Source organism: Poecilia reticulata, chromosome 14 (assembly GCF_904066995.2).
Source record: "Poecilia reticulata chromosome 14, P_reticulata-male-v2, whole genome shotgun sequence".
Classification (NCBI taxonomy): domain Eukaryota; kingdom Metazoa; phylum Chordata; class Actinopteri; order Cyprinodontiformes; family Poeciliidae; genus Poecilia; species Poecilia reticulata.
The window spans coordinates 13713162-14001519 of NC_088843.1; the positions used below are offsets into that span (position 1 = coordinate 13713162).

Consider the following 288358-nt stretch of genomic DNA (forward strand, 5'->3'; position numbering starts at 1 on the left):
GCATAGCTTTGTTCAAAAGAGAGCATCAAAAGAGAGTTCAGCTTTTTGACAGGATTATTAAACGTGGGTTTGGACAGCAAGTTGAAAAGATGCAATGTCACTGTGAGGTCGCAACGAAAACAAGTTGTGTTGAAGATGTGAATGCCCATGAAAGAATATGGAGATAGCATTACAATGCTGTGGGTAGTGTGTGCGCGTGTGTGTGGAATGTTTGTTTTCCACCATAAACGATGTCTAGCATGCAAGCCAAAAATTTCAATCTCGTTTGTGCAGAACGCCTTGTAGTTTGTGCCAAATTGTAAATTGTAGGTCTTATGATGATTTTCTGTCATAATTGGCTTTCTTCTTCCAATTTTTCCATTAAAGCCACATTTGTGTAACCCGCCACAAATAGTTGTACTGTCTGCAGACTCTCCTGCCCAAGCTGGATCTTTGCAATATCTCTAAATTTACCATAAACACCTTGGCTACATCTCAAACGAATGCTCTCCTGGCCTAGTTTGTGCCATTAGGTGGACGATCATGTCTCGGTAATTTTGCGTTGAACTTTAAGCACTGATTAAATTACTTTTGAAGGTAATTGGATTTAAGTCCAGTGAAACTTAGATTTAGAGGTCACAAATGAAATGTATGAAATAAAACATGTTGGAAATTTTCATGACCAAAATGTAAAACAGCTTAAGGGTTGTGAATACTTTTGCGAGGCACAACAACAGATTTGTTTAATTTTTGAAGCGCAAAGATCGTCAACATCAAACCCAATCCTTAAATCTTCTGTAGTAATCTGCTCATGCTCAGTGGATTTTATTAATAGCAGGGTTTCTCCCAGAAAACTTGCTAAGCCCGGTGGTCGGGGTGCCGAGGTTATCCACCGGCGTTCCACCGTTTTTTTTTTTTTGTATTACAAATGTATTAAAAGATGTTAAGTAGACAATAAAAGTAAAAATATCACAGGGTAATTATATGTTATGGGAAAACATTGTCAGTGAACTGCTATATAAACCCACAACTAGTCTTAAAAACAACTAATCAAAAAATACAATTAAAATAAATATGTCCACTTCTGTTAAATCCAAATTAAGTCAGAGGCTCCATCAGGCCCCCCAGAGCTTCAGGGGCCCCATAAATGCTAATATTTTAACATAGACCACAGATATATAAATGTTGCATTTGTTTATTGAGATTATCATTGCTGCTAAATTTGACATAATGGTTTCAGCATATATAAATTAAAAAACTTTAAATGATTTAACATATATATGTAAGATTTTAAGGAGCTGGCAAGTTTACTTTGTAGAAGTTCAAAGAACAATATTCATAGTCGGTGTGCTATGGTGGCGCAGGGGTTCAGCACAACCCACATATGGAGGCCTTTGTCCTCGACGCAGCCGTTGCAGGTTCAATTCCCAGCCTTGGCGACCTTTGTTGCATGTCTTTCCCCTTCTCTCATTACCCACTTTCCTGTCAATTAATTATCAAATAAAAGGCCACTGGAGCCAAAAAAATCTTCAAAATAAACAATATTCACAGTCAGATTGTTTTGTTACCACAGCTACAATCTGATGCTGTGAGTTTAATCTTTGAGTTTCAGCTCTGTTTGTTCACAAATACAAATTAGTAAGCTGCAGTTATAATTTATTGCTTTTTAGGTTTGCCAATTAAACTACTCCCCCTGTCCTAGATTTCACTAAATCTAACACAGAAGCTGTTAGAGATGCTGATGTTTTTAGCAACAAAAGGGCCCCCTAAATCATTCTGCTCCAGGCCTCATACACCCTTGGACCGGCCCTGCATGTTGTAGTAATCCGCTGCACTGCGCAACAAATGGGAGATTTAATTCAATGCTGCTAATATGGCTTTAGTAGCTCTTTCATTTCGTGTCTGTTGAGTCTTTAACAAGGGGACACAGAAACTATTTTGGTTGGTCGAGTTTCTGGACGAGATTTTCAGATGTCCGGTGGCCGCGCGCATTAACTCTCTGTCTGGCTAAGTGGGCAAAACAGTTGATAACGATTTGGTGCTTAGTGTAACCGGAAAAATAATACTAGTAATAATAATAAAATAATATAAAATCAGCGTGACTGCGAGGAGAGCGCGAAAGCTCCTCACCGGGTTAAACCTGCACGATGAGTGATTAGCGCTGGGTTGTTAAGCACTAACGCACCGGCTAACCGGGAACACTGACCTAAACTTTACAGGGAAGACAGGGTCAAACGCTGGGCAGCGTGTTGAGATGCAAACGCCGCATAATGTTTTGTTCACAAATATACATCATTCTCAGCGCTCGCTCAAAGCTATTACTAAGGTTCAGGTAGAGCTGCGCAACCAGATCTAACGCGGTGGGTTTAAACTCTTACCTCAATCAATAACTCCTCATAACTAATCATAATTCCTTACAGGGGGTTGATGTAAATATCCATAGCGGTCAGCCTGTGTCCAGTTCAAGTGAAAGGAGGAGCGTGGGATCCGCGCTGAGGTTAACTTTAGACATTCAGCTGCTGCAGCGCGCGAGGCAACGCGCAGAGGCCCAGCTGTGTGATTGGTCCGGCTTTAAATGCATAAACTATAAACATATTTTCTTTTAGGAATAAATCTGCTCTGATAGTGAAACGCTTGGAGCAACAGAAACACTTGCAATCTGGCTTAAAAAAAAGGCAATTTTTTTATTTATTTTATTTTCCTTAAAAAAAAAAACAAAACAAGAAAGGCTTAGCCTGGCGGTGGCGCTAGTAAAGCATGGCGGGCCGCCAGGCCTATAATACACTGGGGGAAACCCTGAATAGCATATGCTAAACTTTCCTAGCACCACTCTGACTCTCCCATCGCGCATGCCATGCTGGTGCAGATACAACAAGCAGAACTCATGTGACCTGCTATCCCTCCACATAAAGGGCCATCTTTATTGAAGAGCAAAATATGGAGCACAATACACAGTTGACAGCGGGACACACCGTGACACTCTGGCTCCCCACAGCAACAACCCTGCTGCTTAATCTAATCAGTTCAAATTAACCTTAATACGATCTGCGCTCCGGGCTTTTGATTTCCCTGTATCTCGCCGACACACCTTGTACAAACCTCACCCCGTTCCCGGCTGAGTGACACTCGCCGAGTCCTAACGTGAACTGACAGAGTTGGAGGAAAAGTTTTTGAGGAGGGAAAACTGGTAAAACATGAAGCCCAAATGCATGAAGGAAGTTAAAAATATAGCTAGTCGTCATCAACCCATATAAAGGAGATTTACGGTCAGACAGGCTGGTGGGCAACAAGGACAGGGTTGAGATGATGTTAGCCTAAAAATGCTGAAAGGTAGATTGTGTGTTCCTAAAACACATTCATCCTTGTATACTAAGTGCATTGTTACATTACATTACTCTCAAGTCCTACCCAAGCTGGTCACCATGTTGACCCAGAACAACAACTCCAGGGCATACATTCATCTAATTATCCCTACCAAAGAACTGCCATGATAATCTGAGAAAGCTGGTCATCTTATGCAGCAGTGAGGTCACAGAAACACTGCATGCTTTGACATTTATAATGGAATATTCATCTTAGCACAGCACACAGCACTGTGTTTAACATTAAAACTTTGCCAGCAGGCTGCCTCGTGTTTATCAACACGCATGGTGACTGTATCACAAGACGCTGTGTACCAGTTTAAAAAGGCCTGTCAGCCGGACTACTTAATGCTTCACAGACTAAATATCGTTGTGTGCTGATTTATATATAGCACCTGACATATCTGAAGCAATTTTTGTTTGGTAGGCACATTTATTGTGGGCATTAACAATTATTTTAGTAATTATTTCAGCGATTATTCTGATGAGTAACCAAATAAAAAAATGGCACTTTCTACAGATTTTTCGTTTAACCAGTCAAGTTTTCATTACACAACATTAGAAATACACAAATAAATAGAAAAAAAATCATGTCTTGTGGAGAGCTGAGTTTAATTTCGCTAGCCGTCCCCCTACCCGATTACGGTCTGACCTGAAGTTTAAGCTAAAAGATCTCAAAAAGGAACACATCATGTTTCAATAGAAATAAAGTCACTGACATCTATTAGTTTGGAAAGGGTTACAAAACCAATGCTGAGGTTTTTGGGTTGCAGTGAATTACAGAGAACCACTATCTTCAAACAAAGAAAACATGAAACCTTGGTTCAAGTTTCCAGGAACAGCCAAGCTACTTCAACGACGACTCATTTCTGAGGTCACATAATAACATCTACAGCAAACTATCAAGTCTACACCTTATTGGCTGAAAATAATAATAACAATGAAGGGTTGTTGGAGGAGCCTATTAAACTTTTGGACCTAAATCCAAATAAGATGCTGTGGTCTGACTTTATATGCGCTAGCCATGCATGAAATACCCCAATATATGTGAATTACTACAATTTAGCAAAAGATGAGTGGGGCCAAAATTCCTCCACAGTTATTAGGTAAAGAAGGCAACTGTTGGTTGAGGTTGGTCTGGATATCTGTGTTATCTTAACAAAAATAATCATTTGAAAAGTGGACTTCTGGAGATTTAAATTAGATCTAAAACATGACAAAAAAAACATACAAGACATTAATAAGGGAGCAAATACTTTTCACAGCAAAACGGAAACATTACAGACTTTTTCATGCTTATTTCAATGAATAAGCTTGGAGTGCTGCTAGTTCTACTAATGGTAGTTGTGAAAGCACTAATGATCAGGTTGCTTAGAGTTTCTATTGGTTTGTTTGTATCTCCTGGTGCTGTGGCATGTCTATCATATGATATTTGTGGGCAGAATTCGGTTTTGGAAGTCATACAGTGCATCTCCTCTCCTGTTTCACTGTTTGCCAACATCTAGGCTGCTCTGGATGGATTTTGAAGATCTGTCAGTTTGTTTTTTATTGCTTTTTTTTAATATATATAAATCTAAGCAAGTGTAGATGTACAGTTACACTGCCATCAAGTGGTGAAAAGCTAGAGCTTGTTTTTGTTGAGGAGCCTATTCATATGTCATAATTATGTTTCAGTAGATCCAAATTCAGTGTCACCAGGATTCTATGAATATGCTTTCTCTGAGTAGAAAAGCATGGCAAAGGGCTTTTTAATATGTAAGCAATACATATTCAGAAGAGATTAAAGAGGGTGCAAAAATAATTTCCATCCCATCAGTGGAATCAAAATGATGGAATTGCATATTGACAAATGTAACAACTCAATAAAACCGAGTTCTGTAATTGCATTTTAGAAGTCATAAATATAGTGGAAAACAAGGCACAACGTCGCAATAAAGCTGAAGCTGCACCATCATGCTGGTTTATTCTGGATGGATTAATTCTAATATTGTATATTGATGACCTCTGCTGCCATCTTCTGGTTTCAATACCCCATTACATGACATGACGCATTGAACAGATCTGGTACAATATTGACTTTTCTTTGTTAAGGGGACAACCAGGAAATGATCATGATTTGCAAGAGTGTCTGTATTTGAAAACCAGTAAATGGAAACAGGAAGCATTCAGTTAAAGCCGTTTTTATTTTACAGTAATGGCTAAAGGGAAAAGCTTAAATCCAACACTTTCTCACCTCTTCATTTTAAGAGTATAGATATATGAAAAATAAACTTCTGGTTTCACATCCTGCTCCGGAAAGCAAAGAACCCTTAAGCAAATTTAATATTTTAGTCTGTTCCAAATTCTCTCAGGTTTTTAGTCAAGTGCTGTGTGAAAGGTCACAGCAGTGTACTTGGCACACATGTTGGATTTGGCTCTTTATTGGCTGTGTTTTCTCTTCTTTTTTTTCCATTTCCCTTTTTTTGTCCTTTTCCTTTGTTACTGTATTTGTTTACTAGTTTATTTGGTCTTTCTACCTACTCTCTGACCTTGCAAAGCAGGCTCAGTGAAACTGCAACTGGCAAAGATTTTATTTTATTTTTTTTAAGATTACATTTTTGGAGACAGCATTTCTCGTCTTCAGTGCAAGAACGATACGACACTGCTACATTGCTATATTATTCCTTTTTGGCGCAATCATGCTTGTGTGCCTTACAGCACATTGCCAAAGTATTCATGTTCCCGTTTCTCTGCATATTTTTTGCACCAGCAAAATTCTATGTATTTCACTGGATCAACACAAAGTAGCACAGAGCTGAAATGCAAAGGGCTTCATAGGTCTTCACAATCTGAGACGCTGTTGTGCATTTTTGTTCGCTCTTTGATTCAGATCTGTGTAAAAACCATATTTTTCTGTAAGTACAGCTGCAACGTTTTTACTTTGTACATCTAGGGAATCAACCCATTTCTGATTTAAAATTTCTTAAACTCAGTCAGAGTAGAGGGAGATCATAATATTTTAACATCAGTTCTCAATTGCATCTTGGTTTGGGACTTTACGTGGCCATTTTATCTCACAAATATGTTTTGGATCTAAATCATTTTTCAGGTTTTGGCTACGTGTTTAGAGCCATTGATCTGTCGGTAGGCGATACTTCCACCCAGTTTCGAGTCTTTTTCAGGCATTTACATGTCTTCTTCCATTAGTGTTAAATATTTATGTCTAACCATCTTCCTATCAGTTTTGACCAGTTTGTCTGCCAATGATAACGTAAAGTATCCTCACAATAGGATGCAAACACCACCAATGTATTTACACACATATTTTTCCTTCACACATAGCATTTAAGGTGAAAAGGTTAACTTGTCATCTAACCTGACTAGCGTATGTCGTCTTCTTGTTTGTTGTCCCTCCCACGTGGCTTTTTCGAGAGCTTCCCATGAACACCTTTCAAACGATGGCTACTTTTTCTTCTTCCAAAAGCCACAACACTGTTTGCTATTTGCTCACTATATGTTCCCTAACAAATCTCTTAATCTTTTTTGAGGTACCGAACCCATCAGATTCATATGCGCATTCACTGAACCCTTCTTTCGGGATAAATAATTTTTTTATTTTTTATTTCCAAATTCAAGACATTTGACCCAACTAGACTGTAGTTGGGTCACTTTTAGAAGATCACTAAGTCTTCTTAAAAGGTAGAGTCTCTGAGAACAGTTCTTCAAAATATAGTCAGTGTTTTCAGCAAAGTTGAGCTGACTGTCCAGGAACGACCCAAGGTATTTAAAATTTGCCACAGTTTCAACAGTTTGGCCATCGAGAGAAACTGGAACCACTTTAAGGTCTTGATTAGATAATTTAATTAGCTCTATATTCTTAAGATAATGAAAAATTAACAATAAATAATAAAAACTCTGCTGTATTGATTTAGTAATGTAATTATATTAGTTGTGTTACCATCCCCACGCCACTAGAGGTAGTAGCAAGCCCAAAAAGATGCGACTACAGAGCAGATTTGAAGTTCACCGAAAACTACAGAATTTGGTAAAAACGGTGAGCTTTGCTCAAGTAATTAAAGACACAATTCAAATCCATGCTGAGAGAGGAGCTCCTTCAATCAGTGCTCCTCCGCAGCTCTGATTGCCTAAGCAATGTAACGTGATCCTCTGCAGCAAGTGATGGCAAAGCGGGGCGTCATCACGACTTTACACAAGTGTGTCTTTACCTCCGCGGCAGAGGCTCCGCCGAACCCCTGAGACCGACTCACCGAACCCCTGGGGTTCGATCGAACCCAGGTTAAGAACCACTGTTCTATGGCTTTAAATATCACTATTGGATTATTTTTATTAATTCAATCGCCTTTGATGACAATTGACCGTCCTTAATTTTATTTAGGGGTATCAGAGTAAAAAAGGGCCGACTATAAAAGTACACCACTTTGTTTTTCTCTATTTGTTAATTCTGATGAGCAATGTTGGGTTGGTCTAAAATATGTGGAAGTTTGTGATACCAAATGACAAAATGAATAAATGTTTTAAGAGTATGAATATTTTTTCAAAGGCAGACGAACATACACAAAAAAGCCTGATCAACAGCACTCATGTTTTCCTTATGCAAAAGGACCTGTGCATAAAGATAGTGTGCAAGAGGCTGAAATGTCATTCTTCCTAGACTCAGTCACAGCACTGACCTTTTACCTCGGATATTTCATGCCGCATCACTACTGCGCGTGCGGTAAAGGTTGTTGACAGGCAGGAAGGAATCCAGCGAAACAAGCAGGCTTCCCTGGAGGGCAGCACTGCATATTACCAGGATCTTAGCTGCTGTTTTTATTTTTTTGAACATTGCTTGACATCTAATTGCCTTAAATCTCAAGGGGACACATGAGGTAATTGGCTGAAATGTAAGGATGAGGAGATGTGTGGAAGAAAGGAATTGGAACTGACAACTGAAATGCCACTCCTTTTTTAAAAAAAACAAAAAAAAACGTGAGCCCAGTAATAAATAGAGGTAGACGATATGTCATAAAGATTTCATGAAAGCACAACAGGTGGTCCGGTTTTCACTTGGCTTGGCCTTGGATGATTTGGGTCTTTGGGTCCTGTCTGCTTTGTAAAAAAAAAAAAAACAGGAAAATGTTGTTTGGCAGTCCGCTAGTGTCGCTACCAAATATTGCCAGTTGGCGCTCAACCTAATAAAATATCCACCATTGTTGCATATTTTAGTGTTAATAACTGATACGCTGCAGCTGAAGAGAACATTGCCCTTGAGTTGCTAATTTGACAGCACATCTCCGTGTTTCATCCAGGATCTACTACAAAGCCATTCCCTTTGTCTGGTATTTACTTCACACTCAAATAACAATAACACACTTTAAAGTAACCAAACAATCATCTACAAGAATCGCCTATTAAAACTGAAGATATGCACAGCTGGTCCCTCAACTCAACCCACTCAGTAAGAGTCATTAACTATATTGGATCACAACAAGCCCATTAAGAAATATGCCAGCACAATAACAGCAGTGAGAGTATTTGTTAAATGGAAGTTTTTTAAGCTTTTTTATTTGTGGGTGTGTGTGTGTGCGTGTGTGTGCGAAAACATAGCCTTGTTTTGTAGTTGTCTATTTTTATGTGATTTTTTTAAAAGCTGGTTTCTGTATAGAATTCAAAGCAAGATTAAGGTTTTCTGCTTCACAGAAGAATTAGAAGACTTGAGTATATCTAAGAAAACAGCACATACTTTGTTCTTTGATAGGCGTTACAGAAAAAAAAAATCTGTTTGAAGCAAAGAAATATGAGTTGATAGAGCCATGACTTGCTTAGTAAAACTTTATTCCTATGTTTTGGTGCATGTTGTACCTAATTTTACCAATATTAGTATTAGAGGACTTTCTACTCGCAAAACCAGTTGAACCGTCACAGTCACATGACTAAACTTTTCTTGTTTTTGGTCAGTTAGGTTCTCCAAAATTATTTCTATTTGCTAAATGATGGAACAATGAGGAAATCCTTTAGATAATTTTGTAATACAGTAGAAGTTTAGATTAGCATCACTTTTTTGGGGAAAGCCCAGATGACTAGCTAAAGACTTTGTAGGCTTCTGATTAATTAACAAATTAGTTAATTTAAGGCCCACCTATTGATGTCTTAGAAACTCTAGTAACCTTTAGCTATCTCGCTGTAAAACAAAACTTGAATTCAGTATGGTTGTTAAACAAAAAAAAAAACAAAAAAAAACCATATTTCGTCATGTCTCTGGATAAAATAACCGCAAAAAATGCATGGAACGGTCATCTAGAGGACAGATGTGGACTGCGATGGAAGATTTTATTTTTAAGATACCAAACACACAACTGCCAAGAAACCAAACAGTTATATTGACGGTGGATCCACAAGAACCAGCTAGCTCTAATGTGACTGCATGAAGCATCTTTAATTACAACATGAAGAGCAGGTGAACCGAGGTGACGGCATTGGAATGCAGCCTTTACAAGCGGCAAACGCGCACGGAAATCAATAAAACGCAAAACGTTGAGCAGGAATACAAACAGATCCGAAGCATATGATCATTATCCTTGTCAAAGCTCGTTTTAGCCTCTGCACCTATGTTGCCGCCCATCCTGGCTCACAGATCATTAGAGTTTTGTCCCGGCTCAAATATACAAGGCTGAATTGGCTGCGGTAGGAACACCCCTTCTGTCAGAGCTGCAGTCCTCAGGTCAAACGTCTCTTTGAGTGGATGAAGAGCTTGAAAATGGGTCTGCTAGACACTTACACTTAGAAAGAAGAAAAAAAGTGCTGGACCTGTTTTGTTCGCAGTATATGTTTCATATACTGTGGAGCAGTATATGAAACGAATGCGCAACAAATTCTAAATTCATTATAATCACAGTTGTTACTTTAAATAACTCGCTAAAAAAAAAAAAAAGAAAAAGACAAAGGTTTAGTTGGTCGCAAAGAAACATTTGTGTACAAGCCACAATGATATATATATATGAGAGAAAAATAGTTTGAACATTTTAGAAAATCCTGTTTGGTCCTGGCCTTTTTTTGGTCCAATTATTGGCTTTAATTTTTTGGAAACAACTAGTTTGTATCTATTCTAATTGAGGATATCACAAAAAGGTATCTACTGTATTTTTTATGTTTATTGTTTGTAACCTTTCCAAAAGAATCTGACTTCCAAAATTCAGCTAAATGATTAGCTTGTCCTCATCTAGCAAGAAAAGTGTTACCATTATTCACGTCAGAAATCTTAGAATATAAACAAAAATACACAAAAAAAATACGTCTGTGGTAATGGAACATGCACACTGACCCTCTATCTTGGACAGCTTTGTAAACAGCTTTCCCCCCCGCCCCCCCCCGTCCCAAGCAATTTGACAAACTGTGACGTTTTCATGTCTTTGTGTTTTCTTGTATCACAACTGCCAATAAATCCCAAACTCTGTTTACCAGCCTGCTGTAAATACCCAGCGTTGGAGGGAAAGAGATGCGTTTTTGCCTCCTCAGCATTTACCAAAGGACAGGACTATCCTTAGGTCTTATATTTTAATGTCAGACTGTGAGTTAGTGCCGTATAGGACTTGGCCAAATCGGGCCCCTTCTGCAAAAACATATATCAGTTTTCCTCTTCTATCGAAAGGTGTTTCTCAGCCTTTTAAAGCCTGCAACCCTCACTCACCTAGCCCAGCTGACCCGACCGAAACATTATTGGTTCTGAAGAAAAATAATTACTCATGGATTCTAAGAAGCCAAGACCGGACTGGGAGACATCCAAGATCAACAGATTTATTTCAGATAGATTCTCCTGCTGACTACCAGGACCCAGGTAGCCCATTGAATTAATTTTATTGAGTCTCTTTAAATTATTAACCCTTCAGTAAAAACACCAGGATGTTGTTATTTTCATCAAAATTGTCCACTGCAAGAAGGCATTTTATTCCAAGCTGCTTTACTAGTCAGTGGTCGTAACGTTATAGCTACTTGGTTTACATCTAGGAACCCGAGCTTCTACAGAATAAAACATAATATCGGCTCCCCTGGTAGAATCAGAAAAATGTTTCTTGGTGAGTTTCTATTTCACTAGCACTCCAAGGCATATACACGTCTCCCCATCCATCTGCTGCTTCCTCAAAGAAAAAAAAAAAAAAGAGGAGGGTGCAGGACTCCTGATTCTTCTGAAATAATTACCAGCGTTGTTGTTTTGCTGACGCTGAGCTGCGTACACCGAGCTCACAACAACCACCAATGGTGTGTAATCCTTAAAGTGTTTTGACAACCCATATCCACCTTCCAGTCACAAGAGAACTTTTCTGGGTTTCAGGTCTGTGTGTAATGCCTCATGTCTGAAGTTTGCAGTGAAAAGAGGAAAAATCTGTCTTGGTCCTCCAGGTGAACACCGAACTCCGATATACGGTTCTAAAGGCAGGCAGCCAGCCTTTGGAACTGCTGAGGTAGTTCATGATCCAGAACGCTGCCAACTTGTTTATCATCAGTCATCTTCTTCGTCGACAACACATGAGGGTATTGCAGGTGAACTCACAGAAAACAAGTTTACCCTCTAGTAGAGTGGTGAGTGGGGTTTACTAGGAGGCACTAATACGTTAGTCACATTGACTTTGATGGAAAATAGAAGAAGAAAAGCTCAGATTTATGAATGTAGAAAGTGTTACCGTATTACTTAAGGATGATATATTTCACATCACAACTGTTGCTGTGCAATAGTGGCGTATTAATTCAAGGAAGACTGTCAAATACCTTTTAGCATTTCTAAATGCTGTGTGGGTATTTTGAGTCTTTTAATAGACTAGCTCATAAAATGATAAAGCATACTGGAAGACATTTTTGCTGTGATAGAAATGTCCAAATTAGTCCCCTTGTTAAGCCAACTCTTTTAGCTTAACAAAAAAAAAACAACTAATATTTCCTTACCAGACTGAAAAGGCTACATTTTTGATACTCGCTAGTGAAGGGTTTAGAACTGCCTGATGTAAATTAGTGTTTGAAACATTCCTCATTTTGGCGTATTATTAACATCACAGCATTACACAGTTGCTAAAGCTTTGTGTTTGTCACTGCCATGGTGGGACTTTTTTGTTCCACCACACCTCAAAGGTGCTCTATTAGATTAAGATCTGGTGCTTGTAGAGGCCACTGGAGTGCAGTAAACTCACTGTTAACTTGGTGACCCTCCCAAAAGAACTACAAACCAAGGGGAAAAGGCAGCTCTAAAACAGATGTAAACCAAATGAATCCAAATGCACAAAAAACAGAACACAAGGATAAACTAAGAAACTAAATACACAAAAGGAATAAACTAATACGGCAACACTATTCTCACAATAACAGAAAAAATAACTCAACCTGCTAAGAATTGTTACAAAGAAGCCTGGTGTGTGCCAATTTTTTTTTTTACTCTACTATTAAACCACTATGTAAAAAAAAAAAAAAAAAAACAGGCACTCTGACGACATTTTCCAGGCGACAACATAACAAACAGCAAAAATGTTCTTTCCATTTTGATACTGGAGACCAACTGTTTTAGCTTGAAACAGGCGATATGTATATCCACCAGCATATGACATTGCCAAAGGACCCTTAATTATGGTGGCTATTCATCATCAACGTTAAGGCAATGCCATCAGCAACACCATCTACCACTGACTAAATGATGACCACAGACACATGGTGAAAGTCAATAAATAAATAATGTTATCCTTTGAAATCCAATGAAAACAATGCAACATAGGAGCGTTATAAACACTTTTACACTAAAATAATGACTAGCTGCGCTGCAGTGCTAACACTACCTTTGATTTTTGCAGCCTTTGTAAGTTTGTTTTCCATGTTCTCTACCCACAACAAGGAGTGTCTAGTTCCAATTTAATACAAAAGAATGGACTATTATAAGGCAGGATTTCGAGCACATGAAAACAATCAGCTCATTAACAGGTTTTCTCATTTTTGCACAGAACAGAAATGTCCTTTATTGCTCCAACACCAACTGAGATAAGAATAACGGTGCTGCTATTGCTCATGTACTATTATAGACAAGAGAGAGTAGTGCAGCCTTTAGGAAGGTCAACTAAATATGTCGTCTTTTTTACACACAAATAGGTGTTGGGATTGTTGAAAACTTTGACAAAGTGTTGTTTAGAGAAAACCAACACTGCACTCCAAGCCTTAGGATGACACGCACAGCTTGAAATGTTCAGGAGAGTCTAAAGAGTGCACCGTTTATGTTCAAGTACCTTCCTGGTACACAGTTGATTTAGCAGAGGATGCAGTAGCGCCCTGCTGGGGTCTCATTGCAAGCCCCATAAGCCACAGCAAAGCCAGACTTGCCCAGAATCTTTCACTTTCCCTGGATCTAGCGTCAAGGTTTTTTTTCTCTCTCTCCTTTTCTCGCTTTTTGCAAAATTGTCTTGCACAGATCTTTGAGTGTTAAACAGCATCTTTAAGGACATTTGATAGAAAGGAAATATAGTCATATGATGTTGTAAATAATGTTATTTACCAATGGAGGAAAAATAGAATACATCACTTTGTATTTCCAGGAAGTTTTAGTACAAAAGTTGAGATAAATCGCAGCAATTTTATAATTTTCCATTTTGCCTTAAAAGGAGCAGTGTTATGTATTTTCTGGGCATATTATGCCATTTTGTAGCACAATCAAGAAACTATCTTACCTTCAGTTATAAAAATAATGTATCCATAAAACACAACTTAAAAGAAATTTGATTTCATTATTTGATCCTAGTTCTATTATTGTGTTTCTTAGTTTTTTATTGTGATTAGGTCAGTATTGTTTCTATTTTACTTAGAAACAGTCTAACCCTGGGCACCGGTAGGGTGGTTTGCCCTGGGTGCCAAACAGGCTAGAACCGCTACTCTATGTCCAGTTTTCTCATCAGTACCATGCCATCCTTTTTCCTTGGATTTATGTTTTTTTGTTCTGATCTGGCTCCTTTGGTTTCCTGTGATTCTTGCAAACTTTTTGATAATTTCTTTCATGAAATCTTCAATACTGCTTGACGTCTCAGCCTGCTGCATTTGGGTCCACCAACAAACACCTATCATGACATAACCTACTAGAAACCCAGTAGATACAGCTTAGAAACACTTCACTGAGCTAAGAATATGGAATTCAAAGTAAGGAAATGACTAGGTGTCACAAAAACTGTAAATCTCTGACTCCACAGTGATGTAGCTGTCAAAACATTATTCTTAGAACCTTTTCTATCAAACCACTCAAACTCTTTTAATCAGTCTAGAGTTTTCTCAACTTGTTGTTGGCCCCCAACGTGTGTTATTGTGTTATCCATGTGTTATTTGAAAGAGAAGATACAATACTCTGACAGTGTCTGTAGTTGTCTCCAACTATTTTAAACATCAAGAGAAACATATTGATTGTACCGACTGTGTAAAAGAGAAATGTTTTGCTCACAAATAATACCTGCATTTACTTAAGTAGTCTTGCTGTTTATTCTCTCCCAAAGCCAACAGTCAAAGCGGTGGTTTCTGTAACACCTAAAATAATCAAGGGACCAAAAGTATTGCCGTTAGAGAAACAGGTTTATGTTTGTCAAGAGCGCAGAAATCTTTTCTCTCTACCTCCGTTTACCTTGATGAATAAATACTCCTTGTGGCAAAAGGACCCACTATGTCCTTTTTCTCTGTTGTGTGAATTCCCATGAAAGGTCAGGCGTACAGGTTGTTGTTTCGGACAGGTTTTATTGGCTAATATTTCATAACGTTTCTCTGCCACACACTCTGAAGGTTCGCCAGCAGATACTGTGAAAGATCCAACGTACACATGCTCAAAAAAAAAAAAAAGAAAAAGCATGTCCCTGTCTACTCTTTACATTTTTGCAGAAAGCTTCATATTGAGCTTCAAGTACCAGCTGCCAGTGCTTGGAATGTTTCTCTAGCGATTCATCTCTTTCTGCTCCCTGACAACTGACAAACAGCCAACAGACTGACTTGACTTTTTTTTCCTTTCTTTGACTTAATTTTAAAGTGCTGGCAAGCAAAGTATTATGCAAACTTGGGAAACTGTTTTTTTTTTCTTCCCAGTATAAGAAAAAAAAAAACAGTAAAAATCCCTTCCCAATCACAATGTGAGGAAATATATTGTTTGACATTCTAATGTAGAGGTCAATGCAGTTAGTATTGACATACAGGTTCTCATCTGCGGTCAGAAGTCTAGCCTCTCTGTTGCTATTCAAACAGTCTTGTGGTACTGCTCCATGCATTAGTCATGTGTTAATCAGTGTGGTGTGTCCAGCCTTCTCTCAGTCCAAACATCACTGCAAAGAAACGGCACAATTTGCAATCAAATGAAGACTCTGGTCAGGTGCTGTGCATGGATAAGTGTCTTGAAAAACTCATTAACCAAACAAAGCCTGGGTGTTAGTTACCACTGCTGTAGGGATTTTACGTTAAACGATATTCACATGTGTAACTTATTTCAAATAGTTTATGAGCCTTTCAGTCACTTCAGTGAATTTTAAACATGTTCTTAAGAGGAAATGAGAAGAATTTTGCAGAACATTATGTTCTTCCACGTCTTAACGTATTTGTGCTGCTTTTGATGCATCCTAATTGTGTGTGTGTGTGTATTGGGATAAAACCCAAAGTACCATGCGTCTTTCCTTGAGGCCAGACCTCCATTTACGTCCTGTTCCTCCTGAATTTCCTTGCCACCTTTTTCACATCTTGAGTCATTTTTGTGTCTGTTTGTATGTTTCTGATCTATGCATTTTCCAGTTTTTCCGTCTGATTTAGAACAGCTACGTTTGCCATGACATCACTGTCACGGCCTTTTCTTTGTTAGTTTTGCCCAACAATTTAGCATTCCAAGGTTATTGATTCATCAGCGCATGAGTTCAAGCAATGCTGCTGTCAGGTCGTTGGCACTAAAATGGAGTCGCACTGGCATAAGTGCATACAAGCACAAGAAAAATAAATTCCTCAAAAGTGAAACTGCAACTGTAAACCATAATCAACAAAACTACAAGAAACAAATGTTTGAAATATTTCACTCTTTGTGTAATTAATTTATATACAAGTTTTGCTTCCTAAAGTTAGTGACAAAAGTATTAAACCTTTTCGTGATATTCATGTTTTCTGAGATGTACTGACCAACGATGTCGCAAGCACCAACTCAACCCTCAGTTTCCCACTGTTTGGAAAAACAACCCCATTAACACAGAGCTTGAAACTCATGGAAAAATCAGACAAAACACTATAAAAAGTCATAATGGCCAAAGGTTACAGCGAATAAGAAACCAAGCCTTCTTTTAATCCTACATAGAAAAATGCAAGTACAAATCTCTTCAGACCAGAGATGACAGCGAGTAGCAACACTGGGAGCCGTCGGATCATGGTCACCTGTGCTGTCTGCTTTTTTACTGCAGCCATGCTGTCATGAGTTTACTTTCATAAATGGGTTGAGTTATAGTGTTAACTTTATGAGCAAGCTCTCTCTATAACTGTACCGCTCGTTATGTAACATCTGTACATGATGTGCAGAGTTCGTAGTCGCCTTCTGTCTTCCCCCACCTCAGCAGAACGAAGAAGCAGGCGCCTGATTACAGTGAGTGGAGCTGGTCGGAGGCATATAGCAATTGGTTAAAGTACGATATAAAATACCCACTCAGCTCATCTTTAATTTGGGTGCTTTTTATAGTTTTTAATTATAAATCCTGGTAGTTATAGCTATATTTCATCATAAACTTCACTTTATAATGAAGTGCATTAGCAGTAAAAACTAGGATCTAAATAAGCCTGCAGACCAACTTCTCAAGCTTTTCTGCTGCATTGAGCGCTGACGTTAAATCCATCTAAGCTAGCAAGGCACATCCACGACTCCAAAGGGTTGCAAGATACCATTAAAGATCATTTTCTTGAAAACATGCATTTTCTGGCACCTCAGACTATAATGTGCTTGCGTGTTAATTAATATGGAGTTGTAGGTGGGTGCAGCAGTCCCATGAGTTGATTTATTAGATAAAGACCAGGGCTGAAAAAAAATGAAGTAAACCACGAATAACAGCAATAAAAGAAAATGGAAACACGACTTCTGATGGATACAACAAGCAAGACAAAGAGAAGGAGCCAGCAAAGGGCTGACTGAAACTACTGTCAGCTGGAGTGGTGAATCCAAGACCAAGTGTTTCTTTAGTTGTGATGGATGAAACTGAAGTGAATGGAAGAAATGTGAGAAAATACGTGATAATCAGGGAATAAAAGACAGAAAAACTGGAAAATGCATAGATCAGAAACAGACACCAGGCACACTAAATCCACAAATACATTTTAAACACAAAAGAGACGTCTCAAGGATCATGGCAATACATTAACGGAGGAAAAATATTTACATTGTTCAATGACTGCAAAAATTATGATCCATAAGTCACAAACCTAATTCGCACAAAACATAATGGGTCACAGGGCAAAGGCAAATGGGATCAATGACTTTATGCCAAAAATTGCTGCTATTTTAAATATGGCAAATGTTTTGGCTATTCTGCATGTGGGAGATGGAACAAATAATTTTTATTCCCTTTAGTTTTAATGGAGAAACTTGTTTTCACATACAAACTGCCACGGGCCAGAGTGCCTGTTAGAATGAGAAAAATTCATCTTCAGAGGTTCTACTATATATACACCGAAAACGACCCTTCTCAAAATCTGAAGCTCTCTGTAATAATGTGTGCTAATAATCACACCTAAAACCTAGAGGGTATAAACAAATAATTTACTGCTCTTGTCATTAAATTTGTCAACTTCCTTAGGCATTGGTTTAGCACACTGCCTGTAATTGCCTGTTTTCCTGAAACTGGGGGAAAAAAATATATACATATATTTTGGTGTCGACAAAATAGTGGGAACAATTACAAGACTTATGGTGGTTATTTTATGACATGCTGACAACTGTAGTGGAAGCAAAAGTGAAGATTTGTAAAAACGAAATATATATATATATATATAAATAAATGCTACTCAAGGACAATTACATAGTCAGCCTGAAGGACAAAAGAAAATTACTACCACTTTTGTAACGTTGGCGTTGAAAGCAATCAATTTCTCGTGCATCCAATGCAAAAACTGATTACTCATAATAACAGAGGCTTTTACACTGACATGCCACTTCTTCTTCTTGTTTAAGGCATCTTTCACATTCTTGATGAACACTGTGCAAACAGAGCATCAAAAAATTAAAGAGCGGCATTAACACTGACTAACACAGCATGGCGAAAAATTGGAGAAAGAATTGCCTCCCAGCACTTTCACAGCCCTGGGAGATTTAAATAATAAAAAGCAGTGGGCCTCTGAACAAACAGGATAATTATGGCCTACAGTCTTCCTGTCGCTCGTCTGGCACGACCAAGCGGAAAGAAACGTGTTATTACCACTCAAAGGTTTTGCAAGGAGAATTAGGAGAAATAAATGTTTCATGTAGAAGGATGGCTTCATGGTGAATGCCTCGGACCAAAATCAACAGCCTCGGTTTATTGCTTTCATTCATTTTACAGGAAAAGACGAGAGCGCTCCGTATGGAACATGCCAGCTTAAAGGTTTCCCAATGTTTATTGCGTTTTGTCATAGAATAATCCATAAACTTCAGCCGGTTTTACTCTGCAGTGTTTTAACTGTTGCCTGCTGTCTTTTTATACCTCAATTCAGTCAATCAAATTAAACATTAGCACATCAGAAGGGCTCCTTTACAGGCGTAAGATAAATCAGATACTTTTTACTGATCTGGCGAACTCAATAAGCTCTTAAAAATATCAGTCTTTTTTTTTCAGATCATCACATTTAACAGGTACTCAAGTTTCTACGTCTGCCCCCCCCCAACATGTGTGCAGCCGCCAGGAGTACAGCTCAGTGGAACAGATGGTCTTGTATTGGAAAGAGCTCGTCTCCATTAGGTGCCATGCCTCTCTCTAACGCAGTCATTCAAAGCGGCAATGACTTCTCCAAACATAATGATGACAACGGGACACTAAATGAATCTATGTGGAAAGCTGCAATAAAACATTTCCTTATTCTCTCTTTACAATGCGAGTTGAAGAGCTCATCATTTCAAAAGAGGGGAAGGAATACTCGTGGCTGTCCAATATATGTAGTATTTTACCATGAAGCTGCATAATTTAGCTAAATAAACATCACTTTACAAGCTTTCCTTAAATATTTTGTTGCAAAGCGAGGCAGAGCCTTCTCGTCAAACTAATCCACTGACTAGTGTCGAACAGAAGAGATGACAAAGAGCAGCGACACAGAATGGATGAAATACAACACAATGATTTAACAACAACATAACAGAGCCATTGTGAATCGTCCAGTAAGTCAATGAATAAGTGAATTGTTATTTTCAGTACCTACTTGCATACAATCCTGCAGCTGTAACTACATCTCCACCTTCAATATGCTATATTCATGAAATCCTATTACCCTCAAATTGTCGGAATTAAATCATTTGCAATAAAAATCAAATAAAATAGAAAACAAAAAATTGTATCGGGTGTGCTGTTAGTTCAAAAGCAGCGTGTCTCACAACATAAACTGGCTTCTTCTGTGTAGGTCTGTAAAAAAAAAAAAAGCGCAGTCATTTCTTAAACACCGTGTTCCAGAAAGCAAAAGCAAAGACAAGGGGCTTTACGTCTGACACATCTGGGGAATTGTTCTCGTGCCTTTTCTGGCATTTTGAAAACGACAATGAGTCATGTAAATTCACCGTTTGAATTTGTTTGCTTCACGCAGCGATTCATTATGTGAACTGACGCGGCATACAGCTTCTGTAAATTACTTTACAAATTTATAATCTCAATGCAGTGCATGAGAATTACCAGCTAGTTAAGAGAGGGGCCAGGTCAGAGGGGTGTTCTTGACTTTATACCACCATCATGTTGCCGGCTTTGACTCATTTAGATCCTAAGTCTATGTGTCGGTTCTAATATTCATTACACAAAACATGAAGGGTAAAAAATATTTTTGCTTAGGGCCACCTTGGACAGTAAACATGTGATCCATACAATTACAAAAAAAAAAAAACACTATGGGAGTCCAACAACACTGCTTTTTTGTGCCAGGTTGCATGTCAGAGTGCTTTGTTAGTCTTTGGCCTATTCTCTCAGGTCACTTTAGTGTAAATGTAGAGGGGACAGTTGCTCTTTTTAAAACATACTCAAATTGAGTTTGTTTAGTTTTGTTTTATGATGTTATATCTCTTCTTATTGCATGGAGGGAATGTGGCTCAGTGGTGGAGTACTCATTTCGTAATCCAGATCTTGAGGGTTTGCATCTAGCTTCCTCGTCCCACATGTTGATGTGCCCCTGGGCAAAGCACTTAACCCCTGGCGGCTTACCAGTCTTCGTATTTATGTATAATTGTGTGTGTGTTCTTGAGTGCTATTGGATGAATGTGGTTCTAGTGTAAAGTATGCTGACTGGATGACTAGAAAACCACTATGGAAACCGTTTTCTTAGGACCCATCCACACCAATATGGTTTTTCAGTAAAATTTAGATTTTCTGCTGTATTTGCAAATCTAGTCAAAGTGGAGATTTTTTTTTTACTAATTTTGTTCAACTCGATATCTGGAAATTGTTAAAAACAACAATATTTAGGCCCATTTTGTGCCTGCTTATTATTGCTTTCTTAGATGCAACTGCTGAACTGTTGCCATGTTTTTCCCACATAGTTATCCTGAGTAAAACTGTGTATGACTAAACAGAAACGGTAAAAAAAAAAAATCAAAGAAAAAAAAATCTGTTGAAACCGTTTCGTAACAGCTGGAAAAAAATCTTTTGAATCTTTGGCTTTGCAGTGCTTCTGCTAGGCTAGGAACTTCTTTTTGAAATATGATGTTTACTGTCAGGCAGTCACCTCCTGTTGGGACTGGCTGACAGTAAAGACAGAAAAATATATTTTAGAAAAACAATGTAGAGTAGCCAGGTCCCCCAGATTCTTGATATGTAGCAGTAATTGATGGTTTTAATTCACTGATCGCCATTCTCAATTTCTGCTACCCCCCTTGTTTATTCAGTCCATTATCAGAACCAGCAAACTTTTTTTAAGCTTGAATATATTTTCTTTTGCTGCCTCTTCTTTAGTTGTTATCCAAGTGACACATTTCAGTCAGTTAGCATTAAAGATTCAGCCTTACTTCCTGCCTGTGCTTCTGCATTTTGGTCTTTTATTATTCACATGCAATTGTTGTTAACTGCTAATAGTAAAAAAAAGACATTTATTTGCTACTTTGCCACATTATATTTGGAAAGTTTATTACTGCTTAGTCAGCAATGTCTTTTGCCTCAATCGCAAGCCAGATCTTTTTTTTTTTGGGGGGGGGGGGGTTGTATAGTTTCACAACTATACAATTGTATAGTTGTGAAACCTATACAGTTTCAGTTGCTGTATAGGTAGGACTGTAGAAGGGCTCTTCTTGTACCCAAGAAGAGCCCTTCTTGGGTCAAGAAGGACCCAGCAGGCCAGGTACCTACAATGTGAGAAAACGTGCTCATGTTCATTAATGGCAGCAGAAGTGTAACTCTTGTATTATTAATCAGATCCTTTGTTTTTGACCAGGTTTTAAATGGTCAAAAACAATTTAAACCCTACCAGATGTTTCTGGTAGATTTGTATGGGAAAAAAAAAGATATAAAGCTTCAGACAGTTCAGCAGTGAGATAACATACACGGAAAAACCTTACAAAAATCTTATATTGCAGCAGAAAGACTTTCAGTATTCAGTTATGGCACATGAACTGACCAGTACATTATTGCGAGAGAACGCAAAACCTATTGCAAGAGAATGCAAAAGTATTGCGTGTGAACGGAATGCAAAAGTACTGCATACTTATTACGGGGGAGTGCAAAAGAAAAATATACCTCCCATTCCTTATCCTGGCAAGTCTGATAATTGAAAGGGAAAAAAAAGCTAGTACATTACTGCCATCAACAGGTATGATGTGGAACAAATTATCACAGCAATGAGGGTTTCCCACCTACGTACACGCTCCAAAACTAATAATTCTGGGAACCTTTTTGCAAGGTTCTGAAGTTGTTTTTTTTTCTTGTTTTGGTTTTTTCTTTGCAAAGCACTGGCCAAGCTAATGCTCCTAATCCCCGTAAACCAAAATACCCTGCACGTCGTTCTGTGAGATAGATGGTCATATTTGATAATCTCAATTTTTGTAATGAAGTTTTATGATCATGTACTACGGGCTTTTAGTCTCTTACATTTAGCGACAAGGCTACGCACAGACAAATTACATCTCGACGCCGTCTTTTAATTTTAATGAGGCAAGCCGCATGGTCTAATTTAAATGTCATATTCCTGCATGCTAAATTTACACCTTCTTTTCATATTTAGTTTGGGTAGTGCAGAAAGGCCTTTCAATCAAAAAAGCCACCTTCCACTAGACTTGGCGCTTTAATTATGAATATGCTTTCAGGGCAAGGCCATCCAGATGTCTTTCGGCAAGTGGAAAGCCTTCTTTTCTCTCGTCTTGTGTTTGAATTCAGGATGTGAGATTTCTAAATGAAACTCGGGGGGCTTTTTCCTCAATCCAATTACCATGTTAAGCAATTAGAGAGGCCCATGGTAATTTTTAGTTGAGGATATTTGAACTTAGGTTTTGAAGCATATTACACAGCAGAATACTTGCAACAAGAGCTTTTGCCAAACATAAAGGAATAAAATTTTTACTGGGCCGCAAAAGCAATAAAGGAGACGATATTTATGCAAACATGTGCTGCGCCATGGGTGTCCACTTTCAGGCGAGGAGAGAAAATATTGCAGACGGTAAAACAAGGTCTTATCAAAACCCTATACCGTCTCGCTATTCATCACCCCCATTTTCTATGCTCACTGTGCATAAGCTGATTAGTTTTATTCTATAACATAATGCTGTGAGCACAAAGTGGCTATTCCACTTGCACAATGCAAATATGATAACATCAAATTGCGTATGCCATCTGTAATATCATGCAGCGGGTGTAAAAAAATAAATAAAAAAGGGGGAAAACTAATAAACTTTTGCACAATATACGGTAAGGCTCAAACATTAGATGGGCCTTGTATACACTTATAATTAAAAAAAAAAAAAAAAAGAGTAGTATTGGGAATCTAGTGGAATAAAAATATAAAAATACAATATAATGACTGTGGCAGCTGGTGATGCATGCAGAGGGTACATGCTAAGTTCCACTGCAGTTCAAAAGCAAATCTAACGGTTATTTGTAATATTCCTTTTCTCTCTGCTGGCGGGCGGTTTTCCTTTTCTCTTTTCAATAAACAGAACCTGATTTCATGAAAACACAGATGGTCACATGTGAATGCGGGCTCTTTAGTTCAACGATGCAGATAACACCTAATAAATGACCCAGCTGTTATTACATCCATAACCAGACCCAGAAACCTTGTTAAAATGCTGGTACAACATTGTTGGTGGGTGGTGATCCAAAAGTCTTTCACCACCAAAGAAATCTAAAAAAAAACATTGTAAAAAAAAAAAAATAAAATACATAATTTGTTTTTGTGTATTTATGCATTTTGTATGCAAGGGATAAATAGGCCAGAACCTAGTCATGGGCTGTTGTGAAATTCGTATGGAATAGATACAGGATAAAATATTCTGCTTTTATATTACCACTGTATTTGCACAAAATTAGCTGGCGTGGCCACAAGGAGACATGAAAACGACATTTTGAAAAGTGTCCACTTCTTAACCCTGATTCAAAAATGATGCTGAATGATCCCAGGATGCCAAATCAGTGTGGAAAAACTTTAGTGGGTACACCTGAAATGTCTCAGCGTGTTCAGGGCCTTATAGTCAGGCAATCTGCTTTGAAAGTCTTGCAGTCACCTGCGTAACAGATGCATCTGTTAGCTTTGCCAGCTGTAGCTGTAAACTTAAAAAGAATGATGGTTGCTGCTTGTCTAGTTTTACAATTACGGCACTGTTTTTTTTTTATGACAAATACTTCTTGGGAGCCAGGTTTTTATTTCTCGTATGCATGGGAAAAGTAATCAACCTTTTGCAAACAAGCTGACCAACAGTCAACAGTTGGGGTTAAAATAATTGAATCTATGCCCCAAACAGCTGCAGAAATCTTTAGTTAGGATAAATTACAAAAGAATAAATGAATGATTTATTCTAAATTGATTGCAGATTCTTAAAAAAAACACACAAAAAAACAACTTTGGTTTTACAGAATTTTTGAAAACTACAGAAAAAAAAAGATGCCAGAAAGACTAATAGCAATTCTTTATGAAAATCTCCTCTCATCTCTTTCTTGTGAACCACTCTTTACCAACACATCATCTGCTGTATTTTGTCAGAGATTAAAAGCTCTCTGCATTCTTTTCATACACAACAAAGAGCACCTGAGCCCTGCTGGCTATAAATCCCAGCACATGAGCTCACTCTTGTGCTCTTTTATTGCCTCCTGCCACCGTTTGATGTTGCTGATTAGCACATCCCATCCCTAAATTATGTTTGCTTTAGTTTTTATGTAACCTTTGCGACGTTCCCTACGTCGGTCTGTGACAAATCTGGGGATTTTAATACAACACACAGCTGTAAAATGAAATAAAACAACATGTTAGCTTTACTTACAACATTTACAGAACAATAACTGCGAGGTAATTTGATTGTTCGGGTCCTTAAAAATAAAGATTAATTTACTGTATGTGTGCTGTCGGTGCCTGCTTTATTATAGTCACGCTCTCTGGGAGAAGATTAGATACTTAATATCTAGAGCTCAGGCTGCTCTGCACATGGATGAAATGTCCTTCCAAGAGTTCTTTACAGACTAATCCTTAACAGAAATATTATAATTAAATATTTGGCTCACACAGTCTGCTTTCCCTAGGCGTTTTTCACTTTCTGCAGGTAGAATATGCTCATTAAAATAAAGAAAAAAAAAACAAACGCAAGCTTTAAGTAGCTATATGTTGAAATATAAAGAAAATATAAAACCAAGGCGTGAACCTCACTGAACACTATGCGTATGAAATCAATGGCAGCTTTTTAAATGATTCTGAAAAAAAAAAGACCCCTTATGTCGAATCAGTGAATGTACCGGCATATTGCCTCGCCCTAAATAGAGAAGGCGTATGTCCACGTGAACGAATTTCGGAAGGTAAAAATATTTAAATTAGGCCTGAGTGCTGAAATGACGGATGTGAGTTGAGTACTTTGGATGGAAAATGCAGATGGCCCACGTCTGGCCCCCCACCGTAGACCCTCTTTTTTCCGTCCACCCCCGGACCATGTTGCCTTCACACTACATTTCCTGCCACTGTCCCTTAAAACAGGCTGTACTGCTCAGAGAAAGAAGCTTTTAATTGCATTTTCATGTAGGTGTTTTCTGAGGGTGTCGTTCCCCAGGCAGAGGGAAGAGTGCTCTGAGACGAGCTTTACATGCTCAGCGGTGCAGTCAAGCCCCACCAGGGGAAGTGCGTCAGAGTCGAGAGGTGCTGGAAGTGCAGACAACCCTGTAGGGACACTTGAAAAAGCCATAACAGCCAGAGTATAAATAAATGCATGGGGAGAGCATTTTTACTCATGGATGGAAAGCCTTTAACCTTTTGGTTTAGATGAGGGGAGGAATCATTCTTCGACATTTAACTTGCATATTTCCCCTTTCTTTGTACTGCGTATTTTTGTTTTAGCTTTTTTGCAGAAACAAAAAGCTTCCAACACAGGCAGCTGGCTTTCTGCTGCCTGTGTTAGCTACCCTCAATCTAACAGCACATCAGTAATTTGAATTTGGATTATCCACAGGCAGACACAAACTCCAAGCAGCAGATTCTTTTGTTCCCGACTTTTTTTTTTCTTCTTCGGCATTAGTGAGTGCTCTTCGCTGTCCCTTCTTGTAAAGCCAAAAATGATTGTTTTAGTCCCAATCTGTGATGCCACACTGATGTATAATTCATTGGGAAAAGGACAAAAAAGGAAACGGTGACATAACCAGAACAGTTGTTTAAGGGGAGGCTCACTCATTTGTTCAAAAGGAAAGTACTGAACAGAAGTTACCGGCTGGTCATTAGGGGTGTAACGAGATCTTGAGGCATGAAATGTGGCAATTTTAGGACACCGCAATATTTCCTTATGAAGATGTCAGCATGTGATTTTATCTGCTAAAGTTAAGTCTGAGCTGTAATTGTAAGCCCCAAATCTTATGGTCAGTACTTATAAATTTTATACCCCAGTGAGTCTTTGTTTCAGACTTTCGTTTTTAAGTAAGGAAGGCATTAGAATTTATGTCATCTGTGGAATAATTCTCTCTCTAAAAAAAAAAAAAAGAGAAATGGGAACTGCTTGAAGCCCAGCCCTACAGACTCTGGGTAGTCCGCACAGCAGCTGTCTCCCTCTCTGACCAGTCTAGTTAGAAAAGGCTCAGACGTGGATCATTAGGTTAAAACCTAAAACAAACTGGCTGCTCGAACTGCCTCTGGTCCTAATGCAGCCAAGGTGGTCTGTTTTCCACCAGGTCTGAGAGATGCACATTTTACATCAACATTGGAAACATTTAGCCACCATCTTCCAGTGATAGTTGGTGGCTGGTTATGCTTAGCTTGGCTAATTCCAATACTAAATACCCAGATGTATATATAATGGTCTTGCTATTTCCAACTGTTCACTCCCCGAGTAAGTTATCATTTTTTTGAGGATAAAACTTAAAATATGTCTATTTTTATGATCAATAATTGTCAGTAGGGGGTTATGAAACCTAAAAAAACAGTATGAAAAGCTAATCTACTACCAGATCTACCAGATATACTATTACTACTGTTGTTACAAAATTCATGCTCAGTATTGACAATAATAGTAATCTTTGTAAATCAGAAGGTAGAGCAGAACACCCCAGTTCTCTGTATCTAGGAAGAAATATTTTAAAAATATTTTTTTATATTTTAAAATATTTGTGATTTTTTTCTTTTTTTAAAAAAAAATAAATCACCGAATGGCTTAGCACCGCAATACATTAAAGATCTGCTGTTGTATCAACCTTCCAGAGCACTTTGGTCTTCTGGTTCTAGTCTGCTCTGCATCCCCAGAACCAAAGAAAGAGATGCAGCATTCAGCTTCTATGCACCACAAATCTGTGATGCATAAAATGTGGTACACAAATAAATGTGATTGATTGTTTAATATGTATACAGCAGGAAATGCGGGAAGGGACAAAATATGTTTTGAGCAACAAATAAACTTGCCTCTGTAACTTCTTGTTTTTTATGTCACATTTCCAAACCCTTTTTCTTTCATTGGGTTTGTAAACATCAAAAGTGACCCAAATGAGACTGGTCAACATATTCAATATTAGCGTCTTTTTTTTTAAACAGTCATAATAATGCTAACCAAATTAACATTCAGAAATGCAAGAGAGATTTTTTTTTTTGAAAGGCAGTTGAAATCTGTGCTGCTAGCAATTTTTTTTTATTATTTGCTACAAAATTTAAAGTGGCGTACTTAGTTTATGAAAACATGGCCATTGCTCTCAGCATGAATTTAAATGAGACTAAACATACAGTAATTTATGAGACCTTGGGAATTGCTTTTGCAAAAGATACATGTCCCTGAACATTTTGTGGGTTTTTAGAATTTTATTCTTGCATAACCTTAGCAGTGTTTATTTAAATGGAATGACATTAGCTGAAGTTTGTGTATTTTGGGGTGACTTAATTTTCAGTAATGTTTTTGTTAACTCTCTTACAGCATATGCCTATTGAACTCAATACAGGACTCCGTGTTCCCTCTGGACATTCTGAGGTCAACGACTCCTATTTAAAATGCACTTTTTGGGAACACCGCCTTTCTAATTTGATTTGTGCTGCTGTTTTTGTCTGTGTGTGTGTTTCCAGTAGTAGAAGTTATTTTTCCCTTTTTTAGTTCCATATAGGGGACAGGAACAATAGGTTTGCCTGCCAGTTTTTAAAAGCACAGAATTCATCAATATTTGTTATATGTAATGAGGACTTTAATTAAATTTTTATGCCAATCCTTGACAGAGCATTTTCTTTGTTTTAGGAACCCAGGTGGCGAACATAGTAAATGGAGCAAATTGGCCACGTTTTGAATCTGAAATTTCACTTATCAGTGTGGTGAGTTAGATTGTATTGCTTAGTTGCAGTGTTACCAAAAGATGATACATTTCTTACTTATGGGTTTAATTTCATGTATATATTGGAAACCATGTGATCTGACAAAAGCCAACCCCAGAGGTGCTCATGTGGCCTTTTGGGAAAAATAACTGCCCAGACTTGATGTAAGGTTTTAATAGGAATTTAACAGCTACAGTAAACACTGGGTAGTTTAATATGGTAATCATTAATAAAGTCATCCCTATTTTTTTCCCCTACTGTTTATTGTGATAAACCTGCTTACCTTCTACCACATTAAACTGCCAATATTAGCGATGGTAATTTAGCTACTCGAGCCCAGCATTGAGAGCTTTTAATCGATATGACAGAGATATTCAGCTCTGATGTTTTGACAACTGCGTCAGTCATTTTTTGTTAGCATTTGAATAACAAATTTAGCCATCAAAAATAAACACCAAGGCGACAGGCTGAGGTCGATCGATAGAATAATAATAAACGTCTGTGGAATCCATGTACAGCTACTGAATATCAGCCGAGCATGTGAGCTTATCTAAGATTCCCTGGATAAATAAAGGCTAGAACATTGGTTTCACATCCATTGAAACAGAAGAACAGCTTCGGGCTGTACATCAATGTGACATCACAGATCATAGACGTGGATCTCTGCGGGCTCATTTATGAAGCGTGTACTTCTCAAAGATACACCCTAAAAACTGTGCAAAGCGGCTTCCAATCTTAGGCAGAGATTAAGAGTACATGAATGCACCCATACACGTCCTTGGAGAGAAAATGTCTTCAATACAGAAGAAGAAAAAAAAAAAAAAGAGGCAAGCATTGCAATATTTGCACAATTTAAACTTGTGCTTGCTGAAGTATATCATGATCCATTCTGTGTAACTAGACTGAATAGCATTTAATTGGTGTTCAGCTACTAGGTTTTTAATGAGTCTGATCAGATGGTTCTTTTGAACTGCGGCAGACAATTGGAAAGTGAAAACGTGACGCAGTTCTGCGAATCATCAAGCGTATAATGCAGAGTGTAACAATGTAGGCATTATATGTGCGATATGCCAAGAACTACATAAAAGACTTTCTATTACTGACCCGGAAATCTGTTTCATTCTGTTCTTGTTTTCTGCTTTTATTCGACGGTTTTGTACCTTTCACAGACAGGGAGTGGGAGCGTGACATTGTGCTGCGAGCTCTCTGTGGAAAGAATTTCAAAAAGCACGGGAAATTTTAACTAATTCTAAGCCATGCACAGATACTGTATTAGTATTATGTTATGTACTCCTTCAAACAAATAACCAGAGTTGAAAATGGGATTTTTATGGCTAAGTGTTAATGATGTAAATGTCCTGCAAAATCAAGCTTTATTAAAAAAATTTTCTATGTGGACAGACACTAACATATTAGAGATCTTAGAAGTGGAAGCATTCTGTATGGGAATGATGTTATTCTAATTTTTCTTAATGCTTATAGTTGATTTAAAAAAAAAAAAAGATATACAATAATACGCATTAAAAGTTCTTCCGTCATGTCCTTCCATCCTTCCCCTTTGTTTTTTCTGTCTTCCATTCATAGTCCTCTTTTGGTGCCTGTGTTGGGTTTTCCAATTCTGTGCATAATAATGACAGTAAATGAATGTATTTTACATGTTAAAATGGGCATAAAGGACTCAGAATATTGGAAATTTGAGTCTAGAACAGAATTTTTAATGTGGAAACCCTTTGTGACTGCTTTATAGGTATCTAGTTAAAGGTGCAGCTAGATGAGTTGTTCTAACAGAACATGGGTTTGCAAATGCTCTACATGCTAAATGTCATTAATATCTGACCACACCCACGTCACATGCTGCATATGACAGACAGGTTTGATCTGGGATAATACAAAGTGATGTGCAGATTTTATTTTATTTTTTTCATTGAGGGCACACTGAAATATTTTTACATCAAAGTGAAGTTGTGCTTATGCACAAAAAAAAACAACAGAGGATGAATTATGCTTGTGTGCTTTTGGTATAGAGGATTAAGACATGGAATGGTGTTTTATAAAAAGAGGACTAAATTAGAATAGAAGTAGAGCAAGAGTATGGTGAGTAAGATAGAGCATGTAGGAGAGTGTGGGTATGTGTGAAAGTGTTTTGTCACAAAAGCATAAGTACAGGCAGTTACATAGCAGATAGCATTAAGTCTAAATTCCCCCACTTTTGTCCTCTCCATCTGTTTTCTATATCTGCTGCGTTCTTTTAGGATGTTCACATTTTAGATAAGCTGTTTTTTGTAAAACATTTATCTTATGCTATTAGAATAATTCAATGTACGGCGTGTGTTTGTAATAGCGTAACTTAATCTTGTGTCTGTGTTCTACACTATATGCTTTTGTTAGAGGAGAATATACAGTGTAAATGTCAGCTGCCATGAATTGATTTCTCAATTTCTTTTATGTCACCTTAATAAAACAAACCAAACGTTGAATCTTTTATTGAGTTAGTGTGCTAAAAAGGTTTTACCTGGGCATTTATTGTGTTGTTTTGATTTTTGATTTATCACTGTCATTTTCTTTATCATAATTGTCGATTGCGGGGGGAAAAAAAACTGACAGTATGATCAGAAATTTTATGTTTGCTTCCCCCCACCCCATTATTATTTCCATGAGTGTATCAATACATTTTTAAATATGATTAAATGCAGTTACTGTGTGCATTTCAGTGATATAAGTCATCCTTTTTAAAGTAAGTAACCTAGGGATGTTCTTCAAGAACGATATTTGGAGTTGTGTTGCTTTATTTCTACCATGCAGTCACAGTCATACAGTTGCCTAAAGAAAAATCAGTAACTTTTTTTTTCATCGTCTTTATCTTTATTACCATCACTACCACAAAAATACAACACAAATTGATTAAATATGTGAAAAATATTTCAAAAACATTTGTCAGAAAAACAAAAAATAATGTAACTAATCATGGCAGTAGCCATGTTTTGGAGTGAGTTATAAAGCCTAGCATAATCTCACCTGCTCAGCCAATCACATCATATGTCTCCATCCCAGCCTATCGGCACCAGTCTTTTCCTTAGCTCCTCCAATTTTCAGGCATCGCTCCCTTAATACAGTCCGGCATCCTCTCTACACCTGCTCCTCGGCTGAGCTTCAACACACCACCACCCGTTCTCCACTTTCAGCTCCCGGCTTCTTCAGGATCCCTTCAGTTCTTGGCCATCCTCTCCGCCATCAGTGTCCGGGCCCCAGGGGGGAAAACGTCTCTAATCCTCATCCACAGAGGCTCATCCTCTCTGTCGCCACGTTTTCTGCCAGGGTCAGAGAATATTACATGTCAAATAAACTTTCTAATAGCTTCTGAGTCTCCCAGGTTAAATTATGATTTGGGAATACCTTTATTTGTCCACAGGATAACTTTTAGCTGGGCACGCCCCAAATCTGTAAATGAAAGGAATGCCTAAACTAACACGGGACGAAAAATGGGATTTTCGACAGCTATTGACACCTTGTTCTGCCGTGCACATGGAGATTGAGGGCTTTTGGCAAGAGGCTTTTGTCAGAGTGGAAAATGGTAGAGCACTGCCAAAAATGGTCAAAAACGCTGTGTCCATGTTCCCCCCATCTCCCCCCTCCCCTTGTGCCTTGCAGAGGTTTTCGTATTTAAATGAAGTTGCTAAGAGCCATGCAAATGCAAATCAACTGTTGAGCACTGCCTTTTGACTCTTATTCATTTTGTAGCTAACCCTTTTTACCGCCTGTTCATCATAAAGAAGTATGTTTGGAGAAAGAATATTGAAACAATCTATCTTATCCATTAAAATATATATTACATGCGTGTTAGGGGCACTGAAACGCTGCAGGTGAAGCATGTGTTGTGGAATAAACGTCCCATCGTCTGGCAGACTCCTCGAGCAGCCAACACGGCTTCCCCACATCCAGTGCAGCTTCCTAAAGTCTCATCGCACACGACCCAAATGTCAGATGAAGAACCAAACAGAACAAAATGCAAACCATCATCCTCACCAAAGCAACGTCTGGGCTCCATGGCTCCTCCAGTTGTCTGGTTCTGATAGTCTAAATTTACAGACAGATGTAAGTGGAGCTGATCTCCGGTTTTTACTGCTGTTGCTTCTTGGAGGGCAACAAGCTGCAGACACCCCGACGGTGGCTGCCCTCTGGGTGGCAGCAGACAGGAACAACTGGCACGAAGACAGAGAGAGAGAGAGAGGCGCTTCAGACAGACGCAACAGAAATATACAAGATATATATACAAGTTTGTTTAAACTCTACATGAAAATAACTCTGAACAAAGCGGCCATGTTTTCCATGTCTGCTTCCTGCTTGGTCTGCTCTAATACCGGGCCTGGTTCTGGTTCTGATGGAAGGCTGTTTCTGTTCAAATGGAGTTGTTCTTCACGTGCAAGTTTTCTCTTCAGTTTGCCATAATCCATATATATTAGATGAAACAAAGATTAAAATTAATAGCAATAAAATAAAAGAATAAATTGCAGAAATAAAAATCCGTTTCTTGTGTTATCTTTAATGTCATTGTGTACATTTTTTTTCAGTGTACTGTACATTCTTTTCTTATTAGAGATCACTTTCAAACGGCAATAATCAAAAATGCAGAGACATAGTATTGTTTTCAAAAATTAAACGCAATAAGTACAAACCAAAAATGCAGCCACAATTTAGACCACTGCTTTTAAAGGCATACTTAAATCTTCCTACTGCAAGGCCTCACAGTGGATGCACTTGTTCATTTTAAAATAAATTATTCTTAGTATTTTTTTCATCAGTTAAGAAAATGTTCTGCAGTTTGAAAATGATTTCCTAGGGGCTACAGATTTAAAAAAAAAAAAAAAAAAAAAACTGTTTCAACCTCAACAGCATGATCTTTTTGGAAAGACGAGCTGTGTGGTTATTTAGCTTCTCTCTAATGCTGTGCTTCTTTTTCTTCAGATACAGATTTGCTTTACCAATGATATCTGTATTGACAGCCCTAATATTATTCTTGGCCAATTTATTTCATTGTTTTGATCTTGCAGTTGCTGAATTACCCATGTACGGTTCAGAAAATGTCGAAGTAGTGCGGTGTAGTGAATAACAATGCTGTTCTCAGTGTGCAGTCTGAGCTGTTCGCTGCTCTTGTCGACTAGCTCGCATGCCTGCTTCAGTCTTTGATGCTTGCATAAGAAAAAAAAAAAGAAGAAAAAAAACATAAATTTGTTGTTTGTGTGCCATGAAAGGTATTTCTTCTGTTTTCACAGGATGATCCAGACTCCCCATTTTCCTTTCAGTTGTTGGTGAGAACAACTGCTCTTCTGTGTCGAGCAAATGGTAATAAGTTTGTGTCTTAATACTGGATATTGTAAACAAGTTGCAGAGCCAGAGTAACAACACACTTATGCTGTGTTGCCTCAGTTGTACCAATTTAAACCAAAGGGATTTTTGTATTTGTACAAATAGCAAACGCTGAGGGAGACAGCACAAATATCCTTCGCAAAGCCCTTAGCCAAGGGGCAAATTTCGTGTTAAACAGTTTTAAAACGCTTATGGCACAGTGCATGTGATAATACCTCATATTATATCCCCGATTACCGTTTCTCACCAGATCTTCTTACTTTTTTTCCCTCCCTCCTTTCTGACTGCCTCGCCTGCGGGCTCTATCATTCCTTCAGATTCTATCTGATCATGCTCTAACAACAGCCAGGAGCAAAAGCAAGTAAGTCAGTTTTTGTTATGATTTCCAAAATTAAAGCTGGACATGAATATTTCCTAACAATGGATGCATATATGTATGCATGTACGACATACGACAGTACATGCATACATATATTTGTCTCAACTTTTATACATAAAAATATTAGCTAAGTGCTCAAGCCTCAACCATCCAATCTAACAGATTAAACTGAGTTTTTTTTTTTGTTTTAGACCTTGAATTTGTTGTTTATGGCCAGGGAATATAGCGAGGACGAGCAGCTTTTAGTTTCTTCCCTCCTCTCAGACCATCTAGAAACTGAAGGAAAACAGCACAGGGGTTGTTTTTCAGCTAAGGTTCATAAACAGAGTCAGGATTTTATCAAGGAAAAAGATTGTGGTGTTTTCACTCCCTTATGACCAAAATCACATACCGGAGAGGAAGTCTGAGAATGCCTTTGCTTTGTCTAAGACAACTTTTTAGTATCTGGCAGTTTTTTTTTCCCCCCAGTAATGTGTATTTTTTTTGTCTGTCTGTCCTATTACAGTTGGAATGGCAAGACAAAAAACATATATTAAATCTTGTCTGGTATATTAAGGTAAAAGTGAGCACAACAACGTAGCCTAAACAATTAACTTCTGAGCTGCTGTAGCTCTTCCAACAGTAAACGGTTGGATCTTGTGTGAGTTATGTAAATCATGGGCAATCATATGTTCTTGTGCTTTTCTCGTTTGAAAATGATCCATTTGGGCTCACAATTAGCTAATGCAGCCTACCTCTGCATAGCGTTTCACTACCGTACTCAGGATGTACACACTTTTTCATAAGCCCACGATGATATGAGATCGTTCAGTTACAGGTAATGGGACCACTACTAATTCTGTGCCGCACGATCAGCACAGAACCTCTCTTCAAGGAAAATGCTTACTAACCCTTTAAGCCTCTGGAATGGTCTTCAAATGTCATGACCTGAACCTGAATGAAAAAAAAAATAAAAAAAATCATGTATGCATAAGAGCAGGGCTAGTGGCAGGAATCCGACAAATTCAAATGAATTTGGGTGATCCTGGTAAGAAGAAACACAAATTACGACAAGGTTGTTATTGGAGTCAAAAACATGCGGTCAAGGTGTAAGCTGCTGAAAGACGTTTCACCTAATTAATGAGGTTACATTTATTCATTTGAGCCCGATTATTTAGCCTCGACATGGATTAGAATTATCCGCAATATTTTGCATTCACACTTGTGCACCTGTTACTGTGTTGTTCACCACAACCTGGAGAAATGAAAGATTAAAAGAAATAAGTCCAAAGTTAATGGCAGCCATGCCAAAGACGAGTTTACGTAAACATTTTGACATCGGACAGCAGCCGGATCAGGCGACATATACCTTATATATACTGCTCAAAAAAATAAAGGGAACACTTCAGTGTTCACTTAAATGTTAAAGTGTTCACTTTATTTTTTTGAGCAGTGCATATATCATCTTACATAAAAACTCACTAGGTTTTATCTAGAGTTTTTGACTCACTAGTGAGTCAAAAAACCTTTAACTTTTTAAAGCTGCAGTACGTAATTTGTATAACATTTCTTTTGTGAATGTTTTAGTTTTGTCATTGTTAATAAAATGGAAAACTGCCTTAAAAGTCAGCTTTGCCATAATGTTGCAAAAAATCTGAATTATCTGTGGCTGCCTTCTAATCTAATTCATGCCAGAGTGATTGATGAATGTTAATTGTTTAATTGTACCATACAGCACACCTGAGCTAAACCATTTGCCCTTGTTGTGCCGCTGTGCTTTTTTTTTCGCCACTTAATTTGCCACCTGTCTGTTGGAGAAACACTGCCACTTAGCACATAAAGTTTATTATCTCTCCCGAGCAGAGTCTTGTACTTGTAAATGTGACATTTCGATTCTGTGATATTCATAGAATGCAAAATGACAAATGGTAAAGCGTCCTCAATAGGCACAGCCAAGCGCATGTAACAGAAATATTCATGTTTTGACAACATCTATAATTGTTGCTTCGTGACATGAACTTTGCTGATCAGATGGCAGAAATCCCCAAAAAGCAAATGCGGTTACTGCTGTTGGGAAGTCTCTGTAGCGCTGTGTCAGCTTGCAGTACATCAGTTGCTCAAGAATATTGAATGAAAAACAAAAACCTGTCATTGTCTCTGTTCTCCACTGTCACCACCTATTACAATTATTCTATGGCTTCAGTAAATAAAACCTTAGTCAGTATCAGCTTTCTACAATATTAATAGCAATGACTTAAAATATCACGCATACCATTTTGACACAGAGATTAAAAACAAATACGAGTATCTTGAGCTGATTACTTGCATTTAAACACACAGGTTATAGATTTCCCTACTTCAACTCAGATAATGTGACATTATCATAGCTATATGACTGTTACTTTTACTTTGACACTTGATTTCAAGCAAAAATAGACAAAACATCAAATAACTTTGAAGTTTCCAAGTGCTTATTGTGAAATATTACACTTTATTGCTCTGCTGTGTAGAGAAAAACAGCATTACCTTGCAAAAGTTATGAGTACTTATTTGTTTTACTAAGATATATTTTAAGCCATCTGACCAGCAATAAGCACCGACAGGTTTGAGAGGGGCCACATTATGCCCTACTCTACAACCAGAGAAAGCTCTGCTCATTCTTTCTCTCGAGTGTCATTAACAGAGTTTTGACAAAGCAGCTAAACCTGCTAGCATTCTTAATCGGAGGGGTCATTTCTTCATCCCGTTCCCACATTCTGTGGAGGATAAAAGGACTATGATTATTTCTTCCCATTCAAGGTGCAAACACTGATGCTATTGAAATCAGGTAAACACTTCAATACTGGTAACGACCCTCTGCCAGCTTGAAAATGGATGAGAGGGAAAAAAGAAAAGGAGCGGAAATTACATATAAGCTGCCCTATGATAACACAGGTAGACGGAAAGAAAAGCAGTGGTTTACTGGGTTAAGTTACTTACAAGTAGAGGCTAAATGCCTGGAAGAACACAACAATAACGTTAGAAAGGCCTGGTCGGTGAACTGGCAGTACATAGAGCCTAATGGGGGGAAATGAAAGCAGGTAAGTATGAAAGCAGGAGAGATCAGGGTTGCGGATGACTAGTCTTTTTTTTCTGCTTTGGGAGGTTTTTAACCGGGTGAAATGACCTGAACGTAAGTGGCAGCCATGATAAGCGCTGGCTGAGTTCTCTAAATGCTAAGGAAAGGTCTTACAGGGCTTCCTTTCTGTTTTTCTTCTAGTAAGACTCGGCAAGATAACCTTTAGCACACTGAAAGGACAAAGACAATAGAGTAATAATCGAATAATTCCAAAAAGATAAATTGTATAACTGCAGTGTTATTTGTGAATAACTTGCAAGAACAATCAAGTAGCTAGACAGACCGTTACAGCAGACAGGGCATTGTTTTACAAGGCGTGAAGGAATAGCTTCTTCTCCTTTTTCTTATTAAAGTGGAGCTGAAAGCACATTTTTTGCAAAGACACCTTGCTGCTAATCAGTATTTTCTCTAGACAGTGTGCAGAGTTACCTATTATGTCGATCATCTTGTACAAAATTTCCCCTTCCAGGGCTCCAAAGCAGTTTCTCAGCTCAGGGCACAAAGCCAGCCATCCTTCCTAGTCTGCCTAGCTTCTTTGAGTCACTGGCTCTGATCTTGCTGCTCTAAACGACGCACGCACGTATAGCTAACTGTGCTCTCTCTGCACAGACTTCACTGCGATATTCTGCTACAAACATTGAAGGAGCTAGGCTCCCTCCAGAAGCAGAGGATGTTCTGTTTTTTGTAGAGAGTCTGTTACATTCCAAGTACAACCCGTTTCATCACACGAACAATCACATGTAGTCCCTCGCCATCTATACCTCTTTTCACAGGACGGAAACGGTGGCGGGGCTAGGTCCTTTTTTTGTCTTGTTCGCACTAAAGATGAGATCATTCTTCCATCATTGTGCCACAAAGCACTCAACCTTTCACAGATCCCTGTCCACCACCGACACACCTCTCTGATGCAGAGCCTTTTAAGTATTTCTGCAAAAGACAAGTGTCGTAGTTATGCGGCAAGTCGAGGGCTTAAAGAGCAGGTACAGTAATGAGGTGTGTAGCAGCTATGATCCAGCTAACATTGCCTGAATTGTTGCAATTCAACTGCAACATTTTATCCTCGGGCTCAAATTAGCATAAAACTAGCAATAGTTCCTGTATGCAAGATTTGATAAACTACTCTGCTGATTTGGGCAGGTTTCAGAGCAAATTAAAAACAATTCTACAACCAAGAAATGACATGCACCAGTATTTGCTTTGGCTTATTTATTTTTACTAATCCCTCAGAGGTTTTACCTGTTTATTTTTCTTCAATCTTATTTTTTAAAACATTGCCATCTTTACGAAAGCAAGCATTCCGCTCTCCACTTTGACAGAAAGCAATTCGAGCAACGTCTTCCAGTTAAGGAAGTAAGTCACCGTTTTCTTTCACCAATCAACAATTACAAAACACAAAATGAATACTTTGACCTCCCACCTGTGTATTCATATTTCCAACATGGGGACTATTTTAAAATTTACTGTGATTATGAAGTAATGACTATTAGTTTGTTCTGAGTGTTTTTTCATGTTGAGTGTTTTAAGTGCATCTTTCATTTATTTTCAGATCAAACAAACTGACATCGGTATTATCATTAAAATGGATCTGCTCCTTTGTTTTGCTTCTTAGTCACGCTTATGTGTCGAATTTGAGTAATTTTGGTAGAACAGCCACTACTGGAAAGGTTTAACACTATTTAGTGTTTACCTCATTTGTGGATAATGGATTTGTGGATAATAAACTGTGGTTCAGTCTATTTAAGAAAAAAACTGGACATAAATTTGATCATTTTTCTAGACTGGTAAGACGTTGAAATGTTTGTCAACAGATCAGTGCTGTACTCTGTTGATGTTACGTCAAGCACAAAGGGCTGAGTGCTGCACATGCTTTTTAGGCAGTTAGATGTTTTTTGTTTTAATTTAAAATTGGAAATAAATAATTTGTTCATTCGCATCCTCTGTTAATGTATTTCTAATGTTGGATTTAAAAAGCTGAAGTGGTTACATGAAACACTTTAAAATGTCAATTTTTTTTAATCTGATTGATTATTCATCAAAATAATTGATACAGTAATCAATTCAAATAACCGTTACCCCTTCTTTCATGTTGTCTTGCATTTATCTGCATCAGGGCACGATGTGTAGCTTTTTAAGATATTTTAATCAACTTCATTTGGTCAGGCACATTCTAGCCAGGTTATTTGTTGATTCTACCACTCAGGCAGTAAACCAAGTGGCTGTGGGTAATGAAACTGCATATAAAAATGTGATTAATTCAAAATAAATTCATGATCTAACAAATTGGTTGCTTTTCAGGCACTGAATGTACCCGAGATTAGATTCTTGCTTGACTTCAAGCTATAATTTGATTACAATTTTTCAGATTGGAATAATATCAATATTCAGATATATGTCTGTGTCTCATCCTTTTATTATAAACAGTTGTTTTTCAACAATACATTCAGTATGATAACAAATGGATTCTTTAAACAGATGGAAAAATAGGATGTCTTTTTACTCTAACTACTTTTTACTCTACTAGTTTCAGTACCAGTATCTCAGTGGCACACTAGATGTTAGTTTACAAAACTTAGTGAAATAGAGCAGGATGATCATACTTGTTTTTTTTTTTTTTTTTGGGGGGGGTGGGGGGGGGGTTCCCCATAGGTATTAAGGAAAATTTATTCCAAATCCGCAATATGTTTCATATATAGCAGTGTATCCCAGGGAAACCACAGCTGCTCCGCTCCTTTCTTTATTAGACTGACCTATAGTTTTCACATTAACTAGTGGTTCGCTTAGTTGATACTCTGAAATAAACACTATTGCATATTTCAATTTTTTATATATATATATATATATATATATATATATACACATACATACATACACACATATATACGAGTGTGTGCATGCGTGTGTGTGTGTGTTGAGCATCAATAATGCAGATTGAAAATAGAGACTGGAACCCCACATGAAACACAAGATGCATGTTTTTTTTTTGTTTCTACTTTTGAATTCTGTGGTTTACGACAGTATGCAGCTGACAGCAAGTGCTGCTCCAGCATGCAAATTTCTCTGTCTGCCTAAGCCAACACCAGCATGGCATTCACTGTCTCCCAACAACTGTGTTCCAAGCACATTTTATGTTATTTTAATGTCTCATGTTCTCCGTCTCCACAGTGTACTTTTTCATTAGCTCAACACTGACACTATTCACGTAGCTACAACCTTGCCGGTACTTGACAACAAATGAGCCATCGTAAGCTCTTCTTCGCTTTTCTTTAGTCCTCAGTCCACTCTTTGCAAACCTCCTATTTATTAAATGGATTTTGCTGCACATTATTTTTTTTTTTTAAAAGTTATATCTTGGAAAGTCATGGTGTCACCCTATTCAGCAAATTAACTTAAAAAAAAAAAAACTGCAACTTCTTCCTGAGCCTCGAAATGGTCTCACAGTCTAGGTCAGTAGGCTACACAATCATGGGGAAGACTGCTGACTGGACAGGTGTTCACCAGACAATTGTCAGCACCCTTCGCAAGGATAGGGAGCCACAAATAGCTACAAATCATTCCTGCAGTGGCTGGTTGCTCACAGCGCTGCAGTACCGGAGCATATTCATTGAAAGTTGAGTGGAAGGAAAAAACGTGGCAGGAAAAGCTGCAGCTGGAGTTGCAGGCTTTAGAGGAAGACACTGAATTACAGATTTTCATAATCTGTAAGCTATAATTGCAAAAAAGGCAAGACCTAATGAAATATTTGAAATATTTCATGCTGTGTGTAATTAATCTCTTCTGAAATGCGGGACAAAAACAATATGCAACTTCTTTCATGACATTCCAGTTTTTTCAGATAATAGTTGATTTTATTTGTAATGCCCTTTATTTTAAATTGAGATCTGAAAGGACACATTCACATGTTGAAGTAGCTGTGTCTACAGGATTGTATCCGCAAAGCAAGGTTCCCATTTTGTACCATCACCAGCCAGTACAACACCAGCAGGCAGAGCAGGAATCGAACCGGCGACCCACCAATTGCAGGGTAAACTCCAGCCACAGTCACCCCAATGTACTTGATGCGATTTCATGTAAACATCCAGTGCTGTTCAGTATTGTTCACTTTACTTATTGCTGAAAGGAAGAACAATGGATTACATTTGTGCCTTTTGTCTTAATTTTGTATCTTTTTGCAAAGATTTCAATTTTCTTTCATAGCTAGATGAATATTTCAAGGAGGAAAGGGCTCCAACGGAGTGCATTTTTGAGTTGGTGGATGTTGCTTCTCTGTATGATTGGTTTGCTGGACTCCATGCTTGGAGTACTTGTGCTGCAGAGTGGCAGAGAGAGAATGGCCTCCGTCCAGCTGAGATAATGGAATTGGTGTGTTCTCCCTGAGCTGTGCTCCTGGCTGGAGTTAATTCTGTTAATAGCACAGGCTTCTACAGTCAAACCCTTTCGCTGGCTTGGGCAGTACTCAGCCAACACAAGAGGTGGCTGCTGTAAGGTGGCTGATGAATGTATAATGGATTAACTGGAAAGTGGTGCATACAACTTTGATTGTTCTCCAAGCTGCTAATGTCTAATCATGAAGGACTTGGCTTTCCATTTTTAAGTCGAAAAGCTTTTCATGCAGGACCAAAAGCATTAGGAATTTCCTGAAATGAGTGCCGCTCTTCCAACTCAATGCGTCTACTGTAACAGTCAGAAACGTTCAAGCTGTGCCGTGTGACACTCAGTGTCTCTCTGGGATTTACAGACCACCTTTGCAAACAATTAGCCATGCTCATTTGCAAATCTTGTAACGTAAAGAAGATAAGATTAGCTTCAAATTAAAGACAATTTCTTCCACAGATACAAGAAAATGTAATTAAACCTTTTCTAGGTGTAGTCAATATTTATTTGCCCTAAGTGGTGATGTCACTGGGCATGTAGAAATGACCTAAGTCTACGGAAGAAAAGAAATAAACAAGTATCAGGATGGTAAGGGTTTTGTATCGAATGTAAAACAGCTGATACTTTGGGATTGACAGACACACCATTTCAATGATTACCAGAGAATCGACGTGAAAATCGGGAAAGAAAAAAACCCTTTCTAGTTTCCTGGTAATGGTGGGGGTCAGAGACGAATTGCCTGACCTGCTGAGTAAACAATAGGCCTCAAATGCCTTCATCCTGCTGTGGTGTGATTTATATAATGACCAAGTCAGAACGGAGGGGTTAAAGTTGGCTGACTACTGTTGTGCCTCTGAGGAAAGTAGAAAGCAGTCTCAGAGCTGAAGGCATTCAGGTTTGTGAAAGTCAGATGACATCCATTTAACACACATTTGGTAAATCTGTAGATATTTTTCATTGCTAAAATACATCTTGATGAGGTCATTACCAAATCTGCATCAATGCAGGGCCAGGAACAAGCTGTCAACCCACGTAATTTTTTTTCTTCCCCCTTTTCATTTTCATGCAAATATAAAGCTGCATGGTAAGCTACACCCAACTGTCATAGAAAAAAAAATTAAAGAAGATGTTGCTATGGTAATTTGTTATCAAAACACTGAGGAAGACAGTTATGTCAAATAAAGTTTTTGTTTTACTAGTTTTTTAGTCTTAATGAAGCATAAGCCACATTTTCATAGTGAGTGGAAGCTGCAATACATTGCTTAAGAACAATTCATTTGTATGTTTTGTACAACAGCAGAAAATTCTGTTTCAACTAAAGACTCAGCGAAGACCAATACTTGTGAAGTTAACAAAAAGAAAAAGTCTACACAGTGATGCAAATTTAAACACAAATTATTTTCTACAAAACATATGTTTTATTCTTTCATACTTTCGACCTCTAGCCATGCTGGATTTGTTTATGTTGGCGGCCCTTTAAAATCTAAGTAAAGGAAAGAATCTACCTTCTCTGGGAAATACGCATAGAAACCAATGCTTTCATAATACTAGCTGTAGAAATTATAATAATGACTAATATAGGATTCTAAAAACCTATATTAATACAGATTAATACATCTGTGTAATACAGATGTAATACATCTGTATTACACAGATGTATTACATCTGTGTAATACATCACACAGATGTATTAAAATCCTTCAGATTTTAATACATCTGTTTTCATAAAAATAAGTAACAATTCGCTATTTACAGTACAGACAAATATTTATAGTAATATTCTTTTTCTTTCTAATATTAAAGACAAATTGCCCAAAATCAATCAAAGCTTTAAAAAAATAGATTGCAAATTGACAACACAATCAGTGCAGTTTTAATTATTTTTCTCATAGTTTCTTATGTAAAACTACATTAAATGTTTGCTGTTGATGCCAGAAATGCATATAAATAATAAATTACACCTGGATAGGCCCGAGTCCAGCTCTTATTAGAGCTGCCAAGCCTGTTCTCAGTGGAGAAAGAGAATATGAACAATTCTCACTTGTTGGGACTTTGGTCAGAATATGAAGTCGGCATAATGTGTACACACTTGAGAGTAAATCTCGCATAATCTTCACCTCAAGTTAATTACTGCAGACAAACATTATAGATCACCAGAGACTCTTATCACCGACTGCTTCAACACTGGGAAGATTTGGCCCACATCTGATATGATATAAAACTCTAAATAATATTTGCAACAAAACAATGTTTGCCTTATTGTCAAATTCGTTCCTTCTTCTACAAGCAGATCTGAAGATGGATGTACATTCTCTCTAATTACAGCAATTATTACGCAGCGATGGTGTAACAAGCTCTCAAACAATTACCCCTTCTCTCCTTTCCTGTCTGTCTCTCCCGCCCACGCAGTCAGTCGAAGTATTTCATCGCGCAAATGTATGTCTGCCATTAGGCCGGCTCATGAGGGAGAAAATACAAGCATATCATTCATTACAGTGCATGCCAGCGTGGAAACTAAACGCAACCAGAACCGGGGAGCCAACTTAGTTCCTGCTGAGCACAAGATGCTGGAATGTTGACACTCTCCATTAGGTAAAATTTACAGGGCTGCTGACTAAAGTTGTATTTATCACAAAAAAAAAGAGGAAGGAAAATACAGCCTGGAGTGCAGGGAGGCAACCACCTCGAAAATACTGTAGGATTCCACTGCCTGTTTTGCCGCTGCAGAGACGGTGTTCAATAAATAAGGAAATCTACATAGTGATTTTCACGAGGCATGTTTACTAAAATACTTTACTATTTACAGCAGTGGCAGTGGCCTAGGGTTACGGGCCGTGTGTCTCTGCTCATACAGCTGGCAGCTTCAATGTACCAACAGCGCAGCCTTGTCTTCTTGGCCTCAGAGTCGATCTGCAGCAGTTTGTTTCATGCCCTGCTCAGGGGCATTTCAGTCTAGTAGGGTGACAGCTGCGAGGTCAGTCCTCCACCAGATTTTTTGACCATATTTCCTGCTAGCAAAGCAGTTTCTTTTTTTTTCATGATTCTTGCCTTCTCTCAGCAGCAAATCTTAAACGCAACCACATCTGCATCACACTTGGCCAAACAGACAGCTTCTACAAGCAGATTTCCCTATGACTCACATTTTGCATGGATGTTTTTACATAACTATTCTCAATATGCAGCATAGCACATATTACACTTCAGTATGAAAGGAAATGTTTTAAAAAACAATGTTCAAAAAGTGATTCCTCTTGAGAAATACTTGGATTGTCATCAAAGCGCTCTCCTCTGGTTAGTCCCCATCTCCAGTCTGGTATTTTTTGTGTGCACTGCCAGCGACTGTGGTGGGCCTGTGGGGGTGGGGGAGTGAAAAGTAAGTACAATGGACAAAGGCACGTGTGGCACCTTACATTCATTTCTTCTCTACCCCACAGCTGTTATTGTATGAAAGTGCTGTCGACAGCTTTTGCTCCATGCGGAGAATTCTCCAACAGTGGGAAACATACCTGCCTTTTTTCCCCCCCACATGGAATCAGTGATGCCTGAACATTTAAAGGAGGGACAAAAACAAATGAAAGGCTTCCTTAGATCCTCTAAAATCTCACTTTTGTCACTTAACAATAGAATACGGTAGGACTTTAAAAACACTTTCATAACCTACAGTGATATCTCGTGAGATGCATTGTTTTTTATCTTTCTTCAGGGATGAAGAAACAGAGTAAAAGTAGAACAAAATGAGAATATTCATAATATTTTATATAACATGGGACTACAACTACATTTAAGTGAAATCAAATGGCAATATCTTGTATTACATTTTGCATTAGTCTGCCAATTTCAGAAACAGATATCAAAGGACTCGGTTCTAATGTCTTGCAAAAGTCCTCCCAACCCTTCACCCCTTTAAGCCTTTTCACGTTTTGTTGCATAAAAACCACAAACATCACTGGAATTTATTGAGATTTCTATTTGATAGATCCAAGTAAGTGAATAATACTATGATGGGAAGGTTGTAACTGGCTTCCCAAAGTTTTCATAAATAGCAATCAAAAACGTTTAGACTGTATTTCTACCAAATATGCACATCTGCAAATAAACATTTCTGTCAGTTCTTAGCAAAATAGCTGAAAGTTGGTCAGACAGAACAGGCAGCATGGATGAACAGCAATTTCTAAGACTTGCCTAAGTATTAAAACGTTTTACAGAGTGTCACAATGTAAACACAAACTTCAACATATATTAGTGTGAGCCAATTATTCTTATTTGGATTTATGTCATGACAGCCTACAACTGACTGACCTAGCATTTCAGTCTTGCTGAAGAAGAGCATCCTCACAGCATACAGGTGCCACCACTCTGCGTCACATAATGGATGGTGTGTACAGGGGGATGTGCCGTGTTTGTTTTCTGCCAAACATTTCTGTATGTATGTAGGTCAGAAAGATTAATTTAGTTTTAATGTGACCAGCACACCTTCTGCCAAACGTTTGCTTCCCTGCATGCCTTATGGCAAGCTGCTAACAGCTTTCCTCCAACAATGGTTTCCCACTTGGAACTATTGTATAAAGGCCAGATTTGTGGCTTGCACATCCAAAAATTGTCCAGTTGAAACATTCTCCAACCATGGAAAATGTGCATCATATTCATTCCACCTAACATTTTGTGTTGGTTCCTCATAATAATCAAATAAAAAACATTGAACTTTGACACTAAAAATTTTTGTTCAAGGCATAGTAGCCACCCAACCCCAGTTATTTCTTACACAGCAATCTTGGATGGGCTGAGGATAATGTGGTAATTTTATTATCTGAACATGTATGCAATACTTTAAGTATCAAATACTTAAGGTATCACCGGGTAAATGCTAATGCTTAGATTAAGTACATCACCAATGGCTATAATACCCATTTAAACCAAACGAGAATTATTTTAACATGCTCCATTTAACAGTATGAATTTTATGAAATAATATTTAATTCTTTAAATCATTTGTTTTTAGTTAATGCTTTACCTAAAATATCTTGTCCCTTTTCCTCAGATCTTATGTATTTTTAACTATCAAAATAAAATATATTAATTTGCTTTTAGCTATTTTTATTGTTTTAACAGATTATTTAACCTCTTACACAAAAAAGTAACTACAAAACTGAAAAAGGTGCAATGCTCCTTTAATGCTGCGTCTCTATATACAGTACTAAGCTTCACACATAGGCAGCCATTACTTTCTCAGTGAGTGTCATCACAATAGGCTGTCTCTGTTGTTTTTTGCAGTAACCCATAAAGAAATGTAAATTTTTCAAATAAATAAACGTCGTTTATGTGAGAACTGTTCCAAAAAGTGAAAAATACAATCATTTCAAAGTGAATTCAGTACTCCTCCAGCTGTTTCTCAGCCAGCTCAACACACAAAGTCCACTAGAATTAGCATAATCTAGCCTCCGGAAATATATCACGTTTTCTACACAATACTCACAAACTACATAACGTGACTCACTAGTTGACTCTTGATTCAAAAACCTCTTCAACTCTTAAGGGATAGCAATATAGATGCAGTAAAACACATTCTTACTTACGTGTAATATAGAAAAGATGAGACGCGCACGTTGAGCTTCCATTAGCACCTAACAAGAAGGCTTATTCTTCTTGTGAGCCCAACTTTCTCTAGACCACCAATGTGACAGACGCCCCCTAGCGGCTGTATGTGAACTCGCAGTGATGTTGAAACTTCTTCTTTTTTGTTTTATGGCGGTTGGCAAACAACTTTAAGTTGCATTACCGCCACCTTCCAGGTTGGAGTATGGATCAGAAGCTCAGCTTCTCATAATACCTGTTCTTCTAAGAAAATTAAAAATACTATCAAAAACTACATCCCCTGATGATCTCTGAAACAACTCTCTAATATCTAACTTATTTTTATTTCTACTTAACTCTGATGCGGAAACTTCGTGCTGTCATTTACTTTTAACTTGTTTTTCACCTTTCACTCTTCTGCTTAGCCTGCTTAGGATGTACTTTCACAATACCATTACGTTATCAACCATGAAGGTTCCACACTGTATTTTTATTTCTTAGAAACAAGGGAAACATAGTTAAATAGTAGCCAAATACAGGCAAGGAAGGAGTGTATCTTAAAGAACTCTTTAAAGTTCTTCTTTTCTAATTCAAATATCTATAATGTAAAACATAGCAAAGGAAAAAAAAACTGAATGTAAACAGAAGTTGAAAAATGTGTAGTGACTATTCCTAGAATATAATATTGTAGTCTTCTCGGATATATTATTTTAGAAATTCCTTTGATATATTCATTGTGTTATATTGAAATTATAATTAAGTGGTGTTGGAAGACCACATAAACGGTGGGCGACACCCAGATAGAAGCTGAATGAAATAATGTGGCAAGAAAGGTCAGGGTGTTTGTTGAGGTTGAATAACTCCATCAGTGTTTGCTACTTGTTATGTTTCGTATATTCTCCAAGTTTGTGATGGAGACGAATTAAGCTTTTGTTTCCTTTTAACTGATTTTTGGCAGCCATCTGTCTGGGCAACAACATCAGAGCCACCGGCTCAAAGAAACAAACTCAAAGAACAAACTGATAAAGAAGGCGGGTTTCGGGGCATAATGGACAACCTCAAAACAACATATGGCAACTTTTAAATAATGTACAAAGTAATGATATAATTTTCCTTTGGGTATTAAGGAAGTAATATGAAACTCAAATTAAATCAACTTTGCTGTAGCCCTGAGACTGGAAAAAAAAGCCTAATGGTGTGGTGCTCTTGAGATAATGGAAAATGCTACAACTTCAACTTGCCAAGGTTGGATTTTAAAAACACATCCTACTTTTCAATGACATGGGCCACTTTATTTTGTCTGAAGGTTTCTGTTTGGCTTTCAAACAGTCATGTGAGAGCATACTCGCAAACATATAATCTACAAGCAACTTATTTCATTGGAACATATTTTAAACAGAATTCCTGGAAAAAAAAAAGAGAAAAAACCTCATACTTGGTCAAAGGTAAAGATGTGATTGAGTTGCCTCATGGGAATCTTTACATTTTCAAGACAGACAAGTTGCACTCTAAATGTTGCTGTTATTTGACAGCTGGAATGGTACGGGTTTTTTTTAATCCCTTTGATAGAACCTCTCTGCAGGTTGTGTTTTCTTTCTCTCTTCTCTTAAGTTGTTTTGCAGAAATGCTGTCTAGAGGCCTTGAGGCCTTCACCTGCAGCCTAATCACAGCATTAGTTTTACCCCATGAGTAAATGTGCTTGTTGATGGGCTGTCAAATGTGAAAGTCATTGCTTGGCCTGTAAAAAGTCATCCAATCATATAATTCTCTTGCTTCACTGCCCACTGGGAAATGGCTTGTAAAATATTTAAATATGAAGCTGTTCTGGTCATTTAGGTTGCTTGATTACATGATTTTGTGTTACAGTGGTTTGCAAGTAAAGCAACTATTTGCTTGTTCACCGGATGCTACCAAGATTTAGCCAACTTATGTGTGTTTACCATGTTTCCCGTTTCTAAGTGTTATGGGAGCCCTTACTCTCCATACACACTAAATAGATGCATGTGCATTGGGTATGGGCTGATTGGTGGCCTCAGTTTAAAAAATGTTTTCAAAATCACATATTTTCTCCTGATGCAGTTATCATGATTTAAGGCCCCCACATACTCAGGCGTACTTCACTCCACAGAGGTCTGCGGACTAAACGTGGACTCAAAACAAACGTCCACAGGACATGTCCACACAAGGATACATTTTTACAAACTGCGATGTATGTTACACCGAGCTGATAAGGTTGAGAGTTGGTGCAACCAGTCACAAGGACGCACGTGAGCCAGAATGTCACTTTGTGCCACACTAACTGGTCACCCTGGTGAAGAACAAACAGGGCCACAGGTCCAACTAGCCCACCAAACTTGCCCCGTCCTTTCGGATTGTGGGAAGTGAAGAAATTTGCATACAATTGGTAAGACTATGGTAGGGACTATGAAATCTCAACCATCCACAGATAGTATATGCAGAGTCTGCACGGTGCACAGAATGGAACCCTGTGAGTTCCATTATTAAGATGTCATAAAAAGTGTGAGTGAGCCGCATTTCCTCCTTTAAGATTCACTTAAAGAGGGTATCTTAAAGATACAGTCTTTAAGACTGGATCTTTACAGTCTTAAAGACTGTAAAGATACAGTTTTACATCTGTAAAACCTTTCCAGTCTTAAGATACAGTGTGGAAACTTCATGGTTGATAATGTAATGGTATTGTGAAAGTACATCCTAAGCAGGCTAAGCAGAAGAGTGTCGACTGGCTAATTGATCCCATAACCAAGCTAAATAACAAGCTAATATCAGTCTGTTAAACTTACAGTGTTATTCTAGAAGCAGGGAAAAAGCATAAAGCAACATTTCTACAGACAATAAGCACGTTCAGATTTTTGTGTTATGCAGACACAGATATTGACGTAGGTATCACCAAGTGTCGAGTTTTACATCTGAAATAGTATAAAGTAATCATAAGTACACCTTCATCTTTTAAAGGTTTGGAGGATGATTGGAAGAAATGGACACAGATGAACTGATAAACCACATTTGCCACTTCATCAACTCCATTGCTGAGGATGATGAATGGAGCTAAAAATATAATTTAATTTGATCCAGTGTTTAATATTCTTTTCATTTGCTGACAGCACATCACTTGTCTATTTGCCTATAAGTGACAAGTTCGAGTTGTTTGCCCAAAATATGGTCAGGGAAGAAATGAGTGGGATGCTATAGAGAGATGCATTATTACAAATCATAAAACATAACTATTTGAAGCTTTATTTCTTATAAAGTCATACTGAAGTTTCTTCCAGCAGTTTTAATAATCTTTTTCAAAAAGTAGTGTTTTTTTGTTTTTTTTCTGGTTAAAAATTGAAGCCAAATCTGATTATGGTTTAAGGATTTTAGTCAGTGAGACTTTTGTTCACAAAGTAAAAGCAACAAATATAACAGGTTTTTGATGGAAGCTTTCAAATTAATTTCCACATTCATCTTGATCTCCCATCTGTTAGCAACTAATAGAAAATCATCCACTGATCACAGGGACCATCCTGCTTCGCTAATATGTGCAGTGAAGGCACAGCAGTAATTCCTCCTCATCCCGTTCGCCTTTAAATCAAGATAAGCAAACAAAAATGCCTGAATATTTTTGGTTGTATCCAAAAGACACGAAGAATGTGTCAAATCTATGACAACTGTTTCAACACGTTCAATCTTTTTGAAACATACCCAGTGTAAAACTGATTCGTGATTTAGTTTGACTTTTTATGAATTTTTGAATAAGACTGTCCTATATATATAATAAGACTATTTAAGTAGCCTCTTAAATAAAGTCAGTTTTTTACTCTTATAAGACTTAAACCGAGATGTCTGTAATAAATTCTGAACATGACGGGAAAATACTTAATCCTCATTGTTTAATATGGTGGAGAATAACTGAGGTTGTGGACCAATTTCTCTCTCAAAGTTCTGGCATTGTTATTAGGGTACATGATTAATTCTAGGACATTTAGAATAAAAGTTACTGCCATGTTGAACATAAACATGCCCAAAGTAGGTTGTTCCCCTCAATCGAATAAATGTAGTCAGATATGAAGCTGGATATTTGCTTTACATTTTTCCAAGTGAAATGAGTACCTCTGAAATAAACAGTTATTTGCACTTTATTTCTTTTTGCACATCTTTCCCAGAGTTCCATTAAAAAAAATGCCTAGCCCCTTTTTGCCGTTCTCTCTTTGCACATTTATATACGTACGTATGAATAAGCCATTTTAACAGTATGGTGGAGACTGCCGCGCTTCCATGTCATGCTCTTTTGATGCCAAGATGTACGCTGCTTTCTAAGGCCTTGAGATTCACCTCCAGCCTAATCACACTATTAGTGTTTCCCCTCCTGTGTAAATGTGCCTGTTGATGGGCTGTCGAATGTGAAAGCTGTGACCAAGCCTGGAAGAAGTCATCCACTCGCCTCATTTGGTCGCTTCATTGCACTCTTGGAAATTTTTTATGAGGTCTAAGTGACTAAAACACGCTGTGAGCATTTTTTATCAGATCTTTACAATTTAATAGGTTGAGATGTTTAAAAGTCTGAAGTTGAGGGGGGAAAAAAAAGAAAAAAAACTCGCTCACTGAACACTTTAAAAAGACACGCAGCAGACTGGGGTGGATTTAAGATTATAGCTAAAGTTTCATCATGTTTAACTGATGTTATTGATGAGGATATTTCTAACCTGACTTCATGATGAAATTGTAGTTACATGTGAACCATATAGACATTTTTGGAACACAGTATTATGATGTTAAAATTTTCTTTTGAAGTCATTTTCTATCTGGAGGAGATGAATATTCTTGAATGCTTATGCTGATTCTTAAAAGACCCCAGATTGCTTCCTGTCTATACCGATTTCTTTTACCTTTAAAATAAAATAACACATAAAAAAAATGCAACATCTCAACAACACGTGTGTTTATTGTGGAGATGAAAAGTGCATTATGAAATTACCAACCAGTCTCGTCACCACCGGTGGACAAACAATTAATAAAACTTAAATCCATCTCCCCTGTCTGCTTGCATGTAAATGTGAACAGATAGCAAATGCTGAGAAGAGAGTCTTATTCTTACTTTTTATGGTTAATAGTTTAGAGATTAATGACAAATTAAGTAATATTTGAGATGAACCTTGGCAACTTTAAAGAGACGACATTCACTCATGATGCCCAGTAAAGCAGGAACTGTAGTGTGTTTTTTGGTCAAGTGCCTGCAAGGCGCATGAGCTTTCCGATCGGGCCTCTGAAGAAAATGCTTCAGCTCATTTCATATTTTCTCTCAACTACCCTACGAATGATCATCGTCAGTATAAATTTGGCCAGAATAAGTGCACAAATGCTGTCTTCAACTGAAATGATTTGATTTTTTTTTTTTCAGATGATACTTACCTTTTAAATCAGTTCTTTATATGAAAAGAACAGCTGTCCCATAGTGGCTAAAAGTGATTCTCAGTAAGCTGTTTGAACTGATTCTCAATAGGCTGTTTTCCACACATGTGGTGTCAGAACAAAATGTTTTATTGGAGATTTAAGTACATTTACTTAAAGTACAAACGCCGAATACATAAAAAGGCTGAACAAACTTCTAAGCAGGATTTACGATGATTTGATGTTTTGTATTATACATGACTTTTAAAACACAAAAACAGTTGTGTTATACTTCACTAGGGGTACCAGGATAAAGGGGGCAAAGCACAAATAAATATTGAAACCAGGTATCATTTTCTTGTTTGTCACACACAGTATCTTGGAGATGTAATCACAGTCACGCTTTTAATTGAGCAAGATTGGACCCTTTCAACTCAAATGCAAAAATCTGTCAAAAGTTGCACTTCATATAGAGTCAAATGTTACTCGGGAATCACAATAATGAAATTGAGCTTTAGATATCACCTAGTCAATTAATACATTTCTGTTCTTTAAACCTGATCGGCACATGGCCTCCTTTTGAGCAATATGGCTGAAAATAACATGCCCAAAATGAATTGAATGTATCTCAAGAACTACAGAGTTTATTTTAATTGTTTTGGTATCAAAACAAAGGCAAGACCCTAGGGAACATGTTACAACTCTAAAAACCATCCTGCCTGTTACTGAGGAAAGTGTATTAATATGATAAACAGCAGAAATTAAGAAAAAAATCAATTTCCGCCTAAAAAAAACCACTTCAATCTATGAATGCTCCTTTCAAAACATGCAGTGAAAGCCAAAAAAAGTAGCAACAACAGTACACAATCTGACCTTTTACTGTGCCAAGTTTCATGAAAAAAAAGTTAATCATATGAGTTTTAGAGAGGTACTACTAGATAAAAATCTAGGCGGACCTTCCAAATGAGCCATTTTGGCACAATTTGTGCCATTTGAACTTTCTTAGTTTTTATTTCTGTAGGGTCTGTTTTAATCATTTATTCTTTTCATATAATAAATTATTATTTATCATAAATAAGTAATTACATCTAATAATTGTTTTGGGGGTTCTTTTGAAAAATCCACATTGCATTCATTCATAAAAAGAGAAAAAAATAGACAATTTGTAATAGACTGAAAATGGACCAGATTAACTCACAATAACACTTCAAATAGAATTATACAACAATGAAAATGCAAATAGCAATGAAAACTAAGTTGTCAAAATGATATGATCAAAGTAAAAACTAATATATCTCATAATTACATTACAATAGCTGCGCTCTGCGCTCTGTGCGTAAAACCTCCCAATTCCCCATTCATTTTTTCAAAACTACGCGGGGCAGTTTCTCGGGAACCCATTGGTCAATTTTGACGATTGACATGTCGTTCGAACCGTCAGAGCCAATAGAATCTGAGGGCGTTGACATTAATACGGAAACTAAAGTCTTTCACCAATTACAGCTAAAAAAAGGCATGTGACGTAAATTGACCAATTTTCACCCGGCGTAACGTCAATCCCCATAAAACACGGAAATGCCTCTGCGCCTAACCAAAAACCATTTGAGATGTACTCAGGGAAAAGGGATTATCGGACCAGGTGGAAATATTTACTCTAATATGGATTATGACCACGAAACGGCAAAGGTAGGACTGGATTTTTGATTTTACCTTCGTGAAATGAGCTATTTCTGTTTGTCTTCTTTAGCTGCTGGTTCATTGAGTTTTGCACGTAGCGTGGTGACTCTGGTATTGTTAAAAACCGCAGAGCTTCGGCTTTACTCTGATTAATAGTTTTTGTACATCGGGCCTCCTTGCTCTTTTACTATTGCGTTTTTTACCGGGTGTGCCTCGTTAGCCTCGTTAGCGTCTAATTTCGTTTCTTTTTATTAATCTGCTTAGTGTTCAATCTGGGTGTTGTTGAGGAAGAAAATATCGATCTTATCATTTAGAAGAGCTTTTTCCCTTTATGTGGATATGCAATATGCCTATATTGATAAATGTATAGCATGTGTTTTTAATTGATCTTGTTGCGGCAAGCGCCGAGGACCCAAATTTGGGTCCTCTAGCGACAGAGACGAAACCCAGTTTGTAAGATTTACTGTAAAGCGCTGCAGCATTATAATGAACTTTATTACTCAGTCTTCTTTAAAAATCGTAAACATTTTTCCGAAACTTTTCTTTTATGTGTTTGATATCACACCCTTTGGACCTCTATCCTCCAAGTCTTGTCTCCCTGCAGATACATTTACAGCTTTTGAAATATTTTGAGAAGTTTATAAAAGCACCGTGGGATAGCAAGAATTTAGAGCATCTCCCATCAGCCAAACACGGCACCATGGGACGTCAATTCGCTTCTCTTTTCAGAGGCTTCCCTTTACCGCTGCACTACTTTTTCAAACAAATGAAAGAATTAGGCTAGTGGGCAAACATCCACTGAACAGCAGAAACATTTCACCACTGACCTGTGAAGTGAGTAAATATGCTCATCTTGTTCCTAAAAAACCTTGTTGTGCTTATGAAATCTGCAAGCTGGCATTCACATGCAGTGTATATATAAGAGGAAATAAAGTATCATTTCAGTAACCTGAATAAGTTCAAATCTGTTGTGAACTAATTAAATTAAGATAAGTCGAGGGTTTAAGTCATTGAGACATGCTCACTTTGAAATCCTGCTAATATTTTCCCACAGAGCAGTCATTTTGATCTGATGATAGCCACACCACCTCATCAGAGTCGAGGCACAACAGGATAGCTGTTGTTAAGAATAAGAGCAACACACTTTTCAGCAGAGAGTGTGAAGTTCTCAGTTTTGACCTATATCTTTGCAACGAAGGATTTGGATGGGCACAAACATCACTGTGGTGCACAGAGGGTGTAATATGTAACATGATTAATGTAAATGAGCAGCCCAGGCTCGGCAACATGTAAACAGAAAAATGAATGAAAAATCCCTTATGTAAACACCATAATTGGAAGATGGTCTTATTTAGAAAAGGTCAATACTGGTAATAATGCTGCGGTTGTGTAAACAAAGCCAAAGGCTAATATTTCTTTTACACTCATTGCTATGGAATACCATGCTTAATGCATTTTTAAAAAAAACATGTGAGTAATTTGTTACAAATACATCTCGTTATTAATGATTTCTGTTCTGCTTGTGTGTTTGACTTTGCACTGGTGAGAGAACGAACTTGATGTGTTTTGATATGTTTTAGTTCTCGCTCAGTACAACACCATGATGAGATTGGTTTCTCAAAACAGAAAAAAACTCATCAGAAAATTAAAATAATTATCTTATTTTTATATTGTGTAGTTCTTATTCATGTACTCTATGTATTCAGTATTTGATTAGCTCCGCTTAGGTATTGGAGCAGTGGGCCGCATCTTTTTTGCTGGACAACTGAATTTATTTTTTGTGAGCCATATTAGTCAAAATTAAGAATATTAAAAGACAAAAATCAAATCAAACATATGCGTCTGTGTGATGCTGATAAACACAGAAACAGAAGAAACGATCACTTTTTGAATTTAGTAACTCAAATAAATCTTTTTATCTTTATTTTTTAAATGTACTTATTGGGCTCCTTCAGGTGTTCTAAAAGTGTGAAAACCATTTGACATGCCTCCATTACTCATTCTGCACTGCTGCTGTAGATCACAGGAAAGCCTCAGCCTTTTCATGCTGCTGACTAAAAACAAGAAGAGGCGATTTTACCAGCCAGATTTGGAGTGGAGAACTTAAAATAGCAAGTCCTCTCATGTTCACTCAACTATCAACTTAGTTACAGTGTAAAGTCTTCTTGGGATTGACAGCTGACTGCATTAATCTGCTAATTATCAATCTGTTTCAAGTGATTAATGAGTGGAGTGAACTTTTGGATTTGGCAACATTTGCATGTTTGTGCCATGGCATCAAAGATTGTGTATTCTAGCCCTTGACCCAGGGCCTGTTGCTGATCAGCAGACGAAAATGTTCAGCTGACTGGGGGTCTGAGAGAGTTTTAAGTAAAACGCAAAATGCTTGGTTAAGAAAAGAATGACAGAATGCTAAAAAAATACTTACATGAATATTTTTAAATTCCTAAAAATGTCTATAGTATGCCTTGGTATATAACTGGAGAATTTCAAAACCATTACAAGACCCGAAATTCACTCCATAATCCAGGTAGTGTACGATGGCATTTCAAGTTGGTGTATGAAAGACGGATAAACAAGTTCACGCCTGCACATGTAAAAAATAAAGCTACAAAATTTTAAAGTAGGTTTTCTTTGCATTTTCTGAAAGAGTTAGAGGAAATGTTAGGGTTAAGTTTTGGTGTTAGGGCATACAAACAAAGACTCTCTGAGCTGGAAAATGACTGAAAGTGGTGAGGGATAAGATCAATGCCTGTGGAAAATTCTCTAAACAGGGGGTCCAATTGACTTCCAATTTGCCTGCCACCGTTTTAAGAATTTGTTATATTCCGTCTTTCTACGGGGGACGAAGGAAACGTTACTATTAATAATTTCACAGAGTCTTTCTTCAAAAATCCCAAGCCATCCATTTAGTAACAGGGAACCAAAACAAACATGCATATCGTCTACTGGATGAGAACAGGACACGCAGGAACTAATACAGTCCTTGGAGACTTTTCACCAATCTCACTCCAGCCTCATTTCTGTCACAGCAGAAACAGTCAACTTGTCTTTCACCCCGTCTCGCCTCACTTGTGCCTTATTGCTTCCATATCTACAGCACAGCTGATGCCTCTCCTCCATGCCAAGAATGACCAGCTTGGATGCTTGGAGCAAACTTTCTCTTTCTCTCACTGTGGGCTGTATGCTCAAACAGCGATGCCAGCTATTTGCAAGTATGCTCCTTGCATGTAACATAGATGACTCAAAATGGAGTTGGCTGTTGCTTGCAGCTCTGGGCTGTTAGAGTTAATGACGGCTTCATTTTTGGAGCAATCAAGCATATTTTCATGCATCGGAGAGATTCTGCAATAACTACTGGAGCTCCTAATCTTTTATGGGTGCGACATTGGCTCACACCCATACGGCACTCTACGGGGCAGAGCTTGATCTCTCGCTAAGCTTTTTGTCTTCTCTTGTCTTCCTGAAATGTGCAGCAATTTTACGTGAGGATCTGCGACATAAGCAATCCTGTTCTGACACGGATGTGGCTTTCGCATTGCCACGTATCTGAAGATGTGTAAAGATGTGAACGACAGTCTTTTCCTCTCATGGTAGCACAATTTTGCTTACAGGTTTCCACTGTCAACAGGACAGCTGTTGATGATGCAAAACTGAAACAGCACGACAAAGATCCTGGTCACCAAAACTCCCACCTTGGTGGGATGCAATAGCAACACTCACACACTGCAAAGAAGGTATTGAACCTCTCCTCTTCCCTCGTTCTTTCTCTTGACTTCCCAGGAGCTAGCTCACCAGGTGGGATAGTACCGTGTCCTCCCCTATTTGGGTTCGCCTGAGCCCCTGACAACCATGGCGGGATAGCCCCTGCCCCTACTTGGTGCTTGTTTCCAGCGGTTGGAAGACCCTAGGTCAACGGAGATGCTGGGTTCCAGGCTTGGCCTGCGTGGTGAGTGAAGACTGTGCGGCTGGGTTGAGGAGGGCGGGTGCTTGTTGACGTTAGTCTCATGTCTTGTGTCTTTTGCCTGGGGGCTGCTTCTTATGCGCTTCACTGATGGCCTACCTCTGTGTGGGGCGTATGGCTGCCCTCGGGTGATGCCTTGTGTCTGTCTGCCTGGGGCTACTTTGTCCCTCCAGAGCCAGGTCCACCTGTTCTTTGCTGCTCTCGGATACTGCATGTTGCAGATCTTCTACCATTCTCACTAGAGAACCTTCACAAACTAGCTCACATACACCCACTTGAGACAAACACACTTTTTTCCACACATACATTCACCCACACACACACACACACGCAGACACACCAGTAATCCAAATGGTTGAAGGTCATATGAAGACAGGTTATTATTCCATCAATGTAGCCCGCCTACTTTGACGCTTGATGCAGTCTTGATTTAGTAGTCGATCACGCAATTAGGATACCGTCTTCAGATCTTTTTTGCAGAGCAAATCTGCCCTGGCATGTGCGCAACCCGCTTCTCTGTATGACATGCCTCAAATGCCTTGAGAGGACACAAAGAAAAAAGAAAAGAGATACGCTTTTCTCCCACTTGTATTTTTTGAACCTCATTGCTTTCATATCTTCAACACAGCTGATGCTGCCACCATGTGCCAACCAGGACCAGCATGGTACTTACTTTCTCTTTCCCCTTTGTCTATGTCACTGTGTTTCAAAGTACATTTGGAGCATCTGTTTAGAAGAACGCTGCTTGTATGTAACAGAGAATGTAGCCCTCTGCATCCTCTGTAGTCTTGAAATACAGGGGGAAGAAAAGTAAAAAAGTAAAGTATTTTAAACGTAGTGTACTAAAAACTTTGACATTTTGTTATTGGAATATATTTGCATTTAAAAAAATGAATTTATTTGCACTGCTATTAAAGATGCAAAGTGTAAATTGAACTTATTTTGCATGATTAAAAGCTCAAATTGAATAAAATAAAAACTCCAGTTTTTATTTGAACAAATTTATTCAAAAAACAATAAAACAATGTTCAGAAATAAATGCTTTTGACAAAATCAGTCATGGCACAAATGCTGGTACCCCTGCAGGCAATAGTCTGTCCAACTCCATCTTGGCCATAGACCAGCACTTGGTCTCCTATTTCATTTCACAAAGTTGTAGCATGCAGAGAAAAATCTCTATTCCTCTTTTTATAACCTCTAGTCTAGATCATCCAGACTCCTGGATCCTGTCTGAAGCTATTTTCTCTTTGGGTTTTTGTATAAATTAGGTCTGGGAACTGAGCTATCCATGGGAAACAGTGGATTTGATTTCTGTGTTGATTTGTCCAATTTATTTTGAATTTTTGGTCCAATAATCACCTCCTTTCAGGTTTCTGGTAGAGTCAGCCAGATTTTGTATTAAATCTCGCTGTATTTCAAAGAGCTCACACAGTCAGACACCAACAACAAACCCTTCTTGTCTTTGGAAGAAAAACAAACCAAACACTACTACAGATCTTCCACCATCATTAACTGTGGACTCGAAGTGCTTTTTCACATATTCAATCTTTGTTTCACACGCCTGTAGTGTTGGTGAAGAACCTAATCTTTAGTGACACCTAACCAAAAAATATAGCTCCAGTTCCAGTCGCAGGAGAGGTTTGCAGATTCCTCATCTCTAATAGTGTGATGGCAAGAAAAATGAGGTATTTTTTTCTGGCATCACTTCCAAACAACCTGTTGGCATGTTGGTATGATCTGAAGGTTGTTGGAGAAACAATGATTTCATGCACATTAGGATGAACGATGATTTAATGGAGTTTCTTTAGGACACTCAGCCTAATACATGAACTTATGTGATTCCAATAAATATTAACTACCAGAAGAGTTTGCTGCTGGTTTGATCAGGGCTCATAATCTGATTATTTATTTGCTGTCTAAACGAGAGATGAGAATAATAATAAATGGAATTAAGGTGTTACTCTTTTTTAAAATCACATTGAATCAATTAAACATAAGCAATATTTGAGCATTTTTGTTAATATTTTTGTACACAGTTCAAAGTTCTGACAAGGTAAATTATTTGCAGTAGCGAACAACACAAATATATGCTTACAGAGGTGAAATGGTGGAGCAAATGAATGAATGGATTTCTCCTTTTGCTGCAACAGCAAAATTACATGTCTTCATCTAAAATAAATCAGGTTGGTGAGAAATCACAGCCATAGTACAGTGAGAAAAAACAAAACAGGAAGAGCACCATTAGAGACGAGAAGAATTGGTGACCGCTTTGAATTACATAAAACAATAATCTATGATTAATATATATGCATAAAGACACTGTTTATATTTTGTCTACAAAATGTATGAAATCCTAGGAAAACCTAAAAATATATGACTATGTTTTGAGGATTTTGCCAAGTCGTGAAACCAAGGAGAGTCAAAATTTAATTAGATTTTTATCATTTCATTATTGCATCCTTTCCATGAGGGTGATTAAAGAGAGGGAAAGGGGACGGGGCTGTAACAGGGCAGATTAGATCTAAACCTTTGCAGCAGTGAAAAATATTCGATTGAGAAGAGCGGGCACAATTTCTTGAGTTCAAAACCACTGTTGTTATGAGAGCGGTGGAAACTTAAAAGCTGACCCTTGAAACTTTTTGGAAACTATTCTGGCACAACAAAAGTGGAAAATATTGAGAAAATAATATTACGACCAACAATCAAACATGATGTTGGTGGTTTGATGGTTTGACATTTACAAGTCTCCTCTGATTGTTTCAAAAACAAAATGACATTTCTGTAGTGACCTAGTCAAAGGCTGGACTTACATCCAATTGAGAAGAGTGCAAAGAAAATGGGGTGAAATGCCTCCACAGAGATGTAAAACACACACAGGCAGTAGGTTTAGGGGAGAATTATTTTCTCACACAGAATTGGCAGTTTTTTTTCCCCCCTTGATAAATCAAATAATCATTTTGAAACTTCATCTCTATTTACTCCAGTACCTGGAGATTGCTCTAGTGTTGGATGCATAGGTGAAGGTGATGCAAGCTGCATATCTTCATCCTCCACAGCCATAGCTATATGCTGGCGTGATGATGGCGGAAATATTTGTTACCGTTTATCATTGTTTTAATAATATCTGTATTTTCTGAGTATGTGCAGTGCCAAGTGTACGGAGGATCTCAGATGGAAATGTAACAAAAGCCAAAAGCAGCATATTTTTTGATGAGATTGCTTCGAATATAAAGATTGACATGTTTTCAAATTGTTACACATATTTTGAAGACATCAAAAAAAAACCAACAAAACAACAGCATATTTTGGCTGTCATGTTGGAAAGCTTTCCAACTTGTCTGAAATCTGTTGATTTTTTTTTTTTTTGACAAATCAACAACATTTTGGTTTTAGTCTCATCTCGGGTTGGAAACTCTCATTATCCATTTCATAATTTAGTTCCCTCAGATTTTTTTTCTCAGTTAACATGTCTTTAACAGCAGCGTCTAATGTAAAATATAATTGTAACTATATCGTAGCGTATAGTTATTTAATATCTTCAGAAACCTGATAGAATTTGGAGATGAGGAAGAAAAAGGCTTCAGTGAGACATCATCAAATTTAAGCAGCAGAAATGTGGGACATTCATTACTGCAGAGCACTGCTGGAATATGACTTTGATGTGCAGATGTGTGTGCAGCTAGAAAGGGAAAGAAGAAGTGACACTGGAATGATAAGTACTCTGACAACAGAGCTGAAATCCTGTTGAGAGAGCCATCGCTTTTCATACTCTCCAATTACACGACTTTCCTTCGTGGCCATCATGAATCATAGAACAGATCATGATCCTTTAATGGAGACATTGAATTACTGACACGTTGGGCTCGGTTGTTTCCTGATCCTGTTATTCTGTGCGCGGTGGCGTGAAGAATGATCTGAAAGGATTTTCACTTTCCACAAATGTGTTCGGTGAGGCAAAGTGAAGCACATGGAATGACGCTTTGATTGGGGACATAATTGCATGAAGAACAATGTTGATGCAAGAGCGTTGCTGCTTACAGTGTTAAAGGCACCAGCAGTTAAGTATTATAGGTAATTTTTTTTATTATTATTCCGATATCTATATACACATGCAGGCATGTGTCTGTGTGTATATATATATGTATAGTATGGCTCAGGGCATGAAAAATAATTTTGTGAAAATGTACTGTGTGCTTAATCATCTACAAGCCAAAAAAAAAAAAAAAACTGTGTCTGTTTATGTTAGACAGCAGCATTTTCTGTGCTTGTCACTGTGTCCTTATGCAAACAAGATGGCTCTGGCTTTGAAATCGGTGCCTTCTTTGGTGTTTTGTTGGTTTGCTCTGTGAGTCCCCCCGGGTCTACCGTTTTCTTTCCCTTCTCCAAAGACACAGTTAGCATAAAATGCAAGAAACACGTGCACATGTGAATAGAAGTGCTTATGTCAAAATCTAAATTGATTTCCACCTCCACTATAGTGGGTTAAAATAAGAAGATCAAAACTTGATGGCTGCTATTTTTAGTGTGGCTGCCTCTTTTTGACCTCACCCTCCCCCACTCCAAAAAAAGTACGTCAATATGAATATATATGATTTTTTTTCCGAAGCATTTTTAATGTTTTGTTAAGAATAGTGAGGAGATTTAGGAAGTCTAATTTGATTTTCACATTCCTCATGCAAGAAAAATAACTAATTTCTCGACTTTTTGCTTAAGTTTTTATAGTATTCTGGACAATTGAACTCGTAATATTCACCTTGAACGGCTTCATCTTTAATAGTAGAAATCTAGTTTTTGAAGTAGGATGACGTTCCATCAGAAAGCTATAGGCTAACTTAGATCAGCTCTTTTTCAAATTAATATTGGTGTGTCAATTTTTTTAAGGCATAGTTTGTGAATTTTAATCAGAACATGTAATATATGTAAATGTGAATCAAATAATAGCTCCTACATTTTGTACTCACAGTTTGGGTCCATTAGGAAATAGAAACTATAAGGAATGGTTTTAACATATACATATTTTCCACAGTTAAAACAGTTAAGAGCCTATTCCAAACTTTTGAAGCATCTGTAAAAAGTGCTTTCTTCTTACCCCATGTTATTTTTTTATTTACATTTTAGAGTTTTTGTCCTTTGGAGGTACTTTTGACTTGCACGCTTGTATCCTGGTGTACTTATTGCTTTTTTATTTTTTTATTTTATCTGTTTCTGAAATCAGTTGTAGACAGATTGACATTTCTTTAGCGGCGCTGTTTGGTTTAATCCTTCAATCAATAACAGATTAAGTTAAGCATGTTTGTTAGTTTTTAGAAGTCATGTTCTGAAAGAAAAGTGGAACATTTGTTGCCATTTCTGCCTTAGTGGAAGGAGATGCACCCTGTGGTATATGGTCACATTAGTGCAGGGGGGAAAAATGCTGCCTTGTCTTAAGACTCACTTATGTCATGTAAAATTCATATGGCGCTTATCTGTAAGGAGATGAGAGAGCCTTTAGAGAATCAACTCTTTACTTTTTCCTTGATATTTGAAAAAAATAAAAATTAATCTGACAGTAAGGTGTGTATCCAGCTGTGATATATACATTTAATAGTCAGATAAACTGAAAGCAAAACAGTTGGAGCTAATGCAAGATAAAGATTAAACATGAATGCTTTTTTTTTATATTAAGGGTGAGATTATAGTTTAAGATACAAGCAGAAGAGCAGCCTCTTTATTCTTTTTTTCACAACCTATAAACTCAAATAAAACAAATTGCTCTCTTTCTCTAACAGTAACTGGAGGGATCTGGATATTCGAACACATATTTCAAGCTGTGAAACTGTCCTACGCTCCTAAGACGCAAACCAAAACAAGCTACATTTTAAGGCTAAGCTTTTGTCATGTTTGTTGGCAAAAAGTGAAGATAAGAAGCCAACACTGTGCTAAAATCAACCAGAAATGTAGTGCTTTGAAACCTCTTGTAAACCAGATTGCACATTTCATGAAACAAATGCCATGAAATTATACAACCAAATGTTTTGATTGCTCATGACTGCCTACTTAAAACTATTGTTTTCAGATAAACCTTTTATGTTTATTAATTTCAGACTATAGTGTACTCATTTTATTAGATTCGTGCAGAATATGTCTAGTGTCGTCCGTGGATATAGTTGGAAAATTTACCAAATGTGTATATCTTCTTTTTTTTTTTTTTTTACTTTTACAGAAATGTAAACAAAAAAAAAAAGCGTAGGTTAAATTTGTTTCCTTCTATTTCACAAGACGCATTGGAAACGCTTATCAAATTTTTATCGTGCCATTGCACACTGACATATTGAAAAACACGTTACATGGGTCTAAACATGAGGATTCAACAAGGAACTTGTGTAACACTCACTCTTGTCACTGTATTGAATTATATAAATGGTATGAAAAATCAACCAGTCATAGAGCACATTTAAAAAGATTTATTTTAAATATAAAGCACGTGGGAGTCAGAAGACCTCTGGAGGAGCATGACTGGAAACTCTGCTAGGCGACAGGCTAGTAGCTGTTTGAGAGTTAGTTAGTAAATTTGACAAAAGTGAGTAACCTTCCATGGATTCGTATGAGGGCTTTGATTCCAACTCAAAGCTCCTCCTGGAACTTGTCATTTTCCTGCTCTAGGAATCCAAAAGGGAGTCTCCATCTCCATCTCCAGACAGACCCTCTTCAATTTGAACACTGTGAGTCACTCAAGAGTCTCCAGAGGGACACCGAGGACCGGCAGGCTAGGGTGATGACACAGCAATAGGTAATCTGGAAACAAGACTCCTGGGCTTCACACGCATAAGCGGAATCTGTCAACAATTCGGAATCGAGAAGGTAAAACAGGAGACTGCCAAGGATCATATACAAGGAGGCAAAGATCTTATTACTTGAGGAGGGGAGGGCAAAACGTGGGCGTCGGGGCTCAGAAGCACAGTTGATGTCTTGAGATCAGAAGCTGTGTAGAAATCAGATGAGGGTGAGGCAGGGCGGGAAAATCCAGGGCACAGAGACAATGCCTCCAACAAGGAGACAATGAGAAGAAGAAAACAATGCAGGACAACTATTGGTAGAACCCTTCATTAATCTGGCAGACACTAGATAGATGGAGAGTGGTTAAAGCTGCAGTTAGTAACTTTTAAAAACAGTATGTTTTTTTTTTGCATATTTATTAAAACTGTCACAGCGGATAAACAGTTTTACTGGAACAGCACATTGGCACATTGATATGAGCAAAGATCAGGCAGCCATTGAATCACAACAGTCACACCTTTGAAGTATGTGTTTTGCTCTTGATGTGCTCCCATGCTGAACAGTACAAGGGATTTATTATGTGTACTTCACACTGTACCGCTGGATCATGAAAGGTTAGTTACATTTCATGATGCCATCTTGTTTTTGTTTTTTTTAATATTACCTGACCATCTGGGATTGAAAATGTAATGCTCTATTAGTACCCTTAAGTGGTCATATAATAATTGGAGAAAAATAAATCAGTCAGTAAATCAAACAAGTTATCTTCATTTTGAAGCATCCAGTATCCCGAGATGACTGCAGCATAAGAATAGATAAAGTGATCACTGGGTTAATGCTGCAATGTTTGAGTTAGAGATGTATCTAACTCGAATCTAAGTTTTGTAAGAGACATTTAAAGTTTGACACGTGTATTTTTGTAAACTGACTTGGTGCAATTTTTTTTTCTCGAATGATACACAAAGCTGTCATAATCCAAGGAGAATATGTTGTCAACACTGACAGGAAAGATAATCACGTTTCTCTCATGTGTTGACAGCAGAAACCGGAGGAAAATATTGTCACCACTGAAATAAATAAAAAAACAAAAAACAGACAAATCAACTTTGGCAAATGCTAAACAATGAAAACAGAGGCTTTTTGCTCAGTTGTGTGCTGTTATGAAGCGAGTTCTTTATGAAATAAGAAGACGCTGTAAGAACAGATTTAACAAGTATGATTTTGAAAAGTTGTAAAAAAAAAAAAAAAAACTTTCAACACATCAGGAAAAAGTTAATTTTTGCACTTGTCTGCTTAAACTCTCACACTTCTTTTTCAGGCAAAGATCATGCAAGCACCTCTAAAGGTGTAAGGCATGTGGTCAGCAAGATTGCCAGATCTGGGTTTTGAGTGTCAAAAATCTGCATGAACATATTTTAAAAGAACTAAAAAAAATAATAAAAAAACACCAGTATTCTTCCTTGGGTGAACAGATGAAACAGAGCGAAGCCATTACCACTTAGAAATAAAAACTTGTACGGATCATGTGATGTAAATGACACAAAGCTTAGCAAAAATATTCCTTGTTAACTTAAATCAAATTTTAATTAATCTCCTGAGATTTTATTTGAAAAAGAAACACAAAGTATAACAAAATGGTGCATTGGGGGGATTACAACAGATGTGTGGCAGAATGTGATTTGGATTGGATAAAACAAAAACTGAACTTTTTAAACTTGTGGGTCACCCTAAATGTTCAATGACGACACATGGATTCTGCTCAGAACAAAACATTTCACTTCTGATCGCAATAGATTGCAGAAGTCATAAACAAAACCATTTACGATGCTTGTGCATTATCTAGGCTCACAAACCTTCCTGTGACTGTACGACCTGAACTCCACTCTAATGGGGCCTGCAGTGAATTTGCCAACTTCATTGTCGAAAAAAATGAGAAGATTAATCTGCACATCCATACTAAATCCAGTGTCATAGCTGTCCCCTACCATAACAAATGCAGAACAAATAACTCAATTTCTACTACTCATCTAGAAAAACTTAAGAGAAATGAAAAATCAATTAAGCTAAGGTTCCTGCTGTTTTGATACTCAGAGCTTCCCTTGAGAAAAGTTCTGCCCGTCTTTGTGTCTGATCTGATTCAAATAGTAAACTCTCATTCGCTGTTGTCCAGCAGGTTTTAAAATCTGCAATTATCAAACTGCTGATGAAAAATAACTGTATGGCGTTTTTTTATGGCTTGGTATTTCTGTGTTTTTATGATGTAAAACACTTTTAACTGTCTTGTTGCTGAAATATGCTATACAAATAAACTTAATTGAGTGATTCACTCTGTATTGAAGGTATAACTTCCATTAAGACAACTCTAACCATAATAAAAAAAACCCAAACATACAAAAACATCCATGTGTGAAATGGCCCAGTCAAAGTACATTCTGAAAGCAAACTGAGGTCCATTGCAAAACTTGAAAATCGTTTATAGATGCTTAGTCTAAAATGACTAAATTTGAGGTGATTTGCAAAAAAACATCGAGTTCCTAGATGTGCAGAACTAACAGTTACATTCTAAAAAAAAACAAACAAAAAAACGACTTGCAAGTGTGACACAAACGCTTTTCACACTTTTATTTCAAAAATAAAAATAAATCTGTGCAAACCATGTGGTGTTTTCCTTTCACTTTCAAATGATCTGCTAGTTTGCATTTGTGGCACGAAACACAAATAAAATACAATAAAGTTTGAAATTGAAATGTGAACAATTTTGAAGGATATGAATAATTTTACAAGATACTTCATGTTACTGTGCTTCCGGGGGAAAAAAAAAAAAAAAAAGACAGAAATGTTCCATTTCAAAAAGCTTTCAAACCAAGAGAGCTCACTTTACATAAACCCAGAATTTAGTTTGGAATGGAGAACAAAAGCAAAGCGCTCTGTTGACTGACGAGCCTTATTTGTCCTCAGACTGAAGCCAACGTTAATGATTATTGGAGCCTATGGCGCCACACAGAGAACCAGCCAGCTTTTCCCTTAGTTTTCAGTATTACGGGCTATTATCAAAAATAAAAAGAAGCTGTTGGACATACGTTTTGAAAAGTGAAAACCTGACGAGGCTCTCAATTATGACATGTGACACATGTAAAAACCTGTTATTTTTCCAACATGGATTACATTGTTAAAAAGAAGCAGACAAACTGTTATCCAACATTCACAGTGTGGTCTGGCTGATGGCTGCACATACATAACTTGAGGCGAAGACATAAAACAGTTTGTTATTTAAAGCATGAAAAATTAAACTTTAAATATTTTTTACTTCAATTAGTGTTTATATATTTTGAAGGAAAAAATATGGAATGATGGTTTGTTTTTAATCACAAAACCTTGTGTATTTACTGAGGAAAAAACAAAAATGTGTGGTGATGTGGAGCGCAGAGGGGACGTGTGCATGCGCTGTTTGACAGAACCATGTAATATTTCGCAATTTACATGTCAGCTGTCAGAGGATTCAGTAGACATAAAGGACTGAACCACTTAAAAAAAAAAGAAGAAGAAGAAAAAAAAACAGGCTGGCATTTTAGTCAGATGCCTAATATGTCAGCCTGTTTGATTTCAGCCAGAACAAATCTGAATGTGTAACAGCTGTCTCCTCAGTTATATCTTTTTAAGTATGTGAATAAAGTATACAATTTATTTATATACTTACATGCATACTTTATATTTATCTAGTGCTTGTGCTTTGTGTACAGTAACCAGTAAATTCTATGTGTTTATTAAGAATAAGTTGTCAACACGCCCAGCGCAGAAACTTGGTTTTGCATTTTTGCGTAATCTTGACATGACTGATATATTTAACCTTTGGCAACATGATGAAGCATGTGCATGCGCTCGTTTTGTGCACGCAGGTAGTTTTCTGGCCTTGGAACGGTGCTGTGCGTTTGTGCATCTCGTACTCGCAGCTGCAGGAAGAACGTCGCTGTAAATGGAGGAAAAACAACTTAGGTAACGTTCACATGGTGGGCCAACAATTCATCAAAAATCATTGCCATGATGAATAAACATCAGCAGTCATCGGTGATTAGAAATCATCACAGATTATGCATGCTTTAAAAATGTGAAGTTCTGTGACCTAATTAACAGAAAGAGTCTCCTTACCTCTAGTAGATACCGTAGGTGTCATATTGATTTAAGCTTATGAATTATTCCTCTGTTTGGGTGACAGATGAACAACTAGATTTTTTGAAACCAACTCTTGAACAAGTTGGATCTGGCTTGTGATCAGGCTTCTGCCTTGGTTTGGAGTGTGTTTGCATTCATGTGCAAGTATAAAGTAAAGAAGAATGACTAATTCTGGACCACTTAAAATAGCTTACAGAGTTATAAAATAGCAGAATAAGTTTATTGAATGTTAAAGGAGTATGCTGACATGGGCATTCAAACTGATAAATTCTATACTGGCTTCATTTTTTTAAAACGCCGCATGGTTTCTCAGGAGGAACATTAATCAATATTTTTGTGAATGTTATAAAAGTACAAATATCATGATTTTCTTTTACTCAGATTTTGTTTTTGTGTGTTTTTTTCCATCCAGTGGGATAATGCATTTTGTCAAAATGAAACAAGCACTGTAAAATCATGAAGCTGAAAATAACATGGATTATATTTTTCAGGTTGTGCTGAAAATAATGATACCAAACAAGGAAATGGAAATAGTTTTTATGGTGAAAATATAAGGGTAAATTCAAAATTAGACCAAAACGCCCATGTAGACCCCAGTCTCCTAAGGGTTAAAGCCTTTATTAAAGATCTTCTGCAGGAGTCTTGGTCAGATAGAGAATTGTCGTAAGTAAACACATTTGTTATCTAATAAGAACTTAAGTCATTACCAGGACCCTCTGACATTAAGATTATTATACTGCATAATTTAACCTTTTTAGTTTTCTTATTTCATCTTGTGGAAAAGAAGCTGTGAAGTCTGATCGGGCCACTGCATTGTTTAAAACAGTGGCGCGTGAAAAACGATGAGACTCCTTTTAGTCTGTCCTTTAAGCCAATAAAATGGTTCACTTTCTCTACAGCTACAATGTACTTCTAATGTTTTCCCTCTATTTAAGTGAAAGAAAGAAAGAAAGAAAGAAAGAAAGAAAGAAAGAAAGAAAAAAATTTCTGATTCAAATCTTATTAAACTCACGCTAAGGTTTACATTTCAGAAAATCTTACGGTATGAAAGATTATGACGCAACCTCAAACACCTGTTTAATTTTGCAAGCGAAAATGAAAGAATGCCTCATCGATGTTTGCTTCATTAACAACAGGCAAAGACAGTGAGGCAAACGGAAACGTTCTGTCCAGCCCCCACAGAAGCAAACAGTCCCTGGTTTGTTTGCCTCAGTTCCAGGGCTGCTCTGAATATCATCCATCTGCATTTCACATTTCCAACAATTCTTGTACGAGCCATAGCGGCTGTAACATAATACCTCATTGCCTCTGCTCCTGCAGTCAGACGGGAGGACAGACCGGTGCACTCTACCTTTGTTGCCTTAGGATGACATGCAGTCATGCAAGTAACTCTTACATCAGGTCTCTCTCTCTCTCTCTCTCTCTCTCTCTCTTCTACTATAGCTGGATCTTATAGGTGCATTCAACTGTTATCACTGGTTTTATTTATACGGCTGCATCTTGAAGTGCAGTTTGTTGTTGTCTATACAGGCCACTGACTCTCGCTGAGGAACACTGTTGATTGGGATTTCACACATTAAGGTGAAAGACAACAGAGCAAAAAATAGCGGCACGAAAATAGTAGCGAAGTCACTCAAAGAGACGTATTAAAGCAAAGTGTTTCAAGAATTTGTTTTAGAACCTCCACAAATTCAACACTTTGAAACACCTGTCAGCGATTCCCAACTTCTGCCTGGGGGAATCAAACTCTCAGACTCGAGCAGAGTCTCTGACATTAAAGGCTCTGTGTTCAAAAATTGTACACCGGCAGACGAGCGAAAGCATAGAATGGGTTTAAAAAAAAAAAAAAAAAACATCTTGTTTATGAGTGTACACGTAAACCTAAGGCATTTTTCATCAGTTGCAAAAGTAAGTTGTCAGACGGAATAAATTACCAACCCCCCCAAACCACCGCCACCTTTTTTTTTTTTTTTTTTTGACAAATGTCATGCATTCAACCAGATTATTAAAGCCGACATTTAACCGACTCTAAACTACGAACCGGTCCCCGCACATAAAATTTACTCTTAAGGAGATTATTTTCAGGTGGTATGAATGAGTTATTAACTGTGTTTCAAGGGATGCCTTTCTATATGATTGAGGTTCTCCAGCGCTGTGCATTTTGAGGGGAGGAGGGCATCACGGGGCTTCCTTTGACAACCTCATCCATCAGCGCAGCATGCCCGAGCTCCCATCAAATGGCTGCACCGCTCCATAAAGTGGAGGAGGAGAGGTGTCACTCCCTAAACAGGATATATGGTCTCTCACTGAGACACAAATTAGACGGTAAATACATTACAGTGGAAGTAGCCTCTTCCGCAGCAACATGTTTGTACTGCTGCTGTGCCAAAAACAACACTGCAGGACTATTAGACGTGGATGCTCGGTGGAGTTAGAGTACCGGCGGCATTTCGCTCTCGTCGGGTGAGAGCATTAACAAAGTGACAGCTTGATCCATAAAGGGGGAGTTTAATTTAAATCAGTGATTCACTTTCTAAGATTTAATATGCGAATTTACAACAGATGCTGTACGCTGTGAAAAGACTTCACAAAGCAGAGCTATCTTCTCCATTTTTTTTTTCTTGTGTCCGTTTTGCTTTGTTGTTACACTTACACTCCCAAAGCGGATTACGTGAAAAATACACAAAGGCGCAAACCTTGCACATCGAATCCTGCAGATGGATGGAATTTGCACCAATTTTTGCATTAGTTCACAGTTGTCCTCTCCTCAGCACATGCAGGAGCTGTTAACAGATAGAAAAAAAAAATAAGAATAGCTTGACTTCATTTTAACTCTGGGTCCTGAACTGTGAGAGTAATTTCCACTCTTCTCAAAAGTGCAAGAACCAAATCTGTGTGGAGCAACCTCAGCCAAACGGGCTTTTAAAACAATGCGATGCTGCAGAATGTAAGGGCAGTGGAGACAAAAGTCTGGACTGAAGCTAAAAAAAGTAAAAAAAAAAAAAAAAAAAAAAAAACACGCTACAAAATAATCCTTATTAGGTTTCACAAATACAAGACTTCACAATTCCTAAACTGTGTAACAGTTCAGGTATAACCATTAATTAGTTTGAACTAACTGCAATTCACTTCCTAAAACACTGAAAAGGACTCACCGGTGCATATCAGTTTGTGGCTAACAATTAGCCAGCCTGTGTATTCTTCAAGTGTTTACACATCAAATATGTTATCTGTATACCAAGTACCCGCAATGGCGCCATATGAATAATTAAAAATGGTGCATATGTAACTGATGGTCAGTCAGTTGGACATGCAGCATTTAATAATTGACTCATCATTCAACCAGACAAACACTCAAGAGTTTTCAACTCATTTCAACACTCTGGAGTGTTGAAATGTTGCTGTGGACTGTCAGACTTAATTGATTCACTTTCACATCACAGCAACTTAACTAGACATTTATACTATGTGCGTAATTAATAGGCCTTCCAATAAACATTTCTCACATTTAGAAAAAAGAAAATAAGTGACCAATATCAACCACCCTTCTTTTCAGTAGCAGTAACTCCTTCCATTCATGGAGTCTTCCAGTTTCTTAAGCTGTTGACGGTGACCATTTTTGTGCTGCAGAGAGATCGACTGTTTTTCTTCACTTTAAATCTACCGTTTGAGAACCAATGCAGTTTTTTCATCTTTAACGTCTTTAGTTTATTTGTATAGCACATTTCTGCAATAAGGCAGTTCAAAAACAAAATGGCCTTAGTGAACAAACAAAACAAATACATTACTTTAGAGTGGCGGAAAAAGGAGAAGTAATGAACAGTTGTATTCCACACCAGAAATAACCTACTCTCAAGTTGTTAATAAAAGGCAACTCCAAACAATTGGAGCTTTAGCCTTGAAAGTGTAGGATTGTCAGCATCAGTATGTCTTTATTGTTATTACACTGAAGCACAACAAAACTTCAGGTGCTGCATGAAGCTAACAGGAACCCGTCATTGTCCTGTTCTGGCGTATTACACAGCTGCGACCAACTTGGAGTACCTAGAAGTACAGGAAATTCAGAGCTCAGACAAGGCCACTGTAAGGTAACACTCACTTGGCTAGCAATTGCACACACAGAGGTGTTTTGAACCAATAGAACTTTGCGATACAATCTAAAAATATCAATCACCCCATCCATTCATCATCTAGACCCGATTATCCTTGTGGGGCCGGATGGTGGCTCGTGCCTATCTTGAGAGGTCATTGGCTGAGAGGCAGGGTGCCAGTGTTATACCAACCCAAACTGTGTGCACCTTTTGCCCCGGTTGTTTTGGTGTTTCCACTGTCTTGTTGCATGGAAATTTCAGTTCATTTTGTTCATTTATTTCCATGTGGGAAAAGAAAGAAAAAGAAAAAAAAAGGCTCTTTCAGCAAAAACATGAAAATTGAGTGGAAAAACAAGTCAAGTTAAAACCTGAAACAACATTAGTGTTCAAAACAGAGAGCAGATTGGGGTCACAAGCAAGCAACGGCAGGCATGAAGCGCCATTTAATTTCCTTATAAAGATTAAGGATTTTTAATAAATGAAATTTGTTTGTTGATAAGATACCGAAAAGCTGCTAATAGAACGGGTCTGGACCGCTGAACGCAAGTCGCATATGATGCCATTCTGCCGGGGTTCTCACACCCAAGAGTTCAAAGTGTGTTGCGGTGCGGTATAGCCTAGCCAGCCCTCAGCAGTCAATGTTTCTGCTACCGATGCTGCTGACACTCTGATTCACACGCTTTTGCTTTTTGCAGCTGCTGGTGAGCGACTGTGAAAAGCACTGGAGTGAATTTGACCTCCTGCCCCAACATTGCACCCACGGACCAGCTAATCTACAAAGACAAGCAAACCTCATTGGTTTCCCATTAGTGAACACAGCGAGCTGTGTTTTTTTTTTTTTTTTTTTGGATGCCGCCACTGAGGACTGAGCTCATGTGTCTGCAGAGGCGGCGAGTGAGTTTTTTATTTTTATTTATTTACTTTTTTTCTTTCTGTTTGGGAGTGCCACACAGCCTCTAAGCTTTTGCCGTGCATCGATGAGAGACCATTAAGTATGGATTAGGCTACAATATATATGACCAGCGTTAGAAAGAAAAACATCGACTCTAAAAAGGGAGCTGTATAATTGGAGAGGAGAATGGAAAAAAAAGAAAGAAAGAAGAGCTCTGAGGAGGCCTGTTTGCTGTAGGAGGTGCAGCCTAGATTGTGAGAAGTGTGTACAGAATCTACCCGTTTCGAGGCCAGTGTTGCAAAGAAGCATCTTGGTCTTTTATCTGTGAATATATTGCAGTGTTCCACATATCAGAATGTACAGGACAAAACACCAGGGAGTCATGAATATGGATGCGACGGCAAAAAGGAAGTCAAACAAAACTTGCATGCGCCGGGTGAGCCAGAAATGCTACAGGAGAGGAACAAATTTGGGATGATATTTACAAAAAAACTCCATGCACACAAATAGAAAGCTTTTACAAATCCGTCTACGGTTGATGCAGAGTTTTCCAAAGTAGTGACACATCGAAACTGAATTAATTACAGGGAAACATCCCCACTGCGGGCCAAGTTTGAATTCCCTGAGGCAAAAGAATTTGCCCCTTTCATCTTAGACACAATGCCACAATTCCGCCTTTAGGCTGCCTGGATGCGGAAGCATCTATTTGTGTAAACAAATGTTCTCCGTGATGAGCTTCAACAATCACGTAGCGGCAAGACAAGACCAGGTACCTGCTTCTTTATTTTTTTCAAAGCTGTCTGTTCTCCGACTACGACGTATTATTTCTGTGGCAGCTTTTACATTTTCATTGCTTTTGTTTCCAAACGTGTGATCACAGCCGACTCTGCGGAATCAAACCAGAAGGGCAGCAGATGCAAAATGAATGATATAAAAAAGAAAAAGGAAAAAAAAAAAAAAAAAACTTGTGGAAGCACATAAGAAATAGCTGGCGGTTTTATTGAAGTGAGGAAGATGAAGAAAAAAAAAATGTTGGAAAACAGCTTTGTGTGTGGCTGAATTTGCAAAAACAGCGATCCAAACTGTCCGTTTCAAACCGAGGACTGACAATGTCTGTCAAAAAGCCTGAACTGAGAGAAAGGTCAAAAACATGATTTCTGTCTACTTGTTTGACAAAAGGTTAGTGATCGTGTCAGACACAGTTGCAGGCTGTCAGTCTGTAATCAAATAACTGCCCCGTTTGATAATGTCACAAACAAGGTTCGCAAAGCACTGATAGTGAAAATGTGCACTTTCTTCATAAAATCCTTTTTACTTAACGTCAAGCTGACGGTAGATACTGGGCGTGCTGTGGCAGTCAGATAGTAAGCAGTTTTTTTTTTTTTTTATGTGCCTTGCCATTTGGAGGCGAGTCTGACAGGAATATTCAGAGTATCCCAAGTAACAGGGTCTGTCAACACGAAAACAGACAAGGAGGGATGAGCAGAGTCGCAAGAATAAAAATAATAATAAGAAAAAAAAAGACCAAGTTGAGTACATGTCAAGCAGCAGGTGAGCACACAGCATGCCTCAACCATGAACTAGGTGGGGCAAGAAGTTTTGTTTGACTTGATGTGTCATGTTAGGGGTTGAAAAAATACTCACTAGTACAATGTAAAGGCTTTGACTGAAACAAATCTAAAAAACAAAAACCAGAGAGAAATATTTAGGCTCACATCCATGTATTGTGGGTCTAAAACACAGTGATTTTTCCCCCCCTTAGGTTCACAAATTTGTATCCATTTGTTGTCAATGGCACATAGTTGAAGTTTGTTTTATGTTGAAAGTGTGGTTAGGTGAATATTTTTAATTTTCTGTATGATTTTATATTTTTTTTTTACTGATTTTGTTCTTACTGCATGTTTTTAGTGTTTTAACATTGTTCTGATTCATTGTGGACTAGGGGTGGTAATATTTCCTATCTTTTAAAGGCGACATCAGCATGATAAAAGTTGAGTCGACATCAACTAGTCGCAGTGATGTCAAAGTGAAAATCCTTCACTGGAACTTGCAGGCTTGGTTAGCTGTATTCATGGAAAGTATTGACAAAAACTGCTTTAGACTAAGTCTATTATGCAAAGAATTAAAAAAACAGAACATTATCACAGACTTCTTCATCAGCAGCGGAGCAAAGCAATCATCTTTTCTCACTTTGGGCCGAAAAGTTACACAAAGTTGAGTCTGACTTTTTTTTACTTTTCTGAACACTGGATAGCTGCACATAAAGGAGTTTTATTATTACATTGACCAAATTTGGTTATGTTGGGACATCATAAACTAAACTTATTAAGAACTATTTATTCCTATTGTGCTCCCGCTGGAAATAAAATTATTTATTCCAGCCTTCGTTTCCCTGGGTTCTGACAAAACTCCCCGTTGTTGTCGTAGAACTTATTAGTGTAGCACTGAGACTTAGCAGCTGATGCTCACACCAACACAGTTTTTATGAAATTGTATCCTTGTATTTTTCTATTTTTCATACATGGACTTTATGATGAAAATGAAAACATTCAGGTTATGCAACTGTAATTTCATTGTCCAGACTTGATATTGTCAGATAATAATGATTCACATAAATAATGTCCTTGGTGTAAAATTGATAGAAGTATGTTTTAAATTTGAAAGTTTCCATTTTCTGCTAAACCACAGAACAGTTTTCACTGAGTTTCTTTTACCAAATGTATTTTTCAAAGGTGAACTCATCATACCAACATTATGCATATCATGCCATGTTGGGCAGGGTACATAGAACAACGCTCATCTTTATACACAAGCAATTGAAATCACTGCGTTTGTGTAAATGTAAGAAAGTTTAACCTTCTTTTTGCCAATATTCCAGAACAATTGAAGCAGCTTTCAACACCAAACCCTCTCCTATATCTTCTGAAGATGGAGTATCACTAGATAGAAAAAGTACATTTTCAACTGTCTAATAGACAATGTGGTAAAATCTTTTCTTTTTTTTTTTAGGCAAACCTTGATCTTTTCAGAGCACATAAAGAGCACTTGAAAAGTCAAGTGGAAACCTAAGGTGAGAAACACCTAAACGGAAAAGAGGATGTGAAAAATATAAAACGTTGTGTGGTGGCACTGAAAAAGGATATGATGACACTGGCATGTATATTTCCAATGATTCATTTTTACATACATTTGTGGTGTATGTAATGTTTGCATGACATTTTTTTTCTATTCCAATTTTCTTAAATATTTTTCACTTTAAGATATCCTAATAGCGTTCTTTAAATAGTAGTGTTCTTTCAGACAATTCTTTAAATCTGTCATCAATTTTTAATCTAAGCATTAGAGTGACATCAGAGGTCAAATGAAAAATTGAAAACTTTGAAGCACCTGAGACACGATAGCAAAAGACCACACTTGGCGCTGCTCCTTCCAGCTACCAATTCCATACTGAAGCAATAATGCACTACAGATTTACCAAAATTGGACCATAAAATATTGGGGAAAACACAGGCAAGTCTAATGAGTCTTGATTTCAAGAAGAGATTCACACACTAGCTCAAACAACATGAAATACAGGATCAATTCTGCTGTGCAATGACGTGGGAGCGCGCTGACTCCTTTGTACTAACTGAGCATTGTTTAAACACAACAGCCTATCAGAGTCTTGTTGCTGACCTCGTCCATCCCTCTGTGGTCACAGTGTACCCTTGTGGCTGCTTGCAGTACAATAATGGAGCACGTCACGTAGCTCATATCATCCCGAACTCGGTTCTCGAACACGATGCTGTACTCCTTTGTCCTCCAACAGATGAGCTTTGGGATGTGGTTGAACAGAAGAGTCACATCATGGATGTGCGGCTGACAAGTCTGCAGCAAGTGTGTGATGCTATCATGTTGAAATGAAGCGAAAGGGGCAGAATGGAGGAGTAGTGTCTCCAACACCCTATTGAAATCTCTGCCACAAAGATTTAAGGCAAAAGTGGTTCAAAACCAGGACTAGCAATATTTCTCTACTTAAGTGGCCAATGATATATAAATAACAGGGGCACTCAACACATTTAGTCATGTGTACTTTTGATTAACGTGTTAGATGCCAATCAGCAAGCAAATCTCCACATGTAGTGCATAATTTTGGCACTCCTAATGAATTTGAGCTGCTTGCTTCAGGCAGAGCTACAATTCTCCCAACTAATCCCACAAAACATGTGAGACAGCTTGCTACAATAGTAGAAGACACAGATGGATGAAAAGCTACCTCCTCTTCCTCCTCCGTTATTCCAATGCATCCCTCCTGGCTACGCTAACAACACGCCAACACACACATACAAAAACTCAAACGCGCATAAAAAAAAAGAAGAAAAAAAAAAAGAACAAGAAAGGGGTCATTTTAACTTAAGCCCTCTGACAGATGCAAAGACCTTAAGGTAGAGCATCTCATTATGAAGCTGCAAACACCAGAGAGCTTCCTTTAAACTGCGAGGTTCAAACAAGAGACGGGCACTTTTAACACAAAACCCACTCACGAGCATTTAGTAACCTCACCAGTTTAAAGATGAGTGAATACAAATTTACACTTCTACACAAACAAAGGATTTATTCCGCTACGTCAGAAAAAAAATACTGTGGGTATAATTTTAAATTCAAACATCTTTGGTTGACTGACTTTTTTTTTTTTTTTTCCTGCAAGTGAAAGTCCAACTTTGTCTGAAACGTTCCCACTCTGTGGAACTTTTCCTGCTGGTATAAGGACCTGCGCCGAATGGAAAGGAGACATTTACAATTCAGACTTCGGTCCGCCTTTATTCCCCGTCGATGCATTTCCCCTTGCTGCTCTTTTTTTTTTCTTCCTTTTTAATATTTCCATTCAGAATTTTATCATGATCACAATTATTTGGCTTGAATATGTGTTCTTTAAATGTCACTTCCCCCCCCCCACCCTGTGTACGTGCAGTCGTCCTATTCAGTGTCGCTTTTTCCAAAAAGAAGAAGAAGAAAAAAAAGTGCCTTTCACTCCTGATATGAATCTCATTTTGGCAGCAAGGTAGCACAGCTTTGCATGATTGGCTGTATTGCTGTCCTCTCACACTCCCACAGACATGCATTTGATTTGTCACCGGCATCCAAAGTCTTACCCAAACACTGCAAAGAATCTCTGAGTAAATGTTCCCTGTTGGCACATTTGAGCTGCACAGAAACAAGCTATTCCTTCAGAAGGATCCCCGTAGAACGCTTCTTGCGAGGGGGAGATTAGAATGCACTGCAAAATAAAGAAAATAAATGATGTGAAGATGGCTTGGCGTGTAAAAGCATGTGGAGCATGGTACATAATTACCATATGATAAGAGGGCTTTGGGAAGGTTTCATTCAGTCCTTTCTTGTGAGGAGAGATTGAGGCAAAAAAAAACTTAAGTAATTGGCTTCAGAAGTTGCAGCTTTCTTGCCTCCCGTTTCCAGGCTGAGAGGCAGAAACCTGCCATGCTTGTCAAATCTTCTTGTCTGTTAGTGTGATGGCCAGAGAAAGAGAGCAATGGCTTCCGTCTGTAAGAGCACAGGGGGAAATACAGGTTTTCTTCAAGAGTGGAAAAGTGTTTAAAAAAAAATAATAAAAAAAACATGATATTTGCCGCTCTGAAAAAGATTTTTTAAGATTCAGGACGGTGTTAAATATGTCACGCCTTTGAAAAAAAAAAAAAAAAAAAAATTCAGTCAAAGGTTGTCGTGGGCATAACTTCCCACAGCATCATCAGTGATGTTAAAATGAACGAAGGTGACAACTTTTAGCTCTGTGTCAAACAAAAAAAAAAAATCAGATTCCAACAATTGCAAATCTTTTTTAACTGCTGGTTGCAAATGAAATCTGAAAATCTGAGTCCAAATTCTTCGAAGGGTTACCTGTTGTGCCCTTTCTTATTTTGTATGACCCCCCCCCTTAAAATGTACATGTCTTATGACTCATTACACCAGATGGAGCTTGAGAGTTTCTAGAAATGCTGTGAGTGTGTCTGAAATGGCTGGGATACGATTGTGGAGGCTGACTATTCAATCCAATAAAAGACCCCAAAGTATCCACATGTTTGCCTCCGATAACCCCCACCGCCCCTGCTCCAAAAAAAAAAAAAAGAAAAAAAAAAGTGTAAGTATGTTGATCTTCACTTGAATTTTTTGAGCTATGTCCACTGGATGGTGTTCAACAACATTTGGAACAACTTCAGTTTAAGGAATAAAGGAGCCCAATGTACACAGCTTTCTGTGCCTGTACTGACAGTTTTGGCTTTACTGTGGAAGAGGCAACATTGTTTTTCAAAAGCTGCTGGTGAGGGAAGTTTTCAAAGCGAAAAAGCAAAGCACAGCAAGGTGCTGAGCATGCTGGCTGACACATTGATTTAAGTCTAGTGCATCATTATCTGCACATATCACAGCAAATGCAGTCAGACTGAAATAATGCACTCACATTTTCCAATAATCGCTGATTGAGAGTTTGAAGTTTTTTTTTTTTGTAGGTCTTGTTGCCATATATTACCTATAGCCACAGTTTTGATCCTGTGTTCAAAAGAGTTAAACTGAATGTGCTGCAAACATTAAAAACACATATTGTACTCTCATCTCATATGCAAAGGGTTGTGTTCACAAAGAAGGCTAAGAAAACTTCCAAGACCATACTTATTTATGGCTTGTGGTTAGAAAAAGACAGTATTTTTTTTTGCTTTGACTGACAAATAGAGGCTTGGGTATGCAGCAACAAAATCAGCAATTTTCCATATGTCGTCTTCTTACTTAGGGGAAAAAAAACAATAACAACACGTCTTTATTGCAGGACGCGTTGCCTCTTTGACAAACTTTTAGGCTCATTTGGAAGACAAGTGAATCCAAGCAAAACACTGAAATCTTTGTAAACAAAACAGATCTTGTGGTGAAAATTTTCCCGCGTGCCGCTCGTCTTTCCTCTATGTTCTAAGAGTCCCTTAAACACAGTGTTTGAGCCATTTATTATCGGGGATTGCCAAAGCACACATACGACTTCGAAATTCCTCCCCTCGTTTTTCAGAAATGCTTTCAGTCAACTGGATCTTGATTTTTTTTTTTTTTTCTCCCCAAAACTGATTAGCTGCCACCACTGCCAGTGTTTGGAGACGGCCATCTCCAACTGTTCAACTTTCAGCTCTCCCAGCTTGTATTTGGCTCTTTGTTGGGAGTATCTCCACGAGCAGCTCAACAGGAAAATGTATACGCTTTTCAAATCTTCCATCACACAAACTCGTCTTTGATGCAGGCTCAACAAAGTCAACCGGGAACCTAATATCACACGTACTGGCTGCTGGCAAATTAATCTCGAGTCCAGGATAAATCTTTCGGGGAGGAATGTAAAAGTTCCACTTTTTCACTTGACAGTCAGGCAGACTGCAGAACTTTCCTGGAATATTTGCTGCTCAGTAGGAGATAAACAGCAAGGTGAGAGGATGTGAGCAGGTGCCACAGCCTAACATTACATCTTGACTGCACTATAAAACACAACCCCGCCTCTCGCCCTCCCGTCCCCAGCGTCCTCTTACACCCGCACAGCATGACGGAGAAACATGGGGATTTGCTCCAGAGTAAATAAGCAGGGAACTCTTTTGGCCCTTGTCTTTACATTACCAGAAGCAAGCAAATATGCTGCTGTCAAATGAAACTCATTGGCTTCTTTGCTTGCATTAAAGTCAGGAGGTTGCGAGTCCTTATCCAAGCTGGAGCCTTTCTATGTGGGTTTGTCATGGTATCTGGGCTTCCTCCCACGCTCCAAACACCTGCCTGTCGGGTTCGTGAGCATTCAACAATTTTTTTTGAAGCTTTTACAGCACAATTTCAGCCTTAACTAATAAAGGCTCTAACCCGGTAGAGCCATGGTGTTTTTTTTTTTTTTATAATCCTCACAACTTCTTTATGCTTTTCACAATTTTTTTTTTCCTGTGAAAGAAATGTCAAGTTTCTGTTTTTCCTCTCTCTTTATTTATGTGATTGCATAAATGCCAGATTCTTTAAACTCCCTTCACGTGTAAGCATCCATTGTGAAAACCTGAAGCAGACAGTCTGAGTGAACAAAGAGTCATCATAAAAATTTTATTGTAGTACATGATGTTCCAGCGACATTTTAAGTTTTGACAGAGTAACTGTATCACACGTCATAAATTGTCATTTAGACATTTTTTTACTCAATGTACAATAATCCAGCCCAGATTTGACAAGTCTGACTTTTATATGCCTTGAAATGGAATCGATTCAAGTTGGTTCAAAAGTTAAAATGCAAGAAGTAACGTTTTACGAGACATTTAAGGGCTACTTCAGCATTGTGTTGCTTCATAATTTCTGAAATATGCATGTAATGATTTCCTATTGGATAAATGACTAACTCTCAACTGTCCATAATTTTATTGTAGAAAGTCTTTATATATTTCTACTGTCAGGAAAAATGGGATCTGAAAAAGTGCAGAGTTTTGTGGAAATATATAAACCAAAAATGCAGCATAATTGGAGAGGCACAAATCAGTGCTGATCAAAAATATCGGATTTGTTTATTTTTTATTTCTTAATTGTAATAATACCACACAAATGTGTGCATGCTTATTTCTTGCATGCTTGTTCTTCAATCTCTTTTTTTTTTGCATGTCAAGTGTTGTGTTTAAGAGCTTGTGCTGTTGATTGTGCCGTTTCACTGTGTCTTTAAATTGCCCCTTTTAAATCATGTTTATAGATTCTTACATGAAAACTGATGATTGTGCAGTGTAATTTGAATTGCACTAATCATTCAGCCAAAAATTAGAATGAGCTATTTCTCCACAGATTGGCACTGATCAGTGATTGACAAGTCAAATTCTGAAAAATCAAAAATATTTTCTATCTATTAAACACATAAAGCCTTAGAACAGCCAACATTTTCAGGTCACGTAACTGCAACTGATGCACTTTTCTGAGCTTAACAAAAAGCATGTAAAGTTTACAGACCTCCTACGGTTTATAAATAGGGGATAATCTTACCCTTCATTCATTTTCTGTTAGTCAGGGAATGTGAATTATTCCTAATCAGAATTTTCATATAAGACCCTAAATGAAACTAGAAATCAATACCAGCCAGTAAAAACCTCACTGGCGTCAGATATTACCCCGATATTTTTATTTTAAATACATTGACATGCATATATCAATATTTGTTTATTTTTCATTATTCTCCATTTTGCTTAGCTGAACTAAATAAGCTAACTCAGCAGGAAATTGTCGCAACTACACGATTCCATGTCATGTAACGCTGTCAGAAAAATGCCTTCAATTTACTATGTAGCAGTGAAAGGGAAAAAAAACCAAGAACTTTGGAGAACAATGTAGAGCTTCAGCTTTCTTTGTTGAACAGATTTGCGTCCCATATGGCTGGGGCAACAAAAGGAAGACCTCCTCAGAGGCAACCAGAACATTCAGCTGCGTTACAGAAAACAGACGAGATGTTGAGATCTGAAACATCTAAAGGAATCGGCTATGAAAAAAAAAAAAAAAGAAAAGGAAGAAAAAGTTGGAGCTGGGAAATAAACAATCTAGAAAACTGCTTTCAGATGGGAACAGAGGTGAGAGGTGTGTTGAGGAAACGGCTAGAATTTCTGAAGGAGAAAAAAAAAAAGAAGCAGGAGAGAGAGAGGGTACAGTTCAAGTTTGGATTTTCTCACTTAAAACAGATGTGAATACTGTAGGATTTATTTAGCCAAGATATGATGCAAAAAAGAGTGAGACCTTTATTTAATGAGTAGTAGACACGGTGTGACAGGAAGAATGAGAAACCTTTAATTAGACGAGATAGACAGAGAGAGGGTGTGAAGTCTAATTAGGAAGGGGGAAAAAAAATCTGTTCTAAAGTGAGATCACTCGACAGAACGAGAGAGACTTCATTATAGCCGAAAGAAAACGGGAAAGCAAAGATGGACGGCATTTCTTTTTTTTTTTTTTTATCACCGTGGGTGACATTTTAGATAACAAGTGATTAGATCCTTTGTCTGTTTCATTAGCGGGTGAATTTCCTGTCAATTTCATTTTCATGATACAGAGGGCCCTAATTTTTACCCAGACAAAACTGACTGAGCTCTCTGACCTTAGAAAAGCAACAGTTTCAGTGAGCTCGAGCAAATATTTCCCTCCCATTTAGCATTTGGTAATTTTATCCACGTCAACAGCAGAAGCAAAACTCAAGAGGGAGCACACAAAAGCAAAACGTCAAGACAAATTATGCAATTTGGCATCAAATATTGTGCTGTCCTCAAAACGTCTGAGCAAGGTGAATGGCATATTTTTCTTACTGTAGGGAGGAAAAGTGTTACCCTTGACGCCTCAGAGTCTGAAAGAAAATATATACATAAATAGATAAACATCAACTGATTAAGAGTCCCGTTTTTTTCTATAAATGATCGAGGCTCTATGTACAAACCATGTTCATAGTTCCTTGAGTTATATTTTTCTAAATGGAGAAATAATTTATGCTTTTCAAATTACAATCAAAACCATGTCAGGCATTTTGCATTTTGCAAACAGTTTTTTATCCTTTAAAAGGAATTGGCATGTGAGAAATATTAAACACAAGCATGATTGGGAGACAAACAAACAAAAACAGTACAAACATAAACATGGGCAGATCGGGATTTTCCTGTTTGGTACTAACTCTCAACTCTTTTTTTTTTGTCAGCTGTTTTGATTTTTGTTAGAAAACTTCCAAAGAAAAATCATTTAAAAGCAGAGGGGAAAAAAATCATGTCAAAGTGCAACATATAGGTTAATACTGACCAGGTGATTACATTTTTTTTTTCTTTGCTAATTTGGAGTTTTGTTATTGTAACGATGGTAACACACAAAAAAGGAAATTTGGGCTGTAGGTTTCTTTTGAGTGTTTATAGACTACAAGTGGGGTTAGTTCAGTTTTCATGCATTTAATTAACTGTGGAAAAAAACAGATTTCCCTTTAATCAACCTGCATATTACTAACCAGAGCTTGACTATTTGTCGAAAAAAAATTCTAAGGGACTTTATAAACAGTGAACACTGCTGTATGCCATTTAACTCACTTCTAAATTAAAAACTAAAAAAAAAAGCATGAATTTAATTTCCCCTGAATATTTATGCACACTAAAAGCCAGCTGTAGTTTGTTGTAGGGTTAGCTGTGTAATCCTGTGCAAGTGAAAATTGAGGCTATTAGATTTTCTACATTTATAACATGAGTAAGTATAAAATTTATGCACCGGTTACAACTTATTTCAGACATTAATACTTAAGGTTTTCTGCTATTTGGCACAACTTTCAAGCACAAAGAAATTCCTTGTTATTCGGGCTCCGAGAATGTCTGAATTATTGAGCCGAGGCGAGTCCGAATGCAAACACGACTGAAAGAGGCAGGCAGGCAGATGAAGCTGGATAATGAAAAATATTTTTAATAAAATGAAGGGCAGTGCATAAGCAGGCAATCCAAGGTAAAACTGAGCAATGCAAGACCTTAATGTCACCTCACAATGGAACAAGGACAAAAGCTCGAGCAAAGAACATACGAAATCTTCACAGCATATTTACTAAGGTGGCTGTGAAAAATCAAGCTGGAGAAACTAAATAAGAAATCAAGTAAGAATCGAGGAAAAGAAGCAAACTGAAAACTACAACTGAGGAAGACTTAAAAGGGTGTAAGTGTCACACAAGAAATTACAAATATGATAAAAAGTTGAAGAAGATGTCAACAGTTTTTGAGATTTTTTGTGGTGTTCAACTTACTTAGCATTTAGCTACTGGGTGTTCCCCATTATGAAAGAGGTGAGATAATTCATTTAAAAGGCTCAACACCAAATAGGAATACAGTGCGTCGTTCTTCATTGGAAAGGAGATGGTTAAAAAGTAACCATCGGCATAAACTTCATATCTAAAATGAGAACAAGAAATAAATAGGTTAAAGCAACTAGAACTGCTACAAAAAAGGCACATAAATTCATTTTACCGCCATGCACAAAGAGGTGGATAGTAAAGAAAGTAAGAAACATATAAAAATGTTACTATTAAAGCAGCTAAGCAAATCCGTAATACAAAAGTTGTAAATATGCCACTTTTGTCACATCTTTACGGCAAAAGCCTATGAGGATATTTTAAGTTTAAAGCAATTTGGCCATTAAAGAAACAATAAATCTAAGACAAAACAAAATCGGAAAGACACAATTGAAGACGCAATAACCAAGAAAAAAAACAAAAAAAAACTTGAGTGCATTAAAAATTGACAACGCTCGAACCGCCACATGTTTTTAAAGTTATGCTACATATTTTAAAGCTGCATTCTGCAACGATCTGACGACTCCCAGAGTTCGGCTACCACAACAAAACCTAGCAGCTTGAAATGTATTCTTGACAGAATTCCTGAAAGGGCTTTGGGATATTGCTCACATAGATCTCCAGATCAACACAATTTCCAATCAATATGTAAGCCGCTACTTACTCCTCTCTCACTGTGTGCATGCGCAGAGTTGACTCATCCTGCTATGATCCCGCTGAGCACCCTGGGCTCCATTCAATATTCCGAATGAAGACGTTCCACTCAAGCCGAATTTACACCCCTATTGTGCCAGCTCCAAATGTAGAATTAATAAATGAAAAAATAAAATATATATCTATATATTTTTAAAAATGATGAAAACATTGTAAATGTTAAATGTTTTCATTTCACTGTTTGGGGATCTGGCATTTTTGAGGAAATATGCTAGGATTTCAAAGCAAAAGCTTTGGAAGTTAATACCAAAACATGTTTTTTCTTTTTTTTTTTTTCCCCCTTAATATTAGGTTAGGTTTACAGTAAATTTGTAAAATCAGGCAGAAAATTGCTACAGCACCACCAAACCGCAGCAAACTCCTCGAAACCAGTCATAAAGCACTGACTGCGACACCAGAAATGACTTTCTGATCATAGAACCAGAAGTAAACAGCTGACTACACAACTGGAAACAAACAAGCAGCAGCAATGGGACCAGAAATAAATGACCGAGCCACGGAGCTGGAACTAAACTGGCGATCACAGGAGGGTGGATAGATGACCAATTATCAAGCAGTGAATAGGCAAGGCTCCAAGGGTTTGACATTCATGAGCTATGTGTGGACGCGTGCATCCCCCTCCCCCACCCTTCCAGAACAAGCCGGTGCCCTTTCGGCTGCCTCCTGAAAAACTTGTTCGCCGTGAATTTCCTGTCCACACTTATTGTTCTCGACGAGACGGGTCAGCTCAGGTCCTCCTACATTTTGTCACTTCAAGGAAGAAGGTCAGCTGCTGACGGTGATTAGAATCAGCTAGAGATCTCGGTGCAGTGAAGATGTAGGTGGAGCAATTGCATATTTGATTTCTTTTTGCTTTTAGAGAATATACTCAACGTGTTGAACAGTGCTCACTTTGTTAGGGTACAATATCGATGTAGACTGAATGAACGTCTCAAATCCGTACAATCTGATTGATAAACGTTGAATAAAATGTTCAGGATCTGCAATGTAAAAAGCCCCCAAAACCCCTCAGGGTAGGTCATCCAGCCTGACATAACCAACATTTATACCCGCACTTTTGACTCAGCCGCTCTCGAAGCCGTCATTGAATTAGGGAGCAAAATCAGCAGTGCAGTATGTTAGTTATGAAATTGGTGAGCGCTCGCAAATTAATTCAGCAATGAAACCCCCGGTGAAATAATGGCTTATTGCGACCAAATAACGTTAAGGCTCAAACTGAGAAAATATGCCGTCGGGATAATGAGCCAATCAATTATTTGGATCTGCTCAAGATGACAGTTGGCGCTCACTGCAAAGCAAAGTCACCACACTGCAGTGGAAATGTCACTGGGTGTTTCGGTACCTAAACCAAAAATACCCCCGAGAGGGAAGCGGACGTGCTTAACAAAGAGGAACCAACATCTCTCTCCTGAAAGAAAAGTGAACCACAGCCAATTACTCCATCACCTAAAGGCCTCTGGAAAAGGTTGATGGATTGTATGAGGCAGCTGATTAGTTTTAAGTGTCAGATGATTGGGCCGCGAACTCGGCACTTAAAGGACTATTACAAGCACTAATGGAAGGAAAGCTAATATTCCACAGAAAAACTCCCTAACAAGCTTTCTCTCACTTTTTTTTTTGGTTATAGATAATGAAACACTTCAAATGTTCAACCCGTTTTCTCTGTCAAATACCTGGAAGCCTTCTCTGCACTGCATTTGGTGCACGGAGCGTAACTGTGAACAGAGAGGCTCAGAGGTTAGCACATCTCTAGCTTTCTTGTTATCACAGTAACCCATATTTTATCATCTTAAAAGAAACACTGTTTTTAAAAAAATTTCATATGCAGAGTTTCTTTTTCATTATTTCTGAGTCAAAAATAATACGGGAAAATTAATGAGAACCATCGAAAGTAGCAAACGTGGCTGTTTTTGATTAATTCCCAAGATTTAATCATATACAAGCTGATTTAGCAGCTTGTACAATTCCTCACACCGAACATATTCTTCACTTTTCACAAAATAAGAATCCCAGTCTGCCGTCCCTCTAGAATTTGATACGAAAAAAATCTGATATTTATATTTCCTTTTTAAAAGTCTAGTAAGTTCTCCAGAGACACAAACGAAGGCCACGTTGACATCGCATACTGCAATGCAGACATCATTTGTAAGAGATGACATGCCCAGACGTTTTTGTCTCTGATTTATTAAAAAAGAAAGAGCTTGGAATCAAAAGACAAAATCATCTTTCTACGCTCAACATATATCACTGTACAATGTAATAAAAAAATATATATAGAACTAGTAATAAAACACATTTTATTACTGAGATGTAGATAATATTGCATTCAGTTTTTCCTTTCCACTGCACAGCCTGTAATTTCAAACCACCTTTTTTTTACAAGAAAATCTATGTTTAAACAGTTATCCTAAAGAAAATGGCACAACCATAAAAGGATGACGATCCGGAGTCTTGGACTTCTGGGTGAAACTGTCTATGGTACACACAGACTAAAAACCTATGTCTTATCATAGGCTTAAAACAAATTGTTTTCCTGATAATAAAGATAGATATTTCTAAAGGAATAAATTTCATAAATATATGGCCACTTAATGGAAACATAAAAACTGGAGTGAACACTCTCCCTTTTTTGAAAGATTCGGCTATGAAGAAGAAATGGGTAAGATTAGTAAAACTGAAGATTGCTGAATCATCTTAATAGCCATGTTTAGTTAAAAACCCTCATGAGTAAAAGCACCGATTGTTTAAAATTGAGAAGTTCTGCTGCTTCCAATCGCTGGTCATTGCAGATTATAACTAAAGCAGAGATCACAACATCTACCGGGATGATGCCAGAATTTTTTATTTTTTTTTAATTACAGCTTTTGTCAGAAGTGGATATTCATCACTGTGGCACATTCCAGGAAGACTCATTCACCATAGAGTGCTTTTAAATTCTTGGCTAGAGTGCTAGACTTTTGGCTCTCCAGGATGCTTCTCTCAGAAAACATTCCTCCGAGGATTTTTTTTTTCCTCACTTGACAATTCACTATGTAAATCTTCGTATTGTGAGCTTACATTCAAGTGACAGACTTTTTATACGTTGTTTTATACATTTAATACCAAGTGTTTTGTTCCACAAACAGGGTCAATTACTTTTGGTTGCAATCTAGACTGCATTTTACTGTAGTTTCTGTCTCTCATGCTTTGTTACATATTTTTTTGGATGTGGAAATAAGTATAATATTTGAAAGTTTAAACCTGGAGCCCAATCGAAAAGGAAAAGTCTGAAAAATGATGATACGTGTAGGGGCAAGGCCATCGGGTGGCCAATCACTGTCCACCCCAGCAGTTCCACTCCAGAACAGTTGGGGGGAGCATTAAAATACGCTTACACATCATACATTTATAAAGACTGATGTATACTCCCATCTTTAGTGAATTAATTGGAAAATATGCATGTGTGGTCCAAACTGGCTCTGGTGCCAACCTAAGAAAATTGTTTGACTCCACCACTGGATAAATGTCCTCTAACTTTTCAAGACTGACAATCATTGAATACAACGGCATCATTTTCAATAATAAAATGTTAATTACATTTAATATTTAAGTGTGAAAATGTAAAATTCAATAGCCCAATGGTTTCTCCCACAGCTGCCTGTAAGGCTCTTTGGCTTTAACCTCCTTTTCAACATTTTGTTAGCTGTGAGGCGTCTTCTGTCTTATCATGCGACTAATTCAGGACTATTAGCTGCTGCTTCTACACATAAAGGTCTTTTGAAAAAGGGCATCAAGGTGCAATCTTGAGGTTAGCTCTTAAGCGTATATATTTTTCTTGTGGAATGTCTCTCTTCCATTCATGCGTTTGTAAGAGCTCTCTATTCTGTCTCCTTTTGTGTCTTATATTCATTTATGTTTACCTTTTATTACAATATCTATATGGTTTGAACTAGATGACTTTGGTTTCAAGACTTTTTTTTTTTATTTATTCTGTAATTGCATTTGACAAACAACCGTGCCACCCCAAGTAACTGTTTATTGACTTGTCTTTCAACAGAAGTCTGCTGCTCCTAAATGCTTGCTGTGCCGCTGTTTCTGTTAAGGAAGCATATAAGGTGCTGGTCTTCACCCACCAGCACCAAAGTGCCACGGTGTTTAAATGCAGTGATCGATTTCAAATTTTCTGCGAGATGCAGAAGTTGCTGGCAGTTACAACAGTTTGTTCTGTAACAAGTGAATCCGAGCTGCTCGCCCTTCAGCTTTTCTTCCTTTAGTGCTACGTAGTAATGCGTCTTGTTTTTGTTTTTTTTCTCTCTCATGTTCCTCATGCCCTCCTGGCCGAGGAATCTAACTGGATTAATCAAAAACAATGTCAAAACCAAGTGTTCAATATTACAATATCCCCTGGTGTTGTACAACGTCACCTCAGAATAGTTGGATAAGAAATGTGTTTGAGATTATCTTAGTAGTTCTCATTTAACTTAAATGTGTAAGGCCCTTTCATTTGACTTAATTTTTGCTTTACCAACTATAAAATCAACCATGGCACAACGGTGACATTGAATAATCTCACTACATTGTACTGTTGGGAGGGTGAAGATTCACCCAGGACCACATGGAGACACTTATGGAGCATTAATATTTTCTTTCCAGTCAGTCAGTTGACCGATTGATATAGGAACAAAAAAAGGAAAAAAAAAAACCCTTTCATGATGGAGTAAGAAGCATTTAAACACTCTAGACCAATGGTCCCCAAACTTTTTCCTGTGAGGGCCACATAACTTTTCCCTTCTCTGGTGGGGGGCCGGAGTCAGTTTGTAACAGAAAAGGTGTGACGATTGCAGGAATGCCTAAATGTAAAAATGTATTGTTTTCCAGAAAGCACAATCAAATAACCCTCTTTGGGTTCTTCACAGAAAAAAATCCAGGAAGGATTATAGTCCGTATTTTCCTAACCATCAGCCGAACTGGACTATAAACCACAACCCCAAAGTTTTTATTTTTTTTAACCAGTAAACATACACATCTAAGCCTCAGATATCTCTGCCGCTCCAGGTTTTAAGCAGGGGTTTGGGGACCCCTGCTTAAACCCCCAACGAACATACCGTATTCATAACCATGGTGCCTTTCTTTGAAGACATAGCCTAACTTTTTTTTAAATAAAATCTTCATTTGCTCAGGTTTAGACCCATATAACATTATGCATTATGCGATGCAGCAGCAGCAGAGGGAGGCGGACACCCAACATTTTAGTCATAACAGGTCAATTGAATATCACATTTATTACGTTGAAAAAGAAAAGTTGCCAAGTTTAGATTTAACTGAACTGATTACGGTAGTTTCAGAACGGTAACTGTAACAGTAGAAGTGCTGATCCTTCGTGTTGCTACTAGCATGTGCTAAATGAAAACGGGCGCCGCCTTCTTCTTCTTCTTTAGATTTCAACAGCAGCTTGCATCCATTATTGTTGCACTACTGCCATCTACTGGATCCTAATATCTATACCTAAAATTATCATGATCCCAGTAATATTTAAAAACTGTTAATTAGCATTTCCCCTCAATAATCTCAACAGCATTCTCAAATTTCAATTCCCTATTAAAACCTAATTCCGTTTTAATGGGCGCGTTCTTTTATTTCCAATTTTGACTTCCAATGATTCACTTTGTAATGGTCTCGCTATGGTGTCTTGTACCAAAACTAACCATCAGCCAAACTCCTTCACACGAGTCAGGATTAATTAGTTCTTCCTTTATTTCTATGTAGAATGGAGTGAAATTGTCAAAACACAAACAACTCAGGATGAGCTCAGAGCAGCTTACAGATACATTAGAAGTACAACTGATACAACAGCTACCTCATAATGCTATGAGCTGCAAGGCTACATAACGACCTAAGAAATCTTAGCAGCCTGCTAGTTTACCAGACGAGGAGAAGCAGCATTCAGTTTCTATGCACCACAGATTTGGAACAAACTTCCAGAAAACTGTAAAACAGCTGAAACACTGGGTGCTTTTAAATCTCAACTTAAAACCCACCTGTTTAGAGTTGCTTATGGCTAAATTAGGGTTAGAGTGCGGGTTTTGATGTCTTCCATGTTTTTATGTCATTAATGTTTTTAATTTCTTTTTATTTCTTTTCGACATTTTAATGATGTAATGTTTTTTTTTAATCTCTCTCTCTTTCTCACTGTTTATTTCTGTTTTTATTTTAATTATGTAAAGCACTTTGAAATGCCTTGCTGCTGAAATGTGCTATACAAATAAAATTTGATTGATTGATTGATTGATAGTTAGCAATGACGTAGCACATAATCAAATCGCCCACAGGCATTTTCCAAAACTAATTCAATAAACAAGTTACTTTTATTATCATATGTTAACATAAAAGCTCGTTTTTAAGTATAAATTGCTACTTACAGGCATTGCTTCGAAGAACTCGACCTGGAATGCGGCGTTCATAACAAACGTGTGTTCATCTGCTCTACCGCTAGCAAACAACCATACTGATTAAATAACATAAAAGTCAAGCAGTTCCCTAAATGTCCAACAGCCGGCAGCAATGCGCCATGCAAAACAAAACACCCACAGTTTACAGGACACACTTCCTGCTAAAGAGCCCCCTGGTGATTGGAGAAAAATCCACATATAAACCAGAAAATACAATATATGAAAAAAAATCTGAACGCTCTCTGGTATTGTTCATGGGGCCGGACCAAATGAGGCGGGCCGGAAACGGCCGCGGGCCGTAGCTTGGGGACCCCTGCTCTATACCCTCAACGAACATGCCGTATTCATAACCATGGTGCCTTTCTTTGAAGACATAGCCTAACTTTTTTTAAAATAAAATCTTCATTTGCTCAGGTTTAGACCCATATAACATTATTTTCATAATGCCAGCATAAATGGCAAGATAAGAAACAGCAGCAGCTTTTAATCGATGATCAAAGACACCAGCCAATACGGCAAGCAGTTCCGACAGAGCTACTGTAAAGTTTGGAATAGAGCGTGAATGAAAACCACTCTTGACTGCAGCATAGCTAGTTTGGATTTCAGAGTGTGGGTGGTTTGCATTAGGCTAAGTGAATATTGGGAACCACAGCCAGCCAGCATAGACCGTGTTTGTTCAAAAAAACAAAAAATACCATTTGGGTCTTTGTCTCTGCTTTCTTTCTAATTTCAATGTTCAAATAGCCAATGCTAAAGTGGTTAGTTGGTTTTCCTTCTTTAGAGCACATTCAGATTCAAATTAATATTCAATGAAGTGCTCGTTCTTTTCTTTTTATTTTAATGCTAGAGCCATTATGTTGCCCGCAAAGCCTGTAGGCACAAGTGGCTCTCCACAAACAAGGGGGCTTGTTGTGAGCCGAGGCCAGCAGCACTGAAGCACCATCACCTGTTCAGCCCGATTGCCGGCTCCTCGCCTCTGTACCCTGCCAAGCTACACCGCAACCAGCTGGTGGCAAACTTCAATTACAACACCTGAACTGCATTAACTTGTCAGCCCCCGACCCTTTGAGCCAGCAGGTGTGTGAGAGAAAAAATGTGGGAGCTCTCCGAGAAATGTTGGAGCTTCAACAGGCTTGTGTCAAGGAAAAAAATAAATAAATAAATAAAAGGGAGTTGTCTTATTAGTTTTGAAGTGGTGCAAATTTCCCATCGTAGTAGGTACAAATTTGATTTCAGCAGTGAGAAGTAGAGTTCTTTTTGGACTATGTTACACAAAAACAGTTGAGACTTCCAGCATGGAGTGATTTATTTGTGAAGCACACTGTTCATACTGATGATGTTTTAATGTGCCAATAAAGCCACAGACCATTAGAATCTGCAGCCTTTGGTGCAATAATAGCTCTAATTTGGATACAATACAAACCCTATGGATGCAATCGATGTGACTAAATTTCATGCTGATAAATGGAAAGCTATTAGATAATATTGCCTAAGGATGTATACGTTTTAAAATTTCATTGCCTTGGTTTTATGTTCATATATTATTATCACGGGGGTGGGGGGTAAAATGTTTGTTTATTGTCGTTAGTGCTGATAGAATTAATTTGTGAGGTAAAATGACGATCTTATTCTACATTAAACACCTCCAGGAAAAAAAAAATAATAATTTAAAAATGTGCGTAGTAAGGATACAGTTAGATGTGCAGACTCAGAAATTAGACACGTAAGGTTTAAGACCAGCTACTTCTTTGATAACTATTTTAACGTGGTGGATTGGTCTGCTGACGTTGTGCTTTCAACCCACCAAACTTGGAACCGAATCAAAGTTCTCAAAAAAGTAGACTGGCTGCCATCATGAGCAGAAAACCTTTATAATGTCATAGAACCAAGTCGAACCTCACAGAGTCGGTGCAAGTAGAAAGGGGCCATTACGTGCAAAATTGTAGTTGAAAAACTAGAACTGCTTTCTGAACACACCATACCCACAAGCATCGTGCTGAGAGGAGAGGATGTTTTTTTTTTTTCTCCTATTGAAGTAAATGTGATTAAATTGATGGAGCAAATGGAACACTGGAAGAATATTATATTTTTTATTAAAAAAAACAACTTAATAGGAATAAAATCTATTGAAGTTGTGGTTGAAAAACGTCAAAATATATTTTATATATATTTTTTTAAAGTTTAAAGAGTATGAATATTCTTGCAAGACGTTTTACTTAAAAGATTTAACTTACCTTCAGGAGGTCCAAGCAGATATTCTACAGACTGAATCTTTGACCTATTTACATGGGAGATTTTCCTAACAGGACTGGGAGGAAAAAAAAAAAAAATTCTGTTTCCTTAAACTTATCAGAAAAGATTCACATAACTCCGACTGGCAACAGCAAATAAACATTTCCGTTTGAGAAGATGACAGTCAGTTGCATCATCACGGATTTAGCGATTGGAACAAAAATGCCAGCTCCAAAAATAACAGCAACACATAGTAACGTTTAAACACTTTCATGTACAACCTGCTCTTGTCTGCGCATTCATTTACTTCATCAAAATAAACATTTCCGTTCGTGTGGTTTTTAATAACTTATTCCAGCAAACCCAATCTGAGTTTCTGTGCTACAGCAGCATGCGTCTTCCTTTTGAATTAATTTTGAGATGCTCTTCATCACCAGCTCTGTTAAGACAAATTAGCTTAAGTGAGGGTTTTAACTCAGGCATTTTGTTTTCCCGATATTGTCACAGAGGGACGGGTAATTATGACGAGTCTTGGGACCATTCAAAGGGTTTACATTAGCCGAGTCAAAGTGGATGGAAGTAAATCTGTTTTCTGTGTGGTATAGATTAAGTTTATCTAAAGCTGCAGCTGCTTACGCTCGCGCACACATGAACAATTACCAAAAGATGTTTTTTTTTTTTTTTTTAAAGCAAATGTCTTGAAGATAATGTGCTCTAGTTTACAGGACTGATTAAAAAAAACAAAAACTGCAAATTATTTTAAGGATGTTAAAATAGCTATTGGAAACAGTTAGTGTCATTAACATTAGGAGTGTTATAGCGACAAACCATAGCTTGGAATCTCAGAGGACAAAAAAAAAAGTCTAAAAAAAAATAAGATGATATCTCAAAAACAAACAAACAAAAAAAAAAAACAACTTGTGCAACGGTTAGTCTTTACGCTGTCCCCCCTCTTTTTTTTGTTTACAGCTCCCTTGTTTACAGCTTCCTCTCTTTCTCCCTCTTGCTGATCAGACCTGCCCTCTCTGTCGGCCTTGTGGTTACGCTGCCAGCTCTCTCATTTGAGCTGCCTGACCTTGTTTGCAGTTCCGAGGCAAGCTTCTCGAATACTCCAGGTTGTTTTTTGTTTTTTTTTTCCCTTCCCCCCCAAATGTGTATCCTGACTGGCCTATAAGTGTTCAACGTTTTGTCTTTTTAGAGAAATCTTACTCTCCACAGAAGAGTCCCCCATTACTGCCTCTTGAATACTTGCTTTTCACTCCACAGCAACACTTGTCTCTGTGTCTGCCTGGCTGTGTGAGCGGCAGAAAAGAGCAGAACACCACAGGTGAGTGTGTCGCCACCTGAAGCGAGTCGGCGTAAATGGTGCAGCAAAGCATCATAAAATGGCATGACTCACATCTCACTGCAAAGTCGCGCAGGGTATTCTGAAGGGAAAAGGAATGCATACCTATGTTTTTATTCACAAGCCAACTGAAATTAAAGCTTGATTGGCTGATGACTGAATATTGATCGTTTATCTGACTCATCATATCTTTACATTTTGCCACCTTGGAGATTAAGTTCCTTTCAAAAGTGTGTTTTCCAGCAGGGCTTTTTCATAGTTCTTTAAACATTTTTTTTTATACAATTGCTCCCAAAAAATGGGAGTTTTCTTCAGTCAGTACACTTGCACTTACCCTCAGACCAAGGGTCTGAAACTCTTGGCATTGAGAGCCACTGTAAAGCAACTTCTGGAGGCATCCCTGAAGGGTTCATCATCAGGCCTTTGAAGAGTTTGCTCATATGCCAAGGAGGTAATTCAGCCTTTTGGTTCAGGTGTTTTGGAGCAGGGATACATCAAAAGTTGCAAGACAGTTGCACTTGAAGACTGGCATTGCAGACCTCTGTCTTAGACTCATTCAAGTATATATATATATATATATATATATATATATATATATATATATATATATATATATATATATATATATAAAAAGAAAATCAAATTAAAATCAAAGGATGAATCGGCACCGACATTATCGTTAAATGGAAAAGAAAAGATTTTTACAAAGAACCAGCTGTAATTTATATCCTGTCATGACATTATTTTCAGACTTACGTCTGATTTGTTTCTGTTCTGCAATTAATACGTACAATGTAAAACTTTTATTTTTTTTCCTGTCTCTGTCAGGAGCCTCAGGCTGAACCCAATTTAAAGTATTTTATAAAGTTACTTTCTACTGATGGAAGGTTAGAAAAAAAAAACAGTCTCAGAGTGATCAAGAGTTCGAACAACACAGTGCATCCCCACATGTTTCGGAGAACTGCAGGTCAACTGACCAAGTCGTCTACTGCATTTGTCTTTGCCGACAAGAAAGACAGATTTGGCTGTTTGGAAATATTTCTAAGTGGAGAAAATTCTGATATCCCTGTTGTGGAGACTAAATAAGAGTCTCTCTTAAAGTTGTGTAAAACTACAGTTGTAAACTACAGGAGACTTCTGTGATTTGTTACTTTAAAAACAGTAGAAAAAGGTAAAATAAATACAAATAATTTTGTGTACATTAACAACCTCAAAATTGCTACTAAATACTGTATAGTCGATGCTGGTGAGATTCCCAGCATAGGCAAGTTGCAGTAAGAAGTCATTTTACTTCAAAGGGATTTTCTAATGGATTAAAAAAGCAAGACAATAGCATTTAGGTGCCAGGAAAAACATGGATTTTAAGATAATATAAAAATAATAACAACCAAATAATAATAATAATTAAAATTTAGAGAACTGTCATTAATAAATGGAGAAAAAGTAGTTCAAAATATATCCGGTTGACAAATCATAAAAAGCTTTCAAGCACACAAACACAAAGTAAAATTGATTCTGTACTTCACAAGAAGCCAGCGGATTGATCCTAACACTGGTGTAATTTTCTCTCTTTTTCTGGTTAGAAATATGGCTACTGAGTTCTGCCAGAATTTAACTCCGAATTAAAGTGAATTACAATAGTCTATCCTTGAGGTTATTGAAGTGGTAATAAAAGTTTTCCTTCAAATTATACTAGTGAGTTTTGAGATATTTCTGAGTCGTAAAAACAGCTCTTTGTCCACAGATTGATAAATGAATCAAACTTTAAATGGTTGTCAAAAACAGCTAAATTTCATTTATTCTTCCCTGCCTTGGGAAGAGTAAATGAAAGTGACACTTAGTGGCTTTGGAGAACCAAAAGTGATCATCTCTGCTGAAGAATGTCACAAGCAGTCCAGCCTTTTACCTCCTTATTGCAGTTCTGTCAAAGGGCTTGAGCTATCTGAATTTGTTTTGGGTTCTTAAGTTCTTAAGCTCTTATTTGTTGGATCTGTGGTTAGATTCAACAAATATGCATCCATTCCACCTCGTTCTTGCGCTGCCGTTTGCTAATCCCCTTGCTTTCAGGCTGAGTTCTGGACGGTTGCTGTCTGGCCTGTTTTGTTCATTGTTTTGCTCCAGTTCATGCTGCACTGTCACCTCATGTATCGAACAGGGGATCCGTTAGTACACGAAGAATGATGATGAAGCTTCTTGATCTTGACAGGGTGAAACCAGAATGGATTTTGTTTTTGCTCCGCTGTTATTGTTATTTAGAAAAGATAGCAGTTGGGTGTACCTCCTTTCCCTCCCTCTGCGTGGAGCTTTACATGTTTTATCTCTCCGCGTGCCTGTCTTCATCTGTGGGTACTCCAGCTTTTCATGTTGAAAAACATGACTGTTGGGTTCACTGGTCTCTCTAACTTGTCTTTACGCGTGCATAGTTGTTTGTCTTGTGCGTTTCTGTGTTATCCTGTGATGGACTCGTGATCTGCCCAGGGAGAACCCTGCCTTTCGCTCAATGACCACTGGAAATAGGGAAACCACATCCCCATCCTACACACACCCTGCAACGATAAAGTTGGAAATTGGTTTACAATTATTTAAAAAGACTTTTAAATCATTGGTTGCATCATTGCATGCTTACAAGGGACAAAACAAGCAGATGTAATTCAAACTAGAACCCAGACTCAAAAAGGTGGAGCGTGTTACAAGCTGATCGCTCTGACCCTCTCGTCGTCCGATTGCTGAACTCCAATCACGTTTGGCACAAAAGCACAGACAGTTTTACACTGGTCAAGAAACCTGCGAACACTACTTACATCAGGGTGTGAGTGTAATTAGAAAACTGCTTGATCAGCATTCAGACCTACATCAAATGACTCAACAGTTCTCAGAAGTATTTACTGGCACGGCTTCTTATTGGCTTCAGGACCAGATGCCGGTGTTTTAGCTGCAGCTGGCGGACGACTGGAAGACTGTCCTTACCTCACCTTTTTTTTTTTTTACACTAACATATGCTTACTGATCATAACATTAAATGCAGAGGTTAGGAAAATTAGAGCCACGGCTGGCGAACTAGAAGACTTTCATTCTGACAACAAGCTTGCCTGGTTACAGAGGGTCCTGGTGTTTTAGAAACGTTACTATAACACAACCTGTACGATGAATAATGCCATCTTTTAATTCTGCCCGAATGTGCAGTCCCCCATGGATGTAGCAGTAGCAGTGTATTCTTAGTCATCAGAGCTCTGAGAGTTTAACAATCTGTTACTGGCCATTTTTAAATGAGCTATTAGCACACGTGTAATACATTGCTTTTGGTACAAAAAAGAATTAAGAAAACATTTTTACCATTTTTCCCATCCATTTTTGCAACTGTGAAATATAACTACAGTGCTTTGCAAAAAAAAAAAAAAAAAAAAAGTATACTCTAAGCAACAAACTAAGAAAACTAACATAACAGAGCCCCCTCGAACACACCATCACCGACGTGAAACACGGTGGTGACGGCATCATCCTGTGTTGGTGCTTATGTGAGGATAGATGGACTTAATTACTGAGCCATGCTGAGGTCACTAACACTTGAGATTGGGGCAAAAGGCTACAGCCTCCAGCTGCACAACACTACTGATATAAAATAAATGCAATGGAATAGTTTAGATCAAAACATATTTACATGATGTAAAGGCCGGGTCAAAGGCCACATTCAAATGTAATTGAGGTTATGTGGCCAGACATGAAAATGACTGTTTTTCAGAAGCTCTCCACAGAGTCTGACTGAACCTGAGTTACTTAGGCAGAACAATGGGAAACACCTTCACTGCCTTCACTTGCAAAAAGTGATGGAGACATGATTTGGTAGATACGCAATTGTGATTGCAGTAAAACGTGTTTCCACAATGTAATCATTGCAGTGATAAAGAAAGAAATGCGTTTGCATATTTTGGTATTTAAAACGTCAGTTTTTTTCATTCTTGTACTTTGTGTAGGTCTATCGAATACAATCCCAATGAAATTGGTTTATGTTTATAGCATGAGAAAATATGAAAGGTTTAAGGGGTGGAAATGCTTATGGAAGGTAATGCATGGATAATGAAGTGTTTTCAACACAACGCAAGCTCTGCGTGCTCAACCAAGAGGAGTGAGTGCTGCAGCCGGTGCAATCTGCTGCGTTTACGATCGAGACTTTTTCATTTACTTTAAATAATTAATTGAGTATGTTGTACTTTTTGATAACTAGGATCAGTTGGAATGTAAGTATGATTGAATTGAACTTCTGTTTCTGTAAAGTGTCTTCTGACGACATTCGTTGTGAATTGGCGCTTTATAATGTTTCTTATCTAAGCATTCTTTCCCTGTCGTTCAGTCTAGCTTACCCCAATATTCTTTGCAATACTATATGTCTTTTCAACAATGTATTTCTATAACAGTCTACAGTACATTTTAATGGATCTAGGGAGAGAAGACCTAGACCCAAAAAAAAAAAATAAATAAATCAGGCAGAATGAATGAATGAGCGTAACGACGGAAACATCTCGAACAGGGAGAGAAAAGGGAAAGAACATAAAAATAAATACGCAATCTAAAGATTACTACGTTTAAACACTATGGGCTTTTTTGTTTACAAAATGCTGGGTAAAGTATGGACCAATCCTTGCGAGGGCTGATTCAGCACACAGAGCTTGGGTTATAAGTTTGACTGAGTTTGGTTTTGGCCGTTAAAACATTAAGACTCAGGATAAGTGAACTAAAATGAATCGCACACATCTCCACATATCTGGATTAACATGATCTTTAATGTAAATCTGCATGAAATATGATGACAATAAAAAAAAGACAACACAGTGATAAAGTCCTAAAAGACTTTCATTCACAAACAATTGAATTCATATGAGGGCTGGATGGTGGTGCATTTGATAGAACTGTTGCATTGCAGTAAAAGGCAACAGATCTAATGAGATCTAATCCTTACCTCGGGTCTTTCTGCACAAAGTTTGGCTGCTCTCTCTGGGTATTCTGGCTGTCCAACAATGCATGCTTGTCCTGACAAACTGTCCAGGTTGTACCTTCCCTCTCACTCAATAAATATTAGTATCTAATTTCCATCCATCCATCCATTTTCTTTACACCCTTGTCCCTCAGTGGGGTCGGGAGGGTTGCTGGTGCCTCTCTCCAGCTAATGTTCCGGGCGAGAGGCAGGGGTCACCCTGGACAGGTCGCCAGTCTGTCGCAGAATATCTAATTTTAAAATCCCAAAATCAAGTGAATTATTAAATATGTGCAGCAAAGGCAACAAAACCCTCCCAATCTTTTACATCATGACTGCAAAGACACCTGAAATATAAATAGATACCCTTCTTTATTGTCTTTATGATCACACTATCTTGGTGTAGGTGCAAGTAAGTCAGCAGGAAGAAAGGGTATAAATTCTCCTAAACTTAGGCTGATTTATTTACATTTCCTTAAAATAACTCTGCTACATTTGTTTTCATCTTCTGACCACCAGTGCTTTCTATAAAGTATGAAAACTGAACACATGCTTTAGCTTTCACTTTGTAATTATTAGACTAATGTTGTCCTAATCGAACAAACTCATTCCCTCCTATGAACTGAAGTCAATAACACAAACTACTAACATTAATAATACCACACTGATTTTTTGATATGTTCCCATTTTTCTTTTTCTTTTTTCAAGTTTTGTTTTGTCCAGTGGAGGACGTTGGTTGAAATCTGTGTAGAACATTGCATAATTTAAAATGGTGGTCTGTGAAAAATGAGGAGGCCTTCTTTCATTGACTTAAACCAGCAGTTCGTTTTGTGTATTATTATAACTCAATAAGGTTATGTATTATTGCAATAGAGCAATAAGTGGTTGTTGTTAAGACGGTAAAGGCTGACACAATGGCCGCTGTCAGTGTGTTTCCCTCTCTATTTTTAGCAACGTATGTGTAAGGGCCAGCTGGTGGGCAAGATTAAATAATTTATGATATTTTACATGAGCCTAATGGGCCCGCTTCAGCGGAGCACCCCACGTTCAGAGCAAACGTCACATAATGATGACCGTTTCGTTTTTACTGCAGGAATTTAAACGGCAGAAATAGCCAGCTCACGTGTCTGGCTGAAGTAAAACAAATCATGGGGAGAAATATAAAATGAAGAGTCTCAGAAGGCCGAAGACTGAAAGCCCACTTTATGCCGGTGATGTTTCATTTATTAATCATATATACAACCTTGAGCTGAGGATTTGAAATTATGCTTTTCTCTGTGAAGCAGAAAAGCTTAAGTATAGATAGTTGAAGCCAAATCTATACATACACTGCATAAAATAACATTACTTATTTTGTTGGTTGGCATTAATTCAGAGGAAGCGTTTATTGTTATTATTTTTTTAGTTCAGTTAGGATTACTGTAAATTTCAAACTATTGAGCACAGCTAACTTTGAAAAAGGATAGTGTAAAAAATGCATAAATAAGAAACAATGTAGATGGATAGCCCAAAAGGATATTCAGCAAAAGGGCAAGCACTAAAGGTATGAAAACTTATGAATTTAGTGGAAGAAATTATGGAAGAACTGAAGAAATCACATTTTTTTTATGTTTCTGTCATTTATAAAATAGAAACAATGTTGGTAATCCTAAATATCCTAAAACAGAAAAGACTTAATCATATTTAATTACGAATAGACACGTTCTTTCTTTTTTATACAGTGTAGCTTTAGCTGCATCGCTGGCCTCGTCATTCAGGAGTCCTTCTTTTGTGCTAAGAGAAAAATCATTTCTGCTACTTTGCTTTGCTTATTTTATTTTATCACAAAGAACACGTCACACAAATAACCAAGCAAAATCCAATCCTTGCTTCAATCCTGTTTTTGTTTTTAACTAATAGCAGACATAGGTTTTGGAGACATTTACTGTTACAGTAACCATAGTGCTGTCTTTTAGAAGCATGCAGGTCCCAGGTGCACAGTTTATTATATTAAACTGCACATGTAGCCAGAAGAAACATTGCTGTGTGAAAGTATTTAATTGGAGACTGCATTTCGAGACATCCAGCCCTGCCGCCAGTTTTATTCTAATTGCCAGCAGCAACGCACTTAATGAAGCAAGCGGTGAAGAGTGTGGGTAAAAGAGCAAGAGTGACCAAGTTTCCAAGGCAACAGCAGTGGCAACAGAGTGTGGGGTTTCATCTTGAGGAAGAGGATACAGGAGAGCTGTGTTTCCCTGCAGCTTTGCGCAGAATAGCTGTAAAATAATAGATACAATTGTGAAGCTATTACACAGTTGAAAAATGTATGCAAACCTGTGGAGTAAGCCCTCTACAATTCACCAGAGGAACAATTTTCCTTAAAAGCAGAGGCTTGTGTAGGCTATTTCTGATGTACACAAGCACCATGTCTTGAAAGCAACTCTGCTGGGATGGAGCTTTGATGTCTGTCTGTCTTAAGGTTGAAACAAAGCAGCAAGATTTTTTTTTTTTGTCCTGGTTTTCTTACTGATATGTATCTCCCTAGAGCATTGCAGCTTAAGGGACTGTGGGTGTTGTAACACCCCCACTTTTCCTGAAACATTTACCCCTCCCACCTTCTCCCCTAAGCGTCATCCAGACTTTTCGACAGGTTCAGACAAAACTGGAATACTGAAAGCTTCCCCAGAAAAAGCATATATTGAACGATCTAAGCCTAATCTTGGGTTCATGCTCTGTGTCTCCTTCTCCACTGTTAGCTACATCTGACTTTTATTTGCTGCTTCCGTTTTACATGAGTGGTTGTTACAGCATGACACAAGGTCTCAGTGACTTTATTCTATGGCAAAGGTGAGCAATATTTATTTATTTTTGTTTGTTTTCCCCCCAGTGGGCCATTGTTACCGGGTCACTGGCTGAGCACAATTTTATAAGAATGTATTTGATAATAAACTATAAATCCAATTATGATCTTCTAGGGGCACTAGGCATTGCAACTGACAATCCATGCCAACAACATAAATTTTGAATTTTTTTTCAACATAAATACTGTATTTTTCCACAAACGCAATCAAAGATGCGTGCTTTATTATGCTTCATTCATGTTTGGCTTGACTATTTAAATTCAAGTTAGGATTCCTGAGATCAATAATTGTTTCCTGCAAACTTACCACACCACTTTTACATTACTGAATAACTACTTATGTCCATGTTTTACTAAAAACATGGACATGGAATTAGTGGACAAAATAAACACCGGCTGTAAGACTGACGTATAAGGCGCTGGATGAGTTTACAAACCCTAAAATGACTGGGAGTGTTCTACAGTAATTGGTTAAATGTTCAAACTCTTAGATCCGAGAATTATTGGGGAAAAAACAACGAATAAAAAAATTGAGTGAAAAGCAGAGAGGCACTGATCTGAGATGTGTGGCTAATTTCCAACGAAAGTTTACCCTGCCATTTGTATCCAACTTTGATTGTTCTCCAACAACCACACCATACTAGTGTTCAAAATATATCTTACTGGCTTTCTTGTCCTAAGTAGTCATGAATGATAGCACCGTCTGTCATTTCAACTCCTCCACTCGTTTTCTCCAGATTTTTTTTTCTTTCTGACTATTAAATACTGTCCAGTATGTGCTTAAATGGTGAGAAAAGTTGACCAGTAGCGAGCAAAAGAAGAACTGTAAGTCCTAAAACGCTATCTACAGCATCACAAAAACATGCATTAAAAGGGGCAAATGAACTGCAACTATCAAAAAAAAAAAAAAAAAAGTTCAGCTCTTAAAAAGCTTCAATTATCCCACAGCAGAACAGATCCTCCACCATACTTCACAGATGGATTTCAGTGCGTTTCAACATTTTATATCATTTGGTTCATACCAGACCTGCACCTTTTTACAGTTGTGATCTGAGGGCACAAAATACTTTTTCCTGGCTTGCCTTCCAAATAACTAGGAGGCAAAGTACAGAGCGCGTAATGGCTGTTATGGGGATTTTGTGACCTGAAGATTTTTGCAGTTTTCTCACAGTAAGCTTTGGATTTGTTTTGGAAACCTTCTCACTATTCCCTCTCTGTACTGGTGTCTGCCAAAATATTTTTTTTAATTTTTTTTATCGAGCGTTATTTGTCACACTTGCAGTGGTTTTAATCCTTTTTTTTAAAAAATTCATGATCTGGGGAATCTTTGGTTGAGTAGATGTGCTCTTTTATTTTATTATTCTTGTTTTATCGAGGTAGTGTTAAAATTTTTTTTTTATTTGTTGGTTTGAATTGATTACCCTAAAAAAAAAAGGAAAAAAAAGCACAGACTAAGCAGAGTTGTAATGATGTGTTGCAAAACAATAGGGACACGTCTGTTAGAGTTTGTATTGTATCTGCAATAAAAGAGTCACAAAAAAGGCTAAACGTATTTTTACTAACCCAAATCGCCCTTTTCGTCACCTTCTGGTCGCATACATTGCGATTTAATGTAACACAAAACGGTATAAATGTTCATTTATCCCCATTAGTGTGTGACTCCATAATAATTTGAGATAAGCCCAAATAAATCCTGTTGCTATATGATGCCATGTCGATGTTGGTGTGCTATTATTGTGCATTCATCTGCAATTGTTCTTGCTGACTGCAAAGAAAACAGCCCCTTGGGGACACTAAAGTTTATCTAATCTTAAAAAAAATAATGATAAAAAAAAAAATCTTATTTGCAGATATCGACACATCTCACAAATTAACACAGACTTTCCTCTCACTTCATAGTGCATAGTGCAGTTTTTTTATTTTTACTTTTTTACGCTTTCCCGTGGGACGATAAAAGGTTGGGTTTAAGGCCTTTCACACGTTTACATGTTTATTTGTGCGCTGATGTGTCTAGAAGTCCTCAGGTCAGGTTCAGTTTTGTTCATTTATGGGGAAGTTGTTCTCCCTCCTTTGGCCCACTCTATGCATCCATGTGTGTCATATGTTCCAAGTAGGACACACAATGCCCTGCAGGAAATGCAAGATACAATTGGTAGAGTGTAGCCGATGTGTTGCATTAGCCCAACGGTTAGTTACAAATGAAATAAAGCAAAACTTTGCTTAAGGGAATGATGCAAAATCCCAACTGATTAAGGGGAAGCCTTCCCTAATAGGCAAGCATTATGACCTTGTGTGATCCATTATTTCGCCTGTGCAAATAATTGTTAAGTACTGCAGGGGAAAATGCTTATCGTACAAGCAAGTGAGAATAAAAAGCCTATTTTTAATTAAAAGAGAAAAACACACAAACAAATGTGTGCAATGGGAAAAACAAAACCTTATCGATATCTACTTATCTACTACAATTTCAGTTATTCAGTCACTTTGATTGAACTCTGAATAACAAAAAAATGAAATTCCCATTCATTGTTCCTACTAAGATTGTACGGAATTAGTAAGACTCACTGACAAGGCACAGATCGATTTTTATTTTATTTTTTTTTACCTGTTTTAACATCAAACAAGATGAAAACCGTGTTCAGCCGACGCCAGCCGACTACATTGTTAAGTGAAAATGATCTTTAGAATTGAATTATAACTCAGTCTGTTCATAATATATATATACAGTTATTGATTCAATTTAATGTCTTCAATTTATCATCTTCCTGGCTTCATCTTTATAGGGTTGTCAATTACGACATGATCCCAGAACTCTCCCGCCCCGTTTCTAGGTGACTCCCATGAATAACAAAACGTTTCCATGAGTCAAAAAGCAGATAATAACCATAATACTGAGACAGCACATCCTTCAAGGTAGATTGTCTTCAGCAGAACATATAGGCATTAATAATTGATGGACAGAAAGCCAACATGCAGGACATTGCTGAGAGGCTCGGTGACTACACTGGATAAAAAAAAAACCTACAGATGAATAGTTTCTTATAATGCAATAATGTGCAAGGAGCTTCTACTGTGGACAGATAGAGCTGAAACCAGGTATTCACATATATTAAAAAAAACGTATTTGTCTCACTGTCTGACAGTAAATAAAACTAAACTTTTCCTATTTTAGGCCAGTTAGGTTAACCAAAACCTTTGAAGACCAGAGTTATGAAACAAATAATCTCTTAAGAATCTCTGTTTTTTCTTTTACTTTTCGAGTTTGGGGGTTGACCAAATGATAATGACACTGTTATCAGTTGCCTTTGTCCTGTGGTTGATACGGATACTTCTCACTGACATGTTGTTCGATTTTATTTTATTTTTTTTTTTCTTGATGTCAAGCAAGAAATCTGTGTTGAAGGTCTTGCTTTAAAATATTCTCTGTTCAGTAGAAAGTTTATCCAATCAAAGTATGTCTTTCTTTCATTAATCTGGCATTTAGAAAATAAAACCGCAGTGACCTAAAACCAGAGATGTTTAGTCTCATACAAAGAAAAAAGACAAACGCAAAAACAAACAAACAACTGAGATACTACCACGGTATCCTAAAGTTTTCGTAAAAAATATATATATTTTGGCATTCGATATTTTCTCCACTGACCATTACCCTTCTTTATTTTTAACAGTGAAATTTAGGGAAGAGGCTGAATCCCCAAGTCAATTCCCCGCTGCAATTAAGCTCCTGCACGGAGGCTGCAAAGAGCTGCGGTCTCTGTCAAAGCTGTCCCTGTCCAGCTGTAAGGTTACGTAGTATTGATGATATTGGCTTTCCCTCACTCCCTGGCCTACAAGCGCAGCTAAAATTAGCACCAAGCTAGACCATGGCATCAGAGCAGATAAACTCAAAGAGGTATTCATGCAAATATCTTTTGGGAAGGAGCTGAAAGGAAGGCAGCCTTCCAAGGAAGAATTGAACCTATCCAACATCTTGGGTGTATTCTACCTCCTTCCCAAAGTTGGATGATAATTAGATAATCTCTGCTTAGATCTTAGCTTGTGTAACAGTTGTTTGGGCTTTTCTGATTTAATAGAGATTTTTTATGAGTAATACCACAGAGCCACAGCCTGAGGCAACAGACTTGGCTTGCCAACTTGAAGAGACACTTTGCCAGGGTGTTAATGTTTTACATTATTTTTAGGCTGTAATCGATGGTGAGATGTTTCAGTTGTTGTCAAGCGACTCTAGTTATTCACAGCAACACTCTGTCTTCTGGTCCTTCCATATTTTCTAAAACAACAAGGGGAATCCCACCCCGGCAAAGTTCGATCAAGGATTGCTTAACTTGACTTGTGGTTTTAGGGTGAGAAACCTTTGGTTGCCGCTGGATATTTAAGCAACAAGCCCATCAGACTGGAGGGTAACACTGTCGTGAAGTGGCAGGAACCATCCTTCACACACCAAAGCACAAGGAGTTAACTTTTATGTCCTGCATGGTTTTACCTGGATGTGTTTAATAGAAACTCTCTCAAAAGGAGAAACTTAAATACTAAATCCTAAAATCTCAACATTTGACTGTAAGTCTATAATATGAGGAAGGTTTCAGCCGACCCTTCCCCCACATAACCACTGAGCATTGTTGTCTGTGATGCACATCCCTCTTTCCCAGCCTGCGCTAAGGGTCTCTAATAAGGCTGACAGGAGCAAGAGACCATGCACAATACCCTTAGCCAAGAACACTGCGTCCTCAGGAGGCCTGGATACCTAAGCTTTGCTATATGTTTAAATGACCGTTTTGCCTTTGTTAGAGTCTTGCAGCATGTGTGCAGCATGCACTGTGAACATTACGACAATGAATTTTTAGGAAAAAAAATCGTCCTTCTTTACTTATATTGAACCTTGACTATGCAACCCTGTGTGGTTTTTGTGAGCATTTATGCTGAATGTGCAAATGCTCAACCTGAATTTATTTTTCATTTTTAAAGTACCAGAACGAAGTCTGACCAGTATCTTGGGAAAACGCTTTGAATCACTAACTAACGTTGTTTCATCCTATTCAGACCTTGTTATGATGGATTTCAAGATACTCATATTATTATTATTATTATTATTATTATTATTATTATTATTATTATTATTATTATTATTATTATTATTATTATTATTATTATTATTATTTTATATTACTACAAAAAGGGCCGCACAGTGGCGCAGTTGGTAGAGCTGTTGCCTTGCAGCAAGAAGGTTCTGGGTTCAATTCCCGGCCCGGTGTCTTTCTGCATGGAGTTCGCATGTTCTCCTTGTGCATGCGTGGGTTTTCTCCTGGTACTCCGGTTTCCTCCCACAGTCCAAAAACATGACTGTCAGGTTAATTGGTCTGTCTAAATTGCCCCTAGGTGTGAGTGTGTGTGCATGGTTGTGTGTCCTGTGTGTCTCTGTGTTGCCCTGCGACAGACTGACAACCTGTCCAGGGTGAACCACGCCTCTCACCCGGAACGTTAGCTGGAGATGGGCACCAGCAACCCTCCTGACCCCACTGAGGGACAAGGGTGTCAAGAAAATGGATGGATTACTAAAAAAATGAAATATAGATTTAAAACCTATATTTCATGTGTGGGACAGAAACAGCACAAAAGTCAGTTACATAACAACATTTTACAAACTAGATTTTATATCACACTGAATTCCAGCTAGCTCTCAGAAGGCTATTTATTTATTTTTTTTATTTTGGAACAGAATGTTTTCATCATTTTGCTGCTTTTATTTTTAAATAACCTGCTATACGTTTGAAGCATAGCTGCAGTATGTTGAGAGCAGCGGCGCGTTTTGAGTATGTTTAGACAAAACAAACAAACAAACAAAAAATCCTCCAAGAATGCTGAACATCTACATTCAGAAACAAAGTGAAGAATCCAAAGCGAATGAGTGGGAACCTCTCACTGTCCTTGTGTGCTTTTGGTGCGTTTTGCTTGCTTGCTTGCTGCTGGATTGGAACCTCAGTAATGTCAAAGCTAATGGTTTGCTGTACATTTGCAGTTTAATTATTTCCAAGAGAAAACTGTGATCCCTCACATCTGAAATTCAATTAAATTTGATGAGCCATTTTGTGTGGCCATATTGTTTGCCAATGTTCACCGAGATAATGCGAGAGAAGGAAGAGGACAATCACCGGCTACAGTGACATCTTTATTTAACAAAGCGACGCACAGACTGAGCCGCAGTGTGTTCACCAGCAACTATAAATGAGTGTAGATTATACAGAGGAAGAGGGCCTTTATATCCAGGGGAAGGTATTATGGGCAGTGTGGCCGGCTCAGCTGATAAGCAGCCACGGGTATCTGCTTGATCGTTTAAGCCAATATTATGTGACTATTATGGAATTTATGATTCTGTCTTCCCCTGCTTCGAGTTCTTTGTTGGTTCGCATTTAGCTACTTTCAGTAACTTTGGAAAGACGGCAAATAAATAGACTTTCTAGAACTCTTTTTTTTTTTCTGGCGGAGGACATGAATAAAACATGTAGGGGGTTTTGTATTAGGAGTATGCTGGCATCACTCACCAACATTTGTGGATCACACAACTTAATGCAACATCACACTGTCGAAGGGAGAAGGGAAAAAAAAAGAAGATACCCACAAGTCTGTAATAATTGGTATTTATGCTTCTGCATGCTGCTCAGAAACAGCTGTTGGCCTGGAGCAGAATGTGATAGAGATTCTGCACCTCTAAAGATATTTTCACACATGCAGAGGTGAACCACTAACAACTCACTGATGCTTCTCCTAACAGCACAATAGTGATGCATTTCAACGTGGCGACGCTAGCTAATACATGTACGACGTCTGCTTTCTGTCACTCCTGTGAGCTTAAAAAATACATGTCATGTCAGGGACTGTTCTGTCAAATGAGCTCTTGATGTACAGAAAATACTGGCCTGTTCGGTTATATGCAGTATATGTTTTAGGTACATGCCCCTTTACCACAAGTTAAATGTAAATAGAAAAGCGTTCAGAGGTTAAAATATTAACAAAAGTGTAAAAGAAAAAAAAATCCTTTACTTAAAGTTCATACATTCAGAATGTGGACTATTCACAAATGTCCTTTCATTCCTTTCTTGGAAGCTTGGTACAGCTTTGTACAGGGTCGGCTTTGGCTTTTCCTAGAAACTGAAAATTCTTTAGATGCTGATCAACAGATGGAGTCCAAAACTAATACCAGTAATTTGAGATGAAAATGTCTCATTTGGTTGAAACTTGTAAAAAAAAAACAAAGCTTAAATAATTAGATACATTTTGAATTCCTTTCTTAAATTCTTGGCATCCAAATGGGCCTATTACTTATTGCTAAGAGCTTAATAAGGATCTTGCAGGATCTTACAGTACAAAAATGTCACAATATTTTTAATAAGGTGAAATCCAACTTGTGAAGCTCTATTTGTAGACAGCATGAAATCAGTTTAAGCCATTATTACCAACTTCAGATATGAGGCTGGATACTTCAGGCAACTTACTCTCTGAGTTTGTTTGATATGTTGATTCTTCAATAGCACAAAGAAGAACATTTTCAAACCAGTACTTCCCTGTGAAATCACTGCTGCATGTTCACTGTAAAGGGCTTCTACATTGTTTTTTTTTCTTTTCCTTTTTTATAAACTCTGAGTTGTATTTGTATCTGCTGTTGAATCCAAAAATATTTAGGTTAATTAAATTTTAACTTGATTTACCTAGATTGAAAATAGTTTTTTTTTTAAACGGTGTTGGAATTTGGCCACATGTTGGAAGGAGGACTCAGACTTTAGCTAGAGGGGCTTGGTTTTATTTTTCTTTCCCCACCAAGTGGAAGCTCATTGTGTAGACAATGACTATAGTGCAAAAAAATAAAATAAAATACACACCCAAAGTCCTCAAACGAATAAAACTGAATTCACACTACGATTTTCTAAGGCTACATCAGACTTCTGGCTATTGAGCTCTAGCAGTCTGTGCTTCCTGAGGCCCAAACTGCACCGTCCTCATGAGGGAGCTTCTACTGCAGGCTTTACACTAGAAGCTTTTCCTGCAAAAAAATAATTAAAAAAAACATCATTATTTTGGTACAATGAATAAGGAAGATAATTGAATAGAAATATATATATGTGCGTGGTTTTACAGTGTCTATATTAGCGGACGCAATCAACTATGTATTTTTGTATTTAAACTGGAGCTGATTGTCTTCTAAAATGCTTTGAGATGACATTTTTGTATGCACATAATCTGAATTGAAACACAAAAAAAAACTATAAAAAATAAAACAAGAACAGCACACAACTGCAACTCAGTTCCCATTGTGCTAGAGAGTAGGTCAAGAGATTTGGTTCATTCATGAGTGTCCCAATTGTAGTACTTTTTATAGGAGGATGTTTTGATTGAGAAAGTCACTGCAAATGTTTATCTGAACCAAGATTTTTAGCTGCTCAAGTGTTCAGTTTGTTTTGCAATATTTTTCATCTTATGTAGTACCAAATGTTTTTCTTTTTTTTTTTATATTCTGAGTGAGATGCCTGAAAGTAAACTTGCAGGTTTGGCACCTTCTACAGAGGGACGCTGATGTACATGCCAAATGTGGTTTCAGATTTTATTGCTTGAATAAGGAAGATATCCTTGAGATAGATGTCATCTGGATGGCAAAATATGTTGCTCCAAAGCCCGCATAAATCATTCAGTATTAATGTTGCCTTCACAGATGAGACATGCCATGTGCACTAATGAGAACCCATTAAAGATTCTGGCTTTTGAACCTTGTGCCTATAACAACTCTGATGGCTTATCCACCTTTCATCTCCACACTTTCACTTATTAATTTGTTAAACTTTTCTAGGTGTTTTATTTCAGCTGGACTGTTTTAAAGAACAATAAAAAGAGTAATAGCAAAATTAGTTCGGGAGACGTTCAAATAAAAAAACTGAACTAAATATTTAAAGCCTACAGACATAACAATTTTAATTGATTTTGGAAAAGAGTTCCCTGTTGTGTGAAAGGTAAGTTTTAGCCTGCAGCAGACAGAATCGGAGTAATCTCTGTTTGGAAAACAAGGAAGAAATTTTGCTTGAGGAATCAGCGAGAGGGTTTTTTTCCGAAGCAGGCCATATTTAGGATTTAATTTCCGCCACCCTAATCAGTTTAAACCACAAACACTACTGAGATTTTGTGAAGTTACATCTTTGCATCAGATACAGTGGTTGGTCAGACCAGGTAACCCTATGATAAAAAGAAATAAAATAAAAAATCCTTTTCCCAGCAGACTACAACCCATCTTCTGAAAGTCTTCTGACAAAATACCAACATGTTGCAAAACTGATGCAAGGGAAAACTACATAGCAATGCATTCTCTTTGACTACCGTGAAACTTTAGGGGTTCAAGTTGCTTTCCGTGGTAGGAATTTGCTGTTCAGTGTGTCCCCTTCTGGAAAACTGTTGACTTGACTCCATGAAATTTTGTTTCTGCATTCCCAGTACTCTTGAGTTTCTACCTGTCTTGGGGACCTTTGGTGCCTTCTTGTGAAACTGCAGATTTTAAGTTCAAATTCAAATGCTAATCTACCTGAGGAAACAGGAGATACAGAATGTGAGACTAATCAGTGACATCGATCACTAGACTATTATTATGATTGGATCAGTGGTTCATATTCTGATATATTTTATGAGTTAACTGACCCACACAGAGATCAGAACCCAAAATAAATGGAAACTTTGTGTTATTCAATATTTTCAGACAACAATGTAATCTTGAATTGTGTTACATATAATATTTAAACATTGTTTTGACTATGTATTGTCATAATTCTTTTAAAAATAACACACTGCTGTGGTTTCTAAGCCCTTATTTTTAGTGCAAAAGAATCGACTTGTTTGAAACCCACCCAAAGCAAATATGGCAATGGTTTCACTAAATTACATTTTCCTAAGCCACTACGACGTTGTTAAGATAGGAGTTGATTTAAGATGACGGATGTAAATTTGATACCCTCATTCACAGGTAATGAGTACTCTACTCGTCGACTATGCGTAACATTTTAACACAATCTCAAAAGTCCAAATTACCTAATCAACAGTACTCTTAAAATCTCGTCTCGTTCATTCGAATCTACTTCTGTGTATTGAGTTGTCTCACGATCTGAAAGTGTCGGTGCACCTCCACCATCCTGACGTCTCATAAATGGCAGAAAACAGACAAAAAGAAAAACCTTGAATGAACTGGATGAACGTTCATTCTTTATTGCACAAAGTCATGTACAAGCAAAAGTGATTATGAGTATCAAGTTTTAGGGTATGATGTCTTACTTCACTCGCTTGTGCTACCCTAAAGGCTTAAACTTTAAATTATAGCTGAACTGAAGAAGAAGGCGTTCTCATATTCATTCATATCTCAGAATTAATATCACAAGACAACATCACCCTTGTGAGAAGGACTTGTGTGAATATCCAGCCATAGAAAAAAAGCAAAACAAAAAAACCGTTGTGTATTAAACTAAAAGCATAATGAGATTGCTTTCGTCTTGCCCAGTGTTTAACTTGTTGAAGTGGTGAATAAAAGTCCAGAGGCTCGCCTACTTTTAGCCCTCAAACAACTTGTATTCTGGGCCTTCCTGAATCAGAAATGAGCCGCTGTTCCTCGCATGACAAGAATACAAGTTCTTCTTAATTAGCTCTTGAGCGAGACACATTTCAACTCAAGATAGCTGCAAGGCTGCAAAACCTCTTAAAAATGTAACAACCACAGAGTCAAAAGTGATGAATAATAATAGAAATCAAAGAAAGCACTGACAACATTAGTTTTTTTTTGTTTTTTTTCCCTGAAGTGATTTTATTACAAAGTTCATGAGGACTTACAGTATTACAAGAGAATTTGCCAACATGCGGAAAGAGAACAAAGCAGAACACAGGAGTTTAACAAACTGGTAAGAGAAGACAATCCACTGTTCACGATAAACAGAAAAAACTGATTAAGTCCTCAGGAGGTGAGAGCCGGTGAATGACTACAGTGCAGGCATAGAACGGCCACATTCACACTGACTCAGCAAAGGTCAATCCAACCAAGGCAAGATGTGCACATCTCAATAAAACATGTTACAATTTTTATATGCCATCGGCTTTTCTCAACTTTTAGAAAGCGTCACTTGTATGTACATAAAACTGTACAAAAACATGGCATCACAAGCATTTTATCCTATATAAATATACCAACATTTAGGATAACAACTAGATTCTCTCTTGCAAAGACATATTTTCAAGGCAATTGTCTTTGTACTAGATGAACTGTGGAAAAAAGATGAAATGTTCAGTCGATTTCAGTTCCGTCTGGGGGTGGGGGGAAGAGAGTGGGACGTCGAATAGAACTAAAACGAGTAAACAGTTTCTACCAATCATCTTTGGGATTCATGCTAAAAATCGTCGCCCGCAGAACAGCAGACTTGGGGTTGTGAGGATCTATGTACACTAACGCCACCGACAGATTTCATTTTTTCACACAGCCAGTTTGCAGAGAGTCTTTGATCAGTAGGAAAAAAAAAATAAAAATAAAAAAAACGAAAGGGGAAACAAACCGCCTTTGCCAATTTCGTTACTGTAATTTGTCCATCTGTGCACAGAAATGATCACCATACAATACACATTACAGAGAGGTAAAATATACTCAAGTGAATCCAACATTAAATCAATGTTAAAGTACAAATTAAACATTATCCAACACACTTCTGAGTGTATTTAGGTGCATCAAACTTTTACCAAGAGGATCATCTTTGTTTCAGAGAGAAGTAAACACAGTTCGCTTAGCTTGAGTTCAGGAGAAAGGGCAATCCTGGTGATATGTATTCTTTATTTATTTTTTCCATTTGTGAGCAACAGGAGGTCAGGCTGGCTCATCAAGCCAGAAGAGAGGTGGACAAGGTGGGCTTGTTGTTTTTATTATTTTGATTTATTTATATATTTTTAATCTCCTGTTAAGCCATTTCTGTTCAAACAAGATATTTACAAATACTGTCAAAATGTTTTTATATAGCCTCAGGACTCATTGTTTGCCATTAACTCAGGCTAAACCTTTCCTGTTATAGATCAGCGAGGACTACCAAAAATATTTTTTAATTGCCAGAAAATAATGAGAGATAGTTTTTAGAGAATTGTTGCAAGTCAGAAGTTTGCATAAACATTTCCTTAGTATTTACTAGAATTTCCTTTGGTGAAACATTATGTGTCTGCTTCCTCAAGCTTCTCACAAGAGGCTACTATAATTTGCCTCCATCCTTCTCACTGAATTTATGTAACTGCATCAGGTTTACAGGCCTCTTCGCTCAAACACACACCTTTTCAACTCTGCCCATAATTTCTCTATAGGACTGAGATAAGGGCTTTGTGATGGTCACTGACTTTGTCAGCCTTAAGCCACTTTTGGCCCTCGTCTGCTACTGCCTACTCAGTGAGGGTTGACTGGGCTCTATACGATCATAAGGGTTTTCCACTATTAAGGGTTATGTTGTACCAGCACCTTTGTTTTAAAACCTAATTAGCTGGAGTTCCAAGCGTGCGGAGTTGGGCTGAAAACATGATGTCAGAAGACTGTTGGTCGCTGATTGGCTAGTGGGCGGGATCACCGAGTCACAAGAGCGACTCCATTACAATAATCTGTAAAAACTCACAACAGCATCTGGGTGTATTTGGAGTTTTTGGACCGTGGGACTGCCCAACTCTATGGCAGCCTCTCTTATTGGAGTTGTTACCAAAACTTCTTGGTTGATGTTGCTTCAATATTTCCCCATGACCTTCTGTCTTCATTATGCGGACAAGTGCTGTTCACAGTTAAACTGGTGTTCTATGGCTTGTAAGTTCCCCCTTTCTTTACTGAATATAGGGCCAAACCAAATGTTACGACCAAACATTTTTCATTTTTATCATACCACAGAACATGTCTACCAAAATTCAAGTCCCTGCTTGTAATTTCCAGTTAGCGTAATTTAAAGTTATTATGTTTTTGCTTTGAGGTTGAAACATTTTTTTAAAAATCAAAACAAGTTCTTCTCTGGGACCCAGAAATTGTAACCTTCCTTAAAAGTAAGATAATTGGACATTATTTAGATGCTTGTACTTGTGAATAATTGGTTGAACAATGTGGCACCTTCAACCATCTAAAATCAAGATAAACCAGACTTGTGGAGATTCCCAATCCTAGTTCTGATATCTTGGGGTTTTTTTTTCTTTCCCATATATTCCCATCAGAAAGCAGTGTGTTTTAGGTGTGGCTCTACAACACATCCACAGGCGTGTCTACATGTAAACATGTAATCTGTATGCAAACTTCAATATTTGAAGAAAGTAATAGAAAAAAAAAAGTGCCTGTCTCATTGTTCTTAGATTTTACTTTCCCCAACTGACCTAAAACAGGAAAGGATAATTTAATCTCAAACAGAAAAAAATAAATAAATAGTTGTCTTTTTTATAAACCCTATCTGAGGTGTTGGCAATCAAAGAGACCACCAGGGATTATTTTCCAGATTTACTTTTAGTGATAGGCTAGAAAAGGGATATGATTTGATCCTGTCGGCGAACCTGAATCGAGTGAAAGTATTCGAATAGACAAAGTTGCGACTGAGGCTTTGTGACATTCGTTTTATCACTCGTTGCTATCTTTCTCACTTGTCATTAATTCCAGGTCAGCGGTCTTACCCGCTGCTTTCCGTTGGTGAATCCACAGCTCCGAGATGGCTGGGGGAAGGGAGGTTAATCACAGTGTATCATGGCTTGTTGTCAGAATTTTTATTTCGGTTGCTAAATGGCTTTGAAAGTGGCGTAATGTGCTTTCTCCCCCTCAAGGCAGGATATTTGTTGAGCTTATTTAATCACGGCCATGTCCAGTAATCTTCCATATGTTTTCTGTTTTTTAAACAGCCTGAATGCGGCTTGCAGCGGGCAGCGCGATGAGGTAAAGTGCTGTTAAAAATACCCCCGCTTTAAATGATTGTAGCTCCGTGGGTGGATTTGCATTGTCTGGTGGGTGCCTTGTCCTGGGGGTGCACTCACACATGCCCCAGCTCAAGACTCATTACTCACCCTAATTAGGAAATGTCCGTTCTCGGCTCCTCCACCCTCACTCAGAGGCACAATCTCACTATGGAAATACTCTGCAAAGGTGAAAGGTATCTACAAATCTAATCAAATCGATGTTTAAATCAAAGACGCCGACGAGCGCTACGATGTTGTAGTGCAGGTTAGTGGAGTCATCATTAGCATCCAATTATCGCCTAATACATAGTGCCCTTCATACATATCCTTCAAATTTACTTGGAAAATCTGTATAAAGGTAAAAAAATAATAAAAAATCCCCCAGGAATACCCTATTTTTAATCTCTGTTCATGAGTCTGAGAATGAAAATGCCTAATAAATGAATAAAAAATATTGTCCTCAATATAGAGACACTTACAGTATATCTAAATAAGAGCAATGCCATAACCATGCTTCAATCCTACACTTTAATTTTCTGTTTAAGTTCCACCCTGTGTTGTACAATGCCTTGCAAGAGTCTGCATACTCTAATAATTTTCACATTACAATCATAAACTTAAATGTTTCATTGGAGTTCAGTGTGATAGACCAACATTTTTGTTGCACATAATTGCTATGTATAAAAATAAAGACGCATGGTTTTCAATTTTGCTAGAAATAAAAGAGTCAGAACTTTGTAAAAGCTAGCTTCTACTGCAATAGCAGTGCATTTTGGGAATGTCTTTGACAAGTTGTGCCCATTTTCTATATGAATTAGTTTGCCTCTTTTGTTAAATAATTACCCTGTGTATAATTTCAGCCATCTTCTCATCAACTCCTAGCAACGTCTATGAAGAAAAGCAGCCTCTACAACATAATACTGCTACAGCCATGTTTCATTATGTCATTGTGTGTCTTTGCCAGAGATGCAAAAGCTGCTCAAATTTGAGTGACGCATCTTAAATGCAGGCATAATCTCTGCTTCAGGCAAAGTAGTTGGACTGCATCATACTGCCACCACCTTGTTTCCCTGTGAGAATGATGTATTTAGAGTAATGTGTAATAACAGTTTTGTATCACACACACACAACATTATTGGTCTATTCCATGAAAACTCAATGAAATGCACTGAATTTTATAGTTGTAAAGTGAAAAAAAAAATCTGAAAAGAATAAAAGGTTTATGAATAGTTCTGAATTCTCAAGAATCAAAGGCAGACTTGGAATTTAATCTTTAGTTTAAATATAAATTTTATATTCTTTCATGTCAGGCCCGTATTTATTCTTACTGCAATGAACTATGAAATTTAATTCCGCATTCAAGGTCGGTTTACCCATGGTGATCTGATAGCTTTAACAAATTCATTGCTATGATATTCGGTTCCAAAACTAACCGTAACCCATGTAGCTCTCAGCACTCAAGCGCTTAAAAAAAAAAAAAAACAACTAAAAGGTAGATCCTCATTCATTAGATCTACATCGATTCTTGTGAACTGCGAGGGTAAGCGAATGCAAACGAATTGCGTCTTGCACGTGAAGCCCATCTGATTGTCTCAACAGACAGAAACTTTCTGCAACTGGTATAATCTCAAGTAGGGAGCAAAAAGCCAATCAGGATGGATCTGGCGAGCTCTGCGTTTGGTCATCGTGACCCTCCGGGTTCTGTGGCCAAGTCAACCGTTTTCATGATGAACGACAGGTCACAGTGCTGCAAGTCAGTGGGACATAATGTCGCTTTAAATGCTGCCACACAGTTCTCTCCAGCAGTGGCGGAGCTCTACAGGGAGCGGAGGTAAAGGCCATTCTACTATGATTAGGGGTCAAAGGTGTCTGTGTGTGTGTGTGTGCGTGCATGTGTGTGTGGGTGTGCACACGCGGGGGCGCGTGGGATACTGCGGAGCAAATAAATGCCTTTCCACAGTATCGAGTCCCTCTCTGGGAGACGGTTTCAGTCAAGTTTACACAGCAGCAGTAAAGAAAAGCTTAAATATGCTAAAATTCAGAGGCATTCTTTGAAGATTATGCCAGACGAAAATATATGTAGGACACACCATTCAAATGTATTTACAGCTCTGTACATTAAGAACGACCATTCGATCTAACTCCTGGTCTCAAGTGTTCTGCCTTCTGATATGGCCAGATTAGCTGTCTATTAAATAATACCTAGAAATGGCACAAGAGCACTGATCACAACTTTCAAGAACTCACTTCACAGACTGGGCCTTGCCTAACTACAACAAGAATTAGTCACTGCTAAAGTCGCTATTTCCACTTGTGATTCTTGTCTAACTTTCTGGATCGTATCCGTCGAGAGCGTCGATAAATAAACGAGGGAGTGCATCAATTATCTTTGTGGAATCGTTCCAAGATTTGCTGATGAGCTGATAATTTGAGTCAGAAATGACGAGTGTTCATGCCAGTGATTAAATGAGTTACGACCGATAGTTACTTACAACCCAACTGTAGGCTTTAGAATGTGGACAGTCTTTTTTTTCTCTCTCTCTCTCTCTCTCTCTCTTCTTCTGAAGTGGGTGTAGCTTTTCTTTTGTTTGTGTACCGATCTGTTTCTCACAGGTAAATCTCTCGTTTGGGGGTGTGAGCAGAAGGGGACGTGGGCGGGAACTCGGAGGCCACGCTCAGGGGCATCTCCTCTACGGGACAGTCCTGACCGGCGTCCTGGCCGCTGCTGGAATAGGCACTGCGGGAGGGCGGAAGGCGCGACCGGTGCTCCTCTCCACCCAGCCTGGCGCTGCCGTTGGCCAGGCGACCCAGACTCCCTCTCTCCTGGTAAGGCACGAATGTGGAGAGCTTAGGGGGGTTCCTGGTCTTCCGCACGGGGGAGGGATGCCCCGGCATCCAGCAGGCATCCGAGTGACCCAATTCGCTGCATTCGGTCGTGCAGTTTCCGGTCATCGCCACGTCGGGGAGGGAGCGGATGTCTGTGGGCAGGTGAAAAGAAAACAACACTTTCAGAGAGAGCCTCACTCTGGAATAATACTCGACGTGGAATTAAAGTAGCAAAAAATGGCATTTGTGAACAAAAATGGTGTCATCTTATGCACCCCATAAAACCCCTGCCCCCCCACCCCCATCCTTGAGGTCTTTGCAGCTGTTGCTAAGCAGTCGGCAGCAGTTGCTATGTAGCTGTCGCTATGCACTGTGTAATGAGCGCTACTGTGTGTGTAGTCCACAAGCTGGTGTGGTAGATGCAAGAGGCGACATGCTGTGTCTTTGTCATTTAGAAGTATCCCCCAGCAGTCTGTCTGGTATATTTGTAATATATCATCATATCGTTAATATGTTCAACAGCAACTTATTTCTATTATACGTGATCTCCGTCCTGTGAATAGAGCACTCAAAATGTTCCAGCATGGCGGAGGAAGAAAAAGGAAGGCAGAAGAAATACACACATTACAACAACACACACTGGAAACATGCAGTGTTCAGTTACGGAGGGAATATCTGGATCCTTTAGGGGAAGGGAGAAGAAAAAAAAACATTGCTGAATGAGTTATTGATTGACAGCGCTGAAATGAGTTCCCTGCCCTTGATTATCATCCATTTTTTATTCAGCTACTCCTAATTAAATAAATGGGTCCACAACCCAGTGACCTCGTTTTTTTTTTTTTTTGTTTTTTTCTATTACACACACAAGTCGAGAAAGCTCCAAAATAAGTTTGCATGCGCTATCACTTCGGAGCAGTCTCACACTTTCTGAAGGCAAACACAGCTCCGGGGAGGCGCTCTGTTTGTCGGCCAGAAATGTGCAGCTGGCCGTCGGCGGCCTTGCCAATCGTGCACCTGTTGACAAGCTGAACATACAGCATGGATTAAATGAAAATATCACTCTGTTTATTTTTTTTATTTTTATTTTTTTATCCCTTTACGCTCACGCTGGGACAAGTCGGATCAATGTCAGAGAGAGAGAGAGAGGGGGAGCGAGAGGAGCAGATAGCAAAAGATCTGTGTCTCTGTGATGCTACTGACGAGAAAAAGTTGTGATTGCTGTGATAAACGCATTACGCTAATGCCACAAGGCTGTCCACACCATGCGAGGACGTGTCCATTATGGATGCTCCGTTCTTGTTCTGTGGTTGCAGCACAGCGTGCGAATGAGAGAAAGTGTTTACACATAGGCCACACATACACACACCCACAGCAAACTGAGGGATGCGGCTGAATGGGACTGATGCAACCACAAAGGATGACGTACTGGAGGTAGCAACAAGAGTTCAAAGTTAACAGACAGAGTGCCAGCTTGACGGTAAGCCTGGGAGACGTTCCGCCAGTATTGTACTCATGACCAGTGGCAAGATAATTAGCCCACAAAATGTCAGACCACTGAAGGCAGGAGAATTGCATCTGGTTCACTGCTGCTTCAGTCAATCAAACGACACAAGTGAGGACAGGGTCCCCACCAATTTTCCATGTCCAAATCCATACTTATTCAGTCTGAAATGTTCAGACTTCTCTGTTATTTAAAGCACATTTCAAAAGTAAAACATTCGCCTTTGAATTTATGGCAGACGATTTTGCAAAGTGCTGACTTTAAGCATGAAATGTAGAAAAGCCCACAGACAGACAGAAAAAAAGAAATGCAACAAGGGGAGGGAAAGAATAAAGGACATGTAGTTTGAAGGAAGAACACAAGTAATGAAGGGAATAAGGACGCAAGGCACAGGAAAGAATAGGAAAAAAATGAGGGACTTAAGCAGGAACAAAGGCGAAACACAAAGAAAGAAGAATAGAACAAAATATAGAAGGACAAAAGGAAGAACAAATATTAGCAAGAAAGAAAGGGGGGGGGACAAAAAACAGGTGGCAAGGAAGAATAAAGAAACAGAGGACATAAAGAGAGAAAGAGAAAGGTCAAAAGGAAAGGGAGGAGAAAAGGACACAGAAAATAAATCCTGAAGAACAGACACAAGGTAGGAAGAATGGACCTAGAAAATTTGAAGAGCAACATGTGAGGATGGAAGCAAACAAGGGAACACGGAGGAAAGGATGCAAGGAAGCAGGGCTGATTCTTGGCGTGGGCCATACAGGTTGTTGTCACTGCTGTGAAATCAAAAATGAAGACAATAAAATAAAATGAAATAAAATAAAATAAAATTAGTGGGTATGTACAGCTTTGACTAGCAGCCTTTTCTCATGATCTGTATTGAAATTGAAAATTCAGAAGATATGAGCAGCAACCCAGCCTTCCTGTTTCTGCTGTTGTGCTTCGTGCTGATTGACCTCCCAGAGCTGTCAGTCACACGTGCAAAACACTTAAACCTACCTACCAAAGTACAACTGATCCAACATAGAAGTGTTTAAACCAGTTAGGTCAAGTTTAAATAAATGTGCAGAGTTTTCAGGAGCGATTGCTAATCAAAACTCATTAAAAACTCATAACTATCTTTTTTTTACTCTGTATAAGATCCACTATTATTTATATTATCATTCACATCATTTCTTTCCCTTTTTTGCCTCTGTTCACACATAGATGCTCTTGTCCTGTTTTATGATGCCAATGAAACCCTGAACCTCTAGCACTTTCTAAACTTCCATAGAGCGAGAACACTAAGTGAACTGTAACTTTAAAATTAATTCAAATTTTCTTTTTAGTCCAATTTTGAGACATATTTGACCTTCAACAACCCCATTTTAGAAAACCAACAGTATCTATAATTAAAAACCGTCTTAGTGCTCAGTCTGCAAGGAATGAAGGAAAACGAGGAACAAATGACACAAGGAGGAAAGGAGTCAAGGACTCACACAAGGAGAAAAGGAGACAGGACACCAGGAAGAAAAGAAGGAGGGAACAAAAGAACTGATAAAAGGGCATGAGTGAGACAGGAAGGAAGAAAGAAAGTAAAGAACAAAAGAAAGAAAGGAAGCACAAAGTGATGCAGGAGAGAGCAGCACTACAGAGGATGACTGAAGGAAAGGCAAAAACAATGGGGTAGGAAAAAATATCTGGAAATAAATATATTTTCTGATAATCAATTTTTGTTTCTTCAAACTTATCCAGACGTGAAAAAGACTAAAATCAAATTCCAGATTTTTCTTGGCTGAATATAAAGCCTCTGAGACAGTGTGTGTGTGTGTGTGTGTGCGTGTGTGTGCGTGTGTATGCGTGTGTATGCGTGTGTGCCAAGACTTTCAACTGCTTCACAACTAACTAACACATAATGGAGGGTATTTCTTTTTTATTTCTTTGTCCATATTGGTAACTATTTATTTCTTACTGGTAATCCATATACAATTGTCCCATTGTTTATTGCAGTAATAATAACTGGGCGAAGAAGAATGCATAGCTTGAGCCGTTGTTGCAGCTAATCTCATTGTTCCTGTAATCCAAAGCAGCAGGATGTTTAGGCTATTTAATACATTTACCGCACAAATGGGGAATGTTCTGCCTTATTCATGCCTAATTAATTACCAGGATGCTTAAGTCAAGGCTTGTTTATGTTTATGAGGCCATTGTAATTGAGCTAGTACTGTTTTCAAATGAATTACCTATAATACTATGTTTGATACAGAAGGGGGGAAAAAAACAAACCTGCTTTATTGAAATATTCATAGCGCCTGAACTTTTCCACAACAAAACAAGTCCCACTGGAACTGCAAATACATTTCAACACATCATTTTGGGATATTATGTGAAGTGTCATTGTAAAATGATTCTTTTAATTTTCCTCTGTCTCTCTTTTTTTTATTTTATTTTTTTATGAAAATCTGAAAAGTGTGGCATGCATTGCTACTACATCCATCCCTGTGATTACTTTGCATAAGCAAGACCCTTGAAGAACGTCTCTATGACTTTTAAATAGCAAAACACCTCTAACTCATTTTGCATGGAGAGCAGCTCTTTCCATTTCTACATAATCAGTTGGATTTAGCACTGTACATTGACTAGGCCATTCTATCACGTGGATACGTTCTACGTTTGAGCCATCTTTTCATTAAGTCTGACCTGTTGCTGAAGAAAAGCGCTGCATGACGCTTCAAGTATGGTGTTTCACTTTCCTTATGGTGTTTTCAGGGTGACTTGCGGTGTCAGTTTTCCTTTAAACACAGCATCGTGTGTAGAGACCAAAATATTCCGGTATTATTTGACCAGAGCGCCTTCTTCCAATTTCTTTCGAACACAAATGCATGCCACGCTTTTCAGAGCTTTATTTGCACAGAAGATTAAAAAAGAAAAAAAAAATCATCTATGTCCTCCCACTTTTTGTTTGAATTTCACATCAAATCATAATGAAATGCCCTGGAGTTTTACATTCTTTAACATTCTGAAACGTAACAAAATAGTAATAAAAAAAAAATCTAAGGATTTAAATACTTTTTGAATACTGCATAACATGACGAGCAACTGGGGGAAAAAAAATAAGTCACACGTGTGCGCGCCCATGTGCATGTGTGCCACCTCCTTGATGAGCGGAGTCTCATTTTCACCAGCTCTGCTATCTGCAGGCGTGGTCAGGATGCATCACAGCAGCGAGAATGGACTGGAGCTGCAGGAGAGGTTCACAGGAAGAGAGGTTTGAGGAGCGCGCTTTTAAGTACAAGTGCAGTCGCGTAGGCATCTACCCCAAAACGGATTTCACACTTGATTAAAACTTCTCCACGGCTTCTAGGAGGTTTGCGTCTCACCATGAGGCAACATGTTCAAATCGGAGCAGCTGCAGATCTACAAAGCGGCGTACGATGATGGGAGGGGTTGTGGGAGAGTGGGGGGGGGGTGAGAAAGAGAAATGGAGCATCTTTTTTCATGGGGGGCCGGGGGGGGAGGTTTTTTAGAAACGCACCACATGCGACACTTGGGCATATTTTTGTCTTGATGAATTAGAAATTACCAATAAAGACGCGCATGTGATCAGAACTGGCACAAGTGCAAGCATCCACATTCACAGTCAGCTTCTGAATGATGTAGATCACTCGTGTTTGCCTGTTTCATGAGCGCTTTCCCCTTTTAACTCCCGAGTCCAGAGAAAGAAAAGATGAAAGAATCTAAGGCTAACACTGATTGCTGTATCTTGACTGACTGTCAGCCCCGTGATTCACTTCAGGTCGAATGTGTTTTTAGAAAAGATAACATGAAGTTGTTTAAAGGAGTGCCAAGCGAAAAGAAAACGCGTTATGAAAAATGACACATTGCACCGGTGACTGGAGTGCGCGCCGCTCACGCTGAGGCCCTGCTCGTCATTATCGAGGGGCAGAAAATCTGTGGTGACAGATAAATACACAACTAGTACGCCAAAAGTCATGTCATTTTCCTCCCGTATTGCCAAAGCATGCATTTCACGGCAACAGTTTTCAAGGCCATTTGCCGCGTTGGTTAGTCTCTCCGACTATCCCCGTTTGAATTGGTTTTATTCAGAGCGGGACTCTGAGAGAAAGCGTCTGTTCTTAACACGCAATTTAACAGAGCGGTCTATCGTCAGCTCTGCTCCGTGCGATCATTAACGTCCTTTACTGAACGCCGCTTTCATTTACGCACGTCAGTTTTCCCAACAAATTGTCGCTGATTATGTTGCACTGATGCCATGGTATGACAGGGTGTTTTATCTCCAAAGCACAAGCTGTGGTTTCTTCTTTTTTCTCCTTTTTTCTCCCCCCTCTTTTTTAACGTTGAGCTGACCTTTCTGTCACACTCGGATCCATTTCCGCAAAAAAACAAAAAAACAATCAATGTTGATAATTACACTTTTGTGTCTGTCTTTGTGTCGTGGCCATTAGCCGTTAGTGGCTGCGGTGCGGTTCACTTACACCGCGGCGAATTGTTGTCCACTCTGCAAAATAAAAACATGCGCCCACACAAAGGTGTCTGAATATTTGGAGGGCGTGATGAAGCAAATGAGTCAACCTCAGGTAAGAGGACCGAGCCAGAAGGGACTGTGGGAAAATTGGTATTTTTCTCACCCACTCAGGCCCACACGCTTCTTGTATACATACCTATAATAACTCAGCCTACACTCCATAACAAGCCTTTCAGATTTTGGAGTTTGAAATGTCATAGACAGAAGGGCAGACAATGGAAAACAGATTATCTAATCGCGGCACTAAAACAGTGCAGACCACATGAACTCCTCTTTGTTCACCCGCCTCATTGTATTTGATTGAGATTTTATGTGACAGACCAACAAAAGATAAGTCCATAATTGCAGAGTGGAAGGGAAATGATATCTGCTTTTCAACCGTTTTAAATAGAAAAATAAAATAAAATGAAAAATGTGGCAGGTGTTTGTATCCCCTTTATTCTGATAGCTGGAAACAAACAGCGTAAACAATACAAATGCTCCACGAAGGTCTCAGAGGGGGTTTAGAGACCATCAGCGAACAAACAGCATCATGAAGACTAAGGTACACAGCAGAGAGAGCAGAGAGGAAGTTGTGGAGAGAAGCTTAAAGCAGGGTTAGGTTATAAAACAATATTCCGAGCTCTGAGCATCTCACAGAGCCCTTTTTCATTACATCTATAAAACGTGGGGAGAAAATGGGACTACTGCAAACCTGCCAAGAGACGACTGTGCATCTGATCTGAAAGGCCAAGCAATGAGAGAAGCAGCCAGTTGTAACTCTGGAGGATCTACAGTAGACCACAGCTTAGGCGGGGGAACACACTGATAGGACAACTATTAGTCAATTACTTGGTAAATCTGTAAAGAAAATAAGGTAAGGCATAAGAAGTCCAGTTTGAAAGTCGCCTTGTTATGTGAGAATGGCTAACGCCCAAAACACGTCTAGCACAAATCTCAGCGCTGCATAATACCCTAAACAAACTGACAGTGGCAGCATCATGCCATGGGGATCAAGCTGGATAGAGTAGACAGGGAGACGATGGAGCTAACAACAGGACGACAGGCCTCGTGTCTGGAGAGGAGGACAACGACCTAGCCAGAGCTAAGCGGTTTAGATCAAAGCCTCTTCGAGCGCCAAAAAAGTTTCAGTCAATCTCTGTTGCAAAACTGAAATGAGAATCTGAAACAGCCACTCGGACTACTATTGCAAATTTGCCTCAGACGGCTCCCGACCTAAAGCTTATTGATGCATTTCACACATAGAGCACCAATGACCAAAAAAGCCGCAGTAGGTAACTTTTGTAAAAAATATGTTGTTAAAATATTATCGCAGTAATACGCTGTGGCGGTGGCCATGTTTGTTAGCCTGCACCTTCACGGTGGGCTCTGCTGTGGAGGAGGATATTTAGCACTGCGGAGAGCAAGGGGAAGGGTTTGAGCCGCACATACATGAGCATGTTTGACGATGCTAAGACGCTCCTCCTAAGCATCGGGGGACGCTAAGGATGCAGAATTGATACAGATGGAGAAACGCACCACATTTATTTCTCCAGATGGCTGTAAGACCGCAGGGTCCTAGAGGAGCAGGTGATTTTTTTCCCCCCAGATTATCCATTTCATATTATACTGTCAGAACACTGACAGTTTGAGGAAATATAAAAAAAAAAACATTTTTATAAAAGTTACCTACTACCATCAATTTCTATATATTATACCCAATTGTGCCTAATTTACATAATTATTTGCCTTCTAACCAAATAGTAAAAATTTATTCTATAAATAGCTATTCATCAGCACTCTCCTGCCAATCTGACTGAACTTGAGTGATTTTGCAGCAAAGAACAGACAAATACTTTAGCCTCTAAATGGGCGATGCTGGCAAAAAAAAAAAATGACAAGTGCACACGGGTGCCAATACATTGCAAGGTGCTGATATTACATTGGCTGGCATAGGCTGACTGGAGTTGCTTTAAAGAACAGTGACTCATTGACATTTCTTCCTCTCTGCACAGCAGATCTCTTTTTTTCTCTTTGCCTGGAGACAAACTGCACCTCTTTTTACCTTACGCAGGGGTCACTCCTGTCTGCCTTGTTTCGGTGGCATCATTAACTAGGAAAACAGCAAAAAAAAAAAAATCTACCTCCTCCCACCTTTAGCTGTGTCGCAGTCGACTCACACTGGACATTTTAAAGGTGCCTCGACTGCAACTAACACAACATGTACGTACTGCACGGCGTAGTCACAGAGAGGGGGCTACACATGGAAGCTTAACCCACCGGCCTGACAGATACATGCAAGGGGTGGGTTTGCATGCTGCTTGCATCAGGGTGCCAGTGGGAGGTGTTGAGTGTCTGAGGCAGGCTTCCTCATCGTCTGATCCCCTGCCCACGGGCATAGAGGGAAGCTGCCTCTTCCTGAGATTTCACACTGCTCCCTCTCTGTTTGATTGCAAATGCTGCCTCTCCCCATCGGCTGCTTTCCAGCGCGAGCGCCACACCGCTATGATCGATGGCGGACAAATATGAGAGAGCCGCGGCTCGCGGAGGGAAACAACTGCTGGGGAAAAAAAAAAAAAAACAACACAGCAGCTCGCATTTTGGGGGGAAGAGTGCCACGGATATAAATGCCGCATTTGTGGTGCCGGCAAAGAGTTTATGTGGTAAATGAGTGGAGGAGCTCCAGAGGAACAATGGAGGAAGAAATATCCCCTATCTTTGCAGACAGTAGTTCCTGTGGTGGCTATCAGTATGATAACTGGGTGTGACTGCGTTCTGTGGTTGTCATCCTCGGCGAGGAAAAACAACAAGAAACCAGGGTTTTGTATTTATTTAGCTGTGACATGTCAAGTCCTGTTATTCAAGAACTCTCAGTAAGCACAGTAAGCAGAAGCTACCAAATGCAGCTTTTCTTATCTACTTTTTTTTTGGTTTGTTTCATTTTTTTTACTCCCCCTGCGGAGGGGTACATTCTTAAAAGAAAGAAACTTGCTACAAGTGCACAAACATAAGTGTTGACATGCACATTTAGCTTGTTCGTTGTAACAGGAATCCAGAAAAAAACAAAACAAAAAAAAAAAAACAATGGGGGTGTTTGTAACCTTAGATACACACTTTAAGCATCCCACCAGCAAAATTACAATGTGCAGCAAACTTTTTTGTTTTACCATAGCTCTGCAGAAAATGATGTGTGAGATAAAGTGGTGTGTGCCATTAGAAAACCGTCTAGGTAGGCTCTGCGGATAATTACAGGATATTTATTCTAAAGCGGCTGTCTTGTTAAGCTTTCCTTTGTATGTTAATAAAAATAAAGATTGAACGCGTCGGTTTTTCAAAGCCGAAACAGCGATTTCTTGTCTGTCTGAGGAGCGCAAGGTTAAATGTTTTAGCAGACACAGGTTAATCAATTCTCAGTCAAGCTGTCTGCGAAAGGTGACGGCAGGATAACAATTGGTCAGAAGCAAAAAAGTGTCAGAGTATCTCCTCCTCAGACTCACTGAGATCTGAATTCTCGGCTTCCCGAGGAGGCGAGCCTCCCTGCTGACAAATCCTGATGAGTGGACATGTCGGGCCAGGGGCGCATCAGGAAAAGGAGAAGGAGAAGACGGGGAAAAAAGAAAGAAAGAAAAAAAAAAAAACGACGCTGTAGCTACTTCAGTGGGTGCTGGTGGACCTCTTGTCAGATCTCTCACCATCCACCATTTTGTGTTAGACTTCCTCTATTTGAAGACTGCCTTCTGTATCAGTGCATTTGACAAAAGCCCCAGCACCTGCTGACAGATCACGCTATGCACCGGCTCCTCCAATTGAGGAGCTGATATGCGGTGTGATGTGTCAACCAACACCAAGGCTTTTGTCAAACTGCGACACGCGCATGCAGCATCTTCAGATAAAAGCGATTCAGAACACTGGCGGAAAGGGACAGGGGGAGTAAAGTGTGCTAAATGATGATATAGTTCCTTTTTTTTTTTTTTGCAAGGAATAGAATTGTTTCTCTGCTGACGTGCAAAGGTGTTTGTTGAATGCATGAGTGGAGAGCAGCTCTGTCAGCCTCTGACCATGTTTGGCTTGGTGGTCAATTACTGACTGGAAATTGGGTTCTGGAGCTTCACAACAAGATATTGATTCTTAGTACCTGTCAATGTGAAAATGAATAGAAGTAGCTATTAAAAACATTAAAGAGTCAGTGTTATGATTATCCCCGAGAAGTCCAGTGAACTATTTCCAAACACAGTACCATTTTCATTTCAGAGGTCAATAGCACTGAAATAATGTATTACTTTGTATTACAACTAAATATGAATTGAAAAATTAGATTATTCGGCCGTTTTTCAGTGCTAACCGCCCTGGCAGGAATGAAACAATCTGTTTCCCTCTCAGGAAGTTGGAAAGTTGCAGAAGTAACGCTGTTCAGTGTGAACGCTGTTACGGGTGACATATTACCAGTACCAACAAGGGGTTCAAAAGTGAAGCTAGATGAAGCACAGAGACGTAAGGAGATATTCAAACAGCACCTGTTATTTTCTACAATATGCCGAGACATGTTTGCACTGAACAGAGTACAGCAATGTTGCTCTGTTTTTTTTCTTTACGGCTTTCGGCCTCTTGCTGTTAGGGAGGACGGTGTTTGGAAATGTCTGAAAGAATTCAAAACCTACAACAGGACCAACATTCTCTATCCGATACAGGGACAGCTGTTTTAGTGTTGCTACTTGTGCTAAACCATGCTAATTGCTAATAAGATTTCAACATTGTAATCATTTTGTCTTTGCTTTATAAAATGTTTGCAAACATTATTTTACAGAAACCTCTCTATTACACACACGGCGGTACCAGCGAGGAACATTAGAAAGATTGTATTTGTGGCGCTCTTTTTTTAAATTTCTATATTAAAGTTGCGGAAGAGAAATCGGGATTGGTTAAACTTAGTATTGGAAATCTGCAAGATTATAATTACAGATCATCTGTAATTGTAGGACAGTTTGTCTCTATCTTACATAAACAACCTGACGTTGGGGAGAAGAAGCAGCTTCTCTCTTTCACAGAAGTACCAAGGAGATTTTAAACAGTTTTTAAATCTGATATTTTATGGATGGCTGAAAAGTCAAACTGTGAGCAGTTGATACATAATGACTACTTGAAATTAACATTAGTCGTTTTCCATTTCAGTGAGGCGTTTTCAAAGGAACATAAGGAGCAGAAAAACAAGCCCTGTAAGTGAAAACTCTGTTTTCTAAGGACGCGCGTTGGCCGTTCAATCAGGTTGTTATGGGGAAAACAAAACAAAGTTGCTTGCTTTTATATTTCAGCTGTTTCTTAAGGACTGGGGAAAGTTGACAACTTATTATTGGAAAATCTCAGACTTATCTTAATAATGTAAAGGAAAATGAATCACTAAAATAAGATGCAATAGACAGTTTCACGTTAGTTTCATCCTGTTTTTTTTTTATGACAAAAAATAGAAGTCGGTTTTTACAGCTACCGTTGCAATGTGACATTACCTCTACTCTTATTATGAATATTTAATTATTTTCCCAGTCAAAAGGCTAAAAAAGTCCCGAACGCTGTTAATTATAATACTGTTCATCAGGGAACACCAGAATCAGAGAGTAACCAATGAAATCTTGGAAACTGACCAAAAACATCTAAACGTTGCATGGCAGATTCTGTATTAAGATATTGACACGTCTTCCTGTGTCTCATACGAATGCTTCCTTAATGCTGCAATCAAACAATTACAAATGTTCAAAACAGGCTAAAAAATGGAGGAAAAAAAAACATTAAATTTAAAAATCCAGATTAGGACTAATGGGGCAAAAATCACTGCAACTTAAGCTTGATGAGTTTTATTATTCCCTACTATCTGCTCATGCAATCTCATATTTACACTATCCCAAATAATTTAATTTCAACCCATCCTGCTATCCTCTATCCCCCGTCTGTGTTTCTCCCCCCTCCAACCGAAACAGGAAACCATGCATTTCCCAAAGTTTTCTGTGTAATTTAATTGCAGACGCTCAAGGAAATGCAGACTGCTTTCTCGCGGTGAAGGGTTGTAACTTAATGCTATGTGCGATGATCTTTTATTCTCTACTCTATATTACCGTACAAGTTCAACGCTGATCTCCTGAAAATAAAGGCAAAGCTGGATAGCAGATGTGTAAGTTAGCTACAGTCTAGTCGCTTTAGTTGAGCTGGAAGATTAAAGCAAACAAGGAGCTGATGAAACCGAGTTACAAAATTGCAAAAAAAAAAAAAAAAAATCCCCAAAAAAACAATCCTTTTGTGAATGTTATGACTGATTTGATAGAAAATCCTGTCATGATAATTAAACAGAACGTTTTATCATCCGACTCACTCTGATTATTGTGTGACATTTACTTGGGAGAGATACTTGTCTATTTTCGTCTAACACCCAAATGTTCCCTCTTCCTCTCGAGTCAATGTCTCTCTCTGTGTCCTTGCCTTTGAAGCTTTCTGCGTGTTTTCGGCCTTTTCTGTAGCCCTTTCACAGCGCCGGCTCTCAATAGCCTCGTGGAAGTGGGTGAAAGACGTCGCATTTTCCGAAACAAAACCAAAAGAAAAACCTGAGCGTTCAATTTTCAATCTGTTCGTCTTTGTTGTATTTAAACTGTTTACTTAATTGATGAGTCCAAACCCGCCCTCCCCCCCCCAGCTCCCCCTGCGCAACCCACCCCCTGAGGCATAAACAGATTTGAGCTTTTAATAACAAATCTACTAAAAATATTGAAGCGATATTAATAGCTTCTATCAAATAAAATTACTTTAGCAATATTTTTTCTTGGAAGAAAAAAAAAAAAGAATCAAAGGCTTCCTTTCATATGATTTACATCTCTGCCTTTCAAAAACAGTTTTTTTTTTCATATCTGGGATTTTCTCCATAGAGTACCATCCAATGCACGACTTTCACGCTCAATATCTTTCACTGACTGATCTTCCTGACATGTTAAACGGTTGTCTTCCATGATCCGTTTGTTGTTCTTCCTGCTATTTCGATTGGGATGTTATCTCATAGCTAATTCTGCCTTTGATCCCCACACCCTGCTATGCGAAACACGGTTAACATGGAAGCACTAACATTAGCTTCTCATTAGCCAGAAACTTGACTGGGTTTTTAAGACCATGAATGTGATCAAGTCGCTCCAAAACCAACATATTTAGTTAAAGAATTTTGACCCATTTTTCTTTGCATATTTTTTCATGTTCGTTCAGCTGCGTTGGAGGATTTCTGAGTATGAGTGTGTTGAAGGTCATGCCACCATTTCTCAATTGTATTTTAACTAGGACACTCCAAAAACTTTTTCTCATTTTTTTTGTATGGTTTCATCAGTTAGGGCAAGTCACACAGGACCTGCAAAGAAACACGAGACCACACTAACACCCCCATGTTTGATTGTCGGCATTCCACTCTTTTTCTTTTTCTAGTTTGACGCAATATGTAACAGGAGGCACACACTTTTTGTTCTCACTCGTTCACGAGCGAGGCAAAAGTTGTCTCATTTGTGTCTCCAAAACGTCTTGGAGATCATTACCAAGTTTTCTGGAAAATACGAAGTGGGGTTTGTGTGTGTTGTCTTTGGTCAGCAGTATTTTAGATATTGTCTTTTGTGACCTCCTTGAGTCATCAGTGAGCTGATGGAGCAATTTTGGGACACCGACCACCCCTAAGTAGGTTCACCACTGTTATACGTTTTCCTCATTTGTACATAATGGCTCTTCCTGTGGTTCACCTTCCAAAGCCTTGGAAATAGCTTTTTGGCCCTTTCCAGACTGTAAAATGGCATTGTTTCTCATTTGTTCGTCAATGTATAAAGATTGGTCCAAGATTTGACATTTTAGCCTACCTGTTCTTCAGACAGGTCATGTTAAAGTGAATATTTAAAAGGTAAATGTAAGGCAGTGATCAGGTCTTGGTGTGGCTAGCAAAATCGAGTCACAAAATTGTTTCAGATTCAAGTTTTAAACTGGATCAATGTTGTTTTGAATAGCTGAATAGCATAAAAAATGTCATTTGAAAACTACTTTTTTATGTATAGAAATATTTTTAATGAATTCACATTTTAGTGAAAAAAGAAAGAAAGAAAGAGCTCTGTACAACCTTGCCTTTGGCTGTAGTTGTTTCTTGATATCTTTCATCATTTAGTCATATATCATATTGTTCAGCCAGACACATAATGGTCGTGCTGAGATTTACATCGGAGCGCGCCGTGTGTACTTGATGTTTTGCAGGGCGAAATGTGAGGATCAGCTCAAGTTCTACTAACTGTGACTGTGGTCAAATACTTACAGATTTAGATAATACCATCACAGGAGGTAGATAATTTCCATGTCCAATATGGACAAATATCAACGTAATCTCACAAAATCCGATCTTTAGAGCTATGTAAGCTGCCTGTGCTGCAGCTAAAAAAAACAACCCCAGAGAGGCGAAGGCTTTATTTGGCCATTTACTGCACATGGAGACTTGCTGCATGACTGACAATTCTCATGGAAAGTCAACACACTATAGGCAGTCAGATGGAAAGCCTCCGCTCCCACAATGCTCTGAACAATACAGCCACGAGTTAGGAGCAGGACAATTCAAATTTATGCTGTGATGGAATATGAAAATTGCCTTTTGTGTAGCAGGAAAAGAACGACAGCAATCTCCACACACGGCTCCACTTCGCCATGGCCCGATGCCAGGCAATAGCTTTTCTGTCAGGGCTTTGATTAGTGAGGAAATAGCACATGGGGCTAAATAATATCACTGAATGTTAATCTTTAAAAAAAAGGGAAACTGTACATTTTGGTCTTTAAATATAGATTTGAGGAAAACTACAAAACACAGAAGGCAGTGGGGGTGGTCATCAAGGCAGCTTTTAAGGCCAGCGTGATTCCTCCCTCCTGTGGTCTTCCTTAGTGATGTGTTGTATTCAGCTGCCAGCACTTGATGTAGCATGGTCAAGATCTATGTTCTTTGATGGTGTTGATAAGATCAGACATGTGGTGCAATCACTAAAATAAAAATATATTCTCTCTTATTTCAAGGAACAGTAGGGAAGAGGAGGGGGTACTCTAGCTAAGCAAAGTCAACACTTGCACTTTAAAATCCTCTTCCTTATTATAAGAAGATTAATACTGCAATGAAACTGTTTTGCTACAATAGTCGACACTAAGCTACGTCATCAGATAATTACAATTAAGCACGTTTGAGAACTAAACAGTTCAAGCCCAAGACGATTGCTTGCAGCTGAATCGGTTTCGATTCCTGTTTGGTCAACATCCAGTAGATTAAATGTTACAGTTTGACCACATTGCCCTTGTTCATTACTCCTTCATTCAATTCAATTGAACCTGCTGAATGGAAGATCCACCTTTTTGCTCAGTAGTGCAAAAAAGAACACGAGATGAATCCTTGGGAATGCATGTCAATTAAAATCAGCTGGTTACAGAAGTTAAGGCGCCATCTTTTTTCTTTGTTTTCTGTTCATCTGTCTGTCCAGCCATTATCCACCCATTCCCTTACAGTATATGGTTTACCTCTCGGAAAATCTGCAGTATGATAATGTGAACTTTTTTACTTAAGCATTAAAAATGGGTAAAAAAAAAAAAAACATGTCATGAGGAATCTGGAAATTTGAGTTCAAAACTATTTTTCAAATTCAAAACCAGAAGTATGGAAGTATGTTGTCACCAAAGGTTTTGCAATTGCCACAAACATAAAGACATTACATTTAGTCATTTACCCGTTCACCACACATTCACAGACTGAGAATGAAGTCAGTGTTCCTATCATTTTGCTATCTTTCACCCTGCTGTACAAAATATGTCCATGTTTCTTTTTCATATTATTTCCATTTTTAAAAAAAATCTGTCCGCTTTAATTGTGATTTTCACTAATGAGGAGAGTGCCCTTAAGTGGTTCTATTCCCTCTGTATTTTTCTGATTGCTTTCAATCTTATCTTTTCATAGCATAGAAGAAGAGCACCTGCTGAGCCTGTGGGGTTGAACACCGCCCTCTATCAGTGAGGTAAGTGATCGATTTGATTTGGCCATCACAAAGCCCTGATCATAGTCATACCAAAGGAGCAGTATTTTACAAAATTCAGTTATTTTAGCTTAAAATCGTGTTATGAATTACATCCCCTCATCAAAACATATCTGGAGTGTTGCTTTGATTATTTCATGCATGTTTGAGAAATCCTTTAATCTCCCATGGCAACTATTCAGCTGTGCAAATGCCTGGTTGGACCCAGTGCCGCCTTTGAGGCTCAGCTCCTTCTCAGAGCCAAACTGTTTGACCCAAGTCAAACAGTTTGTAAACTTCTGATTTTGAAGACTTTGATATATAAATCTCCGGCATTCTCTCTCATTTTTTTGTGGCATTTCACAAATAGAAATCATTTTAATTCCAACTGCCCAAAGACTAGAGAATTTTGGTCTGATTTAACTTCAGAAAGTGAGAAAAAATAAGATTTCTTTGTATCCTCCGTTTGTAAACTTCTAATTTAATTTTGTGGTCGGTGAATAGTAGCACTAAGTAGATTATAGGCTATTTTGTTACTTACAAAAACTCTTCAAGTCTCAATTTCATCATGAATTTTGACTCTAGTACTTTATTTCAATCGTTCAGTGCATCACAGTAAATTTTGAAATAGTGTGCTCAGTTATTTTATTATGATGTTCATTTAAATCTTTTCCACAGAATGTTAAGGACACAATAAAAGTCCAAGAATAAAACTGAGCAATTCAGACTCATAATGTGGCCTAAGTACAACAATCTTGCTAAAAAAAATCTTTTAAAACATGAAACATGGATGACATTGATGCTTACCGCTTGGTCCTGTCACAAACATAATGCCCAAGAACACCGAAACAAAACAATGAAGAAGGCAAACGCACATTTTTTTTGTTTCTTTCTTTTTTTTTATATGTTCCCTCTCGCCATCTGTTACAACAGTGCCTGAGGTATTTGTATGATGAGTATCTATCTTCAGGCGAGATAATTTTGCAGTAGACAGCACATCAAGATATGTGACACATGTTGGGGCATGGAACATGGTGCAGCCATCTGAGAAGGAATGACCCAAAGGAAAACATAAGACAAAGAACAGAAACGGTAAAGAAAAAAAAAGAAAAACTTCTGATGATTAAGAAACCTTTGCATGATGACGGGCATTTAGAGTGTAGATTCTTCACATGCCTCCTAATTAGGTTGGAGATTCTGAAGATGAATGTTGAACCATTTTACACCATCATGTAATATTCTGTCAGAGTTATTCAACTTTTGGCTTGGGAACAAGGGTTCTTTGGAAGTAACTCACATAGAATAAGATTTAAGGTTATAAAAGTCAAAAATTCCAGCATGGCAAAGTAATAACTAAAAGTGTGGCACTGAATAAGAACTCTCTGTCAAGGAAAAGTAAAATGCGCTTTGGATTCTTTGCAACGGGAAAGTAAAATGTAATTGTCAATGCCTCGGCGCATTAACAGTTACATTTGTGTTTAAAAAGAAAAGCTAGACTAATTAAAGTATATATTTCGTATTTAGCTGAAAGCTTAGATTATTGACTGCTTGATACACCATGTCAACACAAAGTAGGAAATGATTCTTGCACAGGGGTGAAAGTAGAAAAAAATGCGCTGCCTCTTTTGTTTTCCAGAATATCTTTTCATTTTTTACTGGATCTAGTCCTCATCAAGCTTGTGAAGCTCTTAAACTGCGGGGAATTCTGACACATCCGCGAGAAAGGCTTAGAGCCACAGCGGCTCCACTCCTGCGAGACTCACTGGAAGTAAGGAAATGCATGTCAGACCCATACCGTTCAATTCCAGTCCCTCAAGTGCCATCCATCATTGAAGGGCAGAGCACTAGTTAGAGGGAGGTTCAGCGACTCAGACTATGATGGAAAGATGACCCTCCGGGCTTTCCTCTGATGCTGGCTTGAGCAGCCCCACCAACTAAGGTTGAAGTGGAACTGGCCCCAAGCCAGCATCCCCTCCCTGACGCACAGCAGTCTATACCTGGTCTACGAATCACATCTGGGGTGAGACTGGGTAAGACCCAGTGAGAGCAACAGAGCTCTACCTCCACTTTCTATTTCTGCCTCCATAATTATCCTTCAAGTTTCGACTTAAGATCCCCTGGAACTGGCCGTACAAAGTCAGCTAAAAGGAGCCCCTCCTATGGAAATGAGAGGCGCCGGGATAATAAAGATTTTTTACTTCATGTGTCTTAAGAAACTTGTCCTTTCAAGCCTAAATTTATACACACATTACCACCTCCGAACCTGCTGCTTCAGCATCCTGCTGCCAAGACTCATTGGCATGGCAGAAGTAGACAGCATACTATCCAATTTTTTAAAGCACACAGAGCCATCCACTTTTGTTAGAGTAATACATGAGCACATTTAAAGCTTAGGGATACTGGCTTAGGCACACTGGCTCACTCATTCATTTTACAGGCTTAGTGCTAAAACCGAGCATGTTCGGTGTCCGCATGGTGCTAAAAGCACTATTTATGGAAACTAATGTGAGCTTATATGCATGCACTTTTCTTTTTAGATGTAATTCTGAACACTTATCTGGGTTTTCATCCATGTCATCTTCACTTAAATGAGGAAGTAGATGAGTAGAAATTACCAAAATGAGAAATGCACTACTAGGAAATGTTTATGGCCAAGAACATACAGCAAATGCTTTGGAATAGTCTTTCCGTGCCATAAACCTTTTCACAGTTTATCAGTTTAGGGATTCGATATGCCATACTGACCCAAAATAGTGTAAAATAGTGAAAAGAATTTCAATATTTTTTCTTAAATAAATAGAAAATCGTGATTTTTTTTTCCCCCAAAGAGCTCCAGTTTAGTCAGGTTAGATAGATACTCCGTCTAAACATGGTTCAATAAAGTACAGTGCAAATGCAAAAGCCGCAATGCAACAACAAAAGCCATCACACAAACTAAAATGTAAAAACGCCACAAAGCAAAAGCAACCAGTTGTGTATGATGAACCTTCTAGCACAACTTTTGTTTTAGCATAGCTTCCTTTTTGTCATTTTGTTGTTGTGTTGTAACATTTCATTGCTAACTCTTCTGGGCCACAGTAATAAATAGCAGCTTTGTTGAGCACAAAACTGAAGTTAACATGTTTTTTCACCTTAGCAGTGAATCTCTGCAGCGGGATATACAATGGCATTTGGTCTGTTTTTTAAGAAAGAGCAATGAATATTTTTTCCTTTTACAACACACCTTTTTGCTGTTTCATTGGTCTATCACATGAAATCCAAATAAAACAGCATAAAGTCTCCGTTCGTGATGTGATGAAATGTGAAACAAAGATTCACTGGTATAATTACTTTTTCAAGGCATCACAAATGAATGCTCTAAGTGTTAATAGCGGTAGAAACACTGACAGACATTATGACTGCATGAATGACCATAATATATCTTCAGGACAAAAGGATCCTATTATGAGTTATGTTTCTCCAGTCTTCAAGTCAGCTGGACCAAGTGATGCAACTGTGGAGAAATCACTTTAATGTGTCAAAGAATCTGGTATGAAATGAAATGCAAGGGGGGTTTATTGAGATAATGGGACTCCTGCTTGTGTTCCATTTCAATTTCAACATGTGGCCACAATCCTTGCCACACAATAATTTAGTTCAATCAGAAAGACAATAAGCCAATTCTTTACAGTGCTGTAGTTAATGGCCTGAGATGCGATTACATGCCACAAAACCCCCCTTTCAAAGGTTCTGGCCTGTCTGCTGTCATTTCACAAATATTGTAACGTGTGTGGTCTAAGTTGAAACGGGGCGCCTTCGCTCTCATTGTCGGCAATCAGACAAGCGAAAGCACATTTTCGATTTCAAATTGGGCGAAGGGAAACGTAGACACATTCAAAACTATGACATGTTGACACATCATCAGCGCCACTGGATTCAGCTCCATTGTCCCATAAAGTAATTTGTTAAAAGGGCTATAGTTTACCAGAGTCTATGTAGTGTTGGAGCTTAATGCGGGGTAGAGAATTTATTTGCGCTCCAGTTAGGTTCTTCCCAATGACCTACTTGCTTTAAAATAAAACCACAGTCGAGTCATGGCAAACAGAAGCAGCTAAGTTAAGGAAAGGCACAACGACGAAATGACCATGGAATGATAAGCATGTCGCCCATACCGGCTTTCCAAAAGCGAACACTCTATTGGAGCCTTTTCTACAGGAGTATCCAAAAACCTACTAGTCCCATGCCCCGTCTCTTTTCTTGTTGCAATAGGCCACAGTGCTGGTTCAGGCTGGAATAAAAGAGGCCAGACACTCTGGCAAAGCACAGTGACCTCTGTTTAAGGAAACCCACACCTTTGCATCAGCATTTCAAACTGGCACCCGGGCATCGACCCAAGTTGGCATTCATAGGAAAAACAAGGTCCATTAGCGCTATATTCTGCCCTCCAGTCAAAACAATGTCTTGATTTAAGCCTTTATTTTTGCTCGCGCTTTGTTCACAAGAACAAGATGTTCATGTGTTAAATCAGCAATGGCCAAAACAACCTTACCCTGTTCTGGCACTGATATAGCCAGCAATGAAAGCGCAAGGAAACCCCCTGATGGGAGTTCAAACTGAACAAATATATAACGCTAAAAACATCATCTGTGAGATCTAAAGGAGGAAAATCAGACAGTATTACCAAAGAACCTCATTATCATGCAAATGCCATTTATTCCATTTTATCTTACCCTTCTCAATAGCCCATATGGCAGCGAGTCCGCACAGAGGAAGACACAGGGAGACCTCATGCTGGGCAAGCAGCCACATCAAAATTCCTCCATCTGTGGTCAATTGAGTTTGTGTGTGTGAATATGTGTGTGCGCCTGTGCAGTTGTGCGCACATGCTAGTACCTGCCTCCAGTCCAGCAACACGAGTGCTAGCCCTCATATCACACTGAAGATGACTAACCATTGGGTTCCCCAGAGGAGTGATTATTGCTGAGCCTGGGCTGAACACAAAGGGATTGATCGTCAAATGTGTGATGTGTGCCCCCAAGTAGAGAGACGGGGCACATCGCTGGACCCAGATAAGTCGAGAGGTTAAATCAGGCTACTGAAGATGTCTGTTATCGGATTCCAAGTGTGTTCTGGAGTGCAAGAAGAAAAAAAAAGACTTGTTTAATAAAATAAAATGATATAAAATGGGGAAGAAATGTCTTTGGTGTATCCCTTATAATACATAATTAATGAAAGTGAATAAAAGACCATGTGACAAATAAATAAATAAAAGATGACTGAAGCCTTATCATCTTGCAGAACCGATATCTGCTGATGCTAATCCAGTTGTGAGTAGAACATGTCAATGTGTGGATGTGTCATAAGTTTCTCCAGCTAAACAGAAACAAAATTGGTAGCACTTTTGCCCTGCAGCAAGGTGGAAATGTTCTGGGTTCAAATCCCAGTCTGGGGTCTTTCTGCATTGAGTTTGCATGTTCTCCCTGTACATGCATGGGTTCCTTCTGGGTACTCCAACAATCCAAAACCATGATTGTTAAGTTAATTTGTCTCTCTAAATTGTCCTTGGTGTGTGTGTGTGTGGGGGGGGGGTGGGGCGTGGGTGTGTGCGTGCGTGTGTGTGTCTGTATGGTTGTTTGACCTATGTGTCTCTGTGAAGACTTTCGACCTTCTGAGGGTGAACCGAGCGTTTTGCACATTGACTGCTGAATATAGACAACAGCCCCTCTGTCACTCCACAAGGATAAGTGGGTTCAGATGATATTTATTTAAAATTATTATGGAAAAACATGAATCCTTAGATTTGTCACTTATGGTCTGTCAGGTAAAATCCCAAAATGGAACTTTTAAGTTTGCTTTTGTAATGTGACGATTCAAAAAGGTTCAAGGGGTGTGGCTACCTTTTACTTTATTTTTTAGTGAGCATTTTAAAGAAAAGCCACTAAATAGTCATTTCTCTCTGAAATACAACACAACAAACTGACACCATTGCAAATTAAAATCTGACCAGAACTGCCTGAAACACAAACAGACTCACTAAGAAACCAGTCACCGTTTGTCTGATGTGATTACGGTGCATGATAAATCATGAATCTTGACACCAACCAAATATATAAGATAAGCAGTTTTCATGTTGTGTGAAGCAATCAATTTAAAGGGAATTACAGAGCTCACTGATTATGATCAGAGCCTATTAAAGTTAAATGGCACTGTAATCAAATTGATTTACACATTTGGGTTGTGATGCGACCTCCTTCATAACCCCCCCAACACACACCCACTGCTAACAAACACTTCCACCACACAAACACACTCATGGTAGGCAGGCATAGGGTGTATATACACAATCCTTGATGCTCCATGCACTAAAAGAGGAATGAGAAATAAACACAGGCCAACTGAAACGGAGAGCACTATAACTATGTGAAGATAAGAATTAGGAAATGTGAGAGGTGCTTGGGCACATAGAAAAAAAAAATCCAGAAATTAATTTCTGCAGATAAGGAAGCATCTATATTGAAAATTTTATTACTTTGATTGGAATTGTTTTGCTTATTTTAATAGCCAAAGTCCATCATGGGCTGTGTTGATGTCAGATTCAATCAAGCTGAGACTGTGACTGACCACGCACACACGCACACACACGTGCACACACCCCCACACGCACACACACGCACACACAAACACACAAAAACACAAACATTGTCTAAGCTAGTAGTGATGAGTCCAGCTCAAATAAATCAGTTCTGTAGTGAATCGAAGGAGCTCAGTTCTCATTTTGTATTACATATACAATATAACAATGTATGTTTTTCATTTGTTTTTGCGTTAAATGAGAATTGAAAGTTTGATTAAAATAATTTGCAAGGGTAAGAATGCAGGTTTCGGTAACAGGACAAATACATAAACGTAGGTGAAGTGCAGGGCTTTTCGTAAAGACGTTAAATGCAAAAAGCTTTATGAACATCCAGAACATCCATATTTACCCAGTCAGGTAACAAATAACAATAAATTAAAAACCTTTTGGGAGCCCAAGAAGACGGCTCTTCTTTGGGGGCCAAGCTTGAAAAAAGCAGAACTTTCATCACTACAAGATTATATTTCATCAATTTGCAAAACTCTTCAAATGAGTGCAAATTCAGGACGTCTTGCACCAGATAAAAACATAACTACCTATAGCTTGACTTCTAGTATCATACCAAGGTTTTAATAACGTTTTCAAAAGCACCTAGATGTTACGGTTTTCATGATTTAAAGTTCTTTTAATGAGATGCTAGAGAATGTATCGGAGTGATTGGAGTTTTGTCCTTTTTGCAGAGAGCAGAGCAACAGCGTAGAGCGCTAACCTCACTTGTTTCTGCAGGGTGTTGTTTGTTTCCACACATTTTTTTTTCCTTCTACATCAACGAGTTAGTGGGTTGAAATGTCTTGGCAAAGAAACTAAATGAGTGACACTGATCTCTGCAAGTTTTCTGTAGTCTTTTTCAGGACTAAAATGTTTCAATTGGAATCATTTCAGTTTTATACCTTAAAAAGTGCCAAACGTCTAAAGATGAGGAAACAAATCTCATGTCAGTGAATTTAAGTTCAATGCATTATTAGTGGTCAGGCTGTCAGAAAAGTATTAGTCAACTAATCATACTTTATGTTTTGTGGCAGGTATCACTTTTCACTTCAAGGATTCATGAATTATTATTTATTTCTTCTAAGCCTTTTCAGGAAACCTACGAAAGAAACCGGTTTGTAAAACTAGCTTAATGTGTTCTCATGATTCCGGTAAGTGAGAGTGGTTTTGTATATCTGTGAGTCTTTTCTCATAACAGAGGATCCCTGCTGGCCTGCTGCAAACTGCACATCTGCCTGCAATTCCTCCAACAAAAACCACCTCTCGAACAAAAACCCTCATCGAGACATCTCCATTCACACTCCACCACTGTAGGATCATCATTCCTCCCTCACCTACATCCTTCTACCCTTCCAGCCATCCAGCCATTCTTATTTCAGTACCTCCTGTTATTATTCTTCATCATTTTTATTTCTCGCCCAATCTAAGTGCTCTTCTTCCGGAACCACCGTCTGAGAAAAAAAAAAAAAAAATCCCTCCTAGTAGTACTCATATTTCTGGTAAATACTGTAAATAAATCACTTTGCATTCTGCCGTCCGTTGTGCAGTTCTACGTGTTGGTCAGGAAAATACCTCAAAACCTGACATGTTTATTATTTAGGGAATTTAAATCAAACTGTTCTTACCCACGACCAGCTCTATCAGGCGAGTGTATATTTAAGGAAGTTTGGGTTGGGAGAAAATCATATCCCAATAAAACATGTTCTCACTAACACTTATGATGCTTATTACAGAGCCTAACACACAAAATGTTTCATATAAGATCAATTAAATGCTCATGCATATGCTAAAAGGCTAAAGGCACAAAGTACAGACAAGTTGACAGTTATGTTTAACTAAGCTACTCAGGAAGGAAGTAAAGTTAACTTATTTTAATTAATGTGAATCCTGAATGTAAATTAAAATATGCTTAAAAGTTAAGATGTTACTTCTAGAAATCCTCTTAAAATAATGCCATTTTGAAGTTACAGTTAGCAATCTGCAGTTGGCTTGTTTCTTACCAAGCTCTCTGCTTGGTTTATCCTCTAGCTAATTGTGTTTTACTTATGCAAATAAGTAAAACAAAAATAAGTCCCATCAATTGGCTGTAATTCACATTTTTATTAAATCAGCATATAATCTAGCCTGCATATAATCACATAAATGCAACAAAGTCAGAGCAAAAGCTACTGAAATGTCACACAAGTAGCTCAACAAGGAAACTAATTGTCATGTTACACAATACGGATGCTCTGTCTGCGGTGATGAAGACTCAGCTTATCTCAGCTGCCCAGTGTGATCTTTACACCATTGATCCCGATGCACATGAACTGTACATACATTATAAGTGACCTAATGGTGACACCAACTTCACTCCTATCAAGTCTATGAATCAAAAAGAAATTTAAAGAAATAAATGTCATGTATTATAACAGAAACAATTAATGTGCAGTTTTAGAAGTTGTAGTATAAGCAAATAGATCATGTGATTTTTTTTGATAAAATCTTTGTGATAATACCATGTCTCTAAAAAAAAAAATCAGGGTATTATTTTTTTCATTAACATACTGTGAGGACCTCATACCAGCCCATGTACGCTCATAGCTAATAATATATTCAGCTAATACACCACATATGGAAATTATTTTCACTGTACGAGATCTGTGCCATTGATAAAGACATTGCTAAAACCCCAAGGACCAATAAGTTAATTCTAACTGCAGGCGAGCTGCGCCTGACTGCAAGCATCGCTTTGTTAACCGGCAAAACTAAAATGGGTTCTGAGAACGTCATGTTCCACTGCGAAGCACCAGCAGTTTCTCAAAATGTAGATTCCCAATTGTCAAAATTTCCCTGGTATGACTAAACACACATCCATGTCAATATTTCCAGGGCCCGGTGATGCAAAAGCTGACAGTCTGGGGTTTATATATTGCGTTTTATCCAACTTAAATGGAGTGACACATCGTGCTCTCCTCCCCATTTTTTGCTTGTCAGTCATCTTTACTGCAATGAATAAAGCTTTGCGCCGGTACAACCTGTCACTCTGCCACTCAAGCGCTTAAAAAAGACTTCATGTCACAATTCAGGTGGAGCTGGGGAGGAATTCCTGCGTCTCATTTGATTTCTCCTTTCCCGTCTAATCTCTCATTTTATGTGGGCTCTGTGTTATCTCCCAGAGGTGGGAATCACATTTTAATTAGGTCTATCCTTGGTTAGCAGTTTATCTCTGCATCTTTCCGCCGTATGTGCTCATGTTGTGGGCTTTGCCTCTTTGTTGAGGGCGCTCAGTCCCCCACTCCCTGTCAGAACATTACATATTCTCCACCTCCCCCCCAACCATCTTGTGCCACCTTTTCATTCTTTAACTGCTCCATCTCCTCTCACAATCTTGTTCTCCTGCTGCTGACAACAAAGAGCACCCAGTCTCACAAAAAAAAAAAAAAACCTCTGTGTTTTGCAGATGGGAATAGCACAATAAACAGGCACAACAACAGAAACAATGGAGGGGGGAAAAATGCACGTCTTTCACATGCTGAGGATATGGAGAAAATGGAAATGATCAGCTCCTGGCTCTTGGGTGACCAGCAAGCCTGTATATGGAATGACTAAATCTATTTAATGGGTTCTGAAGCAATCTCTGACCTCCACTGGGCCAGAGGGAAAGGCAATATTGGCAAGACTTATCCTCTCCTGCACAGCCACCACCAACTCCATTCTAGAAGTACGGTGTCTCTAATGGACACAAGCATTTCCAAAAGAGATAAATAAACTAAATAACCAGACTCTACCCAGCTGTCAAATAAACAGTCCATGCATCACAACGCAAGTTGCTGGACTAATAATAGAACCCTGCCGTCTGCTGTTCTGCCGTGACGGTGACACGTTTTATTCTTTGATCCCTCAACAGGCTCCTACATCGCTTTGCCTTGAAGAAGTCAAAGATTTTGTTGCATGCATAGATAACAGAGAAGCCCTGAAAATATCAGGTAGAAGGTGGAAATTATACACCCGTACAATTAGCTTTATGTCAAATTACCTTAGACAACCCCCCCCCCACCTTTTAATAAGGTTGTTCAGATAATCTGACGTGGATTATTATCTCTGAAGAGATCAGTAGCAGTTAATATTGTACCTGTTATGCAGTAGATAACTCTCTTAGTGTCTTTGCTGTGATAAAAAAGTTACAATGGAGGGTCAAAAACAGCTGAAATAAGAGAAAGCTTATTTATGTTACCTTACAACAGTTTTACTATAAAAGTGTTATAGCGAGATGAACTGTCAGCACCCTCTTGACCCACTCTGAAAGCCTAGTCATATTTTTACGTTTTGTTTTTATTCACTTGATCTAATACTCAAACACTAAATGTTGCACTTATCCATTAAATACATTTATTGTAGTTTTTTTTTTTTTTTTGATAAAGAAACAAACCAATTGAAATAATATACAATATATAGCCTACCCAGGGAACTGAGTACGTTTTTATTGTATATATATATATATATATATATATATATATAGTTATATATAGTTCTAGTTGCAACTGCCTCAAAGCCAACAACAAACAAATGCGTGCAGGATTGCAAGCAGTGTTTGTCTAAGGAAAGAAATGGTAATGATGCAGATATTTTAAACCGCCTGCCCACCTAACTAACCTTCAAAGTCATGTTGACTTACAAATTCAATTAGACGTGAAATTTCATTTGAACATTTCTTTCTTGTTTTTGACTCTTTTCATTTTATGTTAAAAGCTTCACCAATAATGTGTAAAACTGACTGAAAATTGTATGTTGAATTTCCTTTGTTTATCTCCTGTAAAGTACTTTGCGTTACATTTAGCATTGTGAAAAAAGTGTTCTATAAAAAAAAATAACATAAAAATTGACTGAATTCTCGATTTTCAGTGTACATTTGTAACTTTCCAAGAATATCATAGCATCAGTCTTATTGCTGCTATTCGTTTAATTGTAGCTCTTAAGGGACTCTGGGAAAAGGCTTACCCTCAAAACTGATAACCTATGCACAAAAAGAAAAAGCCCTGCATGATGATGAGATAAAACCACATTAATGCAACAAAGCAGTGATATAAAAACATAATGAGAGAGGTGAGCTGCTCTTCCCCAGCAGTGAAATACCGGTATGTCGAAAACTGGAAATATACCATGTGATTCGCTAGCATTGGTAATAAATAAGTACTGGATTATGTTTGGCAGCTTCAGGTAGTACATGGTTAGTGGTTGGTTGTGACATTTTTTTCTTTTTCTAATGGACATCCGCTGAGATCATCAGCTTCTATAGGGATTATTGTGCACAGAAATAATGGCACCTGCAGACCTAAGCTGCTGTGTAGCTTGTGTCCACCCACAGCCAAACATTGTGTTGTCTGCCGGGATGTCATGGGTCAGATTTATTTAGAGGGCAAATGCTCCATTAGTTGAGCTTTTTTAATTAGCACACTTGCGAGAGAGGGTCATTAAGGATGTCTGACAGAGGACCTGCTGATGAGGGGGGATGGAGGCACTGCTTAGACAACACTCACACACACACGCACACACACACCCACTCACACAAACACTCAAAAAGGCACAGATCTGCTTAAAAAACAAGTTTTCACACAGTCAACAACAAACACACTCGATGCACAGGTGAGAATATCTGCACTACGAAATGACTCCAGAGCACAAAAACATCCCTCAGACACACCTGTCCTTAAAAATAATAACATGATAAACAATTCGTACGTCTTCAACTTTTTTCAGTTTCTCGTGCTCGCAAGCTTTGATGTGTCTTACAGTCAACTACGACATTTACTTGGCTTGAACATAATGTGGGGATCCGGAGAGGAACACTGCGCGTGTTTAATTCTTACGACACATCCCATCTCGTTGGGAGTAGGTGATAAACCCTCTTCACACTCCGGGGTTACATGTTGAGATCCACAGGGCTCGGTGCTTGACCCAATTCCCTTTCCTATATGGCAAGAGTTCTGATGAAAATTACTACTTCAAGAGAGCGATCATGTTTGCCCTCTTTTATTTCTTCATTGGCTCCCTCCTAAATCCAGAATAGATCCCTTAACTATAATCAAGCTCCAAATGTCAGGGATCCGATTGTTTCGTTTGTTCCTAACAGAGCACCTTGCTGTCAGACTGCAGGTTTACTGGTGGTTCCTGGAGTTGCTAAGGGTAGAATGGGAAACAGATCTTTTAGTTATCATGCTCCCGGTGTTAGTCTGTGAGGCGTGCATCGTGTCCCTCTCAATAGCAATTGGCTTTTCTTATGTTCTTTCTTTCATCCTACAGACTTGAAAACAGCTTCAGATCTGATGTGGTTAGTTTTGTTTCTCTTCCAGATGAAGCCACAAAAGGAGCTCCTATTGTCACTAACTGTTTTAAGATTATTTTTTATTTTTTTTGTAATATATAAAATACATCATTGCTTTTAGCATGAATGATTGCTTCAAGTCGGTGACTTAATTCAATCTGCCGGGTTTCCCTAGAAAATCGTTTAAAGTTGAATGCATTGTTTGACAGATACGATCAATTTGTAACTGTCTTGGAATTTGTTTGAATGATTGGATTGAATTTACTTCTTTTTTTCTTTCTTTTTTTTTTTTTTTGAATGACAACTGCAAACCTTCCAAGTGGCCATTCTCCTGCATGGGCAGAAAGAGGAATTGATAAAAGAAGCAGCAAAGACCCCAAAGATAATTTGGGAGGAGTTGCAGAGAGCCACAGCTCATGTGGAAGAACCCGTTAATGGGACGATCTTGTTCACAATCTACTCCAAGAAACTGGCTTTTATGGAAAAGCAGAAAGAATAAAGACATCATTGAAAGGAAGCCAGATGACCGCCAAGCCTGCTTCTTGCCCCCGGGTAGAAGACTGAGTGATTTCCAACTTTGCCCTCTTCTCTAGTTGGTTCCTTGTGTAGCCCAATCTCTTGATGTTTGTGTCCAAATCCTACTGCCAGCTATTTTGAGGGAATCCTATCTTCCTCCTTCCTGTGGGGCTCCAAGTCACAGCTTGTCTAGTGATTTTATAAGTGGGCTGGAAAGGAGTATTGCAATTCCACAGCCAACGTCTCCCTCCCAATCTCCCCACACAGGCAGCTGGTTTGTCTATTTCCAAAGGTCACTGTTGTTGATTTTATCTGGCCAACCATGTTTAGCATGATTCAGAAGCATCTGTTGATAGAGACTGCCATTTCTTCATGGCCCTGATTGTTATCCTCTGGGTTTCAGCTTTGAAAAGGTGTTTCGACCCAACAATGTTGTTCAAATCGACAAGTTTCCTGAATTCCACATTTTGTTGTTTTTTTTGTTTGTTTTTTTGTAGTTGATTAAATATTGCTAATGTGAGTTTTTACTCACATTAGCAGTAAAAACTAATGCGTTTGAGTCACAATGCCTGGTTAGATGAGATCAGAAATAAACTTTTTGCTCTGACTGTGCAAAACTTTAACTTCACAGCATTCAGTGAAACACGAAGAAGGCAGATTTATGGTTTTGGTATGTTTTTATCCAACAGAAAGTAGAAGAAGCCCAGCAGAAATTGGAGAAGTGGTAAGAGAATCAAAACATGATGGAACCTGCAAAAGACTTAAGACTGGGATTTAAGTTTACCAGCACAACAATGAAACTAAACTCATTAAAATGATCAAAGTTTAAACTTAAGTTCTGAGCAAAGCACTTCTAATTTCAACATTTTTATAAACAGAAGATGTTTGATAGTTGTGACTTTAACTCAGTACTATTCTAAAAAATATTTTTTTATTACTTTGACACTTTGACTAAGACGCTTCAGCATTACAAATGACTTGGAATCACGATAATAGTTTTCTTTCACTTCACAGTTATGCTCCACTTTGCATGAACCAATGAAATTAAACCCCACTGGAGCACACTGGAGCATAAGACTGTGCAAAAATTAGAAAATAACACAAGACAAGGCACACCACGAAGCTCAGCACTGTACCGTTTTCTGGGTGCTCTGTTTCTCCAATGCTGCCATCTGGGGTGGTCCTCTCGTAGTGGTCCTCGGGCAGGGTCAGGGGTCCGATGCGAGGACCAGATGAGGACTTGCTACTGGGGGTCTCCGACTCCTCTAAGCCGCTGTCGTAGTAGCTGTGCTGCGAGGCGTCCTGCAGGTCCTGCACGGGGTTGGCGGTGGAAAAGGTCACGCGACGATGGGGATGCTGCAAAACACAAAGCAACAGATGTTTCTTTTTTTTTTTCCTAACATAAGCAAACATGGCTTCCGACTACATTTTCCAGTTCTGTTGTCTCTGCAGTGAATCGCTCCCCAGCGGCAAATGTTATACCTGAAATCGCTCCATTTAGCATCACCGAACACCGCTCTCTGTAAAGTTCCCTCACCAAAAAGTTAGGAAATAGTATCAAATATTAAAACGCTATTAAATATTAAAAGGTCTTTTGCACTATTATTATTCTAAATTTTACATAAGGTATAAATATGTGAAGAGAATTGGGATATTTATTTCTGTAATAAGAATGTGCAAATTGGTAGCAGCAGAGATGAATAAACTATCACAAAAACTCCACACCAACTCAGAAGACTTGAATGTGTAAATAGGGGGCAAAGACTGAAACATATTAAATATCATTAGTGTTAATATCAAGAAGGTTGAAAGTCGGTTATTATCTGAAAAATAAAGCATAAATTAAGTCAACCCACTTGAAAACAGCACCCATGTTTTAAAGAAATCATTTTGCCATATTAATTTTGAAACCCTGCCTATGTTTTGTGTACATAAAACCATTGTGCAAATGGCTGGAGTGTTGTGAATAAAGCGTGTACATATGAGATGTTTACCTGCAGAGGCAATACCTACCTATTCATATGTATGAACCTGAACGCAAACATTAAAAGACAAACATCGCCGGGGTGTGCGGGGGATAGCAGAACCCGAGAAGCGTCAAACATATTTTCATAGCTGTTATTATGATCATTAGTCAGTTAGAGGATTCATTTTCTAAATCTGTCACCACCAAATGAATTCTGATGACAGTGATTGGTGCGCTAATCAGTAGCCCCAGTGAGCTTCTTCCTCGCAACACATTTTAATATCCCCCTCCATAGAACCCCCCCAATTTCTTCTTCCGCACCGTTTGATGTTTAAACCAGCAAAAGAAAAAAAAAAGCCCAAATAATATTTTCACAATTTAACACAATTCCCAAGAGGCTCTAAATAAGTGTAACAAAAAAAAAAAAAAAAAGAACCTCAGAAGAGCACTGAGAAAACAGTTTGGGACTGGCTTCATTATGCAAACGTTAGAACGAGTTATCTTTTTTTTGTTGTTTTATGCCGATAAGGTTTAATTAAAGATTAAAACAGTGAAATGAACAAACAATATAAAAAGATGAATTCCAGAATGCGATTGCTTGAAGAGGAACGGAGCGCAGCGGCGCGCGGTGAATCATTGGAGATCGCACCCTTTATCAAATTGAACGGCTTGTAAATACAGTTAGGAGACCATTAAATTTCCTCATCCAAAGATCGGTTTACTAATGGCTACTTACCACCGATCCACAACAGAAAGATGACTCCTTGCAGGGCGCGCGTGGTCTTGCTTGCAGGCCACTCCCCCTCCTCACACCCACACACGAGCACCTCTCGTAAAAGTCAGGAAAGCACTGATACAGCAGAACAGGCCTGCTTCGGCTCTACCGGTCAGCCCCGATCAATACGAACGGCCTGCACTATTTTTTTTTTTTTTTTTTTTTTACCATTTTACCACTTTTCGAGCAAACGGTAAAGAAAAGAAATGCTTTTAAAGCTCAGGTAAGAGCCATCAAAACCCTAATGCCATCAGTAGGCTTGCAATGTTTCCAGGAGCCTGTGCGTCTTCCCGTCATCTTTCTTTTTACACACACACAAACAATGCATCTGTAGTGAAATAAAGATTATTAAAGTACTGGAGCAGTGAGCGATTTTATCTGCCTTCACCCCTCCTTTTCTGACGGAGGTACTAGAACAGAGTCCAGTCAATGAAACTGCACATGCTACTGGGTTGAAAACGTTGGGTTTTTCATTTAACGGCAACATTACAGTGCCTTGCAAAAGTGTTGAACTTCTTCTGCTTGCAATCGCAAACCTCAATATGTTTTCATAGGATTTTACGCAAACTACCAACACACGAGTTGTGCACGATTGCGAAGTGGAAGGAAAAAAAAAATAGATGCTTGTTGTTAAATAAGTATTATGTACACAGCATATGAAGGGACTGGGGGCTTTTATGATTTTTCTTTGCCAAAATTCAGATATAATGGAGTGAGAGCTCTCTTCGAGTCTTGGCTCAGATTTGCAGTTTGATTTGCTTGAACAGCATCACTAAGGTTTGATCTAAACTATTCCAATTCTTATTGTGCTGTTGAAAGGCGAATCGACACCCCGGGTTCCAGTCTTCAGCAGCCTGGGCCGTCAAGTTTTGATAGTTTCACAGTTGTACGCAATAATGAATATTTTTGAACGATGTATTTAACCCTTCGCTGTCAGATGTTCAAAGGTTGGATTATAGTTTTAGAACAGAACTTTGGCTGAAATATCTCTACAACCTGAATTCTTGATCTTGCTGTTTGTTTACTAATGTCCTGTAACAAACCTCTGAGGCTTTCACACAACAGTTGGATTTATGCACTTCCAATTGCAAACGTGAACTCTATGTACAGTTTAGGCGTCCGTTGAAGGCAATTGGTTCCACTGGAGTTTGTGTAGACGAGTCAAAGTGCAGGGGCTCGAATGCATATGTATGCCACGTTTTCTTATTTTTCGTCATACAATTATTCCTCTACCGTGTGATTATGCACCGTGCTTTGTGCTGATGTCTGAATCAAAAATCAGGTTTTGTGCACATTGAAGGTTGCAATTGTAACATGGTGGAAAGGAAGGGGTTGGATAGTTTTTGCAAGGCGCAGAACGCAACAGGAAAAATGTGAAACAGAGCCGTTTCACACAGGAAAATTGTGCTACTTTTTTTCTTTTTCAGCGGCATATTTGCATGTAGGGTTCTCAAACAAAGAGAAAATAGGGCATCGGGAGATTGTAGCTTGTTTTCTTTGGTTTAAATTATGCTCTGTCATTGGTACATCTAGTCTTGTACAAATATGTGCTTAGTAACTCTGCTTCATTCTCAAGAACACACTTTAATACCCAAGAAGTACATGCATTTCATGGACTATTTTAAATAATTCCAAACTAGCCAGGAACATGCAGCAGTAAACAGTAGGCAGCAGCACATCAGATGAATATGAATCTGTCTTCCGAAGCCGACTAATGTGGCTCCACCTGACAGATTACATATGCCAATGGTGTCCATTCTTAAAATGATTGGGCGCTCCCATAAATATGTGAATTTTAGGTGCTATTTAGCTGCTCAAATATGGATTCAAGCTTAAACTTCTCCTCCAGGCATCACTCCAAAGAGTCAGCATGGTATGATAACTAACTAAAGCTGCAGAGATGTTAAATAGATTCTCATTTAAGTCGGAAAAAAAAAGAGAGAAAAAAAAATAAAAATCTTTTGCCAGGCCTTGGGGGGCTGCAGGGATGCAGCAAGACGGAAGGATGGAAAGAGGAGGCTGAGCGGGATTGTGGGAGTTGGTCAGGCAGACACGGACATCGCTTTGGCTGGAGGGGACAGGCAGACGGATTAGATTCTGGGAGACTGCAGGCGGGGAGAGCGGGGTTGTTTGGGCATTGTTGTAGGAGCAAGAAGCTGTGGCGCTGAGAACGGGAGAAGGGACATTAACTGTGACATCTGACTTCATAACCCCATTTAGATTGAGCTAAAATGACCTCGTTTGTAATAAAGCAATCCCAAAGCAGATGGAAAGATACAGCTGGATTGTGTCTTTGCATGGAGGAACAAGACACATTTTAATGCTGTAATAAAAAGCAAAAATCCACTGCCTACCTCGAGCCCAGATTTTTTTTTTTGTTGTTTTTTTTCTTTTCGTAAGACTGCCAAAAAATATTATCCATACTGCAGTGCCACAGGGTAATTTCAAGCCTATTGATATTCAGTTAGAAACAGAAGCTGCCAATTAGATAACAATGTTTTTATGCCTTTATTACATTACCATATGCAGAACGCTGTGGTCAAGTAAAAAAAAAAAAAAAAATGAAAGTGACTAAGAAAGCTATTTAGTTTGGAAATGTACAAATTAACATAATTTTCTCTTCTTTTATTTACGATTTTTGGTAAAGAATGGTGCCCTTAGGCTCAGTGGTGGAGCGGGTATGCAAAGGCTTAAATCATGGTTAGATTCCGTTCGCTGCATGTCGTCTGTCTCTGCCCTTCTTCCTGTTTAGCTGCAAATGAACAAAGGCCACCAGTGTCACTAAAACCTTTGAAGAAACTGCAGACCCCATAAATACTCTTCATAGTGTCTGGAAAACATGTTTTATCACCAAATTTTTTTTTTTTACATTGCTTCAAGACCTCGTGAAGCAAACAGACAGTTTTGTAAACTCAAACAGAAAAAAAGCTTGCAAGCTCTCGTTTAAGAACGGCTGCTCACTCATTTGCAGAGCAGGATGTCTTGTTTATTTTGCAGACTCTTGTCTGTACAGCAGAATGGCTAATTTTGAATTCTTGGAGGCCTCTTTTAATATCTGACCAGACTCAAAGGCTGCTGCACTCTTCCTTCTGAAGGCCTGGTGTTCAATCATACCTCAACAGTCAGAAAGAAGCATGCCAAACTAAATCCCTCAGGTTGACATAACAAAAATCTGTAACACTTTATTTGAAGGGTTGTGCATAATACTGTCATAAACATGAAGGCGACTTGGTGAATGTCTGTGACTGTTGTCATGAAGTGTCATTCTGGAGATAATGACACTTTTAGTGCAAGTTGATGTTTTTAATGAACTTTTAAAAGAAGTTTTAGTACAACTTTGCATTAAAAGTGTTACTATTTATATCGAATAATTCCAAGTTGATGATTTTAACAAATTTTTATTGCAACTCTTAGTACAACTTTGCATTATAGGTGTCATTATTTACCAAATGACCCTTCATGACAACAGTCATAAACATTCATGAAGACTCCTTCGTGTTCAAGTTTATGACAGAGCCATGTTAGTCTTATGCACACCCCTTCAAATAAAGTGTTACCAAAAAATCTCACAAAGATCTAATTATGTGCACCTAATGAAATATGTCATGTGCGATTTTAATAATTTTATGTAGGAATAAACACGAGGGCGTGACATTACTTATTAACATTCTAACATTTTAAAATGTCACGTTTTCAGTTTTTGTGCTGTTAACATTTATATTGCATATTCGTATGACCAAATGTTTTATTGTGTGGTTTTGATATCATAATCTACAAATGACCTGTTCCAGGCTCCTCCCTCAATCCTCTCTGTTGTGCTTTAGTAGTTAACCTAAAACAGTGGCTGTCACACATGAACCATGTTTATGACTTCAGCAACTGAAGAATTGGCAGAGACAGAGGAGAATCCGCCTGACTCTGGCAAGACGGCAGGAGAAAGGATTGAAATTCTCTGAGAACTTTTATACAACTGGCAAGCTCCACAGAAACATTTGCTTGTTATCACCAGAAACTTTCCTGCAAAGTGTGACATGAAGTTTTGGATTTTGTTTGCTCATTTCTGGCTTTAGAGAGAGAGAGAGAAAAAGAGAGAGACAGAGAGAGAGAGAGAGAGAGAAAGCGCACGAGAGAGAGAAATAAACCTCAAGCAGTTCAGCTTTTATCTCTGGTCTTTGTTGGAATCCCCAACATTTTCTTTTTTTTCTACTTCACCTTTGTTTAATTTTCCAACCCAGTTTCCACACCTGCCGTCGCTCACTAAAACTGCCGCCGTAATTGTCCTGATATCCTTCACGATCATGCTTTCCAACCACTTCTAAGTGTGTGTTCCCACAGACGATATTGTTCTGTCTAAAACATATTTCGACGTATCAGATAAAGGCAAATCTGATACAAAGTCGAGAGCAGGCAACAAAACGGTGCCATAATCTGGCCTGAAATTGGAACTGATAAGGAGTGAAATAAAATTAAGCGCATGATTGCAAGTTATGATATATGTCATGTAGAAGTTGGCTAGGAATATTTGCATCATATAATTTCAAATTAAAAGTGCATTAAAGGCTGGGTTGAAATTATTATTATATATATATATTTTTTTTTCATCAGAAAACTTGAAAATTACATAAGACTTCCTCAGAATATTGGATACTTTACACTGGACCTCAAGCAGCTTGGTTTATGTGCCCTTCCACTCTTCATCCAGACTCTGGTAACCCGATTTTCGAATGAAATTTTAACAAATGACCTTAATCTGAAAATACGATTGAACCACTCACTAACAGTTCATTTCCTCTTCCACACAAGTTAGATTTCTTTGACGTCTCTGGTTCTGGAATTGGTTTAAAGCAAGGACGGCCATAGTTGTACTCCCTGTCCGCCATACATCTGCTCACGGTGACCCTTGAAACACTCTCTCCTTCCACTGAACTTTCCATGAATATGCTGGGAAATTGCACATTGTAAACAATTGCTGATGTCTACTTAGCAATAGGCAACGTTGTCTGTGTGCTTATATTAAATAACATTTTTGGAACAGAGATGGCACTTTCTCAGGGGAGTTAATTAGCTACAAGCTAATGATAATCAAAATTGAAAAAACTACATTCTTGAAATATATCACCCTGTAAGTAATGAATCTGTGTAATTTATGGGCTTCACTTTTTGAATCAAATTACAGAAATAAATTAACTTTTTAATGATAGTCTGATTTATTCCAAGGCACCAGTAGTTCATTTACTTAGAAACATTTGAGGCTGATATCTGGCTCCAAAAGCTTTAAGCCAACCCAGCAAGGAATGCGAGGGCCAAACCCTCGGCGTAAGCAGCCAGGATAACATCTTGGTGACCAGCATCTCTTTTACAACTGCTGATTTGCAGTACGGATTCCTGCTGGGATAGCAGGTCTCCACTACTGCCGCGCTATCATGTTGCATCGAGTTTCGCCCCCCTTCATTCAGACTGCCATGGAGGAATCTGAGACCTCTCTGCCATCAGGTGCCCTGTCACCCGGCCAAGTCTTGCTGATTACAAATGTACTGCACGGCTCTAGAATAGAAAACTGCTTGATTTTGTGTACTTCTGGACAAAAAACACATGCCATGTGGGTTGCAGGGTGATATTATTAATTACTATTACTATTGCTGTTGTTATTATTTTGCTAGCATCTAACTTGAGATTCCAAGCTTAATGAATTACATTAACCAATGAATTTTAATCTAAATTGTCTGACTGTAAACTTGATACAACTCTGATTGCATTTCCATTTATGCTATTCCTACTGCGCCCCCAAAACATATTTGTATCATATTTAATTAAAACATTCAAATAATCCTTTTAATCAATCTAGTAATCCATATTTTGCATAAAAAGATATGCTAAACTGGTGTATAATAATTTTTAAAAAAAGGATGCATCCAATACATAAATCTAAATGAATTTCAGTTTACTGCTCTATATTCCAACACTGTATCGGGGAAAAAAAACAAAAAACAATAGTGCGTTTCCAGGAGATGAATTGGCAGCGGTGTAACGTTGAGTAAAAGTTGTTGTTCTATTCTGTGTCCAGTGAGAAATGTTGTAGTCTTCACAGGTGAAGTGTTGACAAATGTTTTCAGTTAAATTTTTTATTACGCTGAGGTGTTGCTCAAGTTCCTCCACCGTTGCCAATGAAGTGAACTGAATATAAGAATTTACACTTGTGGAAGCACAAGCAAACATGTCTGCATTTTAGATAACTGATTAATAAATAAAAAAGACCTCCCACAATTATTACTGAATTGGCTTCATCTACAAAATAATTAGGAATAAACAATATTTTTTCCTATTATAGGAGGACCATGAAATAAGGAGCGACAGGGGGTTGATTCGATGATTTACCTGTGAATGTCTTGCTAATCATGGACATTTCATTATGCATTTTTAAAAATGTTTTATTATAGTGGTCTCACACTTAAACAAAAATAATTTAATAAAACAGAAATTATATAAAAGGTGTGAGTTTACTGTCAATTTCCCCTACTTCAAAAAATGTTTAAATTATTTATTTTGACCCAAATAAATATGCACTCCTATGCTAATATTTAACTGAACTCTGGCTTAACAGAGAGTAGGTCATCCCAGAATCTTAATGTTAGCTTGTTTTGCTAAATCAAAAAAATAAAAAAAAAACATTTCTCATGTGTTTCGGATTGTGTTTTGCCAAAGCATCAATTTGTCCTTCTTCAACCCTTTAGTAGCTGATTTCAGATGACATTAACACATTTGGGGGATAATCTTCATTATTCCATCAAACTTTTACCATGCAAAAACCGAAACTCACTCTCAGCATGATGCTACTCCAGATATGCTTGGCATTTAGTCCATAGTTCTTCGACCTGAAAGCCTTACCTTGACTCCAAAATAATATAGCATGATGTTTGTCTTCTTTACATAAAACTTTTCTCTAGATTCACAAAGACTTGCGATGAATGTGGAACTTGTTATGAAAGTTTGCCCATCCATTAGTTGGGTCGCGGAGTAGCAGCCTAAACTGAGAGGCCCAGACTTCCCTCTTCCCAGCCACTTTGACCATTTCTCTAATTTCAAGCATGGGCAATATATATATATATATATATATATATATATATATATATATATATATATATATATATATATATATATATATATATATATAATTTTTTTTATCTTAAATTGTTTATTTTGTAGAGCTGTTGCCTTGCAGCAAGAAGAAGGTTCTGGGTTCGATTCCCGGCCCTGGTCTTTCTGCATGGAGTTTGCATGTTCTCCCTGTGCATGCGTGGGTTTTCTCCGGGTACTCCGGTTTCCTCCCACAGTCCAAAAACATGACTGTCAGGTTAATTGGCCTCTCCAAATTGTCCCTAGGTGTGAGTGTGTGTGTGGATGGTTGTTTGTCCTGTGTGTCTCTGTGTTGCCCTGCGACAGACTGGCGACCTGTCCAGGGTGACCCCGCCTCTCGCCCGGCACGCTAGCTGGAGATAGGCACCAGCAACCCTCCCGACCCCACGGAGGGACAAGGGTGTAAAGAAAATGGATGGATGGATGGATGTTTATTTTGTGTGGTATCTTTAACTGCAAACTAAAAGCCAAAATTAATGACATCCTTGACAATGATAAGTCTATGCAAACTTCTGATTGGCACTGGATGTTTTATACAAAAAAAAAAAAACATGCAGATGGATATGAAGTGAATTATCACCGAGTGTAGTCCACAAAATCTGTCACACGGCCTCCCTGCCGAAGCATCAACTTTTCAAGCTGCGGCTAACTCATGTGGCCCTGTTTATCAATACTGAGTTAGGTATATCGTATGTGCACCGGTGCTGAAAGGCAGACTCCTTCCCATTGAATCACAGTTGTGTGTGCCTCGCTCTGATATTATGAAATGGGTTTTCTGCCCATGTTAAAGGAAACGGCTGATGTCTCAGTGCCCCTGTGATATGAAAAATTCAATTTAAAAGGATGAGAGAAAGAATGGTGCACGGCCTATTGTCATTCCCTCACACTGAAAGATATGAGAATGATGTTCCATTGTGTGGAGGAAATGATGCCAATCGTGCTGCAGAGAAATTCCTTCATAATTCAATTCAATTTCTTCTAAATCCCAATGCCAAGCTCCTGTGCCAAAGAGAGGCGGAATGACAGAGACAAAAAAAAAAAAAGAAGGGGAGGGAGGGCTGAAGACTGAGACGGAGGGGAGAGGCACTACAATTTGGGACTAAGACAATAAAGATGTGGGAGACATAAGCGCGGAGGGGATAGTCTGAAGGAAAGGTAAGAGAAAGAGGCAAAACAAAGAAGGAAAATGTTTGCGACGATTATTTTAATTGGGTTTAGCCAGGAAGAAGTAGAGAAAAACACTGCTTAAATTTAAAAAGGCAAATATGAATTTTGTTTTTCTTTTTCTTATTTTTTATTTTTTTTTCAGTATTTGTAGTTTTAAATCAGAGCGGGAGTCAGCATGTCCTTTTTAGTTCCAGTCTTTGCGGGTACATCCTGGCGCTGACATTTTGGCGTGTATGCGGGAATCAATGAGCTGCTGCCTCTGAAGGCAGAAGAAAAAAAATGAGCTGCACCAACAAATATGACAATGAAGAAGTGCACCTCTCAGTGTACGCAGCAAGCATAAAACCATAAAGACTAAAGCAGTTGCAAAGGAAATTCACATGGAACTGTTTTTTATTTCCCATATCACCATTATGTCCTCCATTCTCATCTCATCTACTGCTCTTTCTCTTTTTTTAACACACACGCGCACACACACACACGCATGCACACGGTTGTTTTTGTAGGTGCAATAGCTCCGAGGCAAGCAGCGTGGAATTGGAGTCTTCAAAGAGTCTTGGATTATCAAAGAGACACAGCTACCAGAAAACTAGGGGACACACTGGATAGGGGGGAGGAGGGGGAGGAACATAAGCGTGAGGTGGGGTGGAGGGATGGAGGGGGGAGGGGGGGTTGCAGAGGAGTCAGCAAGGGTTGGGGTGGAGGATGAAGTGATCAGACAAGAGAAGGAGATTGGAGGAGTGGGGTGGATTGATGGGGGGTGGATAAAGACCAGAAGTCCCTTTGTTCGTATACAGTAAATGGAGAGAGAAAGGAGACGGGGAGGGGCTGGAGGGGGGAAGGGCTGGAGTGAATGCATTAAAAAACAATCACACAGACCTTAATGGTCTTGATAGGCAAGACTGGATTTGCATTCTTCAGCGCCTGTGCCTGTTCAGGAGCATTCTCTCTCTCTCTCTCTCTTCCTCTTTTTTTTCCTTTTCTTTTAACCCGGAGAGTTTCATTACAATGGGAGCGCTGGCCTTGAAATACCATAATGTTGTCACAGTGAAACCAAGTATTACTGCAGCAGGACCTACCGAGTGTGAACATACCTGCCACATCTAATGACAAATCTGACTGTTCACGCAATTCCGCGAGACAGGATGTGGGGGTGTTGGGGTGAATGCATCAGCCTTCTCCAACAAAAAAGCTCTCCGTCAGCCTCTCTGTCCCAAGATGAGTTATGGATGTCTCTCTCTTTTTTTTTTTTTTTTTTTCCTTCTCCCTATTACAAGAACACTTCTCACCACAGAATGCACTTCCAAGTTGGTGTGTAAAAATGATTCCAGTAGCTGCGCTGCTGTCAGCTTTGGGGCATTCGCCGGCAATGATCCCATCCCGCTGCCACTGGCTTTCTCACGTCAGAGCCGGCCTGAGGTGTATGCAAACTGTATGACTGCTTGGAGGGCGAAGGCCCCCGAAGGCCTAGTTGGGGGCCTCAGAGCAGTGGGAATCTACACAGGACAGGTTTACAATGACATCAAAAGAAAACTTTTATGTTTTCAAAGTCTTTCTTTTTTTTTTCACTGCAGTCGTACTTTACTAATACTTTAATCATTTCTTCCACTGCTTTTTTTTTTTTTCCTTCTACTCTTGTCAGAGCTGGGGTAATATTTCATCCTCGCCTGAACTGTTTGTAAGTAGATCAACAAGTAATAGCTCTGTATTCCCTGTGTTTGCTTGCCGGCTAAGTCCGGTATGAGAGACTGACTATATAATTACCCTGAGCAAATATACCACAGTTTCCCAATAGTTGGACAAAACGTTCAATCAGAATTCAAACATTACGTAATTTTTAAACAAACAAAATAAAAAACAAACATATATATTACCACTGCTGCTAAACCAATCTAACACTGGTTATTAAAGTTAAAATAATATATGTAGGGGTGTGATAGTGCATCCAATTCATTGAGTTCACATAAAAGACAGAACTTCCTACTAGCAAAACTCTGAAAACAAAGACTGAGCAAAACTCTGAAAACAAAGACTGCAAATGACAATTCTTACTTTCGAAAATCACTCATTCTAATCTAAAAAGACTATAACCAGTATATGTTTATTCAGTCTGGGTTTGAGCGCTGCGTATATTGAAGTCTGACTAGTTCAAAGGTCATCCTGACGTAAGAACACTGAAAAAGTCCACTGAACCACTTGGCACCAGAATACATTAAAGATCTTTTTGTGGCGAAATCGAGACTACGCATGTTTTCTGGTTCAAGTTCACTTTGCATCCCCATAATCAGAACCAAATAATGAGGAGAAACATTAAGTTTTTATGCTCCTCTACTCTGGAACAAACTTCGAGAAAATTAACTGCTGAACTGTGGGCTGTATGTTGTTTTTATGATTTTTTATTTTTATTTTAGTGTAAACTGCTATTTTGCTTAAATGTGCTATACAAATTATTGTGATTGATTGAATGATAGATTGATCCACTGAAATTCTTTTCAATATACAATAATTTTCCATAATTTTGGGCTTTAAATATTTTTAAGCACAAGTAAAAGTTGAAATTAGCTTGCCCTCTGTACTTTAAAAACATTACTATCTTAAGACTGAAGAGTAGAAAACTTTAGTTTCCACTTTATGTTTATCCAACTGGACATGCTTCTTTGTTGTAAGCATGGGAAAAGTGTAACGACTCCTTTTCAGCCAGCTGACCAGCAGTCTCCAGTAAAGCCTGGCCTAGTGGCAGCACAACTGTACAATGTTCCACAAATTCAGGTAACTTGTAGTTTCTCTGTCACCTTTTTATAAACCCTAGGAACAATGTGAAAGAAAGTTTTGGGTTTTATCTAAAATGATTCACAAACAGACTCCTGATATTTTTGGTTGTGACAAAACATTAACCTGTATTCCGCCTCTCAGACTCTCCCAGGTGTATAATAATCGGCTTAGCTGGAAATTTGCCCCCCCCACCGACCCCATATGAATTTCTGCTTAGGGTCTCATACAATCTCGGGTCGGCCCTGCCGCACATAAACCTCCCACCTTCACTGACCTGGTTTGAGCCAGATCTGATTCCTTTAGTGTCTAATGAAGGCGTAAAATTCTTCCATCACACGATGCTGAAATCAAATTATAGTGCTTAAAGTAATCTCCTCTGCACAACTCATACTGGCAGAAACTTGTGTGAAGAATTATGCCCTCCCTCCCATCCTGCTCCTGTTTGGTAATTTTGGGGCACGCCAACACTGCACTGGTGGTGCAGTCATTTGTTCTGACAAAAGGAGGAGGGGTGCAGCAGAGCCATATCTATGGAGAACAAATTGGTAAATGTCACACGAGCCACATGTGGAGACGTTCCGCGCTCTTTTAAAAGAGCCAATGTTTTTTTTTTTTCGTTTTTTTTTTTGGGGATCTTTTCCTTCTCGTCTCTTCCGGAGTGGTATGCAGCTTGTGTGCGCATGAAAAGCTCAGCGCAGTTACCACGCCCAAAGAGCCCATACAAGGGAGTTAATCTCTCCCACAGGAGGCTGCTCTTCAATTGGCTGAATCACCTCGTGGGCAGTCCACGTTTTTCATCTGTTATCCTGATACTTAGACCACATTGTGACACATTTGCATAATGTTTATGTAGTTACCCCTTCTGGCATGCTGCACGCAAAAGAAACAACCTCTCTCTTCCAAGCTGCACTTTGTGACCATCACTTGACCATCTGAGCAGGCCTTAAAGAGACTTCAATTAGTTTGGAGTGTGTTAAAAATGTTCTGCAGGAACAATGGACAATTGTATATATATAAGTATGTTTATATATTTAGGAAGATTGTAAAACAAAGAAGCATACATCAACAAATAACTATACAGATGCAGTGAAATGTGAAGATATATAAAAAACCGCCGTCTTCAAAAAAAAAAAAAAAACACAACAAAAAAAAACCCTATATGTCTATAGATATTTATTCAGTGGGGGAAACTGCCATGTTGAGAAATAATTACTCTCAACAAAATCCCCATTTGGCCAATTATTAGGTCTGCTGCCAATACTCTATGTATAACTCAAGTTTTTCTATAGGATTTAGAGATTAGGAGTGGGATGGGAAGTCTGTGTTCAACTGTGTCTATGTTGAACACAGGCATGCTTCAAATGATGTTGAAAGACCAAGTCATGATTCCTTTAGGTTTATGGATAGATTCCATGATTTTCTTTTTCTCTTCAATTAACATGTCCCTATGTCATGATGCAAAGCCCTCTAACAAAGTTCAGGAACGATGTCACTCTTGCACAGCCTGCTGGCATGTAAACGGTTGTTATCTAAACTTAACCCTTTGGTGCAGCTCTTATAGAGCATAGAAGATTGTGCTGAACCTCCCTAAACATCCTCCACAGACACATTTTGGCAGAATGAATATGAGTTCTTGTCCAGCCTAGTGGCCAATCGCTAAAAGAATTGACTCTATGTATCATGTTTTATACCCAAGGCAAACTAATTATTAATTAGAAAGTTTTATGGCTGAGATTAGTGTACCTTAAATAATAATAATAAAAAATGCATTATTTTACATCTTAGGGCAGAAAAAAACAAAGATTTTTGAGCAAAAGTAATGAAACAGGAGGAAGAAAATAGCTGCCTTAAAGCCACTTAGTAACTGCTGGTTACAAACAATTTTAAAATAAAACTGTGTTATATTTCTGCTATTTTAAATACGTTGTAAATAATGGAGTATGTTTCTCTAGTAATTAAACAATCCTCCATTTGTTCTGTCAGATGTAATTAGCAGAGGTCTCAGAGGTTATTTGTATTTGATGTTTTTGTGGCTGTAAGGTGCGTGCACTTGATATTCACATAAAGACACAACTATCTTTCAAAGTAAATAAATGGGAATTTATTTACTATGCTTTGAAAATGTTACCATTTTCAAAGGATAACAATGAAAGTAAGAATGTATGCGCATTTCAGTGGCAAAAATAGAGTATAATGTCAACAACAAGTAAATAATTAAAAACTCAGCTAGTTCCTAACAAAAAAATATGATTAATATGATGCTTTTTTTCTTTTTCATTGTTTCATCATTTTAATTAGCAGTCCGTGACTTCCTGTTTTGCTGAGGTGTAGCAAAGGTCAATAGCTCTTTAAGTGGGACGCCTTATTTAAACAAGCAAGTTTAAGTAAAGTGTCTGTTGATCTTAATACATCAGGAAAAAAAACTACAAGAAAACATAAAGTGGCCTAAACCTGTCCAGATTTTTAAGGCTGGAAAAATTCCATTTATACTTTGTCGCCACGCATAGTGAGAAGGATTTTGAGGAAGGCAACATTTATTCAATTTTGCATTTAGTTTGGGCTTTTTATGCATCTTTAAAGTGGCACTAATAAATGCGGAGTGCATTGTAAATGACATTTCTGAAACAAGATGACAAGATGGAGAAGCAGAAATGTCATATTCATTGTAGTCAGGGGAGATTTGGAGGCGAGGGATCAAGCAGGAGAAAGGATCAGTGGTGAAACTTAATTGGGAAGGCCGCAGGATTAAAATTCTGATTGGTTTAAGGCTTAGGGGGTGATGCCTTCCTACCGACACTTCTATTGTCTTAAACCGTGTGGAATACATATGCTAATGTTAATTAGCGAAAAAGGGCGCCAGGCAATTTTTAGGAGTTGAGGAGGTTGCAAGAAAAGCATTATTAGAGATTTTGCAAATTAATCCATGTCCAAAACACAGGCAGAACAAAGCAAGTTGATAGGTTTGTCTGGAGGACACGCTGAACAAAGTATGAGAGGAGCATAAAGGGTGAATAAGCTTGAAGGCACTATTAGACATCTGATATCCCAAAATACAGCTCTGGTAAAATATTACTGCACAGAAGCGACAAAAGTGTTGAAATCGGTGTTCCCTAAACAGTCATTTCCTTCATCTTTGTCATTTATTATTTACAATATAAAGCACCACATAAGTTAGGGATGTTAGTTGATTTTTGCAATGCGTAGCCTTTTGATGAGCAGACTTTGCACAATGATTTAGAGGAACATTTGTACCTTAACAAAATCTCTGGAGACCATAAGAACAGGTGCGTTTAGAAGAGAACTGATGGGAATTAGTGCGGCTATATAGTACAGTGGATACAGACCCGCTGGGTACACAGCTAATGAGAAGCATGGAAGCCTATGAGAATGAGACAAATATTTAGAAACCTCTATTAAAGAAGGGAATCTAAACTTTGTTCTTATTAGAGTAATCTAAGGTTCCACATAGAAAGCGATAATTGCTTTGCTTCATTTGCAAACACATTATGCACTATACAGATATCCCCCTTATATAAAAGCCCCGGCAAAATTGAAACACTACAAAGATAGTGGTAATTATTTGTGTAAAAAAAATACAGCGAGAGTCATTGTTTCCCACCCTTACAAGTATGGAATCACAGCACCGCTCACGCAGAAAAACTGACGTTGATTCTAATGAATAAAGAAATTTGGTTTCAGCTGTAAGCCTGACAACATCTCACCTCAGCAGGATATTTTTGGAGACATATATTTGCACCGTGTGACTCTGCACCTCCGAAACAGGAAAATCACTTGGCTGTTCTGTGAAGTTTCGACGGAAACGCTCAGTCTTCCACTGTCGAAGTGTTCTGCCGGCTTCTTATGTGCCTGATTTCAACGCTGAATGTAGCCTACAATTTATCCTAATTAGACTTACATCAGCGCACCTCAGGTTAAAGAATGTACATTTCAAACTAAAGGTTTGACAAGATCAGCAGGAGTTCTTGAAACATTAAGACGACACAATATTTCTCCTCTTTCTTGCAAAGTGCTATCCACTTGCTGTCAACATGTGACTGGAGAAAAAAAGTGCAAACTGTAATTATGAGCATTTGGTATAAAGGCAAGTACTTTTAGCTTCACATCTTCTGACTTTTTTTTAGCACGGCTAAAGCAGTGCTAGTCTTATGACTGTTTACAGTTTGTTCTTAGTCATTAACTTTCTAATCTTACAACTGAATGTAATTCAGAGGAATTAAAAGCAAGAGATAGTGAGATATTTACAGTTCATTCATATGCATCAGTTGTTAAAAATACTCACTTTGGAAAGTAATAGCTTTGCAAATGAAAAAATAAAAGAAGCCAAAATCATAATTTTTGCAAAAAATATCTGGGTTAGCATGTGCTGGGCCTTAAGTAATCATTTAAACCACACTGCATAGTGTAGTCAAAATTAGACTGGAAAGTTCTACAACAATTTTAATAATTGAAAGGTTAAGCTGCTACTTCAATTTTGTGTGAAAACAAAAAAAAGTGTTATCTTTTTGTTATATTGCCATTTCTTTTCCTCTTGCTGTTTTGAAACCAACAAGAGAACTATATATCCATAGCCCCCCAATGCTGTGGTTATATTTCTAACCTGAAGAAACATCCCTAAAGCAATGTGGGGGTCTAATTTCAAGCACTGTGCTGCTAAACAAAATGTAATTAAAGCAGAATACAAAGGAACTGTTGTAAAAGGGAGAAAAAAAAGGAAAGGGAGCTGTACCAGTGGACCCCATTTTCCAGCGTTCTGATTGTGTGGAGAGCAAGTTACTACAATACTACAAACGGTTCATTTGGGTTCCTTTGAAGGCTCGCCACTGACTCAAATATCTCTGACTCAGAGGCTATTGAACAAATCACAGCCTCGTCTGACATGGATTATGACTGAAACCCACACTCCACGATGCATTTTCTGTTTGTCTAACCTTGCAAGCAGTTGCTTCAAGTTCTGAGCAACCAATCAATATTTACTGTTTTTAAGCCCAGAGCTGAAGCTGCACCGTCACCGCACCTTAATAGCCGTCTGTGGACCAGCATACACTCCGTCAGTGTATTCTTGTCAGGAAGCTAAATTACGCCAGAGTTTATGTCCACAACCGACTTGATACTTATTTAAGTACACTCTTACTGTAAACTGAAGATTGTCTGCGACGCTGTGTGCATATATCACACTTCTCAATTTCTTATAATAGGCTGCACTGTAAAGTTCACATCTTCCAAAATGTCTCTCTGGAAGACATATCGGGAGTTGATAATGCCAGAGGGAAGAGATAAACAGAGGAGGAGATGGGATAAAATAAAGAGTCAGACATGAGATAAATTAATCCTCAATATCCACTCCCTGCTGGGTACCTTATTGCCTCTCAAACTTTCCATCTTCAGAGTTAATATCTCTACTGCTGCTGTATCTGACTGCAAAGCATGCGGGGACTTTCAATTGTCTGAACCGGAAGAAAGGTGGATTAGGAAGCAGGATGAGGAGGGGGAAGGCTTTCAGCCTCACTTAAAACGCCTAATGTGCGTGCACTTGTTTATTTAAGCATGCACATGCATGTGCAGCACTATTAATAGCATCTCCGATGGTCTTGCTTGTCTCGACTTGTTACCTCGCACCCAAGACGTCCCAATTGGCAATGCATTCCCGAGAGCCCGGACGATTTGGGGGGCAGCGCGTCTCCGTCTCCTCCTCACACTTAGCCGGGTCTCGTTCTAAAGCGCCTGAATGAGGAGCCTGAATGAGGAGCCTTCATGCGCCACCATCGCATCAAAGAACTGAAAAAAAATCATGCCTAATTAGATTCATAGTGACCTTTTTCATCCCAGGCAACCGGCGCTCAGTCAGTGCCGAAGCAAAAATGTGTTCTCGACATTGATCTTTCTGCAGACCTGGGGATTGAGAGGACCGAGGCTCGGGGAAACAAGGCAGAAAAACAACATATCAAGCCCATCAGATGAAGAGATTACTCTGTTTGCCAGAGCTTCTCCCTGTGTCGAGGCCTTTCGCAGTTGGCATGTTTTTTTTGTTTTTTTTTCTGAATATATCTCTGTAATCCACCTACTGCATCATAATCATACAGCAGGCAAACTCTCACTGAAGTATCAAGGCCCAATTTTTTATTTATTTATTTATTTTTTGTGGCTGTTGTTGCCCATTTGCCAGACCTACACATGTAATCCCGCTGCATTTCTCACTGCCACGTGGCACTTTTCTATCTCTTCTCCCTTTGCATCCTGCTATTGTGCTCCTCTGTTCTTGCCACAACACTGTGACACTGACCATCAATCTTCCTGGGGATATCATACAAAGGATAATTTACAGCTTTAGGAGGGAGAAACAAAATATATGAGCAGTTTTTACAGTTTTAACGAGCGTCATCTCCGTAAACGAAGCACAGACATCAAAAACTCATCACATTTGTAAGTACCGTGTGTATATATAAATAAAAAAAAATCAATAAAAAGACTTTTCTTTGTTAAATGAAACACACTGTTTTTTGTAAAAGTGCTCAACTTTTGTATTTTGTTACATTACAACCACTAACTCCAACATATTTTGCAGATATTTTATGTCAGACAGCAGCAAGCGGTTCAGTATTGTGGACAAAAAGGATGCGTGGGTTTCAAAATTGTGTGGAGTGCATTTCATCCCTCCTCCCATTTCCCCTGATGCAAGTCTTTAGGGGTGTGAACTTTATCTAAAGACTGGAATTTATGCTCATTCATCTTTGTAAAGTAGCTCACGTTCAGTCAGACAGTACTGGTACCATATATGGACAACAGTTTCCAAGTCTTGCTAAAGATTCTCAATCCAATTTTTTTGTATCTGATCTGTCAAGGAAATAAAGCCTCTCTATTCCTGTCCATTCTATCTCAGCTCTGGTTGTGTGTTTAGGGTTGCTGCCCTGTGAAGAGACGAATTCCCCCCCTGGTTTTGTTCAGGCTTCCTTAGCTTCTAACAGGTTTCCTTTCAGGATTGTCTTGTCTTTCATTTCAGCCATCTTTCCATCAACTCGTACTAGCTTCCCCATCTCCACTGAAGCAAAGCGTCCTCACAGCATGACGGTTGCATCATGCTGTGGTTAGTTACAAGGTGATGTGCAGTGTTAGATTCAGAAAATTAAGATTTTCTCGCTTATGACCAAAGCACCACCATCGCATTCTTATTTTGTCTCCTAAATTGCTCTTGGCGAAAGGCGAAGATTACCTCTTATGGCTTTCTCTTTATAGTAACTTTCTTCTTGTCAGCAGTCAAGACGATTGGCAATTAGAAAGATTTGTGGAATTGCATTGATGATAGTTGTCCTATGGGCAGATACTCCCACCTGAGCTGTTAATCTGTGCGGTTCCTCCAGAGTTTTTTTTATTTTTTTCTTTTCTGATTCTTTGACCAAAGTTCTGCCAGTCAGTTTAGCTGGACGTTTATATCTTGGTAGGTTTTCAGTTGCTTTATGATGTTTTTAAACTTTTGGAAACTTGGAATAATGTTGTCTTACCCAACTCTCCTTTATACGTTTCCACAGCTTTATTCCAGACTTGGGTGGGTTTCTGCTTCTTCACAATGCAGATTGTGCATCAGTAGGTGTATTTGTGCTGAGGTGGGCTAAACACAAGACACTCACTTTTCCAGTTTTCACTGCACACTAAGTCTACCACGGAAGACTCCATGTGGTTTTACCATGTCAAAGAATGAAAATGTTCCAAAAAAAAAAGTCCATACTTAAGCAAGACACTGTAAGCAGATATGTGACACTGTAGCTGTGCAGGGCTGGTAACTCTGTGGGGCAATATTCCACGACACTTGATACAGATGCCTTGTGATATTGATGACAGGTTTGATTAATCCGCTGATGAAATTTGGGTGGAGAGCTCTGCAGTGGGGTTTCGACAGGGCCACAAGCAAAGTATCTAGTATGAATACTCCATTGCCAAATCCTTTCAGAGCTCATTTGAGTCATATCTGACATATTTGTGGCTCATCATGTCATATTGTACCCATCAGAGAACAAGCACCATGAACCATTTAAGTACTGTGGGCCATGCTGTCATCTCCTGTTAGTAACATATGTCTGATCGACGCATAAGAAGAGGCACTCGAGTTGATTCTTTCATAGTGCGGGTGAAGATACGAGAGGCCGGCACTGGCAGGAGCAGCGTCTGCAAGAATGCCTATTTAGTCAAATAAATTATTGACCATACTGCTCTGTATATTGAATGACATCCAAAGGGTATGTCGGAGCAAAGGGAAACACTACAAATAGGAGTCTTATCAGGATACTGTGTTACGATATCCCTTTTTTCTTTCTTTCTTCTTTTTTAAGTACAACTTAACAGTTGCACCCAAGAAATCTATAATGATCCTTTGTGTGCTCCTTAACAGAGTTGCCTGGCAACAGAACTGGAGCTCTGCAGTGAATTAAAGTGTCAAATGAAATACATTTGTAATCCAAGGGAAACATGGATTAAGTTTTAGACGGTAGGTCTGCCTCATGGACAAGATTTCAATAGCTAAGGTGGGCAAAGTGAATTGAGGGGGGAAAAAACAACAAAAAAACAAAACAAATCAAAAACAAAGCAAACAATATTCTGGTGCCGTAATAACTTTGGTAACACTGACTCACACCTGAATGTGAACGGTTGAATGAGCACAAAATAAGTACAGCTAATGAACAGCGTAGGTTTAACATTTGTGTCGTGTGCATTGAGCCAGACGCTGAACAAGGAACTGATAAATCACAATGTCTCAGATAGCAGCGCCATAACTTTTTTTTTTTTTTTCCTTCCTATAGAGCTGATTAAATCATACACAAGTTGCAGCTTGAACGGTATATTTCCCCGTTTTTGTCAACAAGAAACAGCATGATAGATGTTTGAATAAGTGGTTCATAGAAAACAATGCTGCTAATATGCTTTATGCATGAGAGTGAGGAGAAAAAAAAATAAAAAAAAGGCTTTCAAGCCCCTTTTCCCTTCCCCTCTGTCTCAAATGCCACACATACACAAATAAGCAGAGTGCTTATTTTCTGCCAAACAATGTTAAACATTTACACAAAGGGACCCAAATGAGCTGCTGATTGAAGATAGAATCAGTGCCCGAGCAGCCCATCGCAGAGCGCTCTCGATCCCACATATGCATGATTAATACATCAAACAACATCAATCCTCCTTCCTCTCCTGCTTGTCAATGGGCGCACACCCGCTTGTACACGCCCACGTTCGCATTATGGCGGGCAAGCTCTCGCGAATGCAAAGACAAGCGTTCACCCCCAACCCTCACACAAACACACACAGAGAGAGAGAGAGGGAGAGAGAGAGAGAGAGGGGGGCATATTGTACCCAAATCCTTCCAAGACTGTGCATGAAACACGCAGACACTGCCCCCTCCATCATGGTTAATACATCAAACAGCATTAGCTTCCTGGATTCCTGAAGCTTAGACAGATATGGTTCTGACAGCGCATGATTCCTCACTGGCTGTCTACCCTCTTCCCCCCCACCACCACACGCCCCTTTCAGCTTCCCTACTTTCTTTATTCCCTATGAAGTCTGTTTGGGTGGTTAAAGAACATGCTGCCAAAATAGATTCACTTACGTATTACCTTTTGCTTTTTTCGTAAGCTAGCATAATGTCATGTTAGAAAGACATCTCCACAATGAGATGACATTGCAGAGGAGCGTAAGAAGCTTGAGAGATGTAACAGTAATACCAACAGGCCTCTTATCAACAAATTATTTATTTTATAACAAAACAAAAAAGTACTTCTTCTTATACCAGCTCTGGTTTAAGAAAATATGTCCCATATGAGTGAGGGAACAAGCAGGGGCCTTCAAATGCATTCAAATGTAACCATTACAATTTAAATCAATTGTTTTTTTGTTGTTCTTTTTAGGCTTGCAACTCTATAGCATTATTGGATCTTCATGGCATGAATAGAACAGGTGGCTCATTGGATCACAGGCTAATAAAATGGGCATTCATTAGTATATCTTTAGCATAAAGTGCTGTGTAATTACAATGACAGGCCTGCATTTCAGCTCCATTTGATTGTACAGCGCTTTCAACGGGATATTGATTTGAACTTGATTATAAAGATCCAAGCATAAATGATTAAACAGGAGGCTTTAGCCAGAGATGGTCACTCTGGATTCATACTTGGACTCATGTTGGATTCAAACGTTGGACTTGAATTAGACTTGTGGGCAGGGAGTCAAGTCTCATTAACGTATATAAATACATATTTTTTTCTTTTTTTCTTTTTATGTAAACATGCGTGAAAACAAGCCCGTTAATAATAATACAGACTGAGATTCTGATAGGTGATATGCTGCTTCCACATATTTTCCTGTGAAAAAAAAAAAAATTAATTTGATATATTAGCTGTTGGTGAACTGTAGGCTGTTAATGGTTTATGACAAGCTGTTCATCTCAGCTGTAGCTTCAAATAACGGCCGCGCACAAAGCTCTCCACCTAAACGCTGTATTAAAAGGCTTTGGCTCGTTTCGGAACAAAATAAATACTTCACTTGCCTCCAACAAATTAATCTGTTTGTTAAGCTTGCTGTGTCGTCGCAAAGGCACTTCAAATTTACCAAAAATGAAACCACTTTATTTTCTGTTCATCATCATGAATTCGGCGTTCTCGCTCATTTAAGGCTCTGGGAGAGTCAAGACATTTATTTTGTCTCTCAGAAGGTTTTAAAATAGTTGATAAATGTTTATACACGAAAGGTTAAATGTCTGCTTATAAAATTAGCATAAGGACAGACAGTACAAAATCTGAGCTACATTACAGGCAAAGCAGATAGAAAACCGTTGACTATGGTCTCTATACACTTGAGACCTGAGCTGAACTTGTCGACATCATTTCAGTCCCAATAAAAACCATATACGCCACTGACAAAGCGTCTATTTCTGGGACGTTTTCGCCAGCAAATTAATAAACATTCTGTTCCCACTTGTCTCCATCTGTTTACCAATCTCTGACAGCTCAGGAATTTGAGATAAAAAAAAACAGCATTTAAAGTTTAAAGCCAAGTAGTTTCCTTATTCCAATACAAACCCCACCATGCTGTTATCTGTAAACTGTTTGTTATCTAATCTTTTTTTTTCTTCTTCTTCTTCTAGAGTGATTTATGAATGAGCTTCTTGGGCAACAAAGACAGATTCAGCACTAAGTTTTTCCCACAATACTTTCATTGGCTTAAAGTCGTAACGTTAAGGCACTTAGCAGATTGCTTCATGAATTTGAACGCTACCCAGTGTGCATAGCTGCTCAATAAATGTAAAAAATAAAACAAAATGAAAGGAGGCAGTGTGTGTGTGTGTGTGTGCGTGCGTGCGTGTGTGTTTGCGTGTAGGTGCGCGGGCATGTGTGTGTGTGTGTGCTATGGATAGCCTACTGAGCTGCTGATAGTGTAGCTTAAGTGCAGGGAGAGTCACATGTGATCCGCTATACTGCAAATCCTCAAAAAAAAAAAGAAAAAAAAAAGAGGATAAAGAGGCTTTAAAATCACATTTACAGCACAGGGGCAGCATCCTGCTGATAAATACAGATCATGGTGTTTGACCCTGTCCATCAGCACACAGAAATGCTCATGGCTTCCTCACTATAGAGTCACAAAGCGCGCGCTCTCTCTCACGAACAGATACGGGGTTACACTTCAGTGACTCTAAATAATAGCACCAGTTTGCGGGACCTGAGGAGCGACCAGGGCCAAGTCAACGGGGAGTCCAGGATTTTTCCACGCTTTTGCTCCCTCTTTTAACTTTTTTTCTTTTCTTCTTCCTCTTATCTGGGAGAGTACACGCATACTCCTAATTTCAGCACTGAAACATGAAAGGGAGGTCTGGCAAAAATATGTTCCAAGTCACACCAAGAAATAGGCTTTATAACAGCCAGCATTCAAAACGACTTCCCTGTCTGATATTCAACAACAGCAACCCTGAAACATAAATGCTCAGAGAGCATCTGCTGGAGATTTTACAGCATTACCTGAACCAAGTGCACAGAATTACAAAAGTCCAACAGAAGCAGCTAAGTGGTGGTTAGCTAAGTGGTGCACGGTTGTGAAGTGGAAGAATATTGACATGGAGTTTTCTCAATGTTTAATCAAATCTGAAAAGGATAGCATGCATTGGTTTTTTTTACCAACTCCACATAAGTTTCTCTAGGATCAAAGTGTTGCCACAATTAGAGCTGTAAGGATTTGTCTCTTAAACATTATCCATTTAGAATCTGAAATTCCATAGTTATATACAGTTAATTAGATTGGAACGATTGTGTGTGAACAGCAATTATCCAGTACTGACATACATTTTCAAATGGACTCGTATGCAGACTTTTACTAGACCATTCTCATACAGGTATATGCTTTGACATTAACTATTCCATAGTAGCTCTGGATATACAGTATGCCATCGTAGTGTCTCTGCCTCCGTTTAGCTCTGTCCATCCTCTAACGACCTCTGAGCGACTTCCCCACATCATGATGGAGCCAGTACCGTGCTACACACGGAGACATGTTCATGGTGACGCTCAGTGCTTGTTTTTTCCACTACACAAAGTGTTTTGCACCACCAATGAACCTCTATTGCAAACAGGGATACACTTCAGCGACTGTAATTAACAGATCCAGTCGTGGGACGTAAAGAGCAACTTTGGTCCCACAAGTCAATATGGAACTCCCAGTTTATTTCTACTCTTTCCTTCCTTTGTTTGGTCCTTTTTTTCTTCGACTGCATTCTGCTACTATTAACCTTGAAACACGAATGTCTGGTAAGAAATGTGATACAAGTCCCACAACTCAATAGGATTCCTAACAGCCAGCATTCCACATGTCGCATATGGAACTGACAACCTTAAATGTCAATACTCTGCACCATCTGCTAGACATTTTTCAGCGCTAGTTGAATCACCTCAGCAAGAACACAGAAATCAAACAAAAGCAGCCACGTGGATCTGAAACGTCTCCGAGATGTACTGTCTGCTAAAGCCCCCCCCTTTTCTGTCGCAAGATGCATTCAGCAAATAACGTAAACAAGTCACTGGTTTCCCTTTGCAATAAATACCAATGATGGCATACTCTTAGTGAATGGCTTTCATATAGTTACATTTAGGATTTAATGACATACATTTCTACAGAGAGATTTCTCTAAGTGTTTATGAAATATTAATTCTGTATTGCTGGAGAGAAACCACTCAAAGCTGCAATGAAGGTAATTAATTAGCATGGTGGGGATTTGTGGCGTTTCATCAACCTTGAAATGGCATATTTTAGGAAGATTTTATTTCTACCATTAGTTCTAATTAGCAGACTTGCTGCTATTCGACCAGTGGTTCTCAGACCTTTTATCAAACGTACATCCTCTACAGAGGTGAGTATTACAGCTACTTAGGCGGTACACAGAGTACTCTAAATATACCCTACGTGGTACTTTATAGGCGTGACACTAATGTGTTTCCTTATTGTTTGAGTTCATAAAATGTGAAGAAAAACAATGTTACGAGCTTGTATTCCCAATAGTAGATAGGTTGTCAGTTAGCAAACAAGACCCGCTAGTTTTCTGACTCAACTCTTATTTGCGTTTGGTATTATTTCAAGACACACACCTGCAACTTTAGAGGTAAACAAGTAGAGCTTTTTTTTTTTTCTCAGTTTACGGTTGTCTGCCTCAGGTCACTCTGCGAGTTTTTCTCTGCCCTTTTCCTTCGAGTAGTTTCTATTGTGTTACAACTAATAATTTTTAGTCATTTTGACTTACTGACTGTATTTAAAACCTTTTTTTTCATTTCCTTTGTAAATGTATGTTACCAACATGAGATCATTCACTTGTTGAACAGTTTATTTTTACTTTTTGTCATTAAAAAAAAATAAAAAAAAAAAAAAAAAAAAAAAAAATATATATATATATATATATATATATATATATATATATATATATATATATATATATATATATATATATATATAGTATTCTTATTTCAGACATCCGATCACCCATCATCTCTAGTCTTTGGAGGGTTGAGTGGGAACTTGAACCAACGTCCAGCAGCAGTCATTGGGATGCACCCTGGACAGGCCGCTGCTCAATCATAGGGAAATACAGAGACACAATGGATGCACACACTCATACGTAAGGGCAATTTAAATGACAGTCATGTTTTTAAACTGAGAAAAATGGACTACCGCAGACACTATGCAGCCCTCTAGACATTACTAATGTAAAATTATGGATGTGGTCTGTTATATTGTAATATATAAAATTTTTATTTAAGTTAGCATCACAGCACCTTTTGTGAGATTTAACAGAAATATTTGAATAGGAGACTATTCAAATATTTAGTACTTTATAGTACCAAATACTATAAGGTATTTGGTACTTTATAGTACCAAATATTTGAGGGTTGTATTTGGAGAAACCCTTCTGTGTTGACTTCCCCATTTCTCTAGAGTAATTACGCTGCTAACAATACAAAGATTTATTTTTAAAGTGATGCATTTTCAAAAACTTAGGCCATTTTTTTTTTTTTTTAAACAAAGTTTCACCAGGGCGTTAGGATAAAAACAGGCCCACAGCATCACAGTAACTCTACCGTATTTAAAAGTGAGCATGGACAGATTTCCTGTGAATATTTGTAAAAACACTGAGTTGTTTATAGTATCACTTACGTTCACTTTGGATAACTGGTGTCGGAATTGTTTAAAAATAACTATTAATTTGACAATTTTCCCCAAATTAATACACAAGATCTTTTAGTGTAAAATTATGGTAATGCAATAAAAGATTACTTTACAGATTCCTTTTTTTTTAAAAAAGCTCATCTATCATGTAACCTCAAATATTTTATTGCTTTCACTGTCATAAAAAAAGTCACTTTTGTGAGTGTAAGCTGATTTACTGCCATTAAAGTTCAAATGTCACGGATCAGTTTATTTGACTGAGATAATGAACAACCACTCTAAGATTTCAGCTGTGTTTTCTCCTCTCAAACATTAGAGGCATATGAGAGAAAAAAAAAAATCTCTATTTCCCCCATGGCATTTTAGTGACATTTTGATGTGAAGCTTCTCTGGTGAGCTGGGCAGAAATCTACTATATATGTTCAAATAATAAAAAAAATCACCCGCTCCCTGATAACCACCTATTGTATCATCTATGTCAGATAAACTGCTGAAGACAAAATCCGCATGCATGCTCTCAATCGATAAGAAAATGTAATGTGTGTTCTTTCACACAGCTTCATTGGGTTTCTCTCATAATTAAAGTGTGTTTTCCCACTGCGATGGGGGCTAATGCTGCTCCTGGGCTTGTTGAAGCAATGTCAGGGAATAAATGTTGCAGTTTTATATTTATTTATTTATTTATTTATTTATTTATTTATTTATTTATTTATTTATTTTTACAGAGGTTTGGAGGAAGTTTATCATGATATTTCCCTCTCCAAAAGTGAACGAGAACAGACCTGGGTGACTCATTGGCACTACAGTAGTATGCTCTTGCTTTATTTATGAGGGCTGGTGGTTTTCTCCTGCGTGTCTCCCAGGTCCAGTGATTCATGAATGGACTAGACGCCTGAGCATGCAATTGTGGTGGTGCACTGGGAGCAGTGGATATTGAGGATTAATTTCTTTCGTGTCAGACTGTTATTCCCAGCCACCATCAAATCCATCTCTCTTTTGCGCCCCATCTACACCCGCTTTCTCATTTCTTAGTTTAATAGTGTCAAGCACAATTATTTGTCAACTACCTGACAAATGGTCGAAAGATTGCAGCGGAATATGCCTCTGATATACTGTAGTCTCTATTATGCATTCGGCGTGAGAGATGATTTAGATGGCATTAATCTAAACCTAGATTGTCTTTAGGTGGATTAACCGCAGGGTTTCATTACTTGCAGTGGGAACCGAGTTAGACGTGAACAATTGACCCATTGTCCCACAAGATGATGCAACCGGAGGATCAAAAGCGTGAATGAATCCGTGTATCTCAAAGTGCAAAAATGCAACAATGCTCTTTTTGTCCTACCACAAGATCTGGACATTTTCTGGCTTGCAGACTAAACTGCGTTCTCAGGGTGATCAAATGGGGAATGCCTATTCAGTTAATGGACCTAAATGTTGAAAAATCATGCAATATTCTGTCACAGCTGGAACTGTAACAGAGAGCATTTGAAATGTACCCCGTGAAGCCAGCTTCAGTCACACAATGTGTCCAGAAGCATCTTTGAAAGAGATGAATACGTCCTGGTTTCAACAGCGTGTGTCCCTAGATATTCAGTTTTTTGGCAGATTGTTAAGCATTCCTTTCAAAGTAATGTTTCTTCTGTATCGTGACCCACAAAAATCAAACGGCAGAACAAACAGCGATATCCACATATGGGGTTATTTCTACAGCTGGTGATGGTTGCTCCGCTGCTGGCATGCCAGTCAATCACGACAGGAATAGTTTAAGCAGTCCTCTGGACTGCGCTTCAAAAGATATGGCAGATACTCTCCATTTCACCTCAGCAAAAAAAACCCAAAAAACAACAACAAATATCTAAGAAAAACTACTATACCTTTAGTCGTTTTGCTCATACTTTAGCAAACCTAATGCCTTCACTGCATACTTGTCTTGCATTTCAATGGCTTTGGGAAATACAATGCCTTAGGTAAAATATCCTCCAGCATCACTTTCCTTTAAAACCCTGTAACATACAGTGGTAGAAAAAAAAGTACTTGGCCTCACCTATTTTTTTATTTTATTTTATTTATTTATTTTTGTCACAGATGTTTCAGAACATTGAGCACATTTTAATATCTGCCTTTTACAACCCTATAGAGGACACTTTCCCTTATTTCTTTAGAGGGTTGTTTGTTTAGACACTTTGGATACTTTTTATTATCCATAATCTGAGTGTGTTTAATTTAAGGTCATTAACTAATGGTCAGATGTGCTTCGCAAGAGAGCAAAATTCAAGGTACCATCATTTATAGCAAGTGCTCCAAGTTCAAAAGAAGAAAAAACAAACCCAGACCACTTTGTTTTGGTGTTTGTTTGGATTTTTGTGTTGGATTTACATCAATTGTCAATTGTCAACCTTTAAACAATTTCCAGTCTTGTCTGTTTAAAGTCCAAGGAGTATTTTTCCCAAAAGATTTGGTAATCTTTAGGAATTGTACTTATTTATTTATTTATTTATTTTTTGGTCAGTTGTAGCTTTAGAGCTCTCCTGAATGCTAGTTTTGGGGCAGGACCAGGTTGCCGTAGACACCTTTTTTGTCCCCTTAATGTATTAACTCATCATTTTAAAACTGATTTTCATACTTCAGTATCTCCATTGAACAATAAAATTTTTCATAATCTTGAAGAGGTTTGACAAAAGAAAACAGAGGAAATCTGCAAAAGGGGTAAATGCTTTTATGGGGGACTGGCAGAGAACCCAGATCTTTTTTAAACATGCATGATATCCATATCTCTACCTTACCCGTAGACTTTTTTTTTTTACCACAACTATTATAACAGCATTATAACAGCAAGTTTGACAGCAATGTCAAACTTGTCTGCTCTGAAGGAGATACCTCAGGGTTCCAGATGCTTGAAACTGACAGCATGGCTTACTTTTGAAATAGTTCAGGTCATTACTGTCTGACCACTTATTGACACACATGGAGTATTGGCATTTTATCCCCAGACAAGGTGAGATATCACAGCAAATGTAACACACACCATATTGACACAGGTAATTTCACACCCTTTGTCCCAATACACACACACACACACACACACACACACACTCACTACTCAAACTGGGAGCACATTAAAATCATTATACACACTTCAAAGAAATCACAGAACTAGACGTGCTACAAAAATCAGCTTAATTTCTCCACACTTAGACCTGTGCAACACAGACTTTTGAAAATGTCAACGTTATTGGCAAGACAGGAAAAACTGTCTGAAAATTAAAAGTAAAGTAAAAGTGATTGAATAGTTGTTCAAAGGCGCAGTAGGCCTACATATTGTCAGCTCAATTAATTGTTCCTTTGTTGCATTGTGCAAAGCACCATAACATGGCAACAGTTATACTCAGAGATCCAATATCTGCAGTTAAACTGAGCTCAGCCAATAAGATTTACCCAAACAAAGCACTTCTGTTCGACCAAAAGTGCATTTGCATTAATTATAAAAGAAGCAAGCGCAGCAGACTTCAAAAGACTGATGAGACTAATTCCTATTGGTCCACTTTGTGTTGTTATTAGATAGCTTCCTGGCTGATCAATGTGTTAATTTGATTTTTAAAGAACAAGATGTATTGAATTTAGCAATTACTAAGTGCTGTTCAAAATGACAGCGGCGACGCTATACTTACACCCACAAAAAGCCATTTTGTGACTCACTGTGGCTTTGATCTATAAGAAAACATATGCAGATCTGCACATAACCCTCACATCCTAATCCTATTTTGTGGTAAAGCAGTTTTTGAATAATTGTTTCATTGCTGTCATTGTAAATCCAGAGCATAGGCGTTTTTGGCATATCTGGGATCTTCCTGTGTCCCTAAGTTCCCTCAAAAAGTAATGCTCTTCTTAGTTTTACATTGTCCTCTGACATTTTCTGAAAAAAGTAATAATAAATTGTACGCCTTAAAAAATTCCAGTTTTTGGACACACTACTCCAGCAGGGTAAATATCACAGGATGAGCTCTGGCTCTGGGTGAAGCTAACAACCTTCCAAAACAATGCTTTAGGCCTATTTCCATGAGTTATCTGGGTGAAAAAGGAATTCAAAAAGCATATGTGGCACGTGTGTTGCATCAGTGTATTTTTCTCCCTCAAGAGACACTTGAAGGGGAGATTTTTTCATTATTACAAAGTTAGATTTGACAAGACAGGCTTAATTTTCGCAGAAAACAGTAGGATACTGCACTTAATTGAGGCAATATTTAATCAATGTTGGACATGAACCAAAAGAACACAAGTGTTGTGCAGTTTATTGATATATTTAAGGTTCCATAACCACCTAACTACACTAAACCAAAGATGATATTTTAACTACACTAAATCAAAGATCTAATCAAAGATCTTTGATTAGATCTTTGATCTAATCATTTAAAATGGCAGTTTTACAGTTTCACTGCAGGAACACACACACCACAAATTTGTCTGTCAAGGTCTTTAGCAAAGGTTTGTCTCCCATTGACTTTTCCTTTTTTTTTTTTTTTTTGAGAGTTTTATATTTGAGAGTTTGCGTAAAGTATTTGGAGTTTAACAAAAACTCTGTGTCTGTTCTAAACTGTTCTAGCAATATAGATATGGTAACTTTTGTTTTTGTTTTTACAAATTACCCAAACTGTTATAATAGACACGCCATGTCTTTATGTACAAATTTATTATAGTCATTGTAATACAAAAAGAAAGGAGGAAGACATGGAACGTTTGGAAACTTGCTGTTGTTACATCCAACATACTTGAGGTTGAGGGTTGAGCTAATGTGCGAAGGTCCGTTGTGTAACAACAGAATCGGTGTCTCTGTTCAGTGTGGAACTATCCAGCTGAAGTTTGACTACTCTAAGTATTTCAGTTTTTAACAAGAGCTGATAAAATGTGGTCTAGAATCAATAAATCTTTAGTTTACTGCTGATAGGAAGTCAGGAAGTATTTAGTAACTACACCAATGGTAGCAAATAATTTAATTCTTTTAGTGCTTACGGGGGCTGCACAGTGGCGCAGTTGGTAGAGCTGTTGCCTTGCAGCAAGAAGGTTCTGGGTTTGATTCCCGGCCCCGGTCTTTCTGCATGGAGTTTGCATGTTCTCCCTGTGCATGCGTGGGTTTTCTCCTGGTACTCCGGTTTCCTCCCACAGTCCAAAAACTTGACTGTCAGGTTGGCCTATCCAAATTCTCCCTAGGTGTGTGTGTGTGCATGGTTGTGTGTCCTGTGTGTCTCTGTGTTGCCCTGCGACAGACTGGCGACCTGTCCAGGGTGACGCGGCCTCTTGCCCGGTATGTTAGCTGGAGATAGGCACCAGCAACCCTCCCGACCCCACTGAGGGACAAGGGTGTCAAGAAAATGGATGGATGGATGGATAGTGCTTACGGATCAGCCTTTTTTTTTCCCAACCAAAACCCAAACAATAAACAATTTAGATGTGCCTTTTGTTTTAAAATTATTTAAGTCTAACCTCAAACATGCTGAAACATATCATCCTTTGTTACAAAAAGAGAAATAAAATAAATATATATTTTTAAATGAAATTATGAATACCCTAAAATCTGAAGGTATGCACACATTCTGAAAAAACTCCCCCAAAACATTGCAGTTAATAGAACATATTAAATGCTAAGTGAGGAATATCATAGTTTTTTGCGGATTAAAATGAACACATCACTCTAACTGGGTCACAGCTTTCAGCTATTTCCCCACCCTATTTCTGATGTACAGTTTTATAATTCCCAAAGTACCGACTTGCGGTTAGGGATTGGTAGTCCTGCACTATATTTCACTTTAAACAAATAAACTGCAGCCTAAAATGGCAATCTCTAAAAATAAGTTATTGTTTCATATATTTAACTCTAAGTAAGTTCTCCTTCTGTGTGCTGTCACACACCTGACTAAATGCTCTGGAGGGTTGTGATGAAGCCAAAACCAACAGGACTCAGGTAGGTCTGAAGCCAACAGGAAGTATATATATATATCCTAAGATAAATATTAGAAGAAACAGGCAGAATAAGTCCTTGAAGCTGAATGGCAGCATAACAACATGACCCAGCTATTCTGTTTCATCACAGCATCTTTTTTTATTTATTTTTTTTCAATGGCAAATTAAAAAGACAGAATTTCATTTCTTTCTTTCCATCTTTCCACACTTCACTTTCAAAACCCCGGTGCTCCGTCACTCACTGTCTGCGGTCTGCTGGGTGCAAGGGCATGTCTGACACATTTCCATTAGTGGAGAGACTATTCAATTACCATAGCTCAAGATATTTAAACCTCGCCAATTACTGAACATCTCCTCTTTAAATTATGCATCTGCAGAGCTGATAAGGTGGTGCACAAGCGATTTCTGTTTTTGATATGTTGCAAAATGCCCTGAAGTGTCAGACGTGACTCTTCAGAGAGAAAGCTACCTATTTGGTTTGATTAGATCTGCCATACGAGCCTTAGAGTCATAGTGGGCGACGTCAACATGAGTGCACTACCATGAAGATAATATTCTGCTTGATAAAGTAGCTTTTCTAGTGCTCATCATGAGAATTAAGCATTTTGCCCTTGATAAGAGAATATGAATGTTTTCAAGTTAGACGTTGCTGACCTAAAAATTATACATTAGTTTTCTTTTAAGTAAATAGTAAATTTGGGCTTTAATTTTTTTTTTTTTAATATCACTTCTACCTACCAAATTGCAGGTACTCTGAGAACACCTTATCATTTTTCATGTCTCCTAGCAACCTCCATTTCAACAGAACTGTAACAATATATTCTTTTAGACTCAGTAGTATTGTTGTCTTTTCTACGTATTATAAGCTTAATTTATTCTTGGTTTTGGCAGTTCACTGAAATACCAATGCAGGGACGTGAAACTCTTCACAAAACAGATTATATGCAATGTATTCAGTTGTTCATTCATCCTTCAGTAACCTATTTGTGTAGCCATAAAGAAGCCAAAAGTTCCATTATTGTGCTCAGTTATTAAACTTTTTTTTAAATAAAATGTTATTTTACATATTTTTTGAAATCGTTTCAATGTCCTGATAGTATATGAGCCAGATAATCTGCGAAATCATTAGTTCCTCCTTCTCCTCCCAGTGGTACTATTGCCTTCTGAAGAAATGCACCGCTCCCTGTCAGAAACAACCAATCAGAGCCAAGAGGAAGGTCTGTGCTAATGTCAGAGAAACAGCTGTTTATCTGCCATCATCGGTGGCGATGCCAATTAGTCTGAGCAGTTGTGGCCGTTTCTGTTGATGGAGAGAAGCTGAAGCATAGCAGAGAGCAAGCAGAAGGATGTGAGTAGCGTGTACACCATGATGATTGAGAGCACTAAGATCCTCCTCCTGGCTCTGATTGTTTCTGACTGAGCTGTGAATTTCTGTAGTTAGCACTGGGAAAAGGAAGAGGAACTAGACTTTTTTCACAGATTATCTCTCATTGTTTACTGTTCTAGTGACATAGTAACAGCTTTAATAAATATATAACATATATTTTTAGAAAAGTTAAATGCCCCATCTTCATTTCCTTGCGGTGGTACTAGAATAGACATCTGTGACTCTCTGGTTAAACAGGATTTCACTTATATCTTCTTACATTGATTAAATAATTGCAGAATTGATATTTTAATTTGACTTCTGCATCTTATATTTATCTTATATTTGTGATTAGCACAAGAAGCATGGCTAGTATGGTTCACATTACTAACAGACATCTGGTGGAACAGCGGGATCCCTGTAGAGTTAATTGACCGTTACCTTAAATATGAGGCTTCTAAAAGACCACCAGCATTTTCTAATGCAGCGACACTGATAAAAGACAGAACGGTCCTCTCTGGGTGATAAAAAGCTGACTGCATAACAAAAAAGGTTGCTCTGTTTTTTGCAGTTCAATTTTCAATTTATCCAAAATATTGGGGGGGGGAGGAGTTTAGTTGTTTTTAATTGTTCTTATAGATACATTAGAATTGCTAGAATCTGTGTCCTTTCATGAAATAAAAAAATAAGTGTCTGTACATAAATAACATCACAGTCACTTTCCTTACCCCACTGCAAAACGAGGCAATGCTTTAAGATTCATCAGGATTTTTTGGTCCCATCTTCTTTTCACAGTTTAAAGATTGTTGTGGTTTCCTGTGGTGAGTGCGCCTATTGTACTAGAAAAAGCTCAAAAGTTTCAAATGTAAAATGTATGAGTTCACCTAGTTTAAGTCTGCCTATGCAGTTAAGATTTTTTTTTCTGAAACACATTTATGCCTGGAAGCACTCAAACTGATAGAATTACTAAAGTAAATCAACAATTTGTTGGTACCTGGAGAAAGGCTTAGTTGGATTACTGTATCCATTCTGCCCACCACTGCAGAGCAGTAAATTCAAATATATGGAATAGAAGCTTCCACCAGATTTTAAATGACACATCTGGATGCACAGAGAGGCTATTATTCTATAAATTATACATAGAACTTTCCAACATTTTGATATTCCACATACAAAAAGGGCCATTTCAGTTTCCATTTGTCTAAATAATCAATATCTAGTCATCGGAAAATGAAACTTCTTATTTATTTCTGTAATTTGATAGTGTTTGTCCCTCAAACTGCCTCCCCGGTTTAAATAAAAAATCATGCATGGATGATCTGTAACTGGGTCATGCACTTCCAAAAACAGTAAAAAAAAAAAAAAAAAAGTTGTCTGTTTCTGTGAGGCCTCCATGAAGCTCTTGTTGCATGCTTTATCCTAACTGGTGGAGACATTACAGGAAGCCTTGCATATCAGAGCAAAGAACAAGCCTCTGGAAGTGCTTATATCAGTGATGAACAGATGAGCCCAAGGCAGGCAAAACTTTCCTGGATTCTTTTAGTGAGGGAAACACTTATGACCAACACCAGCGGGCATCACAGCAACATCATGTAACCTCTGATCTTATCCTACAGGAAATGACAAACCTTTGATAAGAGGGAAGGGGTGACTTCAGGGAAGGAAAAAGACTGAGCTGATGAAACGCTCACATTACATCAAATATTGTCAGTGAGCGCCGAGTCCCATGAATTTCTTGGGCTCTGCAAGGATATTCCATCGGCTTGGGAGTCTTTACAAAACAGCAAATGTCATCAAGATGTAGATTAGAGGTGTCAAGCTGTTATGGCTCTAACATATATATGTAAACACATGCATACGTACGCACACACACACACACACACACGCACACGCACACACACACACACACACACGCACACATCAGATTGAGAGTGAATGTCTGAGGCTTGATCTCATTCCAGAAATGTTCAATTACCGCTGTGGTTACTGGTCACCTAAAAGAGAAAGAAAGCAATAATATACATAGAAAGTTACATAATACTGCAAAGGCAACAAGTCTAATAAGCAGAGATAAAAATAAAAAAAATGGCTGGATGGGTGGATTAGATAATTTTTTTTTTTTGCCTTAGGTCAGTTAGGATCTGCTAAATTACCCTACAATGAAAGATTGATTTAGATTTTTATTTTATTTTTTTTTTACTTTCTTTAATTTCATTAGTTTCCATAAGTTCCCAATTAGTATCATTAAAACAATTTCTGAAAGTCTTCACGATTATCTCATAGGCATCTGATAAATGTGAAGATGCAAGGAAGAGAATTGTAAGACTTGGGCACAAATTCCAGATGCCTCCAATATTTTGACTGCTCAAATATTTTAAAGAAGCATAAGCACACCATGGGAATGTTGTGCCATCATATCGTTCAGGAAGATCAGCGGTTCTTTGTGTCAGATATGAAGGAGTTTTGTTGCGAAATATGTGTATCATGCCGAGAATGAAAGCAAAAAAAACCTTGTGAAGAAGTTGAATGAAACCATTAAGAGACCATCATATTAAATACAGTGAAAAGAGTCTTTTACCAACACGAGCTGAAAGGTCACGCAATGAGGAAGAAACCAATACTCTACAAGAAATTGAAAAATTGTTGTGCAGTCAGGGACAAATGAGTTAATTTTTGCAGAAGTGTCTTGGGGGCTCTAAGACCAAAATTGGGGTATTTGTTCATGGTAACTAACATATGTTATAATTGTTAAAAAAAAGCAGAAGTTTACAAGCTTGAAAATGCCTTCCTAATTACGATGTATGGCTGTGGTAGCACTATGAGTAAAGACCATTAAGACAGCAGAATTGACAACAGTGTCATTTTACAGCACAGTAAAGTAACCATGTTACCTTCAGTTGTTATAAAAATGTTGCAAATATCAAACATGATTTAAAAGAATTTAATACCTTGAAATTGGGCCTCGGTCTCTTTAAGAAGCTCCTACTCTTTCCGACACTTCCTGCTCCTCCTCCATTGAGCCTTTAACATAATTTTGCATGGAAAAGTAGTTTGTATTATACACTCAGCAGACATGCAGTTGTACCTGGCATTTGTCAATTGTCAAATTTAAAAATGAAAATGAAAAATAAAGCCTTTTACAACCCTGAATGGCTGCCACGAGACAATACAAGGATTTCTCAAACATGCATTAAAGTAGCGGTTCTCAACGTGGGCGGTGCCGCCCCCCAGGGGGCGTTCAGAGGACGGCAGGGGGCGCTGGCGGACATTTTTACAAAAGGGGGGCGCTGGGATGCCTTTGGGGGGCGTTTGTTCGAAGGCAAACTTTACACCTAAAATGCACAACAATACCAGTTTAGACTTTGAGCAACTTGGTAAAACTGTATTGTGTAACATTAAATCATGCTTGGCTGCAACGGTATCGATGGCAGCTCTTCTTCTATTCAGTGTTTGTAGCTTAATGGCTCCGCTCCGCATCAGATCAGCGTTACACCAGCTGATGACGCTGCTGTGATTCACTTTGTCTGGTTTTTATGTAGGCTACATATGTTTTAGCAGTTTTGTGATCATGTCAAAGCAGCAATTTATATTAAAAAGTGTTTTATTTCCGTTTGAAAGCTGCCCGCTTCCATGGAAGGACAACAGAAAATCGCTCTTATAAACATATAATTCCTAAAATCACGATGCCCTCACTTTGTATCTCTCTGAAAAATGAACCCATTTAAATAAAGAAATCCCTCCATGGGTGATACCACGATAGAGAGCGTTCATTTTATAGCGTTAACACCGGTGCTGTAAGTGGTTCGGTATGAAACGGGTGTGATAAAACAACGGTACCACAGCACTTTTAAATTTCAATAATCAGAATACCGAAATTGTTTCCGTTGTTTTAAAAGGTTTATGTCGGTCTGCCTTTTCCCCATCGATATGTTTCCCGATCGCCCTGCACCTTAGGGAGTTAAAAAAAAACACACAAAAAAAACGCCGTGCACATTGTGCAAAACTCTGAAACAGGAGAAGCGGGACATAAAACGGAGCGACGAACTAGATGTGAATTATGGCATAAAAACAGAGAATCCGACGCTGAACAGTGAAAAATCAACACATGATGTGAAACACATGACGATTAGGAGGCGCAGCAGGTGATGAGTGAAAATTACTGATGGTCAATAAACGATCAAATAAATTTAGCAACAGGACAGAAACTAAAGTGGACATAGCAATAAACCAAGAGAGGATAATACTAATCAAATGAAACTAAATGGAAATGAATGAAGAACAAAATGCAAGAATAAACTAATAAACTAAAGTAAATACAGAGGAATAAACTGGTATGGCAAGACCTTTCGAGAAATAATTAATACAGAGACTGTATGGCAAGAATAAACAGACACTATTTCAGATAAAAGGTGAAATAATATTGTTGAAGTGCCATGGGCAGGGGCGCAACTACACATTATTCAGGTGGATACGAAAACATAAATCGGCAGCCCCCACGAAGGAGCGTAGAAACATACGCTCCCCCCCTCCCCCCCCTCTCCTCCAGACGCCGATACGTTTAGGGCAAAACTCGCTACATTTACCCCGTTATGTGCGCGAGGCGAAGGAGCGTAAGGCGCGCTGAAGTGTACGGGAAAACATAATCGGTGCGCCGATTCAAAACATCTACAATAATGATAGTAACATTAATAATAAAATAATTGTCAGTGCAAAGTAACCTACAAATTTTTTGGTGGGGGGCGGTGAGGGACCTGGATAAAGGCTAGGGGGGCGCTGGCCCGAAGAAGGTTGAGAAACACTGCATTGAAGAATCAAGGCAACATTCCAGGTTTGTTTTGGATGAGGGAATAACATAACATGATGTAAAGCTCAAACAAGTTGATTTTACACAATACTGCCCCTTTAAGAAAGTTTAAATTATCTGACTCAAGTCAGACAGGGAAAAAACAAAACAAAACAAAACGGTTGTATGCAAATATATATTTTCAACTGTACATGCATACTCGAAGTAAACTTATTTTGTTGTCTTACGCCTGACTGGACATTTCAATAAACAAAGTGAGATCTCCCAGCAGACTCATAAATCATTTCAAATGAATGGAGAAGATTAAGGAAGTCTGTCTCCAGCAAAGCAGAAAAAAACTGAAGCCGAAGGCAATCGTGCTCTCTCATGAAAACCTTATGTATATTATAAGAGAGAGCCAAATGAACTCTGTTATGCATTATTACTTAGGAAATGAAGGAAATTAATTGAATTATTTTCAAGTCGTAAGGGTAATTGTTTCTGAGTCAATGACTGTTTCCGACGGGGAGGCAGACAAGCCGAAAGACACAAACAAGCTCCCAGCTGGAGGGATACAGCCACAAAATCACAGAATCAAGCTAATTGCAAATAGTTTGAAACAAATCCGTACATTGGCTGTATTAAAAAAAAAACAACAACAACAACAACAAAAAAACAACACAGAGCTGAAGATATTCCTGTGCGTTTGACAAAAGTGTTTTGATGAAAACCGTTACTTATTATCACAGTCTCATATTGCACACGGTGGAGCGGCGAGCCTAAGTCAGATATGAATACAAAAGAGAAGAAGAAAAGGAGTTATTACAACACGGCTACTCATCGCCGAGGTGCGCATGTTTGTTCAGAACTGATTCGAGTCTCCTCTCAGCGCTAGCCGCGGTCAGCACTCAAAACACAAATATTAATCCGTCCGCTTAAGGAAATTCGAACAGAGTTGGGGTCGAAATCGTGGCATTACATGCACTGCGAACACAAGATGATCGCCGTGTGCTTTTACGGAGGGCTCCAGTCAAATGTGGGGCTTATCACTCACTTGCAGCACATTGATTTAAGACTGCCGCTTATCCAGCTCATACAGAATCGCTATTAAAGTCAGACGAGACTATTTTTAACATACTGTTAGGGGCCTTTTCACAGCTAGACCCTGAAATATTTGGGATTCTGTTATGTTGTATTTGAGCTTATCCATCTCTGCAGACTGTGTGCTACCCGCTTAACAAGGTGGAAATACTCAAAGGGAATGCACGACTGAGTGAGGACGTACACAGCGCCTGTCAGATAACAAATATACCACAGTGATTGTGTATCATCTGTGCAAATCCAGTAACAGGAGATCTTTTTTTTTTTTTTCGTATTCATACCTTCAGCTCAAAAAGCAAAATATGCCTTTTGTAGATTAGCATTTCTTGCTGAGAATCTTGCAATACCTTTTTTTTTAAAAAGAAAAAAGCTAGGGGAATCTTTCTGTGATCAAATGGTTGGGGAGGAAGTAAGGGGTTTTGATGAAACTTTTAATGTGTGAGGTTTTGGTCGAGTCAAAATAACTTGTTTCACAGCTGTAAGTGGTGAAATGTGGACCGACTTTGTTGTCGTCTACCTGCTCTGCTCCCTCAATTTTGTATCTCCCTGCAGCTGAACGAGATTCAGCGGTGCGGCTCGACTGGACTTTTTCATGAAGTTTCTACCCTCTCCAGTTAGGAAGTGAACTGGATGAGAAATGAACTGTGCTTTTACTAAACAAGGAATTCACCTTTGTTCAGGATTTCTGTAAAGCAAAAGGGTTTTCATAAATTATAATGTTTTTGTTACTTATTGTTGTCAACTGGCATAGCGCTATGTGATACTTGGCAATGTTTGGTTCTCTTTGTACTCTGTTACATTTTCCCAGTGCTGGAAAGTCAAGAGCATCCCCTGAAGTTGAAATTACAACTTGGAAAGTTGGAACTTCCTGAGCAGCCCTGAATTTTTTATTTATTTGTTTTTGTCAAATATGATTGCTATGCTCAGGAATATAGTATTACCACCTATTTATTGGCCCATTTGATGGTTTGTATTACCGATAAACATAGTGATGTAAAACACTAATTGTATTTTTAAGGGACATTATGTTATCAGCTTGCATTTAACTTTTTTGCACCAAAGGAAATTGCATAGCCAACTGTTCACCAACCTGTTACTATAATATTTTACCTTCTGACATTGAGTAGAGAGAATATATTAGCTGACTCAACAACTGTGTAGGGGAGTATGGATTTTAACTGCAAGCTTTTGCAAAAATATTACATTTTTAACAACACACAATCCGACTCCAATGCGCCTTTGCGTGGAATCTGATCAAGATGTCCAGCAAAGCTCACATAAACAACTCCAGACAACGACGATCTACAGAGAATGTAGGTTGGGAATGGTGAAAAGCACCCGGTTTAAATATGATCATCATGTTTGAATTAACACAAAGGTTGACAAATAACATTTTGAATCTGATGACTTATTAAAATTGTCTGCTTAACTGTTTTTTTGTTGTTGTTTTCAATGGTTGTTGGCCTTTTTGAAGTACCTTATTTTGATTCTATTGCCCGAATTACCTGTGGTCAATATAATTGCACATCATTCAGTTTTAAAATGCATGCTAAATGGCATAATGAACAAAAGAAAAGTCACTGACATTCATAAACGCTTGACTGCAGCGGTAGGACTAGGGTAATTGAAAGTCTATATAGACACTGGAAAACTACATAGTTTAAAGAAAGAAATGCAGATATTCATCTAAAATATCAATTCATTTCAGCATCTATTTTTTTCTTTAATAACTTCTTTCATGCCAGCATCTTTTAAGTCTTCTCATTTCAGCAATTAAGTGTAATATTATGTCTGTCACACAGGAAAAAACCAACAAAGGTTGAATAATGAATCATAAAATACTGAAAGAAATACAAATGGTTGATCTATTTGTTATGAGATACCAAGAAAAACATGTTCTCTTAAGGTCAGGTGCTATCAGAATAAGATATTTTACAACCAAACACTAAAAAAAAGAAAAACATTGACAGTCCATCGCATCTTTTAACGATGAAAGAAGAAAAAAAACGTCAAAGTGTTATCCCTGCAAACAGAAAATATGCTTTATAACTTATGGTGGCAAAATATTAGCTTAAATGTATCACCATGACAGACACTAAATTCAAGAACCTTATACATTTTAGATGCGGTTAGCAGAGCAACAGCAGTCTTTAGGCAGAGTTCCCATTCGGCAACATGAGATGCATATTTTCAAAAACTATACATAGTTTAGTGTGCAGCAGTGGATGTAAACTGCCCGAGCTGATGCCGGACAATTGTCTTACTGTAGGGTGCCCTGAAGCTCAAACAGTGCAGTCATGGAAATATCAATGTGCTACAGTAAGTAAAAGAGGCTATTAATGCAGCCCCCCCTACCACCCAGCAATCCCCCACTCAGTCCAGCTGTGCTACCAAACTTCCCAGCAGCTGGAGCACAATATACAACACATGACATCTCTATTTCTTTGTCTCTTCTTTCTAAGTTACATTCAGTGATATATATATTTTTTTTCGGGCAGTAGTTTTTTTTTTTTTAGAGACACGCTACGTTTTACTAGTCTGAAACTGAGACATTGATGTCCACTATTACTGAGGTTTATCTACGAAGAAAAAGGCTACAAATAAATTATCAAAGAAAAAAGATGTAATACTATCATTTGATCAGGTCACTATGATCGCAGCAGTTTTTTTTCTTTTTTTTTCAATGTACTTGAACAGTGCAACCTTGAGAAAGACTTCAAAGGGGGGCTAAGATAACGTTTCACCATTTTGGATGCCAGCAAACTCTAATTGCACAGAAACATTATAGTTGGTGTAGTAGTAGCAACAAAGTCAGAAATAAAAAATGGACAGGCGCCTTAGGGAGCGCTCCAGAAAGGCCTGCATCCAAAAACGAGCCAGATGTCTGCAAAACCCATGATAGCTGCAAATAAATAAATGAACAGATGTGTTACCAAAAGCGTCTTCCAGCGATAAGCGAAGAAACGTTTCATGCAGATATTTTCATGGCTTTAAAATGACAGCTTAAAATTAAAATGTAAGCATCTGTTTTCGCAAATATCGCCTTCTAATCTTTTTTTTTGTCGGCGGATCGCATTTATTAACACACCAGAGAATTACACAAACACACATTAAAAGGGAGTTTTTTTTTATATCTTAAAAAGGATAATGAAGAACTAATAGAAAACAGGAGAGGAGAAGCTGGCTTTGTGATGTTAACAGCATTCCTGGCCAGGGACAAAAAAAAAAAAAAAGAATAAAATAATCAGCTTAATAGTATTAGAAGGCTGCCAGTTATTCTGACCTCGAGACAGCACGGCTCACAATAATTCTTGTGGCAAATAATTAGTTTTATCACACAATGACATGGGTCACCCGTAAGGGCTTGATTAGAACAAGAGAACAATATAAGAAAATGTGCGGTTCAGTGACGCTCTCAGTGGGGATTGCTTCTTCATATCTTGTCAAATTCCAGATGACATTTCATATGACTGCAAACCAGAAACAATCCTTTTCCAGTGCGAGCCGCCGCTGCTGCCGCCTCAGAGAGTCATTATGTTGAGAGCTGAAATTCCACACTGCAGTGCTTTAGTCTTGACTCTAAGTGCTCTGTTTGTTCTGACACTTAGCAGAAAGCAGGAAGAGACAGAAATCTGATTTTTTTATAAATCAATGCTGTTTTGTAGGATTCGCTTGAGCGATGCACGCAAAAAAAAAAATTAATAACAAAGACGGGAAGACGAAATATGGAAATCCTATGAACACATTATGACTTGCCTCGTTTTCAATTAATCTTTGCCTCTAATTGATTGACAGGACTTATTTGAGGTTCTAATATTTCCCGCTCCCCCCCAACGAGTCGTTTCCTTAATAGCCCGACAGACTGTGACTGCCAAGAAGAAAATGGTGTAGCAGACATGCACATTTTGCTGTTTTATTTACTCTGACTCCAACTGCACCATATTGACCGTATGTTGAATACCATACTCTACTATTTGTTATTCCAATTACATTCGGAGCACTGTATTTTTTTTAGCTCTGCCTGATGGATTTGCACTCATCTAATGTTTGCAGTGCACTGCTGCTTAAAGGACTAAGAATTTGCATTATAATGATTTAGAGCACCAATGCATTTTTAATGTTCATAAACAACTGCATGAGCTGTGTTCTCTTTTATTTCCCGCAGAATACGTTAGTCACCATTTAACCACAGCATTTGGAGTCACTGCTTAATATAATGTTGTTCTTATTTGTATGAGGCCTATAAAGATTGTCCCCCCCGCCCCCTTCTTCTTTAAAATAAAAAAAGCTGGGAATACAAGGACAGATGTTAATCTAGAATTCGAGGCGTCTTGGAGGTGAGGTGCCACTGTAAATTATATTGATTTTGGTCAGAGGTGTGCAGAAAATGTGTGTAAGCGTGCCTTTAAGAGAAACTTGTAGCTGTGTGTCAATTATCATGGCGAAGAAGGAGACTTGATGTTCTTGTGGTGCTTAAATTTTCTTTGTAGGATTGTGAATTAAAAGTAAAATGCCACGATGCCTTAAGGGCTGCCACCAAACTGTATCAGGCCATTCCCCGAGGTGTTTTCCCATTGATTGCAATACACTTGACCACTTTTATCTTAATGTACTTTTGGATTGGTTCTGCATTCAGTAGCTTTTGATCGGGAGAGCGCAACTTTCTGCCAACCTTTTGTTCTTTCTTATTTTTTCTGAGCTCAGGGTATATTAACACTTGTCCCCAATTTTCTGCAGATTGCACACGATAGATTGGAACTCGTGCGGTGCGTTTATTTTGCAATTGTTTTGTATGCTTGCTCCATAAATAAATGTTTAGAATAGAATTTATGTCTGGTGCAGAGCGGGAAAACCAGCAGTGACAGAAACAATCAAACTATAATGGTATTGCTCCGGGATCGCAGCTGTAATATCCTGATTTATACATACAGTATTAGTATTTTTGTCAGTCTGCCAACCGAACAGACAACAACAACTGCTACAAAAGCAAACCATAGGGAAAATGAATCTATTATCTTTAAATATTAATTTGCAGACCTGTTCTTTCATTACCCTGCAAAATCACATGACGTTTCGCATTTTCTCATGATACAACCACAAGCTTCGATAAGTTTTATTCAGATTTTATCTGATACAGCAACACCCCAGTGGCAAGTTCTTGCATGCATAGTACCCTGAGCAATCTCCTCTTGCTGCTTTGACCACCCAGCAAATGAAAATCCAGGAAATCGTCTGAAGACGTGAAGAGGATGAAATGCCGTGCAGTTCTTCACAAATCACAAACTCTAAAAGCCCACAAAGCAGTCAAAGATCTGTAGCTACTTCCTGTTTACCTGACCCAGACAGCTGAAGTCACACAATGGAGCCACAATGAAGCCAACGTACTCAGACGAGTGTGTTCATGTATTAGGGTGGCCCTAAGCCTGTATCTTATCAGGTTTCGGCCCAATGCACAGGGGATGAGGGCGGGTACAAAAGGAAGTCATGCAATTAATTGTCTTCTCTGCTTGGCATCTCATTTCAACACTGCAGAAGGTCTATTACAGGAGCAAGTCAATGATTAAACCTTAACAATAATCACTGATGAGCTTGTGCCTTCATCCTCTATGCTACTTCAGGGTCTCCTGGTTAATGGTGCCCAGCTACGACAATTCCACTCAAACGAAATAATAAAAATGTGGGTACAAGTAAAAAGCAATTTATGATATTTAAACACCAGGTTTGCCCCCATTGGAGACATGAAACAAAAGCTTGAAGTAATTATAGTGTGTGAGGATGAATTTATCCACAACAATGGACTACATAATCCCTTAACCAGATAGAATTATCTTTACCAAAAAAGAAAAAGCAAAAAAAAAAAAAAAAACTGAGATATTTCTGAAGCTGCAGAGAGAAAGAAAAATAAGGAAGGTAAAAGTCAAAGGCGAAGCAGTGTGTGTGTGCATTACAGGGAGAACAAAACAAAAAGTTAAAAAAAAAATATGACACAGAAAACTCACTGAAAAAAAAAATTGCGAGAGGTTGAGGGTGCTTGAGAAGAAAATGGCTAGGGAAGCGCAGAGGAGACTAAGGGTGAAAAAGAAGTCTTAGAGGCACAAAAGTGGCAGTTGGAGAAGAGGAGATGGTTCATTTGTCACTGTCAGATCAGTTTGTTTCTCCTTCATAACTGCAAGGACGCGAACTGGCCCACAACCCAGCCCCAGATTCCTCTCCTTCCTGAGCCAAACGCCCATCGCAATGTAGGCTCCAACCTCTGCCAGCACCTGGCCTCGCTGGAGAGGAGGATGCACCCATGCAACAGTGCACATAATGTTATATCTGCCTGTGTGGCCATGCTCACTGAGCTTAATCAAATGTATGTCCCACTAACAGTTGCAACCTATAGCCTCCAGTCAAAGACTTTGTCTACGGACATGTCTAAATAATAATCTGTTTTATTTTTGCTTCTTTTTAGTACCAAAATTTACAAGTCATGAACCCACTACGCTGTCATTCTTTGCAAAACTTACATTATGCATTCGTCACATGAAAGAATTAATGTTTGAATTAGAGTGGGCATAATGCAAATACTGAACAGCTGCTTGCGGCTCAGCTTGACCGTGGGCCCTCTTCCATCTCTATATGGACCTCCTGCAATGAAACTGGAGGCAGCGTGCTGATATAGCACTCCTGGATGCATCACAGGCAGAATGCAACAAACTTTTATTGGCTGAGTGTCTACCCCAACCTGGGCCCTGTAATGAGTACCGTGGCGGTGCTTCCTCAGTAAAAAATCTCTCCGTTGGAGGCTAGGAAATACTTTCTTTGGCTCAGAAAAAGGCAGTGTGGTTGGCAGTCATATTGCATGTTTGGTCCCTTGTGGGTAATGTGCCTAAGCATCCTTCACCAAGTGTAATTAACCCAAACTGTTTGGGGTGTGTGTAGGTAAGGTAAGGCAATTACCGCACCTAACCGTGAGGTTGTTTCTGCTGCTCCTGCAGTTATCTGAATTGTTTGTACGAATGATAATTCCCATCATGGTGTTTGCTTCCATAAGGATTCCATTATTTCCTCTGGAATCCTTTTTTTTTGTTTGTTTTGTACTTTTTGCTTTGTTTGAAGGATTTTCCTTCCAGCTATCTTCCTAAGAAAAACAGCCTCTATTGCTTTTGTACTGTTCAAGATTCTTTATAATATACCATTCCTTAATGGTATATAAGTGGTCTGCAAATAAATTTCTGTTTTCTGAAACACTAAAATCTACAGAGAAAATCTTAAATTATATCCAATACATAATTGAATTACTTAAATTGTTAGAGAGGAATCAACCTATACAACAAAAATGAATTTTGGAGGGTACCAAATATTACTTGCTAGAGTTTCTTAGTTTTCATGCACCTTTGTTTGCAAATTTGAAGTTTTGTAAAAGTTACATCTTTTTAAATAAAAAAGAGATCATGCCATTTTCATTTACTCTGTATGATAAAACAACAGAGTACAGAAAATGCTTCACTGCGTTTATATTGTGAGAATCTCAAAAGACTGACGCTCTGTTCACAGCAGCTGTTCTGTTATTCCATAAAAGTTTTAAACTCGGCTTACTTAGGGACGTAAGTACTACCGGTTAATGAATGTAAACTGAACTGAGCGTAATTGCTTCGTATCTTCTAGGTGATGTTAGACACGTCAAAATGTCCTCCAGCGACACAAACGTTGAACTTGACCGAAGTGTCATCCCCGCGTTACGACTGTTGAGAGAAAGTCTTTGCTGTTCCTCTAATTAGATGAAACTTTGGGAGAAATTCTAATATTAGCTTCTGCTTCACATGCAAAGTGTTGAGTGTGTAGGAATAAATGAGATTATTTCCTTTTGACGATTTCTTTCCTTTCTTTCATAAAAGAAAAAAAAAACAGCCCTGAAGTCATCGACATTTAAAATTCTCAATGATAACAGTAAGTTATTCATTCCCATAGTTGAAATGATGGAGTAAAATCAAGCCATTTTTACAAAATGATTACTTATTATGAATTCAAAAGCCACCACACGGACAATAATCAGGATTTCCATTTTGCAGATCCTTTCAAAAGCCTCTCGAGTGGTGGATAGCACGATGTGAAAATGGTGCTAAAGCGACCGAAAAATAAGTAATGCAGACACATTTTTAAAAAGCTGATTTTTGTGTTATTTTAAGTAACGTGTTGCACAGATGTGGCTCTGTTTACTCTCTCTCTGCCAGAATTAATATGATTCCATGACTGTTTTAAAATGATGTTTTGCATATTTCTTTTTGAGATGCTGACAATTACTCTAAGCATTGAACTCAAATAATAGGTGACAGGTGTGAAAAAGCTACATTTGCTCCTGGAGCTGGTGAGTATGAATGTATTTAGGGGGAGTTTATCTTTCAGAGTTCAGAATTTGGAAGAACACAAGTGTTGCTAACAGAAGAGTCCAAAAATATGTTTGTCAAAAACACATTTCTGACATGTAACGCATATCAGAACATTTATTTACTTTCAGTCATCACAACCCGCAGCCACCAAGAGAGCAACTTATAGAACAGCATCACAAAAAAAGCAGCACTCAATTTGTCAATAAAAGAATCAGATTGTGAAACATTGGTATTGGAAGCAGATGAAATGAAGGTGTCTGGATCAAATCTGAGACTAATACACAGTTGAAGAAAATAATTCTTGACAGATGGGTTTTGTGATTTTACACTCTTGTAACACACATCTGACTCATAATGCAGGATGTCTTCTTCAAACTGACATTGGCACCTTGTGGCAGAACATTTTTAGCAACAGGTTTGGTGAAAAATGGGGCTGTGATTTGTCAAACAAATGAGTTTTTTTTTCATCTTTGAATTTGGACACCAACAACTTTGGTGAATTTGAATTGCCCTGCAGCTTATTTTGAGATGTGACATTGACTTTAGGGAAAGAGGTGCAAACAGTTGTATTACTTACAGCTGCTTTAGAGAATGTTTCTATTAAATCTTCCTCTTTTTGGTGCCGGTGTTTATCATTTTGCCTCTATGGCACTTGTTTCTTTGCAGTTTTGGTCAATTTATATCCAACTCTCTTTGGGTTCAACAGGAATAATTCTTATGTACTTAGACAATGTATAATTGAAAATAATCCTCTATGATCTACTGAGTCTACAGTAAGAAAATGTGGTTATTTGGTAAATGGTATTTGCCAGCAGGATGTGGCTCGGAGTTCCTTCTGTTCTAATATGTCACATTTCATTAGAGTCAACTTTCTTTTTTTTTAAAACATGAATCAGAACGAACGTGAAATGGAAATATGGTGTAATACAAAACTACAAAAGAATAAAAAATGCACGAGATTTGAATTTTTATGCGTCTACTTCACGAATAATAATACTTTAACTCCAGAGACTATTGAACGAGTATCTAATGGCTTAAGAGCATGGGTACGCCATGGAAGTAGGAAGGAATGAACTAGTAATGCGTTTTTGACAAAAAATCTTTTGTGAGCTTTATATCAGGTTTGTGTGGTTCCGTAAAAAAGCAGCACTGACTGGTGTTGGAATTACATTTTGATCATTTTTCACTGAATCTGTCTCAAGATGCAGAAAAATACATAAAAGTTACTGAACAACAACAGTAAAGGTTTATCTCTCAGATGCCTTGTGTAATAAAAACTGTTTGCAAGTGTCCCAGGGGTGAGATCTGGACTCCAGAAATATATCACATTCGGGTCACTCTTTAGTTTAGTTGTTTTGTTTGTTTTTTTTGCAAAATCTTCAGTGCTAAATGTAGCCATTTGGATGGCTAAAGTATGAAGATTTAAATTTAAATATGTGCTTTTCTTTTTATAAGTAAATATGGATTTTCCTAAATATTCAAACGGGTAACCTGGTTATTTCTTATAACCTGTTTAGAGGCAACAACAAACACAATGGTAAATTAACATTGTATACACAAACTTCAATGTATTTAATAGGGATTTTACATGATAGGCAGACACGCAGTACTGCACAACAGTGGAAGGAAGGAAAAGGTTTACATGGTTTAATTGTTTCCTCCTAAAAAAAAAAAAAGAAAAAGAAAAATCACAGTTGACATAGCAATATCTATCTGTATGACAAATGACTGCTTGGATGAAAGCACTAAAATATTTCAAATGTCACTCATTACCACTGTGCATAAAAAATATTAATAGGAATAGAGGTACACTGTGTTTTAGGCTAAAACATGTTATGGATTTTAGTGACTGAGATAATAAAGTTTACAGTTTGGGAGGGGGGGGGAGATGTCATGCTGACAGAGACAACAGAGATGAATGAGAGAGAAACTGTGCCAGTTGCAACAGATTTTTTCAGTTAATTATTCTTCAATGACAGTTCAACCTTATGTTTGGCATTTGTTATAAAATAACACAGCCCTGCTGTAAATCCACCAAGAAAGACTGAAAGTCTGGGCAAGACATTAATTGTACATGCAGCCAAGAGTGCTACTGTGACACAGGAGGAGCTGCAGGGATCCACATCTCAGGTGGATCCAGAATCCTCTCTCTCTTCTGCGGTGTTTGACAATTATTGACCGAATCAAAAATTCAAAGTGAATCGCCACACTGACAAATGCTGCCGTCGGAGGAACTTTCCAGGGGTTTTGTACCGATTTGTGAAATATAAAAATGTCCTGGCAAGAAACATCTTTGCTCTGGTTCTTCCCACCTCGAGTGAAACAACAACAGTCTATGTTGTTGTGGCATATGTGCAGGCCTTAACATACCTTTTTCCACAGTGAAAAACTGTGGTGGCAGCATTATGCTGTGGGCATGGTGTTGTTTTACAGGAACAGGAAAGCTGAGAAGAAGTGATGCAAACTTAGACGGAGCTAAATGCAAAAGATAGCAAAAATCCTGTGACCTGGTTCGAGATACCTTACAGCAAGTCTGCAACTCTAAACATACAGAATTAGCTACAGTGGGATGGTCTAGAATCAAAGTATAATCATACTTTAAAACAGAAAATCTAGGGGGTGCAACAGCGGCACACGGGGTGAAGCACAACCTGATGACCCTGTCCACATATCTTCCCTCTCTCATTACCCACTTTCCTGTCTGACCATTCTCAAACAAAGTCCACTAGGGCCAATAAAACCTTTTAAAAGCAGATCAGTCATAGTCCAGACCTAAATCCAATTAAGAATCTGTGAGAGGATGACACTGATGTTTAGAGATAACATCCATTCATATTTCATCCCCCAGACGTGCAAACCTGGTAGAGAAACACCCAAAACGCCTCACAGCTGCAATCGCAATTCCTATTAGTTTAACATTCTTTGAAAACCATCTATTATTTTAGTTCAATTTTACAATGTTTGGCGCTGGTCTATCGCATAGAATAGAATGCTTAAGGGGTATAAATACTCTAGCACGGCACTGTATGTAGTAAAGCTGGGCTCTTTGAAGGGGAGAGGAGGGCACGGTTGGCAGCTTTACCCAGCTGTTAATCCAAACATGCCCCCAGCATACTTCACAGAGGGCTGCAGTCATGGAGCAGAAAAAACTACAGCAGGATGACAGCAACAACTTGCTCCTTTTCACTTAATATTTCAAACTATTCTTTGGTCCAATTAAACAGCAGATGTACAAGTCATTAAAAGGTGCTTGTGAGAATTAATTTGCCGATAATGAGAATAAGTTAGCTGTTACCAAAGGCATTAAAAACACCAAAAAACCCACATTAAATTAATTTTAGTTCAGAAATTAATTGTAGCTCCGCAAAAAGTTTGTTACGAGAAACGCCGAAACAATGCTAATTAAAATCTTTTCATTAGGCAGTGCCTAATGTAAAAATATAAATAAATAAAATAAATAATTGGTTTACAGATGCATAGCACCGTGCCTTCGAATGCACACGTCCTCAACGGCTGAACAAATATTAAAATCTTCAAAGAGAACAGTCTGCTTGAAAGTATGTCAAAGTATCCCCGTTTTCACCGAGCGCCCCAGAAATAGCAGCCAAGTCGGTGATTCACCTTTGACACGATTTGGGATTTAAAATGGAAAAAAAAAAAAAAAAAAAGTCTCCATGAAAAAAAAAAATAAATGTGTCTGCCTTTAGAAGATTTGGGTCAGGCTCATCAAACATAATAAGCGGCACACTAATCACATGAGAGGCAGTGTGCGGAAGCCTCACAGCTGTATGCAATTGTTCCAATCGAAGGAGGGTGAACGAGCTCCCATTAGCTGGAGAACATGTTCAAGCAGTTACAAAAGCCCCGGAGAAATCTCAGCTGGGATCTGTTTATGCTCAATAATGCTTATGCTAATTTATATTTGTTGCTGTACTTGGCGTTGTGGGATGGTTTTCTAAGCAGAAAGTGCAGCCATATAGCTGTACGGAGCAGCTGTCAAAGTAAAATGTAGATTGATTTGAGGACTGGGCAAAGAAACGAAAAAAAAAAAAAAAAAAAACGAGCACGCGGGAGCATTGTGACAGGAAGCGACGCTTTTCGGGCGACCATGTTTTGACGGTGATCGTGTTTTGGAAGAAGCGCGTGGCTTTTTAATGACAAATCAAATGAGTTTCACATCATATGTAACTGTGCACCTTTGTGGCAGAGTCGTCTTAAAGGTGTCTGTGGGCGAGAGTCCTACCCTAATGGATCTTAATGGGTTTTATGGTGCGCTGCAGGCTTCTAATGGGGTAGTATGTCTGATGGGGATGCAGACCTCACTCCGCCCCCACCCGGGGGACCTGTCTAGGTTCCTAATGTGACCTGAGGAGAATAATACATAATGTCCTGCTGTTTGCATAAGTAATTGCAAAAAAAATATAATAATAGAAAAATAAAAGTGTCAATTTTTGAAAGTGGAGGGTGGTGGTGGTGGGGGGTGAGGAGTGGAGTTAGAATATGTTTGAGTATAAAAGAAGCACAGGAGTTAAACCAGTGGGGAAAGAAATGGCATATTATTGAGGGACACTTTGGTGCTAAGCTGCTTATTGATAAAAGCACTAATCTGCCTGGCAGAAGGTAAGGAGGCAGGGTGGTGTGGTGATATAATATCTTAGCTACACGCAATATCATCAGGAACCTGAGCCTCCACACTGCCTTGCCTAAAGCAGTTATTTTATTTCATTTTATTTTATTTTTGCATAAAAGGTGGAAAATGGCCGGCTTGCTGGAAGAGTTGTGCCTGAGGAAAGAAGTCGGAGCGGATGATTGTGTAAACCGCCGGCTTTTCGTCGGACATTTCATCAGACGTGATCAATAGGCAGAGACCATCGTCTCTTTAATATGCGTATGGATCACTTGCATCACTTTAATTATTTTCCTTCTACATGAAAGAGCATTTTTGTCGACGTTAAGAGTGCTCGTGGTCGGCAGCCCCTCGACACACAGAATGAAGCAACTTTCGTTTCTCTTGAAGAGTTTGGTCAAACCTCTCTTTTCATCATCTATTATGCCTGAATTCAGCCAGAAACTCACACTGATTTGTGGGTAAATGCTTTTCAGTGTGTTGCAGAGAAACCATAAGCTTTATAGCCATCAACAAGTACCTCAGATGATTCTGAATGGATATCTGACCACTCTTCCTCCACAATAGTAAAGCTCAGAATTTTGTTTGGCTTCCTGGAATGGACCAGACTTTCACACACAGCTCACAAACCTTCAGTGAAAAATGAAAATCGTGTCTTTTTTTGTTTGTTTTTTTTCCCCTCATTTCAAAACTATTGTTGACTATTTTGACCACAATGAAAAGAAGATTGTTTGTTTGTAAAAGTTTAGGTGAGGCTTCCAGAACAATTCAGCAACTGCCAAGTTTGACAGTCAGAGCGTTATGCTGACAGTTTGTTTCTTTCTTAGAGCAACAATGGAGAACTACAGTGGACACCCACCTATTTGTAATTCGGTTTTCGTAGATTCGCCAGCTTGTAGATCGTTCTCTGGAATGTGGCTCAAAATGTTTTGCTGAAAATTTGCCTGTTTCCAGGTTGTTGTTTTTTTTTCACAAAGCATATTTAAAATATTTTAACGAAAAATGCAAGGTTGGGAAGCTGAAATACCTAGCTGCACTGCTTCTTGCCACACTATTGGCTAGAGTTTGCAAAGTAGCCAATCAGTGCCATTTGTTTTCTTTGACACTGATTGGATGCATCTAGATATATTTTGTTTTTAACTATTAACCATTTTAGAGGTATTTGCATATTTTAGTTATTTGTAGGCGACTCTGTGGTTCCTAATAAATATTGGTGGCCCACTGCTGTCTTGCTTCATAAACACTCAATAACTGTGTCCTTGCCAGATAATCATTAAATTCTATTTAGCAAGAAGCATGCGGTTTCTATACAACTCGATAAAAGCTATTTAATCAGGGTATGTGTGTGTATGCGTGTATTTGGGCTTCCTTGTGAACTAGATAAAATTCAACATTATTAAAAAATTATAAGTTTAAAAAAACAAAACATGAAAACATGTTTTTTTGCACAAAAAAACAATCAAATAAATCTTTAAAAGCCCTACATCATTGTCACGTTTCTGCTCATCAGTAATTTATGTCGACTTCTAATACAGACGACAAGCTCTTTTTATAACAAATATTCATAATGTAATGTCCGTGATGTATATATGTGTGATTTTCATCAGCTGCGAGGTGAAGACATTTAGCCTGGTGAGATGTCATTCCGCTGCTGAAATGTTAATCACGTTGTCGTGTTTCATCATTCCTCGGCTATGACTCCAGCAAATCCAGTTGAAACAACAGGCAAACTGGAAGTAACAAGTGTCACATCGTGTTAGCACACGACGCTGGCACATCCTCCAATTCTTGTAAAAGCTTGCTTTAAAAAAAAACAACCAGAAAACAGAATACAGAATACAGAAAGAAAACCACCTTTCGCTCCGCTGCAGAGAACAGTGTGATGGATTTTGGGTATAGCGGCATAATAACTGCAAAAGAAAAGATTACCTATTTCACACGCTGAAAAGCTTAACACTCCTATTGAGTAAATGTTTGTTTTTATCCATTATCCACAACTGTCAATTGTTTACCAAGGCCAGCTGATCCCGAAGGACCAACTCTGATCATTCAGTTTAAGAGTGAGGCACAAACGAAATCAATGTTCACCAAGTTCAGCAGACCGCTCCTTCATTAGAGAGGCTTGTTGATTGAAGACGTCCACATTTGTTCCATCTCCTTTCCTTTCTCTGTTTTGATCATTTCTCCATCTAAAGGGTTTCATCGGTAACATCTAGAATCAATGCCGAGGGTCTCAAGCTCTAATTCTTAAGGGCCGGTGTCCTTCAATCTTAAGATGTGGCCCTGATCTATCATGCCTGAAACAAATGGTTGAATTAATTTGTCAGTACATACAGCAAGTACGCCCTGATCTATGCCTTCTCTTTTAGCAAGTCATTTTTTTTTCTTTTTGAATAATAATTTTATGAATAAACCAGGTTTCGATTTTAGGTCAACTACATAACAGAGATGCACTGATCAGACATCCAGTAATTAGTTCTGTTTTCCTTGAGGCCTGACGACCGCAACATTAGCTAATTTGTGTAAAAGGGTGTTTTTTAATTTAATCACTAAAACGAACAAATACTAACAATATAAGTACAACCAGATATAATGATGGATGTAGTTTTGAATCCAACAGAAATTAAAGGCATGACAAGTTTATTTCCCATTGAAACATCAAAGCTTGGTCCAACCTCTTCCCTGATTTCCACTGAGAAACTGTCAGAAACCTCAGAATTAACCATGTATGAGCAAAGTCAGGTTGCACTGAGAGCCACGCTGTCTGGTGTAAAAAGCTGTTACTGAATGAAGAACACCGAGCTTGTATTGAAAAGATTTTATGCTTTTATGGGATTTTATGGGATTTTATGCTGGGGGAGAGTGCAAGAAGCTTTGCAGAAAACAGGAAGGCTAAACAAAGCTCAGTAAGTAATTTTTTGTTTATTGTTTTGACGCACATAATCACTGGGACTTTATATGCTTTTTTGCTAACAGAAAGCATATCTTAGCCAACAGCTCATGAATGATTGCAAAGAAACTTAGTGATCCTTAAAAAAAAAAAAATGTATTTAGGATTTATTTGAACATGTTTTAAAGTCCTGTTTTTATTGCTCCCTCCACCCCCTGCCCACACACAGCATGATGCTGCATCCACTCCAAATGTCAATAATTAATACTGCACACAGTAGAGGCTAAAACTAAATACTTTGAATCCTTTTCCGATTCTTTATATTTCTTTAACAGAAGATGCAAATTAAAAACGCGGCTGATGGTCAAAAACAAAAAAAAGGGGGATCTGAAATGAACCGTAGAAGTCCATCTATAATTTCCATTAAGCTAAAATACACAACATAAAACACTATTTAGTGCTTTTAAAATTGCAACTCTTCAATTTTGATGCATTTATTGAGCAGAAGAAAAATTTTGTCTATTCAGGGTTTGAGATACACAAAATAAGCTAATTCTGATCACACACTGACCGGCACAAAAAATGGACTTGTTTTAAGCTCTTGACATAATTTGGTGAAATGAGATGCAAATAAGCAGTAAGTATAGTTTATGTCTAACCATAAACACTAAAATACTGCTGTAATGTTCTCCTATTAAAACAGTTTCCATGTAAAAAATTAATCATTTGTTTATTGTGTTAGAGATGCTGAGCAAGACTATGTGGGGAATCTTGATTTCTAAACAGAAACTGTAACCAGAGTTCCAACTATGTGGGGGGGAGGGGAAGCATTTCCTGCTTTTTCAAATTGGGTATTTTGCACTCAAAATACCCAATTTGAACTTGTCATTATACATCACATTATTTAAACATCCTTTTCATACAAACCTGCCAGCTGTCTGCATTAGAGGCACTCTCTATGTACACCAGGACTGTCTTACTTACATCCTAATCCATGGATTCCGACTTTCAAGCAACTAAACCCCCGCAGTAAGCCAGGCATTCCGTTGGACTCGTTGTGTAAAGCCAGAATTATGAGCATTATTTAGATGAGCATCTTCTGCATTAAGTAGACTTACAGTCCAAATTAAAGAAACAGCCTCCCTCCAAGTTTTGACACTTGATTAGCCTTTAAATAATGAACACATCCTGGAACATGGCAATCTTTTAGGAGTGTACAAGGAACCGACAGCGACACACGGATCCTGCAGCCACAGCCAAGAACTTGTAATTGTGCTGAGTGTAGCAGGTGATGTATGCATACAGCGCTTCTGCATAAACCTTGATTATTGAGCCGTGCCATCTTTTATAATGTGCCGAGCCAGACTGCGAAGCTGACATCCATCTCCGTCTACTGTATCTCAAGGTAACGCACACACACCTCCTCTATCCTGGCATGATAGCCTACTTCAAAGGATATCTGCAGATGTTATGTGAATAATATTGGCCTCTCTTTCCACCTGCTTGGCACAATTTTTAATAGCAGTGAACAGTTACAAGGATGAAGATACAAATGGGTGGAGTCCAAGGATGTAAGACAACAGCTTGCTATTTTTACCCGCTGATATGATTACTTAACCAGCGATAATACAGCAATCATTCATATGATCGGTTTTGAGTGCCTGGAATGATCTTGGTGCTGTAATTTCATCGACGTGCCAATTTGGGAAAACGTCCCGCAGAACAGGAAAGATTTTAAATTATTTAGCAACCACTAAAGCTGAACTTTTCCTCCCACCTAACACGCTTTAACAGAAATTCAGCACCTATCGGTTTTTTGGATGAGATGTGGCTGTTTCAGTCCCGCTTCGGGTGCTGTGATGTTGACTGACTATTTCTGTCAGCAAGCTAAATAACTTAAAAGATGCCTTCTTGTCTGCTCTGGACGTGCACAGGCTTGGCTGCGGGAAACACACAGCAGCAGATCCAGCTGGAAGGTCAAGGACAAACTTTGATTCGAAAGAAGACTTGAAGAAAGTGAGTCAGAAAATCTCCCGCAGGCAACCTAAATACAGTATATGCTGCATGCTGAATTACTGCATGACTTTAAGTGTGGCTTACTAACTTTGATACAACTGCAGCTTTTCTATAGCTAATATCAGAACCCTAGGAAAATAAAAATCCCCAGAGCACATGGGGATTTGGTGAACGTACTGCCTCATATTTTGACTTTGTTACACCCTTATCCTGGAAATTCAAATTAAATAAAAATATTATTAGTAGTAGTAGTAGTAGTAGTTGAAATATTGTCGTGACAGTATGGTATGAAACAGATAATCTGTGAAAAGAAATCAAGCTCTTCTGCCTTGTCCCAGTGCTAACTAGAACAAACCAATCATAGCCAGAATGATAGTTTTAGAGATGTCAATCAAGCCTGTGTACCTGCCACTCATTAAGACATGCTTAATTAGTAAACTGTGACTTTTTAATGTGTAAATAAGAGTTTCATACATATCCAATTTCTACTGGTCATTTCAAAATGGGAAAGGTAAGAGAATATACACAAACAGTTGATCTTTGTAAGCCAGAAAAAAAGACTGCAACTTGCCCAGCTATACAGTCACTACATACAAAGAAAGAATGTCATACCCATTTTTACAAATTTTCACTTAGTGTGGAACATCAATTCCGATGTAGAAAACATGCAATGCTGTTTGGCTGCTTATCTAGCAGAAGCCCCAGGCATGGCGTCATGAACTATTTATAATACCAGTACATTTTTAGGAAAAAGTTTGGCAGTCTTTGCAGAAAAATTGAAAATGTATCAACACTAATTTTTCAGAAGGATCACCTGAGAAAAATCAGCATTTTTCCATGGCCACCTCAGTTCAATGATTCTAAATATTGCAGAAAACCTGTGGGGTGAGCTAAAGAGAAGAAAGCAAAAGAGAAAACCCAGGACTCTGAATGATTGATTTAATTACGGTAAGAGGAATACATTCACTACATTCACTGCGCTACAAACTGATGAAATATAAATCTAGGAGTAGTCTTTTTTTAAAAAAAAACGGTTGTTTGCACGATGTGTAATCATTTCCTCACTGAATTCAAAGTAGGTTTTTCAGTGTGAGATTATACTACTGTGATATTATTTTAAACCTCACAATTAAAGGAGCAACTAAATGCAGGGAGCACTGAGTATTCCAGAAAAATACTGCAGCAAAACCAACCGAAATTCAGTTTAGATATGAATATTTGAATGTCTTAAGATTGTTATGTTGTGTTATTTTCTTTTAAATTAAAACTCACCTGCACTGGATGGGCTTGGAAAAAAATACTAATTGCAGTCTTTCTATAAACCTTTTATTGGTATGAGCCGGCTTTTAAACCATTTCTAACTATCTGAAATGTCCTCGTTATGAAGAAACATGAAGTGTTTTTCTTATCACTTGTGCAATTTCTTGACAAATAAACAAAGAGAGGATTTTTTATATTTTTTTCTCCCCGCTGTTAAATATCCGCAAATCATTTTTAGGATGCATGAAGAATGTTTCGGGGATGCCTTTAATGTAATTACTGTCTGCCGGGGAAAGTTGCCAGTCGAGTCTTTGTGTTCACCCATCCTAAACAAAACAAAATTAAAAGCATACAATGTTCAAATGCAAGGCTGTGGCACAAAATAATGAAAGAGCTCTGGGGTTTTTGGATTCATTTATTTATTTATTTTTAATGGGAACAAAGTGAGACGGCAGCAAGGGAGCAGCTCAAACACCAACAACCCACAAGACCTGAGCAGCTCAGTGCTGCAACCGCGATACGTTTAGCGTTTTCTGTTATCCAGCACATGACTGGTGACTGACACGAAGCCCATTGTTGCACTGACAATTTGCATTGTTATCTATTTCTTTCTCTGGTTGTCGAGAGAATACTTGTTGCCGAGATCTTGTCAAAATTACACTGTATTCGGCTCCCAAATGCATCTACATATTCGAGTCTTCAATCAACTCCTCAGCTGCACGCGCAGATTTATGCAGCGTTTGTACCTCTTAGCTTTTCATTCACTTTGTCACGTTACAAAAACAGACTTCAACGTGTTTTTTTTTTTTTTTTATTGAGATGTCTTGCAAATAAGCGAGTGGAACGAAAACGGCGGTGGGTTGTTATCATTCTATTCAGTGTTGACATAATCTGACCGGAGCGTAGCACCTTCTTGCATGTTTGCTTGTGTGTCACACGTGCCTTTAAACAGGATCTTCTTCTATGACTTTGTTGCAAAGACGGCTTTTATCAGACCACTATTTCATGCGAGGTAGATCAGTGTAGTTCATGACCAACAGCTGTGGCCTCAGCAGACTACTTACCACTTCTTAGATGATAGGAAAGGCCTCCTTTTAAAGGAAGACAGAAACTTATTGGCAGTTGTGCCATACTGTCTCCATTTTCAAACCACGAACTGAGAACTGCTGTTGGATTTTAGATGCTGGATACTAAAATCCAACTTTTGGGGACTCAGAGTAAGGAGGGCTGAAGTGAATACAACGCTATTTTTTTTCTTTTGTTTTTATTTGCCATCTACAATTACATCCACCCTTATTACGCAGCTGTCACTTTTCTTTCAGTTCGCTAAACACCCCCCCACACACACACACACACACTCACACGAGTATCTGTAAGTTTACTCATTTAAAAGCCAGAGACACAAATTTAAGGTTGTGCTTGTACAATGTGAAAGGATTCACGCCGTATCGGTACTCTTGCAAGGCATTACACAGGAATAAAATCCACTGAAGCAAGACTTTTCTGTCCTATTTATCTCCACACAGTCCATTGTTTTTCTCGCTCTCTCTCTCTCTCTCTCTCCCGTTTGCCTGTCGTTGTTTGTCATTCCCCCTCTTGCCAATGTCTGCCCCTCACTGCATCTCACCTAACCCCATCACCTGTCTGCCGGGCCGATCCTCATCATCAATTAGTCCAAGCTTTTGTAGAGGGCAGCCCACTGCCAGGCTTTGTTGCATTTCTGCGGGCCAGTCCTCTTGTTATATATTTGTCTGTGACAGTGCCTGCCCAGCATCTCTTTGGCTGACGCACCTGTTATCTATGTGTCAGCATCTCTCCTGACTACCACTTTTTTTTTTTTTTTTTTGCCAGGTAGCCTGTCTGTAGCCCCTGTCTTTGCTGTATTCCTGAATTCCCCCCATTTCTTTTTTTTTTTTGTTTTTTTTTAGGACTGTAAGACTGGAATTATTCCAACACGTTTTAACCCAAGCTTCTAGTGACAGTTACCTGCGAGCCTAAAGTGTGATTTGGACGTTACTAAAGGAGCAAGTGGAACCTGGTATTTATGGAAGCTCGTGGGAGGAAAGCGAGATGATGTAAGAGACGCCAAAAGGCAAACGCGTCTCCTGTGTACATTATTTTAAACCTTCATGCTATGTGCTTTCTTCAGTGGTAGATTCCAAGTAAAAAAAAAAAAAAAAAAAAAAGTGACTCAGATCTATGAAGGGCTTTCTCCTTGAAATCTACTCATGCCATCTTTGGGACTGTGTTTGATCTAGCCTTGCCCTGCAGGCTGGATCAAAGAAAAGCACATCTACCGCTCGTAACGCAGCATTCCAGAATCCGTTTCAATGTCACAAACAAATGATGGCGAGTCCACGGTATGTCTCTCCCGCCTCACATTGGACGGCATTTTAAATGTGCAGTCGTATCCATACGCTTTTAGAGGAGGCTTGTTTCTCGGATTAAAAAAAAAAAGTACTTTAAAAATACTAGCTTACTTAGATCAGCTAATACCACCCAGAGGTACATAAGCGCCTTATATACAAATTAGATGTAAGCGAGAATGTGGAGGCAAACAAAAAACAAAAAAAATAGATTACATTTATTTAATTGCAATAATCATGAGTACTAATTACTTTTATAATGTATGCTCAGAACCTCGGCGATGTAATGCCGGTGATAAAATTCCATCCTGCATTGATTTCTGATGTGGCAGTTAAAACTAAGACCTAACATTATATTTCTTCTAATGAAAGAGACTCTGAGTACACCGCTGTGTCCTTCTACAGCAACGCATTTTCAATAAAAAAATCGTTATGACAAATTATGACAAATACCACCTATTTCCATCATCTATAAATTTGGGCAAAGATAGATTAAACACAACTGCATATCGTCTGCGTACTTATGAAATATGCCATGCTTCTTTATTTCATCTGCTAGAAGGAACATACGGCAGCGAAAAAGGGCAGAGTACTAAGCGGTGGTATGGGAGGCTTGAGATGGGTCTGCAGTTTCCAAGCTCGGTGTTGTCTAAATAATAAGTAAATAATTAAAATACAGTTAGTCATATAAATAATATATAATACAAACCTACATATTGATCCTTGGAATGGAGCGTACTTGGTAATCTAAAATGCATAGTGTGCACGTAAGCATTTGAGAACAATGTAAAGATGTGAAATGGCAACAGTATTGGAGGCTAAAACAATGCAGAGCTATTTTTCAGTCCGATGTAGTGCCAGCGCGATGCACTGAATCACTCTTTGCCACCAGTAAGCAAAACATACAGCACAGACAGGGTAAATTACTCCAGCATTACCTCACTTTCATTCCAGCTTCCCCCTTTTCTGGGTAATCAGCTCGGGCAAATATGTGCAGTGCAAAGAACTGTGAATGTGCGAGTGTCTGCATGCATATGCATGTGCCTGTGTGTGTCTCATCTGAGGAAAAAATACCGGAAGGCAGAGCGGAAACAGAGATGGGGAAAGATCGGGCGAATAAGTCGGCTGCCCTCTGTGCTTACCTGCGAATGTGGATGACATATCGTCAATGACTTTCTGGTTTCCGCCGGTCTTGAGTGCAAGTTAGAGTGAATAATGTGTCACATTCTTGTAGAACAAGTGCAAATTTTGCCTCTGGCTTTGTCTGAAATACACCTCTGCTGACTTCAAACAGCTGTACTGAAGTAAATTGGGCTAATCCCAGCTCAAAGGGATGCCTAAAGTTCACAAAGTGTGGGCCCTGCTTAACAAAGAAGCAGGTTAATTAAGACTCACACTGACTCATTCTGCCCGATTCCTGGCTCAAAGAACCCACTGCACTGGCTTAAGGTAACCGCAAACAGGAATGGAAATGAACGAATAGCCCCGAGGAAGACCACACTTATTCATTGTGGATGAATAAAACATTTTTGAATTGTGTGTCTGTTAGTGTGTGTGCGTGCGTGTGTGTGTGTGTGTGTGTGTGGATACGGAGAGACTTCATTGCACATTTTTCACAGAGACGTGATTGCTGTGCGACGCACGAACTTTGGCGCTTCACACTTTTGTTCAAATGCAGAATTCTCATTAAGCGCTGTGTGAAATAAAAGGTGTCAGCTCTCGGACCCAAAAGGGCTAATTATCAGCTCTAATGGCTGGAGTCACCGGTTTCTTGAGCAACCATCATGCAATATCACACATCCAAAGGTGATGAGGGGTAAACAAGCACAATGCACATTTCTAACACCCTTTTTCTTGTTCCTAAATCGCTATGCGCTATGATTTCTACATGTTATGAGTCGCGATGGTGCTTCATTTTTAGGCTACTATCACTGCTGTATGCAAAGGGACACTAAATATTGTCAGTTAAACAAAGATCTACAAACATTGTGCTAATTTAGGACTTGGTGACATTTAAACTTATTTCGATTTTTTTTAAGTGGTATGAAAATTCAATTTTATAGAGAGAGAGAAAGGGAGAGAGAGAACAAGTGCTAATATGTGCAGTTTTATTACTATTTCAGGGAAATCTGTGCAGAATTCACATGAGATATTAGCAATATTTTGCGAAAATTCAAAGTTTTAAGAACTTCAGTCAATGTGTCAATACCAAACAAAATTCTGTTAAAATCTGTTTAACAGAATTTGATCAGTACATATACTGTGTCTTTTATACTTACAATGTTCTCATTTGAAATGGAAAAATAAAAAATATATATCTATTCTTTTTTAAACAGAACAAATGTTCCAAGTATGAAACTCTTTTTGTGCAGAATTTTGTAGTTTCATTTTAATAGGCAACATAAAATGTACACCCTGATGTCAGTAAATTGAGCATAATATGGGCTTAGATGAAAACCTGCAGTCAGTTCCTTTGCAGACATATACCTTGTTGTTTACTAACATCATTTCTGAAACAGCTTACTCCAGCATGTTTTCTCTTACATAAGGAGGTCTTTGAATAGCAGTAATGGTTTAGTAAAAAAAATAAAAATATTGGAGAGATTTTGATGCTGTAACTGTCTAAAAGCTTTGGCATACTTGATTCCAGTAATTAGCCCGTGGCTCCACATGACAACTCTACGAACTGAAACGTCACATGTGATGAGTTGTTGTTGCTTGCTTATTGTAAACAAGGTACAAGCGTGTTCCATAGTTACATAGCCACTTTCACATTTTCGCTAATGTTCATCAGTTCAGAGGCTGTAAGCACAACATTTTCATATGTTTTTTTTGCTTTTGTGTAGCTGTAATTTTCATTTTACGTAAGATAGATTGCTCCAAATCTTTCTCACATTTTTGAAGTGGAGTTACATCGATTAACACAAGTTGTCAGTCGGAGCTGCCTAAAGCAGCAGCTTGAAAGCTTGATATTTTAAGCAACTACTTTTTACCCGGTGATAGGTAAACATGTAGTCATGAGTGATGATTTATTTATGCAAATAAAGCACGATCTGGATATAATGCAAAGTAATTTTTCAATCACGGTAATAAAGGGGTAAATATTACCTTCCTGAGTCAACTTTGATTAGCTACACGGAACACAAATTGCCATGTGTTATACATTTATCCGGCGCAGGATATTTCCCAACATAATTATTCCTTTGAAATCCACATTTTCTGAGATGTGAATGTCTGCCCAGGCTCAATAACAAAATTGTGACACACACCTGAGAGCGGTTCAACTTGCCAAGACCGCAAGGAAAATTCCCAGTGTCCCTGCTTTAATTACAATATTACCCAAACAGGTGCAGGCAAATGCGAAAGCAACCGTAAGGGCCTCTGCTGAGATTTAGGAAAGCTACAGCATTATTCTAAATGAGACTAGTCTTTTTTTTTTTCCATAATTTTCTAAGTGATTGTGGGTTTTCAAAGCATGTGTAATAGTTTAAATGCATATTTCTTAGTATTATTATAACTTTTCAGTGGTTTGAAAAATGTCCCCCACACAGATATTTGTAGTAATATTTTTTTTATTATGCTTGATTTGCAAAGAGGCTTTAGCTCAGTAGGCAGAAAATGAGCTGTCCATGGTCCTGAATTGCATTGGTTACAGACATATAGGATGCATGAAAGCCATTGATTACAGCTACGGTAAAAGAAAAATGTCTAGTCTAGTTTTATATTCTATTTCCTAGTTTGTTTATTTGCCTGATAATGTATTTATTGAAACAAATAATTCAAAGAAAATGTTTTACACTATTTATTTTACCATAATAAGGCTGTAGGTGTACTGCACCCTGCAGTCTCATTTAGACAGAAGTATGACTTTTGCATAACACTATGCTACACTCCAGAAAACACATTTCAAGAAACCTTTGCTTAAGTGGGTTAATCTAAAGCAATTAGATGGTGGAAAATTTCTCCATGGAGTCTGACGAGATCAAATGTTTCAACATTGATGGCAGGACGACTTCCTAGTGTTCGGAAAGAAAACAAAGGGTTGCTTTTGCACATATAGCTGGCACATGCTTTGATAGTACTGTGATCTAATTAGGACATCTAACACATCTGTTGGGGCTCTGGCACCCTCAGCAAGCCTTTCTTGGCTATAAAGTATTTAAATATTCAGCCTCGGGCTGTTCTCGGAGCCAGTATTCAAAGGGGAGATGCAGCTCTTAAAATTTAGAAAATTCTCTGGGGAAAATAATAAAAAAAATAAAAATAATAATACAAAAACAACAGTAGTATATTTTGCTTTGCAAAAGGAATACTGCACGTTTAAGTAAATGTGGTTTTTTTGTTTTTTGGTATTCATATAATCTACCTGCAGCCTATTGTTTATATAGCCACCACATATTAGTCAGAATGCATTATGGAATGCATGTTTTCACTTTAAAATATCTCATTATCATGCAGGATGTACATTATTACTGCTATACCTAAACAGTCACTTAGTCAGTTGCTTAATAAGCCAGAAACATTATATCAATAAATAGAAAGATATACCAGTCTAGTTATACTTTCTTGCCAAATAGTGCAGTGATCTTACAGAAAAGTGTAGTCTATAACCAGTGTTGTAAAGATATTCATTCAAATAAGCATGTTCATCAGTGGAGTTCTTTTTTTTCTGCTCTTTTTAAATGGCAGCCTAATTGGAATAGAATAAAAGACTTAAACCAAAAGACTTTTAGGACAAATTTGTGCTTTCATTGTGAAAAGAGTTTTGACATTTCCCATTCAAGGCAAGAAGTCTGTGTGCATGTTTTCCCAAGCGTAAGTGTGGGTTTGGCTGTTATGCACATGTTTTCAAATCCCCCCCCCCCACCCCCCAACCCCCCACCCCCACCCCCCCCCCCCCCACCCCACCCCCCTTCCTCACCCTGTCATTTTAAACCTATGACAAAATAAAAGCTAAAACCTTAATGATCAGAACTGACAGATTATGAAGAGTTGTTTCTTGCCCCAGTTTTGCTGATACAGTACAGAACCTGCTGCAGGCAGTAAGTGCAGTTCTGACACATCATGCCCCGATCTGATGAAATTAAAATTTAACAATCTACATTTCTCCACCACAGTGTAAAAGACACATTGTTTTTGTATGCCTGTTGTACCCACCGAAGGTGTCACAATGAGTTATGGGCTGATTTTGGGTAGCCCTTTTTTTGCCCTAAACTGATTAAATCAATATTTAAACGCTGCATTTTGTATTCACGGAAATTGTCGTTGTCGAATATTAAAATTTAGTTTGATCTAAAACATTTAAGTGTGACAGAAATGCGAAGACATAAAAAATCTGACTGGGAGCAGATACCTAATTTACAGCATTCTACATGAGACGGTAGTGTTATAAAGTGGCAGATTTACTGCTATGATTTTTAGTTTTGCAGTTTTATCCACCAAATTAAGCAACAACCCCCATCTGCTTACCCTGTTTGAATTATTCTTTTTCTGTGCGTGCCTTGGTTCCAAAACTGGAATAAATTGTTCTTTGTTAAATCAAGAGTTTCAAAAATAAACACACCAAAATCACTGGTCAATAGTAGAAAGTAAGTTGAATTGTGCAAAAGTGGACTAGTACCTACTACACTATCTGTTATTTTTAATATACTCTGTTTGACATAAACTTAAGCTAGAACTCCATTAAAATCAATGAAGATTAATTTTTGCCAGCTTTAAATAGTGCTCAACATTCAATCATATTCTAATAAAGACAACATGCAAAAATGTACCACACAAATGTCCATGTCAAAAGCTTTTATAAACCTGGTATGTAAACACAAATACAACTATGAAACTGCACTCTGAGCTTCAGAGGAAGAACGAAAAGGATTTTCAGCTTCAAATGGATTTAGAGCTAATAAAGTTAAATTCAAATCCTTTTGTGTTCATAATCTGTGAGCAAACAAGCAGTAATTTTTAGACATAATGTCAAGAAATGAACTGTGCCTCAAACCCAGATGCCTGATCACATTTCAAATGAAAAGCCATTGTTGAGAGCAGCGCAGTTAATTAACGCAAGGGCACGACTCTACATCTGTCACATCACTTGGCAACGACTTTAATTATATATTTTGGTCAATCTGTTCTTCCTGATGTGAGAGGGTACGCCATACACGAGACAACATCTGCTGAGGTATGTCACATGAGCTCTAGCATCTGCCTGTGTTTTTTTTTTTTTTTTTTGTTCCGCCGACTGTCAATCACTTGAGACCCGTTCCTCATCCGTGTTTGTATTTATGAAGTTGGAAAACTTCATACGCAGCACTGTCAAGAGCTGAGAGCTTACAGCTGCGCCGCAGCCACAATTAGCGCTGCTCCGACTAAGCAGCGAGCCGACGCACGCGAGCCATCGAGATTGGCACTACACACAAAAAACCCAGACACACCCTGTGGCTCGCAGTCATTTTGGTCCCTTATGCTGTCCGTCAAGCAGACAGTGGTGACTCTTCTCCAAACTGACTCCACCCACCAAAAAGGCCTGTGATCACCTAAACTGTCAGCAAGCATCTGCTGGAACCACCACCCAGTCAACTGGGAGGCTGGCACTGAAGACGTCGTCTCCACAGAAAACGTGTCACCTACACATGTTCAGAACTCAGTGTCGCGTTTTCTCTCCTTCTATTTTTGCTAATTTTCTTTTTCTTGTTTTTTTGTTGTTTTTTTTTCATGTGGCAAACATTATCTCCAAAGCCTCAGAGAGTGTCAAACTGTTTTGTACCTGTGACACTGCGACGTGGGAAGCGTCTTGAAAGCTTGTGTCATCTTGTGTTGGGTGGAAACAAATCAGTGTCAAACATTTTCAGATAATGGCCATCCTTTAAAAAAAAAAAAAAAAAAACACTGTGGCAACATGAATATGACACCGTTAGATCTGGTTGTTGTGTGATTCTTAAATATATTGCTGGGTGTAGTTCAGAGATGTCAGTCATATTAGGTTGCTAATTACACTATTTGCAACTGTGGTTGTTTATGCAAAAAAAAGGCCCTATGCTATGCGGTCCTTTGAAGCAAGGCATCTTCGAAGAAACATGATTCTTTTTTGTTGTTTTCTTTTTATCATACTTCAGCAAAGTTCAGTGATTTATAAACTGAAAAAAGAAAAAAAAAAAAAGATGAGTTTCAAAATCTCCAGTACGGTGTGTTAAATGGAAAGTATCAAGACATCTGAACATTTTACTGCATTATATACCCCCATTATACCATTCAAGGATAATAGTTGCCTGCATAATCCCCATCACGCACTGCAAACTCACATGTACACACATGTACTCGTCTGGTCCAACACACAACATTCACACAGTTGCAAATGACACAGAAACCTAAAGACACACTAGCTTTCCATCCCTAGACAGTACTTTTTTTTTTTTTTACTGTTTGTAATCCCCTCTGAGTCTATTAATATTTTCTGTTACCATGGCAATTTGAGTCTTGCCAAATGTCGAGATAAGAGGAGATAAGAGCATAAGGAGCTGGGAGATAAGAGCAAGTGACTTGTGGAGATCCAGAGCACTGGAGGTCGGGTGCAGGAGCGGAAGTAAGTAACAGGAAAAAATGGACCTCGCCTGCTCGACTCTACTGCCAGTCTGATGGAAAAACTAAATATGACAGGCCACTGCAGGCCTCTGGAGGTACAGTAAATGGACAAATAGTCTCCATTTCCACTTTTGAACCCTCAAGGGAAAGTTACATGGGAGCATGTCCCTGCAGCTGATATCAAAGGAAACATTTTGACCGGCATGGGCACCCTGAACGGATATGCAGCCTCGGATGCAAAAAAAAACACAAAAAAACTGCAATGTACTGTGTATCCTTACAGAACGAGTGCTAGCTTCTACATGAAAATAAGCAACAGCAGCATATGTCTGTTTGGTCAGACCAATTCACCAAATTTCGATTCAGTCACACATTATCCTATCGCCAGTTCACCACAATACGTGTTAGCATGCCTCAAATCCTTTTGTTTGTCCGTGTTGCTGCTTCTAACATATCAACCTCGACACACAATGTCCAGCTGCTGCCTTTTATATTGCACTGATTAATATGTACAGTATTTAAGAGAAAACCAGTGCTGTTTACTTCATCTATCTGTGGTCATAACATTATGCCTAATCAGTGTTGAAGCATTATTCCTAAAACAAACCTCAATGCATTTATTCCACTGTCATGAGTAAGTTAGAACACGATTCATTTATCTACTCCAACTTGTGTTGTACATTAGCTCTCTCATCAAATTACAAGACTGAGACCTCAACTGATTAATACTGAGGAAAAACTGGAGGAAATGACGAGAACAAATCAGAAGAATTGTTTGCTCTTTTACTATTTATAGCCCAGAATGATAGTAACAAAATAAGCGCCACTGACATCATTAACATCTGTTAATATGCTACTTTCCTTTAAGTAAATCATAGTAATTGACAGGAGCTTACATCCATGCACAATTCATTCACTCCTCCAATGGCCCACCGTGTTCCGGCTGACCTTACCTGTTTGTTGTTATACTTGGGTTGGCTGGTCTTGTAGCTGTAATCTGAGTACTGGTCTGAGCCGGTGGAGTTGTCATCTCCTCCGGTTCCAACGAAGGTGTTGGCTGCAGGGAGGTCCTGCACGGCCTGGTGCTTCTGAGAAGCTGAGGGCGATTGGGCTTGCAGCTGGATAGAAGGTAAGGGAGAGTTGGATCGGTAATGCCTGCCGATGTCGGGGCTTCCCGGGGAATACGTTAAGGGCAGGTGTATGCGGGGACTGTCGTTTACTCCATCGAGATTAAACTTTAGACTCTTTTGTAGGCTGACCTCCTCATCTTCCCCAAGAGGCTTTGGGGACTTCTGTGGCTTGCCTTTTCGCCCTCGTTTTCCTTTGGTGTTTTTTGGCACTTGCTTGGGAGCATATAGGTCTTTTGTTTCTTTTTTACCCGCTTGATAGCCACTCTTTGTTTCTCTCTGGATGCGGTGGCGTATAAACACCACCACCAAGATCAGCATCACAACTCCTGCCACACCGGCAAGGCTTCCAAACAAAATGTTACTGCGATGGGCAGCAAAACCACTGTCTGGATCACCGGCAATGTCCCTGTCTAGTGGGGTGTAAAGACTGTGTCCAACTAAGGCTTCCACTAAGCTGACATTTGAAATGGTTTCATTGACATAGATGTGAACCAGGGCAGTAGCATGACGCGGAGGCTTTCCTCTGTCGCTCACACGTACTACTAAACGATGCAGCCCCCCATGTTTGCGGGTCATCTCCTTTGCCAGAGTGATCTCTCCAGTAGTGGGGGAGATGCGGAATAATTGGTAAGGATTTCCTCCAGCAATATTGAAGACTAACTCTGCATTGGGCCCACTGTCCAGGTCTTCAGCCTCCACCACCTCAACATGGCTGTCTGGAGATGCGAGAGGTGACAAGCGCCTGAAGGAAGAGTTGGAGGGTTTGGTGATGACAGGGTCATTGTCATTTTCGTCCAGTACATTGATAGTGACACCAACATAGGAGGACTTGGGTGGTTCTCCCCCATCCACTGCCTTTAGACGGAAAGTATAGCTGCTTTCTTTTTCTCTGTCAAAAGAGATGCTTGAGAGAATTGTACCTGTTCCATTCTGAACTACAAACTTCCCTCCATCGGGTTCTACTGAAAGGTGAACTCGGGCATTCTCACCTTTGTCCATATCTTGAACTGTTACCATACCCACAGGACTTAGGGGAGGCATGTTTTCCAGTACTGAAAAGCTGTACCCACTAAGCATGAACTTTGGTTCATTGTCATTGCGGTCAAGAACTTTGACCACAACTGTTGCTGTTCCTTTGTGGACAGGTGAACCTTTGTCTGCAGCTGTGACCCGAAACTCATACCGCTCTTTATGTTCACGATCCAGCGGGCTTCGAGCTCTTACTTCACCTGAGTTTGGGTCAATCTCAAACAAACCTTTGATGGTTGAGTCTGCAACAATGTTGTACAGGAGTTGGGCATTGGTGCCACTGTCAGCATCTGTCGCAGTGACATCCAAAATCCTCTCTCCCGGTTGGTTTTCTTCAGCAAAGTCAACCTCAAACAATGTTGGGGAAAATATCGGAGAGTTGTCGTTCACATCGGTCACCTGAACTTTTAGGGAGTTTGTACTGGACAGCGCTGGATTTCCAGAGTCCACTGCGACAATTTCCACTCTGTAGTCCCTGACTCTTTCAAAGTCAAGTGGTGTGGTTGTCTGAAGAAAATATTTTCTTTTGTTGTCGGTGGGAGAGTCGCTGGCAGGACGGAGCTGAAAGGGCACATCTCCCGCTACCACGCATGTGACGACAGCGTTCTCTCCTTCATCTTTGTCAGACACTTGCACCAAAGCAACAGCTGTCCCCACTGGCATGTCCTCCGAAATATTGGCCACTCCGTCACTGTGAGTCACCAGACCAATTCCACGAATCTCCACAGCAGGAGCATTGTCATTTTGATCAGTCACTTCAATCGTTACGAACGTCTTAGAGCTCTTAGGTTGAGGGCCCTTATCCCTGGCCACCACATAGAAAGACAAGCTGCTGATTTCCTCCCTGTCCAGTGGTCCCTTCACATAGATAATGCCAGTAGACCGATCAATTCGTAAGAGTCTTGGTACTGGGTCCACTGCTTGGTGAATAGTGTATTCAATTTCTCCATTAGGGCCCATGTCAGAGTCATTTGCTTTGACCTATAATCAAAACGGAAGACATGGTTAAAAGCCTGGACGACATGCATCAAATCGGGGTCAAATCTGAAAGGAAACAAGTGATGGATTTTTTTTTTCACTAAAAATGTATGATTACAAAACTGATGGAGTAGATCAAGGCGAGCATGAAAACTACAAAACACATAGCATACATTTCTTTATGGCCTTTGAACTTTGATATTGATTGTTGTGTCACTGCATCTATTTTGTGTCTTTATTGCTTTTTCCAGATTAATAGGAAAACATATGGTATCACATTAATAAAACAATTTCTTTTATGATAGTCAGTGAAGATTTCACAGCAATATGTTCAGAGAAAGCGGCACAGAACATCTTACGCCTACATCAAGACACTGTGTTGCTGTTATTTCAGGATTTTTTTTAATAAGAAAACAGCACCACAGCAAGCAATGAGCAGCTTAATTACCTATAAAACCATGCTGTGCTAAAGTTGTGCTGCATACTGTATAGTTGAATGAATAAAAGAGTTAAATGATGGTGTAAAAGCTTATATAAAAGACTATAAAAAAAGAGTCACACAATTAATTCAGAGTGCATTTAAATTCCAAAAAAAGTTAAAGAAATGCAAGGATTTGCAAAAAAAACTCAGAAGTCACACAATGAACATAATAAAATGTTCAAATATTTAAACTAAGATATACATTATTTGAGGGTGAAAAAACTATTTTTGAACATTTTATTATGTGTTATTATGTCAATGACACATCTAAATACCCAGATTTAGACTGTAAACCATCCCCTCTTCATTTCAACATCTCCCCTTAAAAGTTGAGGAATAAGGAAACTAGTTGCTAGAGATTTTAAAGGTGAATGACTTTTTCCTATTCTTTCCTTGTGAAAGAATGGGGGAAAAAAGAGGAGAAAAAAGAGGAGTGCCATATCTAGAATCCCTGCGATGTTATATCACTACAAATTTTGCAGTTCAGCAGCATTTTGCTTTCTTTTCCCTAAGCAACCAATGCATCGCGGGAACCGTCGTATGTGACTGTTTTGATCTGGCTGGCTGTGTAAATGACTGTGTCTTCTAAGAAACATTGGACTCAAACCAAAGTAAGGCCTGCTGTCGGAGTAACTGGTGATTGCGCAGTGCCCACAAATTAGACTAGCCACCTGAAACTGGCTGCCGAACAAATCTGAGAATATATTCTCCAAGATGAGTCAGATCCCTGATTACACCAAAAGTAGAGCTCTATTTTAAATAACTTAAATGTTGTTTATTTTATTTTGTTTTCGCTGTTTTATTGTAATATGAAATGTTAACATTTACTGTTCGAAATACAAATTGTTCCAAAAGCTGAGCCAATTACCAGATGCTATCAGTGCGAGCTGAAGACTGGTGAAGAGTAACTTTGCTCCTCTGTGAGCTTATTAGTGAGATTATTCTAATTTTTCTGTGTTTTGATTTCCTTTTCTTTTATTAGCACAAAAAATATATGACTGCAAAGTCCTTAGAAACTGGTAAAGATGGATTTTGTTTTCTTAGCTGTTAATGTTAAAGGCCTGCTGTTACTAACGCTAAAACCCTTCCAAAGCTAAATCTACCATTAGTTCAACTGTGTTGCAACACTCATAGCATGCTGCCTACCTCACATTAGTATTTTTTTAGCTGTGCATGAAGGTACACGCAAGATTTAGAGAATCACTTATTCAAAATGTTATTGATTTCTAATATAGTAAATATTTATTAAACCATGATTTTAAAAAAAGCTATTAGATCTGGTGGTTTGAGCAGATACAAATATTTCTTTGCTAGTTTTGAAGCTGATTTGGTCTAATTCCCAAATGCCTAAATTACTATCAGCTTTTATTTGTTGGTGTTACTCTATGAACATAATAATGGCAAAAGGTACAATAACTTGATCCGTACACCTATGGAAACAACTATAATTAAATTTAGCTGTTGTTCATTTGGGTATCTTGCTTCAGACTATGAATTAGTGTTGAAATGAATATAAAGCAAAAATGTATGAACAGCCTTATTATACAGTAACTTTAAGAAACAAAATGTTTCTATAAATTTATGCTTTAAATGAAAACAATTTGATCACAGCATTTACTTTTGATCAAAAGGTTTGTATGAAATTAAGTTATATACAAATCTTTTACTGACCCATTGCTACATACCACTTGGTTTTACAGCCTTACGTTGCCTCCCCCTTTTCTTTTGAAATTGCAAAATTTGCAAATTTAAACACTTAACATGTTCAACATTTTCCTGCATTCAAATTACTGCATTCAATTTTTATTCACATATTATACAATGTCCCTTTTTTGGAATGGAGACTGAAAATTATATTGAGACAGATTCTGAAAACAAACTAAGAAAGATACATTTTTAGCTATTTACTTTTTCTTGTTATTTAAAACCATAACATTACACAAATATAAATATTCTAAGTCAATCTCACCTGTAACACGGAGTGCCCGACTGGACTGTTTTCTAAAACTTCTGCGTCATACGAGGCCTTTTCAAACTTGGGGGCGTTGTCGTTGGTATCGGTAACAACCACTCTGAGCAGAGCACTGCTGTAGCGCTGAGGGTTCCCTCCGTCCACCGCCTTTATGGTGAGGTCATAAGAATCCTTTAACTCGCGGTCCAAATTGCCGAGGACGATGAGCTGTGGGAGTTTCCCTCCCCTGTCCTCCGCCACTTGTAAGCCAAATAGAGTCGCTGCATCTGGGCCCGCAGTCAGCGCATAGTCAGCCACTCCATTCCTCTCAGAGTCCCTGTCAGTGGCTAGAGGTATGGGGAATAATGCCCCCATGATTGTGTTCTCAGGTACCGAGATGGTGAGCACAGAAGAGGGAAATTGCGGGGTGTTGTCATTGATGTCCTGTACTTCAATGCGTCCTTCAATAAGTCGTGGGCTCTGGTTTTGTATCAGGTCTGTTACCGATACTTCAAATTCCAAGTAGCACGGCTTGCCCTTGGCCAGGGACCGGCAGTCCCGGAGGGTCTCTCTGTCTATTGGAATCTCCGTAGTGAAAATGTCTCCTGTCTTCCCATCAACTCGGAGATAAGGGGCGCCCACCTCAAGCTTGTAGAGGTGACCTGAATCTGGCAGCCCCTGGTCCGCTGCCAGGCTGCCTATGAGAGTGTTGGGGGGTTGCTCCTCCTGGACTCGGTAGAGGATACTGCCATCGACGGAGCCACCGTGCAGCACCACGACCCAAAACAGTACTACTCGTAAATTCAGTTCCATTAGGTCATCAGAAGATCTGCCTGTAGAAAGGAAGAGAAGAGAATTTGGGTCATGATGATGAGGATTTCTCTTAGAAACCCCACTTCAGCATTCTCCTCTAGCCGGTTTCCAAATGGAGCAAGTTTCACAGGAAATAATTACATATTTTATCTTAAAGTGAAATCATAGGGCACACATCAGCAGCTCTTGCACCCCAGAATCTAATATTTAGTCAGCAGGGAAAGGGAGAAAATCATTACATTATGATCTGGTTGCTGTACGCTTGTAAAGCTATGTATTTTTTATTTATTTATTTTTTTGTTAATACTTTGTAGAAACCTAAGCAGACCTAGAGGCGATGGGAAAAAAAAAAAAAGAAAGAGTTACTTTTTTTTTCTGAAAAATGCAATAATAACCATATCCCACAATGGCTTTGTTTCTTTCCCAAAGCTTCAAGAGCTTCAATAAATATCTTGACTTTATGAATTCCATGCAGAAATTAATGTCAGAACATGAAATTAAATCTCGCAAGCACACGCATAAAACAAACTGGAAAGCCAGTGTGGATTGTTTCAGCTGAATAATCAAATAAAAATATAATACGAAATCTCACAACCAGAGAGACTCATTATTTCTGTATTATACCATTAGACATTGAGTGGGGGAGCTGTGTGAGCTATGTGTGTGTTTGAGTTTGTGTGTTATGGGTAATTGAAACAGGAGCAAATCATTGAGGTTAAGCATCATGGTCTGGTGCTTTGGAAAACTTAATGGTGGAAACATTTTTTTAACCGCTTTGCATGCGCAGTGCATCAGGGGAGTGCACCACCAACAATCGTCGCGTGTTGTTCATGTTGACGCCTTCAGTGCCTGCTGTGAGGCAATACAGTGGGTTCATGTTAGTGATGCACTGTTTGAATATACAGATCGATACTCGCTCTTACGGCTGAGGGATTAGTCAGGCTGGACCAATCCATAGTCAATACTGTTGCTCTGCCAGTATCTTAACAAAATAATTTAATTTCCTTGTTTTTACTTGAGCTGATAAAACAAAAGGAAAACTAAAGGCTGCATAGCCGGTTAAAGGCTCTAGGCCGTCATACTTTAGCAAGAAAATCAAAAGGTTTACAAGGGTAAATCATGAGTACATTACAATTAACCTTTTAATTGTTTTCTAAGCAGATAAGTGATTTGAAAGCAATGTTTTCGAAAGCAAAAAGAACCTCTTAATGCAAAGATTGGATTATTTCTTGACAAGAAAAAAAAAAAAAACCTTTTTTTACAACAATTTGTCAAGTAGATTTGTGGTGGCTTATTTGTGACACATAGAGAGGATTTAGCGAGCGCCTTTAAATCTGTGCAGAGAATGTGGTTTACACTTTTGGATATGAACGACCATGATTTTGCAGTCCTGCAAGCAGCAAGTGTCTGAATAAAAGGCACACAATAGAGAAGCAAGAAAAGAGTGCAGGTACGGTCAACGTTTTGTCGGAGCTGTAGTTTTGTGCCGGCCAGTATGAAACTCCAAAAGCACATGATTTTAGTGTGGTGTGATGCACATTTTCTGCTTCTTTTGGTCATTTTCTTTTAAATCCATTTCATGTGTGGATGTTGTTTTCCATTTTTTTGAGTGTATTTCTTTATCTTTGGGTAAGCAATGAATTTCTATGAGGCAAAATGAATGTCTGAACCACGTCAACTGGCTCCTCTCAATGTGGAGAAGCAGTGGCTCTGCCATATGGTCAAGCTTCACATCCCATCTATAAGGGAGAGATCAGACACCATAAAAGGCCCTGAATTACTTAAACTCCCCCATGTGCGGCAGGACTTCTTCTCTGACCCAAAGATACTTCTCTACCCTTTTCTGGCTCATGGCTATGGCCTTGGATTTGGATACACTGATTTGCATCCGGGTAGCTTCACACCCAGCTGTGAATTGCTCTACTAAAAGGTGGGAATCATGATCTGATGAAGCCAGTAGGACCAAATCATCTGGAAAAAGCAGAAACAGATGCCCTCAACACCTTGACTGTTTCTAGGAATTGTGTCCATAAAGGTTATAAATAGAATCAGTGACAAAGAGGAGCCTTGGTGGACTTTCAATGGCAATGAGCCCCACCGACTGCTGGCACAGCCCTTACCAAGAGTTCTCACCACAGAACCATTGGAGTATGGGGTACTCCAACACAGGACTCCTGTGTTTCCTCTCAGGACCCATGAGTGAAAACACTTACTGAATATGCGGAGAGAAGTGAGACCTGTGTAATCAGTGCATGTCTTATGTGTTAACACAGTAGTTTTCATGCTATGACCAGTTTTGTTTGCACTATTTGATGTCTTGTCTTTGCTTCTTTTCTAAAATGCTTTTTACGTATTTCTTAATTCCAGTCATGGGTTTCAATTCAGCTGTTGTGAGCTACACCTTCTTTACATGATTAAAAACAAAAGTTGTAAAAACTGCAGTGTTAAATTCCTTTTAACACTGCGGTTGTGCCATCTTCCCCACTTTCCAATTTACATTAAACCAAGCGAGGATCAAAGCAGCCGTGGCTCAGGTGACCTTTTGCGGACTAATATGCAGGTACATGTGAATAAACAGAATACTGTGACAAAGCTAAATGTTTTTCCGTCTCATAGTCTCTTCAGAAAATGAAACTCATATTTGATTCATAACACATATTACTAAACATTTCAAGCATTAATTTATTGTAATTTTAATGATCGTGGCTCAAAGATATAATGAAAACTGACAAATCATCCATCCATCCATTTTCTTTTAGAAAATTAAAATATCGCAAAAAGATTAAATACTGGAAACTCACAGGAACACATTTACATTACCTAATTAACTCAAAACACCTGCAAAGGTTTCCGAAGTCTTTAAATGATCTCTCAGTCTGGGTCAGCAGGCTATGTACTCATGGGTAGGACTGCTGACATGACAGATATCCAGAAGACAATCATTGACACACAGTAAGCCACAACAAGTCAATGTTAAAGAAGCTAGTTATTCTCAGAGTGCTGTATCCAAGTTACCATGGCAACGTCGGCTTGCATTACGCCTCAGCACTACCATGGACTGATCCCCTCCATGCTGCATTGATGCAGTAATTTATGTACATGGGAGCTCAACCAAGTATTGAGTGCTTAAAAATAATACTTTTCAAAACCTTCGACATTTCTGTTTAAAATATCCTATGCTAATTTTATTGATCTTATGTAACATTCCAATTTTCTGTGGTACTGAATTTGGGTTTTCATTGTTTTTATGCCATAATCATCAAAAATGCATCACATAAAGAATTGAAATATTTTTTTCTCATCACACATGTGATGAATATCTGTAATGTTTAGGTTTCACAATCTGAAAGAAAACTATAAAACTGATTATCATTATACTTATCTGGGATGTGCCTGTAAATATGTGAATACAACCATTCGAAGCAGACTAAGTAAAATTCATCTCTCCGTTTACATAAAATGACGAGCTGGAGCAGAATAAAATGTTTATTATTAGACACCGAAGCCCAAATACAGAGAAATCCGATGAGAAATCCCATTTCCTTTTGAATACATTGAAATTGGAAGTGCTGGTATTGATGCACTAATTGCTCGTGTATTGATGTGTAAGCTTTTACATTTGTGGGGGGAGACCTCCAGTCAATGTTGCGTGAATGGTGAGGGCTGAGTGTGTGTGTGTGTATGCGTGCGTGTGTGTGCGTGTGTGTGTGTGCTCATGAGTGCATGAGGAACAGACAGGCAAAATGACAAACGCAGCAAAGACACTGTGGAAAAACAGTTCCTGTAGTTTAGACTAACATTATAATATCGACACTGTAACACTTTGTGACACCATTTAGAAATCACCACAGTTGGTAGAGTGCAGAGTTGCTTATATATGTACCTCCCAAAAACATTTTTAAGCAATAATTTTCAAAATAAAAAGGCCTCATGTAAACAAAACGTTTTCAAAGCCGCCGTTTTTTTTGCACTGAATTAAACTTAGTCAAAATACACTTTTTGCCTTGCTTGTTTAGCTTTAGGGAGAATCTGCAAGAGATGTTTGACTTGAGTTTTCTCCGGAGGTTTTCTCCAGGTCTGGGCGTCAGAGGTTCTGCTTTTAATTTTAAAAAAAACAACATCTTTGTGTTTTTGAAGATGTATTTGCGGCTGAGATGGCGTTGCTCATGCTCATGCTACTGTCAGTGGCGACAACTTTACTTCAACAGAGCTTGCAAATGACCATCGCTGGATTAGTATCTGAGCTTCTAAAATCGTCTGTGAGGTGGAAGTTCAGCGGCTTCCACCTCACAGAGTTCAATGCGGCTCTCGCATCCAAGTGAAATGTTGTAAATCCTAAAGCTCCAGTATTTAACTTTTATTAACTTCCTTTCTTTTTACATACTGTCTTTATGTCTTGACAATATGGTACAAGACAGATAATCTGAGACAAATAACAAGCTCCTCTGCTTTCTCCAAATGTCTCCTCCTCGGTTTCTATTTTTATTTAATATTGACTATTGAGTTTAGTTCTTTACAAAATGGCCATTTAGACATAAAACCCCTAATTGATTTCATTATGTGTTGTTTAGCTGGAACTGTCCCTCAGCTATTACAGCCACTTCTAACATGAGCAGGCATGCTTTGATAGTGACATGATTGTTATGGTTGATGACACTCATGACTTAATGCCTTCCAGTTGGCCTCATGCCTGTCTTCCAGATGGCTCTGTGCCTGGCAGCCCAGTGAATTGGTGTTTTCTTTTTCTTTGTTTACATTGACGCTAAAAATGTATGTTGTTAGTGAAACATGCTACCACATAGCAAGAGTTTCTTGCAGTAGACTTTCACTGAAACTATGTCTTTGACATTTTATTTCAGGTTTCATTCCTATGAACATTAGATCAAAAGCTTCAAAAGTATCACATTCATCACATTTTTCTTTTTTTTTTTTCCCCAAAGTACTCGGAGAGTAGAGAGAATTTCAATTGAGGCTGCCGTCTGATGAATTGTGTCAGACCTCTAGACCGGCTATGTGTCTCACAAAAGTTCGCTACATGAGCGAAAAGAAAAAAAAAATCAGAAATTAGAAGTGCTGAATACGACCAGGAGTGGCGTTTCCTGCTTCTCAGCGCTTTTTCCTTTAGAAAAGCTTGGTTATCATCTGCCAGCCCAGATGGTGTGGAGACCCATAAGACTTACAAGCTGATTCGGGCCGATCGCAAATCAGCATAAAATCAAAAAGACGAGCAAAGGGTTAGTTATTCCGTGGACCGCAAATGTGTTTGTCTTCTTAGAGTCCCGACAACTCCCCTTAAATCAAATGTTTCATAGTGAGTTTCGAAGTAAAGGTCTTAGCTTCCACTTGAATAAAATGTATAATAATGGGGACAATGCCTGCCATGCAAGGCAAAATATTTAAAAATATTCAGGAGGAGTAAGAAGAACATTTTAAGGCTTTCAAAACTCAACCTGAAAATGCCCAGAAGCAGAGGTAAGAAAGAAAACACTTTTTCTTTTCTTTTTTTTTTTGCCATCAGTGAACAGCCCATTATGAGTTGAAAATCCCACCAAAACTTTTTTGGTTGCTGCATCACAGGCAAACCTTGATCTGAGTAATATTTGGGGAAAAAAAAAAACTGAATGCAAATGCAGTAAAAGTGATGCATTTTCTGTAAACAGTGTTTTTTTTTATTTTTTTATGGAAAGCTGTTATGGTTCCAGAAAGCCAATATTAATCGTTTTTCCATTCACCTATTTACCATTCTGCTAATGCTGCTATTTCCTTTTTGAAGCTGAAAATGCCAAGAAATGTACTCATCAAAACACCTCATTAAATGTGACCAGGAGACGGAGGAATCTTTCAGGAAGTAGCACTTCTAATACAATCAAGCGATTTACAGTCTGAGCAGGAATATTAATTTAACTCTAGCTCTGAAGCAGCACTCAGCAAATAGCCACATGGTGTGATCAGCCAACGGTCCAGATGGTTTCAACACAGAGGGAAAACTGAAGGCATCCCACAACACTGTATGAAAGCAGGCCTTCAAAAACAGCATCAAACTCCATGATGGGATTGTTGCCTTCAGAGAGGAAGGAAGTATATGAGAAGGGATTTAAAGCCGACTATAACTGCCAAGATTCAAGAACGCCGCCAGTTAAAATCCAGATTATTGAAACTGTCGAAAGGCCACTCCATTAGAGAAACATCTTCATGACTCATTCTCAGCGTAGCTGCTGACAGACAATATGCCTTCACAATTTTAAGATAAATGAAAAAAAAATATATATATATATATATATATCATTGTTTCTTACAAAACCATCTTGCGATCATGCATTCAAGCTTCGGGAAAGCGTAGCGTAGAAGTGAGGCACGGGCCAGTAACTAATATCAAGGTTTAAGATGTTATGATTTTAAAACCTTGAAAAAGCACTGTTGCATTGTTTCGACGTTTCAAAGAAATTCTAAAGGCATGTCAGAGAAAGTGCCGGAGTGATGAGACTGCGCTGCGCCCCGTGAATTGGCTGAAAGACATCTGCTAAACGCTTACAAGAAAGACAAAGATTGCCGTGCGAAAATATTTTCAGTTGAAAAATCTCAGACAGCCATGGCGCAGAAAGTGAAGGAGCACCGGGCATTGCGTGCTAAGATAAAAGTGGTTTAGAATTGATTATGGGGAGCTATGGGGGGCTTGTCTGTTAAAGAAGCAACTGCATTTTTACTAAATTTAGAAACCGCTTAGTCTAAAGCTAAAACATAGATGACCGTACCATGACTAGAAAGGCATCTTTTAGGATTTCCAATGCCACATTTTTATTAAGCTTTTCTCTTTTTTGGTTGATGTTGATCGCTCTTTAGAAACTATTACATAAGAAGACGCAATAATATGTATTTTTTTAATAGCCTTCCAGCTGTGAGTGGTCACTAGGTTGTTTTACTTGCAGAGTTTCAAACTACTTGTGAGAAAACAATGAGCACAGCATTTACGATGAATATAAATAAGGATTTTTAATCATCATTTATTTTACACAGAGACAAACACCAAGTTCAGAAAACACTTGAATGTCTTAATCCACAGCAAATCCTCAATTCTCCAGCAGAGAAAGAGCTTTGTGCAAAAACTTTTGTGTGTGTGTGCGTGGGTGTGTGTGTGTGTGTGTGTGTGTGTTTGACTGAAGATCTCACTGGCTAAATGAAAAGGGAGAGAAGATTTTGAGAAAGTTGTAATAATTTAAAGACAAACTGCGCAAACAATGATGCACTTTTCTGTATCCCATTCCATTGTCTCTTCTGCTGAGCTCTTCCTTACCTTGCAGATCTAGCGGTTTCCGTCACTGCTTTTCAAAGACAGCACAATCAGCAACCACTCCTTCTCCGTAAAGGCTCAGCCAAGTACTGATGGTGCATTTTTTTTTTTTGGTCACTATAAGGGAGGTGAAAGACTTTCCCTGCTCCAGCTGAAATCTACACTCCGTAACGCCGCCCGGCTGACCCCAACTGTTCACGAGAACACGTCAGACTTCCGAGTCAACGTCCCTGCGCCGCCTCTAAGTGTGTGGCTTTTCTCGGGAGAGCCTGCTTCTCTGCACAAATGAAGCTCAGGTTGCCGAACTCTGCCACGGCAGTGACCTGTAAAAAAAACGTACTACATGCTAAACTTACTCCTACACTAGCCACAGGAAAACAGAAATATTTTTAACCCTGCTGAGGATCAGCTCCTGCTCATTCATCCTGACTCTGGGTCGACCCTTCCAAAAACACCTCCACATGCGTGTTTGCTACAGAAACCTTTTCGCTACACGCAGCTGTCAAAAAGAGTTTGGAAAATTATGTTTTCCAGGCAAAGCTAATCATCTCACCATGAGAAAAAAAAAAGAAATGTCATTTGGCTATTATTAGCACTGATTATTACATTCAAATGTGCAAAAATCCATCTTCCGATTCAACCAATGGAGTTCCAACAAATTCACAGAGGTGTATTTCATCAGGTAGTACATTTCAAAATCAATAACATCATCAGTCAAGTGCAATTCACATCATTTTTTTATTTCACTTAACAGAGTGAAATAAAGACGTAGGCTGTGAAGCTAAATGTTTTGCATTATTTTAAAGGGTTGTTGAAGATCTAAAGCACTTTTTCTGGATTGAGAAGCAAAAAGGCTGTTAGTGGCTTGTTAAATGTGTGTTATACTACTAAATATGCAAAATGGAGATAGTTAACACGGAGGAATAATGTAATTGTGTTGCTGCGCATGTCTGCTCTGGTTGCCATAGAGACCGACTGTGTGCGTCCCGAGTCAACTCAGTGAGTGACTGGGTGACATTTGCTCTTTAGGTCGGTTTCCTCGGGTCCAGCAGGAATAACAAACAAACAAAAAAAAAAACTCCAGTGCAGAATGAACTGAGGCGTCATCGTAAATGATGTAGCATGCGTGAAGGAAAATAATAAAAGGCAGCCTTTAATAAAAAAAAATGGTTACTTTGATCTCATTGCCTTGCCCTGTTTTGCAACAACAGCAAGAGGCGATTCTAATCCCACAGCCAAGCCGAAGGCCCCCCGGCTCAAACCTGCGTCTTCACCTGTTACATGCAACAAATCAAGGCCACGAATTCTCCCTGTAGGATGTGCTCAGTGCTGCTTAGCCAGCATGGAGAGATAACGGGTGATTTAATGATTTTCTCCACTGATGTGGTTTGATGTATCGGCTGACTCTGCGCCTTTAGCTAGTATAACAGGTAAAATCCATTACCCTCCCACCTGCATGATTTATGATGGGTAGTATCAGAAGCTATGGGTCCCCCTTAAACAGCTGATCCATCCAATAGAATTTACTGCAAAATGTTATGGCTGCACATTTGGACTGAGAGCAGAACCTCCTCCCCCATACCCCCCTCAGCCCTGTAGTAATGAGAAAGTGATGGCCTTTGGTTGGAGAATATTTGCTAGGTGCATTGCCATTTCGTTCAGTTAGATGTAATCTGAGCCACACAAAAAAGCTCTGATGGAGGGTGGCTGCAATCAAATGCAAAAAAAAAAAAAATCCTATTAACTACATTGAGATCAAAGAGGCTGCAATCAGACATTACACGATTCTGTAAAGAGAAGAATGTGCATAATGACGGTTCGTGGTATTCATATTCCCGCTTCCTTACACAGACCAGATCAGAACAGAGTCGGACTGAGGCAGAAGCAAACTAAGCCTCTGCTTAGGACCCCACAACCGTCAAGAGCCCCTCAAAATAACGGATAGTCGCCGGCGTGGTTGCTTGTAAAGCTGTCCAATTACAGGTGGGCTCTTTTTCATGATTATAACAAATCTGTGCTATATAGCTGCTATAGATTAGATAGATAGATAGATAGATAGATAGATAGATAGATAGATAGATAGATAGATAGATAGATAGATAGATAGATAGATAGATAGATAGATAGATAGATAGATAGATAGATAGATAGATAGATAGATAGATAGATAGATAGATAGATAGATAGATAGATAGATAGATAGATAGATAGATAGATAGATAGATAGATAGATAGATAGATAGATAGATAGATAGATAGCCTTATTCTTGTAGCTAGCCCATCTCTGTGCTAGCTAAGTGCAACATTCCTGCTTTCATCAAGCATTTGGTCATAAAGTCAATATTGGCAGACAATAAAGTACATTGTTAAATACTGAATATTAACTTTAATGTCCCCAAAAAATATGTGTGTGTTCTCTCTATGCATATTTTAATTCTTCTTCTGTGTTCACTGGTTTTCCCCCAAGATTTAAAACATGCCCTCGGGCAAGAGAAGGAATTCCTTCACTTATAATATTAGCCTTTTTCTCTGCTTAGCGGTTAGCTCAAGCTAGTGTCTTCAGCAGTCACATTTTTGGTCAGACAGTCATTATGGACAAGCTATGCTCTATATGGAGTTTTAAAATTGGGGTCTATTTGCTGTCCAAAATCAATTGCTTGTCAACAAAAGTCTTTTGAAGCACGCCAGGCTGTTTTGCTGTTGTGCACTTGTTAGCTCTGTATCTTTGCACCGAGAAGGTCCTGGGTTTGACAAGAACCTAACATGTTATTAGTAAGTTATTGTAGATTTTTGCAATTGGCATCAACTGCAACGAGTTAAACGAACTGCATTCAAACTATTTTTCCATCATAACTCAAACTATTTTTCCACCATAACTATGTTTTTAACACACCCTTTATGATTTGGGTCACTAAGATCTGTAACGAGCACTAAAGAATACCCAAGAGAGCAAATATTGAGAGCATGGCACCTGAAATAATACATAAATATGACAGACAGACAGATAGATAGACAGACAGACAGATAGATAGCTTATTTGAGGTAGTCAGGGGTGAAAGTGGGTTACTGTCCTGTTTTGATCTGCGCTGTTCTCTGTTTGAACGGCTTTGAAGACTCGCCTACAGTCCATATGGGAACTTGAACCGCTATCACTATGTGGCTCACAGACTATTAAAATGTGCCTGGTGGTCGGTGGAGTGGCGAGGAAAGAACAACACCCCTGACTCTCAGCAGAGAGGATGCGCTGATCAAAGATCTGTTCTTCCCAATTACGAGCGCGATGCCTACCCCCATACCCCCCCCCCTCATCCCCCCCTCCGTAGGAAAACTACACTCGACTCTAGTTATCACGCGGCTTTTTATTAATATGCGCAGAAAACTGCCTCGCACGGGGAAAGAGCGCCAAATTAAGATCCCCTCCAACCCCCCTCCCCAATCACTAATGATGGCGATTAGTGTGGTGTTTGCGCCTGGATCGCAGCTCAAAATAAATAAATAAATGGAAATCACAGGAGAGAGGGGTGATACAATTGGATCGCATTTTCTGCTTCACAGAACCGTAATGGTATTATAAAAAAAAAAATGCAATCAGCCCGTCGGATTGAAGACTGAAGCGCAGGCACTCGTAATGTCGCTCAAGTGCGCTGATACGCAGACTTAATGACTTCATGCCATCACTCACTGGAGGCTGGAAGTTGGATCTCCTCGGATGTGTCTTAATTGAAATGCATCGTCTAATCAATCAATGCGGCGGATGCTGACTGTGGGTGACATATCTGGACTGCTGCCTCTCTCCATCAGCACAGCATCTTATCAACCTGTAACGCCAACCAGCTGCAGCTTATTTCGCTGCACGGTGGACAACTTGTGGCATTTACTAAAAGCGTATCGAGCGGCTCGAAAGCAAATGCGAAACCTCGCCAGCAGAACTTCATTTGGAAAAATAAAAAACTTGAGAGAGAGAGAGAAAAAAACCCGTATATTTATATTATACATACCTGAGCCAGAGACTTGTGCGTAAGCGTTTGTGGCAGCTCGTCGGCAGCCTTGTATGTCCACAGAGGCAGGTCTCCAACCCTCAAACCTCCGTCAAGGAATCACTTAAAAAAATAAAAAATAAAAAATCCACCGAGCTGCAAATCAGAACTTTCTTCATCAAATTGAGGGGATCCTGAGCCCAGCCCGTCGTCTGATGGATCTCGCAGAACGGACAGCTCTTCCTTCTGCTGGGGGAAGTTAAAGTGCAGCAGTTCGTCTGAGATCTGGGGCTTTTTTTTTTCTGTCTCTCTCTCTCTCAAAACAAACCTAAATGAAGATTCTCACTCCGTATGGCCATCTTCATTCCTCAACATAAATGCAGGAAAAGAAGAAGAAGGAGAAGAAAATAAAAACATGATCCCTGCCAAAATACGCACATTCCTTTTGGTCCAAGTTTCTCCGGAGCTCAACACGCACTCTTAAGGACGCACAGGATGATGTCTGAACGGCAGCGGCAGGAATTGCATTTCTGCAACGTTTTTTTTTTTTTTTTTTGCAGCTACTATAAGGAGCCCATCTGAAGCATTTCCAGAGAGCCAGTGATGAGATACTGTGGGTCTGTTAGTTGCTCCCCAGCTCTCTTCTCCTCCCGTCTCTCTCTGCCGCCTCTCTCTACTCATCGGAGCGTGGGAGGAGGTGGGGCTCCCACATCCACCACAGCACACACAGCAACTTCACACTCAACATCACATTATGAGCCACGGCTGTGTGCCCGGAGTCAAAAGAAGAAGAAGAAAAAAAAAATCAGAGCGATTCCATACAGTTTAAGAATATCTCATCAAAGTGGGTCACATCGGAACAGGGGCGGGGATGCACCTTATTACATGAGTGCATCATAGAATCACTGCGTGAGCTCTTTAGTATTTTTTTCCTTTCTGCAACAAGGTGATGCACCGTGGTGTAACAGGTAGGCCGCGCACTGACAATTTACTTGTTGATATGCATTACATGTAGGAATGAGTGGTCTAACATGGGAGCTGCTTGGAACACTGTTTATTCATTTGGCGCCACCCTCAGGCGCTCACGATAAGAAAGAACAGGAAGTATCTGGTGGGGAAATTAGAGGAATGGGATGGAGGTGTCGCTATAGTAATGCACGCATCACAGTATAGCGTCAGGGGGTGTGGTCAAACAAAAATGACCACCTGACCCCGGTGCCAAAGATTAATTTAGCCTTTCAAAATAAACATTAATTTTCCTGCAAATCAACAACGTCAACATTTATTATTGTTGTCTGTAGTTATGTATAACTATGTACAAATTATTGCAGGTAAAACCCGAGCCTTTCAAAAATAAAGCCAAACTGCAGAGCGGAACTTTCTTGACTCTCCCCGCACTGGGGTCATTTCTGTGCAACAGCAACAAAAGTGGCAGGAAATTAAAACAAGTGGATTCACACAGAGATAGAACATGACTTTTAGTAAAACAGAACAAATAATAATAATAATAAAAATACTGTACAGTAAGATCAACATTTCAACACAAATATTGTGCAGTTTTACACACACACACACATATATATATATATATATATATATATATATATATATATATATATATATATATATATATATATATATATATATATATATATATATATATATATATATATATATATATAAGATCCTGCAGTCCAAAGGTTGCTCGAAATGTTCAATGCTCTTAAAATTTTAATTAATTGTTCAATAGTGTCAATATTTGCAAAAGTAGAATTTGTAAGTTATTTTAAAGCATGGTTTGCACCACTAATTAATAAAAGTGAGAATATTTACTTTTAATGACTGTAATTATACAGTCATTATATAGTTAGTGAAGGCAGTGATGAAAATAAAGTTTAAAAATACTGTTCAAAATTAAAAACCTCAATTTCATATTTTCCATTGTTGCAGAGGTATTATTAGATGTACTAAACCAGTGGTGAAAGTGGAATTTTGGTATTTTGTTCTTCAAAATGAAAGTTTCAAAATTGCAATGTTTCAGTAGTTCTGACTGAAATGGTGATTAAAAGAAGTTTTGCCTTTCAAAATACAGCTTAAAGACATTTACTCAACCATCTACATACTTCCCCACCTTTAAATGGAGTGTCCTCACTTTAAAGTAAGGTAGACCTAAAAAAATAAATAAATAAATATAAAACCTTTATATTTCATAAAGTAGATTCCTGCAAAAGCAGATTCGACATTTCCCCAGGCTAAACCAGCCTTTCAAAATAAAGCTTAATGATACTATTTTAAAATATCTAGATTTTGCAACATTTTCTGGAGGCACCCATTACTCACTATAATGGACGCTTCTCAGCGATGACAAATTGTGAATAAGCTAAATGTAAAGTTACATGTTAGTTTGAAACACCAGCCATGTCTGACATTGTGAGTTAAAACTGCAGCAGCGTGGTAAAATAATGACAAAAAAGGGGAAAACAAAAACAACACTTTGCTCAGGGCTATATATTAACATGGCTCAGCGGGGAGTAAAATCCATTCCATGCTACAGTAACTCTTCCTTTCTTCCCGTAAACACTGACGTCGGTGATCGTATCTGTTTAAGCGTAAAGCAACGGACCAGGAGCGATGTGGGGTGTGCCACCAAGGAAAGCCTTGAGCAATGCACTCCGGAGAAAACTTGATTTCCTGTCTTCCCGCAGCTATGTTTCTGCTGCAGCGAGAGTTTATCACAGTGCTTCCAGTCTGTGATCCTTTACACTCCTCCCCCATCTCTCATTAGCAGCAAACACACAGCTGTTGGGTTACCTCTCCAGGGCTCCCATTAAGGGCTGCCACTCAGGCTTACAGTGTCCCTGAGCCAATCATATTAGAGCTCCCGCCCACGCATCCCCCCCCCTTACCCCCTGCTGCCATGCCCCTGTTCAACAGTCATTTTAATAACATTTAGGTGCTTTCACAGGTGGGCCCAGAGTGGTCTGAGAAGAGAGCAGAAACAGAGCAGAGGTATTAGGAGGGGAATAATAACTCAACCCAAAAAAATGTATATTACAACAAAAAAAAGTCAACTCATGTCTGTAAAAGTGTAAATAAGTGAAAACTTATTTAATGTGCTGATAATATTTTTAATCAACATCTATATTAATAATTGTCAAAATAAAAAAAACATTCATTTATTAGCTGTTCAAAATAATGTATACTTGTCTCATGGTGTCTGCAAGCAAAAAAAAGGAAGAAAATCTATAGTTTTTCACGTGTACTTAATTTTTTATTTATTTAATTGTTTATTAATTTAGTTAGTTCTCCTTAGCAAAATATCATAGGCTGCTCTACAGTTTAAAACATGGCACCGGGGATCTTTGCTCAGGAACAATATAGCAAATGAATATTTATAATTTCCCTTACAATTATAATTTTACCACTCAAAGATTGAATTTATTCATGATTTATTCAATAAAATTATTGACACATTTAAATAATTTATATATTTAGCTGTGTTTCTTTCAATGCATTCATTTTCATTTTTATGCAAATCGCTTCACCGCTCACAACATATTTACTTACTGACCTATCGATTTGATTGTGTCAAGTTTGACACTTGTAAAATGGAAAGGTGGGGCTATTTCTATATCGTGTAAACAAATAAAACCCAATGAGGGAATAATTAGCATACTTTAGTGCATGAGTGATCATTGCAACAGAGTGACCAATAGGCCAGAGTGGAATTAGCAGCATCATCTGTGCGGTTCACATGTCCTGGCTTTTGACAGAAACAATGATGGATGTCTAATTAACTATCCGTGCCTCTTAAATTCAACAGATGTATCTCCATCCCAGTGATGTCAGCCAGAGGATCTCTGTCGAGTCCATTCACATTTAATCAAAAGGCATACAAGGAATGGAAGGGAGCGGCAAGGCTGCGAATCAACAGCGGGTTTGTCCACTCCAGGAGCGAGTGCGGATGCTGTAGCTTTATTAGCCAGCCTAAAGAGCACAGTCTGAGGTGATTCGCCCTCCCCTCTTTCTGGTGGTCGTCTTTTGAAAAGAGAGGGGGCGAAAACTGAAAAATGCATGGGTGGTAGGGAAAAGAAGATCAGAAAAAAAGCCTAAAATGACCTCAGACTCTCAAATTCTCCCAAAAGCGTTCATACCTTTCATGCAGTATTCAGCCAGGAAATCACAGCCTCACACTTTTACAATTTTTTTTGTCCAAAAAAATTACTTAGGCCATCCAATACATCAATAAGCATCAAGTTTTCTAAAAAAAAAAAAAAAAAAAAAAATATATATATATATATATATAAAATATATATACGTCTCACGCACATTTCTGCCTATTGAAGCTGAAACTTCAGAGCTCGGCAGACGAGAACACTCTCCGGAAAGACTGAGTTTGAGAATTCTAAGGTCATGGTTTGTTTGCTTTTACAGCACAAAGCACAAAAAAATGTGATCGATATACATTCACATCCATTTTCTCACAACGTACCCCACCCTGAGGACCTTTCCTGTTCCAATACTTATTTTACACATGATATGTTCCCAGAGAAAATGCAGGCATAAAGTGAGGTCTGAAGCAGAGAAACGTACTGCAAAAGTTTGAAAAGCAAATCCAAAGCAAACTGAAGTTGGTAAAAGAAACAGAAGCAACATTTTTCACTGTTAGTACTTGGTTCAAGGTGTATTCAAGCACCATAACATAACATAACATAACATAACATAACATAACATAACATAACATAACATAACATAACAAATATAAATGTGACATATCCCGTAATTTTGCTAAAGCATTCACGATTCTTTTGTCGGTTTGTCTCATTAAACACACAGCTAATCTTTTGCCTTAGCTTTTCATTTAAGTAACATTTATGACAAAAATATGTTGGCTACAGAAAGCATCCCTAAAGATTTCCCTGCATGTTTTTCAACTATGCACTTAAGACACACAAGTTTACTTTGACAAGCTTGGATATCCCATGTGCAACGATTTCAGACAAAAATACCTACTATGACGCTACGGAGTGTGGTCTGAAACATTCAGGCCCGCAGGCTTTAGTGGAGCAGCAGTTCTCTGCCACAAGGAATCTGGTGCAGATCTACTCTTTAAATGTCACCGGGAGGGGGTAAAAGTAAGCAAATAAATAATAAAGTGACATATTTCTGCAGCAAAGCAAAAAAAAAAAAAGATATTTATCTTCCCTGAACTTTCTAGCTGTGCTCACAATGGAGAATGTGTTGCTTTAGTAATGTGTAGCAAATCAACTCGTATGGAGTTGGAGCTGTAACAAGTGTTACACCAGCGAAAGTGATAAAACTTTGATACCAGGACGTGTAGATGCCCTTATTTTCATCACTAATTGGCGAACGTAAATAAATAAAACATGCAGGTGCTTTGAAAGATGTACACGACCCTTGAAACGCTTCACATCTGGACATATTGCAAGTAAAGGATAATTACAAAGTGGACTGAAAACAATACATAGCCATCAAAATTATTTACAAAAAACATAATTTAGCACAAATTCATGTTCAGTAGCAGCCTTCTATGCAATTACAGCTGATTTTTAGTTTTTTAAAAAAATGTACGTTCATACTGGCTTTTCACATCTTGATACTGAAATTTGGTTCATCACTACGTCATCTTGGACTGCATTGTGATAATCACGTGTGTACTGAAGAGGAACTTAAAGAATATGAAACTGACCCTCATTATTCAACCGGAGGGACATGTATAAAAGCTGCACCGCCTGAACAGCATCCAGGTAAGTTATGTTGTCATGCAGAGAACCGTGACACATTTCCTGAAATATCTGGGTTGAGCAAACACAAGGCTGGCACAAATTACTTTGGCATATTGACTCCAAGTACAAACAGAAGCCATCTGGAATATGTAGAAATTGAGCAGTTGATGTCATTTTTGAACGTGAAACATTTTATGCTTTCACAAGAAAATATATTGTTGTAGCAAAATATTGACATTATATTACGTTGCGTTACATTGTTATGTAATATCCATTGTTGTTATAAATGATAGGTGGTAAATAGCCTAAATGGCCCAGCCTTTTAGACATCCGGGACACCGAAGACAGATTACAATGGGAATATGTCCCTGCATTTTTATTTAAAAGTTGTTGTTTTGTTTTGTTTTTTTCGTTTTCCAGAGCCATATTAAAAGCACAATAAGCGTACCGGCGCTTTAACAGTTGTGGATGAGCGAGGGCAGTGATACACGCCGGTGTGTCTTAGAGTCAAGGCAGCAACTAGACTGAGTCGGGGAAAATAAAATTGCACCATTTTTTGCAAACGAACCAAGTTAATTGAGTGTCTATGCAGTGGGATGAAGATAATGTTAGCTAAAAGAGTTGATCACGTTTAGCTTGTAACTAGGAATGCTAATGTTGTTGCCCATGTTCAGAGGGGAGCTGTAACTAGAAGCATAATTCTTTTTTTAAGTACTTTTACTTCTCTGTGTTTTTTCCCTTTTACTTGAGTAATTATTATAATGAACTACTGTTGCTCTTGCTTGAGAAAATGTTTGGATGCTCTAACCAATACTCTTGACTTCAGTAAAGAAAGAACAAACAAACACATTTTAACCAGAAGTGTATGAAACATAGACACACACCTACAGACCTGTTTCTCTTTACACAAGGTTTGTTGTTCTAATATTATTCTATCTTCTTAGCCTGTTGTACCGCTTGGAGATTAATAAAATGCAGTACTCATTATATATTGTCACTGGAAGTACATTAGTCTGTTTTGAGTTAGATAATACTATAAATATTAATTTCATATAAAGTTCAATATTTTAAAAAATGAGTGAGCGATTTTTATTTTTTTTCTTATTCATTTGCACAGGGGATCTGAAGTTTGTCCCAGCTATTGCTGACAGGAAGTGGGTCAAACCCTGAATTGATGACCAGTCAGGAAAATAGAACAACTCTGCATCCATTCAGTGGCTCCAACATTCAGTTAGAGTCACCAATTAATAGAACATATATGATGTTTTGACTATTTAATGGAACTGGAGTATCCAGCGAAAAACAGAGCCACATTTAAACCAGGAATCTTGTGTAGCGACTGCCCAAACCTGTGTCAAATAAAAAAAACCCTAGCAAGTAATTTTGATATTTTCCATGTAAGTGAAAATATCAAGACAAAGAGACAAAGAAAAAAAAAAGGAAAAGAATTATTATTTTTGAAAAGGTTGAGGTAATCTTGCAAATGAAATGTGCAAAGTGATCTAACTGCCGGAAATGTGTTGACGGACAACAGATTTCCCGCTGGCAGACTGGCATCTGAGGAGATTTAAAAGAGGTGCGCTCATAAAGCTGTCAGCAGCGCATGAGCATTCACCATCACTCCTTCCATGATTTAGCTCGCCGTACGTGGGCGTGTGCAATTACAAAGGCTCAATGATTTACACTCATATTTTCCTCCAGCAAATGTCAAGTTTGTTATCGTTTAACACCATTTGCACTTATCTTTTCCATACAACATCATGCTTCAAGAAAGGCATAGCTGATCTGTGCAAAGAAATAAATAGATAAAACTGCATATGGCAAAAATATAGCTAAAGCAATATTTGCAGGCACTGTTTAAACAGACATGTGACCTTTTTGTTCTCAAGTTCTGGCTCCGTATGAGAGAAACGATTCTTATTTTAGGGTCTGTCACGATTACCAAAGTCATTTTATGTTTAAATGTCTGAAAATGACAAAACATATACATGTATATTTTTTCTTTCTCCAGAGACTAGTGTCTCCTTAAACAATTTGGAAAAACCCAGATGATGATGGTCCATCCTTGGATACATTGTAAAGATACTTGAAAATGCACCATTCATCAGTTTCGACCAATATTCAATAAAAATAACTGCATTAGAAGGTTCAGCCATCATAACGTTCAGGAAAAAGATGAGTTTATTATCCGAGAAATAAACATGTTTGGGACGAAAATATGTGAATGAACCCCAAAACAAAAACAGAAGGCCATTGGAAGGAACCGGTAAGTTATTGTTATTATTAATGTCCACAGTGAAACAAGTCCTATAATGATATGGGATGAAAACGGTGAGGTAAGAAAGAAGCCACTACTCCAAAAAAATGGAGTAATGTAATAAAGCAAGAATTATTACAGTTTGCAATCCACTCAAAAACTGGCATCTTTATTTTTTGAGACATTTCACATCGTCTGATGAAATGACACATTAAATAATTGGCCCTCATGACCGTCATTACATATGGAGGAAAACCTAAGAAGCTCGCAAGCCTGTGATCCCCATCCCAGCTGTAAAATATTAGATTTGATGTGAGCATGTAGCAAAAATAACAAAACAATTACTATCATGATTAAAGAGCAATACGCTGAAATTGAAGAGATAGACAGAATGCCAGGAAACTACTGAAAGATGCTTACCGAAAAAATATCACAATAGCCCATTTGAGCCAAATCATACAACTTAAAAATGCAATTACTACCAAATATTGAAGAAGTAATGTTCTGAATTTATTTATTTTAATTCATGTCATAATTCTGGCATTCGGTAAATATCGACAACAGTGAATTAAAGGCTGATGTCGTTTTACAGGCTCTGTTAAAATATCTGGCGTCAGCTGGAAGTATGTGATGTTGCGGTTGAATTTCTCTTTGCGCGTTTACTCCGAAAGTATTTGATCTGACCATTAACTCTCCTCCCTTCCAAATACAGTATGTGTTGCAGTGTATCTCTCCTGTGGATCCTCTGATGCCTTTTATTTATTAGCTGGAATGTACTGTGAACTTCAATCAAAACAAGAGAGAGCATTTGGACTTATGTTTGGCCCCATGTGGTTCGGCTAATTAACAGAATGGGCTCTCTAGCAAGTGGAGTATTAGGAGGTGGGAGGATCCACGTTTCTCTTCCCACTTGTAGAAAAATGCACAGCCTGAATTTAGGAAAAACACGGTGGAAAATGTGCCTTCATCTTGAGGAACGAACGTTTTAGCAAGCGCGCGCAGTTTATTGCTTTGTGGGAGAACGTAATCTTATTAGTGACATGTAAACACGTCTGCGCGTTATCTTAGACATTCCCATTTTGCGCAGTTCATTTATTCCCGGTTGTGTGTAAACGGGTTAGGATATTGGCATTTTCATCTCTGCGAATGGGTGTTCAGACTTGCCAGGAGCCACTGTTGTCTGCATTTCTTTCTTCTTGCATATTGTCTACATCTGCCACTGGGTCAGGATTATGTATTCACACAAACATGACAGTTAGGGATGCAATAGCAGCAACAATAACATTTCTCTTTGAGAAACAGTGTGCTTCAAACACTCCTGCTGTCATTTGCTCCAGAACACAGCTTCTAACCCCACACAGGGAAGACGGGGGGGAAAAAAAGGAGAGAGAGAAAAAAAAATTAAGCGACTTAGCCTTTTAGTCTTGCTAAAAGATTAAATTATGCTGAAAGTCATAAATAAATGGTATATATTTGAATGGATTAGAAAATGGTAGCATTCGTCTAATGCTGCATTCAGGGAAGCACTAATTGAATTATGAGAAATCTCCAAACTTCTATCTTTTTTATTTTATTTTATTTGTTTTTGTATTTTTACTTGTATTAATTGTCAGGCAAGCCATTCAGTTTATTACAGAAAAAGCCCTAACGGCTGTAAAAAGATTATAAAGTTTTAATCTTCTAATTTAGTTCATTTCAGGTTTTCTAAGCTCTCATTTGTGAGTCTGAACAAAAAGCACTTTCATGCGTACTTTGTCAAGGCACGGATTGAATGCCTTGACAAAGTACGCAAACTCCTCAAACCTTTCCACGGGTCATTTCTCTTAAGTTTAGATGGATTTGAATTGGATTATAATGCGACAAAGTAACAGTTAGTGGTGCATGGCTTTAAAGTGAACATAAATGAATATCAAAATAAAACCAAGGACAAACAACCCCATTCAGACGCCAACGAAAGAGCAAACAGAGTCCTCCTGCCGGCAATTTCGTTTCAGTTTAAATCCAGGTATTCTCTTGAAGGGCTCGGAGATTTCACAAGCGCACTTTAGTCCGTCGTTTGATAATGGAGAATGTGTGCTAGCGCTGCAAACAACCACAGCATAGCTGTCAATCTAAATTGTCAGTCCAGGGAGAGAATTAATCAGAGAAGCAACCAAGGACCTCTCTGGAGGAGTTGTAAACACCAATAACTCAAGTTGAAGAATCTGTCCACAGGCCTTTTGCTATGTAATCCACAAATGTGGCCTGTGTGGAAGAGTGGCGGTTTGAAAGACAACAAATGCAATATTTATGTGCCAAAATATGAAATTATTTTTGTGTTATGCATAATGTCATAGTTACACTGCTAAATGTTGCGAGAACACCTATTATAAGGTTAATGTTTATGAGGCTAAACTTTCAGGCTTTTTACTGTCTGAAGTGATAGATTTATAGCTCATAGTTGTGACTTTTCCAATCAGCTACATAATAATCAACATGTAATATATAATCAGTTCATACAATCTTAATAAATACCACAAAATACTTCACCATGGGAAAACACAAGATTTTATTTGATGCAGCTCAGTGCAGTTCATGCTTCAGAAATACATTTTGCTAGTATAGTCCAAACATGAATGAAAGCAATGTCAGGAAAACGTGAACAGGCTCATTTTTATAAGACAACAGAGCAACATATAAGATAAATTATACAAGCACATCATATAGATTTAAGCAAATTCTAATAAATGAATCTTTGCTATTGCTGTGCAGTAATTTGTTCTGCCTAGCTAGTTAATGTGTGTCTTTTGTTCTATGTGTTTCACAGACACTGGATCAATACATAATCGAGGTATTGCGTACGGTCATATGTATTCATGAAAATAAAGCAACTTTTGAAGCAAAAACGGCAAAAAATTGTCTGACAAAAGACTGTGGAAGTACCTGCTTTCTGACAAGCTCTCAACTCCTCTCTTAGGTCAGAACATTTTTGCGTTTCGCCGGTCGAGATCCTCTGAGGATCGCCTGACAAAAGATACTGACTGCTAATAATAAATTTTACTAACGCCCACTTTCAACAATTATCCCTTTTCAATACTGAAAGTGGCTCGATATTTGCCCCAGGTGTCGCTGAAGAGAACGCTGAATCAAGTTTAGGAGAACTCTTTAGAGTCAACCTAATTTGTTCTAACCTAGAAAAAATACTGAATTATGCTTTTCCCGTATTTGATTCCCATTGAATTGCGACTCTATAAAAAAATCACTACATAACGCGTATAAATACTGGCTCAGATTTTGCTGGTGCTCTGCAGTTGTTGATGGTTGCAATGTTTTTATCTTGTCGCTTTGCTCTCTGTGCTGGAATTTCACTGTGGGAAGAGCTCAGGGAGTTCTGTAAATCTACACACACCGGCACATGTTCATACAGTAGCAACAACAGACACCAGGGTGAACTAAAGGTAACATCGTTTTTTGTTTTTTTTTTCTTTTATATTATCTGCAGAAGAGAAGGTAGTTGATAATGTAGAAAGTTTAGAATACGGATAGACAATACGGTATGCAAATTCAAGGACTTTAAATTAAAATGAAACATTCACTCAACACTGCCAGAAGGTACTAAAGTAAGTTGTCAGGAAGAAGGCGGGTTGTTTTTCCAAGGATAACAATTGGCATCGCTGTTATTACAAGGTGGAGGTTTTCAGTCTTGAGTGTCTCCGTTGCCAAGAAGAACAGAAAAGTTGTTTTGCAAAGTCTCTTGAATGTCAGTGTTCAGAAGTAACACCCAACTTGAGTGTATTCTGGTTGCAAACCTGAAAACCAGTGGGGATGTTTTTGTTTTGTGTGCCAATAACTGCGTCTGGCTAAACACACTGAGAGCAATGTATTTTTTTCTGAAATTCATGCATTGAAACGCCAACACGTATTTAACTCTAGGGTCGCCTCGACAGAAATCTGTGTGACGCAACCGGTCGTTGTCTGTGCCCGGCCACTAGGGACTGTTTGTGATCCCCAGACGTCTGGCTGCATCGCAGGCTTTGTGACCACATAGGCTGTGCGTGCCAAGTGAAACAATACTCCCAATTAGAGGGTGGCGCAAATCACAAGAAACAAACATAATGCAAGGTCTAACCATGAACAGCAGCACAGTGTTGAAAGAGATTGTTTTTCTAGTGAAAATAATTTGGGTCTCACAGACAATAAGGATACAAAACTTGCATTGCTGTGGTGGTGAGAAACCACAGTGTGTTACCAACGATGAAAACTGTACACCTCTGAATACAATGCATTAAAGCAGCAGCAGTAGGAGTGCTTAGTTTTTGTTGAGGTCCAAACAGTTTGCGGAGATGAACCTCTTTCCAAAACTCAGCCTTCAGCGCGTAATCACAACATTATGGCGTTTACAGCCGTTCTTAGGAGCGTTGGACTGAGAACTAGTTTGCAGACTTGATTCAAGGATTCCTCAAACATGCATGAAAGAATCAAAGCAACACTCCAGGTATGATTTTGATGAGACAGTAATATTATCACCTGACATGAAGCTAAAAAAAATAAGACGACAGTACCTCTTCCTTTAACTGTGAGAAGAGGCACATCATCTTTTACCTCACATTAAATAAGATTTTTTTTTTTCCTGTTTTAGGTGCAGTTACGTTTATCAAAAGTATTTCTATTCACTAAATAGCACAATATAAGGAGCACTGCTTGGGAAAAGCCCATATCATACTATTATTACTATGTAAGATTCTGATTATTAGGGTAATGCACACCATTTCAGATAATTGGAGGTAATTTTTTAATACTTCAAACATGGAATCTTATTTAAAAGAAAATTTTAAAAAAAGAACTCCCCCTTCCCATCAGGAAGAAAACTGTGGTCCTGTCTTTACTCAGAGTAAATGAAGTCCGTGACTGAAAAGACCACTCATTGAGGAAAACCCCAACACACTGAATATAACTTAAAAGCCAGAGTAGTTTGCATATTCACAGCTAACACTTTGTTTGTGGAAACACATTCTGAGGTCTTATGAAACTAAACTTGAAATATTTGGCAATAATAGTCATTCTTACATTTGGAGGAAACACCATCCCAGCTGTGACGTATGGGAGTGGTATTATCATGGTGTTCGGGAGTTTTGCTGCAGGAGGAACTGGTGCGCTTCACAGAAAAGATGGCCTCACAAGGAAATAACCTAATGTGGAAATGCTGAAGAATCATTTCAGGATATCAGCTAGGAGGTTAAAGCCTGATCACAAGTTGATCTTAAAAATGGGTCCTAAGCAAACTTCCAAATAAATGTCAAAGTTCTGGATTTGGCTTCACAAAGTCCTGACCTCAGTTTCATAGACAATTAGAGAGCGGGGCTGAAAATGTTTGCTTGAGTAAGGCAGACTAACTTCCACAACGCCAGGTCTGCAGAGACAAATGTGTCAAAATTCCACAAAACGATTGTCAAAATATTGCAGAAGGACGTCTAAAATGATTGTCCCAAGTAATAGAGTCTTAGAAATGATTCAAAACATAAAAAAATCTCTCTTGCTATTTTGGTGTTGAAGAAGTGTAAATCATTTTGCAAATGCCAACTTCTGTAAACGAAGGAGAGTTTAGCCTAACCGAAAGAAATTGAGAAACATTGTTCTTTGTTGTTCAGTATATGTGAAGTTTTAGTTTTAACTTCATCCTACGATTATAATTTAAGTTTTCTTGGTTTTATTTATTTATTTAAACTTTTTATGTACAAAATCTGACTGACGTATACTTACTGGGTAAGAGTTATAGCTTTGCATTATTTTTTAAAAATGTTGACCAAATTAACTAACATTTAATAACAAAATGTATGAAGCTAAAAAAGGAACTATGGCCACCCATCGGGATGCTTAACAAAAAGATATGTGTTCACTTGGGCACAACCATTCTTTCACTAAAGCCATCACAAAATCCCTAATTGCAAGTTCAAATATATGATGAAGCAGCCATATATGAGGCCCGTCTTTGGGGAGAGTAGTTCTTAGATATGAGCCACAAGTGGGAAAAGAAAAAAAAAAAAAAAAAACTTGACACAATTAATGTTCCATTGGGTTTATAAATGTTTCACCCGCTAATTGCTGAAACTGGCAGTAGATATTGGCTGAAGAAAGAAAAATTATCTGCTGATTCCCTCCCACACAAATTCATACAAAGACACTGGAGACAGAGAGAGACACAAACTTCTTTGCACTTTGGTAAAGTTTTCAAAAGGCTTCTTTTGACCTTCAAAGCCACCAACGTTGTTCACTGAGGTAGAAAAGAAAACGCACAGCCTTTTGCAGCATCAAAAAAACCCAGAGGAATGCATTCATCCAATCTATACTTTTCTCCTCCCATTCTCAACACTTGTCAAGCAATTTAAGATCTTCAAACTACATATAGTTCACAAACTCTACATCACAAAGTTTTCTCAGTGTTCAGCTGAGAAATGTATTTGTTTATTTCAGTCAACCAGAGGAGATACAAGTAGTAAGATAAATACATAAATTAAAATATATTGCAATATAATCAAAGATTAATATAATAAAGCACATCCAGAACCAAGTACTGTCAAGTAGGAAAAGGCAGATCAGAAGAATTGTTGTTCAAGAGAGTTCTGTGGTCCAAGGTGTGTGTCATAATGTCAGAATGAAACAGTGAGGTTAAACATGACAGGAACCTGGTTGTGTATTACATGGACATACTGAACTTCTTTCCAACATAGTTGCGTGGTTACAGGTTTTCTCAGTGGCTTCAGGGCATTTCTCAGAACAGATTTGAGATTCTCAGAACTCCTTCTCAAATCTTCAAATCGTTGTGCCGCTTGCGCGGTCTGCAGCCTGCGATTCCTCTGAGCAGGTTGCAAATGGGTGAACTGCAGCATGAAATTCCGGCCACAGCAACGCAATGCAACACTATTATGGCCTTTTAGCCTTGTGGCCTGAGAGAGTGAGTTGCATTACAAAAGACGGCGATGACACGATTAAAAAGACACCGGGTAAACAAAAGAGTGGACTGATGCTTTTTGTGCATTAAACCTTTAAAAAATTTGGTCTTCAGACTGTATTTTTCCCTTCTTTTCTCAGATAGATGGAAAATAATAATAATTAAAAAAAAAAACCACCTGGACTGTAAATTTTATTTACATGAAATGATGGGATTTTGTTTGTTTCTGATTCTGTACTTTACAGTTCTGCCATTAGGGCAACAATAGGGGTCGGCTGTTTGTGTGGATGTCAAGGAGGAAAGGCGTCGGCATTGCTTTGAGCCAATTGCTTCTAACCGTCAGGGCACAAATGGCTAAAAGGCAATTTCAAAAAAATAATATGGAGCCTATCATTCTTCAGTGAGAAAGATTATTCAAGCGGAAAATGTTCAAGATGGTTGACAATTTTTACAAGAGTGAAGGTGCTGGCAAGATGGACACTGGCTCGTCAAGAGACAAGCCAAGGTCGCTTGACAGTGGTAAACTTTACCATTTAAAGTTTACCAGTTTAAATGGTAAAGTTTATGACCATACATATGCTATTTATAGTTTGTCAGAGAACATAACAGCAAAAAAGTTGAACATAACTCTTGCTGCTGCTCACGACTGACTGACTGACTGACAGACATACAGAGACACAGAAGCTCTAAATGGGTTAGGGTGAGAATTTAGGTGCATCTCTGCAATTTTTCATCACCTCTGTGTTGCCAAACTATACAGACCTCCCTTTGCAGCTGCTTAAGAAGCTATTTCTTTGACTTAAAAGGGTTTTCTCATTCAGGCAAAGATGAGCAGCTCAGCAGAGTGGACTTCTGAATGTTTCTTTTTTTTCAGTCTTTTAATGCTGACCATGCTTTCATAAAGAGAAGAAAATCCTTCATCTTCTCTGTGTCTGGTCATTTGACAACCCCTGCGACTGTAGATAATAGAGCAGTACTTATGAAACCCAAAAAAATAAATCTTTGAAAAATGAATGCATCAGCTTTTATGGTCTTGGGTTTCAGGCTTTTAGGAAAATAAACTAATGAATGATATAATGTTCATACTGTTATTGTTTATTTTGACATGAAGTCAGAAAGGGTGGTGAATATCTTAAAAGCCCAGAGTTAGTGTTGTATCTCTGCAAACTCTGTTTGCTTTTCTGGAGAGCAATCAGTTGAAGGACTGACATGGACTGAACGTTGCTGCGGTATTAGTGAGAGTCTAACATAGACTAAGCATCGCAGTCGTTTCAATTCCAATGAAATTGAAATCATTTAAATGATTTAAAGGGTGAGACATTTACGCTGATTATGAGTTTCTGTACTGGGCCTGCAGCTCCACGTATGATTTAAGTTCTTTGTGGTATGGATGATGTAAAAAAAAAAAGAAAAAAAAAAAAGCTGAAATTTCACAACAGTAAAGAGTTCTGTCTGATAATTTGCTCTCACTGCACGATCCACATTTTATTCTAGCTGCTGCTGTTGGGGCAAAATGTAATAAAGTGAGACTGGAAAACACACCACGTCACATATATATGTATATATATATAGCGTACATGGAACGACATAACCAAGTGGCGGGCATAGTGTACAGGAACATCTGTGCAGAATATGGACTGGAAGCCCCGAGATCAAAGTGGGGAACACCCCCAAAGGTGGTGGAAAACGACCGAGCTAAGATCCTGTGGGACTTCCAGATCCAGACAGACAAGATGGTAATGGCGAACCAACCGGACATTGTGGTGGTGGATAAAGAACAGATTAAAGCCGTTGTGGTGGATGTAGCAATACCAAGTGACTACAACATCAGGAAAAAGGAGCATGAGAAATTGGAGAAATACCAGGGCCTCAGGGAGGAACTGGAAAAGGCCTGGAAGGTGAAGACCACAGTGGTGCCTGTGGTCATCGGGGCCCTCGGGGCAGTCACCCCCAAACTGGTGCAGTGGCTCAAACAGATCCCAGGAACAACATCAGACATCTCAGTCCAGAAATGTGCAGTTCTAGGCACAGCCAAGATACTGCGAAGAACCCTCAAGCTCCCTGGCCTCTGGTAGAGGACCCGAGCTCAGAGGATGAAACAGACCACCCGCAGAGGGTGAGAAGGGAATTTTTTTTATTTTTTTATTTCTGTGCTTTATATCGAGAATACCTCATGAGGGGAAATGGGTTACATCATGCAAAACCACTACACGAAAATGGGGTTAGTAATATTCGATTAACTGGAGCACAAACTCCCAGGGATTATCAGCACTGAGCGAATCCACCCAAATATATCCAGGACAATGTTTTTTTTTTGTTTTTTTGGAGGGTGTTTTTTTTTTTTTTTGCGTGTGTGGAAAACGGAGCAAAACCATTTAGATCAGTACCTCGGAGGTTGACAGATCAGAAAATGTTTCATGGAGAACCCTCTGCATTCAGGGAAAAAAAAGATAAAAAGAATAAAGAAAAAAAAAGTAAACCACTCTTGCACTTTAATAAGCTTTATTATTTAAAAACTATCAGTAACAAGCAGGTTATCTTTTTTTTTTCTTTTTTTTTCTTTTCCCCCCCGCCAGATCCCTGCAGTGCGCTGGAGCATTTTAAATAAAAAAAAGTATTCAAATAGACCCACGGACTGCTGAATACTTTATTAAAACTGCAGAGCTGTTTCTGGAAATAAAACTGGGTAAATATTTTAATAAATATTGGATTCGTAATAAAGCTGGTACAAAAAAAAAAAAAAAAGGAGTCATGCGGTGCCACGCTGACATGCTTTAACTTCACAAAAGAGGCTGTGCAGGAAAGCTATTTGGCTTTGGTTCAACTTTTATCCTCTGCTTCCATCCGTCCTCAGTCAAAAATATCTTAAATGACGGGATGCAGATTCATTTAATCACCTCCCAACATCGACTACAAACTACTGTTAAAGAAAGCAAGTTCCACACCAACAGATCACAATTTCTAACCAGTTATATACGGAAGTGCGAGATGAAAATCTGGTTGGTCTATGACAATAATCTAAAGACGTATAAAACATGGTTTAATAAAGACATAGTCAATATAATGAACCAAGCGCCACAAAAACAAAGAATTAGTTGCATCTGTTCACATTGTACTTTTCTTTTTCAGTCAATTCTTTAAAGGATCACCTTGACCTCTTCTACTAAATCAAGTTTGTGTTTTTAACTTTAAGTGCAACACAGCACAGAAGCATGACTGCAAATGCTAAAGATGACCATAAGCAATAAGTTAAAATTGTCAATCATTATAGGAATCATCTAAAAATGTCATATTGTTTAGTCGTTACAAAGGGTAGATACTGAGATCATAGTAACCGTTCTTGTCTTGCCTCTGCCGCCCGTCCAAACTGGAACGCTGCTTGAACAGAAGTGCTGGATTTAAATTCATCCAATGGAAGCAATCGAGCTCTGTCTGGAGAGATATCTGCTAAGTGTAAAAAAAACAAAAAGGAAACGTTTTAAAAACTTAGTTTTAATACACCTAGCTGAAGGAACTGCTCAGATACATGAAAGAGTTTCTGTCTTTAAGATATTTGATGTACAGCTTAATTGTTGTGTCTCTTGCATTGTATTAAGTCAATTTATATAGACTCATAACCAGAATCTATGAATACGGATTCCTACTTATATATACAAATGTTGTTTTTTTTCCCCCACATTTAAGGTTTTTCATTCATGTTTTTACTATGTATCACAATTATCTAAAGTCTGAAATTAAGAATCAAAATAGGGCACGATATAGAAATAAATGAATAAAAAAATGTAAAAAAAAATAAAATATAAAACTTTTTCTGTTGCTATGACATGCTGTCCTTGTAGTTATTTTGTTTCTTTAAAATAATAGCGTAATAGGGATCTAGGTAATATCAAATTTAAATAAACCGATTCAATTAACTTATGATACAACGCAAACATCAGTGTTTTGAGTTTTTCCACACAGCATCAAATCAAAAATAAATGAAACAAAACTTTTTTTTTAAACTATTCTTTTATATCACGTGCAACACACCTACTAATTAAACAACCTGTGCTTGCGCAATTTGACTTTCTTCCCTTCTTCCTCCACTTGTCAAGCATCTCACCAATTAGGACATACAGAATTTTGTTAATTGGTTACGTTGCAGATCCCTGTTTTATTTCAAAAGCGGGTGACTAAATTAAAGCTACTGCTTTGCATTTAAATTGCTTGTTAAAGGAGGGAACTTGGGCTCCAGAGCTGCTATCAAGCCATATTTCCACATACGAAGGAGCTCAGAATGGAGCTGCCAACAATGAGCCACCCCGGCATAACACCTGATTTATTTTTAATGAGGCAAATTAACGAGCGAGGAAACATTTGAAACCAAGGTTAGCTCTGCTTTTGACGGAGGGGGAATAACAGAGGCTTTCAGAACTTTTCCGTGGTGAACCCGAGGGCCGCAGATCAGCGGTTTTGTCAAGCCGGCGGCCTTTGAAATCCATCGCGGGAGTCTTCAATTACCCATTGTGGACCCAAAAAAAAAAAAAAAAGTTTTAAAATCGAAAACCTGTGGCAAGGGGTCACTTTCAGGGAGAGGGTCGTGCGGCTCCTTTGAAAATTTTAATGTGAAAACGCCGACTTTACTCAGCCGTGGCACAAAGATGTGTTTGCACGGATCCTCTGGTACCGAAATAGACGGGCCTTAAAAGGTTCTGGAACAAGATCGTGATTGAGATTTCCATTACTGCGAGGATTGTCACATGCTGTTTTGAAGTAGACGCCATGATATGGAGGAAATGAGAGGCTTTTAATGTTTAATTAATAATGCTAATGAAACCTAATTACAGCATCTTATGAAAAATGCATTCAAATGAGAGATGAGCTTTATCCTTAAATAACAAGCCTCCTGTGCAGGATTTGGTGTCCTATTACATGCTAATTAGACAGCACTGGGGACTGTTAATGAGCATAGATCATTTCATCTTTACTACTTCATGGTCTTACCAATTGCTTGTGACCATGTTTAATTGCCTTGCAAAAGTATTCATACCCAATTTATATTTTTTCACATTGTGTCCACTGAAACGTCAGTGCACTTTTTGAGGGGGGGAGGGTTGTGTGGCAGACTGACACTAATTGGTGCTTAATTGTGAAGTGGAAAATGAACTATGCATGTTTTTCAGCATTATATATAGCAAATTAAAAACCTAAAAAGTGTGGTGTGTTATTGAATTCAATCCAGCTCTGATATCCGAAATAAATAAACGCACATGACATAAAAATCCACGTACAACAAATCTGGCCTTAATGGAAGACTGATAAGACTGTTGAATTTCTGAATGCAAGCTGCATGATTCCCCCTTGTAGTAGCAATGTCTTCCAGTTTTGCTCATCTAGAGACATTTGAGATTTGATGAAAACTGTCTGAAGATGACTTTTTTTTTTTCAAATCTTGACACAGATTCTGAATTGGTTTTATATCTTTAACTGGGCCCTTGCGACACAAGAACAAACACTATCTTGTTTACAACATTCAGTCATCTGCCTTGATAGGACTTAATGTAGTATCAACCCCAATCTTACAATCTCTCAGTTGTGAGGTCAGACACTGATGTTGGACAAAAAGGGCCTGGCTCATCATCTCCACTTTAATTCATTCCTATGGTGTTTTACTGACTTGAGGACTTGAGGTGCAGGACAATTAAGTTCTTTCACATGAAACGTATGTGTTTATTTCTTTATAGCTGTTGCTTTGTGCACTGCTGTGCAGCCATGTTGGAGCAGGAAGGAGCCATTCTCAAATTGTTCCCACAAAGTTAAGAAAATGAACTCCGGGATACCGGTAAATCTCTGTTAATTGGAGAAAACAAATGCCTTTGCATATCTTCTATGAAAAAGTCTCACAAAATGTCTTTTCATTCTTAATAATCTACATTTACACATTTCCAGCACTGAGAACAAGACGCCTCAGAGTATTTGGGCATGCTACAATCCTCTGGGATTGCATCTTGAGACAAAATGTTTTTTTTGGGTTTTTTTTTTTTTGCTTCAGGCTATTGATTCACAGTTTAAAATTCTAGAGTAAAAAAAAAAAAAGTACATTCAAATAAAGTTATAAAAAAATTTTCTCCTTCTTCAGAGCTACATTCTAGATGTGTTTTTGCATGCACTCTTTTATGTTTCTCATGTAAAGTTTCAGCATCGCGTGTTCGGCAAATAAATGTCAAAATGTCAAACATAATAGATTTCTAACGCAAAAGAGCACACCTTTTGATGCACGCTGTGCGCAGTAAGTACATGGAGGGTCTTTATGTGGGGAGACGCTGGCGAACTGACAGAGTGTGCGCAATCTTCAGCTTTATAACAGCTTACTAACATCACAGCTCAATTGCTGAAAATGTCTGTATACCCTGCAGGTAAGGGTCTATTAAATCCTCCTACACTGTGATCCTGCACCCACGCCTGATTCTATCTCAACCTGGAAGGCTTTTGGTCACTAACACCGATTGCAATTTGCTTCCTTTGAATTCCTCCAAATTAACCCTTGCAACAAAAAAGAAAAAAAAGAGAGCGCGAGACAAAGTAATCATTGATTTAAGGCCAACACGTGACCGTTCAGGATCTGCTAAATCTGCTGTAAGATGTGTACACACGGGCTAATTAACTATATAAGCAGTGTCGTCTTGGTGCTACAGAAAGAGAGGGGGCTGGATGAATGGGTGGATGTGTGTGCTCTGTTTTACACTGTCAATTTGGCAGACGCCTGCAGGGGCTGGTGTGTTGCCATGGTGATATGAGCAAGGCATGAAAGAGCAGCAAGGTTTGCCTAACAGTACCAGTCTTATAAGGACTGATAAAACAAGGAACCTATCTTTAAGCGCCTCACATAAGCTACATGCCTATCCGAGACAAAACTAGAGCATCACTCCTAACCACTCAAAGAATGTGACGGATGCGATGAAGACCGTCTCATTTCCTGGTGGCGCAAAAGTAGCTTTAACTACAAAAGAAATGTTCTGATTTTAAACTTTTCATACTATATAATAAAGGTTTTTCTTATTGGTCAATAACTAGCATTTGGATGAGAAAAGGGGATATAATAGCAAATTAAACTGCAGATTTTACCTTCTGTCTTCCCTGTTTTTTGTGTGTGAGTTTTTTTTTTTTCAGTTAGAAACATAACAGTAACAGTGGGAAGCATCTATTGGAAAAGAAAAAAAAACATTTATATATATATATATAAATGAACATATTTACTTTTTTACCAATTTGTCAGACAAAATGTGTGACAAAAATATGTTTTTAGCTTGTGGTTTTATAATTACATTTCAGATTAATTACAATTGCAAGTGCTTACAGTGTGTTTCCACTAGCTTCACACATCCAGACTGTATGCTAAGGATATTTGTCCTGTTAGTGGGTTAATCTGCACTCCAGACATTAACTTTTTTTACACAAATATTCCTCTTTCTTTAGGTCTGTTACCCATTTCATCAGTCAAACCTGTTTCCTTAATCCTGGTGAAGAAAACCTAAGTGGTGTCCTCAGGGTTGTGCTGTTTGTTCCACCTCACATAAACCATCCGAAGGCAAAAAGGTTCCGGTTTGGATTTTTCTGACAAAAAAAACAAACAAAAAACAACTTCTTCCTCTTTTTTGCCCCTGTTCTCTACATCAAACATTCCCATCTACTTAGTCGTTCAGTACCAGGTCAAAGAAAAATAGTAAGAACATTGAATAATTTCTATGCTATTGACAATCAATCTGTGACAAATATTTTATTCTGAAATCTGGATCTATCCTTTATTTCTAGTCTGCTAGGTTTTGCCATTCTGCAAGGTTTCTCGTGGTTAAAAACGTTTATTTTTTGGTGGAAAACTAAATGTGACGGCTTATGACTTTAAAATCCCCCGAGCTTCGTCTTTGTGATGCGTTTTGCTCACATTCTCTAACAAATCTACCACATCTTAATCATAGTGAAGCTTTGTGCGAGAAAATGTGATTATCTGCATTGTTTTGCAGACAAAAACCCAGGTGATCTTAATGAAATATTGTCACCGGACGTCTCGTGTGTTTGTGGCTCCGCATTCGCAAAATGAGCAAATTAAATTCCCAGCGACTAAAACAGATAAAACACATCACAGCCGAGGACAGAACAGAATTTGGTCATTTTCAGTGTGTACCTTCAGGCATTTCTGTGAAGAGAAACTGATTTATTAATGCAGAGTGACCAACATGACAGAGGAAATTGCGCCTGACATCTTGTGACGGGGAAAAAGCAGGTGTGAAATCCGAAGCACTGTTGTATCAAACACTCGGAACGAGAGACGAGTGAGATTGAAAGTTCGCCTGAGAAAGAGCGACAATGGAGACACACACAAAAAGGTGCGACACCTTGTTTTCTTTGATTTAGGGGACCAATTCGATTTGTACAGAAACATAAACATGGTAGTGAAATGATAATTAGCTGCTTATCCAAACCAATTAGATTTTAATTTAACGTGACATAATTAGTTTGTTAATTCATCCGATTGTATGTTTTTTTTTCTTGATTATCTTAAAATTTGTCTTGATAAGGCGCAATCAAAAATCTTCTAAAGTGTTCGACGGAATGCATAAACAGAGATATAATATGAGGTGCTGACGTGTGTCTTCAGTATGACTGAAGGGTCTGAACCACTCAGGTCCTTTTACAGCGTTCTGGACTTTCCTTTCATTCTTATTGGCAGGATCGTTTAAGCTCGGTCAGGCTGCATGGGGACTCTCAGTGCTAAGCCATTTTCTGCTCCACAGAAATGCTCTCATGCGTTTAGGTTCACACTCTGGCTGGGTCACACTTGATCTCAGTATTGTGTTTTCTTGGCAGTATGTTTTTGAATCACTGTCCAATTCGAATGCAAAAAAAAAAAAAAAGAAGGAAAAAAAAACCTCTAAGTTTTGAACTTTGAACTCATTGGAAAAGGCTTTTAAGATTTTTTTTCTATGTAGACTGTCCTGCCACTTTATTAGGCACACTTTTTCAACATAGCAACTGGGCCCACCATAGTGGATCCAGATGTGCGATTTGCTGAAGTTCAAACCAAGCATTAGTAAGGTGAAAAACGATGTTTAAAATATGTTGCCTTTGTTAATTACCCTTAGTGTTAGGGAAAATGCAGTTGAGATAAAAAAAAAAAGTAACCAAATGTCTATAGTATGATTCACTTCTGCTAACTGACCCAATGGGCTGCGTTTATATTATTTGATTCTTGTTCAATTTTCATTGTGTTCCTTGGTTTCTTGTTTTTGTCTTGTTTCTATTTCACTTTATAGCAAAATAAGAGAGCATTAGTAAAGATCTCTGTAAAACCCTTATGATGGAAATTGCACATTAATGAGTCTAAACATTTGCTCTTCTGCTTGCTGGGAGATTTACGCTTTCTATCTAGGTATTCCACCAGGACTAAATATTCAGCAATGTTTTACCCACACAAAGCTGCTTTGAGCCAAACCATGCTGGGATGTCAACAATGTCAGTGCCATCTGAGGCAACCTAAAAACAAGCAAACACTTTGCAACTATCCAAGTCGTTCCAGACACCCTGGCGCAATCCCAGAAAGGATACCATCTGACTTGGCCAGACACCCTCTCCAAATACAACCGAAATCCTGCTCAGACACAAATTCAGCAAAGGATCGGAGCCTCTGCACTGCATCCCCACTGGTCGAACAGAATGGGATTTTTAAGGAGTGAATAATGTGCCGTGGACATTTGGAGCTCAAGTCAAGCTGTCAGTGCCTCTGTCATGTGAAAAGATGCAGATGATGTAACCCCATGCTCATGTGCCAGCCTCACACCTCTACATGCAAACACGGGGAGTAGCCTGCAAGCATGGACATATGGCTCACTGAGTAAGCCGTTACCTATGGGGATAGAAGAAAAAGAAAAACAAATATATATATATATATATATATATATATATATATATATATATATATATATATATATATATATATATATATATATATATATATATATATATATACTTATACTTAAGAAGTGTATGTCACTTAAGAAGTGACATACACTTCTTAAGTACGTATAAAGTGAAATGTACACACAAAATGAGGAGGAGGCAAAAAAATGCATGAGCACAGCCTTAATAAAGCACAACCTAAAGACACTGCAAATGCATTAATCAACACTGTGTCCAACTGTTATTTTATACTAAAGAGATAAAAAAAATTGTAATATTATCTATACTTAATAATGCAATAATTGAGTAATAGAGATAGAGAAGATGTTGAAGATGCTGTGGCAGAACAGATCAAAAAAAGTAATGCATTTAAATATATATAATGATAGATAATTACATTTCCAGCATCAGCAGGAAACATATCCAGCAACTCATGGGAGGGAAGTGGCACCTCTCAAGTCTTTTAACACCAAGGCAGCAGGGGGGCTTGCCTGAGAAATATTTGTGATTCTTTTAATCAGTAATGCCTCTCCACCAACACATGTTTGATCTCTATGGTAACCGGTTGCTGTGCTAGGCGATGAATGGAGCCAATCTCCACTACTTCCATTAACGCTTTTTTTAATTTTTCACACACAGTTTTCATCACAGCGTCACAATAAAGGGTTTCTGAGCAGACCGTTGTCATCTATATGTGCAATTTAGCTGCCAGTCAGCTAGCGCACTTGGTTGGTTTCAGAGATGTTGCTATGGAAACAGTAAAAAAAAAAAAAAAAAGCACAGCAGACTCTGGAAGGCATGAATGCTGCGTGTGTGATTGCAGTTGTAGATATCTCTCCATTTTCAACTGATGAATATTAGCTGGGCAAAATCTAGAGCTGGCCTGCATGGAACCACACCACCGCTGGTCCCTGCTAACGGTTTCTGCTACCACAGTGTTGCATTGTAGCGTAGAAACTGAAAAATAAATTCCATCAAATTCTCAAGAATGGCCACGTGGATGTAGCCATTCTTGAATCAATAGGCGTGTGCATTATTTATTTATTTTTTTCCTTTTAGATGTCACTTCATAAAGAGCTTCCTGAAGAAGATTTGTTTCTCCTTTATATTGAGAAAAAATAAATAAATGATGGTTTCTTTTCTCTTTAAGCCTCACAGTAATAGAGAACTTACAATTCTCATTAGTGATTTGCCCCATTCAAGTCATTTTTTCCAAATGACAGGTCAGTGTACCCTTTGGGTGAGCCTAATCCTGTTATTTTTATGCTTGAGTTCAATCACTGTTTTAACAAACGGACATGGCGTTCAGGGAAAAGCATACACTCCCTTATAGCTACCTCAGAAATCCATAAATAAGGATTTCCAACCAGGACAAACACTGAAGAGAGCCTCAAACTCACTAACAACCCCTGATAAAGTCTCTGATATCATGACTGAATCAGGCTTTTATAAGCTTGCGGAATGGTCTCCTAGTGTAAAAGACTCTCCAGCCTCATCCGATCAAACACATAAAAAAGGTCTAAATTGGATGTTCCTAGGGTTCAGAAAATATTGATAGATGAGGGCAGTTAGAATGTTGGATCAATCACTCTTGGTGCACGCAGTAATGACTAATGCAGCCAAGGATTCAGAGCTAAGACTTTTCTGGAATTGCTAGCTCTTTCATTGGTCATATGATCTGTGAATACTCCAGGCACCAGGAAGCTCCAGAAGGCATCACGCTCAGCCACCTCCTTGTGTCAGCTATTTTCAGCTGTGTTTATCTAATCAAACCAACTGTCACAGTAGAAGAGGAGATAGTCTGGACCAACAAAAAAGCTCCAAAATTTTATTTTCCCTCTCCATTTTATGAAGTTACATCAAATTAAGAAAAATTGTGACCGTGTTTGAGCTCAAAGTCTTCTCTGATTATCACTTTGCAAGAACAAAATAAACTGTAAATGTTGTGCATCTTGTGCAAAAGTTTTCATATCCACTTAACTTTTCCACAGTGTGTTTCATTACATTCCTCTGGGACTTTATCAGACAGACCAACAAACTAATTTAGAGGTATAAGATTCTTACGTTTCAAAATGTTTCAGTGATAAAAATCTGAAATGTTTGACAAACACTGAATAATCACAATCAGCTTTATTTCATCATGTTTGTCTAGCCAAACAAGCCCATGACTATCCTTACAGGGCCGTTAGGGAGGTTGTACCGTCGCCAGCCAGCTGTGTGTACCAAGCACAAATAGTTTCATTAGGAGGAGTTTATTACAATTTCTTTTTTTTTTGGTAAATTGCTTAGGTGCATTTCTATGATCACATTTAATCCTGTGTGCTCATTGTAGTAGCATTTTCTCATTCTTTCTAACAAATTGCAGATCGTTTAGGACTTGCATAAATTGCTTCCGTGTAATTACCTGCGGCTTCATATCGTTATCGTTTGCTCATATCACGTCAGACAAAATGAACAATACTTATGGATTTTGAGTATCCATTCCCTCTGGAACTACGTACTAGTCGTTGTTTTGTTGCTTAAGGACAAACATAAACAGTAGACCAGTTCTCAATATCCGTCAGCTTTATGCTTTCCTTTACCATTCTTATCCGAAAATGTCTCCCAGATTGAGCAATTTCTCTCAGGTGAACATCAGCTTTAACTACTATTGCTTGCAGTTGCGCAGTGCGGCCCGTCCTGCACACAGTGCATTTCGTGGCTTTCTCTCTCGTTTTTTGACAAAAGAGAAAGACCTGGTTGAACGTGTGCAAATGCGAATGGTTCGAAGCTGACCGGCATCTACACGCAGCAGCCTCTTTCATGGTCCACTCTGCAGAAGTGTTGCAAAGGGCTTACGTTTACCACTAATGCAGCACGATGTGAAGTTGTTTGGTTGAAAATAGAGACAGGCGGGCTGGATAATTCTCTTCTGAGCTGTTGCTGTGACGTAAGATTAAGCTGTAAATCTGAACGGCGCAGTGAGTGGCGTGTGTGTCAGGTTTGCGTTGTGATGTAAGACTTTACAAGTAGTTACTTTAAAAGTCTAATCAGAGTAGTGCAAGTTCAAACTATACAAGAACTTGGTCAAAGATCAGTGTAAACTTTTACATTCATTTACTTCTTACTGTAATGTTGTACAGTAATGCAATGCAAATGTATTCTCACACTTTGAGCCTTTTTTTTTTTCTTACATACTGCAAAAAAAAAACTTCGGAAACCGCATTTCCATTTTCTTCCACCTCAGAATAATGAGCTACTATGTTGTGTTCTATCACATGAAATCCCGGTTTTTCTGGTTAGTCACGTGACAAAATGTGGGAAAAAAAAAACATCAAGGCGCGTGAATCCGTGTGCAAGGCACTGCATGTGTGTTCAAAGGTTACTTTCTTCTGACAAAGAGAAACAATCCCAGTCAAGCAGTTCTGCTTTTCGCATTTTCAATTTTTTTTTCTTTTTTTCCATTTACAGACACAGAAATGTGAAGTGGAAAGTTTTCCCCTCAGGACTGTATGTTTTAGACAGAATGCCCAGCGAAAAGGAAAAAAACAAAAACACAGATAAATTAAAGATAACCCTGTTCTATAAGCTAGAAAAGGTTTGGTCCTCTTTGCAAGATTTATGAATAAAACGAGGCAGAGAAATTGCAAAAATATCAAGAACTCAACAAAAACACACGACACGGTCCTTTAAGTTATCAGCAGGTCATTTGAGTAGTTGTCTTTATCTATTGGTTGTCAGTTCGATTCCAGTTTCCTTCTATTGTATGTCAATGTGCCCCTGGGCAAGGCGCTGAGCTCCAAGTTGCCTCCTGCTCTGCACATGGGTGCTAGTGAGTGCAAATGTATTGATAGTGTTACGCACTATGATTGAAAAACATTACATCAGTTAACCGTTGCATTTTTTTTCTTCTTTATGTTACACAGAATTTGGTTAAATAGCATTTATTCTTTACGGTTTCTGTTTTTCTTCACGAATCTCAGCTCCTCTTCATTTATGAATTTGATTTTTTTAGCACTAAGTGGTCATCTTTCTGTCCTCTTTTATTCCTCCTGATGTGTCTTGCTCTCTGCTCTTCTCTTGTGGTAGCTCCTCTCCCAATCCTATCTCGCTCGTGCTTCTCTACTCCTCTTATTTATTCCAGTCCTCCAGCTGTCTTTGTGTTCATTACTGTGTGCCTAATCCTGTGCTCCCATTTGACCATCTCTTCTTTATGTCTCCTTTTTTTTTCCAGCTGTACTCTCTCCCACACTTAAATTAACATGGGATGCGAGTACCAAGCAGAGAAACAATTGGGGAGGCTGCTGAATAAATTTGTTTCTTTTTTTTTATTTTTAAGAGTTAAGGTAGAAACTGCCTGAAAAATTAACAAATCCATTCGTGATGGCGGTTATACTTTTTTCTAAATCCGAGAGTTCGAGAAGATATTTTTGCTAAAATGAGGACGAGGAGGTGTCAATAGGAAACACCAACTTGTCAGTTTCTGTTTCTTTTACGATTTGCTGTGGTGTGACCGACAGAGCTGGGGAAACATCGGGAAAGAGATTGCCCGCATTAAAACACCGGTGAATTACTCTTCTGTGTTAAAAATCATTGGATTTATTGGGTTTTAACTCTGCACTCAGCCAAGAGTATGCGCATGTAGGTAGGGGTGAGGACGCGCACCACGCAATCTGCAGCTTTGAAGATAACCTGTGCATAAAAAAGGTAGGAATTGCTCTGAAGAAAGCCTATACGTCCTACTGCTGTTTGAACCAATCAAGCTGCACGTGTTGAGGCTGCACTCATGGCTTTAATTGTTCATCAAAAAAGGTGATCAATGCAGAGGGCTCTTTCATACATTCCAAGCCATGCTAAGTATTTCATACTGAGTTGATACTGTTGGTTTAGAAAGTGAGTAGCTTTAAACAAACATTACATAAAACATAAAAAAATATGTGACCCAGTTTGTCAATTCGGAGCAGACTAGAAGGAGCCTCATTATTCCTCACAGACTGCCCTATTGAACCGCACGCAACGACGTGATTAGATTTAACTGAACCTATAGTTGCCACATTTCGAGCAGAAAAAATAAACAACGCTTCACAGGGCTGAGGGCTGTTTCACGAAAGTAGCATCGAGAGATCCAGGAAAAGAGACAAAACCAAGCTTGACGTAGAGCACCACCAGTTCATCCTGGCTTTATCCGTTTCACAAAGAACAAAAATATTGTCCCATTAATACAGCTTGAGGGCTTATGAAGAAAAACTCACGACCGTTGCACAGTATTTGATTGACAACTGTAAATTATTGACATTTAGCTAAGCTACTACTTTACTGTACAAGACCCGGCCTGTCTTATTAAGCTTCTGTTATCACAAAACTGGCTTCATGCAGTCAACTTTTATGGGAGTTATAATTCAAAAATATACATGGAGTATGGAGGATTTGAAATTTTTGTATTGAGTACCATATTATTTAGCCTTGGTTCAGGTCCCTCTGGTCAACCGTGCTAAGCAGTTGAATCTGAATTTGTTTAAAACGGTACAGATTTACGTCACACAGTATAGTTTTTTTTTTACACAGCCCTTGGGTTCGAGTGTTAAAGCGCCTCACTCCAGTCTCTCAGCCCCACCTGGTGGTGAGTCAGGATTTTGAATAACGATCGTGGCTGCGGTGAACGGTGATCGATAACGATACTAAGCTAAGCTGCTCTGTGACGACACGCTGAAGGAGTGGAAGGGGGAGGGACCATTGCTCAGGTCACAGCAGCGTTGTTGCCATAAAAGTTTCGAACAACACAGAAAGAAGTGGCTGGATTTGTCATTAGTTGATACTCTAGAGCAGTGTTTCCCAACCCTGGTCCTCGAGGCACACCGCCCTGCATGTTTTATATCATGTGTCCCTGATTCAAGACACCTGATTTAGATGACTGCAGTTCAACAAAACCCTGTAAATCAGGCATCAATTGAAATTATGTGTGTTTGAAACAGAGAAGCATCTAAAACATGCAGGGCAGAACGCATTTAGGATCAGGGTGAGGAAACACAGCTCTAGGGGAGTCTGCAGAGTTGCTGAATATAGTGTCAAAGTTTATAAGTTCACTACAATACTTCTTTTGTCCAGACCACAGGAACACTTGTGTGTATCAAAGTGGTTATTTGTACGTATTCCCTGAAATTTGGTTTATTACACTGTTTATTTTTCCTTATTCACGCATCTGTAACCGGCTTCTGCAAAGTCTGTAGAAAGTAATAACTGCACAATTTGAGAATATTTTAATATGAAAACTTCATGTATTCCTTAACAAGTTTGGATGTTGTTGTGTTTTTCTGCCTGCTGCAATATCAGCCACAATCACAGAGGTGTCAGCTAACGCACATCTGCTGTGGCACTTGTAATAATGGAGTCACTTTACACCCTGTCCTCACTAACGTGAATATTTCGCAAACGTGATATTTTCTGGAATATTTGCACCTCTTGTCAACTTCAAACACGTTTTTTTTTTGTTTGTCTGAACAAACAGATTTATAAAACTCTGATTGTCGCGTAAATGGAAGCAAAAAAAAAAATCTCATTTCATAAATTGCGAGAGTCGCTATTTTTTGATGATGAGATATTTTTTTGTCTCTCTTTTTTTTTTAATCTGGTGATAATGAGAAAATTATTCTATCGTCTGTAATCACAAAAGCTCTTACCAAATGACTCCAATGAAGTCTTCTGTTGACAGTAGCCAGTGCAGATAAATTGTGCCGTTTTCAAAACTATTCAAGTCATATTTACAGTATATTTAAGAATAAGCAGGAAATTTTTGTCCTAAGAGAAAGTCATTATCTCTTGATAAGTCTAATATTTATGATTTTTTTATCTTGTCGTAACATGAAAATTATCCCGCTGTCACAAGATAAAGCACAATGGCAGTCTTTAAGCAAGACCACAGTAAAGATCCCAGCTCCATTTATCGTCATTCTAGAATGAATCATAAGGGTGTATATGTGAGTAAACGAGAATATTCTCACAAAAATCAAGAGTTACCAAGTTGATACTTTGTGTTATTTTATAGTTTTGGCATTTTGTCTTGTGTCAACGGTTACGGTTGAAGCCTTTATAGCTAATTTTAAAAACAAACAGCCAGCACATTTAACCATATAGGTATTTAATAAATAAGTCAGTCATAAGAACATTTTCCTGTTATCACATGAGAACGATAAGATAACACCAGCCTTTGAGCAGGACTGCAATAAGTAGCAGTAGCTGTGGGGATTTTTGCGCCCAATAATGTCCTAACTCAATATCTGTATCACGTTCGGTTAAATGCCGTAGGATGTTGGGCTCAACAAATTTGTCAGGGATGGTGTGATTACGCAACAGCAGATAATCGGCTGTATTTGTATCGAAGGTATAAGCATCACAGTATGTCTGCGGGGAAGGTAAGCATAGCGGTTGGGGCGCAGCCTAACAAGCCTAGAAGTAATTAGGAGCAGTTGCTCTGGAAGCAGCTGCACACACGACAGCAAACAATGAGATAACACAACCTGAGGTTATTTATTTATTTCCTTACCTCTCTGCGGTTTCTTATCAGAAAGTAAACTTTTATTCAGTGCAACAAAGAGATGTCCAGTAGGATCCATTAAACCGCTGCTTTCTATTTCTAGAGGGACGCTATGTTGTGACTTCAAAGGTAGCGGAGGCTACCTTGTAAAAAAAAAATATATATATATATATCTGAAACAATTTCATTTTCAGTGCTGGCAACAGGTTTTCTATAAAAAATAAATAAATAAATAAAAATGGGCCGATAATCCTAAAACTGCACTTTGCAAAGTGGCATCTTATTTTTATTTATTTATTTTTTTGGCCATTCCCATTAGTAACAGAATCACCATATGTGATGTGCATGCTCGGTTGAGGACGAGTCTCTTCTAATGCTTGTGGCATTAGCCTTAAAGGAAGCGTACTTTCCATGAAGCCGTGCTCATTTGTCACATTTGCTGTGAAATGAAGAAAACATGAGTAAACAAAGAAAAATGTAGACACAAGTCGGTAAATACCATTGGCTGTACCAGTCTATCACAAAGATTTCATGTTACCTTGCAGGTATGTTCCAATTTGCTTTATTTTAACAGGAACAAGAACATGTCACATTGACAAACTACAACCTCATCATGCGGGGACAAAAAGACCCAAATGAACATGATTGAGGTTGAGAGAAGAAGTGGGCCTAAGATGACACAATGCATCTGCTGTTTAATCAGATACAGCAAGTATCCCTAAATCCACTTTATATGTTGGAGAAAAACAAGAAATTTGTGATGCTAGGAAGATTTTTTCCACAGGTTCTATGATTATTATTATTATTTTGCAATCAGACCAGATCTATGATCAGCATTAGCTGCAGTGCCCTGAACATCTCACAGAAAAAAATATATATATATATTTAAAAAATCATGTTTCATCATGCTCTAAAGACAAGCAGCCAATGGAATATTTGCATTTTATTTTTTTTTCATGGAGATGTTATTCCTGTATTTTTGGATCCACTCAGAGACCTCTGAATTCTTTCAAGGCCCCGAACATTTCCACCTAATTATACCAGGCCCCCAGGTGCATGCACCACTAAAACTGCAGATTGCAGAATGCAGTGGAACAGTTAGTGCGCCGTAGCGCCGCTCAAGGCTTGTTTGTCCAGCTCCAGCCCATTATGCTCTTCTGTAATCTTGTGCTAAAAGCCAGAGGCAGGTTCAGGCTACCTGCTGATCAACAGTCAAATCAAAGGTGGAGTTTGAAAGCACGAGCTCTCAGAGCAGGTGGCATTCAGAGTACGCGTTCGATAATCCCAAGGTTGAACCTGTTTGTCTTGTATGTGGTGCTGATGTGGCGGTGATTAATGAACATAACCTCAATGGAGACTACAAAATAACAGAGAGTACGGACGCAAACAAGGAACACGTCGACGTAAAATAGTAGAAATGAAGCAGGTGTAGACAATGGACGGATGGAAGTCTGGTTTCAGAGAACACCGCACTTACAATAGCAGTACCTTAAAGTGACCCCAATATCTTACAGTGGATCTGGGGAATATTCACAGTGCTTCACTTGCTCCACATTGTATTGAATCAATCACTTTCATCAAAGTGTTGCGCACAAATACTCCATTGTGACAACGTGGAAAATGCATTTTTGAGATTTTTTGCAAACTTATTAAAAATAGAAAAACAAGAAATCACATTTAAGTATTCGCAGCCTTTGCCGCAAAGCTCAAAACGGAACTGTTTCCACTGTTCAACCTTGAGATGCTCCTACAACTTACCAATTTTTTACCACAGGTCCACCTGTGGTAAATTCAGTGGACTTGAGAAATGCACACATTTGTCTATTTAAGGTCCTACAGATGGCATTACATGTCAGAGTGCAAACACTAAGAATGAAACCAAAGAAGCTAGCAGGGTAGTCAGGAAAGGGGGAATGATAAATGCAGCAAGTTGGAGAGAGAATTACGATTCATTGTATATGAATATGTTTCTTAACTCTGAGAGCTGAAAACAGAAATCCAAAAATATATTTATTCCTGCTGCTAAATGAGATAAACCCATTATATTTTAAATTCCTTGCACTATTATTATTATTATTTTTCCTTTTTTTGCTAAGAATTAAGGTACCAATCGTGGCATGTTCTGTCGTGTTGCAGAAGAAATTCATCTATAATCTGAATCATATGTTGGACACTATTTATCTGCTGCATTGTATAATATATATTGTATAACAGACATTTTATTTTCTGGGTCACCATTTTTAAAAATGTTTTTTTTTCTTTCAATCTAGACAAAAGAGCAGACTCTATAGAAAAGAATGGGGCCCGATATTTTATTTATTTACTTTCTTTAACTATGAAAGTCCCATTGAAATTAAAAAGCTATTTTCCAGTCTTTTGAGTCTTGGCGAAGGAAGCAAAAAAAACTACACAATTACACTCGGTGACTAACATGTTATACAAAAATTATAAAAAACTGTCCCAATTTATGTAGGTCATCTGTGACACTCCCAATTTGGACTTAAAAGTGCTCGAGGACGCAAGTTTTTTTTTTTTTGTCTGTTTGCTCCATGTAGACGGAGCTGAGTAAAAACCAGCCCAATGTCAATTAAAATACTTTTAAAAGGTTGTAAAGCATTATAAAGTGTTCTGCTTTTCCTTCCCATAGCGGTTTGTCACTTCCTGTTCCACTTTACTCTTCCAAACAAGCCTCAAGTCAACAGACAATGAAGCCATGTTCTTTGGATACATTTATTTCCTCTATGATAATTGGTTCTCCAACACAATGAGAATGCACACACCGAATATGTGCTTCTCCATGTCAGATGAAGCACGGGACATGGATTCTTATTCTTTTAACTTGATTCTTGATCTGCTCCTCTTGTTTCCTGCAAAAAAAATTTTTTTACAAACACTAAAAAGGAGAGAACTTTATGTTCCTTTCTCTACTCTAATGAGTCCCTGAATATCATATAACAAAGTTTTGGCACAATCTGATCTTTTATATGCAAACAGCTAACTAGAGCCTACAAATAAGGATTGACTGTCAAGTGCCTACCTGTGGGCGAGTTAGATTTTAAATTAAGTAAAAATCGTAAATATGAAACACATCTGAAGGCACCCTTTTTTTAAATGTTGTGCTTTTTATCAGCTTTCATAATGTTATCTGTGGCAGGTTCACTGAGTAGCAACTTATCTGTTTTAAAACACTTTTTTTGCTGGTGAAGATTTGGATCCTGGCATTATTATTTTCATGAATATTTTGGAGGCAAAATCAAACCCCCACATGGCAGCAGACCGCCTCCACAGTAGGTGTGCCACCATCAACACACCAGCATGGCTCCCAATTGAAACTGCTTCTCAGCAACTCCAAAATTACAGCAGAGTCCGAGGCGTAGAACCGGCTTCAAATCCCCAGTATTGTACCACTTTGAGAAGATATGAGTATGTACGTGTCAAACAAGGCCAATCTGCAGAATCACCAACTGGAACTCGACACGGTTACTTTTTCCACCAACGTCCCATTGTCTGATTGTGCTTGTCCCTCTCATGACTGGTTGTATTATGTATAATCAATGTATAAAAAAGAAATCTAATATGTGATGAATGTTCATGATGGTAACCATAACCAGTGCACAGTTGCTCTGAGAACTACACACACTCGTTTTTTAAATTTTTTTAATGAGACCATGATGTTTATTGTCTCATGATTGCTCCCCCCCCCATGCAAATAGTTTAACAAAATCCATTCCTCCATCCCAAAGTCTGTATCCTGGATCTCATAAGTGTCCATCATCCAACACTGCTGAACCCTGCATGATCTGGTCATTCCTCGTCATTCATCAAGGAAATGAACCATGCAGCACTTTTTTCCCTAAATTCTTGTTGTAAGAGTACATTTTAGAAGTAAATGTGGTGCAAGATCTGTATTAAGAATGCAGCTGAACGTCTTAGATATCTATAGACATCCAGTCACTGCTAGGTTGCTGGTGGCTATTCCAGTGGTTATTGGTGAAGAACATATACCCAAAACAGGTTAACAATCCATCACAGGGCAACACAGAGATACAAACAAAACTATGCATTACCACCCTCATCCCTTATGACAGTTTATATTATTCATTTGACCTAACAGTTGTGTTTATGGACTGTGAGGGGAAGATGGAGAATCTGGAAAGAACTCACGGTTGCACGTAAACTCCATGGAACCAAGCATCGAGACGATTAAAGGGAAACAACAGCTTTTCCAATGGTATAAGATGTTGCCAAGAAGCATCGTCACAGCAAAAAAGTAATCAGCCAAACACAATTTTTTTTTATTTTTGCTGTTTAACGTCAGCTAACTAACGTGCTAAATCGTTCTGCCACTTCAGATTTCATCAGCCCAAATACAAACAAAGCAGAATCAGAAGATTTTATCTCCAATGAATCTTTTTAGTGTATTTTGTAAAGTCCTGCAGTTTATGTTCGAACTGCTTCACCCACCCCTGCCTTTTTAGTCGGCATACTTTTTTGCAGCAATAACAAGAAACAACCACAATATTGTCTTTAACTTGCAGCCTGAAAGTTCTGGTGGTCCACAATAGAAACTTTAAGCAGCACATTAACATGATTATGCATGCCAAGATATCATAGAGTGAAGAAGACACAAAGATCCCGAGCTCTGGAAGAATCTTCAATGTGATAAAAGTTTCCACTCCTTGTGAATCCTGAAACTAAGCAGAGAAAAGCATCATCTGCCACCTGCTGAATGTTTCTTGGTTGCCTTTTTTTTTTTTTTTTTAAGGATTGCCAACTGAATATGCATGGCATTTTCTAAAAATGTCCTTCTTCACACTTACACAGTTTTACATTCACACCTGCCACTTGCCAAGTACAGCTGCACCGTGCTGACTGATGACTGCTCAAAAGAGAAAAAGAGGACATTTCACATGGATTACAAGAAGAAGGAATACAGACATATTACAGGAATACATTACATGCATTGTTTTAATAAGGTTTTGATTGTTTTTACTGAAATCAGCTTTCTTATTATTTGGCTAAGACTGCATGATTGTTTATTTTTCTGAACAGGAATTTATTTGTGTTTAAAATGTATATAAAACGCAAATATAAAAATATTCTAAAATCCTACCAAACTTTGGTATACAGTATGTGTTGCTCATTTTCCTCCAGACCAAACTGCTGTAAGTAAGTGTTAAAGCGTTGTGTGTGTTCAAGCAAGTTCACATTAAAAGCTGATCACAATATGTCGAAATAAATTGTATAAAATTGAAAAAATGTCATCCCAGGACCTACTGTTGACATGAAATGAACTTGAAGTTTAACTTTCATGAGAGGTGCCCAATGAGAAAACAGTTTTTTTGTTTTTTTTAGGAATAACATGAAGGCCAGAACAAAGTTTGCTTGGCAGAAAATAAGACAAAGACCAAGACGTGTGGGTGAGTGAATTTATTTTGTGTGTCAGAAGGTGCTTAGGAAAAATGTGGGAACATCTAACAAACAATTAGAGCAGAGAAAAAATACCCTCACCCTGCCACATGACAATGACCCAAATCTAATCAGTAAATCCACCAAAGACTGATTGAGAATTAAGAATTGGAAAGTTCTGGTGCAGTCAAAGCTCATGCCTTGACCTTATTTAGATGCATGGTAAGAAAAAAAGATCAGACATTAAAAAGTAAACCCTTCTTAAGTAAATTAAACATGTCGCTATTATTACAAAACATCATGTTGCCATGACAACCAGACATTTCTACACTCTTCAGTGATCACACTGTGGCACTTGAGTGGCTGACCTCAGTTCCAACGTGAGTTTGGAATCTTTAGAGCATACGTCTGGTGTCCTTGTCGTTTTGACTTAAGTGCAAACTGTTTTAATACGCGTGTCATTAAGTAACCATGAAAATAATATTGGAGTACTGTGCCTCTCTATGTGTTCAGCAAATCCTCTTTAAAGGTCTCTGCAAATCCTTCTGCCTATATTGTAGAGCTGCATGCAGTGTAAGCCTCCAGCTCCCCTCTCTATTACAGTCTGGCATATTATGTTGGACCCTGCCCCCTTAATGCATAAATACACACAATCAATACACAGTTGCACAGAGGAAGAACGTATGTTCGATTACATTATTGCCAACTTGTGGGCTGTTGCACCAAGATTTTCCCTCTGCGTATAAAAGCCGTGGACTAATTTTGCACTTTGCAACAGTGTTTTTATCAGACCTGCTCAATTTTCCAATCTAACCAGACGTGACGATAAAGGGCTTCTTATTCTGCGAAACAAAAGGGGGAAAGCGAGTGGATTTAAAAAAAAAAAAACAATAGTATAGATAACCAGTAAATAACCTGTAGAACCGGCGCAGTTCAGTGAGCGTCACAGGATACAGACATCCCCCTGCGTATTGGCTAAAACTAATATTAAATCTCTGTATTTATCATAGTAATGACAGTAATGCAAAATCCATATCATGGTGGAACATGATACCGGTGACTCTGCAGAAGCCAGAGCACCATCAATCTCTGATGTATATTTACATGTAAATGGATATGTGGAAGTCCATAGAATCGCCGACTCCAAGCAGGTCCGTTCCTCTTCTTCTCCTCTCCTTCCAGCAAACACTCGTCCTTTCAAAGCCGAATGAGAAAATGAGTGTTAATGACTCTGGTGTATTTGTCAATCAGGCCTAACAGTGATTATGAGCGTGGCTCTACATATCCTCCCCGTGGGAGTATCACACAGGGCCATATATTCTGTTTATTTGCACAGTGTGGGCCTCTGTGCTCTCACTGGTGGGTATATGTCTGTTACCACATCTCTGGAGGCTGTATCAGAGAGGAGACCATCTGTTTGTTTTGTCCTGACATCACCCCTGCTTACAATACCCCAGAGGCATGTATTTTTTTTATTTTTATTTGTCCCTTTCTTTTTTTAGAAAAAGTAAAACATAATTTAAAGAACATATGAAAAAAACTGATTCATTCAAAGTGCGTCGTGTTGTTTTTAAGTGTAATCCTAAATGGCCCGTGTATGTTTTACATGCAGATTCCTTTATGTTCTTTTTGAATGATACCACTGCAAAATATGTAGCAACAGCTTTGATAAAACACATTTCTCATGATTCCTGTCTGTGCTGGCTTTTGGGAGAACAGCTCTCTCCAGCTTCGATCTGAAAGGGGGCTGGGGATTTGGGGGACTGTAGTGAAACAGTCTGGAGCAACAGTTTTTATGCCCTTTGAACTATTTTTGTCTTTGTGCTAAGAAATGTTAGAGCTCCAGACGTCGTTGGATTTAGCTCTTGAGAGTGACCGTGTATTTTGTATATTTTAAAAAGCAATAAATAAAATGTATCTGTTTAGATAAGGGGAAGTTGAATAATTTAGAAATATTCATTTTTTATTATTCCATCCATCTTGTGACATGTACCAGTACCTGTTTTTATAAAACATCAGCATAATTCTACCATCACCGCTTACTTTTTCAGTTTGAAATTATTGTCAATGTTCCTCCAAACATTCTTCTTTTTTTATAGTAGCCAAATGCCTACGTTTCTGTCCCACATCACAGGAAAGCGTTTCACCAGAAGGTATTTTTGCTTGCCAGTGTGGTAACAGCAACATTAAGCTGAGTTTAAGTATGTTTTGATGCAGCTGCTTTATGTCTTGGTCAGTCAATGCAGAAACGACAATCTGGTCTTCCAGCTGTTTCCAGGTCATGTCAGACATGAGCTTCATTGGCTGCATGGTTGTTCATGAAAATCCCGACCGACTTCCTCTTATCTTAATGTGTCAGATTGGGTTACATGGTTCAAACTTGGGTGTTCCAACAACTGAAAGAAGTTTTTCAGTTCCATCCTGGGAAAACCGACCACTTTACAGCTAATTCAGCAATAATGATGCCTCCATGATTAAGTGCCGCATGCAGATAGCATTCGTTGCCCCTATCCCTGTCACATATCCAGTACTTTTTGAACTGTGTATCATTAGAAAACTGGACAGTTCCTTTCATGTATACCTCTGAGGAGATTGTGGCGGCGATTAACCCAGAATAATTTCAAATCTTCATTCATCAAGATACAGAACAGTTTTCAAATTTGCCTCAATCCCCCATTAAATTGTCTTGGACTCTTCGTGTTCTATGAGGGAACCAATCGTGACGAATTCTTCAAAAAGCCATCCTCATTAGTGAGATTATAGAAGTCTGACTTACATACCGAGTTGGCATGCTTTGAATTCATTTCCAACTTTGTGTAAAACACTGCAACATGACTCTTTAGCCATTTTTAACTTGTTATTGACGTTTACGTACCATAATGTTACAGATATGTTCAGCCAGTAATTAAAGAACTCATACAAAGTAAACACAGGTCTTCTGCTGAAGAGAATACACTCCCTCTGCCACGTATAATATAATTTCCATATGTGAGAAAAGTGGTTACTGTGAGAATTTGAAATGGATGATGTTCCTGCTCTTAAACGTCCACTATTAGCCTGCCAAAAAGTGCAAAGATTGCCAGCCATGATGGAAAATTAATATTAAGTGCAATACATCATTCCTGTCTGGCTGGTGATACGGCAGTCCTGGGTGGAAAATTAATTTGGTTTCCACTACAGCCTGACATTGTAAAATGAGGAGCAGTTACACTCTCTGTATTTTCTGCTTGTACCAATCATCACAGTGTCAAGAGTTGCAGATTTCTGATGTGTATTTTTTTATGTTTTTTTTATGTTGATTGAATTTTACTCGTTTTATCTGGTATACAAACTCGGTAGTTTATAAGCTTAAAAATGAAAGATACAATTCACAAACTTTTTTTTTCTCTGAACATGTTTAAATGATTTAATGCTTGCTGTTATCTCAAGTGCACTTTTTGTGCTATATATTGGAATGTTTCTTTAGCTGAAGAAGAACGACAGATTGAAAGACTGGTGAAAAGAAAACCTTTCTTGATGGGTTTCAGTTGCATTCTAACAAGAAAAGTTAGAATCACAGAAAAACAGAACCCAAGGTTCCATATTTCCTTGAACATGCCACCCCGATGGTGAAACATAGTAGAAACAACATTCGTGCCATGTTGGGGTGCCTTTCTTCACCAGGGACAGTAAAGTTGAAGAGTAGATGGTAAAGCTAAATGCAGGTGAATCATGGCAGAAAAGCTGTTACAGGTTGCAACTGATCTCAGACTAGAGCGAGGATTTGCTTTCCAGCATGACAATGGCTCTAATCACACAACCTAAGTACCAATAGAAAAGGTTTACAGATGTGTTAAAATGTCCTTGTCCAAGTCCAGACCTAGTTTCAATATAGAACTGGCCACAGTTGCTGTGGCCACCAGTTCTTAATTACTGAAAGTAGCTTTTCACACATGCTCTACATCCAGATGCACAGCTCAAGCTCTGTTGTTAAGAGCGATGGGCAATTTTAGTCTCTGGAAACTCAAAGCTGGTGTTGAGACATGTCCAACTTAAAGCTGAGGTAGCAGACGGTGGTTACACTGGAGGCGCTGAATAAAATGCACATCTCTGATTTTGGATGTTTCTTTGTTTACTTTTTCCTTCCATTTCACAATTTGGCACTACTTTCCAGAAAAATGCATTAATATTTGTGGTTGTAAATGTTGCAGAACATGAGCAAGTTAAAGGGATTTTATATGCTTTCTCCGAGTTTCCTATTGAAACCCTGTTTGGCAAGCAACTGTGCAACAGTGCAACACCTCCTGCTGTTTCAGCTGAATCCTCCTGCCTTTCCTTTACAATCACAAGGGGGTTAGCTTCCCCTTTTAGCCCACAAAGACTTGCAGCCTTCACTGACAGCTTTCTTCATTTTTCAAGTCTTGTTTTGACATATGGTTCCCTTAAGTAGCATTTATTTAGCATTTAGCCCAATGGAAACAGTAAGCTGGTACCTTTGTACTCTTTTTCTTCTGTGTATAAGCAGCTGGGTTTACCTTCATGTCACTCTCTAAAAACCCACAACTGTATTTCGGATTTCCGAATGTTGTCTTTGCTGTCAAAACGTTGCTTTCTAAACTTACGTTTCCAAGATTTCTCTCATTATTGCACACATTATAGTCAGTCCTAAAGGACATAGAACCATTCTTTATTATAGCTCAGAGGACATTTAAGTGACATATTCATTGAAAAATCAAAATGTTCAAAATCAAGCTTACTCCAAGAGCATGTCAGTAGTACGTGCCGCACAGCTCTCCATCAAACAGAACACTCATTCAGCTTCACAAGAGTGCGTAAAATGTTTTCCTGTGCCTAGTGCTGACCAAGTATCAATAAACCAGTGAAATTGCATGTGTGCAACTTCACTGGTTTTAATTCACTCAGTGTTGTGATACTCAATCAATTTTAGCACCACAACCCAATATATTTTGCTATAACAAGCAAAAAAAAACAACATACTTTTCTTCTGTGAATTACTACAACACGTGTTGAGACATTTAAAACTGAAGTGGTAGTGCAACGGATCAACTAAATGTAGCGCTTATGGCGTAGCGTTTGAAAAATAATAATAAAAAAAATCATACCCCAGTGTCTTGGTAGCATAAGCTCAGAGCCTTTATGCCTCGAGTGACCCACAAGGAACTCGAACGTGCTCACCGTCCAGAACAGCACACTGCCATAAATGGAGGGAAATAGAGACACTGCTTGAAGACTAGACATATACAAGTACTTGTGAAACATAATGATTTTAAATATGGTTAGCTGTTTATGTGTATCTGTAAACTATATAGTGACACAGTGACTGTAGCTCTGGGGAAAATTGGAACGTAGATACACATGGGCAACTGGGAAAATATTTGGAAATTTTGGTAAAAAGTATGCAATGGCTTTGAATTCCACCGGATCTTTTGCACTGGTTTGCAAAGATGGGCTTGTTTTGTAAGAAAAAAAAATATATTTTTTTTTTCATTCATCTAAAAGGTAAAGAAAACAGAGCATCTTGAATGCAAAGTAACAAAAAAATCCAACACAAGGCTGGCTTTTTAAATGCAAGTAGAAAAAAGACAGTCTTTAGTACAGCATTTTGAAAGTAATATAACCACAACTGTATAGTTTTGATTTGCTTTCTTTGAATGTCTGGTGTTATGTGGGCCAATATAACACCAGACTTTGGAATGAGTCTTTGTAGACGAAACTTACAAAGACTCATTCCAAAACACACAGCAACTGTGAGCAGCACAAAATCATTTTGCTACAACAAAACAGCTCTGCGTTTATCATTCATTCATATTCGGTAGTAGAACTAAACTAACTAATAAATATCCTTATTTTTACATCACTGGTTGTACTAAGAAAACCAAGCTGCTTTGACATCTGACTCTCCAGGAGTAAATATTTCGATTTATAACCATGAACTTAATTAAATTGCTTGAATTTGTCCTGATCTCAGCAAAGTCATCGAGTCTGGGATGTCCTTACCTGCCTTTAATTTCACGGTACATGTCTTTCCTTCATCTCCTGATAGCATCGTTTTTGTCAGATCTATTGACTTACCGACGACAATGTCACCACAAGCATTTTCTCCCTCTCCACTCCAAGTTATGATTCCTATCTGCAGTGTGACTTGGCATCATTATGAGGTTCGCCACGAACTCGGGTATCACTGTTGTTTGTTTATGAATATTACAAGAAAGAGTTATTCATCATTAGAAAGCTTCTTGGTGGAATTCCCTCTTATCGTTCCGTCAGAATGAGATGTCTGACGCTGAATGAGAAGTGAATACTGTGTGCTTGGGCAAACACACTTTACACAGTTTTGTTTTCTTTTTTTTTTGTCCATTTGCTTTCCATATGAACAGTCACCACACAACATTCACAACCATTCAGAACCAAATTATTTCTCGATGCTTGGGGTGACATGTAGTGTAGTGGTTCAGCGGGGCTCCATATTGAGGCGTTGGGGTGGCTATTCCTCAATGCAGACCTGTCACCAAGGTTAGGAGTTCGATCCCTGACCTTGGGACCCTTTCTGCATCCACTAAACAAATAACGTCTCAAAAATCCTTCAACACGTTTTTTTTTTTGCTGGTTTTTTTTTCCTCATTAAATCTTTGTCTGACATCCAAGAAATTATTCCGTTGCGGTTTATTTAGTGAGCCTGGAATGAGTGCGTTTTGGCCATGACGTCCTGTAATTATGTTTCAAAGTCTAAGACTCTTCCAAAAGCAGGGGATCCTTCTTCAGTGCATCTGCAGTCAGAAGTTGGATAGAGTTCTAGCCAACACCATCTATGCTACAACACATGTGCTTATTACTTCAGAATATGAATCTCAAACATAGATACAGAAGGGTGACTATTTATCTGTACCACATGTAAAGGTCCGCTTCTCATATCTGAAGTAGAGAAACCTCTGTTACGTGAAGTTCATTTACGTGTTTATGTCACATAAATGACATAGAGAAACATGAACATAATTTGTCCTTACCCCTGCCAAACCAGGCACTTACATTATAGTGATTGCTTTTTCTTTTGCATAGTAATTATTTATACTATATTATAACAACGCTAATAGCACTGAACCGTCAAATCATGATGAAACATTAAATAAACAGTTTCTCTGGGACAATTGACCCACTATTTGACATCAAGAATCTTCAAATCTAGACCTCGAGGGCCTGCATCCTTTTAGAAGTCTTTCTGCTTTAACACGCCTGGGTCAAATAATCCTGTCATTAGCAGTACTCTGGAGAACTGAGCAGATAATTTGAGCTATTTGATTCAGGTGTGCTGGACCTGGGGCCAGTGGCAGTTTCTAGAATGGGCGATATGGGCAACCGCAAAGGGCAGCATCTTGCAGGGGGCAGCATAAGATTCCACCTCCCCCAAAGTGGGCACCAAAAAGACTAGGGGCACATCTCAAAGTTGCAGGAGGCCTGGATCTGAAGACCCTGATTATAGAGATCAGTGAGATGGGCTTTTCTGTTTTATTAACTAAATCTAGAATTTTTAAGTGTTTGTTTTATATATAGTTTCTGAATGACAAAACAATTGCACTGTGACTTACAGAAACCTAGCACAACAATTCTAAAATTTTTATATCACTGCTTTACCACACTTACTGCCCAGAAGAGCTGACACAAACAGCAGCTCTGTGCTTGAAGTGAAGAAAAGAAATCAAGTCCACATGCACTTCAGGATGTAAAAGTTAGATCGCTCTCCTATTGTACAGAGATTTGCTTCGTGAGACAGATTTGTTTATGCGATGCGGCGCACAGAAGCCTCACACGTTTTCAGGCATTGCACACACATCTGTGACGGCTTTGGAAGTTAGCAGCTCCACTGCTGGCTGCTCTGTGTGCCAGGCAGAGGAGAAGCATTACAAGAGAAAGAGCACATATGCAGTCGCAGCACATGTAGGCTCCTGGTGTGAAGTAAAACATAATATTTTTTTATACAGCACTTTTCAATGTATAGATCACAGAGTGCTGTACACCAAAAGAAACAACATAAGTGATAACCCAAGATCTTTAAGTGTACTCTGGAGTGGTCCGGCCAGGCTTTGTTTACGTAGATGAATAACGAATTGCAGTAATCCAGTCTCAAAAGAGAAAATGCATGAATAATAATTTCCCTTTTGGATCCTGAGATGAGATTACTTAACTTGGCAATATTTAATAAGTGACGGAAACAAGAGCAAACCACTGAACATGACCATCTAAGGTAAAAACCAGTCGAAATGTACCAAGAGATTCCTGATGAAAGAGGCTAAAGAACCAAGAGTTTCCATTGATGGTGATAACTGGAGCATGAAAAGGAAATTCGGTTTTGTTGGAGAATGTTTTGCCAATCCAGCTTCTTACACAATCGGAGCGCTTCTGCTAGAAGTTCAGTTTCAATACCTTCTGATCTTCGAAGGAAACATGGCTCCCCACTGTAATAAAACAATTTCAATAGTGTGTCAGCAAACCTCCTGCCTGGCACTTTGCAGAACATACAGATGTTGAAGCGATGCGCTGGTGGGGCTTTTTGTTTGCATTTACATTTCTGCTCTGTTGTAAACTGCGGAAATCAGAGACAGAAAGATTAGAAAGGCTTTTATTGTTTAAGCCAAATCACACAATTCAACAACATAGTCAATACCAGTGGCCACGTCTCCTTGGATCACTGCATCTCAGGAAATGTCTGCTGCTGTTCATCTCCCTAGAGGAAAAGTTGTTTATTGCTTTATTTCTATTTGTTTATTTTTAGGACACAAGCAGCTGGGTGCATTTTACATTACATTACTGCTTGATGCAGTGCAAGTTTCATACGAGTTGCAAGACTTGTGAGAGAGGCCTTTTACAGTAGGTAAAAAATACAAAGAAAAAAAACGCATGATTGTTTCTTGTGTAGGTAGAAGCGAATTTGTTTTGTGCTTCACTCACAGCAGCAAGTAGCCCTTCATGTTGGTGTATTCTGTACACCAACATGAATACAATAATTGGCACTTTGCTTAGTGCCAATTATTGCCAATAGTGCCAATAATGGCGCTAAGTACCTGTAAAATACATAATACTGCCCCTTTAAACATGGCTGGTCTCGCAAAGCCTCCATAGACACATGCAGAGCCAGGCATTTTAAAAATCGACATTCTAGTTAATGTGAAAATATTATTAGAAAACACAAAGTTAAAACAACTGGGGTATATTTACAGTATGACATGGCTTTGTGCAAAGTGTTTTATTAAATGACAATATTTTTATTAGAAAGCTGTCTGGGATTATCTTTGTCAAATGAATGTGGTGATTAGAACAGTAAGTGTTTCTCCAAACAGAGGCAAAGTTTAGGAACGAAAAAGACCACCAGTGAGAGTAAGTTTATATTCTAGTTAATACAAGACATAGCAGTGGGATGCTACAGTTACATTACCAGTTGTTGAAAGTAAATGCTTGTTAGCTCTAGAGTAAAAAAGAATCCTCATTTTCCACCATTTATGAAACCACATAAAAAAGCAGTTAAATTACTGACGGTTACTGTATGTTTCTTCTAACGCGAGGACGATAACGGCACGCACGAAGGATGAATAAAACACCGAAAGTTCGTCTTGAGCTGGCGCCGGTGGCCGAACAAGCGGGACGTGGCCAGCTTGAAATCACATTGAAAGAGACAATTAGCGCTTACACAATCATAGAGAAACATATCTGCAAGCCCAAAAGAGCAGAGACCGGCTGGAGAATTTATTTTTGTCATTAGCGGCTGGCAAATTAAATTAGTCTTTAAGCCCGGTCCCTCCTGAGCACCTTCGCAAACCCATTTCCCATTCAGGAGACAACATCTACAGGTCTAATCATGCACGTCCCACAGCCTGCAGTGAGGGAGCCACTCCATTCACATGCTTCTTAAACTGCATCTGTGACACTAGAATCCCCAGGGTGTGCTCTCCACAGCTGCTGCTGCCAGACCTGCTCTACTGTCTACACTCCCTATTTGGAAGGGAGAGATATGCAAAGGAAAAAAAAAAAAAAAAAAAAAAAAAGCACGGCCTTCTTCATATCTTTGACAGCTCATTACCACAGAAACAACCCTGGGCTGGCATCGCTGGCCAGCCCTCCTACCCTCACTGGAGGATACAGACAATAAAAAGAAAAAAAAAAGAAATGTTGAGCAGAAATTCCAAGCTGATATTACTGGACCTTTAATTAAAAGAAGCTGAGAGAGTCAAGGTATGATATTTTAAGCTGGAAGCTTAGAAAAGGTCAGTACCAACTGGCAGATCTGGCATCTAGGATAAACGTGACAAATTTTGGCTGAGCACCATCACTTGCTTTATTTTGCGTGGGTTAGTGGACTCATCATTTCAAATTGTGAGGTTGTTTTTTTTTTCTCCCTCTCTTTCTCCTGTGGATTTAAAGCAAAGAGGAGGATTGAGAATATGAACACAGGTGGGAAAGCATGTGAGGGATTCATTGCTATTCAAGTGGGAGAACGCGGGGAACTTTAACCTTGAATGTGTGTGAGCAAACAATGAAAATTTGCTTTAATTATCCATATTCAACTCAAATCCATAAGTATACCGAACGTCAGTGGAAATCGCTTTCCGTTCAAGGTCCTCTGCCAAAAACTGCGTTAGCATGAAATGGGGTCACATTCTTGGGAGAAAAAAAAGAAGAAACTAAAAAAAAATAAAAATAAAAATAAGAAGGACTCCAAACCTCCATGTGTTGTCACATAGGCTACATGTGAAAAAAAAATACAACATTTGACAAGGTAGAAGGCCACCAGCAAACTACAGAAGCCTATATGTTTGCACTAATGGATTTTTATTTTTTTTTATCCCGACGATTATTCCATTTGAAGTGGCTTGTGTTATATGGCTAGAATATTTCCGCCGGCCTCATTACCCATTCAGCCAGTACGGCTTGAATGATGGTGAAGTGCCCTTCAAAGTTTTACGGCGCACAAAATCATGACGCACACTTCTTTTATCCGTCACACTTTCAATGAATTCGGAAAAAAATTTGCGGTGCTGCAGAAATAAAGAAACCAACTAACCAGCCGGCAAGAGGAGTCGGAAGTGCAACACAGAAGACAAAGAGCTGCAAACATCTGCATGAAGGGTCACAACAAACGAGCTCAAATTAATCTGCTTCATACTACAAAACGCCGGCACACGCATGAATTGTCACCTGGTTTGAAGAGACGCCTCATCGTTCTTCACAGACAACCGTTTTGATCTCTTTAAGGACCTGATCAGACTTTAACGAGCCTCTTCAACAAGATGGAAAAAAAACATAAGTCCGAGAAAAGTTAAGATAGCCAAATGATACTGTATAATACCAAAACTATCAGTGGATTGTGTTAATG

The 288358-nt window shown here is 38.4% G+C and overlaps 1 protein-coding gene and 1 long non-coding RNA gene across 7 annotated transcripts; both read right to left on the reverse strand.

Moving 5' to 3' along the window:
- Positions 1–29945: 29945 nt before the first annotated feature.
- LOC103475878 (uncharacterized) lies at positions 29946–47488 on the reverse strand. 5 transcript variants are annotated; one of them, XR_014090932.1, is made up of 5 exons: positions 47230–47488; positions 44919–45006; positions 35079–35121; positions 32469–32644; positions 29946–31753 (listed from the first exon to the last, which is right to left on the reverse strand). It is a non-coding gene; the product is annotated as an uncharacterized LOC103475878 (long non-coding RNA). The 5 variants fall into 5 exon arrangements; XR_535369.2 differs by lacking the exon at positions 35079–35121 and having other exon boundaries at positions 47230–47476; XR_014090933.1 differs by lacking the exon at positions 44919–45006 and having other exon boundaries at positions 47230–47474.
- Positions 47489–112611: 65123 nt separating this feature from the next.
- Positions 112612–240599, reverse strand: pcdh1a (protocadherin 1a). 2 transcript variants are annotated; one of them, XM_008427816.3, is made up of 5 exons: positions 239234–240595; positions 227153–227967; positions 222519–224705; positions 151871–152090; positions 112612–121435 (listed from the first exon to the last, which is right to left on the reverse strand). In XM_008427816.3, exons 2-5 carry the CDS (start codon positions 227945–227947, stop codon positions 121065–121067), a joined length of 3573 nt encoding a protein of 1190 aa, XP_008426038.1. In that variant the 5' UTR covers positions 227948–227967; positions 239234–240595; the 3' UTR covers positions 112612–121064. The 2 variants fall into 2 exon arrangements, with proteins under 2 accessions (XP_008426038.1, XP_081471631.1); XM_081615505.1 differs by lacking the exon at positions 151871–152090 and having other exon boundaries at positions 121317–121435; positions 239234–240599.
- Positions 240600–288358: the final 47759 nt, after the last annotated feature.

Bases quoted from the DNA above. Each gene is read 5' to 3' on its own strand.
- pcdh1a (XM_008427816.3), bottom strand. From the start codon at position 227,947: ATGGAACTGAATTTACGAGTAGTACTGTTTTGGGTCGTGGTGCTGCAC. The intron at 224,706-227,152 runs GTGAGATTGACT...TTTTGATTATAG, and splicing joins TCGGGCACTCCGTGTTACAG to GTCAAAGCAAATGACTCTGA. The intron at 121,436-151,870 runs GTACAGTGCTGA...ACCTGCCCACAG, and splicing joins AACAGAGCACCCAGAAAACG to ACATCCGCTCCCTCCCCGAC.